Genomic DNA, 268,912 nt, shown 5'->3' on the forward strand with positions numbered 1-268,912 from the left:
AAATGGCTAAGCATTATCATGCTCATCTTGGTATTTTGGAACAAATGATTTCCGAGAACATATAGCGAACTAATCAAGTAGTTTAGATTTTGTTATGCACTATTTATGACCACTAAATTACTTGAAATATGATGTGATTTGGGAGGTTTTATTTTCCTTTTCTGAAATTGAATTTGAGTGTTGATAAGAGCCCATGAAGAATGTCTTATGTTTGGCATATATGATTTTCTAAACCAAAACATTACATGTTAGAAGCTACTAGCTGAATTTTAAAATATTCATGTATAAATAGTTTTATGAACTAGTTAGTGAAGATCGTAGATCAAGAATTGGTCTTGAGTCATTTCTCAAGTCTTAGTTCAATCAAATCAATACCCATATTGAATCTTATTCACCATGATTAGAGGATGAAGAATTTCATTTGTGAAAGTCGATTCAATGTAACATCTTTAGTTGATTGCAGTTTTATGGAAACTTTTTTTAGATAGCATGTAATGTCAAATTTATGTAGATGTGTGTGTCTCTATAGAATTCAATAAAACATTTGTTTTAGGCATAGTAAGACTTAATAAATTTAAGAATTATTTTAACAAAATAATGCCATAGTAAAATTCTAAAATGAAATATATAGATCACAATTGCAAATATGCTTATCTAGCAATGAGATGAACAATAACAACGAATATTTATGCTTATCGCTATCCAAACAAATCTCTATGCTTGTCTAGCTATGAGATGAACAACAATCAGTCCTATGACCAAACAAGTACATTTAAAGAACGTAGATACATAATCACATCAATTAACAATTGATTATTTGTTGATGTGGTACATTAACCTTTCTTAATCTAAGCTTCTTTGAAAAAGGTTTTGAAATCCTCTTCGGACTTGAAGACATCATAGATAATATGATGCACTTTCATCAGCAGCAAGGGAAATCTACCTGCTTTGATATAGTTGTCTCATTTACACAAGCACCATCTGGACTACATTTATCACCATTTTTGATCAACAATGTGGAGAGCCAAAGAAACCCCATAAGAAAACAAAAAAAAAGATATAAAATTTTGACAGCTTTCGATTGCAGCCTACAAGGTAGGACATGAGAAAAAAAAAACTATATAAGTCAAAGGATTCGTAACTTCAAATTGTAATAAAATAATATAAAAATAAGAACATAACTTCAGCCTGTAATAAAATAACCCAAGTATTCGTAAGAAACCAAACATTTTGCTCCTTTTGCTCATTTTGCTTCCTTGTTACAAGACAATACTTTAGCTTCTTTTGAGGCTGCTAGATAGTTGTAGTCTTTGTCACCATGTTACATCCTGAGTCATGTCACAGACTACGACCACCATCTCATTTTGCTTCACAGAGTTATTGTCTTTGACATCTCCTGTAACTGTGTTATTTGTGGAGAGCCAAAGAAACCTCCATAAGAGAAAAAAATAACCAAGTATTTTTCATTAAGTTATTTAATTTTTTTATTTTCGTTTCGTTCTCCGTCCTTTGAGTCTCTATCTCTCTCTTCTTCCTTTGACACACTCTATCTCTCTCTAGTATATCTCTCCCTTCTTCTTTTTCTATCTCTCTCTAGCGCTAGTGGGTTGTTTAAACAAAAGTCATCACCTCTATATATTTTGTAGCCCATGCTACCAACATAATATTTTTACCTTTCAAAAAATCAAAATGTTATTTTATATTATTAATAGATTAAAATTACATGTATTATTTTACTAGCGACGGTTATGAGTTGAATATGAGTTAGAAGCTGAATCAATTATGAGTACTAAATGGGCTCTAGTTAGCTTTAGTCTATAAATTTAAATTTTGAATGGATCTGGATCCGACCCGGGCCCATGAGACACACCCGAACCTCACTGCAAGAAAAAACAAAAAGCCTCACACTCCAATCTCGCTTCTTCTCATCGTTAACGCGCCATCTCCTTCAAAAAGCTAATTCCAAGGCAATTGATCTACTTTCTGTGTGATATGATTCCTGCAGTTATATATCTGTGTGGTGTACTTCTTCTACAATGTTGCTGAAGGGTCCTAGCAATTATGTATGTGTTGACTCAAAACAGACATGTGCATGTTTCTTAAACTTGTTAATTGTTCGATAACTAAGTACAGAAAGAGTTGTGCTACTTGCATAACCTAATTCATCCCAGCTCATTGAGAAGAAGATTAGCTATCTAAATCATTGTTCCTTCCCTCTAAGAAAGTTCATGCCCAGGACATACCTTCAATGAAGGTTTAATACCGTATTAAGTCCAAGTCTTCTAAATCTGTTCTTATGCGATAGGTTTTATTTCTGTTTTGCAGGTTTATGATTTTATTGTCTCAAACATGTTACAGCTGTGTCATAATTCTATCATGTTTTACGTACTTGTCAGAAACCTGTGGTTTAGTGAAACAACATAAACGTGAAAGAACTTTATAAGAAAACTTATTTTTACTGGTTAAATCTGAGTTTCTTAATCATACTATGATCTTTAAGAATGCTTGAGTTTAACGAATCGTATTAAAAATGCTATAAGTAGATGTCAAACTGATACATGGAACTTGTAGCCATTCTAATATCAGTCCTCTGTTCCTCGAACCAGAAATTTCGTCATGTCCGTAATGAAAAGCCTTCTTCAAGACACTCAGTTCTAAGATCTTCCATGAGACCCTGAAACATAGCTGGATTGCTCGTAACAACTGCATCCACGCCTAAGTGAAGCATCCGTTTCATTGGATCAGTCTCATCTACAGTCCATGCGTAAACCTCTTTCTTTCTCCTGTTCATCGGATCAAGCAAGGTTTGTAAACACATGGAAAGCGAACGGTAGCGTGTTGGTTGAAAACATTGGATTTTATTGCTTACCGATGCACAACTGTCATCAAGTTTTCATCGATCAAGGGATGATAGACTCCAACAACACTAGCTCCCTTCATTCTCAGTAGTTTGCTTCTCACTCCAGTCAGAGGATCCACCATCACAATGTATCCCACCTGCCAAGAGAAAAACAAAAGTCCAATCACAATTCACAAGGAAAACTGGACCCAATATCTCTATCCAATCCTCACATTCATAATCTACTTACTGTAAGATCTGGTGCTTGTCTGATAAGGTCTCTAGCCAAACTGTCACTTTTGGCCCATACGATGCAATTCTTGCACTGCGCTCTCTCAATCTAATAACAACAAAAGATGACTGATGATTCAGGTAGACAAAGACAGATATATGACCATTAAAGTAGAGGCAAAGCATCAATACTCTGTTTTTCAAATATTTATAACGGCAGTTCTAGTTGTATGAACAAAACTTAAAGGAGAGAGCTGGTTAAGAAAGCTCATAAGTAATCAAAAACAATATTTTTATATTGCAGACATTTGGTAAGGAGCAAACAAAGATCTCGTGCCATTTGGTACTACAAGGAGAGAGCTGATAAGTAAATTGCTTAGTGCTTACAACAGAGAGAATGTCTAGTGCGAGTCCCTTTTCATACATTGGGGGTCCGACTTTAGCATCAAGAATCACTTGCCGGACTGAAGTTGATATCGCCTAAAAGATGATTGAAAGAGTAAGGTTACACTTGTTAATAATCAGCAATTACAAAGCAAACCACGAGACGATAGTAATAACAAAGCAAAAGTGTAACTTTACAGCTAAAGCATCTTCAAGTGTAGGAATCCTACGATTTTCCAAGGTCCCTTTAACAATCTGTGAGACATCAAGCTCCTTGATCTGCCAAAAAGATCACAACTTTAAATCGAGATCCCAGAAGATGATGGTGAAACGGAGATGATGATGAGACACCTGTTTCATGCTCATATCTCCGACTTGTAAAGAAGAGTTACGAGCTATACGCTGCAGATCCCTGACTGTGCATATGATGATCATACGATGATGAACATCTCAAATAATGAGAATCCAAACATAGAAGAGTTCTGTAACCTGTTGTGGAGAGCGAATAGAACACCATCGGAGGAACGAGAAACATCGACTTCAATGCAATCAACGCGAGAACCAATCGCGTAACTATAAGCATCCATCTGCAACAGAGAGAGAGAGAGTAAGATTTACAATAAGGGAGCAATGATCGAGATTCGAGAATTTGTATATATATATACAGTGTTGGGGAAAGCTAAGGTGGAATCTCCGCCGTGAGCGCAGACACGTGGAGGATGCTGGAGCCAATTGCACTTCTTCGCGACGTTTTGGCGGATTCGTCGGAGCTTGAAGTGGAAGAAGAGAGGAGGGACGATTGCTAAGAATACCACTGCGAATAGAATCATTCTCTTGAGTTTTCTGGAGTACAGTGGCCTGAAGGGGAGACGGCGGCGAGTTCCTCCGCCGTCGAGTGGCCGTCTTCTTTGTCGCCGCCACTCGAAGATCGCCATTTGGTGTAAGGTCAGAGAGGTTGGGAGATGATAGTGAAAGTGAGAGTAAGTTTATTTATTACGAGTGAAAAAGTCGACCAATCACCATCGAACTTATGTCAAGTTATTTTATTTGGAAATCATTTAATGAGGAATATTAACATTTCAATAGACTAATAGCTCAAATACTCCCTCCATTCTAAAACTATTCATATTTTAGGAAAAAGTATTGATTCAAAAAAGATACATTTTAAAATATTTTTAATTTATTTTATTAATAAATAATAATAAACTGTAAACTTCTAAAAAAAAAATTAAATGTGTTTATTAAATTTTGATTGGATAAAAAATATAATAAATAGTTAATCTAAAAATAATGTATTTGTAATCAAAATTTATATTTTTTTATATGTATGAAAACTCTAAAACATATATCATTTTGGAACAAGTATTAGTTAGTTAGTTACTCATAAATCTAACCTTCATATTTTATTTTCACAAAATGTACAAAGAGGTTATGAGCTTAAAAAACAATTATCATTTTGAAATAGTTTAATGAACATAAACATTCAACAGGTTTCTATTTTCTCAAGCATTGTTACTCATAAATCTAATTTTCACTTGATACTTTCTTTCATTTTCACAAATGTAGGTATACTTTTGCATTAACAGTATAAAAACCATTTTATTCTCATTTGCTCAATATCTGAAAAGTAAAGAGTAAATGTAAGAAAAGAAAATCAAAAGAGGTAGCAAATGAAATCATTACAATCAAGAACTTCAGTGCATCTCTTAGGAACCATTGTGAATGCTTGTGGAAACGTGTGTCGATTTTCACTTTGAAATTACTCTTTGTATCGCATTGTCTCTTTCTCGAACCCAATCGTTGGGAACTGTTTAGCATATTCTTCAACCATCTCACGAAGCTTTGCCATCTCTGACTGTAACTTCTCATTTGATTGCATCGTTGCTACAAAGTCCTTCAGCTTTGTTCCTGCATTACATTAACATTATACATCCCTCAATATAATTCAGAGACACACAAAAACAAACTAGACGGTTTATGTATATACCTTGAGACTCTGCCTTGATCTTTAAGGCTATCTTGACGGCTAAATCAAAGTATTCAGCCACTTTTGCAAAATCTTCTTCAATGAATCCTCTTGATGTGAGAGCTGGTGTTCCTGTAAGAAGAAACATATAAAGTTCTTTTAGTTATCACCAGGTGTTCCTATGATCACAGACAAAAGTTAGTAGAGTTTCAAAACTAGTAATGCCAAGAAGGATGAATATTACTACTTTTACGACATACTAACACATTACTTCTTTCAGTGTTCATTTTAAGAGCCTTACCCATACGGATTCCACCTGGAACCATGGCGGAAACATCACCCGGAACAGTATTCTTGTTTGCTGCAATATGTACCGACTCTAATACTTTCTCCACTCTTGATCCATCTATTCCCTGCAAACACACAGTTTCCAATATCATCTACTAGCAGAGAAATTTAGCGACACTATGCACTGCTTAATGAGGTTCACAGTACAAAACAAAACATTTAAACTTGATTTGCTACATGAGGTCACCAAATCGCCAGTAAGAGAAATGAAATCACAAATATATGTGAGAAGCAAGAAATCATAATTGATTTAGTTCACCGTACTAAAACTAAATTTTGTGAGTTTAAGTTATGATCCCTAAAATCACCACCTTTTTATGCAAACATATAAGTCGAAAGCAAAGCATTTCCATCTAGACATTAAAGGGTACATAAACTAAAAAAAAAATAGAATGAGAAGTACCTTATTTTTCAAGTTCACCAAGACTAAATGATTGTCAGTGCCTCCAGATACTAAGTCATATCCTTTTGATAGCAAAGTCTGCAATTACAAACCATTTTACAAGCAAAAAGTGAGATGATTAAGTAGGCCTTATACTCAGGTGTTACAAACATGGCAGGATATTTGAGGCATATCAACTACGAATATGACAATCAGCAAACGCATCTCACCTCAGCAAACTTTGAGCAATTGCGGAGAACTTGATCCTGATAAGCCTTATACTCTGGTGATTTCACCTGTAATAGAGTAAATCGACAAGACACGAAGGCTATGAAAGAGAACAAGAAAATTCTAGTATAGACCTTAGCCAGAAAGTTAAAGGAGTTCATTGGTACAAAATAGACAATACTTAATAATTTCATATAAAAAGAGTTTGCTGGACGAACCTGCTTCAGAGCAACTGCTAGACCTGTTATAGTGTGATTATGTGGACCACCTTGCAGTCCAGGAAAAACAGATGCGTTAATTCTGTCCTCATAGTCATACATGACCTGCCATGTGAGATACAACGATATATAATCAAATACAGCAGAAACGATAGTAGTTACTAATTTTATTTACACAAATATGACTTGAAATTCACCTCTTTCCCTTGTTTGTTAACCTCTTTCAATCCCTTCCTAAAGAATATCATAGCCCCTCTGGGACCTCGAAGAGATTTGTGAGTTGTAGTCGTAACAACATCCGCATACTCAAAAGGAGAAGGAATAACACCAGCCGCAACCAACCCACTAATGTGAGCCATATCTGCCAGCATAACCGCCTTTTGCTTGTCACAGACCTGCAAATTTGTCATGCACAAACTTTAAAAATGCAATCTGCATCCAACTTTAGTAATTATACTTCACACTCTAGAGTCGGGACAGTATCTTACCTTACGGATACGTGCATAGTCATATAAACGAGCATAAGCACTTGCACCCGCAACAATAAGTTTGGGTCTGAAAAGCACCGCACTTTTTTCTAGCTGCGAATAAGTATAACATGTGTCTTAATGGTATATATTGGTAAAATATAAACAGTGTAGTGTAGTGTATATGCATTAAGCTAAGCTGGCTATCAACTACCAAACCTGATCGTAATCAATGTAACCAGTGCTCTCATCTAATCTGTATGGCATTGTCTCAAAGAAGATGGATACAGCAGATATTTTCTTCGTATCAGTCTGCACAAGAGCAATTTAAAAAGATACATTATCAACTCCACATGGAGATGAGAAATGAAGCTGAAATGCTATAGAGATTGATATCCAAGGTTACCTGATAACCATGAGAAAGATGTCCACCATGAGGTAAGTCAAGAGCCATGATTCTTTCATGAGGTTTAAGTAGCGCGGTGTAAACTTGGAAGTTAGCTGGTGATCCTGATAAAGACTGCACATTGACTACAAAAAGAGTAGAGCTCATGTCGTAAGTGTTCCCATCCTACTAAAACTGGTTTCTAGTAGATAATGTGTTTAACCACCACAACTAACTAAGTAAAAATGTCAAATAATCAAGTAGTAAAACTCGTAGGTACCTCCCCATTTGGAAGGATCTAAGTGAAAAGCTTCTAGTGCACGTTTTTGACATAATGACTCAGCCATGTCAATGTACCTATATTATATAGACAAGAAGAGCAAATAATATTTGAGTATCGGATACTAACAAGAAAGTGTTGTAAGCATAAAAACAAATATATCTCAGAAAGTAGCACCAAAGTGAACAACACTATAGTAAAGTGGAAAAGGATAAGTTACATACTCATTGCCTCCATAGTATCTAGCACCAGGGTAGCCTTCACTATACTTGTTAGTCATAACAGAGCCAACAGCTTCCATCACCGAGGCAGATGTGAAATTCTCCGACGGTATAAGTTCAAATCCCTGAAACAGACACACACACAACATCCAGAATCTCCAAATCAAATATAAAGATTCCAGCTTTCAATAAAATGATGAATCAAGAAGATACCTTCCATTGCCTAGCCTTCTCGAGTTCGATGATATCTGCTATTTCGGGATCGATTTCTTCCAGAGGTGCATTCAGCTGCTTTATCCACTGGTATAAAAGAAAGAAACAAATATTTTCAAACTCGAAATAAGAAGATGCATCTGATCCAATTCGCCATCAATGATATTATTACACTGGAACGAGATCTCTCAGAGTCCGCCATAGCCGAGGTTGGCAAAGAAGACTAAACATCAAAGACATGAACAACGGATCAGAATCAAACAAACAAAGAGGGACTGAGAGAAGAAGATAGATAATAAGCTTCCTGAAAAATCAGAATATGGATACCATCGAGCGGCCATTAGAGAAGAAGATGGGCTTCTTAAGGGAAGATGAGAGTCTGCGAAGAGCCAACGCCATCATTTCTCTCTATCCCCTCTGTATCTGTGTTTCTCTCTATCACTGCCTGTGGAAAAAAAATGTGCGGTTTGTGTTGTGGTTGGTGAGAGCAAAAGGTGGTTTCTTTCTTTTATTTTTATGATCAGTTCGGTGCAATGCAACGTCACTCGACGTAACATGTCCACCACTTGCGATCTACAGACTGTGTGAGTTTGTTTGTTATCAGGCGATGCAGATGCAGAGAGACCATTGATAGATCCGTGACCTTAGTGGGTCTCGTTGGGCTTGCTAAGAACTAAGCCCATATCCATTATATTACCACCTAAACCACCATTGGTATGTTTAAGAGCTTAGAGACAGAGAGGTTAGGGGTACGTTTACTGTACTGATGATGATATAAGATCACCAATCAGTCACTACTAAAACTGATAATTTGATACCATACTTCTATCTTTTGATTATGCAGAGCACATTTCATACAATTTTGATACACGGATCTATTTATTACTATCTTTTATTTTCAACAAACGTACTTTAGTAAAGCCAAAAAAAAAAAAACAAAACATTTGCTCCATAACTGAGTAAAGTAACCCCAGAAGATTAAAATTAGAAGTTTAGAACACAAAATGAAAAGTAAAACAGAAGAGATGTAGCAGCAAATGAAATCATTTCCTAGTCTTATCCAGAACTTCAATGTATCTCTTTGGAACTCCATAGTGTTCCACCATATACCTCGCCACATCTTCAATCACTCCTCCCTGTATCAGAACCTCGTACCCTTTCTTACCTGTTTCACAACACAACATAACAGTCTCTCAAAATATTCACTTGCACAAAAGAAAGAAGGAAAAGAAAAAAAATCACAAAAACGTACCTGGAAGTTCGTTAACTGAAGTACTACAAGCAAACTTCTTCTGCAGTTCTGATCCAAACGAGTCAGGATCCATCAAGAACGTCTCTATCCCCGAGACCTTGGTGACTTTCTTGTTACCTTGTCTTCGCTCCATCATTATCTGAACCGGCTTTATACCTCCTTTGCGAACAACCGGTTCACATCCTCCTCTCATCACTACCTGATGAGGCTGCATCCTCCCTATAAAAGTCGATCCAACATCTTTTTTATGAATCTCTGACGGATACGCTGATCCCTTTTTGATAGCTCCTTTGAACAATGCGTCGCATAGTATCGGATCCAACACCACCATTGACTTGTTTGTTGGCTTTACTAGATTTTCCTTCTCGATGTATTTGAAGACGACATCAGCGGCTTCTGAAGCTGTGTATAGCTTTCCCTTGTCTTCCCCGAGTGATGCAAATATTGCGCTGTTGTGTATGCTTGGTTTGTAGACCTCTATTATTTCAAGCATTTTGTCTGACTGGGGTTTTGCTGTGGAGCTGGAGACAGAAGACTCGGAGACTTCTGCTTTCTTTTTCTCTGGCTTGAAGGTTGAGTAATCAGGGTGCCTGCGGTTCACCGAGATCAATACAATCTCCTTCTTGTGCTTGTCTTCTTTCACAGTTATCTGTGCATATGGTTAAAACAATCAGAGTGCCAATCAATACATGAGACTAAATATAATTGCAGTTATCAGTATATGAGGGTTAAATGGTAAACTACCAATGACGCAATGAGTGTTGAAATACATAAGCACTTTATGACTATAGTTGCCAAATTGATAAACCAGTCGGTGTTGGAAGTGAAAGTATACGTACACTCATATTCAATAACATAGAGCAACAAAATACAATCAAACAAGGAGAAGTGGCAAAAAAAAAACTAACCATTCCTGCAGAAGCTTTAGATTGCAGCCACTTTGACAGTTTTTTATGGGAAGACTTCTTAATGTCTAGTGTGATCCCAGGAGGCCTACAAGGTAATACATGATTTGCCCTGCACCACCCAAAGAAAAACCAATGTAAGCTAAACTTGGAGAGGAGAAGGAAAAAGGGTAAAGTTGTCTTGCTTGTCATCGGGAGAGTCAAGAGCTTTAGAGTGTTATAAAACAGTCCAATCCCAACAAGGTAAAGCGGGAAAAGCATACATCAGGACTTAATACTCTAAGCAATTACTAGAAAAAAAGTTTGCTTTCAAAGTAACTCAAAGTATCTGAATAGCGTTCTTACCACAGAGTGCTTCCTGGTATGGGAAGATCCTTCTCCTTTAGTGTTGTATGCAATGCTTGCAAAAGGCATTGGTCAAGAAGGGCATCAACCTCCTCCGTGGAGAGAGGATTCTGCTTCTCAGTATTAGCTTCATTAGCAGAAACGTCATCTCCTAAGTTAACCTCATTCATGCTTCCAACTATGTCTTCTTCAGTACCATTCTTAGCATCAGTAGCTGAGGTTGAAGCTGTTTCCAAAGCAGATTCATCTTCTTCATTTCCTGTGCTAGTCTGCTGCCCAGCTAAAGCGTCTGAAATTTCCTCACCTGAACCAGAAGCAAGGAACGCTGGATCCTCCATGACAACATCCTCCCAAAACCCAGCATTTGGAACATAATGCCCCTCAGCGGATTCCCTGTGAACACACACACATTCACCATGTAAGAGGCTGAGTTCCTACAGAGAACAAACAAACAGAAAAGTAAAAAAGCATCTCATGTATTGTACCAGAGGAAGTCACGGTAATAATGAGCTATCCGCAAAGCCTTGCCACGCAATCCTGCTTTAAGGCCTTCTTCACTACTCATTGTGGTAAACCCAACCTTCAAAAACACGCATAACCATCATGTAACTACCCAAACTTGAAACTTGATGTTGTTAACGAAAGTATAAAGAGACTTACAGCTATAGGTGCCGCATTCCCAGGAACTTTAACAGACCATATCTCTCCAGCTGAGAACGAAGGAAAGCCTTCGGGAGGTATCAAAATACCTGGAAACATCAAATCAGCACCGCCAAGTACATACCGCGAAACCTCACCCCCTTTCAACATAAAGGAAGGTAACATCGCAGGAGCCTCCCACAGAGCAAAAACTGCAACAAAACAAAGAAGAATAAACAAAGAGAAACGAATCATTAAGTGTCCTTAAAGCATTTGAATCATACAATTATCTACAAACCTGTGGGTAGAATCTCATTCCCTCTTCCATCAATATCGAAAAACATAGGACATCCACCTTCAATACTATAGACAAGAACACGGTTCTGGAACTTTGAAACAGTTATCTCCACCTAGTAAAAGACAAGAGAGTACCGAATCAATCCATTACAAAACTCGATGCAATCTAATCAGATGTAAGAAGAAGTAATCTATCCACTTTAATCTCCAATCAAACCTTGGGAGGAAGGATGGCGTCGAGAAGCTCATCGGTGAGGAGAGTAAACCTATTTTGAACGGTTCGCCGGAGTTTTTTCCGATCGGCGCCGGAGAGACGCTGGTGAGACTTAGCATCCACCGCCTTCTTGAACATTCTGCTGCGTGTCGCTTTAGCACCCGCGAGAGAGCCGAAACCACAAACCAGACCAGTACTGACTCGTCTCTCTCTCAGACCTAAACTAAACCCTTTTTCTTCTCTCTCTCGGTTTCCTTTCCTGGCTTCGCGTCTCTACGCCTGCCACGTCACGTAAGGGTGGCAAAAAAACACAAACCCAACCGAATTAACCCAATCGAAATTAAACCAAACGAAACCAAATCGTGTTTTCTACATGATCCAGTTGGTTCATGTTTTACTCAATCCAAATAAACCGAAACAAACCGATAATCCAATATTTTTTTTCTATTAATAAATAATAGATATATATATATATATATATATATATATATATTTGTATATATTAATATATTGTGAAGATTTTTAGATAAACTTGTGTTCTCCTTTTTCCTTAACTTTCTATATTTGTTTTAAGTTCCAAAATATGATGCAAATAATACCATTATATACATTCTCTAATTCTAATTCTAATACATAATACCTAACGATTAGAATAGAGAATTATAATTATTATCTAACAGAAGTTCTTCAATTTCGAAGAAACCTAGCTACCTCGCGCCTTCTTCTAATCCATTGGGTGATGATGACAAGAGAGGCATTGAGATTGCTCGATCTTCCATGGGATTTGGTACTTGAGATACTCTCTAGAGTTCCGGCTACATCTCTGGGACGATTAAGTTTTACTTGCAAGCGATGGAACGCTCTATTCAAAGATCACGAGTTCATCAAGAAGCACTTGGATAAAGCAGCAAAACAGTGTATGGTTCTCATGTCGGGTAATTCACGGAAGGTTTATTCAATGAATGTAAATCTCGATGGGATTCACGACAACTTTGTTGATCCACAAACGTTGCTTAACCTCAAAGATTTCCACAGTCCGAAACAATTCAACATATATAATATCTTTCACTGCGACGGGTTATTGTTATGCATAACATGGGGCGTAAGACTCGTGGTTTGGAACCCTTGTACTGGCCAAATCAGGTGGATCCCATTCTGTGGTCGTTACAAGGATCACACGGAGTTTGCTCTTGGATACGAAAATAACAAGTCTTGCCAAACCTATAAAATCTTGAGAAGCAGCTGGGATTTTTATGCCGCACAACCTCAAGATGTTGACTGTGGAATCTATGATTTTGAGTCTCATTCTTGGAAGGATCTTAATGACGTGTTTCCCAAGAACTGCAGAAAATTACTATCAAAGGCAGTGTCTTTGAAGGGGAATATTTATTGGGTTGCCAATAAAAATGATGAAGAAGATTTCTTACTTAGTTTCGATTTTTCAACAGAGAAGTATAGGTGTTTATCTATTAGTTTTTCGAGTGTCGATGGTGATTTTGTTCCTACAACTCTCTCAGTTGTTAAAGAAGAACGACTGGCGGTATTGTATAGCAGCTATTCTCATCCAACAAAGATTGAGATATGGATGACGGCACATGATAAGATTGATCAGGCCAGACTTGTCTCGTGGAGTAAATTTTTATCACTAGAACTAGATGAGAATAATCCTCAGATAGATCTTTCAACTGACATAACTTTCTTTATCGACGAGGAGAAGAAAGCGGCCGTGTTATGCGATGTGGAATATTTTAATAAGAGGGATACGGGCATGGTATACATTGTTGGAGAGGACAATCGGTTCATGAAAATACCCGTAGGAACAAATAGTTCGGGTCCAGTTATTTACAATTATGTTCCAAGCTTGGTTCAAATCCAACAGGGTGGAGTAATGACACGAGAACGAAAAAGGAAAAACAGACATTAGTAGGTATAAACCACCGAAAAGGATTTTTCACTGTTGAATGTTTTGGGTTGATCTTTACATTATATACATCTTCGGATATTTAATCTTTTTAAAGTTTTTAATTCTGTGGACTTTGTCTTAAACTAGTGTTTTGGTTTTGACTGTTTACAGTTTTGAATGTTTTATATTGTCTGCCAAAAAAAAAAAATTCTTCTAGGATCAATAAACACCAAAGATAGATGCAAATAGTCAAACCTCCAAAATTTGTTTAACAACTTGATTGTCTAAAAATTGTTTTTTTCAGAAACAAAATCCAAAAACTATTTCAAAATCTATAAACAATCAACCTCCAAAATTTATCATACGAATTGGCATAAGAGAACCATAGTAACTAGCAAAAACCAATTGAACTGGAAATTTGAGCACAACAAAACTAATCATCATCTGAAGATGAATATTTTATTCGGTATAAGAAAAGACGCAACTACCTCCTCTACAATAAAAACTAGAACAAAACTGAAAAGCTCAAAGAGACAAAACAAACATAAGGAATGTAGAGCTTATCAACAACATCAGCCAAGCCAAGCTACCAGTCATCTCTGCTCGACCGATACCCTTACCAAGAAGCACAGCTACAACCGCGATAGCCCCAAACCCAACACAGATGGTGAACACAGCAACACCTTTCTTCTCCATCCACTCCATTCTTTCCAACACTAGCTCCAACCTCTCTTTCACTTTCTCCTTCTCCTTCTCGCCCTTCTCAATCTCTATCTCTACTCTACTTCGCCACTCTCTCATCTCCATTGCTTCCTCCTTAATCTTCTCTTCACTCTCCTTCATTCTATCTACCTCTAGCCTCATCTTCGCCACCTCCTCCTCTCTCTTGCTCGCCTCCTGATCAATCTCCTTGAATATATTACCGTATCTAGAACTCATTTCCTCCAAGTAACTCTCCAGCACTGACAAGCTCAAGTCCAGCGACCTTATCTTCTGCATCAGTATCTTCAACACCGTGTCCCCTGGCATCCTGCTCCCTGGTTGATGATGTTTTATCTCTTCCACCACATCTGGCAGCTTTTTTCTCTCATTCGATACTTCAACCGCACTCTCTGGTGAGGTTTCTTCTTCCTTCTCCTTTTGTTTACTCATGTCGTCATCGCTCTCCTTCTTCTCTTTTTGTTCTTCTTGAGGTCTCGCTATGTTTTTGTCTTGGATAGATATCAAATCCTCTAGCATTCGTTCCACAGCGTCCACTCCATAAACTTCTAGTAAACTCAAGGTGCAATAAAACTCTGAACCGTAATGGCTTAGGAAACTTAGCTTTAGATATCTCACCCACTGTGGATCACCGAGTGTAAAGTTCTGCTCGTTCTTCATGTTTAAAGCTGTGAAGTTCCCCAGATGAACCCATGCATCAGTAGGATAAACCAAGGTTCCAAGAATCTCAAAGTCCTTGAGATTAGAAGAGTAATGCTCGAAATTTGCAATCTTGATTGTGTTCACCAACGTTTCTTCTGAAAGTTCTAAGACAACGAACTTCTCTTCAGTTGAACACGGGTTCCGTAGGTACTTGTCTTTGTCCCGGCTTATGATGCTTGTAGCTCCTTTTGCTTCCTTGTTACAAGACAATACCTTAGCTCCTTTTGAAGCTGCTGCGTAGTTGTACTCTTTCCCACCAGGCTCCATCCTGTGAGTCACGCCGCTGACTTGGCTAGACAAAGATTTGTCTGTGGAGTTGGACGGTCTGCTCTTGAACTCATCAAGGCCAAAGGGAACAGCACGAGAGAGATGATCAAGCTTTGAAGCATTCACTAGACCTGAATCATTATTAGTCATCTCACTTTGCTTCACAAAGTCACTGTCTTTGCCTTCTGTAACATTTGCTGCAACTGTGTTATTGACGTCTACTTGCTTTGATATAATGTGCACGTCTTTGATTCTTTCGGCTGAAGCTAAATCAAGAGTAGAATGAACTAAAGTAGAGTCTAGTGATGGTGCATCAACATGTCCAGCTGTCTCATTTGCACTAGCATCCTGTGGATCACCTGCAAATACCCACGAGTAAGATTTTAATACACATATTCATGAGTGTACGTTCTCTGAAAAGCAGATGTTAGCCAAATTAGGAGCTTAAAGGTTACCTTTCTCACCATTTCCATGGCTGATCCACAACGTGGAGAGCAAGAGAAGCCCCCAAATGAGGAAAACGAGAGACAAAGAAACTTTGTAGAGGCGGTTCCTTCCATTAGAAGCACTCTCAGAAGCTCTTCTTCTTCTAATCAGAAGAGCTTTCCGTGATCTTTGCATTTCACATCCAGTCAAGAATCAGATCACCAAACAAACACTAGATGGCCAGTGCAGACACCTGTCATCAAAGATACGTATCAGACACACAAAGGAATACAGAGCCTTATGGTTTCAAGAAGCTAAATTGAACAGAGAAGGAAGAGAACGACCCATAACAAGAGAAAAGGCAATTTCAAGATCCAATTGAGCGGAAAATAGTTGGAGTAAATAAAATACCTAAAGAGAGAATCGTAGAAAAAAAAGCCTTTTCAACGGGGCCGTCTCCGATGAGAATCCGGCGATCTACCTCAGTCTCTGCCAGTATGTTTTAAAAGCCGTTGTGGTGTAAAAAGGAAAGGAGAAGAGTCAAACAAAAGATTTTCAAACTGTAGAGTTGACAAGCACTCTGATCCGCGAAGACAATGGACAGAACAGAAGAGAGATTTAGAGATAGGTTTTATATATAGAAAAGAATTTAGGAACAATGTATATAAGATGATTGTTAGCGGTCCACAGTTTTTTTTTTTTTTGAATCTTGATTTATTTCTTTACTTTAAGGTTTCCTTAATATAGTTGCCTTCTAATCAAAATGATGTGCTTAGCTGTATACAGTTTTTTTTTTTAAATATCATTTTAAAAACGTCTTTATCTGTACGCTTTCTCCGCTGGATATTTTTCAAAAGAAAATTGGATAGATCCCCCCATGCATGAATATTTGAATATTTGATTTTCATTGCTTGAAATGACTGTTTTTATTTTTATTTCATTCTTGGATCTAACCTAGCTTTGAATCAAAAAATATACCATTGGCTTTGATTTTCATTACTACTAGGATTAAGACCTGCGCCTTGCGCAGGGTAAGTTTATTTGTATATATTATCGATAATTTATATATTTGATCATTTTATTTATACATATACAATATTTTTTGTTGTTATTATATAATTTATTATCGGATCAATTTTTATTAAAAATTATGGAACAAAATTATAATTAATTTATCATGGGCTGATCGGATTGGCCATTAAACAAATTATGACATAAAAACCTTATTTTTTTCATCGAACACATTCTTGAAAAAATGAACAGTATTGTTTCCACAGTTGAATTATTTTGACTTTTATCTTCCATATGGTTTTGAAAGCTTTCATATCAACCATCGAATTGATACATGTCATTTTTATATTTTTAGTCATATACTTAAGGAAAACTTACTTTTTTTGTAATTTAAATTCGTTTTAAAAAATTCAAAATATAACATATAAGAAAAAGTCTAACATATAAGAAAAATATAACATATAAGGTGTCATCATTTTTGTATTTTAAAAGTTGTTTTAAAAAAATATATATAACATATAAAGTTTCCTCATTTTTAAAATTTAAAGTCATTTTAAAAAATCAAAAATATAACATATAAGAAAAAATTTATTTTTTATTATATGGTTAATGTGATTGTTTTTTTAATAATATAAAATAAAACAAAAGTGAAGAAGAATGCAAAAAGTGTTATCAAATCTTTATTATTCATAATAATTAACTAGATACTGACCCGCCCTTTGAAAGGGCGGGTATTTTATCTATTAAAATGTCATTTTTCAATTTTAATATTATTTCTAATCAGATGAGGATGTGTTTCAATATTTTATTATCTAATATGGTTTTATTTTTATTAATTGTAATTCTAATTAGTGCGAGTATGTGTGAATAGTTTATTATCTAATATGGTTTTATTTTTATAAATTGTAATGTAATTTATGTGTTATTAGTAAAATTGTGTTTACACATATAGCACTGCAAATCCGTCGTTTGTTTAATTCTTAAATATATCATATATATTAATTTGTTTATTTCTTAAATGTATAATCTCAACTTAAAAATAAAACATGCTTTTTATGATTCTAAGTATAGATATTTTACACAAATTGGCATAATGGGTTAATATATTTGTTTATCTCTTAAATGTATAATCCCTATATAAAAAAAATAAAACAATCTTTTTAATGATTTTCACTAAATATATTTTAAACAAAATGAGCTTAATGGGTTAACAATGGTTCAATTTGGACCTATCAAATGGGCTTTATATTTTTGTAGATCATTAAAGATATTAAAAATAGTAATGGTATGTTTTGTAATTTTTTAAAAAAGTCAGGGGCATAATCCTAAGAAGGATTCTGCTTTAATAGTATAGATTGTCATATATATGTAAATCATATTAGGTTTTCGTAGCTTTTATTTAAGGAAAGAATACACACTTCTTATATTTTAGGTTAATATAATGTTCTTTAGTGGACATTAAACAAATTATGACATAAAAACCTTATTTTTTTCATCGAACACATTCTTGAAAAAAGTGAACAGTATTGTTTCCACAGTTGAATTATTTTGACTTTTATCTTCCATATGGTTTTAAAAGCTTTCAGACCAACCATCGAATTGATACATGTCATTTTAATGTTTTTAATCATATACTTAAGAAAAACTTACATTTTTGTAATTTAAAGTCGTTTTAAAAAATTCAAAATATAACATATAAGAAAAAATCTAACATATAAGAAAAATGTAACATATAAGGTGTCCCCATTTTTGTACTTTAAAGCCGTTTAAAAAAAATAACATATAATGTTTCCTCATTTTTGTAATTTAAAGTCATTTTAAAAAATTCAAAATATAAGATATAAGAAAAAATCTATTTATTTTTATTATATGGTTAATGTGATTGTTTAATTTTTTAAATAATATAAAATTAAACAAAAATGAAGAATGATGCAAAAATTGTTATCAAATCTTTATTATTCATAATCATTAATTGCATTATATATGTAAATCATATTAGGTAATTCCGTAGCTTTTATTTAAGGAAAGAATATATACTTCTTATATTTTATGTTAATATAATGTTCTATAGTGTTATATAATTATAGAAAAACGGGACAACTTTAGATTGAACTATACTTTATATTAGGTGCTCTAGAATTCTTAGAAAATAGATTTAGAAGGCATTTAGATATGCCACATAAGCAAGGAGTCTTTTTTAATTAATACAAAATTAAGGTTACATCTTTTCAAATGCTTCTCAATTAATATATAGGGGATTAGACTATACACCTCGACAAACCAAATTACTATATCCAATATTCCGGTTCACTTCACTTTCTTCCTTACCAAGAAAAGCAATCATGTGCTTTGCGAAAACTCTATTAAGCTTAGACCATTTTTCTCAAATCACTATTATCATAGGGAATTAAGAATGTAGGTTAAAGTTTTAAACCGTGTCTAAGTCTTTTTTTTTCGAAAAAGGGCTTACTAGGTTATTCACTATTTTTTGCTTTCTTTTCTGGTCGCACCACCATTATTTCAATTCAAACTATTGAAAAAAAAAACAAATTAAAAGAAAAAGAAATCTTTATGAATATGGCATCTCAACGTGTGGTTCAAATGCAACGATGTCGGTGTTGAAATGTCATTTCGTTTGTGTGTTAAGTATTACATACAAATTTTCAATAATTCTTTTTAATCGATCTTATGCAAATTTGTGTGTGTTGGTTTACATAAAAGAAATTGTTCTTTAAAAAAAATCGTGTGTCTTCCAGATTCAAATCAGCAAGAAAGGATTTACGATTTACTTTCAAAAACACTGTTATTGCTACACTGTACATAACCAATAAAAATAGTATAAAATGCTTGGTCGACTAAATTTTGAAATGAATAGAAAACTAATGAAAACGGTAGAGAAGGAGAATGACGGTCGGAATCACGGAGATGGGCCCCATGAGGCTGACTAATGATTGAGTAACTACGTGGCATTAACAGAGCCAGCTTGGATTGTTCCCTTCTTTTACGACACCTGGCGGGTTACTCTGCGTCGACCTCGCCTTGGCCGACCTCACACAGTCACACTAGTATTTCTATAAATTTTATCTTTTCGGGTTCTAATATTATATAGATATTTAAAAAATGAAGTCTTTTTCAAAACGAAAAAAACCGCAAAACTAATTTCAATAATGTAGAAGTCAATACTAATTTCATGCAGCTAAGCTACACGTCGTGCTAATTTTGAGGCATTAGCTATTGACGCTTAGATTTAATGTATATAAATATAAATATACTCCAAACCAATAATCACAAGACCACGAGTAGAATTTCTTCCTGGCCCATTAATATATCATATTTGGGTCTTAGCCCATTAAGAGTTGTATATTTTAAATTACGTGTCCCTTACTTGAGTTTCACGTTAGGCTTGTGCCAACGGATCTAACTATAAAACAAAAGGAACTACACACACCGGAGAAATGACGTGGCAGATCCGATTTCAAGCCGATCTACCGGAGGCGAAGTACGCCAAAGGTCCGACGAACGCCGCGTTGATGTAAGTCGCCGGCTCGGAGTGACTATAATCATCCCTCTGATCCGGATACCCGTCGCTCTGATTCGGCCCTCCCACGATCGCTCCCGTGAGAACGTTAGGGTTAGGGTTCTGACTGTAGAACGATTGAAACCCGCCGTTGCATCCCAAAGGTTTCGAGAGAAGCGCGTGCGAAGGGAGAGACGACGCTCTGTGGTGGATCCTCTTCGGGAAGCTTTGCCCGAATCCGACCATGTACGACATCTTGATCGGATTCTCTCCGAGGATGTAGTCCACTTGCTGCTTCGATACGCTTAACAGTGCGTTGGGGACGATGACGGAGCTTCCGCAGTCGAAGGTGTGACGTGTCGCTTTCATGTATTTTGCGTAGGTTGTGAGGAGGAATGTGATGGCTGTTACGTATTGGAGATTGCTCTGTGGTAGCTTGTACATTAGTCCTCCTGTTGATAACGTTTTAGAGAGTTAGATTGATTAGGATTAGTGATTGTGACTAAGCTTTGCTTTACCTTGAGTGTATTGTGTAGAGGAAGAGGGAGAGTTTGGGAGGATCTTGCACATGAAATTCTCAGCTGATTGTTTGTATTGTTCAAAGTTGCTGTCTTTGTTAAGTAATGCTCTCTGTTAAAAAAAGTAACAAGCTTTGTTGTGAGTTGATGAGTCTAATAGTGAGAATTGTAATAGTTAGACGCACCCGTGAGAGAAGAACATAGGCGCCAGCGTATTTGTTGTCCCAGCTGAAGATGTCAGGCTGATCTCCACTTCCTAGAGATTTTATTAAGTTTTCGTAATACGGGTTGTTGGTTGCTCTCAGTAGCCACGCAGCACCCCACATCAGCTCGTCCTGTTATCATAAATTCACATTTTAGTATTGAGGATCCAATGTAGCAAGTAAAGGAGTTTCAGGGGATAAGAGAAGCAGACCTTGTAACCAGAGTAAGAGCAGTAGAAAGGACAGACAGATGAAGAGAGGGAATCACTGTAAGCGCCTCTGTACTGAATAGCAAACTGCATCACGTTCTTAGCTGTCGCCAGCAGCAAGCGCGAGTACTTAGGATCAGCTTTCCTGAAAACCATAGAAGCTGCGGCCAGAGCTGCTGCGGTTTCAGCAGCTACGTCAGAGCCAGGGTTAGACGAGGAAACAGAGTAGACTGTACGAGGCGTGTCCATGTCTTCAGGACGTTCCCAGCATTTGTGATCAACGTTAGGATCTCCTACCCCAACATAAAGCTTCCCCGGAGTGGCTCTAGCACATTTCAGGAGATAGTCAGTTCCCCAACGGATGTTCTCACGTGCGTTTTTGAGCTCAGGACCCATCCGCTTACCGTACTCAAGCGTGCTCCATGAAAGCATAGTGGTGGTAAACGCCATTGGGAAGTTGAACTTGATGTTATCTCCCGCGTCGTAATACCCACCAGTTAAGTCCACCTGCAATATTCACATTAGCTTAGTTATCAGTTGTTACTTGACATAGCTATAACTTGTATAATGGTTTGAGGGTGTACATGAGCGGTTGAACCATCAGAAAGGCCGGAGCTAGCCCTCCAGGAGACTTGCTGGTCTCTAGGGAGACGACCTGATCGCTGACCTTGGAAGAAGAGCAATGACTTGGAGAGTGCTTCTCTGTAATTTGGATTAGCTTCAACATTTCTCGTGAGAATAGGCGAGGAAAGGAGAACTAAAAAGAACAGAGAAGTCATTGTCCAAAGACGGAGAAGTTGAGTACTTTATGAGTTTTGAGGTACGAATCTATGATGTGAAGGTCCACATATTTATATACAGGGAAAGTGTGAGAGAGAGGGATTTGATCCGGCGCTGATGGAAGCGATGAATACGGCTTTTTGGGAGAAAGTGGCCTTAATTAACCTTAATTTCTCCAATCTAAACCTTTTTCTGGTTAAATTGTTAGATTAATTTATCCGACCAAGTCCCCTTTTTCTTTATCTGTCTACTGATTACCTTATATGTTTATCCATTTAAATTCCTCTTTTTAATGTCAGCTGAATGTTTTCGTAAAATGTTGAAAAATAGAGAATTTTATGACGGAAAATGGAATAAAACTAGGTTTGCCATTAGTAGGAAATGGAATTAAGGCTTAACGGTCTCCTGTTTCCTAAGAAGCAAGTAGTAGTATTTGTTTAAAAACCGGTACATGAATTACGGAAATATTTGATCAAAAAAAAAAAAAAAAATTACGGAAATATAAACGCACGTTAAGACTTTGCGTCTGCCTGAACGTTACACTGTGATGGTCAAAAGCCAAATTCAAAAGTGGGGTTGTTTAATAAGATTATTGATTTTAGGGAGATTTGTGAAGTAAAGTATTATATCATTATATTGTTTGATACTGTATATTTTTTGATAATAATAAAGAGGCTATTGACCCGTAGATCTGAATATTTCGTTAGAACGAAGTTTAAACCATATAATTTAATATCTAGTAGGGGAGTATATTTCTCCTGAACATGAGCAGCCTTATATTACAAAATGATAGTATAACCAGTGCTATATCTGTTATTTTTATATGATGCTTAGAGCAACCACAACGCTGTATTTATCGAATCCTTAAGCCCAAATTCTTATGGGTTTTCGATTTTAATAATAATAAATGGGCTCGGGTTAAGAAGGATTAATCCTTATGGAAGAGGTTTTCGATACCCAATCCTTATCGACGTGGCAAACGAAGCCGGTATAATCTCGAGTTATTTTGTCGTCAAAAAATCATTCGGTCACGAAAAAAAAAAGTTCTGATTCCTCGTAAGGCGATTCCGATCCTCGGTGTAGATCAGCTAAAATCAGTGGCTTCCTCTCTTGATTCGTAGGTTTATTCGATTAGGGTTTCTTCTTGGGGAGCTTGCATGTCGATTTCAATGTGATTTCGATTTAATTGAAAATATTTGGAACAAATTTGGGGATGAAAATTAATAATTATTGTAATTTTATATGTTTAATCATGTAATAAATAAATATAAAAAAATTATCTTATTTTTCCATGTTTTAAAATTTATTAATTTTTTATTCTTACGGATTCCATTCCTGGTAACACCATTGGACATACAAATTTTATTAGAATCCTAAACTCTTAAAAAAAAAATAGTAAAATATATATTTAAAGACTCCAATAGTGGAAACACCATTGGAGATGCTCTTACATTATATTTTCACTTTTATAAAAAGAAAATCAGAAGAGACTCAAGTTATACTACCATTTATGAAATAAAATATTTTGAAAACATTACTTAAATTGTTACATCACATGTTCACTTTGTATTTAATTATTTTGATGTTTACTTACCGCTTAGTAATTTTTTTATATGGTTAGTGTTAGTTCCCAGGCCACTAAAATGAGGATAACTGGATATTAGGGAGCTAGATACTATGTTCATATGTTGCTTTTAGGGTATAGTTAGGTAGTTTATAGTTAAATTAGGTTAGGGTTTAAAGGGATTTTAAACTTAAAAAGAGGAGACAAAAGATAAGAATAGGAGGAAGCGTGAATGGCGCCAAGATAACGGCGCCGAGTCTTGGGACTTAATCAAAAGAATGTTTAGTGTAATGGAGACGAAATTGATACCTTAAGTTCCTCTTTTTATGTATGTTAATCATTAATTTATTCATCGACCTTCCCTCTTTTTTCCTGGGAGTGTTTGTGTAATAACAAAAGCGAATAAAAAGGGGACAAGGTGTCTGCTCGATGTTGTTACAATGATTATTGTTACGGGGATATATGATCTCTTTACCACGGTTTATGCAGAGACGCGTGATGAAAGAGTAATGTGTTATTAGTAATTGTAATCATTCGTTGTCACTAATAGGATTCGAATTCTATATCGTTATACTTATACATTTTCCTCATGTAAAAGATAAAGGGGTTGCATGAGACTAATGGAAGATGAGATTTTGAAACTAAGCAACAACTTTTGTCCCTCACACATACTCAATCTTCCCCCTATGGCCCTACGTACCCAGTGATACAACACGAAGATTTTTATTGGTTTTCTAACACCCATGATTTTATACTTGCTAAAAGGTGTTTCTTTACCTTCTTCCCAAGACAAATTATAAAGTTTATACGATAAGGAAATTATAAATCAATTTTGTAATTATTTTTTTGTAATCTGTCTGTGCTTATTGATTTCCGTTATAAAAATATAATGTGATGCTACTGGTAGTTCATAATAATGGGCTTTCAAATGTCAAATAAACAAAAAATCAGTTTGGAAACCAACAGCGCGTAGTCTCGTCTCTTGCTTGACTCGTGAGACAAATTACCATACGATTTTCAGATGGACATAGTGTATGGATTTGTGAAGAACAAGTTGGATAAATAAATGGTAGAAAGAATGCAAAGTTTGTGATTCTTTGTTGATTTGACTCTTGATGGTGCATTTGTTTTTGAGTTTCTCTTTGAATGGTTCACAGAAAACACAAACCGGTTGTATTTAAAGGACTGAAGGAAAACTGAAGTTGATTGTTTAGTTAATAATGGTTTTGTGTGGAAGTTTTTGAGGTCGGTCAATTACCTCATTTCATTGACAAGAGGGAGCTGAAGACTTCGAGAAGTCAATCGAATCCACCGACGAGTTGACGTAAGACTTTCTAAGTACATTCCCACTAAGGAGTTTCTTCTTCTTAAGAGAGCGAGTGGAGGAGCATACAACATAGAGGTGTCAAATGGGCGGGCCGTCCAATGGTTGCCCATATCCATATACAAACGGGTTTAATATGGACAAACCTATTTTTCCCATTAGTTTTTATTGGACAAAATGTGGAAGACCATTAAGAAAATGGTCTTTATTGGTTTTGGGCTTTATGGACGTGGACTATCCAATGATCACAAAACTTAAGGCTTATAAAATTTAAGTTTTTCCGCTAAACTCGTAAAATCGATTTTTTCGCTTAAATTTTAATATCAAATTTTCCCGTCAGAACCAGAAAATCGAGTTTTTCTTCAAAACGCAAAATCGAATTTTCCCGCCAAAACCGAAAAATCGAGTTTTTCTGCCAAAACCGCAAAATCGATTTTTCTCGCCAAAACCGAAATTGTTGTACTTATGAACTTATGTATTATTGTACTTATGAATTTATGGATGAATTTTAATTTTATGAACTTGTATATGTAATTGTATGCTTATAAATTAAAATTTTCTTATATGGTCATTATAGACCCCATGGCAAAACCGAAAAATCGAGTTTTTCTGCCAAAATCAGAAAATCGAGTTTTCCGCCAAAACCGCAAAAATGAGTTTTTTCCGCCAAAACTGAAAAATCGAGTTTTTCCGTCAAAACTGCAAAATCGAGTTTTTCCGTCAAAACTGCAAAATCGAGTTTTTCCGTCAAAACTGCAAAATCGAGTTTTTCCGCCAAAACTGCAAAATCAATTTTTCCCACCAAAACCGTAATTGTTGTATTTATGAACTTATGTATTGTTGTACTTTTGAATTTATGGATGAATTTTAATTTTATGAACTTTTATATATAATTGTATGCTTATAAATTAAAATTTAAAATTTTCTTATATGGTCATTATGGACCCCATGGCAGCCCATAAAAATATGGGTGTTAGTGGGTATGGTCTTTAATGGACATGGTTCTTAATGGACATGATCACTTTGCTGTCCACAAACAATGAATGGACAAATGGATATGGACTAATGGACATGGGCTCGCCCAGTTTACAGCTCTAATACAACATAACACATTACTTACAACAGAACCTCAGAAACAAAGAAATACGATGATGACTCGAAGCCACTGTAATTGCTTTATTACCATCTTTTTCACCCTCCTACTTCACACTCTTGCTTCTCCTCCGCACCACTTTTGCAAGCTGTGAGGCTTGTGTCTCTTGGGCCATCTGGTGGGCTGCTTATGGGCTTCGGTTTTAGACCTGAAACAAGACATAAAGAATATGGGTTAAGTCTAAGTATTCCTTATAGCTTTAGGATATATGTTATTCCTTATACAACAAGGATTAACATGATTAGGTCTAGTATAAATAGAGGTCTCTACTCAAAGTTGTAAGACACAGAAACATAAAACTCTCTAAAGCATAGAACACGCAACTAGTGCGAAGCTTGTAACGTTTTCGATTCATAGTGATATAGAGTTTGTCTCCGGTTTGGAGAGGACTCGCCCAACATATTGTTGTGTCGATTTACTTGTTACAAGAAACAGCCAAGGTCGTTTCTCGACAAGTGGTATCAGAGCTTAGGCTAAACAGAGATCCTAGTTACAGAGATTCGAGGGCAAGATTCAATAAACAAGCAAGGAGAATTCTTATCTGGTGCGGAGAAGAAGACTCAGCTCGTTGGTGATTGAAGCTTGAAGACTACGGCGTGTTACAGCAACCTGCAAACAAAGGAAAATAAGTTTACAGGTTATAAGAAAGATGGAAGCAATTTCAAAGAAATTTGAAGTGGAAAAATTCGATGGCAAAGGTGATTTTGGTCTATGGAAATATAAGATGCTGTGTCAGCTAGAGATCTTTGGTTTGGGGTCTGTTCTTAAGGAGAAAACTCCTTCTACGGATGATGAAGGTGAAGAACAGAAAGATGAAAAACCTGATCCTAAGGAGCAAGACCGGGAATTGCGTGTAAAGAATCTGATCAGTTTGTGTCTATCTGACCTTATTCTACGCAAGGTTATGCAAGAGCCTACAGCACTGGCTATGTGGAAGGCTCTAGAAGCTGAGTATCAGACCAAGACATTACCCAATCGAATCTACATGAAGCAGAGATATGCAGGTTTTAGAATGGAAGAGCACAAGTCCATTGAGGAAAATATGGATGTGTTTCTGAAACTTGTGGCTGATCTAGCAAGTCTGGATATCAAGATCAGTGAAGAAGATCAAGCAATTCAGATCTTAACCAGCTTGCCCAAGCAATACGAGTCTCTCGTTGATGCATTAAAATACGGCAGCGGCAAAGAGATTTTAACGGTTCGTGATGTTACAAGCTCAGCTTATTCTAAGGAAGTAGAATTAAGAGAGAAGGGACTTCTCAACAAGTCCAAAGGTAACTCGGAGGGGTTGTTTGCTGGCGACAACAGAGGCAGAGGGGAGAAGAAGAGCGATAAAACTTGGAGAGCTAGATCTAAAAGCAATAACAGATCAAAATCAAGACCTAAGTTCTCTAAAGAATGTTGGACGTGTGGCAAGGAAGGACATTTTAAAAAGCAGTGTCCAGAAAGAAAGAAGCCATCAAATTCGGTCAACATAGCAGAAGAGAAGGAGGAACCATTGGTATTAGTGGCTAGCCAGCAAGCTACTAAGGACGAGTGGGTACTTGATTCTGGCTGTACATTTCATATCACCCCAAATAAAGATGTCTTATTTGATCTTGAAGACATAGAAGGAGGAAAGGTTTTGATGGGAAATAACACTATCAGCGAGATTAAAGGGATCGGGAAAATCAGGATCATGAATGATGATGGATCAAGCGTGATTCTCACTGATGTTCGTTACATGCCTACAATGGGCAGAAACCTTATCTCCTACGGTTTATTGGAGAAGATGGGATGCAGATACGAAGGCAAAGACTTCATGGTGCAGTTTTACAAAGGAGATAAGAAGGTTATTTCTGGAAAATACTGTGATGGTCTGTACTACTTACAAGGGACAGTATTGGATGGTGAAGCTGCAGTCGCAAGGCCTGATATCGATTTGACTAAAAGGTGGCACTCTAGGCTTGGACATATGAGTCTAAAGGGCATGAATATTTTAGTCAAAGACGGATATTTAAACGCAAAGGATGTGAAGACGTTAGAGTTTTGCGAGAATTGCGTTTTGGGTAAAGCACACAAGCTAAGCTTTCCAAAAGGCAAGCACACGTCTAAGGAAGTCCTAGAGTACATCCATTCAGATTTATGGGGTTCACCTTCGGTGGTAGAGAGTCTCGGAGGATGTTTCTACTTTGTTACATTCATTGATGATTTTTCTAGGAAAGTTTGGATCTATTTCCTAAAATCAAAAAATGAAGTGTTTCAAAACTTCAAGGAATGGAAAACATGCGTGGAAACTGAGACAGGAAAGAAGGTGAAGTGTCTTAGGACGGATAACGGATTAGAGTTCTGCAATACACAGATGGACACATTGTGTAAAGAAGCAGGGATTAAAAGACACAGAACATGCGTCTATACTCCACAGCAAAACGGAGTATCAGAACGCATGAACCGTACGATTATGGAGAAGGTGAGATGTATGTTGACAGAGGCAGGCTTAGAGCAAAAGTTCTGGGCAGAAGCGGCTTCTACAGCTGTCTACTTAATCAATCGATCTCCCAGTACAGCTATTAACTTCAAACTACCGGCAGAGGTGTGGTCTGGAACCAAAACAGACTTAAATCACCTAAGGAAGTTCGGGTGTACAGCTTATGTTCACGTGACTCAAGCCAAAACCAGTCCAAGGGCGATGAAAGGAGTTTTCATGGGATATCCAGACGGGACTAAAGGTTATCGAGTTTGGTTACCAGAAGAACTAAGATGTACAGTGAGCAGAAACGTGATTTTCAATGAGGAAGAGATGTTTAAAGACATTAAAGGAGTCAGCGAGAAGAAGAGGAAAACAAAAAAGGTAACGTTCAATCCTGTGCTGATTCAAGGACCTTCAAACACAACTACAGACACTGAAACAGAGGATACAGTTCAAGGTGGAGTTTCTCCAGCATCAGAAAACTCGGAACCTGAATCTTCAAGCTCAGAAAGTGAAGAAGTTGTGGGAACTCAACAGGAAAATCTAGACAACTACATTCTTGCTAGAGATAGAATCAGGAGAGAAGTAAAGAAACCTTCTAGGTTTGATGATTCAGATTGCGTGGCTTATGCTCTAGCTACAGCAGAAGAAATAAATAAGGATGAGCCGAAATCCTATTTGGAAGCAAGAAGGAGTAAGAGCTGGAAGTTATGGAACGAGGGAATGCAAGAAGAGATGGATTCGTTGGAGAAAAATCAGACTTGGAAACTGGTTGAGAAACCAGAGAAAAAGAAGATTATTGGCAGCAAGTGGGTTTTCAAGCTGAAAGAAGGCATTCCTGGAGTAGAGAAGCCGAGATACAAAGCTAGATTAGTAGCTAAAGGGTTTTCACAAGTTGAAGGGATCGACTACACAGAGGTGTTTGCACCAGTGGTGAAACACGTGTCGATTAGAATTATGCTGTCACTTGTTGCAAATTATGATCTTGATTTGGAACAACTAGACGTGAAAACGGCTTTCCTGTACGGAACGTTAGACGAAGAGATTTATATGGCACAGCCAGAAGGTTTCGTTGAGGAGGGAAAAGAAGATCAAGTTTGTCTCCTGTTGAAATCCCTTTACGGATTAAAACAGTCACCAAGACAGTGGAATAGGAGATTTGATAGCTTCATGAAACAACAAGGCTTCGAAAGAAGTGCATATGATCCTTGTGTCTACATGAAAGGTTCAGACTCATCTCATATGGTTTATCTCTTGATCTATGTTGATGACATGCTCATAGCATCTAAGGATTCTAAAGAAATTAAAAGAATCAAAGATAGCTTGAAGAGAGAGTTTGAGATGAAGGACCTTGGAGCAGCTTCAAGAATACTTGGAATGGATATTATTAGAGACAGGAAGAAAGGAACTCTAAAACTATCACAAGGGAAGTATCTACAGAAGGTGCTGGAAACTTTTAACATGGCAGAGAGCAAAGCTGTGGTTACTCCTATCGGACCACAATTCAAGCTTAAAAGTTTGACACAAAAAGAAGAGCACGAGGAAGCAAGGTTCATGAATGTGATTCCATACGCATCAGCCGTTGGAAGTTTAATGTATGCAATGGTGGGATCTAGACCAGGCTTATGTTTCGCAGTGGGCTTAATCAGCCGTTATATGAGCAAGCCAGGAAGAATACACTGGGAAGCTGTTAAGTGGGTGATGAGATATCTTAAAGGAGCTCTAGATTCAGATCTATTGTTTACTAAAGGAGAAGATTTCAAAGTACGAGGATTCTGTGACGCAGACTACGCAACCGATTTGGACAGAAGAAGATCCGTGACAGGATATGTGTTTCAAGTCGGAGGCAACACAATAAGCTGGAGATCAGGTCTCCAACATATTGTCGCACTATCAACGACAGAATCAGAATACATGGCATTAGCCGAAGCTTTTAAAGAAGCATTATGGCTTAAGGGGTTTGTTAGTGAATTGGGATTCAAGCAAGATGATGTGAGAGTGTTTTCAGATTCACAGAGTGCTATACACTTAGCTAAGAATGGAGGATTCCATGAAAGGACTAAGCATATAGATACTAGACTACACTTTATGAGAGACGTAATTGAGGCTGGCGATGTTACGGTTCACAAGATTCACACATCTATCAACCCTGCAGATTTTCTAACTAAGTGTGTACCTGGACAGAAGTTCGAGACATGCTTGGAGATCCTCAAGGTTCTGCCTTAGAAGGTCTCGTGTGGCTGCAGGTGACAATGCTGTCGAGTTGATCACCTCGCGGAAAAGCCACAAAAGAAAATATCAGTTTCAGGAAAAGTAAACTGATGGTTCGACAGGGTTATTAAAAAAGCTCAGGAAGAAGATGAATTTGAGTGTAGAAGATTACCTTTGAAGAATGATGGGTGTAGACAGAAGCTGTCTATGAAAAGAATCTGCAAAAATTATTCAGGAAATACTAGTCAAAGAATCTTTTATGCAGAGGTTAAACTTCAAACAGAAGCTGGGAAAAATCATTATAAAGAGAAGAATCAGAAGCTCTACCTGAAGACGTGGGGTTGTGGCAAGGAAACGTCTGCAACACAGTTGTGAACGAAAAAAAAAAAATTATTAATTCACAAGTTCAAAGCTCTTGGAAAAATTGAAAAAACAATTCAATTTGATTACCTTACGGAAGTAACGATGGTGAAGAGACGTCAACACCATGAGCTGTAACATTAAACAAGGAGATATGTTTAATTATTCAGAAAAAAAAAAAAAAAAAAAAAAAAAAAAAAAAAAAAAAAAAAAACTTCCATTACAGGGTGAGCTTAAGACACGTTCTTAAGGAAGCAAAAGAAGTCAAAAACAAAAGGAGTTACCTTTGGATTTTGACAATTCTGGTTTGATCTCGTACATGTCGTGAGGTAAGCAAAAGGAATTTTGCTACCGGAGAGTCACGAAAGTCAAAGGATGTGGCCAGATTCATCGAAGGGGCAATCTGGAAGAAATTGAAATCAAAAGGTTAGGGTTTATTCAAATGTCTAAGGAAACAGACAGAAGAAGAACGAACAGAACCTGGGATTTCAATGGCAGAGGCGGTGAGAGCAATCGCCGGTGAAGACGAGCGGCGATGAAGTCAGGATATTGTCTTGGTCACGGGGAATCGAAGGAGAGAGAGATTACAGCAAGGGCGAGGAGCAAGGATCGGAGAGAAGCATGCATCTCCGGTGACGACGGCGTCAAGGAACAGACGATCGTCGGAGAAGACGAAGCGGTGAGCTCGTCGAAGCTTCTGGTCGCCAAAGGAGAAAGAGAGAGAGACGGAGAAGTCGATAGTGAGGCCAAAGAGTCAAGGTGGAGAATGTGAGGCTTGTGTCTCTTGGGCCATCTGGTGGGCTGCTTATGGGCTTCGGTTTTAGACCTGAAACAAGACATAAAGAATATGGGTTAAGTCTAAGTATTCCTTATAGCTTTAGGATATATGTTATTCCTTATACAACAAGGATTAACATGATTAGGTCTAGTATAAATAGAGGTCTCTACTCAAAGTTGTAAGACACAGAAACATAAAACTCTCTAAAGCATAGAACACGCAACTAGTGCGAAGCTTGTAACGTTTTCGATTCATAGTGATATAGAGTTTGTCTCCGGTTTGGAGAGGACTCGCCCAACATATTGTTGTGTCGATTTACTTGTTACAAGAAACAGCCAAGGTCGTTTCTCTACACAAGCAGGACCAGAGGGATGCTCTTTTGGAATTCATAGCCGAGTTTCCAACTGGTGAGAGTTACACATGGAATAAGAGCAGTGATTGCTGTTTTTGGGAAGGTGTCACATGCAATCCTAGATCTGGACAGGTGATATCACTCGACCTTTCTTACACTCTTCTCAACAGCTCTTTAAAAACTAATAATAGTCTCTTTAGACTCCGATCTCTTCGTCACCTAAACCTCATGGATTGTAATCTTCAAGGAGAGATTCCTTCTTCACTAGGAAACCTTTCTCGTCTCGTTGAACTTGATCTTTGGGATAATCATTTGGTAGGTGAAGTTCCGGTTTCCATAGGAAATTTAAATGAGCTAAGGGTTTTGTCCCTTGGTGGCAACAAGTTAAGTGGCAATTTTCCTATTATTTTTGCCAATTTAACGAAGCTTTCCTTTTTTGGCCTCAACTTTAATAACTTCACATCCACGCTTCCAGTAAACATGAGTGAATTCATCAATTTGGAGTATTTCAATATCAATGAAAACTCATTTTTTGGACCTTTTCCTAAGTCCTTGTTCTTGAATCCTTTGTTAGAGTCTGTTGATTTGGGACGAAATCAGTTCACAGGACCTTTTGAATTTCCAAATACATCTTCACTATCATCTAAGCTTCAGTTTCTAAACCTTGCCAATAATAGATTCGATGGCCCAATCCCGGAATCCATATCAAAATTTCTGCACCTCAGCCAAATATATCTTAACCACAATAATTTCAGCGGGTCAATCCCTAGATCTCTATCAAAGTTAGCCAACCTCACAGATTTGCATCTTTCCAACAACATGTTGAAAGGTCGAGTACCAGGTTTCTTATGGAGATTGATAGCTGTGACACTTTCTCACAATTATTTCAGCAGTTTTGCAAACCCTTCAAAAGACCCACTTATTCAAATGTTGGATTTGAGTTCAAATTCATTCCAAGGACCATTCCCCCATTGGATATGCAAGCTCAAAAAGCTAAGCTTATTAGATTTGTCTAACAATCTCTTCAACGGGTCGATTCCTCCGTGCTTAAGGAATTCTACTGTTTCTCTTATAGACCTTATTCTTCGTAACAACAGTTTCAGTGGAATTATTCCAGATATATTTGCCGATGCTACCGAGTTACAATCATTCGATGTTAGTCGCAACCATCTAGAGGGAAGTTTTCCAAAGTCCTTGATCATTTGCAAAGCTTTGCAAATTGTGAATGTGGAAAACAACAAAATCAAAGACGAGTTTCCGTTTTGGTTGGGATCTTTGCCATCACTAAATGTTCTCATCCTCAGATCAAACGAGTTCTATGGGCCGTTGTATCATCGCCACATGTCCATTGGGTTTCAGAGTTTAAAGGTTATTGATGTTTCGCACAACGAATTCACTGGAACTCTCCCATCTCACTATTTTTCCAACTGGCGTGAAATGACCACATCAAGCGAAGAAATAGACCAGTACTATTTTGCCAGCATTGGTTATACAACACCTTGGAACACTTATCATACTATTTATTATGAATCTGTTTATCACTCGATGGAAATGGTGAATAAAGGAGTTGAAATGAATTTTGAGCGGATCCTAAAAGACTTCAGAGCCATTAATTTTTCTGGAAATAGAATTTCTGGCGAAATTCCTGAATCCATTAGCTGCTTAAAGAAACTACGACTTCTCAATTTGTCAAACAACAATTTCAGAAATGATATCCCACGATGCATGTCAAATTTGAAAAATCTTGAGACATTGGACCTCTCTAGTAATAACTTGTCAGGTCAAATACCTCAAGATCTTGGTAACCTCTCATTTCTATCATACATGAACTTCTCCCATAACCTTCTCGAAGGTCCAGTTCCACGAGGCACACAATTCCAAAGGCAAACATGCTCTTCGTTCCTGGACAATCCTGGACTCTTCGGGCTCGAAGAAATATGTCAACAAACCCATGTCCCCAATCCTACCTCCCATCAATCTGAGGAACTGTCAGAGGCAGAGGAACAAGTGTTCAACTGGATTGCAGCTGCAATAGCCTATGGACCTGGTTTATTATGTGGATTGGTTATGGGGCATATCTTCACTTCACACAATCAATAATGGTTCACAAAAAATTTTGGTCCAAGAAAACTCAAAGTCACCCACTTGCAATAAGCATTTCTAAGGAATATATTGTCCAATGTATTTTTTTTGTATTTGTGCTGAAATTTGTAGGCGTGTCCTCCAAAGAGTAGTTTGAGTTTGTTTGTAATTTTCTATTTAATGTTTGTGACACTATTTAGTGATATTCAAAATATGTATCTTTTGAAAATGTAATACGGGAACTTCCTCCGGGTCATATCTTAAATTTGCGGTAGCCTAGTGAAAAGTCTTCCCTTCTCTTATACACAGATATCACCATCCACTCGTGTTTCACTTGTATTAAACCGTAATGGTTTATATGTATAATTAGTAGTGCGGGGCTTTCATTTCCAATCTCACAAGAGAGTGCTATAAAATACAGCTCCTCTGATTCTGACAGGAGTTTGAAGGAGCAATTTTCCGCCACTGATACAAATAGTGATGATACACATTAACTTCTAGGGTCGCTCACGTCAACTTACCGACATATAAGTTCGTGACATTTGTAAATACAATGGAGTTGCCGACAGTAAAAAATAAATAAAGCAAACTTTGTATTTATGAAATGACGCAATATTGTGGGTATATAAATATATCTACTAAGGTTTCAGGCAGACGCGTGATGAAAGAATAAATGTGTTACAACTTAGCAACTGTGATCATTTGATGTCACTAATAGAACTCGAATATCGTATATTATTTTACATTTTCCCCGTAAAAGGTAAAGGGTTTGCATGAAACTATAATATGGAGGTGTTCTAGTAGACTCCAATAATATGTTTATTTGATTTTGTTTTTATTATTCATATAGCCAACGATAAAATCAAATGAAAAGAAAAAAACATTAAATTATTCGTTGAGATATATTGTGGAGAGGATCGAATTGAGTTTATGGTCCAATTAATCGACTAGAAGGAAGAGACTTAGAGTGCAACTGGAATACATTTTTTAGAATAATTTTTTTTGAATAATTAACTCATGTATATTCTAAAAATTATCACCAATTACAATTAAAAATAGAACGAATATTCCATTTCATTTCATAATTTTCTTTGACAACAAATAAATAATAAAAAATTTATACTATATGATCGAAGTCAATTCGGGAATCCAAATTGGAATCGAAGTGCCAACATAGTACATAGCTAAAGGAGAGTTTCAAGCACTTTATGCAAGTTTGTCATATACCATTTCATAATATTCTATATTATTCTTAAAAAAAATAACTTTCATTTGAAAAATTATAAACCAAAAACGTTTTGAAATAAATAAAATGCTGTTTCAATTCTATTAAATTTCATAATAATTTATACCATTTCATATTCTTTTTATTTGTCACGGGCTAAACCCTTAAAAAAGTAAAATGAAACCGACAAGTTGACGCAAGACTTGCCAAGTGACAGACCCACTAAAGACTAGAGTTTCTCATGCAATCCTTCTTCTTACAAAGAACCAAAAACTTTGATTAAAATAAAGATGAAGACTTGGCCAATCAACGACGACTTGACGCAAGACTAACCAAGTCACACTAGGTTATAACTTCCTTCTATAAGAGAATTAGAGAACCAGTGAAGCATACAACAGCATAACTCATTGCTTTTACAACACAAACTCAAAAAGAGACATGATGATTCGAAACCATTGTTATTGCTTTTCTAGTATTATTACCATCTTTGTCTCCATTGCAATCCACAGTCTTGCTTCTCCTACGCTCAACTTTTGCCGCCACGACCAGAGGGATGCTCTTTTGGAATTCATGCATGAGTTTCCTACTACCAAGTCTTTTCCAAGTTCGTGGAACAAAAGCAGCGATTGTTGTTTTTGGGACGGAGTCGAGTGCGATAATAGATCTGGCCAGGTTATATCACTCCACCTTTCTGGTAAATCTCTTAACGGCTCTATGAAAACAAACAGTAACCTTTTTAAACTCCACTATCTTCGTGATTTAAGCCTTATGAATTGCAATCTCCAAGGAGAGATTCCTTCTTCACTAGGAAACCTTTCTCGTCTCACTCAAGTTGACCTTTCTTTTAATCAATTGGTAGGTGAGATTCCGATTGAAATCGGCAATCTAAACCAACTAAGATATCTTAAGCTTGGGTATAATGATCTCACAGGAGAAATTCCTTCTGCACTAGGAAACCTTTCTCTTCTATTAAGTCTTGAACTTCAGCATAATCATCTGGTGGGTGAAATTCCAACTTCCATCGGAAACCTCAAGGAACTAAGATTGATTTGGCTGAGCTATAACAAGTTATGTGGTAATATTCCGATTTCAGTCACTAATTTAACGAAGCTTTCCTATTTTGTCATCGGCTCTAATAACTTCACTTCCACGCTTCCATCAAACATGAGTGGTTTCCACAACTTGGAGATGTTTGATATTAGTGAAAACTCGTTTCACGGGCCTTTCCCTAATTCTTTGTTCTCGATTCCCTCGCTGCAATCGGTAGATTTGGGAAAAAACCATTTCACGGGACCTATACAGTTTGTGAAGAATACATCTTCGTTATCATCTGAGCTTCGTTATCTAGACCTTTCTCATAACACATTCAATGGCCTGATCCCGGAATCCATGTCTAAATTTCTCGACCTTGAAGAGTTACGTCTTAGCCACAATAATTTCAGTGGGGCAATCCCTTGTTCTATATGGAGATTGAGGTGGCAGGTGTTTATGGATCTAAGCTCGAATTATTTCCGAGGATCATTTCCCCTTTGGATCTGCAAGCTTAAAGGGTTATCCTATTTAGATTTGTCCAAAAATTTCTTCAGCGGCTCGATTCCTCAATGTTTAAGCAACCTTAATGGTTCTTTAACAGAGCTATTTCTGGAGAACAACAAATTCAATGGAACTCTTCCAAATATATTTGTCAATGCTACCAAGTTCGAATCATTGGACGTTAGTCACAACAATCTAGAAGGGAAGTTTCCAAAGTCATTGCTCAATTGCAAATCTCTGCGATTTGTGAACGTGGAAGGCAACATAATCAAGGACAAGTTTCCATCGTTATTGGGATCTCTACCATCATTACAAGTTCTCATCCTCAGATCTAACGAGTTCTACGGGCCATTATTGTATCATGACCACATGTATATTGGGTTTCAGAGTTTGAGAGTCATTGATATATCAGACAATGACTTCACTGGAACTCTTCCACATTATTATTTTTTGAACTGGCGTGGAATGACCACGTCAACCGAAGAAAGTGAGGAGGAGGAGTACATGGTAAATTTTTCCAATGATCAATTTATGTATCAGTCCATGGAAATGGTGAATAAAGGAGTAGATATGAGGTTTGAGCGTATCAATCACGGCTTCAGAGCCATTGATTTTTCTGGAAACAAACTTAATGGCAAAATCCCTGAATCGATTGGCTTTTTGAAGGAATTGCGTCTTCTCAACTTGTCATGGAATGCATTCACAAGCCATATCCCACGATACTTGGCAAATTTGACAAACCTCGAAACGCTAGACCTCTCTAGAAATAAGTTATCAGGTCAAATACCTCAAGATCTTGGTCAACTCTCCTTTCTGGCATACATGAACTTCTCTTATAACCTTCTTCAAGGTCCAGTTCCACAAGGCACACAGTTCCAAAGGCAAAAATGCTCTTCCTTCGTGGACAATCCTGGACTCTTCGGACTTGAAGAAATATGTCAAGTAAGCCATGTCCCCAATCCTGCATCACATCAATCTGAGGAATTGTTAGAGGCAGAGGAAAAAATGTTCAGCTGGATTGCAGCTGGAATAGCCTTTGGACCTGGTTTGTTCTGTGGATTGGTTATGGGACATATCTTCACTTCACACAATCAAGAATGGTTTACAGAAAAGTTTGGTCCAAGAAAAATGAGAGTCGTCACAAGTGCTCGTTAAGTCCATCTCTTGTAGTCTCTCTAATAAGCATTTCTAAGACTCATGTAGTCCAACATCTTCTTCGTATTTGTACTGAATTCTTTAGGTGTGTGTCCTTCAAAAGACTTCTTCAGTTGTTTGTGTTTGTTTGTAATTTTCTCTGTAATAGTTTTGTAATAAACATGTTGGTGGTATTTAATGTATCTTGGCTTGAAAATGTACACGTGAATTTCCTCCTACTCAAATCTTCAAACTTTTAGGGTCACAAGTTAGTTACTCGTACAATTTTATTTCTAAAAGACAGAGTGAGATTCCGACATTCGAAACACAAGTCAACTTGAATTTTCTGTAACATTCATACTCTGACCTCTGCAACAAGAACATTCCAATCAATTTTTTTTCATAGGAATTGTGTTTACATAGCCCAATAAAACTTCTTTTTCTTAAATACAGAACTTACTCTGTCCTACTGTGTTTCACTGGATTTCTCTTTTTTTTTTTTCACACTTTACCCTACACTAAGAAGGTTGCTTACCCCACACGTCAGTCATGGGCCATAACGATTTATTTCTTAAAAAAAGCAATGGAGAGATGCGGACATTTGAAAGATAATTCAGTTTTATTGTAACGACCCGGTTCTCTAAATGTTGGTTTTGTATTGATTTTAATTGAATCAGACCATTGGTAAACCAAAGCATTATATATATCATATTTCTTAACCTAGCAATCAAAAGAAAATGGAAAGGAGAGTGCATCGAGAACCGCCTCCATTAATCTCCATCACGTCTTCTCCCTCTTCATCACGTCTTCAAGTACACACTCCTATTGTCCTTTCCTTCACGCCAGAGAAAGGAGTTCCTTGCGCCGTCATCCTAGATCGATTCAGGAGACTTTAGCCTTTGAACCAAGGCTCTTTGGATAGATCTCATTTCCAGGAATCTGTAGCAGCAAACGGAATCGAGATCGGAGTTGTACAACAAAAGTTATTGACGTTGCTTCCTGGCCAAGAATAAACTTAAGCTGTTGTGGTGCAGAGACAGTTCCGACCAGTCCCAGCGTAAAGGCGAAACGGTCGACCAAAACAGAAGCTTTCAGTATGGAAATTTGTCAGTAAGTAGTTCACTCTTTTATCTATCATCTCCAAGAAGCGGATTGTCATTCCGAGTTATTTTCTGAAAGTTGTGTTTGTTCTCGCGAGAGGTATTGCTGCAGTCTTCGTATGCGACCAGCCTGCAGGTGAAGCCATTTTGGTTGATCAAATGGTGGCCGATCGGAGTAAACCCGGTGGCTACGGACAAGGGACATATAGGACTACATTCTTACCGGAGGGATTGAAAGTTTAACGGTCAGTTCTTGAGTTATTCGTCTGTTTTCTCGAGGGTTCAGGTCTACCCAAATCCTCACATTCGTCTATTTTCAGAAAGCTCCGGAGTTGTTATTTTAGAGCCAGAAAAGTCCATTCGGTGTTTCTCAGGTTTTTCTGAAGAACCCGTGGCAAAGGTGAGGGTCTTTTCCCGAGCTTCTCTTACACGGCTTAGGACCTCGAATAAGTATAATTTATTTCTAATGTGTTTCCGTTTGCGTGAAATTGAGTCTGTCATTGTTTTGCTTAGTTTTAGGTTCTTTGCTTAACCGGAACTAGGGTGTTAGATGATTCAACAATGTTTGTTCATTTGTAATTGATAATATATATATATATATATATATATATAGTATATTGGTGTGATTTGGTTGATAGCCGACTATGGATATTTCGGCTGGAGACAGTACATTGGGTGTGGTGTTTGCTGCGGCACAGCGTAGTCGACCTGTTGTGCCAAGGCGTGGAGGTCGATAAATCGTCTACGGGCGTGTGTTACCGAGCACATATTCGGTGGTGTTTTGGCCTGTTAGTGGGCAGCTTGTTTGATCTCTGGGTACTTTAGGTACCGTGTTTTGCAACGTGTTAGGATTAAATTATATTTATTCGGAGTGCTCTGTCCGGGTCCATGGACTTCGGGTTTAGTATCCCCATACCTCACTGGGTAACTCACCTGTTACTCACCCCTCATTTGCCCCCATGCAGGTGAGACTGACGAGTATATGATATTTGGATGGATTGGTGCTACTGGGCTTTATTTCGGATTTTTATTTGGGCTTAGGGTGAGTGGAGTCATGTATATGGGTTATTATGCTATGAGATATTGTTGGTGGCACGCTGTTCTCCAGATAGGAGGTGACGGGTGTCACATTTATATTTAAGGGAAACCCGTATACATGAAAATTGCGCAACTGCCGGGAACAAAACAAAATTTACACAACTTGAGAGAGACGGAAACAACCTGAAAACATGAAAGCTTGTAGTAAGGTTTATCTGTCAAACTAATCCGGGAAGATGTTTACATAACATCTCCAATTTTCTGTAATTTTTTTCTCTGTCACAGAGCACATCACGCACTCTCCATGTGTACCAAACACCAACCTCGGGAGCCTTTAGTCATAGTAGATCCAGTAGGGATGTTTGTGAACCATTGGGCTTTGAGGTTCCACCTCTACCTCTTCCCCTTCCTCTTCCCATTGCTGTCGAAGGCGGTGGCGCAAGTTTCATTGCAGGCTGCCCGGTTTTGCTTGAACTGAATATAGAGCTGATGTCTGCTGGCTTTTGGTTATTGTTAGAACCGCTGGAGAAAGATGACACTCCTTTGCCCTGTCTTTGCTGGGGTGGTTGCAGCGAAGACAATGAGGCATTGCTGAATGCCCAGTTGTCATTGTTAGCTATCTTTGCAGATCAGATACCAAGTCAGACGGTATAGAAGAGAAAGATTCATTTGTTATATAGTTCAACGTGTTCAGGTACTGCAAGAAATTTCAAGATAGCCATCATCAACAGTGGGAATTCTAAAGAAACATTTCAACTATACAGACTTATATCATGAGACACAACATATCAGAAAGCTTATATCTGAAATCAGAAATAGCGAGCTCAGGTTTCAGAGTTACCATTTTGACATTGTTATTGCAGTCTAACAACGGTTTCCGAGCAACTAAATGGTAGGCAAGGCATCCAAAACTAAAAATGTCCGAGGAAGCTCCAGCCGAAGGACTTTTGCTGCACACCAGTTCCGGTGCAGTGTAATTTAGGGATGGCTGGACTGGCAGCATTGAATCCTCAACGTCATATTCCTGCACGTTCCATATCAAAAGACAACAGTCATCATCATACATAGGAAGTCATCTAACGTATACAGTTAAACTCACAGAATAGTGGAATGACTGTATGTTATCCAAATTCCCAGCCTGTGCTGCTGAAATAGCAAAGCCGAACCCGGCAAGCTTCCAGGAACCAGCTGTAGTAATAAGAACATTCTGCATGGATGTTACAACTCCACATGTTAACTAAACATAAACATACCTGGGGAGATATAGCTCGATGGATGAGATGGGTAGCTGCTGCAATCGCCTATGGATAAACGTATTTGGTGGTATTCAATCAACATTTTGATTTGAAAATTATACGGGAACTTCTTCCGAATCAAATCTTAAACTTGCGCTTGAAAAGTCTTCCTTCTCTTGTATACAATTAACTATCCACGCGTATTACGACCTGTTTCTTTTCACACTTCCCCAACACCCTTGCTTCTCCCACACGTCAATCATATATGGACCTGCGTATTCTGTGGATTGGTTCTGTGACATTTCTTCAAAAATTATCAAATCTAAGTCTAAGCCCAAACCTATTTTATCTAAAAACCTAAGCCAATTATGTAATTTAAACCTCTCCCTTATAATATTACTCACGCTTTTCCATTCTTTCTAATATTTTCATTTTTATATGTGTAAATATATAGTCAGTGCATAATTTTGGCATGGCTAATTATCTGACCGATGTAATAGTTTTATTTCAAAATCACATGGTTACAAATTAAACTATAAGCAAAATTTTGGTGAACATTGATAGTCCATAGGGTCTATGTGACTATGTGGAAAGTGGCACAATTCATTCGGTTGTATCTGGTTTAGTAACTCTAGACTATAGGTAGAGTATATAATGGATTCATTGCTCATAACTCCTCGAAACAAGTGTTTTGGGTTTAACAAAACATATACATGAATCTTTAGAATGGGTTTTTGAGGACTTGATGAAATCTTTAATATATGCATGAATCTTTAGAATGGGTTTTCAGTGAATTTAGAAAAAGAAAAAAAAAGAGGTACAGAACTTAAATAAAACGTCAAGTGATATTTGGGTTGATGGAGAAAGAGACGAGAGCATTTTTCATTGACGAAGACTTGGCCAATCAACGACGAGTTGACGCAAGACTAACCAAGTCACACTAGGTTATAACTTCCTTCTATAAGAGAATTAGAGAACCAGTGAAGCATACAACAGCATAACTCATTACTTTAACAACATCAAACTCAAAAACAGAGATGATGACTCGAAACCATTGTTATTGTTTTTCTAGTATTATTACCATCTATTTCTCATTCCTAATCCACAGTACTCTTGCTTCTCCTAGGCTCCACTTTTGCCGCCACGACCAGAGGGATGCTCTGTTGGAATTCATGCATGAGTTTCCTGTTGATAAGTCTTTTCCAAGTTCGTGGAACAAAAGCAGCGATTGCTGTTTTTGGGAGGGAGTCGAGTGCCATAATAAATCTGGCCAGGTTATATCACTCGTCCTTTCTGGTAAATATCTTAACGGCTCTATGAAACCAAACAGTAGCCTCTTCAAACTCCAATATCTTCGTGATTTAATCCTTATTGATTGCAATCTCCAAGGAGAGATTCCTTCTTCACTAGGAAACCTTTCTCGTCTCACTCATGTTGACCTTTATGGTAATCAATTGGTAGGTGAGATTCCGATTTCAATCGGCAATCTAAACCAACTAAGATATCTTACGTTTGGGTATAATGGTCTCACAGGAGAAATTCCTTCATCACTAGGAAACCTTTCTCGTCTATTAAATCTTGAACTTAGGTATAATCATTTGGAAGGTGAAATTCCAACTTCCATCGGAAACCTCAAGGAACTAAGATGGTTTCGGCTTGAATATAACAAGTTATGTGGTAACATTCCTATTTCAGTCACCAATTTAACGAATCTTTCCTCTTTTATCATCCACTCTAATAACTTCACTTCCACACTTCCATCTAACATGAGTGGATTCCACAACTTGGAGACGTTTGATATTGGTGAAAACTCGTTTCATGGGCCTTTCCCTAATTCTTTGTTCTCGATTCCCTCGTTGCAATGTGTTGATTTGGGAAAAAACCATTTCACGGGATCTATACAGTTTGTGAAGAATACATCTTCATTATCATCTGAGCTTCGTTCTCTAGACCTTTCTCATAACACATTCAGTGGCCTGATCCCGGAATCCATATCTAAATTTCTCGACCTTGATGATTTACGTCTTAGCCACAATAATTTCAGTGGGGCAATCCCTTGTTCTATATCAAAGTTAATCAACCTGTCTTCTCTTGGTCTTTCCAATAACAATTTGGAAGGTAAATTACCAAGTTGCCTATGGAGATTGAGGTGGCTGGAGTTTATGGATCTAAGCTCGAATTATTTCCGAGGATCATTTCCCCATTGGATCTGCAAGCTTAAAGGGTTAAGGAATTTAGATTTGTCCAACAATCTCTTCAACGGCTCCATTCCTCCATGTTTAAGGAACTCCATTGATTCTCTTGAATACCTTATTTTGCATAACAACAGTTTCAGTGGAATTCTTCCAGATATATTTGCCACTGCTACAGAGTTGCTTATCATCGACGTTGGTCATAACCATCTGGAGGGAAATCTTCCAAAATCCTTGATTCATTGCGAAGGTCTGCAGGTTGTGAATGTGGAATATAACAGAATCAAGGATAAGTTTCCATCTTGGTTGGGATCTCTACAATCACTAAATGTTCTCAGCCTCAGATCAAACAAGTTTTACGGGCCGTTGTATCAGCGGAATGTGTCGATTGGGTTTCAGAGTATATGCTTCATTGATCTTTCACATAACGACTTAAGTGGAACTCTTCCACCTTCCTATTTTTCCAACTGGCTTGGAATTACCAAAATTTACGACTTCCGCAAAAAGACCACAAGATATTACTACGAACTGAATGTCTTGACAATCCAAGCACAGATGGATATCGTGAATAAAGGAGTGGAAATGAGGTACGAGAAAATCCGAGAAGACTTCGGAGCCATCAATTTGGCTGGAAACAGACTTTACGGCAAAATCCCTGAATCTATTGGCCTCGTGAAGGAATTGCGTCTTCTCAACTTATCAGGCAACGCATTCACAAGTGATATTCCACAATCTTTGGCAAATTTGACAAATCTTGAGACGTTGGACCTCTCCAATAACAAGTTGTCTGGTCAAATCCCACAAGATCTTGGTAAGCTTTCATTTCTGTCATACATGAACTTCTCTCATAACCTTCTCAGTGGTCCAGTGCCACGTGGCACACAGTTTCAAAGCCAGAACTGTTCTTCATTCTCGGACAACCCTGGACTCTACGGTCTCGAAGAAATCTGTCCCCAAGCCCATGTCCCATATCCCCTCGAGGAATCGCCGGAGGCAGAGGAACATATGTTTAACTGGGTAGCAGCTGCAATAGCATATGGACCTGGTGTATTATGTGGCTTGGTGATCGGACATATCTTTGCTTCACACAATCAAGAGTGGTTCACAGAAAGGTTTGGTCGAAGACAACTCAGAACCACCAGTGCTCGTTAAGCCCATCTCTAGTAGCCTCTCTAATAAGCATTTCTAAGGCGTATGTTGTCCATTGTCATGAGTCTTGTTCGTGTTTTTACTCAATTTGCCATGTTTCTTCTCCAAACTACTCGTCTGTGTTTGTTTGTAATTTTCTATTAATGGTTTTGTAATGAAAGTCTTGTTAAAAAAGTACTTGAATTATTGATATATTATCAACTTTTAGGATCACATGTTTGTTACTAATGCAATTTTATTTCTAAAAGACAAGTGGAGAGACTGACTCCCACACTCAACTTTATATTTATGACGGATCTTGCAACTGCCAAAAACAAAAACCATTTGAAAGATGACTCAATTTTATATACATGAAAATAGCGTAGAAGCTGAATGACCAAAGAAGCAACGGTGAGAGCAAGAAACCAAACAGAACAAAATTTACACAATTTGAGAGAGACGGAAACAACCTGAAAACATGAAGCTGTAGTAAGGTTTATTTGTGAACAGAACTAATCCAAGAAGATGCTTACATCGCACACTCTCCATGTGTATAAGCTTCTCTTCACTGCACGACCAAACACCAACCTCGGGAGCCTTTAGTCATAATAAATCTAATAAAGATGTTTGTGAACCATTGGGCTTTGAGGTGCCACCTCTACCTCTTCCCATTGTTGTTGAAGGCGGTGGCGCGAGTTTCATTGCAGGTTGACCGGTTTTGCTTGAACTGAATATAGAGCTGATGTCTGCTGGCTTCTGGTTATTGTTAGAACCGCTGGAGAAAGATGACACTCCTTGGCCCTGTCTTTGCTGGGGTGGTTGCAGCGAAGACAAGGAGGCATTGCTGAATGCCCAGTTGTCATTGTTAGCTGTCTGGAATGGAGTGCCGCCTGTTAAATTGTTGCCAAAACCAGATGCGGTGCCATTGTTGAGACCAGTAGAAGCAACAGAAGTGCCGTTGTTGGGACGTGGAGGCCAATTAGCAAAAGGATCTAGTTCATCAAAACCCGGAGTAGATGATGTTCCTGTGTTTATCTGTGTCTCATCAGCTATAACTGGAGCAGTGAGGCTTGACGATTGTCTTGGAGGCCACTCAATGTCCACAGGAGAGCATGTGGTTGGCGCTGTTGACTTGTTTGGCAAAGGCTGTGACTGGTTTGAGGATTTGTTAAGCTGATCGTTTGTGACTTGATGAGAAGACGCATGATTTCTCACAGAAGAATCTTTACTCGGAGAACCCCAATCTTCATCCCAAGCTGGACTGCTCTTTGCTGCAGAAGCAACCTTCTCAGGCGTTTGGTTCGACGACTGAAACTGGACTCCATTGGCAGCAGAATGAGATTTCGCCTCTGGGATTCCAGAATCATTCACTGTAACTCCTCTCTTTTCCTCTATTTTTCTGTTGCAAGAAACACAAGCAGAGATCATAGTAAGACAACAACACTATGCAGTTGTAAGGAAATGAAAACACTATTCCTAAAGTACTGGATACCTGAGAATATCTTTGACAAATAGCATATACTTGGCGAACTGCTGTACGTTAAGTTGTTGGGCAGTGAGAAGCGGCATTATCAGGGTAAGCACGTGTTCCGCTGTGAATTCAACTCCATACTACAGAACAATGACAGAGAAAGAGTGATGCTACCGCATATAAAGAGGAGGGAAGTCAAGAGGTTCAAAATTTGAAATATGAAGGTGAAGTTTGAGCATTTTTCCTACCTGTTTGAGAATTGCATTTGCGATGGCAAGGGTACACATAAGGGTAGGCGCAGAGCGATCAACAGCAGTACAACGCTGAATTGTTTGCAGAATTTCAATAACAGCAGGTTTATCAAGCGTTTGAACCAGCTCTGCTAAGCAGAGCAAAGCATTTACTCTGACCTGAACACCAAGTATATTCAAATCAAAATTTTCATAAAACAATGGAATCTGTAAATCCGCTTTCTCTTTCTTATACAGCTATTGATAATATTAAAAGTAAAACCAGGCTTAGGTAATCAAACAAGTCATAACATACCGCAGCAACTGTTGTTTTGAGAGCCAAGCCATGTACCCGAGGCAAAATTGCTTCCTTCACAACCTGCAAAACAAGATGGAAAAAGAAAAGTATTAACTAAAAGAACTTATCTAGTGTTGAATGACAATACTCTGCCCAACTCGACCACAGAGACTAAATGTGTGCGACACTACTGCTGTGCAGGCCACAAGTCAAAATTAGTTTTACCCTTTTGGATAAAAAATTTCTTTTAGTTAAACATAAGAACAAAGCATTAAGTATCACCTGACCATCGAGTTGCTTAGCGACAGAGGTGGATCTTTTAAGAACTTCCTCCTGTATGCGGACATCATTATCATTGTAGGCTCGGAGAAGCAAAGGGAGGACATGCGATACAAGATGCTCGCTATCAGTCTGAAACGTTGAACAAAAATATATGCCAAGTAAGGATCTCACCCTGTAGCAATATAAAATAAGGGATAGTGATTTCAATGCATATATACAAATGGTATTCAAAAACAAAGAGCAGCGAGTCGAACTTCAATATGAAAGTTTTCAACCAGACTACCATAGATAAAACACAAGTCAGAAATAGATATCAAAAAGGATGTGTCTGACTAGAAAAACTGAAGCTAGTAATGTTTATGACAGAACAAAAGACTATATAGAGATTATGTGCTGCGTTTACCAGTGCAAGTCATCTATTATGGAGAACCATACTTAACACAAAAATCCTTCATCCAATCAAAAGAACTTAAGGAGAAATAAACATGTGCAGGGTAAGAAAAACATAATGCAGTGATGCATACACATTGATCAACTTCACCTTGTTAGTAATAAGCTCTGCATGCTTTACAAGCAAGAGTAATGTATCTCCGGAAGCCGTACTCAGAACAGGAACAAGAGCTGGTAGTGTTATCAACTCAAAGTCATTCCTATCCTGCAAATGTCATTTTCAGATTGCAACAATTAAGCATTTAGTGAAATGCCAATATTGACTCTATTGATCAAAGACCATCGCTAAAAAGTCCAAAAAAATTGTGCAAAATGACAGGCTGAGAAATAACTATTTAACAAAAAATACCATTTATATATTACAAGTAAAAACAATTGAGGGAGAACCTTTGATCGTATACAATACAAGTATGTGAGAAGGAAAACTCGTTCTATCTAGAAACCAATGGCACCTATAAATCACAACAATCTAGTGAAGAAACCTATGGGACTCTGATTCACCGAATTTGAAATTACCTGAGACTGTGCTATAGTTAGAACCATTGGCAAGATGATTGGTTGCAAAACCAAATTCCTAAGTTCAGCACAAAGAGGTGGAAGCACCTACATGATAAAATCTGGTTCGCTTAGTTGATGCAAAGAGAAATCACCTGATCATCAAATATTATTCTATCAAGTTACAAAAAGTAAAACAGCCATTAAAGTGACTACCTACCTTATACCGTAACACACGGGAATCAAAATCTTTCCACATATCTGATAACGCTTTTAAGAACTCGGACTTCTGCATGTTATCTCTTTCCTGCAATAAAAGACAAAATTGTCCGAAAACGTTATCAGATGTGGAAATACATTTTCCATCACCAACGCACAGCCTGTATGAAAAAAGATTCGAAGTTTATATACGTACAAGCATATGATCAAGAAAACGGAGAGCACGTAACCTAGCGTCGCTTCGAAAAAAACTAGATCCTGTAGAATAAGGGTTCAAGACAAAAATGTTAGCAATAAATCAGGAAACCTCATCAAAATTATATGTCCTCTTACCTGTGAAATCTAATGCTGTTGGTCTGTAGGTCTCGTTCATTGATAGCATCCTTTGCAAATCAGATACCAAATCCGAGGGTATAGATGAGAAAGATTCATTTGTTATATAGTTCAACGTGTTCAGGTACTGCAACAAATTTCAAGATAACCATCACCAACCGTAGATCTAAAGAAACATTTCAATTATACAAGATAACCGAAAGTACTCCAAAGACATATAGCATGCATGATACACGACAAATGAGAGCTTATATCTGAAGATCAAAAATAAGGGTTTAGAGTTACCATCTTGACATTGTTATTGCAGTCTAACAACGGTTTCCGAGCAACTAAATGATAGGCAAGGCATCCAAAACTAAAAATGTCCGACGAAGCTCCAGCTGAAGGACTTTTGCTGCGCACCAGTTCCGGGCCAGTGTAATTTAGGGATGGCTGAACTGGCAGCATCGAATCCTCGACGTCATATTCCTGCACGTTCCATATCAAAAGACAACAGTCATCATACATATAAAAGTTATCTAACGTGTCCAGTTGAATACAACAAAATAGATGTACAGCAGTCTAGTAACATTGTCAAAGTTTAAACTCACAGAATAGTGGAATGATTGCCTGTTATCCAAATTCCCAGCCTGTGCTGCTGAAATAGCAAAACCAAATCCGGCAAGCTTCCAAGAACCAGCTGAAGTAATAAGAACATTCTGCAAGGATGTTACAATACAATTCCACATGTTAATTAACCATAAACAAACAACTTATAAGAAAACAAACAAGCATGCCTTTAAGAAAAAAAAAGTAACCTCGGGAGATATGGCTCGATGGATGAGCTGGGCGTTATTGTGTAGAAAGTTCAGTGTCTCGGAAATCTGGAGCAGACCATGCTTCACCTCTAACAAGCTCATCTCCTACACAATTATAGCAAACAATAACCAATCACTCATTCTCTCATTACAGCAGTTGTCTCCAAGCCAAGGTTGACCTCAAATTAAGTTGCAATGACAGTAAGCAACATGATAAAACGGATACATGAAGCTAACAGAGCACAAAAAGGTTACCATTGACTTCAGATCTTTCGGCACATTAGCCACATTCTCCACATTCCCAAGCGCATTAGCCACAGAGGCAAAGAGAGGCTCCGTAACCAAAGCCATAGCATTCTTATTCTCATCAAGCGCCTGCACCACGTGGACTACACCAGGATGCCTCAACCTCACCAACTTCCCTGCATCAGCACGAATCAGATCAAGAAACGCGTCTTCGGCTGCCTTAGACAGCCCAGCTCGGACACGAGCCTCAGACAAAGCACGCTTATCAAGCATCCAGACGCATACTGTCGGATACTGCTGAGAACGCGTGGTGTCACGCGCTTTAGCTGCGTACAGCTTCCAAGCGAGACCAGGACCAGCGGAACCGATCTGATCGAGAAGCTCGTAGTCCTGAAGTGGCTTCGGTCCCGTGACTTCCTGTACTGTGGTTTGGACCGTCTTCTCGATCACAGCCGCTGTTCTGGCTAGAGCTTGAGTAAACGTTTTCATGTTCAACGACATTTTTGTCGGATTCCGGCAATGTTAAAAAACGGTGATCAGACAAGAGATCTACGAACAAAGCAGAAGTAAGAATACGTATCTAAATGGGATCGAGGAGGAAGACGATAGCGGATCGAAGATCAGATGGTCTTCTTCCTTCCCACCTCTCTTGACAACTTGTTTGTTTGATTTTTCTTTTCTATTTTCCTTTATTGCAACACACCTAACAGTCTTTTAAAATTCTTTAAAAAATAATTTTATTGTACTTCCAAACCAGTCCTTGTCCTTGTCTTGAGATGGAAGTAACATTACGCCTCACTGTCGGCAGTTACCAGTAATCGTTACAAGAGCAGGAAGAATCTTTAAAATGGTGAAAGCGATTCGAGTCTCTCACAAGAATCTCTTTCCCCAAAAGCTTAGAGGCCAGTTTCATGAAGTTATGGCAATCAATACAGATCCTTATGTTCTTCATTATCTGTATCAAATTCACAGCAACACCACCATCATGTGATCTTCTTCGTCCCTCCATCACTGCAAACGCTAACGCCAGTTTCTCGCTGTGATGCAACAAATGCTCTTCCTTCTGTTCTTCCTCTTCTATATCTTGCAAAGCCGACCTCATCTCTGGAACATAACCCATCTCCTTTAACCGACCAATCAGTCTCTCGAGTTCCTTGTATATGGCTTCCCTGTCTGCACGGCGCCGTCCTCCCGATGCGAATTCGTGAACTTTGTTTCCTATCTCAGTCCAGCTCAAGCCTGGTTCTTTCCTAACTCTCCACGTCTCCATCTCCTTCCTGCTTTTACTGGCTTCGTTAAAGCTACCTTCTGCACTGTATATGTTTGACAGCTGGATGTAGCTTAACGAGTTTGTTGGTTCTAGCTCTTTCAGTTTATCTGCCGCTAACTTACCTAAACGTGTGTTACCATGTTTCCTACACGAACCCAGTAGCGCACTCCAAACTACTGCATCTGGGACCATTGGCATCTGCTCGATAACTTCTTCTGCCTCGGTAAAACGCTCAGCTCGACCTAGCATGTCGATCACACAAGCGTAGTGATTTAGCTGAGGGAGAGTTTCAGGTGTCTCAAACATGGATCTGAATATTTTCATTCCTTCTTCTACTCGACCAGCGTGGCTACAAGCCGAGAGAAGGGCTATGAAAGTCGCTGAATCGGGCTTGATGTCCATTTGCATAAAGACCGGTAGAATTGAGTCTACTTGGCCGTGCAATGAGTAAGCTTTGAGCATTGAGTTCCAAGACACCACATCCCGCGAATCCATATCATCAAACACACGTTTGCACAAGTCAAGAGAGCCACACTTGGCATAAGCATGGATTAACGAGTTGTTCAGCACCGTATCAGCTCCAAAACCACCTTTGATCACCTGAGCGTGTATAGTCAAAGCTTGTCGAGCTGTGACAAGTCCCGCACAAGCTTTTAATACACTTGAGAAAGTATACCAGTCAGGGCTTAGCTTCTCCTGACGCAACTGACCAAAGAGATGAATAGCCATCTCCGGATCATACACTGCAAACGCCGTTATAATCCCAGTCCAAGCAACAATATCTCTACAATGACTCATTTCCATAAAAAGCTTGTAGCAATCACTAAACTCTCCCAAAACTTCCGAATAAACTTTAACCAATGCAGTAGCCACTTCGGCCTGAGTCACAAACCCGGACTTCACACTCAAACAATGCAGCTGAAGACAACACTTCGAAACCTCATCAGGAACTAAGTCAGAGCTTTTGTACAAAGAAGAACATACATTAAGCAATGTAGCACGATCAAACCCCACTCCTTCACTAAGCATCCGCATAAAAACACCAACAGCCTCTTTCCCGAGATTGCAGCACTGAAAAGATGCGATCATCGAGTTCCAAGCAACCAAGTTCTTAAACTCCATGGCCTCAAACACAGTCCAAGCCTCGTATCCATCAAGACACCTACCATACATAGAGATAAGCGCATTCGCCACATAAACCGAACAGTGCAAACCAAGCTTCAAAGCAAGTCCGTGCACCTGCTTTCCAGCCTCGTACCGGCACGAAGTCAGCACGCTTGACACCGCAAACTCGTTAGGTAAACAGTGGGCTAACATAGCAGAGAAGAGACTAAAACCCTCTTGTTCGTTCCCTTCCTTTGCATAGCCTGTAATCAACGAAGTCCAGGAGACTACATTCCTCTCAGGCATTTCATCGAACACCTTGCGCGCGTATAACATTTTCCCGCATTTCGTGTACATAGTGATGAGATGGTTCGCGAGGAAAAGGTCTTGCGAATACAAACAGGGATTCGAGAGCATGTGGTGGTGTAAGGCAATGCCGTGGCGGAGATTGCGTTGCTCTGCACATGCTTGGAACAGAGCGCCGTAAGCCTGGTGGGACTGAAGCTCGAGCGGCGCAGAATAGAACAAGGAGAAGGCTCGTTGAAGATCGTTAGACCTTACTAACGTACGCAGTCTTTCAATAAGTTCGTGATTCAGTGGAGAAGGTGAAGCAGAGATAAAGCGCTTTAAGCTCCCGAAAGAGATGTGAGATACACTTGCAATCATCAGACGTCACAGATTCTTTCACCGAAACATGATAAAATTCATGTAAAGCAATAGAAGAGGAAGGTGATCGGAGCTCCGACGAAGTCGTTCCTACCGGGAAAGCCAAATAGTCCGACCCGTCAACGTTCCCGTTTTGACTAACTGTTAAGACAACCCTCTCAACTTATGCAATTGAGCTAAGAAAAGTTTTATAAACTTTTAAACCATTTCAATCTTTGTTTTTGAAAATTAGTATATGTTTAAATTAAAAATTACTGATTGGACTGTTTTACATGCGAAAAGTTGAATTTGATTTAACAGTTATATTTTCACGCTTTTTGAGCAAATATTTTCACACATATAAAATAATTTAATTGGTAATTCTCTCAAATTGTATTTTTAAAATTTTTGTCACGAAAATAGTTTTCAAAAAAAATATTAAAATAGTTTTTTTTTTATTTTTATTTTTTTTTAAAAAAAATTTGAAATCCTAATCTCAAAATTAATTCTTTTAATTTTAAACTATAAATCTAGAATAGTTAATCCTATGTATAAATATATTTTTAGTTTTTAATAAAAAAAATTTATCATTTTTTTCATTAAAACTATGATTGTGACAAAAAAAATAAAAGAACTATGTAGAAAATTTCTCTAGTTTAATAGCAAAAAAAAATTAAAATAAACAAATTTAACAATATAATAAGGTAAAAGAGTCTGAATGAAATTTCAAAAACTCAAGTTTGTTTTATAAATTATTTTTATAAATTTTACTATAAAGCGACTGCTTGTACCAAAACCCTACAAGTAAAAGCGGCGACCTCGAGCTCTTTTCTAGGTCAATCCCACAGCTCTCTTCTTTCTCCAAAGTCTCGTAACCATGGGAAGGAAAGGAACTAGCAAAGATCTTCTTGAACTGGAACACAAGAATCCATCATCTTCTTCCTCCTCTGCTATCGATTCAGCACTTTTGATCTCCAAGAAGCAGAAGAAGAAGCAGAAGAAGGAGGCTCCTCCTCCTCCATCGAAGCCAACGATAGCTCCAGTTCCCAAAAGCGAGTTTCTCGACAAACTCAAAGGCTTTCTTGGAGTCATGGCGGAGGCTAACAAGAAACTTGAGCAAGAAGCAGAGGAAGGAAACTCTGAAGCTTTTGACCTCGAGGCACTTACGGGAGACGAGTCTCAAGTTATAGAGATGGATTTGATGCTCGGTGTCGCTGATCTCAACACGCCTGAAGCTGTCAAGGCTGCTGAAGCAGCTATTGCCGGTAATGGTTTGGCTAATGGAAGCAGCGATGATGAGAGTGATAGCGACGATGATGAGAGTGATAGTGGCGATGAAGATGATGATGACAAGAAGAGCTCTAAAGGTGAAGAAAGTAGTGGAAAACGAGCCAAGATCGTTGAGCTCTCTTAAAATTATGTTTCAATACTTTAATTTATATAAAACATTGCATCATCATATTTCATCAGTTGTGTTTTGTCGGAAAAAAAGAACACTTAGAAATAATGATTAGGACAGTGATCTCAAGTAACTTGCGAAAAGTGCGTCTGTGATGGTCTTAGCTCTCTTCGTCGACAAGAAGTGTACAGCCATCATAGATTCCAGCGTCAAGTAATCTTGATGTCTCGTCATCTATTGGTGTAGGAAACGGCGAGCCCTGTAATGGAAATATAGAGCTGTTACATTGATACGAACGTAATAGAGATACAAAACAGACTCCTGTTTTTTTTCACGAACCTCTTCATGAAGAAATAGCCTTAGCTTGATAGACCTGAGCTTGAACAAGTTCTCACATAAACTCTTTAGCTTCTTCACCTGCCCACAAACACCAATCAAAAGCATTAAACGAAAATTTTCAAGTTTAGACTATAAAATTTTCAAGATAAGACTCGAGTAACAACCGTGATACTGCTTGGTAACTTGTCTGTCAGTGGTGGCTTTTCACCCATCGATGGACCAACGCATTTGAGAGTAATAGCTGCACGTGTAATAGCTATATCAAAGCAGCTTTCTATAGTATCAATGAACCATGCATGAGAAACCTTTAATAAAAGACATACAGATAAGGCCAGACGCTATATTCTTTGGGCGGGTGTTCTCAGCTGATGCCATTTCATCATCAAGTCCGTGTAGTTTCTTGAGTTCATTAAACCTAGCAATCACAAGCAGGGGAGACTTTCTTATATTAACTTCATTAATCTAAACCCTTTACAATTCTATTTGTGAAGATTAGAATAAAGAAGATATATAGTTTTGAAAAAAGTACCTAGGGTGAAGCAGCTCAATCTCCTCGAGCTTGTTACTGAACTTTGACATCACCATTCGGACATACCTACAATTATCCAAAATAGAATTAAGCATACTCCTGTCGCTAAAATCAAACAAGAAGATCGACCAAGAAGAGAAGAGTTAGCCATTTACCGGATCTCTGATTCCTTCTTCTCACGAGCTCTGACCTGTAAAAAAAAAACAAATATATTCAGATTTAATAGAGCAGTGAAAGATTGAAAGGTAACAGTATCTTGAATAATGATTCAGGCACTTGTTCTACCTCACTCCCATTCAGCACTTGTACTTTGGTCAACCGTGCAACGAGAACATATCTTGGGACACCGTCTCTTGCAAGATCCGTTATTGGGTTATCCGACAGCCTGATATCCTATTTACTTGAAGAAACATGTTCAGTTAAAGTATACGAAATTTTAAAAGTCCTATTAGATTAGTTAATTAATGCTTATTCTTGATCTATTAGACTATCAAAAAACAGAAGATCAATACCACCAACTTAGGAAACACATTCAGTGCGTCTATCGAAGCCAGGTCACCAATGTTGTTTGCTCCTGCAAATAAAAATGCAATGGGGTGAGCCAAATTGCTAAATTTCATGAAGAGGGATATAACACTTGAAGTGATTTACCTAGAAGAAGACAACGCAGACTTGGAAACGGGTCGCTGACTTTCTTTGGTGATTCATTGTCATTAAAGATGCGTGAAAGCTTATTCTTGTTCAGGTAAAGGTTCTCCAAGCTGAGAAACAACATTTTCGATGATCATTTTTTAAACAAGGATATGCAATGTGTATTATCCATCAACTACAAGTAGGAGGGAAAACATTTATTACTAACCATGGAAGTTTAGATAGCTTTAATACTTCACTCCACTCGGAGATACAATTATCCTCCAAGTTGAGAAGCCGCAGAGAATTAAATGCTTTGTCATCTGAGGATGATGTTGACTGCAACATAAAAAAAAGTTCACAGTTTACAAACTGAACTGAACGTAAAATGTAATTCAAGTATCGTCTACAAAGAGACGTTTTACAATATAGAACATTACCGTTATGGAAGAAATCATGTTTCCCATCAGATGCAACTCCTCAAGTGCAGGCAAAGAGGGCCTAAGTTTTTCAACCTGCTCCATCATGGTAAGAGACATAAAAGGTTAAAAAAACTGGCGAGGGTGATCAATCAGTTCATCTGAGAAGAATCATAGATCACCTGAGTCCAGCTCAGACCAGTATTATTCAGAACCAAAACACGGATGTTTTTCAACTGCGGCAGAGAGGTAACTTCACTTGACATAGAGTTGTAAGACAAATTAAGCGTGGTAAGTGCTGGTAAGTGCTCACAAAGAGCACCGATCTCCTGTAAGCCAGAAACAAAAGATATCAAATCACAAACTGTAAAGGAATAATCTTTTTGCTGATATGTTACAATCATGTACCTCCCAGTCAGAAATCAAGTTTCCAGTCAAATCCAGCAGCTTCAAATCTAGAACAGAGGAAGCAAACGAAATAAGTAACGTTACACACGAATATTTTAACTCAAAGAAAGAAAGAATCTTACTGGGTAGAACTGATCCCAAGTCAGATGAAACTCCAAGAGAGCCAACACCAAGAAAAGGAAGAGAAGCACTCGTAAGCTCCTCAAGGCGACTTAACTTATCTTGAATCTTGTCCCCTCCCAAAAGCTTAATCGAAACACGTTTGTTCTTCGCAGACAAAACATACATTTCATCTAAACAACAACAAAGATAACATTAGATCAGAACCAACCATGTGTACTGAGGGGATAAAGCCTATGCATTACCTTCTTCGTCTTTAGTTGAAGTGGTTTGGTATCTAAGCTCCAACGCTTGAATCAACGTGATACCGCGGCTAAGCTTCTCGGATCGAACAAAGGATGCAGAGGTCTGTGAACGGCCGTTAAAATAGAAAACGCCGTTAAAAGTTCCGTCGTGCTTCCCGTCTCCGTCATTATCCCAGTCAACGCCGATCCAGGTTCCTGAGTACCCTTCCACGCCTCCGACGTACTTCACCGTGCCCACTCGCCGCGGATCGTTGAGCGAGTGGACTCGCTGCCCGATTTCAAATGACTCGGTGCTTGACTCGCCGCTCATTTCGATAATTATGATCGGATAATTAACCTGGCCGTCGGATTTAGTACAAACCGTACAATGTGTAAGTCTAACCTCGCGGAGCGACCAAGGAGTGTTCGGAGTTCGGACACTGGCTTTTCTCACGGGGAAGTGATAATGGGCTTCCGACAAAGGTAGGTCGACACTATTGGGCTTATGAAGCCTATTGGGCTTAAGAAAGCCCACATGATTAAGAGAAAACCATTCTCACGCCGACAGACAGTACTACGAATAGTCAAAGGAGATCATAAGTCCACGATGGGAGTGGACTTGTGTGTTTTGGATTAAACTACTAGATTAGATTAAGACTTAAGCACACGCAGACAGGGGAGTCCAGCTGCAACTCACCATTAATATTAAGTCTACTAAATTAGGAATCCAGCTGCAATTCACCACCGCTTCTATTCATGTATACATCTCTCTTTCTCATCATGGTCGTCTTTAGGTAGCCCAATCACCATCTTCCGTTGTTGAAAACCAGACTTTTTTTTTTCTAGGAAAAAAGTTAGTAGCAAATTAAATTTTACTCTAATGTATCAAGAAGGTATGTGCTGGTTGTGTAATGAGTCAAAGCTTACATCATTGAACTTTTTACGAAGAGGAAAGTTTTGAGGTTTGATACATTGTTTTCCCTCAACGCGTAAACCCCCATCCTTAGTGCTTATGCTGAGGATGCCACATAGTACAAACTACTAAGGAAAAACAAACAAACAGCAAAAGGGAAAGGAAAAACATCCATCAGATTTGGATAACTGTTTTCGATTTGATTAGAGTATTTTTTATAACTACACCTTTTATCAAATCAGATAAATAAGACAAAGATGAAGTCGGTGGTCTAAAGTCACACCTTTTTTGTTAGTAATAAAGTTCTTTTATTTTTCCTTATTGAAAATTCATCTGCTCTGTCTCCTTTCACCTTAACGTTTTATCTGCTGTCTTTCCCGAAAGATACAAAACGTTTCTCCTTTTCAGACCAAGACCATTACCTCCTACGCTCCCTTGTAAAGCAAATAGTTATGTGATTGATTATTACTATTTCTTTCCAGTTAAACAGAAACAAAACTTAACTGAACTATTATTAATGGAACCTGAAATAAATTTTGGGTGACAAACTGATTTAAAAAAAAACAGAAACAAAATTTATTTGAACCCGAAATATTATTAACGAACCCAATCCAACTATAAATATGCTTGAAGTTGAAGTATTATTAATCGAACTCAAAATAAATTTGCATCCGAAATAATTTTTAAACAGAGATCAAATATATCTGAACTCAAAGTATTATAAACTGAAACCAATCCAAGCATATACATAAATGAAACTTAAAAATGGAACCAGAAAACCTGAGCTAAACCTGAAAAGATATCCGAAAACCAGGTGCTACAAAAGAAAAAATTACAAACGATTTTTTCTTTATTTTTTAATTGACTCCGTAGAGAGTTTGGGAGTTTATTTTGTTACAAAAAGAAGAGGGAACTGCCACTGCCAGTGAATTTATTATTCTTGTTGAATTGACCCTGGAAGAGTACATGAACCAATGAACTTTGACATTTGTTTGAGGATAAATCCACTTTCTCCACCAACCATTAGCATCACAAGTTATGGAATGTATCACATGAGGGTCCACAGGTGATGCAACAAAACCGCGTCTTCTATAGCAAAAATCCAAACTCATCCACTCTCTACTACTTCCATTTCTTCAGTACACTTCTTTTTCAATTTTAAAACACAACCCAGATTCTGACTCCTCCCTTTAGATTCTAATTATTATAATCATGATATTACTATTTAAGTGAATCTACAGTATCTCCATTTGAGAAATAACACTTGTTAAATCCACAAACCACCTCTGAAGTTTCCAGGAAGCTACACTTTTTAAAGCCTTGAGATATTATAAAACATGTACACGCTTTATCTGCTGTTTTAAGATGATACGAATCCACACCTATAAATAAAACTGCAAACGTTGTTAACATTCCAACATCATAATCCAAGTAGGTAAATTACAAAAAAGGTAGAAACATTTTGAGACACATCTTGCTTTTGTGTGTGTTATGTCTGGTCTTAGTGATTCCATTAACAATGGACGATATGATGGTCAAGCTGGTATACCCTCTGTCTACAGAGGAGTCCGGAAGAGGAAATGGGGCAAATGGGTGTCTGAAATCCGCGAACCGGGGACCAAGAACCGTATCTGGCTAGGTAGCTTCGAGACTCCTGAAATGGCTGCAACCGCCTATGACGTTGCAGCATTCCATTTCAGGGGACGAGAGGCTCGTCTCAACTTCCCTGAGCTCGTCGGCAGCCTGCCACGTCCTGCAGACTCGAGCTCGGACAGCATTCGCATGGCGGCTCATGAGGCAGCACTCTGTCTCAGACCAGAACCGGTGGAGTCAGACATGCATGTGGACACTTCAAGCTCTTCCAACGCAGGTCCAACGATGGTCAGGCTCTCGCCCAGGGAAATTCAAGCGATCAACGAGTCAACTTTGGGGTCTCCTACCATGTTGATGCATTCAACAGATGACTACTCAATGGGGTTTGCTAATTATATGGGGATGAATGTTTGGGATACATACCATACTGACTCCCTTTGGGACGCTTAAAACCAGAAGAGTTTCTACAGCTCAATATTGAGTTCATAACAGCTTAAGTTACTAGCCTAGACTGCTTAAGTATTAGGGTTTAGTTTCTAGAATCAAGAACAAGGGTTGTTGATTCTGACGTTAGAGCAAAGAATAAAGTTCATTTGAGTTATGGAGGGAAGGACACTTGTATTCTTCTAAAGGAACAGATGAGCTTGATGGGTCCCAGATATGGACCTCTTCACCAATAGTTTCAAATTAAATAGTTTGGTACTAATAGACACATAGCTTCTATTTAATAAGCTGTGTTACAGATTGTGAGGTGTGACTAATTTTTTATTTTTTATTTATTTTCAGTTGTTTATTACCTCTTTTGCTTATGTAATTCAATATGAATTGTAGTTTAGTAACCTGGATTTGGTTTGGTATATGTATGGATTCCTGAAAACTATAATATATTTTTTTATTCTAACTAATCTTATGAAAAGAAAATCTACATTTCATTACTGCATGACTTTTTTACAAATTGATCAAGTTGTAATTCTTCCATTTTCAAAACCAGTACATACAATAACTCCAAGCTATTGCAAAAAAAAAAGAAAAATACAGAATATACTCTTTAAGAAATCGTTGAAGTGCAACTTACTTGATGCCTTAAGAGAAGCAAAATAGATATCTGCTCTTCAGTCAGTCAGGTTTGTAGGGATGATGAAGAACTCATGATCGCAAGTCTTTGCGCCTCTTCAACACGACCAAACCGATTGAGAAGTTCTATAACAATTGAATACTGATCTTCTGATGGCTGCAATTTGTAGGTCTGGTGCATTAAGTGGAAGAAGCGACAAGCTTCATCAGCAAATCCGGCTCGACTGCAAATAGATAAAACTGCTGTGAAGGTGAAGGCGTTGGGAGTAAACCCTTCTGATCTCATTTGCTCAAAGCAGTTCACTGCATCTCGTAGGCGACCATTGCATCCATAGGCTTCTATAATGGCGGTCCATGTCAGAGAGCCCTTGACAACAACAGCATCAAAAGATGAATTAGCACTTTTGAGATCTCCACATTGTCCATACATCTTGATGATTCTTGCGGACACAAAAGGGATTGACTCGAACTCCTTTTTAAGAATGTGTCCATGGATCTCCTTCCCCAGCTTTAATGCTTTGAGCTCACTGCAAACAGTCAAAACCCGACCCATCGTAACAGAATCCGGCCTGTGTTTTGACAAAAGCATTGATCTAAACACTTCGATCCCTGCTTCTAAATCCCCTGTTTCCACATAGGAGTCAATCATAGCCGTCCATGCTTTCACATTCCTTTGCTCCAACCTGTCAAACAGTCTGGCAGGATACTCTGGGACTCCGCACTTTGAGTACATCACCATCAATGAAGTGACTAACGAAACATTTGGCAAATAGAGTTTCTTTAAAGCATAACAGTGAATCTCCTTTCCTTGCTTTACAGCTCTCAGCTCTGCGCAAACAGGAAGAACAGTAGCAATTGTAACAACGTCTGGCTTAAACCCTTCTTGCTGCATCCAGACAATAGACCTCAAAGCTTGATCAAACCTTCCGTTGGCTGCGTATCCAGACATCAACGCAGTCCAAGAAATGGCATTCCTCTGTTTAGAGCCATAGAACACCCGTCTCCCAGAGACCATATCCCCACACTTGCAGTAAAAGTCAATCAAACCAGAGTGAACAAACGGCTGCTCCACGTAATTCTTCGATTTCAATACATGAGCATGGACCTCCTTCCCCAGTTTCAGTCCCTTAACATCCCCAAGAACAGGAAGAATCGTTGTAATTATAACAGAGTTTGGATAAATCCCTTCTTGACTTATCATCGTCCTAAACAATCCAAGAGCTTCCCACTGCCTTTTATTGTGAGCCAATCCAGCAATCATCGCCCCCCAAGCAACAATATCCCTCTCTTCAATCTCATCAAACACTCTACGCGCAAGCCCTACTTTACCACATTTAAAATACATATCAACAACCGAAGTCTTGAGAAAATCACTACTAAACAAACCGTTCTTAACCGCAAGAGCATGCGTCTTCAACCCCTGCCTCAAAGCAGACGCGCCAGCAAAGCTCTTAAACACGTTAGACAAACTATAAACATTCAAATCAACCCCTTGCTCTCTCATCTCCGCAAACGTAGAAACAACATCCTTATACCTCCTCTTCCCAGATATCACCGTCCCTCTAAGCAACGCGTTCCACGAATAAACATTCGAGCTAGAACTTTCGTCGAACACCTTCTGCGCATCCTCAATCGAACCGCAAGCAGTGTACATATGCACGAGCTTCGTCCCAAGGAACTCGCTTTTCTCCAACCCATTGATCCTTATATGAACGTGAACCTGCTTGCCGTGAATCAGCGACTTCCGGCGAACACAGGCGGCTAAAAGCGCGGAGAAAGTCGTGGCGTTTACGGGGATCCCTCTCTGTTCGAGGTAGTCGAGGATGGTGAGAGCGTCTTCGAGTTTGTTCCGGCGAGCGAGGTTTTGGAGGGCTCTGTGGATGATGTGTGGGTTTTTGGAGTGGAGAGGGAGGGAGGAAGGGAAGGCGTCTCTCTCTCGGAAAGGTTTGGGCTTTTTGGATGGGGGAGTTGATGAAGGGCGTCTGGTTCGGCTGGGTCTGGCTGGGGATTTCGTTGGGGGTCTGTCTTTGAAGGAAGGATTGGGACGGTGGTTGAGGCTGGAGGTTAGTGTAAGGGACGGGAGGTCTCGGAATCCGAGAGACGACACTACTTCCATGGTGCTGCTACTCACCACTTGCTTAAGCTGTGGTCGTAAGTATTTATAGCCTTCACTTATTTAATAAATGAAAATTATTAGGATATCATTAGCTAACAAGAAGAAAAAAAGAAAATGCTCTACAATAATACTAGTTTTTTTTGCAACAAAATATCACAAACAAAAAATAATAAAATAGGAAAATTTTAAAATTATTTTCAATTAATAATACATTTGAATGTTTTTTAACTTCACTTCATTTTTAAATATTTAATTGAAATTAGTGAAATATAATTGATTTCTCATTTTTAAATATTTAATTGAAATTAGTGAAATATAATTGATTTCTCGTATAATTTAAACAAAATTTTATTTTGTAAAATCTCTGTGGATAATTTATCTCACATAATTTTATTCCACAGAATGTACATCTAATTACGGCTTGAAAAACATGACATTAAAAGTGATGTAAAAGCTGTAAAACATTTTTACATTCCGACCGTTCATGCACTAAAAATCATAATGTATTTCTCAGGTTTATGAGTCAAATTCAAATTTTGTCAAAAGAAAATTCCAAAAATTTTGTGGATAATCCGCTATTAAAAATGTCAAAGCCATTCGGGCCTTCGGTAAAAATCAAATCCAAAAACGACGATGAGCTTCACTGTATCTCTCGCCCCTTCTTTGGCGTCTCCTCCGTTACTCCTCCCTCCCCACGATCTTCCTCCTTTCTTCTTCCTCAGAAACACAGTCCTGAAACCAACAATCGCCACTCGTACACGTCACCGATTGTTAGCATCCTCTTGTCTGGCTGCAAAAGCAGCCACGTCGCCGTCAGAGACAGCCAACGACGTTGTCCTCGAAACAACTCCGACGCCAGCGCATGAGGTCGTCTCCAGCTTCTACGCAGCTATCAACGTCCATGACTTATCCTCCGTCACAGACCTCATCGCTCAGGATTGCGTCTACGAGGATCTCGTCTTCTCTTCCCCTTTCGTTGGCCGAACGGTAAACCGATGAAATTTTCACCCTTCTCAGAGCTTTCTTTACCTAACACCATTGACACAGGCGATTCTAGACTTCTTCGGGAAGTTCATCGAAGCAACGAGTACGGATCTTCAGTTCGTGATAGATGACATTTCGAAAGAGGACACGTCAGCTGTTGGAGTTTCATGGCATTTAGGTTAGTAGTCTTCTTTGTTACATTAAACGCAAAGCTTATATATGTTGTTGTAATGATAACTCTTGGAGTTTGTAAATAGAATGGAAAGGCAAGAACTTCCCGTTTAGTAAAGGTTGCAGCTTGTACAAGCTGGAAGTTATTGATGGCAAGCGACAGATTGTGTAAGTACACTCTCCTCTACACAACTTTGTTGCAACTTCAATAAACCGACATTAATGCCAATTTGTCTTGCCGGGTGTTTCGTTTGCAGATATGGAAGGGACTGCGTTGAGCCTGCAATCAAACCTGGAGACACAGTTCTGGTAACATCAGCTACTATTTAATTCCGATTGCGTTGGATGCATTTGGTTTTATTAACTATCATTTTTGCATTTGTGTTTAGGCTGCTATAAAAGGAGTTACCTGGCTGCTGCAGAAATTTCCTCAACTGGCTGACCAGTTTTGAAGTAATTACAAAGCTCCTGCTTGATAAAGTAAATCACCATGTGGTATATAGGAATAATACTTACCCAAGCAAGCCCCACCCTTGTCCAAATTGTGTTTATGGCAGCAAAAATTAGTCGCGATGTGTATACATATTGTTTTCGGTCTGATAATATATGGAATATGTGTTATTAAGTAAAGATTCACGAGGGTCACCTTCATCCTACACCCTGAAGTTCTTTGTCTGAACTTTGTTCCTGATTGATGGCATAACCAGCACCGTCTTTCATCAGTTGATTCAGTCCATCTAACAGAGGATAATTATAACATGCATGGCGGCTTGATGTGTCTAAGTGCAAACCCATTTGTGTCCAGGAGCCTTTTTTACACCTAAGTCTCTCATGACAGGCCTCACTTCAGCAACCCTGCTCCAAGAGACCTGCTCTGCCATAGCCAATGATCACAAGCACAGCCATGAGGGCTAAAAGCTCACGGGGAAATCTATGTAAAGGCCCATAATAGCTTCAGTGTTCTAAAGCCCATTTAAGCTAGTTTTTTTTTCGAAATATCTGAGGAAGAGAGGGAGAAAGAGGCGTGTTGGCAAAACAGAGGCCCATGTAGAAAAAGTGTGGCTACCATCAATCATCCTTCTTCTTCCATCGTTATCCACTTGTCCCTTCTGTTGTGTGGACAAATGCACTTCCTCTATCCTCCTCCTCTCAAGCTCTCTCTCACTCACCTCCATGGCGACGACCGCATCTCCTTCTCTCCCACGTAACTACTCCTTCCCTCCTCCTCCTCCCTCCTTCACCCGCGCCACGTCATTACCCAAAACGTTGTCCCTTCCTAACCGCCGGTTCGCTCTCACTTACCGATTAAACCAAAACTCGAAGCAGAGGGGCGGAGTGATCGTCAGATGCGAGGCGACGGAGGTTTCTCCCTCTTCTTCTTCGTCCGTTGCTTCTCCCGGAAGAAACTGGGTGCCGGTGGTGCCGTTATCTGCGCTTCCGAAAGGTGAACGGAGAGTGATCATCCAAGACGATGAGACGATATTGCTGCTTTGGTATAAGAACGATGTCTTTGCTATTGAGAATCGTTCTCCGGCTGAAGGAGCTTACAGCGAGGGGCTTCTCAACGCTAAGCTCACTCAGGTTTCTCCGTCTTTTATACTTAATTCGTCGTAGTATTTACTGCGTAAAGATGAGAACTTTGCGAGTAGATAAGGTGTTTGTGAAAATGCTTGATAGAGTAAGAGTGACTGAGTTATGAATTAACGAGTTTATGAGATAGACATATTTACATCCTTACACGTGGCCTGAGTCACTTCCACTGACATAGGCTCTGATTCCTGTATGCATTAGCTTCAGTGTTGTTTGGTTCTACAGTAATTTGAAGTCTGGTTTTCGCATTGAGGAAGATATGATTAAGAACACTATAGTATGTACTAACTCGCTGTGAAATGTAGCTACCTGTATGGAATGATAAATGCTTTAATACATTGTTTGGACATGTTAGACATCTTTACCTCCTTAATCAACACATGGCTTGAGTTACTTACTTTCAGTGACAGTCTCTGGTTGCTGTCTGGATTAGCTTCATTGTTATTTGATTCTACAGTAATGTAAAGTCATGTTTTGACAATGTTGAAGTTAAGATTTTAAGAACACTATTGTATGTAGTGAAATGTAGCTAACTATATGGAATGATGAGTGCTTTATAAGATTGTTTTGGACATGTTTAACTTCTTTGCTTAGTTGGAAATTACTAGATTTGACACTGAATCAGTTACAGCTAACGTGGGTTCAAAGATTCGCTTTATAGACATATTGGTTGTACATCATATGTTCACCGTATCTTTTGTTAGGTTCGTCAACTACTGTTGTGAATCAAACAACTTGTGATGCATCAAGGTCTTAGTTTGATTACTGCTTTTTACTGACGGTTCTTTTTTTTTCCCTCACAACAGGATGGTTGCATTGTGTGCCCGGCAACGGACAGTACATTTGATCTCAGAACTGGAGAGATCAAAGAATGGTACCCAAAGAACCCGGTTCTTAGAGTCTTGACACCTGCACTGAGAAAGCTGTTTGTGTACCCTGTTAAATTTGATGAAGAAAACATCTACATCAGCATTAGAGGCAACGGGAAGAACGAGGCAGCTGCTGAAATCGTCTTCAGTGGAAAAGCTCAGCCTGGTCTCACAGCAACAAATGTCAACGTAGACGAGGTATAACAATAAAAATAAGCCCCAGACATGTAAATCTGATTCATCAAGAATACCAAAAGACTGATGATAAATTTTGTGAAAAACAGGTGAGAATGATAGTGGACGAGGGTTCTCAAGGATTTGGTTTCTCAAGGAAGAACGAAGTGATAAACGGGAAAGCAGCAGTGATAGGATTCTTACTGCTGCTAGATTTTGAGCTGCTGACAGGTAAAGGTCTATTGAAGGGGACAGGGTTCTTGGACTTCCTTTACTCTGCTTCAGATGCTTTCAAGTAGAGATCAATATATATCTCTTTGGTCTGGTTTTGCTTTACCTCCCTTGTGCAATTTGTGGAAGCATTACCCAACAAATGGAGAAACAAAGAAACATACTTTTGTAACAAAACTCTCACCATGTCCTTAGTATATGAATCACATTTTATAGAGATGTCTTGCTTTTGCTTTGTTTGTGTGTTTACCTCTTTATATAAGATATTCTTTGTTCTATCCCTTTATCACTTCCGTTTCTAAAATTTTATACCATTACATAAGTGTTAGTCCTAGACATAGCCAATGAAACAATGACATTAGCCCCCAAATTTTAAGAGGTTAATATTCATTAAGTTTATGGCCTCCAAATTATTTAAAATTAATAAAGTTACGCTAAAATGTTTAGTCTTTTAAATTTCATCTTCTACGTATTATCAATAAATATAGAGATTAACATTCTTCATATTTCTGTTTTTCTTAAAATTTTATGTTACACATATCTTCTTCCTTTTTGGGCAAATGTTAGCCATAATAAACGTTTTTGCAAGCCTAAAATAATTTGAAAAACATCTCAAGACGATCGACATGTTAACCATAATTTAGGAATATTATTTTTGTGAATGTGATAAACTATGTGGCGTGACGTGAACCTCGAATACACAAAAGAAGACATGGTCTTTGTAGATAGGTAAGGAGGAAAGTTGATTGCATTCAAATTGGGTTGCTCCAAGGTGAGTGGGATTCTTCTTCCGTGTGTAAGGAATCTTCGCAGTTCGTGTTAGATTTGTGTACCAGTGAATATAACTGCCACCAGAAACGCCATATCCTTTTTATTTTAGTTCGTTTTCTGTGTGCAGAAGGAAACAGACAGTAAACAACTTTATGTCTTTTAGTCAAACTCAGACAACAAGACTATATGATGACGTCACCCGTGATGAATTTTATCACAAACCCCAAAAAAGAAAGAAAGAGAGGCGAGTTGCATGTGGTTCACCACGTGATGTCGTGATATAGCCTATAGGGCATCAATCGTAATATATCTTTCGTTAAATGCATGTTACACCTAAATTTCTTTTTTCGGCGGATATATTTGTATTTTTGATTTATGCATGTTAAATGTTGAAGTTAAAGCCATGATTCTTATTTGCGGAAAATGTATAAGCTTTATGATGCAAATATATAGTTTATTCACATCGGTCTACGAAGCTATAAATAAATTTATGATGAACTTTTGCGCCAATTTTTTTCCTTAAGAGCATGATTAACGCTGTACGGGTTTTTATTTGATTTTTTTTTGTCTGATAAAAAAAAAGTCGAACCAATCACAGACCGCCACGTATCAGTGAGATCTACGAACAGTGCAAGAATTAAGTTAAACTCGGTCCTTATAAAAGATGTAGAAAACACGGTTCTTATAGAAACAGTGGAACCCACCCTTTAAGAACCAAGTTAATAATCACCGTTAATCAGTGGCGGAGCTATGTGGGTGGGAGGGGGGTCAGCTGACCCCTGTGATTTTTATAAAACATGAATTTCACTTATATATTTTAGGTAGTTTTCAGAATATTTCGTTAAAAACCTTTAGTTTGACCCCCATAACTCAAAACTAATTCTTTCTTTTGACCCATTTTAATATCTTCTTAACAATTTTACATAATTAGTTTAGTAAATGACCCATCTAAAATGTGATGCTAGCTCCGCCACTGCCGTTAATTATGTTCTAATAATTTTTTTTGAGCAAATGAATCACATTAATTTTACCAAAAAAATGAATCACATTAACTGGGGTTCTTCTTTAGGTATGGTAAATCTTGTATTCAATAAAATGAATGATTTGATTATCCGAATCTTTCAAAAAATGATTTCATTATCGGAAAATCATATAAAAAGCTAGTTTGATAACTAATTATATCGACATCACATTTGTTTAATCCTACATTAACCAAACTTATTTTCTGAACAAAACCTATATAAACCAAACTTGTCCCGCTTATGTAATTTGTTACGTACCGCTAAGTCTGTTGTCACAATTCAATCAATCACGCATTATGTTGAGTGATCCATCTTTTATCCACCACTTGTTTCATGTTTCATATGTTGAAATTTCATTTGTTTATCCAAATGTATTTATAGCTGATGTAAACGTTAATATGTTGAAACACAAATAAGATCATCCTAGAAAAAGAAAACATCAAATGTGCCAGCCGCATGTCAATATTACATATTCCCCCTGGTCATATCTTTGACTTTTATTATTTTTTTCTCTAACCTAAAAGTATTATATAAGTATTGCACAATTCATACAATCGGAATTGACTTTCTTCTCCTCCAAACATATTTATATTCAACAGTTCCTCTCAAGATCATCAACTCAAAAAATGGATCCTAGAGACGGCGGAGAAACCCATCAGGCCAAGTACAAAGGCATCCGTCGCCGGAAATGGGGAAAATGGGTATCGGAGATTAGGGTTCCGGGAACTCGTGAACGGCTCTGGTTAGGCTCTTTCTCCACCGCAGAAGGAGCTGCCGTAGCCCACGACGTCGCTTTTTACTGCTTGCATCGACCATCTACCCTCGACAACGAAGCTTTTAACTTCCCTCACTTGCTGCAACCTTCCCTTGCCTCCAACACATCTCCTAAGTCCATACAAAAAGCTGCCTCCGACGCTGGCATGGCTGTCGACGCAGGATTCTCCCTTAACAACGACAGCGCGAGTGGTGGCGTGGAGGAAGGCAGCGAACGGGAAACGTTGAATATCTCCGTGTACGATTATCTAGAAGACGACGGTCGCATTTGATATATTTGATTGATATCTACGAGCACCTTATATTAGTCATTAATATAGGATGTGAATAGAATTCGTTATTTTTTTTTTACTTTTGAATTTTATATTATTGCCACATGAGCTTTCATTCCCCGGCTTATTTTCTTATGATGTAATTGTAGTCTTTCATCAAGGAAACAATATTCTCATCCATGATCAGTTTGTTGTTTGCATATATCCGAATTTGATGTTCTGGATAGGAGATTTGATACTAAAAGCCGAATAGTGCCAGTTTAAAACAAAAAGGAGACTCATGATATTAGAATTGAGTTTGTGGGAAAGTTTAAAAGATATGAGGATTCACTTAAAAGAAGAAGAAAAAGTGTCAGGATTGAAATGACTGGTGGATCACCTACATTCGTTTGAAATAAGAATGTATGGAATCATGCATATGTTAATTAAACAGCATGATTATCTGTATATTTTATTTCTGTAACATTTAAGCAGTATTTATTGTTTACGAATTTTGTCTCTATGCTTTTTTTATGTTCAGTTTGTTATAATTAGGTTACTTCAATTAAAAGAAGTTATTCATTTTCTGAAGAGGTTGCTGAGAAAAATGTTATCTATTTTCTTTGCTAGATATATTTTCAAAGACATATTAAAAATGATTTGTTTAAAAAAAAACTATTATCTACTTTCTTTGTTTCAGTAAATCTTCATCTATTTTTTTTTTGAATAATTCAGACATTTTTTGAAGTGAAAAGTTCTTTGTACAATTCTCGCTACTGTCATATTATCAATAAATATATTTGTATTTGATTACTTGTCAGCCAATCTAAGATAAGAAAAAGAAAGAAAAAAAGATAATAGCTTGATCATATTGAAATATATGTACTATCTTGACCACATAAAAATAGCTTCAAATATTTGAGAGGTTTTAAAATCCAAGATTCTCAAAATATCTGGCATATGTGTCCAACTTGCAAGGGATATAAATGATGTCATTGTTGTACTTGAAAGGCAGAAATCCAAAGGACTCCTATACACACAAATTGTAAGATTTGATCAAATGACGCGATGTGTTTTCTTTCTTCCGTCTGTCTAAGTAAACTTCATCGGACTTGGTCATGTTATGTTGGCACGAATGAACAAGGCGACAAAAAAGAAAAAAAGACATGTTGTTGACACGAGAGAAATAATTGTCGGGCTTTGCAAGTTAAAACAGGCCCATTCAAAGAAACCAGTAAGACCCAACTACGACCAGAAGAAAGAAAAAAATCAGCCTGTTGAGTTGACAAATCGTTTTAGTCGCCTACTTACAATCATTTGAATTCTAGAAGAATCATAAAAAAAATAAAGACATTGAGTGGCACGCACGTTCCACTTCTCTATCACAAAAACGTGAGAGAGACAAACAACATTACAAAACATGAGAGCTTCTTGGTCGCCGATCATATCCGAGTAGTTAGGAGTTTTGAATGGTTGTTTGTCTGAAATAATGGGTTGTATTTGCGCTACCGCGCGTTCTCCAAACGCCGCCGTTGCCAACACTGACCTATTGGATTCAAGCAAATCCATCCTTCAACTTCTCCCTCCTCCTTCGTCCTCTTCATCTAAAACGGAAGGATCTTTCACACGTCCAAACTCTTCAGCTTCCATCACCGTCGTGGCTAATGGTTATCCAGTGGCACGCCGTCCCTCCACCTCATCTGATCGAAACAGCAATAACCCAGTAGTTATTGTCGGAGCTCCAACCAGGAGAGTTACGGCTATGCCGGTGGGGCAGCCTAAGCAGAAGTCAGAGAGTTTGACTCTGGATAAAGCAGAATCCACTAGCGGAGAATGGCCATCTTGGTTGGCTTCTGTCGCCGGAGAAGCCATCAAGGGATGGACCCCTCGCTCCGCAGATTCCTATGAGAAGTTAGACAAAGTTAGTTAATATTTTTAATAAAAGAACTCATGTTTTTTTTGCTGTCTGAATCTCTTTGTGTGACCAGTTTCTTGTTATAGATTGGACAGGGGACATACAGCAGCGTGTACAAAGCCAGAGACCTTGAAACAGGAAAGATTGTGGCGATGAAGAAGGTTCGGTTTGTTAACATGGATCCAGAGAGTGTTCGGTTTATGGCCAGGGAGATTCTCATTCTTCGTAAGCTTGACCATCCTAATGTCATGAAGCTTGAAGGTCTAGTCACCTCTAGACTCTCAGGTAGTCTCTACCTTGTCTTTGAGTACATGGAACACGACCTCGCTGGTCTAGCCGCAACTCCTGGAATCAAATTCTCTGAAACTCAGGTACTATTACACCTTTTGTTTCCTTACAGACAAAAAAAAAACTCAAGTGACAATAGTCTTACTTCGTTTTCAGATCAAATGTTATATGCAACAGCTGTTTCGTGGTCTTGAACATTGCCACAGACGAGGAATCCTCCACCGTGATATCAAGGGATCTAATCTCTTGATTAATAACGAAGGTGTTCTGAAGATTGGTGACTTCGGTTTGGCTAATTTTTACCGGGGTGATGGAGATCTCCAGCTGACAAGTCGCGTTGTAACATTATGGTACAGAGCGCCTGAGCTGCTGCTTGGTGCAACTGAGTATGGACCAGCCATAGACCTCTGGAGTGCCGGTTGCATTCTCACTGAGCTCTTTGCTGGAAAGCCTATCATGCCAGGACGCACAGAAGTAATGGGAACATTCTAGTACATTTTTAGTTTCTTTGCAACATATAGCACTGACTTTATAATCCTAAACACCATATATCAGACTGATTATGAGTGTATAGTTAGAGAAAAAAATACAACTTAGGCAAATATTTGTCTCGTGTTTGTATATTGATTATGTGAATTTATAATTTACAATCGTTTAGACCTATATTTATACAGATTCAGATATCTAATATTTATTTTCTTTTTAGTTTTTTTTTATTTATCTACTAAATTCGGTTTTCCTTATCCTAAAAGTTATAACTGGTGCACTGAGAGTTAAGTCACTCCGGAATCAATACTATAGAATACAAATGATGAGATAGTTATACTTTTTGCTTCTCAGGTGGAGCAGATGCACAAGATCTTTAAGCTATGTGGTTCACCCTCAGAAGATTACTGGAGAAGAGAAACTCTACCACTTGCAACAAGCTTTAAACCAAGTCACCCTTACAAGGCTGTTCTTGGTGAGACCTTCGGTCATTTCCCTGCATCAGCTCTGGCACTTATAAACAAGCTACTAGCAATAGAACCTGAGAAACGTGGATCAGCTGCTTCTGCATTGAGGAGCGAGGTAATATATTAATACTAACCCTAAATCTATGCTTCTTTCACAAGTTATTAGATGCATTGTCATGATCAGTTGAATACTTTCTTCTATTCAGTTCTTCACCACGGAGCCACTCCCTGCTAATCCATCAAGCTTACCTAGATATCCACCAAGCAAGGAACTTGATGCTAAGCTTCGCAATGAAGAAGCAAGAAAGTAAGACTTCTTGAGTTCACTATTCTTTCTCTCTTGTGGGTCTTTTCTTATTAAAGTTTTGGTTTCAGAGTAAGGGCAGAGGATAAAAAGAGAAGAGGGGGAGAGACAGTGACAAGAGGACGGCCAAAGGATCTTAAAACTGCGCAGACACCTGAGTTTATGGTCGCAGGGCAGTCCAAGGTCACATGCATAAGCCATAAGTTCAAAACAGACGAGGAAGGCGGCACAGGGTTTAGGATTGAACCACCTAGAAAAGGGATCCAACAGAACGGCTACGCTCATGCTTCTACAGTGGTTCACCCAAGTGTTGCTGATACGGAATGGAACAGAGGAGGAAGCATCAAAAGGGAAACCAATGCAGAGCTGAAGTCAAGGGTAACACAAACAGGAGACTTGCCTGGTGATTCTTGTAGGAGAAGTTCCAGCAGAGATTACTCAACCGTAAGCCTCACGTTTCCTTTTTCTAGTTATTCTGTGTGCATTATTAACCTTTTGGTATGTTAACTGTTGAGTTGTGTTTTTGGGATGTGGTCAGGGAAACGCACCAAGGAAAAACAGGATTCATTACTCAGGACCATTGATGCCTCCTGGTGGAAATCTTGATGAAATGCTCAAAGAACACGAGAAGCAGATCCAACAAGCTGTCCGCAAAGCTCGTGTCGAAAAGTCAGGGCAACAGCAGCGTTACACAGGAAGAAATGCTCGGTAGCTAAAAGAGAGAGTGAGAGAAAGAGAGAACAAGAAGAAAAATTAAAATACATAGCAACATGTTTTGAGGTTTCATCAAAGCCATAGAAACTCATTAAGGGTTTTTGTTTTGGGCTCTTCAGTGCGTGAAGCCAGGGGTTGATGCAATGTATAGACAAGTTTATTTTTCTTAGGCCAACGAGATTGACCACACAAAATGTCAAACTTCCTTTTGTACATATACACACAAGGTTTCGGTTGACTTGAGAGTCAAGCAAACATGTGTTTGCAAGCAAAACCAAAATAACTCAAAGAAATGTGCTACTCAATTTTGAAATAGTATTTCTAAGTGACAACAATTCCGCATATCATGCTAAAGCTACACGCAGCTCTGATTTTACTCTTCAAGCTGATCTTTTCTCCACAACAAGCTGAATTCTGGAAAAATATTAAAATTTATGCATTAAGATTTATTTATCTGTTTTACATGTTAAAAATCATATCGCAAAAAGCATAAAGTAAAAAATTAAAAATCCATGATCAATTACTACAAATAAATACTGTAAGATAGTACTTAAACATGTCTCATGTTCCAAAAATAGCACAAAATCACAAAAATAACCGATTAAAAAGTAGAAAACGCGTACCCAAATAGGGTTAAATGATTAGAAATTGGTTTAAATTTTGAGGATGGGGGTTTAGGGACTAAGAGTTAGGTTTTAGGATAAAAATTGTATTTATTTATTTTAAAAAATACTTTAAATATATTTATTTATGCTAAATGTATTACTTATAAATTCATTAAATTGTAAGTTTATCTTTTCACTCTTTAATAAATGTTATTTTGGTCATTTTTGTGACAGACTATTTTGTGATATTTTAGAGATTTGCCTTTGATAGAATGCTAAAATCTCAAACAAAATTATTGGTCATATTTCAGCATTTTAAATATGATTTTCTTTTAAAACAAAAAAAGTAAGTGAACAGTGAAATTGTGTAATAAGCTGATTAGTTTTATAGTTATCTCTTAAATTGTTAGACGATTTGTAGACTTTTAAGTTTAAAAAATATTCTTCAATTGCCTTAATGAATTGTGGGAACGCTGGTTTATAGGGATGAATTAAGGCTGGAAACGTGGGTAATAAAACAAAGAAGAAGAAGAGATCAGAGAGTAAAGAAATAGGAAGAGACCAGTATCGTTGGATTTGGGGAGTAACTGCAGACTCGTTCAAAAGACCATCCTCACTTTCCTATGATCCAAGTAATTAAAAAATTACTTTCACCCTAGTTACCTCTCTATTTAAACTCTTCACTGTCCCCAATCATACCATAAAAAAAACAGTAATCACTAATTTTTTGTTTTCTTCTCTATACGTATTTTATACTAAAAAAAGAAAAATACATTTCCCTGTATTTTAATTTTTTGTGAGTATTAAAGAAAACACAAAACAAGAATGACATTCAATGCGCCTCTTTCAGCGGTAACAAGCTTTATCTGCATTACAAATATCTTTTATCTTTGTTTATATATCACATGAATAATGTAGTTTTCATCAATGGGACTGTAACATTTGATCTCTTTTTCTTTTCTTCTACAAAATGTATACTGTTTTTAAAGGTTGGTGCTCTTGAACTGAATTTAGAAAATATTTTTTTGTATCATATAAATCCTCTTATAATTTTAGCGATGAACATTAAATCATTCACTCTAATAAAACATTCTTGTAACGCCAACATATGGTAACTCAACAGTTTTCATTTTGACATTTAATGTCATCGCTATATGAATCATTACAAAACCTTGAATCAGGATGATGAGGAGAACAATAACAAGAAGCAAATGGATTACAACGATTGGTTACCGATCACCGCGTCTAGAAATGCCAAGTGGTATTACTCCGCCTTCCACAATGTCACGGCCATGGTCGGCGCCGGAGTTCTCGGTCTCCCTTTCGCGATGTCACAACTTGGCTGGTAATTTTCTTTTAAATGTTTTTTTTGGTTACTATCACAGAATAGAAGTTGTAATTAATTATTATTGTAACAGGGGACCTGGACTTGTTGCAATAATGTTATCATGGCTTATAACGTTCTACTCGTTGTGGCAAATGGTTAATTTGCATGAAAGCGTTCCCGGGAAACGGTTTGACCGTTACTCGGAGCTAGGCCAAGAGGCGTTCGGACCAAAACTAGGTTACTGGATCGTCTTGCCGCAACAGCTCATGGTCCAGATCGCTTCCGACATAGTCTACAACGTGACCGGGGGAAAATCGCTTAAGAAATTCGTCGAGCTTCTTTTTCCTCATCTCCATCATATCCGTCAAACTTATTACATCCTTGGGTTCGGTGTGCTCCAAGTCGGTCTCTCTCAGTCTCCTGACTTCAACTCTATCAAGATCATCTCTCTTCTCGCTGCCCTTATGTCTTTCTTGTATTGTCACCAAACCCAAACCCACAACACATCCTCTTGTTTTTTTTTTTCTGATCTCTTTGTTTGTAGGTACTCAATGATAGCGTCTGTAGCGTCAATAGTGAAAGGAATGGAGCATCATCCAGCTGAGTACGGAGTCAGAGGACACACCACGGCCTCAATGATCTTTGACGCGTTTAATGGCGTTGGAACCATAGCGTTTGCGTTTGCGGGACACAGTGTGGTTCTTGAGATTCAAGCTACTATTCCTTCAACACCTGAAGTCCCTTCCAAGAAACCGATGTGGAAAGGAGTCGTCGTTGCTTACTTCATCGTCATCGTTTGTTACCTCTGTGTGGCTATATCCGGTTACTGGGCTTTTGGTGCTCATGTGGAGGATGATGTCCTCATTTCCCTTGAGAAGCCTGTTTGGCTTATAGCTGCAGCTAACTTCATGGTTTTTATCCATGTTATTGGAAGTTACCAGGTCTACTTTTTTTTTTTGGCTCTTGTTCTGTTTCTTTTTCTTGAAAATGTGATTACAATGTAACTGATGATTTATCTGAACAGGTTTTTGCGATGTCGGTATTTGACGCGATCGAGTCATATCTTGTGAAAACACTGAAGTTCACTCCTTCAGTAATGCTGCGTCTAGTTGCACGTAGCACATACGTTGGTTAGTTCTCATTTATCTTTCTTTTTTCCACTTTTTTTTTTCTGGAGACATGTAAACTGATATTCACTTCTTGTGTGTTGTGTAGCAATTGTATGCCTTATAGCAATATGTATCCCCTTCTTCGGAGGTCTTTTAGGGTTCTTCGGTGGCCTTGTCTTCTCATCAACCTCATACTTCGTAAGTCATGAAACATATATCTCAAGTTGTTTGAAAACATTATATTTATATAAAAATGGATGATGTATATATAATGTACCTCTATAATTTGCAGATACCTTGCATTATATGGTTGGTGATGAAGCGACCAAAACTATTTAGCTTCCATTGGTTTGCCTCTTGGGTTAGTCTTTCTTTCTTGATTCCACATAAGCTTTAGTCACAGGGTGATTAAAATTTAATAACTCGATAACCCGTTGTTTAACTACAGTTTGCAATAACAATCGGAGTCTTGATAGCAATCTTTGCACCAATTGGAGGAATGAGACACATTATCCTTTCAGCAAAAAGCTACCAGCTCTTCTCATAGGCTTTCAAAACACACAAAAGCAACCATTATCGCATCAACTTCTTATAAAAGTTTTTTTCTACCATTTAATTTAGCATAGTTTAGATTATTGAATTCTGGGGTTTCTCATTTCTTTTGTTTTCCGTTTCATGGAGTTTCACTCTTTTCTTTCTTTTTTTTTTTGCTATAATCCTTCCGTCAAGAACTGCCTTCCGAATTGCTTCTGGATATCCGTGAAAGCTTCTACGTGGTTTGGTCCGAGGCTGTGACGGATGTTCTCTCCAACCAGTCATTTGAAATCACCTTACAAGGGAATACCATATGGTCTACAGATGTTCTACTGCAGCTAAAGTACTAAATGGCTGTGTAGAATTCAAAGCTTTTTTGGTTTTGGATTGTAATAAAACATCTGAATAATATGATTGGTTATCCGTAATTTCGCTGTTAAGTTTTTTTCTTATCAAATTCGTATTCACCATCCTTAAAAACGTAGCACCAATAGTGCTAGTGTTCTCGTATACAGATGTTTCAAAATGTATTGAAAGATAGCAAAAGAGAAATTGTAACTGCGAAGCCTATATTAACTATCTAAAATCTTTCAAACTTAATCCTCTATTAGAGTATTAGGTGATGACACCAAAGCCTATATTAACTATCTGAAGTTCTTACTTCTTATTGTTAATATCGACCAATCATATTGAGACACAAGACATTACCAAACCACCAAATGACATACATAAGCCCAAAAGAAACTTAAAATCTTTTGTCTCTTTGTCCCCTTAACCTTTTTAGTAAACTGTAACGCCTCTCACTTGAACAATTCAAATTAACACAATCACTGTCTCTCCGTCCATCACAATGACAACTAACCTCCACTTTCCGATTACACTGAAACTCATTCTCTCTACCTTAGCATCTCTCCTCGTGATCACTCTCTTCTTCATCACCAGAACCGATTTCTCACCGTCTTCATATCAGCCAGCGCCGGCCAAAACTATCCAGATCTCCAGCTCCTCCACCAGAACTAAAGTACAGAGCCAAAACTCCGTGAGTTGCGGTAAGATCCCTCCTTCGCTCGCCGATGCTCTCATCCACTACGCCGCCTCCAATGTCACTCCCCAGCAAACACTCTCTGAAATCTCCGTCACCAAGAAGGTAAAATTAACAAAAGACTAACAAAACAACATGCAAGTCAAAAACCAAAACTGAGTAACTTTTTTTTTCTTTTTTAACACGGAGGAACTTAAAAAAAAACTGAGTAAACCACGGAGTAACTTAAAAAAAAACTACTTAAATTGCATCAGGTCCTAGACAAGACATCGCCGTGCAACTTTCTTGTGTTTGGTCTTGGCCACGACAGCTTGATGTGGGCGTCACTAAACCACGGAGGAAGAACTATATTCTTAGACGAGGACGAGTCATGGATACGCCGGATCGCCGAGAAGTTCCCTTCTCTGGAATCGTACCACGTACGGTACGAGACCAAGGTGAGAGACGCGGCGGCTCTGATGTCGGCGGCGAGAGATAGAGAGGAGTGCCGTCTCGGTGCGTCGATGGATCTTAGAGTTTCCAAGTGCGAGCTTGCGCTGAAGGGCTTACCGGAGGTGGTTTACGAGAGGGAGTGGGATTTAATCATGGTGGATGCTCCGACGGGGTTTCACGAAGATGCTCCGGGGAGGATGTCGGCGATTTACACGGCGGGGATGCTCGCGAGGAGCCGAAAGAACGGAGAGAACACGGCTGTTTTTGTGCATGATGTGGATAGGACTGTGGAGGATGAGTTCTCTATGGCGTTTCTGTGCAGAGATTACATGACGGAGCAAGAGGGACGGCTCCGCCATTTTACGGTGCCTAGCCACTGGGACTCTAACATCGCCGGCGGTAAATACTGTCCCTAATCCGCCGATGATAAAATGATTTTTTAAAAAAAAAATTATATATATTTTGGCTGTGACCCGTGAGACTATCTAAATGATATTTTAATTCAACATTTTACCGTTTAATCAAATTTCTTCCACCTCTTTTTTTTTTGGACAACAATAACTAAACTATGATTTTTCTTCCATCTAATAATTTAAAACACACTTAATTTTATGTTATAATAAATAAAGTTCTTTAGTAAATTCAAACAAGTTTTGATAAGAAAAATATGGTTAATACAAATTAAATGAAACAATATTTATGTATAAAATACAGAATAATCAATTTGTATTAAATTTCTGTTAAAATAATTTAAAATAAAAATTAAATAAAAAAATTGTAAAAACTTAGTAAATAAAAGAGCAAACACATGGCACACTGATCAACACCCTAATTATACCAATTCAACTGTAAAAATTATTTATTTAACACCTTATTGTAAAATGGTCTTTCTATAGTAGTTAGATCATTATTAAAACAAAACCAGTAGATCTGAGTTGGACCGTTTGGTGATCAAATTTTGACCATTTGGTGAAGCATTTGACGTTTTCAAGAACTAAAAAGTAAAAATGATTTGACTCAAATGTTTTTAACATGAACGAAACTAATGAAAAAACGTTACAAGAACAAATGACAAAGACACGAAACAACACAAAGTTTTATATTACTTCTTGATTGACTCCATAAGAAAGTTAGTCCTCTAATTGAGTCTCGCCAGTTCCTGAATGTTGATAGGAAATGCAACGGTACGATCACCAGCGAACGCTTTCCTAGCCATAATGAGATTAACTTTCTCGGTAGGATGAAAAGCGTCCCAAAACAGGTACTGATCTCTGTTAGGACAAGGCGTCTCAAAGGGAAGACATGTGATTTGACCTCTGTTCCGTCCTATCCCACAACATCCTTTGTCCAAAGTAGTAACTCCTACAAAACCAACACAGCCATTATTACCCATAATTAAGAGTTTGTGTTAGCTAGCTTAAGATTTGGTAGTTACCATAAACCGCCGGGTTAGCGATGATGTCTTCTAACATTTGAGTGATATCGAGATAAATGAATTTAGCATCCGGGAGATTCTGGTTGAGATTGGAGATCATTGTTTTGACGTTTGTGTTGAAAGGAAGAACAAGTTGGTTAACTTCCTCCGAGCATTTACCGTCGGTTCCTTGAGCTAGAATGCTAGGAATGCATCCCATTCTTCCAAGTCCAGCCACTATAAATTTCCGACCACCGAGATTATACAGTCTCTGCATTACCAAAATAAAAACAACACATTTATGATTACATTTCAGCTTCTTGCTTAGTAAGTACTAATTAATGTTTATGATGTATTACGGTGAGATGATTGGCGTAGTGCTGAACCAAGAGATCTCCGAATTGGTGGGCGTTGAATTGGTTACGGGTAGGGAAATTGGGCAACAAGTAGTTGTTGAGATAGTCGTTGCTTCCCATTCCAATGAAGAACAAGCCTCGAGCCACCGAGTCTGCAATGGCCACCGGACCACCGGACTTGCTGGCCATCTGATCTAACGTTGTCTGGAAGTTATGAATCTGCTGGTCGAATGGTATACGCCCCATCTGACCATCGGATTATAAACTCATTACAATTTTCGATGTTTATTAAGAACAAATATATACTTATATGACCATCATGTAAGAGCTTTGAAAGTACTTGAGTTGATTTTTAATGATCAATTCATTTTAGTAAGTATGAATATAAAATTGTTACTAAAATGTATATAAATTTTTCTATAATATCACCAAAAGGATTTCTATATAAATTAAAATTTTGATTTTATACAATTGCATTTTAAAAATACAAGGTACAATATTTTAACAAGTCCTTCAATGTATTAAAAACAGAAACGAATTTAAAATAATAATTTTGCTAAATAAAACACAAACGAATAAATTAATGGTATAGTATATTGGCTTTCAAAAGTTCATATTAGAACATTATAAATGTACGTTTATATTTGAAAACCACGCAAGTATTATGCGTAGTTCTAAAATGTATACTACAAACAAAACAAAAAAAAATTCTAAGAATCGGTTGGTATACTACTACAAGTAATTATTATTAGATCTAGTAAATACATATTTACTTCTTAGTTCTTATAACAAAAGGTAAAAAGTTGCATGCAACTTACAAAGTTTCCTCCGGTGTCAGGAAGAATCCCCGCGGCTGCAGAAGCGTAGTTGACACCACGAAGCACTTGATCTCCGGTAGCTTCCGAGTACGCCGGAATCAATGGCAACCCCAATAGTTGAGCTATATGATATGTGCATGCATGCATGCATCAAATTACTTCATCGATCAGCCTCATCCAAACGTTATCATTTAAAACCTTTTTCCAAATTAGGAGGAAACGAATACCATGTTTTGAAGAGAAACGTACCAATCCCATCGACCATGGTTAAGCCATTGCAGAACCGACCGGTTGGACCGCCATTGAAATCAATGCCATAAGGGAAGTAATTGGCTTTAGCAAAGGAAGGGATGTTATTGTTGTTCCCATTGTCTATGAGAGAGTCACCAAAGACAAACAATGCCGGCACAATGGCATCATTGCCGTCTTGTTTGACTAATGGAGGCGGAGGAGCAGAAATAGGTTCCTCGACCACATGTAATGGAGGCGGAGGAGCAGAAAGAGGTTCCTCAACCACATTTAATGGAGGCGGAGGAGCAGAAATAGGTTCATTAACCACATCTAATGGAGGCGGAGGAGCAAAAATAGGTTCATTAACCACATCTAATGGAGGCGGAGGAGAAGAAGTAGGTTCCTCAATCACAACTAGTGGAGGCGGAGGAGCATAAGTAGGTTCCTCAACCACAACTAGTTGGCCGCAGACGCCATGCAAAAGCTGGATAACCACCAAGAGAAGAGCTGGAAAGTAGCATAGTCGCCGGAAGTAGAAAGCCATATTGTGAAGGTGTTTGAGTTTGATAGGGTTAATTTTATTGGGTGAAGAAAAGTAAGAATTTGAAAGATTTATAGAGGGAAAGAGAGGGGTTTTGGTGAAGAGTAGTAAATGTTTGTATCCGTCTTCTACCACACAGTAATAAAAGCAATTCACGACAATCACAATATGTGAGTTATGGTATATATATAGCATATCCATAAAATCATTATACCATATCCTGTATTTTTTATACACTATATAAACACATAATTCGAAGTGAATGACTTACGTACGTAGATATACAAACATTTATATTATTAGCAGTTAATTTTAGATCAGTTAACGGAACTTATGGTAAAAGGCATGATTAGAGAATAATGTAGTCGTTGAGCTAGTGGAAGATTTGCAAATGCTTAATCAAAAAAAAAGAACCTCCTTTACAAACGACTACTTTTGTTAAGCTCACAAGGAAGAGGCAAATATAATCAAAAGAAGATAAAAGAAGAGAAATGTTGCATTTGTCTAAAAAAATAAAAATAAAAAGAGAGAAAGGTTGCATTTAAATTGTCGATGTTCTCAGTGACGTTTAAGGCTTTAAGCTATAGCTTTCAAAGTCAGACAGTCGTGAAGACCAATTATGTTGAAGAAGCGAGAAAAAGCAACAAAAAAGTCTCTTCTAATTCAAGATGGTAGTTATACTAGTAGAAATTCGCATCTTGCTTCCTGAATACTGATCTATTAACTGTAGGGTTGACTTTAAATGTTTAACTTCTCAGACTGTGTGATGGAATGATACAAACGTGGGACCTACTAAATGGTAGTCGTTTTGTTTTTGCCATAAATGGTAGTTCACTCGTATCATCGAATGTTAAGCCACTTTGAAAGTTTCCACATCTATGGAGCATTGTTTTAAGTTTCATGACATTATCAGTTTTCGAATCGAGTCAAATCATTTCGATTTTGTGTTGAAATACCACTTTGTTCTTAACTATCCATTTTCTACGTTGGAGTCTAGAGGTTACATAGATAACAATGTAAATACATTGAAAAAGAGGATATGCATCCTCAGTCAACACAAACCATATAGAGTAAAAACTCTATAAATTAATAATGTTGGTACTATGCCATTTTATTAATTTATAGAATTACTAATTTACAAAAGTTTTATTTTCTGATTTTTTTTTATATTTATAATATTTTTTAACAAAATAATTGATTTTACCGTATTTACATTAATTAAATTTTTGAAATTCGACTTTCACCATTAGTGTATTATTTGGTGCATATGAAATATGTTTATAATTTTTTTAAAATGTGGTTTAGATATAATTTTACTAAATATTAGTAAAATATATTGAAGTGTTAAGAAAATAAAAAATAATTCTATCGTGAAATAAAGAAAATAACACAATTGTTTGTTTGTACTTATATAAAATGTATATATACAAAAATTATTAGTTGATGCTTTTAACGGGACCATATATGTATAGGATTTTCTAAAATACTATTATGTAATTATTTTATCGATTTGTATCATATTTTGAACCGATCCAATTCGGAACCGAAAAAAATTATTAATTTATAGTGTTTATTAGTTATCGAGTATTAATTTATTGAGTTTCTATAGTAATCCATAAACTCAAAACATAGATAGAAAGAGTTTAAGTGCAAAGTATACAAACAACACTTATAGTCATTTCGCCGCTCACACCAACAAATTTAAAACAAGAGGAAAAAGTTACAAACAGATTTTCAACAGCCTAGCAAGTACCACATACCTTATTATACTTGTGCATGATTTTAAAACACTAATTATGCTTACCAAAGATTATTTGAATTCGTAAGACATAGTCTTCAAATATCCTATGGTCTAGAACTGAAATATTTCACTTGGCATGGCTAGTGGAATATAAGAATAGTTAGTCTCCACTGTTGCGAAGTTAGCATCTAATATGCTATTGTTGTTCTCCTCTATCTGCATTATTTCACCAACACAGCAACAAAGTAAAGCGTTAGGGCAAATCAGTCTAAATATCATTGGAATGTTGTGACTATAGCAAGATATACATTTGGATATAACTCTCATATAGATCTCCAACTTCATAAGAAGTGCAATTATAACAATTTCATAGTAAATTTGATACCTTATCGAGGAGATACTTGTTGGCATTTTTGAGGACTCCTTCCTTCACACAGACATACAAAACCGTTGAGCAATGTTAATTTAATGTTTTGTTTTTCTAAACCAAAATCCTGACTCATACGTACTGATTTATATGAAGCTGAATATACAATATGATGTAATGGGCTTACCTTGTTCCTCAAGGATTGAATTTCTTGAAGCATAATCTCCATCTGCAACATTACATATAAACTTCTTTATAATAGAAACATATAACTTTTTGCCAAAAAAACAGAGATATGCAGTAGAAACTCTATAAATGAATAAACACGATAAATTAATACAAAAAAATCCCGAGTTAGGCCAGTTCAAAATATGACACAAATCGATAAGATAATAAGATAATATTTTTTTAAGAAAATTCAATGTAAATATATAATCCTATTAAAATCATAAATTAATAATTTGTATACATATATAATCCTATTAAAATCATAAATTAATAATTTATATAAGTACAAAAAAATAATTCATCTATGTTTTCTTAACATTTCAATATATTTGACAATAATATTATAAAGCAACACTTAAATTCTATGAAAGATATTTTATGTACACCAAGTAATATAATAAAATATAAAATATCTTTCTAAAATTTCATTAATGTATATATATATCTAAAAATGAAAGTTTTATAAATTAATAACTCTATAAAGTAATAAAACACCATAATCCCAACATTATTAATTTATAGAATTTTACTGTATAATTTTCCTAATCTGCAGTATTTAATATTTATTTTCCATAACATATTGATTGTACATCTATACAAGCATTAATGTCATGTATACCTTAGCAGAGCGGATCTGAGAAATCCAATACTCAAGATGCTTCTCTAGCAGAAGAAGTTCTTCAAGATTCATCGCCCCATCTCCTCCTCCAAACATATACATGAATCCATTTTATTATTACATATGTATGTATGTATGTATGTATGTACGAATTTATAATCCATAAGAACAACTTAGTAAGGAAGTAGCTAATGTGTAAATAGCTAAACATATACCTTATTCCTTTCTGAAGCATCTCAACCTCTTTCTTAAGCACATTGACCTCAATATCTTTCGGATCCTAAATAATCAAATCTCGTTTCAATGTTTCTATTATTTGTAAATAATAATGTTAAGTTACAATTAGGAACCATGTCCGTACTGACCGTACATATAGACAGACGTACATGTATTTATTCCAAAAATGTATAGATATCATGCGTAAAAAACAAAAAAAATAGGAGTATGTACATGGTTCCGCGCGTGCCAATGACAACAGCTTAGGGCTACGTTTTTTAAGTGTCTAGGGCAACTTTTATCAAAAGACTGTGCTGAGATAAAATAATATGATACTTCGTTCGAAATATAATGTGATTAAAGAACAAAAATATTCAAATATTTTTAAAGTGTTATGGGTATTGTTGTCTCTAAAGCATCTTTTACTTTAACAGTAATAGTTTAAATTGTTTTGCTTTACCAATAAAAATTGAAACAATATTACTTGTTTTTGTTTTCATTTATACTTGTAGTACAAACGTTCCACAATATGTGAGTGACTCACACTAGTAGACAAAATTAATAAATCAGAAAATGGGAGCGGTAGTTGCAACGACTGTTTACTTCATAACTATTAATTTCATGTATAACCGGAATCTGGTGCCCTACCTAGCTTGCAGACTATTTTAATTCAAATCAGTTAATTATGAACAACGCCCAACAGAGTTTCGCTTTGCATGTCCACACGTGTTACCAAATAGCATAATATCAAAATAAGGAGTATATTTATACGGAAAAATAAGAAACAGAAAACCCCATAGAACGAAATGAAAAGAAATGATTAACGGTGTTTATGAGACGTTGAGCACCGGCTAGTTTTAATAAAACCAAAAATGGCATAACAACCAAACAGTTTCAAAAATTAATTCCAAAACTCAAAGAGAAAAGTTTTATATAAGTCCGCAAGGAAATAAAGAATTAAAATGAAAGAGAGGAGAGACGTACAAGATTTGGGGGTTGAAATTGTTCTTGAGAAGTAAAAGTAGCAGAAGAAGAACCACGATGACCACCAGTACACTTCATGTACTTATCAATCACCCCCTCCATTGTTCTGTTTTTTATAAATCAATTTTATATATATATAAGTTTCTATTTAATTACATTAAAACACAAATAAGGGAATTCTTGAAAAAAAAAATACATATATGAAGACTATGAGATATATAATACATTAATACCCTTTAGTTGCAAGCTCAAAGAGCTTGCCCTGAGGAGAAAAAATTACAACACCAATCTCGGCGTCACAGAGCACAGAGAGCTCCTTAGCCTTTTTGAGAAGACCAGTTCTCCTTTTGCAGAACGTTACTTGTCTGTGAACCGGGTTCTCGATCCTCTTCAGCTGAATCTTTCCACGAACCATCTCTATATGATGCTTTTAAGGTTTGGATTTGTGTTTAAGTTTGGATTTGAAGTTAGAACGTGGATCAACCTCCCACTAGTTTGAACTAGCTTCAAGGTTCCCCACTTACTGTTTCGGTTTCTCTTTTTTTTTCTTGGGAGAAAACTGTGAAGTTATGACCAACACCTTCTTCTCTTTATATATAATCTCCATATACAGATCCCCCCCCCCCCCCCCCCCCCCCCCCCACTCACTTCTGTGCTTCTTATTAAAACACCTTTTTTTCCACAAACCCTCATTTCCATTTATATATAATATATGTATGTGCCCATATATGTTATATTATATGTAACTATGCATTCATACAAAGTATATAGCTACACAAGCGAAAGCTCCTTCTAAAGCATTGTTTGTTATTTTATGGGTTTGTATATCACACACTTTCCCTTCTTCTCTAGCTTGTATAAAATAAACTTTTAGGTTATACTTGATTGATTGATCTTACATCGGAGTGACATATGACTTGGCATGCACTAATTGATTCAACATGTATACTATATTTATATAAATTTAACTATATTATAAAATACCTAATAATCCAAATATTTTTCTAATTTAATAGGTTATTTGAAGTATGATGAAGAATGTACTTATCATTGGTAATAATTTCTAGTTTGCTACCTTTTTTTTTTTTGGGAACTAGTTTGCTACCTAATATACCTATCAAAGACCAATACTCTTATAGCTTACATGTTTTGACTGAATTCATATCTAAGAGTATCTCCAAAAAGAAACTCTATAACTTCAAATATAGAGTTTTTTTAGAACAAGACTCTTATCCATCTTCTTGCTCTAAAAAAAAACTTCAAAATTTCAAATTTAGAGTTTTGAGTAGTAAAACTTCATATTTGAAATTTCACTACTCAAAACTCTAAATTTGAAGTTTCATCTTTTATTTGCATTTTGGTCATTATAAATAATTATACATCACATTTATGATTCTTAAGTATTTTCTCATTCATAGTTTTAATTAATATTTATAACTTTTGTATATTTTAAATATTTCAAATTTATTTTTATAAATTAAAATTTTACACATAAGTTTAAAAAAAAAATCAAAATAAGATTTATAATATTTTAAAAGTAGAATTAGACAACAAGAATATTACAAAAGAAACTTAATAATTTTTTTTAAAGAAGATATATACATGAAGACATAATTATTACACAAATTTAAATATTACAACAACACTAATTTTAATGAAACTTCTAAAATATTGTCTAAACAAATTTTGTATAACCGAAAATGGAGCATTAATAAAATAATTTTATGTAATGATGTGGTATTTTGCTTGTAGTTTAATATTTAATTATCTATTTCTATTTATAATTTTATATTTTAGTGTAAGATTTATTAATTAATATTACAATAATATTTTATATATGTGCTTGTTATCTACAAAAGTTTTATGAATTTATATTAATTATGACAAATATAAAGAGCATAGTATAAATTACAAATAATTTTGAAATTAAATTTAAAGTTTTGGTTTTGGATAATAACACTTTGAAACTTCAAATATAGAATTTGCAAAACTCTATAATAGAAAGTCTTTTTAGAGATGCTCTAAGAACGAATGTATATACTCGATCAATGCTCAACCGCACAACAATAATCATTGAAACGTTGATGAAATTTATATCAAGGTCAATTATGAAATTTAATGATAAGAACGACACTTTTGGTTTCTTATATATATGTTCAGTTATATACTGGTCGATGGGGATTCTTAGCCCACTCTTAACCACTAAAAGTACAAAACAAGTGATGGTCACTAAGAAATAAGTATAATTAGTCAATATCTAAAGTGGGTATTATGTTCATCTCATCGTGGTGGAGAACCAATGACCTGCCCATGTTAGGTTCCAATGTAGCCTTTTTGGCTATGTAATATATTTATCTATTTATTTGATCCATTTCAAAATGTTTTTTGGCCATCTTGCTTTGCCCTTTGTCTACGTGACAACTCCTGAATCTTATTCTTCAGCAGTACGTGGTTTTCAACTATCTTTTCTTCTTGGAATATGGAATTACTTTCCCTATACATGCATAGAAAATACGCCAATTTATTCCAAATATATACCTATATACATTAGTTGTTTATTTTATTTTTTTAACTGAACATTAGTTGTTTAGTTAATCTTTACAGATCATATGAAAGAACTTTTGGTTAAGCATAGTTATTTTAAGGGAAAATTGGAAAAATGGGACACTTTGAACTTTTGTTTGTCACAATAAGACTTCTCATACTTTTGACAATTTTGGACATGTTTTACCCTTTTTTAATGAGAAAAATAGTAACTTGAATTTTAAAAATGTAAAAAAATATGATAAGTGTTGGAAACATAAGTATGACAATATATATGTTTAAACTTTTTTAAAAAAAAATTGGAATCATATTTTATTTTCTCTTCTAGGTACAGTTAGAAAACTCATTTTGGTAATCTACCTAGTTTATATGTCCGATTCTAAGTTTTAAACATAGATATATCTAGGGTATATACTGTAAACTAACATTTCTTGTATAATCTAGCACAAATAGAATTGATTACGTTATAATCAAGAAAGATGTCTTCGGTCTACCTACAGTTTGATAACGATATATAGCCACAACTCAATGATATAGGTCGGTTATATTATGTTACATAACTTGTTCTGCCTTTTACCTTATATGATGCCTTAAAGAAGAATATGTTTCTCGCCTACTATATTTTGTTCTGCGTAGGTAGTATACATATTCTAGGTAAATCCGGAAAATATGGAAACTTCCATATTCAGTTGAAAATGTTTCCTGAATCTAAACTAAATATATCATAAATCTCTCAAAGAATATTTTATTTAATATCTTTAATAAATTTAGTCTAAACCAAAAATATGGAAGTTCCATTTTTTTTTAAATTTCTTTACTAAATACCGATTAATCGGGGATTAATTTTAAACACTGTTTTTCAATTTTCAGAAAATTGTTTATATTACATAGTGATTTGTATAGAGAACATCATTTATTGAAGCCGCCTAGTGGGAATTGGGTAGGTTTATGTTGCCCGGTTGTCAGGTTCGATCCCCAAGAAGTGCATTTTGCTCTTTTTAGTGTTTATTTTCATTAATGGCATAACCGTAAATAAGTCATCATCTTCCTCGACTGTTTTTAGGGTTACAGAGATATTTTTACAGAGCCGCCATGCTTTATTTGATTGATTTCGTCCATTATTTTTGCATTTTTTTGTTGGGTATGGTTTAAATTTGTAGATTTAGCATGTATCTTCCAGTTTCAAGCTTTCAAAACTTAAAAACGTGAAATAAGTTTGGTGACTCCGATTTAATGGCCGCCTTTAACAAAGGATCAAATCAAGAACAAAAGAAAATCACCCATCAAATCAAATACGAAATAAAATCGAAGATGCTATAAACCATCTTCACATGACACAATGCGAAATCAAAGAGGCTAAGAAGGATATCAAGTAAAGATGGAGACAATAATCTGAGAAGATAAAGAAGAAGATGAGAACATAAACCTCATAAAGGTATTTGTGAAAAAATGTCATGCCTTGAATTGTGGAAGAAGAAAAAATGAAACAGACACAATTACGTAACTTTTAATGCTTTTGATTTTTCTTTCCATCCCTAATGTAAAAACAATTATAAATAAATCTAATTAATAAACATTCTATATTTTAATTAAATTAAAATTTCAATAATCTAAGGGTATAATCGTATTAACATTAATTAAAATCTTAATAAGACACAAAACTTAAACAAAATCTTATTGTGACAAATCAAAGTTCAAAGTGTCCTATATTTCCAATTTTCCCTTATTTTAAGGACTAATGATGTACTTGTAACCATTTGTTTCTCTCTCTTAAATCCACTCTTATATCCTATATTTGATGTAACCGGAGATAAAGTTCGGGTAAAATATAGAGATGCAAAAAATAAACAAAAATAGTATGAAGCATTGATATTAGTAAGATTTATGGCTGAGCTTCAGAAACTGGTTGCTGTACAAAATTGTGACCTACTAACTACTTTTTTTTAATTACTAATTTTCTTGTTTAACGTACTAATGAAATTTTTACAAATTAATGTCTCCAGAAAATGATTATACCTTTATAGTACTAACAACCACAATCTGGGGCAAGCAACTGTCTCACAGTTTTTACTAAATTTGTTTCATTCTTGTATTTATTTCCAGCGTAAATTATAACATCCAAATTAAATCCCACCATGAAGAAGTAAGGATTTAATGAATGAAAAATCGTCTTCCTTTAGAGATATTTTTAGCTAATATAAGAGTATAATCCTTTTAATTAATTTGATTCATCTATACAAAATCTAAATCTATTTGAATATTTTCAACACATTTTTTTATATAATAGACAAACTTTAAAATGTAAAAGTAGAGATTAGTTTATCTCTAATATATTTTTTATAATAGAATAATGTTATATTTGACTCTATATGAAAATATCATTATTATATAAATAGAAAAAAAAACGTTCATTTATTATAAAAGAATATATTGGAGAGAAATTCACATATATTTCATATATAATTCATCTATTAAAAAATAAAAAAATAGTAGAAGTGGGTTTCAGATTGTTTAAATATATGACAATTTAGTCGGGATGTATTCAAATAATCATCTTTTTGTAGCCAAGGTTAGTATCCAAGATATTATCAGAACGGGGCTCCTCTACAAATGGTTTGAGTTTGCCGGCCACTACAACATAATAGAATTGTTGTGGAAGCAAAGTTCTAACTAGCTAAAATAGTACGTGGTCAAAAAATGTATTAGGACACTACATTACTATCTTAATCCTTTTAAAAATTTGGTTCACGGTTTGAACAGACTATTTCTAAGACAGAAGGATAAAGAGGGAGACGTTTATCTCTATAAGGTAGGTACGATGGACTGATAGGTCAGGTTAAGTAAGCAAGAAGGGAGTAGAATTAATAATCTTGGCAAATCAAAATGTGTCAAACATGCAAAATCCAGAAAGTGTGTGTTCGATCAGTTACTTATTTTGCCTTGCATCTTTGATCTCATTGGCTCTCAAGATCGTATCTATGATTGACACATGGTTTATTTTTCTTGTCTTGTAAGGCCATAAAGTGTCTTTTTATTCCCCACTCCCTATATTTTTTGTATTTAATTTTATAATATTTAATATTTATCTTAATACATGATTTTAATCTTATTCTATTTTTTCCTCTAAAATAGAGTACAGAGTAAAAATGTTCCAATTGTATTCTATTTTCTACTATATAATAGTGTAAACCTATTTTTTATTTTATATATAGAATAATTTTTTATTATTTTTTGTTTATCACTCTATTTTTTACTCTAAAATAAAATATAAACAGCATCTAATTCTATTATAGAATTATTCTATTTTAGAAGAAAAAACAGAATAAACCATTGGAGATGATTAGTTTAACTATGAGTACAATCCGATCTGCGAGTGGTTTTCTTGAGTTAACTTCAGTATAAACATTAATATAATATGTGATAGACTAATTAGTAGAATTATTACACATTCAAACCAATTATTTTTGGGTCGATGGACTTTATCGGTGACGTTAACCTTACTGGAGTATAAGATATCGGGTTCGCAAAAGTTTATGTTTCAGCCAAAAACTTTTTGGCAAGAAAAATAATATATTTTTAAACTAAAAATAATATAATTTTTTTTTTAATTTCTGCAGCTACGACCAGCACAGATCAGTGACTTTAATAGTTTAACGTATTAAAAAAAAGAACCAATGACACCATCTGCATCAAAAATATCTCAACTCAAACCTATCACCACAAAAACTAATATTTTATTACGAAAATCGTTCAAACGCTTAAAAATCTATGTCAAATTTTTTTATTTGAGAGTTTGGTATGACTTTCTTTAATTTAGACTCTCGCATTAAAATATTTGAGAGATACCGAATAATAATGCCCTTAATTAATACATATGTATGCGTTGTATATGAGTCTGTCATGTACGTGTGAAGGATAATGCTTAAGACTACGAAGGAAACAAAATAAAGGACAGTTAAAAAGGAGAAAATACAAAAGTTATTATTAATATCTAAATTTACAAGAAGCACTAAACTTATGTAGTAGTGTTCCCAACTTCCCATTGAATCATTGAATCTTTAAAAGAAAGGACTAGATGCCTTAGGATAATTAAGATTGCCTTTATATTCTTATTAATCCTCAACTAATTATGCACTATATATTTGGTTAAATACATTTGTTATTGGAGGAATCATTGTACTATTATTTTGGGGCTGATTATAAACCTCTGTAATAGTTAAGCATAGCTAACTTTGTTACAGATTAAGATTTAGTGTCTTTAGTATTTTTTAAAAACAGTTCTAGAAAATAAATTTATAACAATACAAGAATATATAAACAATAAAATAGTCTATGACTCAAGTTTGTTTAAAATATATATAGTTTTTTCTTTGTAACTTCAAATATACTCTCTTTGTTTCAAAAAAATCTATATTTAAATAAAAAAATGTTTCAAAAATATATATGTTTTACATTTTCAACATATAAATTAATTGCAAATTGTATACTGCAAAAAATATAATTGTATTTATAAAGATTGTATTAGGTTAAAAGTTGTGGGGAATAGTTGATAATGGAAAATAATGCATTGGTAATTAAAATTTGATATATTTTTTTAATAAGTGTGAAAAACTTAAAACATGCATCTTTGTAAAATGGAGAGTATATAGTTACTATCTCAAACCAATGATAGAAATAGATTCCAACCTATTCATTTCATCAACTAATACAGCGATCAAACATTCAAATCAGATAGAAGCTCCAACGGACAAAGTTCTTCACTCACTTTTACATACTTTTGAGTGTACCATTTTTTTTTTTTTAGTGACAAAAAAAAAAGAGTGTACCATTTTTAATTGATTAAGATTGGCTTAGTCATTATAGAGTTTTTATAAAGGAAATTCTTGCTCTTCCTCCCAATAGTTATTGTGATCTTCCTCAAATGTGCAGGCAACCTGAACCATAGTCATCCATAAATCTCCGGCGATAGATCGTTCCTCATCTTTTATAAGAACCATCCATATCACAGACATATCCAACTGGCACAAAGGATATAAGTCTACTATTTTGTCCCGAATAATTACATAATTTTTATAGGATAAATTAGTAAATATGATAACATCATATGTTTACAAAATTATTTATAAATAAATAGTTCCACTTATATCATAATCTAAATTTTTTTTATATAAATTTATGCATACAAATATTATACAACTTCATTTATACAACATTATCGGATGAGATGTTTCTAAAAATTATTTCTTTATAAATCAATATCTTCATAAATTTTCAAAATTTTCAAAATTTTAACATTATTGATTTATAAAATTTCTATATATGTATAAACAAATGCAGTCAAAAAATTAAGAGATAAAAAATATTTTGTATAAAATGATATGAGAGAAAAAAAAATTCTCTCAAAGAATCATTTTTCTATAAAAGAAATTCTAGAATGACCAGATCAGCGATGAATGATTAAAAATGAATCTTTAAAGTAATTAATATTTATTCAATAATGTTATAATTAGTGGTGGTGATGCGAGACGGGATGCAGTGGAGCATCCAGCCATCCACAAAATGGGGTCACAGCTTATAGAATAATCCGTACACCAAGTTGATTTTTAACAAACGCCAATTTGATTTAGTTAAATGGGAAATATGCAGGCTTTTGTATTTTATTTCGTTCTATTTATTTAACAATGTTTTATGATACCAACACTAATATTTTGAGGCATATGCCATATTTGGGAAAAACTATAATTCAAAAAAAAATACTATCCTTCCTTTTCCCATAACAATCATAACAATACTATACAATTAATTATGGAGAACAATGTGAATAATTATCTCCAAAGTAATTAACAATGTGTTCAAGTACTTCTGCTATTCTTCTGTTCATCGTTTCTGTGCACCAAACGAATTTTATTAAGAAGAGCTTAAGTACTTTTGTAGAAACTTTTTTCAAAAAAAAACTTTTGACACAAAAAAAATTGAGGAAAAACTGAAAGCCGAGAGATCCAGATTTTGATTTTATTTTCTTGTGCCAACTACTACCAAGAGTGAGATAGCTTGTGGAAGATAAACTAGGAGGTTGATTGTTTGTAGTTTCTAAAATGGTTTTTGATTTTTGGTTTTCTAAAAATTACTTTTTTGCCAATCAAGATTTTTGAAAAATAGATTTCCTAAATTTTAGAGAAACTAGATTTTGAAATAACTACCTAATTTTTAGCAAAAACTAAAAACTACATTTTCTTGGATTCCTTGAGCAATGTACGTGATTTGTTTTCTTTTTTTTTTCTTTTTGCTGAATTATTAGTATATCTATATCCATGCATTAATATAGTATAAACAACAAAAATACATTAGTGATAACTATTCCAAAAAATAGTAAGAATCACTAAGAAAAAATAAACAAAATTTTTTTTTGTCTATCATGTAAATTTAAATTCTAAAATTACAAAATAAAAATCATCCAAACAATCATCACCTAAGTAAAAAGCATTTGTACATATCAATAATATTTTAAAAAATTTCAACAAAATAAAATTAATTATTTAAATTTACTTTATGTAAAGTTTACATGTTTTTTAATAATCTATAGGTATTATTTGCCAAAATTTATAGTACATTTTTACTAATCATAAAAAAAAATCTTTAATGTAGTAAGACTACTTTATTAATTAAATGATATTTTATTTAGATTAAAATATTTGAATTACATAAATTTTATTTGTATTCATATTTTCTGTTTTGAAATAATTTTATCAAATAAGTTTATGTGTATTTTGATGATAATATTTTATATTTTATTATTTTAGAGTAAAGTGTTAATAATATCTATATTATTAAAGTTGAAGTACACATTGGGATTGTTTGGCAATATGAATAGTAGTTAAAAAATAGTACTGTTTGGAAACATGGATAGCAATAAATTAGAAAAAACAATAATGGGCTTATGCTACTAAAAAAAATTGAAAGTCCATTACATTATATTAAAAAGTAATGGATCTATGTTACTTGATATATATATTCAAATCAAAATAATAATTTAAAATTAATTTATATCAAAAATTCATTCAAAAATATACATATATTCAAAATTTGATTTTTACTAACATATTTTCCAATAACTATTATAATTTTTTTAAATATATATAATAAAAATACAATACAAAATCCAATTTCAAACACCAACTTAAATTATGGTTTTATATTTCACATTAAGTTTTAAAATATAATATGTGATTATTTATATGATTGTACGTATAAAATATTATTAATTATAAGAAAACTTATTTGATGGTACGTATAAAATACGATTAGTTATATGATAACACATATTTTGTAACCTATGATAACACATATAGGATATATATAATAGTGATTAGGGGTGGACGTTCGGATTCGTTTTCGGGTCTTTTTGAGATTTCGTGTTCAGTTCAGATCTTTGAAGATTTGGTTCTGATTTGGATAACCAATTTAAATAGGTTTGGTTTAAATATTTGGATAGAGAATTAATAATTATTTAAGTATTTTTAGAGTTTTGAGTATTTTTTTAACTATTTAAGATATTTACGTTTAATTATTTGTATATATTTTCAAGCATTTATGCGAACTTAAAAGTATCATATATATAAGTATATAAATCTATTTTGGATACCCAAAATAATTCGGTTCGGATCGGATTAGGTTTCAATTATTCAAATACCAAAATTTTGAATAATTCAGATATTTAATCAATTCTGGTTCGGATTTAGTACTACTTATTCGGATTAAGATCGGTTTGAATCTTCGAATTCAAGTTTTTTACTCAACCCTAAATAGTGACATAAGAAGCAAATATCATCATATTTTTTTTTTAAAAAAAATAGACCCGCACGGGCGTGCGGGTCAAAATCTAGTTTTTATATTAAAATCAAAAACCAAAAACCAAAATCTAAAGCAACCATTCATGATTTTCAAAAAACTAAAAGCTACTGCAAAATCAAAAACCAAAAACTAAAAACTAAAATCCAAAAACCATTAAAACAATCATCACCTAGGTACATACAAAATTGTGGAAATATTGATGATCCTCATTCCTCACATATGTGTCAAACCGAGGTGTGCCGTAGACGCTTAATTTCGGTTGGTTTTCTCAATTCGTCGGGAGGAAGCAGTAATAGCTAATAAGGAGAACATAGAGCGGAAATCAGATTAGTTAATTAGTGGTAGACTGGTAGGCATGAAAGAAAAAGAGAGAATTATAATATACTAAAAGAAAATTGATTCGTATCCCAAAATTTTGTCATAGATTTGTTAAGAGGCATCACTGAATTGTCATGAATTTGTTGAATCCAGACAACATTATTGTAGCTCATAAACTTGTATATAATCTGAAATTTCACCAACAGTGGTTTATAATCTGGTACATTTTTAAGGCTGGTAATGCAATGAACTCAAAGAAATTTTGATTACTTTTGGTGATAAAATTAAAAACTAACTGAAAGGTTTGATCTACAGGATCATGAAAATCTTTTTTATTTTATTTTGTATTCCTCTAATTATCATTTCGTTAAATTTAAAATAGGTGTTTAAAATTTAAAATAGTTAACAAAATAAACAATAATAAAAAATATTTTCATGATTAACTATTTTAAATTTAGATAATTATCATTTATTGTTTTAGAGTTTTATGTTTATTTTATATATAATCGTTTAAATTAATTATTTGTATTCAGTTTATAATTTGATTAATAAAAATTAAGAGTTTTTCGAAATATCTTTTTGCATCACATAATGTTTGCCTCTATAATGTTTCGTCAATCCAAATTTCAAAATAAAGATGTTTATCCATATAAATACAAAAAGCTTAAGGACATGCTTTCAAGATGGTTTACTTTACCATAAAAAAATGTCATCCACAAAGTCATGCATGACTTTAGCAATGCCAATATACATCGTATGTTTCAAACTTTCAAATCTATTTGTGCAACTCTACTAAGTGCAATGGTTGATTTTTGATGGAATTCTTAAGAAAAATAAAAAAGACATTAGGTTTTTTTTTGTTAAATGGTAAATATCATTGATGACAATGAAAGTCTGGTTACAACGTAATTGAAAACCACATTCTGTTAATAGCCAATTTGACCCTAGTGACCACAAAAGACATTAGGTTGTTAAGGAAAATGTGTCTCACAAAAAGAAACAACGGAGAATTAGGGTTTAGGGGACATATATTCAATGTTTCAACCAAGCTTTGCTGGTCACATTACAAATATCTTTCCTTTCGAACAAAACTATTTCGGATTTAACATCTGTACATCAAAATCATCAATTCCCCTTAACTATAAATATTCGATTTAAGATGATACTAGATTTTGACCCGTGCAACCGCACGGGTGTTTGTTTTTACTTTTTTATAAATAAATTATTGTTTTACAACATAAATGATATATATTTTTAATGTTAATCATACACTTAAATGTTAATCAATAATTTTATAATTTACATGTTATAATTAATTAATTATTTAAACCTTATGTATTTGCCACTTTTTATTATATATTTATCTTATTATATTTGCATTTAGTTATTAAGCAAATTAATATATTCATGAGAAAATATATTTAAAAAATATTTTGTATTTAATTTAGGATAAATTCTGACCCGTATTTCAAAACTGGATTTCTTTTTACCAATATTTTTATGCTTATTCATTTTAGATAATTTATTATTGTATATATAAAAGTGTAAGATATGTTAATTTTTAGACATGTATTATATAGTTTGTTAATTTTAAGCCGTTCTATCATCATATTATATTTTAAATAAATAGTTTATATTTATGAAAATAAAATTTATAAATTTATCAATTGAATATAATTTATCATATTTATTTTAGTATAATAATTATATTTTAACATGATCATGACTATAAAAATAGATAAAATATGATATAATTTATTTATTTTCATTTCTAAACGATAACTTAAAATACATTAAGTTATTGTTTAAATATTTTTACACATATTTATTAGAATTTTTTAAATATAGTATATAAATATATACTATATTTAAAATGAAAATATATTATGATTAAAGTAGTTACAAAGATTTTATATTATTAACTTTATAGAAATACATGTTAATTTTTATACATGTATTATATAGTTTGATAATGTTAACCCATCTTACCAACATATTAGATTTTATTTTTGAACATAAATATTTTATAATTACGAAAATAAAATATATAAATATATAAATTTAATACAATTTTATTATATTTAGCTCAATATAATAATTTTATTTAGCTCAATATAATAATTTTATTTTAATATGATTGATTATGATTATATAATAAATAAAATATTATAGATTTTTTTATTTTTCTTTTTATATAACTGAATATATTAATATATAATAATATTTTAAACTAATTTCGAAATTAGTGAAAATATTTAAATATAATTTCGAAAATGAAGATCTTGTAAAAATCTTTTCAAACATATTTGTTAAATTTTTAAAATAAATATATTTATATTTAAAATGAAAAGATATCAAAAGATATTATGATTAAAATATTTTAAAATTTCTATTTATTATTAGTCTGAATTAAAATGTAGTATGAATTTCTATGAATAGGTCCATTAGGTCTATTTTTAAAAAAATCACACATGAATCAAAGTTGTGACTTCTGTTTTAATATATAAGATATTTTGAACCAAAGATTATACAAATAAACCCTAATATGAAAGGGCTATAAAGTTAAAGCCCAAATACAATTTATTGGGCCCAGGTTGTCATGATCAGGTCCAACACTAAGTTTTTTCTGGGTAAAGTTAGAACCTTTGTTCACTTTTTGTTACGTCTTTTGTTTATTATCAGCACTTTTCAAATATATATATTTTTAATTTTATCTAGTCTTTTTATATTGCAATGCATTTCTTATTACCTTTTGCAATTTGGAACGTGGGCTGCTAGTTTTGCACAATTTGTATTTTTTTAAAGGAAAAAATGATGAGAGGCTTTCTTTTGGGTAATTTAGTTTTTTTGCTTTCGGCTCTTTTTCATTATTACCTTTAATGTGCATGTTATATGGTTTAATCAAAGAACATGATGTTCGTTTTTAACTCAGTTATTTATTACTTTGAATGCTTAGATTAGATCCATATATTTAATCATTATTTTGCAGTTTGCACCAACACCTTCGGAGTTCATTCCATAAAATTAGAACGCTACAAAAATTGGAATTTCGTTTTCACCTTTTTATTGCCCACGAACTTATTATATATATAGATTTGTTTTTTTTTTAAAAAAAATTTAATAAAACAAAATTCATAAGGAATAAAAAGTACATTGACAATTGTCTAACTTCTTTAGTTATATGCTTATCGTAAGAATATAAAACTTTGGTGCTTTCAATTATTGAAAGTTTGGATTATCTCGCTGTATTTTGTTATAAGAAATTTTTGGGTTCACCCCCTAAGTGAATCTATAGATTCACCTTTTATTGGTTATTTTATATACAGATTTTTCCAAAAAAAAAACAGAATATTTAAAATTATATTTTTAAATAAAAGAATAGAAAATAAATAAAAAAGTATAATAACAATAAAAAAATGATTTTTTTAATATTGTTAAAACCGTTCATACTAAACACTAAACCCTAAACATGAAATTCTAAATCTTTAGGTAAACACTAAATCCTAAACCCTTGGATAAATCCTAAATCCATGACAAACTCATAACCTTTGGAATATATCTTTACCCAAGAGTTTAGGGTTTACCCAAGGGTTTAGGATTTACCCAAAGGTTTAGGATTTAATATTTAGAGTTTAGAGTTTAGGGTTTAGTATGAACGGCTTTAACAAAATTCTTTTTTTACAGCTGCTACTATTTTTTTTTTATATTTTACCTAATGGTTTAGGGTTTATCCAAGAGTTTATGGTTTAGGGTTTAATGTTTAGGATTTAGGGTATAGGGTTTAGTATGAGCGACTTTAACAATATTAAAAAAATTCGTTTTTATTGTTATTACATTTTTTATTTATTTTTTATCCTTTTATTTTAAAAAATAAATTCTAAATATTCTGTTTCCTTTTTTAAAAAGATCTGTATATAAAATAATCAATTTTTATTGGTTGGTGAACCAATTCTCTTTTGTTATAATGCCCTTTTAAAATGAGATAACATAAAAATGACTATCTTCGTTTTAACGATTTTAATTAATAAATTTCAAACAATTCCTCTATAGAAAAATAATGGATGTTCAAATCCAACTACTCCCTCTGTTGTCCTTAACACAAATAAAGCAGCAAAGAGAGCGTAGCTTGGACCCCTAGAAAAATATATTGTACTTTTAGTAGTGATTGTAATCATATCTTTTCTTGATGATATGATTTTTTTATATAGATTATAATCTACTTACTACAGAAAAGAGAATACAAACTTATTTTGATAGTAGTTTGATAAAAAAAAAACTTATTTTGATAATTTATTCAACAATTACACACATTTATGGAGACGAACTTGCTTTTTCAATTATATGCAAAAAAACATGTCAAATTCTGGGTGTAACGTATATCCAATGAATAATAGGAAAGAGAGAGCAGAGAGGAACGTGGCGAACACAACTAAAAGGAGTCCTCAAATACATACAGATGTCAGGTCCTGTGGAACATACTTGTTTGGTGTACAATCATATGTGCTCACTTTGCATTAGGATGTTCAAACGTCAATGTCTTTCATCCTTTTTGGTTATCTCAAATTGTCCCACCACCTCTGCAAAGTCACATACTCACCATCTTCGACTCTTCGTAAACCATTTACGATCATCAAGTGCCTTAACGAATATGCCAAAACAAAGACATTATTCCACTGTCATGAGCTTTATTCCTAAAGTGGATCAAATATGTGTTGGCCTTTCATACCGACAAAATCATTTTCTTAAGTGAACACATTATGGTTGGTTAAAATTTATACTGGTTTCGTACGTAATATGTATTTTGAACTTGTAATATATTAGCTAGTTAAACAAATTAACTTACCTGTAAATCCAAAAAATGTTAACTAAAAAGTAATATTATTACGTAACATTTTAGTTTAATATATTGTGTTTACCACGCATTGACAAAATAAGTTATGTGATATACTTGTCGGTGATAGTATTTGTTGCCTTTGGATTCTATCTAAGACTTTCGTTGCGCCGCGGTATTATTTTCCGTGGTCCCGTTCATAACAATCCAAATTGCATGCCACTAACTCGTATACTTTGACACTATACGCACATCTTAATTTTCAAATTAATGTACCACTATATATATGTGTACCCACATAGGTAGATAATTTGAATCTTACACTAATCTTTTATGTTTATAAGTACTGTTCATTTTTGTACTTGTGAAATGATCTGAATGATGAAATTATCTCCCTAAAACATAGCACATGGGTTTTAAATTGAGGTTCAATAGCGCTGGGACAAGACCCTTTAAACGGTTAGGTTGCAGACCAATTATTATTTATAACATCAAAAACAAAAAATTCACGCGACTATAAGTAGTAAAATTAAATAGTTTTTTTTTTATTTTTTAAAAATTAAATAGTTATGTATGTCCATTATTGACAAGGGTTTGACATTCATTCAAAAAAATTTGACATGAGTTTTTTTCTGTGTGTTAATTACATTGCCAATAATTATTAGAAAACTTCTCATAGGTGAACCAACTCAACAAAGTCACGAAATTGACGCTAGGGAAGAGAAAATAAACACGGTTTTGCACATATTTATCTGCTTTAATCTTGATCTGAAAAATGTAAGATGTATACCTTTTGTTATATGAAAAGAATGTTTGTTAACCAATTGATACGTTAATTATACGAAGAACGAAACGCAAACTTTTCAACTTAGATTTTAAATAAAAAGCTTTCACTTTTGAAAATATTATCTAAAGACTAGCTTTCCTTTGAACAAACAAAAAAAAGCAAATAAAATACTTTATCATTCCATTTTTTCTAATTAAATAGATATTTAAAATACAATACAAGGACCACATTTGGCTATAAAACGAAGTCCTCTTGTTTCCGAAGAACATCATTAGGCAGAGAAGATAAAAACTTTTAAAACAAAACACCAACAAGAGAGAAAAATGGGTAAGGATTTATCCAGACGTGTCCTCACTTTTCTGATATTGATCTCGTTACTGGCGGTGGCAATGAACCTTCTGTCCACGGTAGAGGCACAGAACAAGAAGAAGCCGAGGAGAGATGTTCCTCTAGTGAAAGGTCTCTCATGGAGCTTTTACCAGAAAGCATGTCCAAAAGTGGAAAGCATCATCAGGAAAGAGCTCAAGAAAGTCTTCAAGAGAGACATTGGTTTAGCCGCAGCCATCCTTCGCATACATTTCCATGACTGCTTCGTTCAGGTCTCTATCTTTTTCTTTCTTTTCTCCCTTTTGTGTTGGTCTATTAAGAAACATAAATTTGATGTTCGCTAAGCCTTATCTAAACAGCCTTACGCAAGTGATTTAACGTACTTTTGGTTTGATTAAAAGACTTGTTTTTTTTAAAGATAAGAAACCATATCCACTTATACCCACATAAAAATGAAATTTGTAAAATCAAGAAACATGTTTAACTGTTACTTATGTTATCACGTGCTAGACTAAATTCGACCAAAACTACCTCAAGAGAAAAACATAAAGTCGCCTCGAAATTCTAAAGAACAAGAAGTAAGGATTGTCCGTTCTTTATGTTTTTTTTTCTTGTAAAGAACAGTTTAATACTAATGCAAGTGTAAACACTATAGTAATTTGTTTCTGACATTACATGCATTGGGATATAGACTTGAATACAGCAGGACGTGTGGCATTAATACTACACACCCGCTTTTCGTGGGTTAGTTGAGTCGCTTTTAATGAGAGAAAAGTAAATACCCTACCAATGGTACAAAATTACAAATAAAGAGAATGCTATTGATATATATTCAGTTCATTGTGTAACAAAAAAACAGTATTCGATTTTCCTCTACACAAATACTAATCAAATTTTTGTAGCGTTAATTGCAACACCTTGTAATGAGATGTGTGGCCTCCTTTGATCAGACATATAATATAGCATAGGAAAATCTTGAATAATGTTTTTTTGTTCATTTACTGCTTTCACCATTGAGATTTAATATAAATTGAAACAGGGATGTGAAGCATCAGTGCTGCTAGATGGATCAGCGAGTGGACCAGGAGAGCAATCATCGATCCCGAATCTGACACTCCGTCAAGCCGCCTTTGTCGTCATCAATAACCTTCGTGCCCTCGTCCACAAGCAGTGTGGTCAAGTCGTCTCTTGCTCTGACATCCTCGCTCTAGCCGCCCGTGACTCCGTCGTCCTTGTAACCAAACTCTCCCTCTCTCTTCATCAAATCTCTTTGTCTATTTATATCTTTATACTATATTCCAACCACACGTGACATACCAATACTATATACTAATAATTGCTGATTACTCTTTGGCCAATTAATGAAGTCAGGAGGGCCAGACTATGCTGTACCACTTGGCCGACGCGACTCACTAGCATTCGCGAGCCAGAACACAACGTTAAACAACTTGCCGCCACCATTCGCCAACGCGAGCCAGCTCATCGCCGACTTCGCCAATAGAAACCTCGACATCACCGACTTGGTTGCACTCTCCGGTGGACACACCATCGGGATCGCGCATTGTCCGTCTTTCACAGACCGTCTCTACCCGAACCAAGACCCAACCATGAACAAGTCCTTCGCCAACAACCTTAAACGCACTTGCCCCACCGCTAACTCGAGCAACACGCAAGTGAATGACATAAGGAGCCCTGACGTGTTTGACAACAAGTACTACGTTGATCTCATGAACCGACAAGGGCTGTTTACATCAGACCAGGACCTGTTCACGGACAAGAGGACACGTGGTATCGTGGAGAGCTTTGCCATCGACCAAAAGCTGTTTTTTGATCATTTTGTGGTGGGGATGATCAAGATGGGTCAGATGAGTGTCTTGACGGGGTCACAAGGAGAGATTCGTGCAAACTGTTCCGCCAGAAACACTGAAAGTTTCATGTCTGTTTTGGAAGAAGGCATACTCGAGGAGGCTCTTTCCATGATCTAGATGAAACCATATAAAATATCGCCTCTTATTTTCCTTTGACTTTGTTTTTTTTAGTTGACGCACTTGTGGTTTGTGGAATGCTTTAAGACTATCTGATAAATAAGAGTGTTGCTTCATCTTAGCTTTGTTTTTAAGTTCATGCACGTATGCTTAATCTGTGGAATGTTCGAGATTGATTATCTGATTAATAAAGAGAGTTATCATATATCACAACTGGTAACAATCTTGAGTGAGAAAGACATTGCAGAAGGAAAATGATGCATGCAAATCCAACACACTTGTATTTCCAAGAAGTCAAGTAAAAAAAGCCTTAAATTTAAACGGGCTAAAAGAGTTGAATTAAATAGGGCCCATTAAAATATGGTGGCCCATTTCAAGCCGAGTTTGTTGTACCGTAAATTGTAGTGGCAGCTTGCTAATAGAGTTCGTATCTCTTATTCAGCTTCCCACGATTTGGGAGTACAATAGAAAGAGCATACTGAATCTTGCTGCAAGCTTAGTGAAGGTGCCACCGTTTTAATCTTTGTTTAAAGAACCAACACTTTGATCTTGTTGTATCGTTTGTTACAATAAGCCACTAGTGACTTCTCACATTTTCTGTCAGGAGTTCAGGGGAGAATCTTTTCATCAGACCAGAGAAAACGACTCCCTGGGCCAGTTATTTTTTCTTTTTTTGCTAAACTCCCTGGGCTAGTTATGGTCAAAGGAAAAAAACTATACGGTATTTACACATTAACCTTCCCTTCTAAAATTTCTTAGTTTTCATCATAATTCGTATACTATCCACGTTTAAAGCACATCATGCTTAGAACAACTCCAACAACAAGAAACCATATAAGTTCATAAGAGAAGAAAAAATTAGTATTATAGTTAGTCAATTCTATTTTTTTAATCAATAAAAATAATAACTTTCTTTTACACGTTGACATATATATATGTATCTTAGGGTTACTAATAGTTTCTAAAAATCTCTAAATTTAGAACTTTTTGTCTTTTCTTTTTTAATTTCATTTTTTAAAAAAATACTTAGAATCACTCTTCGTACCCATTGTTGAAAATGCTCTTACGCAGACTATCACTGCTTGCTTGCTCCTGTACATGAATATGAAAGTAAAATGTTATTTCCATATATTCAGCATAATGAATACAAGGGCCAAAGTATAGAAATTAGTAAGCAATATTAATCTATGGAAGCAGTAAGCAAAGACAATCCTCCAGAATATCAATAACAGTATGACTATAGGTATAGTTATACAACTATTTGCTCTAATAAGCAATCCCAGGATTTGAACCACTTGAGCCCATTCCTCGTGTAGTTGTACTTAGGTGTGTTTGGTGCTCGATCTCATCTCTTAGTAGCAATGATGAAGTCAAAGTGTGTTTGGTGTCATGTCCCTGTCTCGTTCATGTCGTGTAACTTAAATGTCTTATACTGATACGTCGCTGGCCCAACATTGTCGCAATATTATTATTATTATGTCATAAGGGGGGCATTTTTCAACTGTATACCGAAGAAAATTCAAGGTGATTAACAAAAGATAAAGTGTGATTGTTTTTCTAACGAAAGATAAACAATACGTTCACATATGAAATGTCAATGCCAAGCATGAACTAAAGTGATAACCTTTTGAATTACAAATCCATACGTGTTGTTACACGTAGCTTTCCCTTAGATTTTCTGAATACTTTTATGTACATGGATTCTCTTTTATCTTTTTTGATAGCGTACTTTATTTAGAAAGTAGTATTCTGTTTTTATTATTGAAAAGCTTTCCTTTTTAAGTTGAATCACCATCTAAGTTTGATGGTACTTGTTAATATAGTTTGATTGTACACCGAATTATACAACACTATTCAATACTTTAGAAGAAAAAAACAAATTTCTTTTAAACACAAATTTTTATCACAATTTCATATTTTAATCCTAATCAACATTAATTATTAAAAGATAATGAGTCACACATATCTTTGTGATAACACACTGATTGTAATATAATTAATTAAAGCTGGATCTTGCATAGTATTTCATATTTGATTTTGTACATCTCCAATAATTTCTGGATGAGTGAGAGATAACAGTTGACCTGGCAGACAATCAAAGCTGTAGTATTATTATTTCCCCATTCGTTGACTTCGTCATAAAAGTAACCAACCACCTCTTTACGCCGTTGAATTATCTCCCATACATATCCACGTGGTTACTCTTTATTGGCTCCAACAAACCGTCGGTCACGAAAACCGTTTTAAAAACCCGAAAAAAAAAACTTAATTCGTATCTCACACACACGGGATAAACAAGGAACGCCGAAATAACGCGTTCATCTGGGTTCTTTTTAATATATTTTCAATTTTTTTCTCTATATAATTAAATCACCCAGAAACGTAGTTTCGTTTGTGTTTCAAACTTCAAATCCCCAGATTATTTCTTTCCATAAATAAAAGATTCTTGTTGATAATCTCCTTTCTCAGAAGAATCTCATACCATCCTTAACTTTTTATCTACGTTTCATTTCCCCCATGGCGATCAAGAAGATGACTAGTTTGATTCCCAGCTGCTCTTCCCCTGAGGATCTAAAACGCGTTTTGCAAACGCTAGGCTCGACCTGGGGAGACGTGGTCGAAGATCTCGAGAGTCTCGAGGTTGTTCCGTTGAAAGGAGCCATGACCAACGAGGTTTACCAGATCAACTGGCCTACCTTAAACGGCCAAGACGCTCTCCACCGCAAAGTTCTTGTTCGGATCTACGGAGACGGCGTTGACCTTTTCTTCAACAGAGACGACGAGATCAAAACCTTCGAGTGTATGTCTCATCACGGTTATGGACCTAAGCTTCTTGGCCGCTTCTCCGATGGTCGTCTCGAAGAGTTCATCCACGCAAGAGTACGTTTTCTTGTCAAACACACAAAAAAAATAGGTTTAGAAACAGAGTTTTAGGGTTTTATGTATTGTTTGCGGTACAAGAAACCTATAGAGAGGGAGATTTGTGTATATGACATGATGAATCTATTGGTTTGGTCCGTTCACCAGACTCTTTCTGCAGGTGATCTCCGTGTAACAGAAACGTCTGATTTAATCGCGGCGAAGCTAAGAGAGTTTCACGAGCTTGATATGCCTGGTCCGAGGAACGTGCTTCTCTGGGAAAGACTCAGGACTTGGCTTAAGGAAGCTAAGAAGCTGTGTTCACCGACAGAGATTGACGAGTTTCGTTTGGAAGTTATGGGAGATGAAATCAACATGTTGGAGGAGAGGCTGACTCGGGAGGATCAAGAGATTGGTTTCTGTCATAATGATCTTCAGTATGGTAACGTCATGATCGATGAGGAAACCAACGCTATTACCATCATAGTAAGCTTGTTTTTTTTCATGAACATAACATTTCCCTCTTCATCAAGAAAGTGCTTTGTGTTAATTAGGGTTTTATCTGTTACAGGACTATGAGTATTCGAGTTTTAATCCTATTGCTTATGACATTGCGAACCACTTCTGTGAAATGGCTGCTAATTACCATTCAGACACTCCTCATGTTCTAGATTACACTCTATATCCAGGTACTTTTCTATAATTATAAACATGTTACTTGGTACGTTGCTTAGGTTACTCAAGAGTCTAATTGTGTGTGTGTGTGTGTAATGATGAACAAACAGGAGAAGAAGAACGGAGAAGGTTCATTAGCACATACCTTGGCTCTACAGGTTTTTTCCCATACCTTCTTGAATCATTAGTTACTTTTCTTCACACATCTAAAGAAAAAAAATCATCTCTTAACCAAAACATATCCCTTTTATTGTGTTAATCTCAGGTAATGCAACAAGCGAGGGAGAAGTGGAGAGATTATTGACTGATGTAGAGAGATACACTTTGGCAAATCATATATTTTGGGGCTTATGGGGAATCATCTCGGTTAGTCTCTCTCTCTCTCTCTCTCTACTTTAAGATAATTTTAGCAATTATATGGAAACTTGGTAGTAACCTATTGTGGCGTTGTTGCAAAACAGGGGCATGTGAACAAGATTGAGTTTGATTACAAGGAATATGCAAGGCAGAGATTTGAACAGTACTGGCTTAGAAGACAATTGCTCCTAGATTGACCTTGAAAGATGAAGAAGATTCACATATTGAAGCAAACTTGAATTTCTAAAAGTTTCAACAATTAGATAAAAGTAAAGGAAAAGATTTAGGTGACTATTATGCTGTTGTTACTTTCACCAATTTGTCTGTTTTCTTCCATTATATAGAGAGGTTTGTAAACTTTCAAAGCAATGGACATGGCTTGTGTTACATAAACAATATCTATAGCAATAAATTTGGACAGACAAGCACCAGTGGTCTAGTGGTAGAATAGTACCCTGCCACGGTACAGACCCGGGTTTGATTCCCGGCTGGTGCAAGCTTTTTGTAACCCAGTTATTTTCGTTAACAGTGAAAATAAGAAGACGAATCAGAAACAAAATACAGAGTAGTTGGCCTTACTTAATCTTCCTCTTCTTAAATAAATTTTCCCAAATTTTAATTGTTGTCCAAAAAAAGTAAAAAAAAAAAAGATTGATTATGGATTTGATCAAACTGCACAAATTATGAGTGGTGGATTGGAGGGGGACCTGTATTTATATAATTTTATTTTTCTTCCAAAACGAATTAGGATTATGAAAATTTTTAGTTTCCTTTTCTTTTTACTTCTTCACTTTGCGGCAGTATATTTGAATATCTTGGAAAACTGGATTTTGGAATATTATGATTTGTCTACTTTAGATAATTCGATAGAAATATTATAAATAGACATAAAATGCTGTATACATTTTACATTTTAAATATTTTATTTTCAGATACAAAAGTCTTATTCCAATATTGGATATGAAGAAGGAAAACAACCATAAAAGTATTTAATGGTTCTCAACAATAAGGAGTTCTTTTAGGTTTCACTTTAAACTTCAAATTAAACGAACACAATTTTGGTGTTTGGTCAACATTTGACTTATCATTTTTCCAAAATCCAGTTTTCCCAAGATATTCAAAATATACTGCCGCCAAAGTGAAGAAGTAAAAAAGAAAAAGGAAACTAATTTTTTTCATAATCCTAATTCGTTTTGGAAGAAAAATAAAATTATATAAATACAGGTCCCCTCCAATCCACCTCTCATAATTTATGCAGTTTGATCAATCCATAATATTAAAGGATATGTATCCCACATTGGAAAATCAATGGGACATTAAGTAATATATAAAAGATTAGGGCCAATCCACTAATTGCCAATTGGTTTTGAGTTGGAAGCCCATAATAAATCCGAATCTAACATAGTATCAGAGCCCAGATCCTAATAAGTTAAACCCCTAATTAATATTAACCGTACCCGACCGGGTATATAGGTCGTAATTGACTCGCTCGACCGAGTATAACTGTCTTAAAGTTCTGAGATTTCTGGCCGATAAGAGCCATCATCTCGAGGAGGGGTATTAAGGGATATGTATCCCACATTGGAAAATGAATGGGACATTAAGTAATATATAAAAGGTTAGGGCCAATCCACTAATTGCCAATTGATTTTGAGTTGGAAGCCCGTAATAAAGCCCGAATCTAACACATAATCAGTCAAATCAGATATAGAGACGTGATATTTTTGAGTTGTATGTTGAGAGTTCGAGAGCAGGCGATGATCTCCTCTGACGCATCCGAAGTGTCACCACAGCACAAGAAAAGAAGTAAGAAGACGAATGAGGAGGAGGCTTCTCCATCATGGTCGTCGTTGCTAGACGCTGTGGCTCTGAGCTGTTTGGCTCGCCTCACGAAATCGGACCACGTGGCCGTGTCTCTAGTCTCTAAGAGACATCGCTCTCTTGTAGCTGCCCCTGAGCTTTGCATCACGTGGTGGCTGATAGGTTGCACCGAGGCATCTCAATATGTGGTCTGGTGTTATATTGAGAGATGATCCTCTCTCGTACTCGTATAGCCTTAAGGTCCTATATTCTGCTCCTGTCTATTCATGAAATTAAAATCTTATCACTCCTTTGGTTAAACTATTTTATTTGTCTTGTTCTAAAAAAAACTATTTATTTGTATATATCCACATTGCGGTAATTAACTTTTTCAGTATCTTTGTGTGTGTAGGTGGCTTTTATGGTGAAATCACTAAAGAAGAGAAGATAGAACTATAGTGTAATGCATCAGTAACGACACTAGAGTAATACATATCCGTTGAAAGAGAATGTCTCTTTCGCCAGTACTTCATATGCAAAGATCAAACAACAAGCAAGCACCAAATATAACCACTTCTTTGTTTCTTATTCTTCTAAGCCACTACGGCCACAAGTTTCTCGTCTTCAATCTCTCTATCTGTCAATGTCAACGCTCGCTGAAGCTTCCTCACGGAAAACACCTCGACTTCAGCCATGTATATGGCTGTTACCGGACGATGATCTGAGAAGTTCTGTTCGGTCCGCCGGTAATGAACCAGCTTCATTCCATTGCCGTAAGATAATACTCTATCACACCAAGCTGGTGTTCTCCGCGTCCCCTTTCCATCTCCACAAGTGTACTCATCGGAATGTGCTTGGTATTTATAGGTCGGTGGAAAATGTAGAGTTCCTTCTGACCATCCGTCAAATGCTCGACCTTTCTTGTACTCTTTTACCAGCTGCAATATCAATATTCATTCATAAGAAACAAAAAAAAAATGAGGAAAGTTGAGCTGTGGAGCTTAATCATATTTGAGATCTAAATCCTAATATTAACAAGTTTATTATTTACCTGATCATATTCAAGTAAGTGTGACCATTCTTTCTTGGAGATCAGGTCTCTGGCTTTCTCATAAGATAGATTAAGCCTATAGTTAAGATCGCCTAACCAGATTACTCTTCTGCAAAGAGGTGATTACAAAGTTAAGTTCTAGAAATAAAAAACTAGCTTTCTTTAGGTATCGAATGGCAAATGGATAGAACCACACCATAGTTAATAATAACAAAAGTCTATATATATGTTTTTGTTACTATTAGAACCACAATGCAATGCAGTTATTATTCCGTATGTTATCGTTAGGAAAAGATAGCAAGAAAAGAAAAGACTTACTCGTGATCATAGATAAGCTTGGGAAGTCCAAGAGCTGAGACAGAGTGGAAGATTGTTCTCTTATGTATCTCGTGAACATCAGCGTTCCTCTTGATCTGATCAACCTCTCGTTCTCCTGCCGTCAAATGTGTGCATATGAAACAGAAGAACGTCTGGTTTATCGACATACTCACAGACACAGCTCCCTGCACACCACAAAGCACATTAAAAACCATTTTGAACATATTGTAACATAAGTCCAATCTTTTTTTTATATACCTTGTTACCAATGTAACCCATGATGCCAACTCCAACCGTAGAGACTCTAACGTTTTGAATGTGTTTTCTCAAACTTCGTTTAACCCAAATGGTTAAAAGAATCCCAACCATTTGTTTACTCACTAGCCTCACATAAGCCGGTCTCCGTTTCCTCTCCATCAACAACTTCAAGTCCATCTCAGCTAATGCCAACACCTCCGGGGGAATCCCGTTGGCGTGTCCGGCTACAGACTTAAACGAACTGTAAGCCTTGAAAGAGTTTGCTGTTCTCAATGACTTCACTGTCTTTAACGACGGCTTTTTATCGAGAACGCAAGAAGGTCCTAACATGTTCAAAGGAGGCTCAGGCCAGCTCAAACCGATCCTTTCTTTCCCACTTAGCATCCGGTGTAGCGTCTTTAAACCGGGCTCAGAGGCATCATCATCCTCGTCGTTCCTTCTCTTCTCTAAGCTGTCTGAACGTAAACACACTTGTCTGTCTAGCTTCTTAGTAGAAGAGAACTGTGTATTAATCTCAACAACGGGCAAACCGGAACTGGGGTCAACGAAGGTGTTGACTTCTCCTATAACTCCACCGTCATGTTTTAGCACCCGGAGGCTTCCTTCTTCTTCCTCGTCGATGGGGTGGATCTCAATGCCAGCGTCACTATCAGTCTCGTAAGCGACTTCTCCCTCTATAACATCGTGTGTTTCCTCGAAAGGTTTGAATCTTCCTGGAGATGGTGGATCACTGTAGCTCTTAAACCCTGAGTTTTTTGGTCTGACTCTGTTCAATGATTCTCTGATCACTTCTTCCCATTTTGTAACCGGTCGGTTATCTTCTGCTCCAAGTATGTTTCCAGCATTTAAAGGAACAATCTCTTGTAAACTTCATACAAAACAAAAAAAAAACATAATGAATCTCTGAAGAAGAATGTATTGAACAGAGTTAGTTTTGTCCATGTCGTTTTGAGGAAAAGTCAAATGTGTTTTACCCAAGAACGTAGATATCAGCAGGTTGATTAATTTCGATCCAGTCATCGATGTCAAGATCAGACGGCGGTGAGATTCCTCCTACGTTCCACGTACCAACACATACTCTGCATACACACACACAACTAGTTTTAGACTTTTAGTTTATATAAAATTCCGACATGTTGTTCTAGGTCTCCCCTTAGTTTATATAAAATTCCGACATGTTGTTCTAGGTCTCCTTTTCACCAACAAGAATGATAGGATCCGAATCTATATACTATATAGTACTATTCCTACTAGAATAAAAAAAAAAATATACACTAAATAAAATAGAGTTACATCTCAAAAGAACACATCAAGATCGTACCTTATTTCTTTGTTGTAAATATATTGTGCTCTTAAAGTTTCAGAATTTCTTCTCCGTAGCTTCATTGGGGCATCTGATATCACCAAAAAAAAAGAAAAAAAATTAAAAAGACTCACTAACTTTTTTGTTTTTATTTTTAGTTCATTAAAGATTTTTTAAAATTCAGCAAAAGGGACTAAACTAACAACTCAAGAATCTCAAGAACTACCGGCATTACCATTGTTAATAAACTCTGCGGCAGCTGCGGCGGCGTCTACGGTGGCAGAAGCAGCGGCGATGGCATCCTCGGCGTTCTCACAAACCTTTGGTTGAACCGGTTCTTTTCTTTGCGTGCTCGATTCTTCACAATCTGTGAAACCAGATTAGATAACCGGGAAACAAGAACCGATGATGATGATTCTGAAAGAAGAAACAAACCTTCATCTGAGCTAGAGTCTTGGTTTTCCTCTCCAACGTCGTCGTTTTCGGATTCGTCTTCAGTATCAGCACCGTACTCAGGATCTCTAGCACTTATGTTCAACCACTTCCTCATCACCAGCTTTGCCCATAATCTCTGTGTATATCAAATCATCCACACCTTCTTTGTTTACTACCAGGTTCTTGTTTTTAAAGATCAAAATTTGTATGATGGACACACAAAGCTTACCTGAGATTTCTGACGATGGTAGCTTTTCTTTATCGTCCCGGCGGGCTCGGCAACTGAAGAAGAAGACATCATAATCGTAATTTCACAATACTGATATTTTTTTAATAGAAAAGGAAAGTGAAGAAACTTTTATAAATATGGAATATTTTATTTTTTATTTATTTATTTTTTTTGCCAACTCCAAAACTACTCGATAGAGTTTGGTCGGAAACGCGTGAGTCAGTCCTCCGTCTTTCTTTTCATCATTTTATGTAAGAAAACCCTTTTTTGTTTGGAAACAACTATGTAAATTATTTTCCCCTAACATCATGATCACCTTTTAAAACAAAATGGTAAATATGTAATTTATAACCAATCCCATGCTAGCGTCATCGAAACAAAAGTTAATTATTTTACTATTTGTATCCTTTATAATGATTGATTATGATTGTAATTAAAATTTAATAACTCGAAATGTTGTCCCTGGCTAAACTTCTAAGATGAACTTTTCAAGAATTGGACCACGTTAAATTAGTTTGTTACGTGACATTTATCACTTTTGTATGACAATGTATGTATATTTTATCAACCAACTAAAAGTTAATTTACATTTATATAATGAATTAAGAACTACGAAAATATGCACACTAGGTAACATAGTGGACTCGGTCTAACAACCTTCACGGGAGCTACTTTTTAATCTGAATCTTGACATAAACTTATGGTCTCAGTCATTTGGACTTTAACTTTTGGACCGCAACTTAACTGCTTTTATACATGTTAAAGTGGATTATTATCTGTTCTTTATAACGCAGCAAGGATGCTGTTTCAAAAAAAAAAAACGTTGCAAGGATGCTAAGAAATATATTATTTACATGGTAAATTTAAAATTGCGTATTTGATAGATAAATAAAAAGTCAGAAAAAAACAATATGAAGTGGGTATCAAAAGGGTGGTGGTAGCGTGCATCATTCGTTTGCATAATGCGTATGCCACTATACCAGCAAACTATAACTTTATACTTGTAAAGATTTATATTATTTTGATTTTTCATAACCAGGGATCCCTTACCAAATATCAAATTAGTGCCAAAAAATCATTTTCTTTCGTCATTTAAATCATACACAGTAGTGTTGAAAACACAATTTGTAATAGTCAACAATTATTGTTTCAAAAAAAAATAATCAACAATTATTATAATTGTTGTGGAGCAGCGCGACCCATTATTAAAGTACTCGACAGAATTTTATTGTTCTTAAATATTAGTATGAGAATGGAGGGAGAAACGTAACCATTATTCAATACATAACCTGTCAAAATTGTTCCAAAATATCATTATTAAAGATGAGTTTCAAATGTTCGAGGTTGAAAACTGAAAGCAAGACTAAAAAAAATGTTTCGAAAATTACCCCAATATCAACCATTACGAATGCGAGGAAGAATGTGAAAAAATCAAAGTTTATTTTTGGAATGCCATAAAAAGGGGGAAAAGAAACGCAGAGTACATGGCGCCGCCAAATTAGTCGATAAGGTGAAAAGCAATCTATAGAAGATCCGGTCCGGATGTCCGGTTATAATCCGGTTTACAGATAAGGTGATTAGGTCGGTAAGGTGCAATGTGGGACCCAAGAAATACACGGACCACAGCAGAAGCCTACGAAAGAGTTGGACTCTACTGGGCCCACCTTCATTCAACTAGAGAGTCGGCGATGCAACGAGTGTGTTGTATGTTACCCAACCTATTTCTAATTTCTTTCATAACTCTGGATTTTTCACCCAAAATCCAAAATCATCTAAACAAAATAACTTTTTTTGAGAAAGATCAAAATGATTTTTCACCTAATCAACTAATTAAATGGCTCAACTTTACTTTTAGTAGTTTTTAGTTTAATATAAAAATCAACCAGTAATAATTCAACACGAAGGTTCATTAGATTTTATTTTCCAAACTGTGTACACTTATTTATTCAAGTTATGTGCTCTTGTATTTGGTAGGTGTAATAACAAGTTTTTAGAGATTTATAGTTTGATTTTATTTGACCTATATTTCAAGATAATTCTTCAGTCGTATATTGAACTTTTTTAAAAGTGTTTATGTGTCTTGATCTGAATTCATGGATGTCTAAAAATTATATTAAATGTCTAAGCTATTATCCAAAATAATAAAAATCCATACAGAATTATGGATTAGAGCTTAAATCAGTGCTGAAGTTTTTTTTTTAAGTTTACAAACACACAGATATACAGACTTTAACTAAGTAAAATTTTAAGAACACAGGAAGTCACCTTTTATCATCCAGCAGTATCCTGGGTCAGGATTACTGACCACTGCACCTGAAATGAAAGAGAAAAACTATTGTTAATAACCGAGTGCCTAAAATTGCATGAGTGCCCTCTGCACATAAACCCTACCATGACCATCATAACGTGATAACCTAGTTTAGATGACAACTATAGATTTAATTTGCTGAAACCAGGAGTATTACAGATTTACAGACGTTTCAAAAACTTCACATGCCTAGTTGTTGGAGAAATAAAGGTGCAAGTCACATATGAAGAAGCTCAATAGTTCAATCCATCATCGGTGATGTCTTCTTATCAAAAATAATATATATATATATATATATATATATATATATCGCCTGTAATATTCAAGACTGTGTTTTATTATTTTTTAATAATTCCAAATAATTTATAATTTTATATTAAAACCACGAAAATTGCTATTCAGAACTAATTTTGTTGTTACTGTTGGAAGTCAGCATATATACGGCATAACATACCAACAAACATCAATTGCTTATAGTGTCTTCCAAGGACTTAGCCAAAAATATATACTGGAAAGGTACAGATAAAATATCGAACTACATATGAATTAACAAAACTATCGACGAGGATGGGGTCAGTGACTAAAGAAACAACAAAGGAATTAAGAGAGCAAAAACAAAAGGATGCAAAATAAGAGAGAATGGAGGTAAACAGATCATGAGGTAAAGAAAACATGTTTGGTCCCTTTTGGGATCACATCAATCTTGACCACACTTCACAATATAGGAATGGTCGACGCCTAATTGTTTTAGCCAGAGCTTTGGCTACACATGTCCACACCAGTCTAAAGATAACGTTGCATTTCATCTTGATTAAATTAAATAAATCACAAGGCTAACCAATTACTGTCAATCAATTAACTCAGTATTCGTTTTTTTTTTTTTTGGGGGGGGGGGGGGGGGGGGGGTGGGGGTGTCAAAACTCAGTATTTTGTTTCAAACCAAAGCTTAAAACTCTAGACTTTTTTTATTGATTTTTTTCTGAAAAAGTAAATTAAAAATAGTATTTACTTTCAATATTTTCACCAATTAACTTCAGAAGGATGAAGGTTTTTTTTATTCAAGTTTAATAAACTGAATACCGAAAAAAATTAAACCGAAACTTTTAACTTGTTTTTTACACCAGGACATCTTTTGTATTTTTATCCTGATGGGAACATATATACATATACCCACTTTAAACTCAGCTTTAGGTGAATCAGAACTTAGTCACGTTGAAAATGACATGAAATACTAAAGATTCTAGTCCAATCAACTACTGTCTTCGTATACATTTCAAACTTTAAACTGAACATATATATTTTCATGGTTTAAACCCCATATTTGCTTAAGAAAATGATTTGAAATATTAATTTCGCCATAAACATGTAATGTCATGAACAATGGAATTGGCTTCAAATTTTGTTATTTTATTATAACGAACAAAGACAAAAAAACAGCTTTAGGAATTAAATCACATAATAGCTAGATATGATATTTTAGTATTATAGATTGTGTAGATAACGAGCCGAGTACAAAAACAAGTGACCAAATATATCTTTGTTTGGGAATATACTGGTCCCAAGTAACACAGTAACTCACTGTTCTTCTGTTTACTTGTTTTGTTCCTTATATATGACTGTAGACAAGGTTCACATAAATATTCCATATCCATTTTTAAGTAATAAATACGAATGTTTTTATTGGTTACATAAAAGTAATGAAGCAATAACAAGATTGGTAATTTTTATTAGATATGGAGAAGAAACTAGAAAGTAATAACAGTCACTTGCTTAAATTGAGAATCTTTTGTGTTCAGATTAAACCCTTCAAACAGTGTTTGAAAATGAAATACACAAAAGAAAAGTCTGAAATGTAACAGGAGATCAGAGCAAAGTACTTGTGACTGTGAGGAGGTGACGACTTGAAGAAGAAGATGAAGAAGAAGAAGAAGGCAATTAATGGCTTGTTGGGTCTTTTCTAAGTGTGAATGTGAGCCTTTTATTTTTGGGAAAGTCGAAACAAACACTTTCTTCAACCGACCTTTTGCTTCTCCACTTATACTTGTGTTTATAACTTATTAAGCAAACATTATCATTCTTTTTATTATACACCTTACATTTCTTTCACTCTACAATTTCATGCCACGTGTACTCCTCACGAAGTTTTTTTTTTGTAATTTTAAAGTTTAACTCTTAATGGTTTTTACAAAATTTAATTAATTAGGAATATTAAACTACAAAAGAAATAAATTAAATTATTATTAGTATAAAATATTTGAAAGTGTTAATTATAGTTAAAACTATAAAAGGTTTTTAATATGCGTAAAATACATTAAAATCTTTTCAGAAATGAAAAAAATATGTGATTGACAAAAAGCTTTTCTCTTCGACTCCTAGGCCTTATAGATGAATAATATTATTGCACAGTTATTTCTTTTTGTTAAAATGTTATTTGTATTATTTGGCTCTAATTATTTATGGGGGAACATGATTTTGTATCTTTTGAGTAAGAGACAAATTTTGAAAAATATCGAAAACGAAAGAAGGAAATTTAGGAATATCATCTTCTATTTTTGTATTATCATAACATCACCCAAATTACTCATCGAAAACGAGAGAAGGAAATTTTTAGGAATATCATCTTCTATTTTTGTATTATCATAACATCACCCAAATTACTTTTGTTTCTCTAATTTAGTTGCATCGTTGTGGAAATAATAAATCCTTCGACAGAGACAAAATTTGATTTCCCATTTGATCTAGATCCAAGGCAAACAAAACAAATAAAAACTATATAATTTAAATAAATATAGGAAAGTATTAAATAAAAAGAACAAATGATAATAGTAGGGGAAATGATAATGTATAAAATTTGAACAATAGTACAAATTATTTACATATTTTCTCTTTCATTGCGATAAATAAAATGTAAGATCATAAATTTTATATATATATATATATATATATATGTTGGATATTACTCTCGACTACTAAAAAGAACTTAATAATTTAGAAAAGTTTTTTAAAAATATTAAAAAATAAAAGCCGCCTCTTTTCTTTTCTTATTTGCTAATGAATAATTTATTTTTATCTTCTGAATTGTTTTTAGCGGCAGAAAGCTGGAAATATATTCCCATCTTTCCATTGCGATTTGTGAGTGAAAACTGGGAAAAGAATCAAAGAATCCAAGGGTGATAGTGCCCTTTCTCTTTGATTCTCTATCTCCCTAATATAATCATATACCAGTCACATTATGTTACTGTAGTTTAAAGTTTAAACCGGCGAGAAACGAAACCCAACGTCAACCCTCCTACATTATGTTACTTCCGCAGATTGGACCTCCGGTTTGTGTAACCACAGCTGTACTGGTACATCTCAGCACATGTCATTTGGACTTCAAAATCAGAAAATTAAGCAGCAAAGTTTAATTCGTTGTTAAAATCTGTGAAATTTATCGTACGTGTCATATGCATATATGATCTATGATTCGTATAAATTTAAAACTTTAGTTTACCACGCAAGTTTACAAATTGTTTTCTTCTTTCTATTATTATACGAAGAGAACGATCGAGCAAAGCTGGGACTTGTCTTACATCAGACTTCGTTTTCTTCCTAACTCACCACATATCTGTCAAGCGATAACGACGACCTCGTTATTATTTTATTTTCTGAATAGACACCCTCATTATTACATACATTTATGACGGATGATGAGGCAAGTGTAAATATTTATCAAACTTATGAACAAATAAAGTTTCAAACTTTCAACTACTGCAACAACACGAATTTGATTGTGAATGTGTGGTATAGTAATATATGACCTTTGAAAGTGAACTTAACATCTTGTAAGCCTACCTTAAAAATGCTTAGTACATACTCTTCTGGTTCTATAACCACTAATCTCAATCTATAAATTTATTAAATTATTGCACTACGAGAGAGAAACAAATAAATTCTGATGCTAATCAGCGAGCACAAAAAGACTGATAGACTATGACTAATTGATTAAGTAAAACATTTAATCTATAATTATTTATATAATTGTGGATAGGTGGGAAAGCCATCGCTAATCATAATCGATCGGTGAGTTTTATTTTTATTGTTTCTATGGCCATCACAATTATGTTAATTAAACAGAGATATTTATTTAAAGTGATGTTGGGTTTTGTCAGGCAAGAACTTGATAATCATAAACAAGTATCATCTCGTCTCCATCTTCGTAATAATTTACGATTTGAAATTTTGCATTTCGTCTAATCGCTGTATAGTGTCTACTAGTTTCACTATAATCCAACAATTTTTATATATGAACAAAACTTCTCTTTCATGAATTATTAAAAAGAAGAGTATTAAAAAAAAATTAAATGTAGTGTGCATACTGTATTTTATTGGCCGACGCAAATGATTTTTAAACCACAAAGCAGTATGTTCAGGTTCACTATAAGTTTTACCACTTATATTGCTAATTAAAGTTACTATTTTTTTTTGTTTTTTCAACTGAAAACAATTTTAACATGAGAGTTACTTAAATCGTACTTTCTGCCTAAATTTTAAATTAATTTAATTTTTAATTAATTAATATAAAGTTTGACATTTTATCAAAAAGACTAAGCGTTTATAATAATCAAACTTTTGTTATTTAAAGCGAGAAAAAGATTATAACATAATATATATATTATTAACATAAAGGAACTATATATACATATATATCAGACACATAGTAGAATATTTTAGATATAATAACAATTCATTTTTCGAATCATACTAATTAAATTAAAATTTCATAAGGTGATCCAACCTAGGAAATGCTAAAGTTTAAATATTTTTAGTAAATTAAAATCTCAAAGTACATTTAGATATGGGTATATATTGTAAATAAAAAAAAACTAAAACATAATATCTCGTAAGTCAGACAAAACATCAATTTGAAACCAATAATGTTGTATTTCTGGCGGATCAAAAATTCAATTTTTTTTTATCAATATGAGTCTTGCAAAATTAAACAGTCACGTAATTAATATACACTCTAAATTGATGTTTGTCTCAATCGAATTTTACTCTCTTAAGTTTTTTTTTTCAAAATTAATTTGCATTTATCCACAACATGTGCCAACTTGATAACCATTTATGTGTGGACACAAAACTTACTAATTTAATTTTATGTAATTAGAAATTGAAAAACTACCACTTAAAAATGAACTATATGATAATTAATCATCAAATTTGTATGGGTGCCCAGAACCTTCCAAATTGGCATAGAGCGTCTAACACACAGTCTTCAAAAACCAAAATGGCTAGTACCGTCTAAACCGCGTGGCATCGAGTAAGGCAGGTTCTCTTCTTGTGCATTGATTCAAAACTGTTCTTGGTTAAAGAATTAATAAGCATCTAATGAAGAGTGGATTGTTCTTGACCGATCAAGCAACTTAACGAGTCTATTCGAGTTAAGATAACTGAGTAGAATACTGGAGGTCTCTTCCCACCCGAATTGAGGTAGGCTTCACATGTTTGCCTAGAGTTCACACCAATTTAGTAGTATATGATTACAACATATGCAACTGTATGAAAACACACATATGCCAACTTTGACAACCATATATGTCTGAACCCAAAACTTAAAAACCACCACCCAAAAAAGATAACTAATCATCAATTGTGTAGGGTTGCCTAAATCTTCCAAAGCGCCATAGAAATATCTAATACAGTCTCTAATAACCAAGACGCCTAGCACCGTCCAAGACAGATCCATTCTTATTAGACGCATATCCACAATACTTTAGGTCCATTTTCAATGTTGGGCCTATTGTTAAGTTGTCGTCAAAAGCTCGTTGTTAAACTCGACAAGTATGGGCTCTAATTGTTACATTTCAAACTTCCTGCCCGATTTAATAAATCGTATAAAATTAGAGGACACATTCTGCAAAACCAGCGAAAAGGCAAATGGATAAAATAAAACCGTTTGAAGAATCCTCTGCGCGGCGGATAAGAGAGGAGAGAAGAAGATGCAAACGCTTCTCATTCAGCCATCTAAGTCTCTCTTCACTTCCTCGATTCACAGCTCCGGCGACGTCAGAGACTGTATCCACTTCAAACCATCGGAGAAAACTTCTCGGTTTCAGTTTCACATAGCCCTAAGCCCCTCTCCGTTTCGCAGTTTCGCTGCTCGAAGAGCTTACGGGATCAGATTCTGCTCGCGCGACGGCGTCTCCGATGCTCGAATCGTAACGGAGGAGGAGGAGGAGATTGAGCTATTGAACAGGCCTAATCCTCAGAAACCAGACGAGGAGGAGGATAAGGAGAAGCCTGACGATGACGAGATCCTTGAGCCGTTTTTGAAATTCTTCAAGCATGGAGAACGAGAAGAAGAAGAAGGAGACGAAGAATCGGAGGAGATGGAGAGACTCACCGTGGAGTATTACGATCCCAAACCGGGTGAATTTGTCGTTGGAGTTGTGGTTTCAGGTAACGAGAACAAGCTCGATGTGAGTATAGGTGCGGATATGTTGGGGACTATGTTGACGAAGGAGATACTTCCGTTATACGACAAAGAGTTGGATTACTTGCTGTGTGATTTGAAGTACGACGCTGAGGAGTTCTTGGTTCACGGTAAAATGGGGATTGTTAAGGATGAGGAGGATGATGGTGTTGAAGTTGCGGAGTTTGCAAGGCAAGGGAGGCCTGTGGTGGAGGTAGGGACGGTGATTTTCGCGGAGGTTTTGGGGAGGACGTTGAGTGGGAGGCCTTTGCTTTCTTCTAGACGTTACTTTAGGAGAATCGCTTGGCACCGTGTGAGGCAGGTTCTTATTCTTGTCTCCTTGATTTTCAACAACTGTTGTTGGTTTGGTGTATGATGAAGATGATAATGTAAGAGTTGGATTGTTGTGGTGGTGGTGATAGATTAAGCAGATTAATGAGCCTATTGAAGTGAAGATAACTGAGTGGAATACTGGAGGGCTTCTTACCCGGATTGAGGTAGGCTTCACATGTTTGGTTTGAGTTCATACCTATTGAAGTTGATGATTGATAGATTTTTTGTTGGTTTGATTTCAGGGTTTGAGAGGGTTTATTCCAAAGCAGGAGCTTGTGAAGAGGGTGAATAGCTTCACTGAGTTGAAGGAAAACGTAAAGCAAGAGTTTCTTCTTCTTCAGCTGTAACCCATTTTGTTTTCTTTGCTGAATGCTGTTTTCTGTGCGTTCTAGGTGGGTCGTAGACTGGTTGTGCAGATTACACGGTTGAATGAAGACAAAAACGACTTGATACTGAGTGAAAAAACAGCCTGGGTTGGTATCGTTTTCGGGTCTTGTGTTGATAAGAAAAACCAACGATTAGACTAAGTGATATGTCGCATGATGTTGTAACAGGAGAAGCGGTACCTTAGAGAAGGAACACTCTTAGAAGGAACAGTTGCCAAAATCTTACCATATGGAGCCCAGGTCAAACTCGGGGATAGTAGTAGAAGGTTAGTGTTCATGTCTACTGCTTCTATAAGTTTGTTCTTCTTCATAGTGACTAGTAGTTTTGATTTCATTTAGTTTGCTAATGCATTTTTCCACAGTGGACTGCTACACATTTCAAACATAACTCGCAGAAGAATTGGATCTGTTAGCGATGTGCTTCAGGTGGACGAATGCTTAAAGGTTCTTGTTGTGAAATCTCTATTTCCTGACAAGATCTCTCTTAGGTAAAACCTTAACTACAAACACAACCAAAACTCACTGGTCCTCATTATCAGATAAAACATGTTTCTGTTTTTTTTCTTCGTCTCGACAGCATTGCAGATCTAGAAAGCGAGCCGGGTTTGTTCATCACAAACAGAGAGGTACAACTTGCAAAACCTCTAACTGACAGTGTTCGTTCACTCATAACAGGCATAAACATGTTCTATTTTATTACAAAAACGCCATTTATGTCCCTTAAAAGCTATACTGTAATCTTGTTGTCGCAGAAAGTGTTTATGGAGGCTGAAGAGATGGCAAAGAAGTATAGAGCAAAGATGCCTACGGTGACAACAAGAAGCGAGATTACTGATCACCCTCCGATTACAAGCAGCTTCCCTCAGGGAAAAGATGAAGAAATCTATGCTAACTGGGACTGGTTCAAGTTTGAGAGTCAGTGACATATTCGAAGATTCTGTTAACGAAAATGGTGTACACTGACTATTTGAATTTTTGCGATTGTTATATGTTACTATGAGTAAATTATTTTAAATGATGTGTATCTATGCAAAGATCAAAACACACAACAACGATGTTTCTCTAATCCAAAGAGTACATTTATTGAATCAGACAAGAACAATGGTTCGGTAACAAAAACGAAGATGATATAATATTCTACTAACCTCTTCGTTCTTCACAGAATCAAACATCATCAATCAAACAATCATTCGTTAAGCTGTTGAAGCTCAGCTTTGAGCTGTTCCATCTTCAACCCCATGGATCGCTGCAGGGACGACTTCTCTTTCTCCGTTACCTTCCCGAGCAAACCCTCGAACATCTCCATAACCTCCGCCACGGCTGCTCTCGCGCACTCCGCCTCCTCGTTGAAGTAAACCGTCTCCTTCGCATCCATCGCCATTTCTATCTCCTCGCGCGCCTCTGCGAACTTGAGATTGATCTCATCCACCACCTTGTTCACATCTGGCGGCGACTCGCCAGTGCTGAATCTCCTCTGAATCAGTGAATTGAATGATGCCTTGATGAGACTCGATGTAGAATAAGGAGACGGCGAAGGAGGTGTAGAGTTTACGGCAGCTGGAGAAGAGGTAATGCTTCGATTAAGAGGGAGTCGTGGAGAGTTTCTGGTGAATAGGCATCGGAGAGCGATTGCTGAGTGACGACGCATGGTTTCCTCCGCCGGGTTAGGTTTCTCCGAGAATCTCTTTGTCGGCGGCGCAGAAAATAAATGAACTTCAGATTGCCTACAGAAGGAAGAAGAAGGGGGAAGAGAGTTTTGGGTTTAATGGGCTTTAAATTTAGGCCCACTAAGAAGTTCACACACAAAAAGAACTTGCCACGTGGAGAAAGCGCTAACACGGCATTGGTCGCACAAAAAGGTCAAAAGAAGACTGGTTAAGGTCAAACCATCAACCAAACCTCAAACCTGAACCAAAAGCTTCTCACTGACCTTTCATGACTAACCACTCCATTTCCACTGACTTCTACTACTACATAAACCCCCCTGAACTCAAAGACAGTATCAACTCACAACCCTTGAGCTGCAACACAAACGATCTACACATCAATGGCTAGTACCGTTCCAGCATCTAAAACGCAGTCTCACACAGTTTTTCAAATGGGTTTAGCCGCAGCAAAACAGCTTGTGTCTGGCGTTTCAGCGTTCGCTTCTCACTCAAAGAGGAAGCTACGCCGTTGGACTGCCTGCTATGGCTATAGAGATCATGAACCTGTTATACATCTCCAAAACGACATGACGATGATGATTGGTGGTGTTTATGAGCCAGACAACGGTGAGCCGAGCATGCTGCTGAGTGGGGATCAGAGACGTGGTCCGTTGTGGCAGAAGAACATTCTCATGGGTGGAAAATGCCAGCTTCCGGATTTCTCAGGTGTTATATTGTATGATTCTGAAGGACTTGTTGTTCCACCTGCCAAGAATTCTCTTCCTCTGCTCACCTGGAAGTAACCAAGCAAAAGAAAGAAGATACATCCTTACCTTATTGTCTGTTATTACCCATTTGTTTGTTTGTATCTCTATTTCTTGGAATATAATGTATTGTATTGTTTATGAAATTTATGTATTGTGTGAAGCTCTTGCTGAATGAACATATCAAACCTTATTGCATAAGAATCATTGTCAAAGTGTAGTATAACTTTGTATTTCACTGCTTTGAACAACAATATAAAGGGGCCAGGTCACAAAACTTCTCATGACTGCCCAATAAATTCTTTTAAAGATATGAATTCAGTTAATATAATATTTGATCACATGTAATATTCAGGCTTCAGTACGCCAATGTAAGGTAGGTTGCGGTACTGCTCTGCAAAGTCCATGCCATAGCCCACAACAAACTCATCTGGACACTGCATATATTCAGAAGGCGCAACACATGTTCAACACAATCCCATGAAAAATAAATAGTGTTAGTCCCCGAGTAGAAGCAGCTTACTTCAAAACCACTGTAGAACTTCCCGTCTCCAACCAGTTTGAAATAAACCTTTCTTCTCGATGGCTTGTCGAGAAAAGTACAGACCGAAACAGATGATGCTTTCTTCAGTGTCATGTGCTCTATCAGGCAGCTGACTGTATTACCAGTATCCACAATATCCTCGACCTTAAAAACAGAAAAACAAAACATCATAGCTAGTTAACAAAAAAAGGCAGTGACAATTTCTAATGCTTGCACCTAGACAACGTCCAAGGTGGTCTCTTGTCTAATTACACATTTCGCGTATCACTACTATGTTCTTATTAAACACAAAAAATTTCAAACTTTTCAAGAAATTCATATGAATCTGATACTGCATGACATGAGATGAATCGAACGGAGACTACTTACCAAGATGACGTGCTTGTCCGTGATGTCGAGCTTCAAGTCAAATGAAATTCTGGGAGATCCATTGGAGACTGTACCAGAGCCATACGAATCGGCTCTGATGAAATCGATGGAGATGGGAAGGTCGATTCGCCTGACGAGATCGGCCAAGAAGAGGCAAGCACCGGTGGCTACTCCGACGAAAACAGGAGGATCTGAGTCGCCGGAGAACTCGGAGGTAATCTCGGATCCGAGCTGAGCCACCCGCTCAGCGATTACTTCGGCGCTGTAAAGCACCTTCTCCATGTGCTTATCTAGCGACATGGTCTTTTACTCTCCCACCTACTATCTACACGATTTGGGTTTTTAGGGTTGAGTGTTGATTGCGAATTGCGAGTGCAAGAAAACGCGGGAGGTTACCGAAGCTTCCTTATATTTTTTTTAGGGTTTTTAGTAATTAAACCCCTCAACTAAAGATGAATCGTAAAAAAACCCTCAACTAAAAATCCTGTGAAATAAACCTTCAACTTTAGTTCCGTTAACATATGTTACCCTCCGTTTAAAAAACCGTAACGGAGGGTGACATATGTTAACGGTTTATAAGTTGAGGGTTTATTTCAATGGATTTTTAGTTGAGGGTTTTTTTCACGATTCATCTTTAGTTGAGGGGTTTTATCACTAAAAGTCATTAAATATTATTAAATTATTTATTATCATTTATACATTGTTTTAAGATTTATAAGCCTTTAAAACTAATTTATAAATTTTAATACATTAATATATTTGTATATTAATTTATACATCTTAAATTAATAATTTTTAACACTACTTACAACTTATTATAACTTTGAAATATTAAATTATTTGATATTTAGAAATAGTGATATAAAAAAAATTTGTGTGTTTATATCGTCATTGTCAAATATGAAATAATTGAAAGTTTCTAAGTTATATTAAGTCTTAAGTAGTGTCGAGATAATTCATCCATAAAGTCAATCTTTCTATTTAGAGTATGACGCACTTTTTCTTTTTTTCATGATTTCTGTCATCCGGTTCATACTTCTCCCCCTCCAAAATAATGCATGACTATTTTTATTCTCATTGATTTCTGAATAACTACATTATATTTTTATTTTCTTGATCAATAATATATTTGAAACATAAAGTAATACAATAAATCAAGAACAATATAGGAAAATAGGAAAGTATGAGTCTGATGACGAAAATCATGAAAATAAGAAAAAGTACGTCATACTCCAAATAGAAAGATTGACTTCATGGATGAATTATCCTCAACACTACTTAAGATTTAATATAACTTAGAAACTTTCAATTATTTGATATTTGAAAATGACGATATAAACACACAATTTTTTTTATATCACTATTGCCAAATATCAAATAATTTAATATTTTGAATTTATAATAAGTTGTAAATCGTGTTGAAAATTATTAATTTAAAATGTATAAATTAATTTTATAATAGATTAATGTATTAATAATATACATTAGTTTTAAAGGCTTACAAATCAATCTAAAACAATGTATAAATGAATAATAAATAACTTAAAAATCCTTTAATGACTTTTAGTGATAAAACCCCTCAACTATTTTTGAATCGTAAAAAAAACCCTCAACTAAGTTTTCAACATTATAAACCCTCAACTTATAAACCGTTAACATATGTCACCCTCCGTCACAGTTTTTTAAACGGAGGGTAACATATGTTAACGGAACTAAAGTTGAGGGTTTATTTCACAGGATTTTTAGTTGAGGGTTTTTTTTACGATTCATCTTTAGTTGAGGGGTTTAATTACTAAAAACCTTTTTTTTTTATTAGTCTTGATTATGTGGAACTAAAAGAATCTTATCGAATCGAATCGAATAATTAAGGTAGTCAATGGTGACATAAGAGCGGAATTTAATTAATTTTTTTATAAGTCCGCAGTGTTTACATTATGGTTCCGGGGTTGGCTTACTTTTATTTTCTCAACCAGTAATTAGCCAGCTTTTTTTGAGTTCGGCGTTAAAAACATAAAATTTTTTTTTATTTTTATTTTTGTATTTAGTTTTTTTTTTTTTCCCTGAAGCTTGCGAATTTCTTACAGTATACTTAGATCTTGTGCATATTAACAGATCCAAATAATCAAACTGAATCAAATTAATTTGAATAATCAGAACAGTTTCCTACTTATATGTATTCAAAATAATTGCAACGGATGAAAATTAGATAGAAAATTAATTGAATATACTAATATCTAAAATATAACTCATAGGTCGGGATATTCCATGTTAATAAAAAAATTATATGTATTCTTCTAGTTATTCAGATTATATGCTATTTTATATAAACGACTTAGTTATCTAAATTAAAACCAAACTGAGCCTGATATCTTTTGGATATTATATAACTTTTAATTTTACTATCCAACCAAACCAAAAAAAAAAAAAATTAAAAGAACCCACCTAAAGCTTACTTAAATATCATAAATATCCGGAACTCTCTATATTTATATACCCACTACTAAAATAACCGAGTTGAACCAAAACAAATGTGCTACTAACCAAACCGGATACAGAATAATCTCGAATTTCCCAAAATTCGCTAACTTGGCGCTTAAAAACACTTGAAAGAACGAAAATACATTTAAAGCCGAAAATCAAAATCCCTAGAGAGCAGCAGAAGGAGAAGAAGAAGGAAAATGTCGAGTGTTCTCTTCTTGGCTCTACAATGTTGCGAATGCTCAACGATGCAAGTGAAGCAGAAGAAGAAAAGCAGCAACAACTGGGTTTGCGTCATTTGCAATCAGAAGCAGTCGGTGCGGAGAGTGTTCGCTCAGGGCTACAAGGCCAAGGACCTTCGTCTCTTCGTACAGTCCTTCAACATGTCTCGTAAAGTCGCCGACGAGGAGAAGCAGGAGGTCGCAGATACGTTTCCGGAGGTTGAAGCTGATGAGGAGGTTGAGGAGATTCGAGGTAAGAAGCGATCTGATTGGAGTGAGTACCTCGATTCCGATCCACCTAATGAACGGCGGAGATTAATCGTAGAGGAAGACGGCGAAGAAGAAGGTAATATTTAGTTTTTGAAAATCGAAAGAATGAACATATACTGATATGTTTTTGTTTCACAGATTTGAAGATTGTGACTGAGATTCCGAACGAGATGTTCAAAAGGCCCAAGCTTAACAGATACTCTAACGACGGTGGATATTCATCAGCTAAGGACGGCGTTCAAAGAAACGATAAGGAGCCCTTAAAGCCCTCCTTCTCAAGAAGCTGCATCCCAAAGCAAAGATTTTCTTCAGGTAAGAGGAGGACCTCTGCTACATACATGTTTCTGCTTGGTTTTCATATTGGGTGATTGAATCATATTTGATTTGACATACATTATCACTTTTTGAATGGTTAAATATAACTAAGGGTAATATCTTTGGTGTTTAGTTAACTTATGCCTTTCCATTATGCAGATGGAGTAATGAAGAGGAAGAAGGATACAGAGCAAGGAAACTTCAAACCAGCAAGAGTTACTAAGCCAACGTCAAAATGGGACGCTTACTTGATAGATGACGAGGGAGAACACCAAGCAGCAAGAGGAGCTTCGAAAGATGATTGTGTTGGAGAATGGGACAGAGGTATTACGGATGTAAGTTACCAGATTGTAGATGACGAGGTACATCCCGATTTCATGTAGATTAGAGAAAGTATTATGTTAAGGACAAGGAGGTTCCAGATTAGAGAAGAGACTTGCTTGAGTTAAATCATTAGATAAAGACTCAAAAAAAAAAAAAAAACTACATAAAGGTGCTAAAGAGTAGAAGTCTCAAAAGAAAAGAAACGATAAGAGTTGAACTCAAAACAAACTAAAGTTGCAAAAGAGAGATTCCTAAAAGTTTTTTTGAAGTCTAATAAAGCCAGAAATAAATAATGCCTTTGAGTAAATAAGTCAGATCATCACTCGGTTGCCGAGGGTGCGAACTGGTCATCAACGGAGGACACAGCTGGCGGATTAGCAGAGAGCCTGAGCACATCCAGAGCTTCAGAGACTTTGGCCTTAAGTGCTTCAGGAGACTCGAGAAGGTGCAGGATCTCGGCCTGGTCCATCTCCAGCAACATCCCTGTAACTTTGGCCGTGTGGACTGGCTCCTGCTTCTCCACCAGAGGGTAAAGCTGCTCCCCAAGCATCTGTCATCATTTCACAATTCTTCAACAAACCAACTCTAATGCAACTCTGAGATGAGATAAGAGAATCACAAAGACAAAAACCTGTGGGTGACTAGCAGGGTTAGCCAGAGCCAAGGCAGACATGAGCTTAGAAATGGGGAGGAGTGGTGGCTTCTGTGGGTTTTGAGAAGCATTGTGAGAGATTGCAGATGCATCCAACGGCAAAGGGATGATGCCTTGTGGAGCAGTTCCTTCCATTCCATTCCTCCTGTTGCCTGGGCCTCCCATGTATCTCATACCCGGACTTGCATTTTGCTGCATCATCTGCCAGTTTCAAGATAACAACAAACCCCTAGCCAAGTTGAAGATAACAAACTTTCTACTATCCATTGATCTGAACAAAATAAGCATTACACACCTGTTGCTGCTGGAAGTGCTGCTGCATGTTAGTAGCACCACGCCTGAACCCAACACGGGGACCAGGCTGGTTTTGCCTTTGAAGAGGGTAAGGCATCATGAAGTTAGATGGACCAGAACCTGGACGTACCCCAGGCATGAACTGAAGCTGGTAACCATACCCCATAGGCTGCGATGGCACCAGACCTTGACCGTTCTGGCCCACGTACATGGGATGGTGTGGTCCTGCCATTGCACCACCTGGTGGGTGGTGATGGAAACCAGGCATTGGTGATGCCATTGGCGACATTGTCCCATTTGGCCTCATATGGGAAAATAAAGTCTAAAACATGACAACATAAAAGAGAATTTGAGGATCATTGTCACTATACAAGTCATCCAGTTCAGAGAAAGAGTAGGATAAGAACCTGGAGGTGGCTCCTCCTCTCTTCCTTGCGTTGAGCCAAAGCAATGTAAAGAGGTTTCCTTCCTATCATCTTCCCATTCATTTCATTCATCTGTATAATCATCATCTCAAATGAACATCAGCATTAGTAAAATATATATTGAGGATTTAATTGACACATACAGCTCTTAAAGCTTCTTCAGGACATGAATAAGCAACGAAACCAAACCCTCTGCTCACACCTTCTGAGTTCATCATAACCTAAAAATGACCACAAACATAACACTTAATTGAGCTTAGTCTAAGTCTAACTAAACTAATCAATCATTATAAAATGTATTTTAAGATCAAGAACAAAAACCTTGCATGAGGTCACATTCCCATACTCAGAAAACATCTCCTTGAGCTTCTCATCATTCACACTATCATCAAGATTCTTCAAATACAAATTCGAACCTTGCAACTTCTCAAACCTACTGATCCTCTCAAGCTCAAACTTCCTCCTCAGCTCCTCCTCCCTCTCAGACTTCTTCTGCGCCCTCCCAACGTACAGCACATCCTCCCCAAGACTAATCCCATTCATCTTCTCAACCGCCACCGCAGCCGCCTCGGGGCTCTCGAAGTTCACAAACCCAAAACACCTCGAGCTCCCACTCTGATCCTTCATCACAACCGCGCTCGAAATGTCACCGTACTTCCCAAACGTCTTCTTCAGCTCATCATCACCAATCTCCTTAGGAAGATTCTTCACATACACGTTAGTAAACCTAGGGACCGTCCCGCTCTCGGACCGAGCCCTGTCCTGACGCCTAACAAAGTGTCCCACGAACACTTGCTTGTCATTAAGCAGCATTCCGTTAAGCTTGTCGATAGCAGCCTCAGCGGTCTCCTCCTTCTCAAACTGAACAAAGCCGTAACCTTTGGACCTTCCCGTAACATCCATTGCCACCTTGCAAGAGAGTATAGTCCCGAAGATGGAGAACGTATCGTACAAAGCTTTGTTATCAATCGATACGTCGAGGTTCTTGATGAAAACATTGCCTTTACCGCTAAGTCTCGTGCTCGGGTCACGGTTCGAACGCATGATCCTTATGGGCCTGTCTTTGATGGGAGTGTAGTTCAGACTATCCATCGCTCGCATCGCTATTACAATAAAAAAATAACAATATTATAATCATTTTATTATTATAATAATATTTAAATTAACAAGTACCATCATCGGGATTAGCGAAGTTGACGTAAGCGTAACCAAGAGAACGGCGAGTGAGATCACGACAAACCCTAACTGTCTGAACAGGAGCAACTTGGTTGAACAGATCCAACAGATGTGCCTCATTGACACTTTGGTCTAAATCTCCCACGTAGAGCGACGAGTTAGGGTGCGCTTGTAACGCCTCGGCGGCTGCAGCCGCTGCAGCCACAGCGGCTACCTGAGTGAATGGAGTTGTGGATTGAGGAGACGCAACCGTGACCGATGGTTGGTTAGGGACTTGATCAACCATAGCCGTCGTCGGGGCAATTCCTGATGCAACAGCCGCCGCCATAGGTGGATGATCTCTAGGGGTTTTTTTAGGCGTTGCGGAAAGAGATTCGCGTGGGTTGTGTGTGTTTTCCAGATTGTGAGATTTTATTTTTTATTTGATGTTTTGATTTTTTTCCGTTTTTAGGTTATACTCTCAGAGAGAAACGTAAGGAGTAAAGAGAGTGGAAGGTATGTTGTGTGTATTTATACATTCGATAACCAACGAAACGGTCTTAAGGATCTGAGTTTGATCATCTTGTGTCTCTTCATTCTTTTGACCGAGTTTTACGTTGGACATTAGACTGAATCATTTTTTTTTTTACTATTGAATTATCTATATTATTATTGAAACTAAAATATTGTTTTTTTTAAATAAACCTTACTTCATCTTAGTAATTACACATGCCATTCAGTTTTTTTTTTCCATCTGAAGTTTATGCCATTCAGTTATAATTAAAATCTCTTAAAATCTAAAACTTCCAGTGAGATAATTGTCATTTATAATTTCACTTTGAAACAATGAATTTAGGCCAAAAGCCAATTAATTATATAGTCCAGCATTAACATTGACACTAACACTAACACTATATCATTATCAACAATAATTATTATTTGGTCTGACTACAAAATCATTTGTTGACAGAAACATTCGATCTTATAGTTAAAAGCATATTACAAGGTGGTACTATATGTTGACCCTATCAAATTCTATATATTACAGACAAATGCACATATGATCATATTATGATTATGGGAATTAGTACTCTAATTCAGTAGATCACGGGTTATGTTTCGGTGATTATAGATTTAATGCACCCTGTTAAGTAATCCACCGGTTCTAGATTTCATATCACTTTTTCTCACCTATACGAATATTTTAAAAGTACTTTAAAATATGAACTATTCTGTAGAAAGACACTCATTGTTGTATGTAATATCTTTACGTGCTAAATAAAGTATCACTATCTAATTTGTAAACAAAATACTGCTGAAATATAGATACCAATTGAAAATCAAATCTCTAACCTTTATTTTATACTTATAATAAAACTACATTTTATATATGAACAAATCTATTTCACTCATCTTTTGGTTTTAATATTATTGATGAAATATTTAATGTGATTATAACAATATCTTCTATCCAATACAAATATCATTCCAAATACATAAACAAATTAATGAGTATTCAAGAAAGCAATCAATGGATTAGTAATGTTTATCAAGGCTTTGTCCACATAAAAAAAACTTGTCAAAATCGTAAACAAGGCAAAAATAGGACAACTTGATTTGACATAGTTTGAAAAATTCATTGTTATTAATTTCTATGATTTGTTTATATATTAGGAATGTTATCATCATTATATGGATTATTCATTGTTATTATTTTCTATTGATTACGTTGAATATTCACTAATATGTAAAACAAGAGAACTGAGTGAATGTTATATTGTGTCTCTTCGAATTTGACTATACATTCTCTTTAAGCAGTGGAACGGTCCCTATGGATCTGAATTTGATATTGTGTCTCTTTGGATTTGACCGAGTTTTACGTGAACTGATGTGTAGGAGTCACATGTTATTGTGTTTGAGTGAAGTAGATGCTTTTTTGGTCGCCTGATTTGTGAATCTTCATGAAGTGGTAATAACATGAGAATATTTATTTTAACCAAATCAAATCATCTCCTATTTTTGTGTTGCTTATGAATTGACAAAGTCTTGATAGCATAAACGAAAATTTAGGTCAAGTCCTTATTTACCATCTTGTAGTTTAGGAGTAGTGCTTTTTTTTAATGTATTTTAGACGACTTTTTGTTTTAAAATATCAGTGTGTGATCGGTCTGAGTTTAATAATAATTATTTTTATCTAACATCTAATGAGGATATCATTTTCAAAATGTATAAACAAAATAATAGATGATGCATATTTGAATTTGTAACAATATAGTCATTACAAATCTAATTGTACTTGACAATTTTATTACGGCTAATTTTGTTTGGAGATGCCTATTTTGTTGGTGAATGCATAAATCCTTTTCTTCTTACAAATAAATGTGGTAAACAAAAGGATTGACATTTAACCATATAAACATGGTTCTTGAAAAATATTTAAAAATACAAAATTCATGTCACAATCCTGCATAGTTAAATTCCAATCTTCTCTAGTACTAGATTTTTAAAAATGGTTCATGACATGATTATGACAAGAAGTTTTCTTATGTACGTTTTCAGATATAGATAAAAGTATCAGTTTCCATAACGCATACACATGAAAATTCATAAAACTATCAAACTCAACAAGATGCAAAATGGAGAAAAATGCTTGCTCTCTCTTGGTTCTGAAAGCAAGCAAATTGGCGCATGAGGCCTTATCAAAGAAACAAAGAGTGGTTAACAAGGAAGGGAACTTGCTGGGTTGAGACAAGACATAACATCTCTATATATGGTCGATGGAAGACTACAATATCGACCACATTTCAAGCCAAGACGAGTGTTAAAAGATCTGTGAAACTACCACCCACACTTCCTAAAGAAGTCTCTGGTTCTCTTCCTCGCTCGGGTGAATACTATTACTATGCACGCGAGCACCCACGGAGGGAAGTTCCCAATGGAGATGTTGTTCTTGATCCACGCTGGCGGGTCCTTCATTAGAAACGTTATTAACGCCGTAGCAAACACGACTCCGAGAATGATTCTTGTGATCGGTTGGACCATAGAATCCTGAAAACAAATCATTATAATTCCAAATTAAAGTAAATTCACCAAAAATTCATTTACTCTATTCAATAAATCAGTAAGGCTAAACAACACAATCACTTTCTTCTTCCTCATATGAAAGTCAACTCAGAATCAAAAACAATCAGAAGACTCCAAAGGAAGAAGAGATTGATTACCTGAGGTTCGCCGTCGATGTAAACGGTGGCACCATCTCTGTACGTCAGCACAGACCGGCCATTCCTTTGAAATCGGATCGGGACGCCTCGACCTTTGTCGACGTTGAAAGCGAAGATTGATTTCAATCCGTATTTCTCGAGAATAGCTCGAACCTCGAGCTGATCCTGCTCCCAACCTCCGAGATTCGATTTGAACACGTCGATCGGTCCTTTCTCGGATCGATACAGATGGATCTCCACCTCCGGCACCTTCGTCGTCGCAGATTGCGATCTCGATTCGCCGTTGGGTTGAGAATCGTCGAGCAACGGAGCAGTCTCTTCGATCTCCTGCATCGCTCCTATTGACATGATTAACGGATTCGCCGGAGCGATTCAGAGGTTTTCTGTTATTAAATGAAGAAAGCAAAAACAAATATTGGATACGCAACGACGCCGTTTTAGTGTGAGTAGTATACAGATTGGGCCTTATAATGGGCCTAAATAAATTTTAGAGGATAACGACGGCCCGTTAGACCATTGGTTTATGCGGTTACCAGCGGTTGTTTCCCTTCGGTCGTCTTCCTTTTTTTACCTCATCCATCGGAGATATTGATTTCTCCGGCGACTGAGGTTGTAAAAATGGAAGCAGCTTTGGGGCTTCTCAGAAGAATGCCGCCGAAGCAATCGGAGACAGCTCTATCAGCACTACTCAGCCTCTTGCCTCAACATTCTTCCGATCTCCTCTCTCAAGTCGATCTCCCTCTCCAGGTATCTCTCTTACTCGAGATTTGAAATTTCATTTTTGTTTCTTCTGCCTGAGTCGTGCTTATCTATCGATTCTTCCGGTCTAATACAATTGATTCCTAGTTAATTGGTGTGACACTTAAAATTGATTCCTTTTTGTATTGTGTTCTGTCTTCATGTGTGAAAAGAATGTAAGTTCTTTGTACTGAAACAGGTGTTACGTGATGCTGAAAGTAGGAAAGATTTCATCTTGTGTGAGTACAATAGAGATGCAGATTCCTACAGGTATTTTTTTTTTTTTGCTAGTTGTTTTTTTTATTACATACTTTAATGTTCGGTTGGCTTTGGTTTGGTGGTCGGAGTCATGTTAGAAAGAAATAAGTTATATAGGATGAGAGCTATTATGAATATAACTAAGGACCTAAGTTACATCTTTGTTCATAGTTAAATTGTTTCTTTTAATTTTTTTGACTTTTTTTGCAGATCACCGTGGTCAAATAAGTATCATCCTCCGCTAGAGGATGCTCTTTACCCATCTTCAGAGTTAAGAAAGCTCGAAGTTGAAGCCAACGACATCTTTGCTATCTATCGTGACCAGTGAGGTTCTTTCACCTACCTCGTTGGTTCAACTTGATAAGCGATCTGAGTTAAATCTTAAAATGGATGCATATTTAGCATCTGATCTGTAAAAGGGTTGAGAGATGAATCACATTTTCTCGTGCTTATTAAAAATTATACCTGTTTTAATCATTTTTTTTTTCTTTTTCTTACAGGTATTATGAAGGAGGTATATCTTCAGTCTACATGTGGGAGGATGATAATGAAGGCTTTGTGGCATGTTTCCTTATCAAGAAAGGTATTTTATTTCTTTGGAGTTCAAATCACAACCAAAGGTTACTCTTTACCTGAGCCGTTCTGCTTTTTTTTTTCCGTCTCGAAGATGGGTCAAAGTCGGGACATGGTCGGAGAGGATGCCTGGAAGAAGGAGCTTGGGATGCCATACATGTTATTCAGGTGACTCTCCTAACATAGTCAATACATACCATCACCATGCATGCCTGCATTTGGTGTCCACAGCTGCAACTATCATATTTTCCCAAGCAGCTCTTTCATGACTTGCTTTGCTTATAACACTTAAGGTTGTCTCAATCTAGGTTGGTCCAGAGGAGGAGGAAATGGCACAGTACTGCTTAACAAGTACTATTATGCTCTCTCTGACCACCGATGACGAACCCTCTGGCAAATTCGGCTTATCCGGATCAATTAGAAGACAAGTAAGCTTTACCTTCTACATAACTCCATCCATGCCTTTTGCAGATAAAGATCCTAGTAGACATACTTAATATTTCTCTAAAACAATAACATCCTTGTCTCTGATACTGGTGAAATCAGATGAAAATGGAGCTCGCTGTAGCAGAGGGGCATTTGTGCAATATGGGGAGAATGATTGAAGAATTGGAAGGCAAACTGAGAAACTCACTTGATCAGGTTATAGGATCTCACAAATCAGAATCTTTAAAAACACTGATGTGTGGTTCCAAAGGTTTGAGAGTTGTTTGGTGAAAAACGCAGGTTTACTTTGGGAAGACAAGAGAGATGGTTTGCACGCTGCGTCCACCTGCTGAGATCGTACAGATGAGACTACCCGACTCCTGATGCTCCCCCTCCTCATCAATCTTTTATAACACTTCATATCACATCACTTCTTTTTTTTGTTTGTCTGTCTGATTTTTAATCGTTTCTCCCAGTGTCTTGTGTGAATCTTGTGTGAATGCCTCTTACTTACTTTGATCACGTGTTGTCTCTTGGCTAGCTTCACAATTTATCATCATGTGACTGTTTTGTTCCATAGATATGCAACAGAACGATGCGCTTTTTAAGGTCGTAGATATCTCTTTTGATATACCTTTAACTTCTCCAAATCTATAGAATAAGTACTGACACTATTATCAATTATCAATAATAACTGACACTATTATAAACTAGTGGTATTCCGGCGCTACGCGCCGGGTTCGTATGTTTTATTTTCTAATGATTTTCTAATGAGCTCAATATTTTTTTGATATTGGTTTATTCTCTTTATTGATTTATGATATTGTTTTGTAAGAGATGTGTTACGTTTTGTTTTGAATAGTGGTGTTTCGGTAATGTTTGTTGTTTGACGGCCGTATGGGCGTGATATGTGGGAGTCGTATATTTCTTAGGTGTAGCTAGCTTATAAATTAAGTTCTAATGCAGTGAAATGGAGCTTTGATCTTTGCTGACCAAGAGGTTCATATTCAGCATGTTAAGGCTTAGAATATTTTTTTTTTTTTTGAATACCAAAAATTAAGCAATTAGTCTTAGGTAAATAACCTACGTTTTTAGAGTTTGTCATAGTATAACATGGGTATGTAAACTATTTTATTGTTTAAATTTTGAGTTTTGTTGAAATTTTTATTTGTCGTTGGATATGAAGCTAAACGATGACTTTATATATGGGAATCCTCTTAATGAAACTTTGTATATTATCAATGTTGTCAAAGTAGAAGCACTTTTCTAGTTTTGAGTTTTGTTTCTAGTTTGCCTATAATAGTGAAATAAATTTTAAAAAGGAGTTTGACATAATAAGTTTGTTTTTTCCTTTATACAATGTTGACATGCTTAAGAATTAAAAAAAATTAGTTACTTTTATATAATATAGATTTTCTGGATCGTAAGTTTTAAATTCAACTGAAGCCTATTTTTATTAAGTGAATCTTTGGGGGTTTTATAGTTCTTTTATGTCAAACGTCTTGTTATAATTTGATTGAATATTACATTAATGTTTTTGAGAAGGAATATTTCATTATTTGTTTTTATATATTTTGCATATTGTTTTTAGGTTCACTTATTGATTTAGGAAGTGAAGACGAAGCTTAACCTTGTAACAAAAAAAAACACAATTTGTTTTAACCACGAATCCGTTGGAATTAAAAGATAAATTGTAAACCAAACCACATGCACTAAATCTCATTTAGTAAGCTTTGCATCAACAAACGATAGAAACGGCATAGCAATTAAGACTGGAAAGTGGATTATGGCTGTCATAAGGTGCTCACATATAGAACCAAGTGTTATATAAACTATTTACATTTTTTTGTTCATATATCTGTCTAAGAGTACACTTAACAATAATTAATTGATCACTAAGTTAAGTGCCTGACGCTGTGTGTTAAACTTGCAAGGGATGGTAAAACTCCTATTCAAATGTATTTTTCTTTTATTTTTGTATCTTTAAAGCTTAAGACTTTTCCTGTAGTTCAAATGCACCTTCACACGGGTTGCCTAAATAGTTTAGTGAGCGACCACAAAGTTATGACCCATTTGTGAGGTTCATTAGGACTGTCCAGCAACCACAAAGTTATGGGACCACAGAGAAACGTACGTTACATTAAAGCTCAGGCAATCCCAAAAGCCTCATAATATCAAAGACAAACTAACACAAAAAAACTTCATCGACATCTACATCTATAGCATCTGAAGACTAATTAAGTTAAACTTGACAGAATCAATACATATTCACCAATAATATGGTAAAGAAAAATCCTATACGTAGAGCAGAGCAGGAGCCACGCTTGAAAACTCCAAAGAACGTAAACATAGAGGAACTCAGCGAGTGCTCATAAACTCACCAGGTTCAACACCAAAAAAAAAAACAGGTCGAGTAGGTAGCCTCAATTTACATCATTTCCATTCAACAGTTTTGGAATCTGTTCTTAACTCTTTAGTTCACCATATAATTTACTTTCCAGTTTGACGTTAGGAAATTACACTTTTTTTGTAACACATATTTCATTAATCATAAAGAGGAAATTACATACTCACAAATCCAAATTTACAGCAGAAACATTAATCACACTGTCAACTCTCTTAAAAGCTTGTCTACCAAAGATTCCCGAAACTCTTTCTACAAACGTTGTGGAGTACCCTGCTTCATACGCAAGATGTGAAGATATGGTTTCAATTTCTGTATCATAACTTTCAAAAAAAAATTTTAATTAAATGTGTGCATTCATCTGTTGTAAATGAAAAGAATTTTGAAGCAAAATCTTTATTAAACCGAACCAAAGGGATTTGTTTCGCAGAGCCAGACCATTCATCACATCGACACACCTTCAGCCATGGAGCTTGGTTTCAGTCAATAGAATCTTTAACAGACTCATACCAAGAGCTCTTACCACTGCAAAATGAAAGAATCAAAACAACAATTCAAGTCTCATTCAGACAAGAGTTTATGTAATTATTACCAGAATATATATATATATACCCAAAAATGAGTCTTTTGTTGGCTCCCAATCTTCCAAGAAGGCTTCAAGATTGAGTTTAGTCCGATAATCAAAACGAAGCAGAAACTTTTTCAGGAAGAGTATGTCGACACTCATCAGTTCTCTCCCTATCTTGAACCTGAGAACGCGGACCTCAACTGTGTTTGAACAACAACCAGCCTTCAAGTTGGCAAGAACCAGTACAGGAATTAGCCATTGTTGTTGGTATCAAAGCTTTGCAACTATAGGAAGAACAAATTAGCAAAAAAAAAAACAAACTATAGAACAACTTCGTTTAGGAAAAAAGGCAAACCTACATTAGCAGGGAGACATGTATCGTACAAAATTAAAAAAATTAGCAAAACCTTCTCATCAAGTGGAAGCGTGTCAACTCTCATCAGTTCCTCTGCTTTCTTCAATGTTCCATATTTCCCTGAAACGCAAAAAGACGCGTTACTACCGTTTGTGTAATGAAGCAGAAGGGTTAAAACTGGTGAAGATTGAGATTCTGAGTTTTCTGCATCCCTATTTATAATTGAACAAATTAGGGCTTAGTGATGGAAATTGGGAAAAGGGTAACTTAGATCGACGCCATGTGAGAGCTTCAATGAGAGAGTTAAAGGTGAATCTTATTGATAACGTTTCATTGAATATGATAGAGTTTAGGAGTTTCAAGCAGACAGTCGAAGAAGGAGAAAGGTTACATTGGGCTTTTTGTTCATTTGTGAGATTGGACATTTATCATCTAAACTCTAACTTAAGCGTAGCCCACATTGAACTTGTGATAAGTTGCACGAGGAAGAGAATGCTGACGTGTCGCAAAATGCCCCTTCCTCCCTGATGATGTGGAGGCTTGTGGAGAGAGACAAGTCTCTTTTATTATATAAGATGGTAGATTTTGACATATGTTACTGAATGAAAAGTAACGTTAATTATCAGATGAGTAAAGCTAATTGCATGAAAATTAATTTCAAGATTAATCTAGTTATTATATATACTCTCTCCATTTTATTTTAGTCAACGTTTTAGGTTTTTCCATACAGATTAAGATGCATATACATCTAACCATATATAAAGAAAATAGAAAAATAAAATGGAAAATTTTGTTAATAAATTTTAAAACAACATTGATTGATTTTGAAACGAAAATTTTGACTCTGACCAATTAAACTTAAACAAGGGAGCATATAATTATGAACGTTTCTTCATCATCCTAACCTCGAACCCTCCTCCGGGCCGTTTCATGACGTTATACGGCATGTAAGTCCCCATAACTCTGTCCCAGAACGTGAAAAACGGCTGCGAGTAGTTATACTTAACGCCGTTAACCTGGTGGTGAACGTCGTGATAAGCGCCGTTATTCTTGAACAGAACGTGGAACAAGTTCCCCGGAAGCCGTAGACCGCTGTGATCATCTACGGCCTTGACGGTGATGAGGCAGAAGAGCCAAACGCTAGTTCTCGGCGTCATCCCTGACCCGAAGAACGCAGCGGCTCCGCCGAGCATGTCGGATATGACTTCCACCGGGTGGTTGTAGAGAGCCCCGACCGCGTAAGGGACCACGAGGCGGTGGTGGTGCGAGTGGACGTGGCGGTAGAGGAACTTGTTGTGGTGCATGTAACGGTGGACGAAGTACTGACATGTGTCGAATATGAACATGGCTATTAATATCTGAAGGATCTGGATTGGTACTGAGGGTTGGACCGTTGGCCTTGAGGTTTCCTCTGTATAGGAAGTAATCTACAAAGAACAAAAAAATCATTATGACCAATGGTTGAGGTCCTGAGCTACATCAAAGCCTTGTTTTGATGCAATTATTTGCATCTATTAGTTTTTTTTTTGGTCAAAGCATCTATTAGTTTATCATCGGTTTGTTTTACATCATATTAACAAACATCTATGACTTTTTATTGAACGTATATAACTTTGCATAATGTTTAACAATTATTTATACAAAATATTGTAAGAGAAGAGTTATAAGCTTTTTTCTGTAACTTAGATTATACTGAATCATATTCATTCCTAAACATAATTAACTAAGGTATGTGTTCAATTTAGTACGCTTCCACATAAATTTCTCACATCATCAGAGTTTATGAACTCCAAAACGGCGTAATTCCATATTAATCCCGAAAAATATTAACTACATAATGCAAATATCATTTTCTTGAAATGCATATAAATAGTATTGACTCACAAAGAATCCAAGTTGGGTAATTAAGATCTGGAGAAGCTGTTGAAGCAAGACTCCTTTGACCACTGTGATGATCGGTATTACGTTTTTTCCATTCTCTTCATCAAGGGTGTGAAGCCGGAACTTATCTAAAGAAGGGCTAAGAAACTGGTTAACTCCAGCGTAAACCCAATAGACAATAATGGGAGCTATAGTGCCCATCGTCTCATCACTCACGTACCCTTCCCACACCACCATTCTATTATACCACCACAAAGTACTTCAAAGAATCATAAAATGGCGTTTTGAGGAAGCTTTCTTTTGTTGTTGAAAGTTTCTTGACAAGTAATCTATTATATATTATTTGAGAACCACTACAACATTTTAACTAGACACTTCATCAGTAGAATTTATATTATTAAACTGAATTACTTTTTGAAAATAACTTTTATTTCATTTTATAAATTACAGATTCTGTCAATGAAATTTTAACTATTTGTAGATTTCATCATTAATTATTTTTGTCATTTAAAACAAACTTATAACATACCTTAACTGTTTCTAACTAATTAGTGATAAAACATATTATTCTTCATCTTCTAAGATAAATAAGAAAGAAATATCTTAGTGTTTCTCAACATAATGTTTATAAAATCCCCCAATATATCATTAGTTATATAAATGATAAATCTATCCAAAACACGAATTCCTGGGTAGGTTTAAATATTTATTTAAGCCCAGTTTTTTATGCTTTCGATCCCTTAGCATTTTCAAATTCTAAATCAAAAAAATAACTAAACCTCCTAAAACATAAATTATTAGTGCACATGATTATTTAAATAAGAAATAAAATAAAATAAAATTTCTACATAATTAATTAATTACATATCGATAATAAATCAATGGCAATATTCTTAAATGTTTACAATAAGAAAGGTCACAACATAAGTGAATCACGATTAATATATATGCAAAATATTTCCCTAGAAAGTTACATGAATAAGCATTAATTTTGTTTATATATAATTCAGTATATGTATTATGTATGAGACCGGAAAACGTGGGAGCTAAGTCTTAATTAAATTGGGTTTCCATATTTTAGATTGTTTCAATAGTTTGTCAATATTTAGGATTTTTTTTTTTTTTTTGATTATGCCATTTTCTAAATATATATTGTGATATCTAATTAATTACATATCGATAATAATTTTAAAATATTCGTAACTGATTTTTAATTTGACAAAAAGTAAATATGAAAAAAATGTCAATATAAATTTGATCCGACTCAACAGACAGTACTACAGTGAATAAAAATATCTTATTTCTTCAATACACAAGAACTTACGACTAACTCAATGGACAGTTTTGTTCCAAAAAAAAAAAAAAAAAAAAAAAAAAAAAAAAAAAAAACTCAATGGACAGTGTGATTCTCATGAAAAATATATAAAGAAATAACTCATGTGACAATGGAGTTTATATAAAATACTATAGTACTGTTATAAAGTACTAAGAATTCTTTAAATGCATTTATGTAATCGGACGACATCAAAGAAACATCCGACGAATGGTTCTAGCGAAAGCTCGAGACACCAATCTTCCAACTAAGTCACCTGGCAACTGAAGCAACCGCTGTTGCGACTCTTGCGGAAGCTGCAACATTCGTTCGAACAGCCCCCAAAAAAAAGAAGCCAGGAGAATTAATCTCAAATAATAAATAAATAAAAAATGTAGGGATGAGCCAAAACACTTTGAAAGTGTTGGTGATGTGTTATGCAGAGACGTTACCTCGGGTAAGATGGAGAGAATCGGGAGCATCTCTTCAGCTGATGGAAGCTGATACATGACTAGTGATGCTTCTTCTAGAGGCGTGAGTGCCTCGCCACCTTTACTAATCGCTTTTACTTGCTGCAAAATCGATGACGACGCGAACATTAATGATAGAAATAGCAAAACAATATTTTGCTCTTACTTATTTTCACAAAGCAGAACGAAGAGAGGACATTCTTACCGTTTCAGCACCCCGCACCCCTGAGAACAACGAGATGAGTCGATAGAACGTTCTTAGGTTTATCATATCTTCTTCTGTCAAGGAGTTGAATGGCCTTGAACTAGAAAATGGCATCGTCGTAGATGTGAAAGAGTCCAAAGTCGCCAATCCATATGCATCAAGACCCTGATGGATAACATTTAATAATAAGCAACAAAGATAACCAATCCTTTTGATCACCAAAGACTGATATTTTTGCGAACAACTTAATAACCAAATATATATATATTTGCGAACAACTTAATATTTTTGCGAACAACTTAATAACCAAATATATATATAACCAAATATATATATATATATATATATATAACACGTTTTCAATGCTCACCTTAGCGAATTCTCGAAGAAGGATTTCTCTTACAAAAGAACCCTGTTCAATGTTTCAAGATCTCAGTAGTTGTAACATTAGTTTTTATAATTCGCAGTACAAAAGCTACAGCTTATATATACCTGTTCCGTGAAAGTAAAAGCAAGTATTTGCTTCATGACGATCTTAGAGTCAGCGCCTTCCACCGGTTTCTGAACCAATGCTGTCTCTGTTCTAAGAGACTGCAGAAAGAAGACAGTGATAAGAACCAAATGATATTATTTATTCTTTAAACAGCCAAACCCTAAAACATCCAAGCTAATCATTTCCTACTACCATACACTTGGTCGAGGAGTAGGACATGTTTTCATAGTGTTCACCCAAATCATCATGCAGATTTAACAGTCTTTGGTTGGCTCTTAGACCATCTAGTTGTATGATTATTCAGCTAGCTATCTGCTGACTAATTTGTCATTGAACAGGGATACGCACAATCCCAAACCAAAGATACAAGCTCAGTAACAATGAGGAAAAACTGGCGCACTAATGCACAAGAAAAGAAGCAACTATATTCACCAACCCATATAGATAGTCCAACAACGAAAGGAAATTAATCCAGTCTCACCTCGGTAACCAAAGACTCAAGACGATCAATTCGGAAAACACCATCCTGGACGAGACACATATAAAGGAGGGTACGTTCAGGAAGAAACAGAATGCAAAATGAGGATGTTCAGTCTAACTAGACAAGATAGTTTAGTACCTCGTACAAAAGAGACTGAAGAGAACTTTTCAGCTGGGGAGAGCTGTCAGTTAGGATTTTCCTAGCAATCCAAGGGTATGTACTACCCAATACCTTGTAGTTTGGGTTAATACCAATGGCAATGCCCTCCAAAACAGCAAGGCTGGGGAATAAAAGATGAGAAACCAGAAATCATGTGAATGCTGTCTCAGTATACAGAAAAAAAAAAGACTAATCACACATAAGCCGAGGTTGAGAGTAAAACTAGGATAAATTTAAATTAATCATATAACGCATAGACCAGTTGGACCTACAATCTTCTGCAAAAGCTCTTAGAAAGCTTTAAAACTCTCAACATCGCAAAACAAGAATGTCCACTATACCAGCAAAACGGCGGGATGACTCTACAACGAATATATATAATACCTGCGGATAACGAGAGAAAAATAGGGCGGTATTCTGAACTTGAATTGGTACCTGAGAGTTTGACAAATGAATATCAGCATCTAATAAGTAATCATAACATATGCAAGTAGAGCTCTTGCAAATGTCCCACTTCCAGAGGTATATTGGTAAAAAATAATAAAATCTTATGGTATGTGTTAGTTTAAGTACAAGTGTTACTACATAGTTTTTCCTAAGTCGCCAGACAGGTCACCAAAGCTTATATTGCGAACCCCTCTGGCAATTGCATCTTGAAAAACGTCTGTAGAGAGAAGATATTTGTTTCAGAACGCAACATAAATTTTTGATACAAACATGTAGCTGCAAATTAACACTCTTTTTTCCCAAACCGAAAGCCAGAACAAACCTGTTAAAGCCTTTGTCACAGCGCCCTTCTCAGCTGTCGGTGGAAGAAGCCTATAGAAGTTGTGAAGATAAGATTAGGAAATGTCAAAAGTTAAAAGTTCAGATTCAAATGGACACCAATGACCAGAGTACCCCAGAGTTACAAAGTCTTTAGCCAGCGATTTGAAGTCACGATTAACGAGATGAAGACATGCTTCCATGAATCCATCTCGTAGTTCTGGCCTAAAGTCCCCCATCATACCAAAATCTGGCAGAAAACAAACGAAAATTTCAATCAGTTATAAACAAAAGTTACTTTTTAGGACAATAAATAAGATATCCAGAGAGGCAGGAAAAGTCCCCACTTTTTGCTTCAGTGGTATTATATAAAAAAACAGAAAAAACAGCGAGTAAAAAAGTCACACAAGTGTACATGTTTCTGGTTATTAACTGTATGATCAAATAGATTAGCTGAAACACAGGTGGAATCTACCACCATAGCATCAGCGACTAGTCTCTTTTCTTTGAGAAAAGAAACAACTATACACCAACAATATAATCTGGGGCATGGAATGCAGCATGATAACACAAAAAGTTAGTATTGAGATTGAGGAGTACCTAAGTATGCAAGTTGACCATCGTATGTGCGAAGAAAATTCCCAGGGTGGGGATCGGCATGATAAAAACCATACTCCAGAAGTTGATTAAACGAACAGTATACGCCAACCTCAACTAAATAAAGATCATTAACTTCAGCAAGCTTCTGACCCTGCAATAGAGAAAGTAACTACATGAAACTAAACTAATATGTGCTTCAGAAATATAAAATTCGCTTTGACTGAGGGAAGACATAAAAGAAAAATACACAACTCTTTGACTGATTCTTTATTTGCAACGTCTAACGACATACCTCCACCCACTCCATTACAAGAACTTTGCTGGTACTGTACTCTGTGTACATCTTTGGAACCAAGACATCCTTGATGCTACCATACAACTTCCTATTCAAGAATACATAATGTTACTTACAGAATCCCTTATAGAAGATTTTTAACCATTAGATGAGCAAGTACCACAATTAAGCAACATGGTCTATAGCTCAGAGCCTCAGATCAATAATTTATAATGAGAATACAATGGACTGGTCATAGCCATAACATAAGTGGCGATCAAACAAGGCAGGTGAGACTCAAACCTTAGCAGGCTTTACCTAAATTTTATTCCGTTTTGGGCTTCTTTCAAGTAATCCATCTCCTGCATTCAATGTGATTTACCTGTATTCAATATAAAGCTCTAAGATATTCCTCGAACAAGAGTATTTTAAAATGCAACAACTAGTCCATCAAAATCATCTTTCGATGAATTATATAAAAATCGTTTGCATCTATCCATTACTCACATAATAGCTAGAGATGGAGTTTATCTTTTCCCAGTATCAACTTAAGAGCGTCAAATTTCATTTTCTACGGAACATAAAGGTAGATTGCACAAAGAGAAAACAGTGTGACACTCTTTCCTCAATGGCGGAGAAGAGAAGCATCAAGAACTTACCAATTTTATTTTAAGCAAAATATACTCTACTAGCCCGAATAAAAATGTCTACGCAAAACATGTACTTGTGGTGAATGTGAATGATTTACCTTAAAAAGACTTGTTGCCCATTCATCAACAACTGCCTGCAAATGAAATTTCACACTTCAGCATTGGAACGGGTTAACAGTACACTGTGATTTACTTAAAATTCCATTTTTTCTCTCAGATAGTGGGAACCAGTTTTATCCAACATAAAAAAACTTCTACTAGAATCGTCTGAAATGAATATTAGACTACGTCTCAACACATTTCAGATGTTCTTCTGCATAGCTAAGTTCAAAAAGTGAAGTAATGTTGAAGAAAACATTTGATAATCAGTTCAGAGGAAGGGCCAAATTTACACAAGTTTTACGTCACCTGGAGATCTGAGTTGAATCTCCCAGCCTTTTTAATCAAACCCGCTAAGTATCGCAGAATTAGTGTGTCCAAAGCAATAGCAGCTCGTACACCAGGACGCTGCACTTTAACAGCAACAACCTCTCCACTTCTACGGAGCCTAGCTTGATATACCTGACACGTAGACCAAAAGTTGAAATCCCACATAATAAGAGAAGCTCTCATACATAAATTTGGGAATAAGAAACTAGTACTAGGATAAGGTTTAGACCCTGAATAACATGATTTATGTGTACCTGTCCAAGGGAGGCTGCAGCTACAGGCTCTGGAGAAATCTCAGAGAAAAGCTCATCTATAGGAAGACCAAGTTCATCCTCAATCATACTGAAAGCAACTTCGGTTGAAAACGGAGTTATTTGATCTTGTAGCAGGGAGAGTTCATCCAAGTATATAGGCGGTATCAAATCCTATCAAATGATTCAAAAACCATATCTTAATAGCACAAGAAATATAGTGTGGACAATGATATACTAAAGCCTGAAGAACACATAAGGATAAACTTACAGGACGAGATGAGACGGCCTGAGCTATTTTTACATACGCCTGAAAACAAGACAAGAGAAAAAAACACTCGTAGTGAGCAATGTGATATTGAACTTCAAAGGAATCTGTAAGTTAAGGCTTTGATTGGTAACACAAATCCTAAGTATTTTTAATATATAAAGTATTTTGAAATTTTGTTCTGTATGATTTATATTCTTCCACAAGTATTTTAATATATAAAATATTTTGAAATTTTGTTTTGTCTCATTTATATTCAGTCACCCTACAAAATTTATCTAATCATAAAAAAAACATTCCAAAGTTTTTCATTCCGCATATTTTTTAATTAGTTCCAATTCATGATTAAACAGTGTTACCAATCAGAGCCTAAATCTCAGAGAGAATGAGAGAAGCAGCCATACCGGACCTAGCTCCACCAGTAACTTCCTAAGCTCCGCCGCTCGTACCTAACCAGAACCAGTCATCAAAACGATGCATGAGAACAAAACCATCAAGAGAAAACATCAAAGACCATCATCACATCTAGCATACCTTGAACATTTGCTCAGAGCGATCGAGAGCCTCATCGGCCAAGCGAAGCCCAAACCAGAAACCAAACGTAGTCCCAATCTGAGCCAACCGGCGCAGCAGAATCAGAGGCTTCTTCTTATACATCGCATCGATCCTCGGAAAATTGTACTCCGACAAAGAATCGGCCTCATCGGCGCTGAGGTTGAACAGATAACCGGATTTACTCGTGAAGCTATCTACATCTCTAGAAGCAGCGGAGACGACGGCGGAGTTGTCTCTTCGCCGAGGCCAATACGGTGGCGAAGTTAGCAGTAGAGTGGGATTGGCGGGAAATGAGGCGATTGGAGGAGCAGGGAGCAGAATCATCTCTCCCAGAAATTGTACGGTTATTTTGTTGACGACGATTATTATTTGTTTCGTCCACTCTTTATTATCTCTTGTTTTTTTTCTCCTCGTTCACATTCTTTATACGTTTACTGGGATTTTCCGAATTTTCTGCATCACACAATTGGCACCAGTGTATTTAATCAAAATAATAATAATAATAATTAGTATCCACATATTAATAATTATTTTATACATATTAAAACCTTGATTTTTATTATAATATGCTTTTCATTTTTAATATTACTATTTTACAGATTTTTTCTTCAACTTACATTTTTTCAATATAAATTTTTATAGTCTTATATCATTTGAATTATTTTTTGGGAAATTTTCATATTTACCAATTTGTTGGTATCATTATTAGTTAAATTGTGTTTATATAAATATATGTTTTTATTAAAAATAAAAATAAATATTTTCCTATTTATGTGGAAAATTATAAACATTTTATTTCCAAAAAAATACAATAATTGTTAACAATCTATCATTGTTATTAAGAAAATTTTATCTTTTGAAATTTTTTTTTAAAAGATAATTTATCTTTAAAAAATGCATGGGATAATTATCCTACAAAAACACACGTTTATAGACAGACTGACCATGGGTGGTATGTATATATGCGTTTTGCTCACCGGATCAGCGTTTAGCGTTTGCGAGAGAAAAAAAAGAAAAAACAAATCCACAACAGCCCCGTCGAGGTGAGGAAATTTTCAGCGTTTCGGAACGACGGAAGTAAACGCTTTGGCTCTTCGAATTAGCCCCTTTTCCTGTTTACAGATCTCTTGATTTTCTTCTGCATTGGGAATCTTCAATATTTCCTTCTGTTTTCTCTGAGATAAGGTCTTCAATTTAGGATCGGAGTTGCTAAATAAAGTGATCTAGCGAAGATGATGGTCGAGGATCTCGGTGTGGAAGCCAAGGAGGCGGCTGTACGCGAGGTGGCGAAGCTCTTGCCCTTACCTGAGCTTTTACAATCTATTTCTGCAATCAAAGCCGATTACATCGCTCGTCAGCAGGTTTGCCTTCTTGGTTTCAATTGCTATCGGAACTGAATTGCCTTAGAATTATCGATTGCACCGAGTATCAGCTGTTTCTGAGTGATTCTAGGTTTGCTGTTTTTCCTCAGGCGAACGATGCACAGCTTAGTACCATGGTTGCTGAGCAGGTTGAACAAGCTGAAGCTGGATTGGAGTCGCTTTCCTCATCTGAGAAAACAATCTATGAACTGCGTGATAATTTCATCTCTATAGACAAGTATGTATTATCTTGGCGAGAGATTTGAGAAGTGGAGTTTTGAATTTTGATGTATTTTTCCTCTAACTTCACTGCTTGTTCTATAGGCTTTGTCAGGAATGCCAAACTTTGATTGACAATCATGACCAGATAAAGCTGCTGAGTAACGCCAGGAACAATCTAAACAAAACTCTAAAGGTAGATACATACGCCAATGAGCACTGATTTAGTTGCTCAAAACGTTTATTTTATATCACATTGTTGTTTTCCAGGATGTAGAAGGTATGATGTCAATTTCTGTGGAAGCTGCTGCTGCTCGCGAGTCTCTGAGTGATGATAAAGAAATTGTTAACACTTACGAGGTAGTAGAGTTCTCTTCCTGTGCATTCCAGAAATTTTCTGAGAAAGTGAATGTCAGGTGTAAGACATAATATTCTTTTTGTTCGTCTATAGAGACTAACTGCACTTGATGGTAAACGAAGATTTGCCTTAGCAGCTGCTGGAGAGGAGGTTGGGAGGCTAAGGTTTGTATTTACTTCACCCTTTTCCTTAATCGTAATTACATGAGGAAACTAGGTTCCTATGCTAATGCAAATGAAGCAGTAGATGGAACTGTGGTTCTTTTGGTAGTTGCCAATGATGCATGATATAGTCCCGCCTCTGGAGTCTGGATTATCCTATCTTTTTGCATTCTCACGCACACCAATTTCTGAAGAGTTCTTTTGATGAATTCAGGGAGTATTTTGAAGACGTTGATAGAACATGGGAAACATTCGAGAAGACACTATGGGGTCATGTTTCCAACTTTTACAAACTTTCTAAAGAAAGGTATTTTGAGTAAATATAGGCTCTGATGCTAGAAACCTCTCCGCCTAATCAAATTTTGTTCAGATCTAAGCATGATTTATATTTATAATTTATCGTCCTTGCTGGTATTTGTTAAGAATGAGGCTAAAAACAAGTTATAGATCAAGGAAAAAGCAATGTCAATAGACGAGAGGGACGTTGTTAGAATGTACTAATTATGCGGTATCTAGATATGAGCATTTATATAGGACTGGGCATAAAATCTGTAACTCGAAATCTGAACCCGAATCCGAACCAAAATACTCGATCTGCACCCGAAAAACTGAAAAAATATTTAAAGAAACCGATCCGAATGACCAAATTAATATACAATATAAATGTTTGAAACATAAATATGTACTTTAAATATTCAATTTCATATTTATTTCGATATGATATTTAACAATAAGTATTTAAAATTTAAATAAATACTTTTAATTTGGATATATAAATAAATATATATTTCTTATGTTTTACTTTTAAATTTTAGATTTTATTTTGGATATATCCTAAGTACTTCTAAATTTACTAGAATAGAACCTAGGAGGTGTCCTACATTTATATATGACAAGACATAGTTTATGCATTGCTCTACTCTGATCTCTGTTTTATATTGTTAGCCAGATAGGGCGTAAGTCCACATTTGAAATTTGTACCTTGTTGATACAAGTAGTTCATCGCTGTCAAACTCTTAACTCTGCTAAGATATCAAGTGTTACATATTTTTGGGTTTTCTCAAAATTACTTATTAGTTACTTTACTCTTGTTACTGATGTATCTCTTTGTTCCACAGTCCACAAACGCTGGTTCGTGCTTTGAGGTATGATTCCCCTCCATCGACATCCTTCATCTTTGTCTATTGCATATATTACCAATATTTTTACTTTTCAGTAAATTTGTTGCAAGCAAATCTAATTGAATATGCAAGGAAGATTATGGACAAATAATTTCTGATGATTAGTGTTTAGTACCTAGATCAGTCCAAATTGGTAAACAGGATAGTGAAGTTATTGTATTACCGTGACAACCTTTTTGGGACAAGCAAACTGTGTCTTTCTAATCTCATGCAACATACATTGCAATACTGTGGATTAAATGCTGGCATTTGAAGTCCTCTAAACATGGGATGATGTCTCATATGCTGGTACTAACTTACAATGATCTCTTCTTTCAAAGGGTTGTTGAGATGCAAGAAATTCTTGACCAACAACTTGCTGAAGAAGCAGCGGAGGCTGAGGGAGAAGGTGTGATGGCATCTGTAGCAAATCCTCGGAGGCCTGGCAAGTAAGTGATAACTTTTTGTTTATTTTCTTCTTGATCTGTTGTCTCAGAATCTCTCACTTCTTCACTGTGCATATAACTAAGATAAGTGATGCACTGATCTAGACATCTAGTCTCCTGTAAAGCAATAGTATTTTGTTGAATTTCCCATAATCACTTTTTTTTTTGTGTGTTTAATCCAGGAAATCTACTACAACGTCAGCTTCGTCAAAGGGTCTTGCACAACATAAGTTAAAGGTCCAAGGGAAAGGCTACAAGGACAAATGTTACGAGCAGATTCGAAAGTCAGTCGAAGATCGATTCAACAGGCTTCTGACGGTGGGACTTTCTTTTTGAAAATTATCATTTGGTGGCGTAGCTAAATTAATATGTTCTGTGAGGTCATGCTAACGCTGAATTATTGACCAGCTTGTATTTGAAGATCTGAAAGCTGCTTTGGAGGAAGCTAGAATGGTTTGTGCAACTGATTCCTTTGCTTGCATACTCTTCTTCTTCATTGTGTATTTCTGAAGTTCATTGAATTGTTTCTCAACTATTTTTGTTTCTGCTAGGTGTTTCAGTAGATCTCCTTTAGTTGCTGAATTAGTTAAAAGTCGTCTTCTTTTTTATTTTATGAATATGGTTGATGATCTAGTATGTTTTTGTATTGTTGTTCCACTTAGACCTGCCAATTTTATACTGATGTTCCTGTTCCGTAGACGTTAATCCCCAGTTTAAACTTTTTTTCCACGGTTATAAAGATTGATGTCAACCTCGTTTTCTTCTGTTATCGTTGACCATTTTTGTTTGTAATTTGACTGGGTTTTCACTCTCTTGCTATTGTGTTTGACAACTAGATTGGAGAAGAACTTGGAGATATTTATGACTATGTGGCTCCTTGTTTTCCTCCAAGGTTTTTTCTTATATCAACTTCTTTTTTATCCTCTAAAACGGTGATTACTTCACCCCAGTAAAAATTATCATCTTAACAATTCTTTTCTGTTGGCAGATATGAGATATTTCAGCTTATGGTGAACCTGTATACCGAGAGATTCATTCATATGCTCAGATTGCTCAGTGACAGGGCAAACGATCTGACTAATATTGAGATATTAAAGGTGTGCTAAGCTTAATTCTTTGTAGTGTTATTTCCATGTTGTGTCGCAACTCAGTCTTTGCATATTTTACCTGTGTTTGCTCCGTGATTCCTGTCTTAGTACCAAGGACATTTTTAATCAATCATGCATGACATTGAAGCAATTGTCAAGCTAGTGCGAGTTATTTACAGGGAATACCATTGAATTTTCTAAGGGGGTAGTATTTTGTGGTTTCCACCTTTGTAGTTATACCCTAACACATTGCGCAATATGCCTCATTTGTTTTATCTTGTTTATATTGTGCAATATGCCTCATTCGTTTTATCTCATCTCTGTGCATCAGATATCCTATTGAAAGTAATGTATATCCTCTTTCTCTTTTGGATCCCTTGTAGGTTACTGGTTGGGTGGTAGAGTACCAAGAAAACTTGATTGCACTTGGTGTTGATGATTCACTAGCTCAGGTGTGTTCAGAGAGTGGTTCAATGGACCCTCTAATGAATGCATATGTTGAACGAATGCAAGCTACAACGAAGGTAATGAGATGCACGTTTGACAAGCTAGTGCTGGTTTTAAGGCCTACAGTTATAATAAGTCTTTTTGCTTAAACTTTAGTTGCCAATCGTCTCTGGTTGCAGAAATGGTACATGAACATCCTTGAGGCGGATAAGGTGCAACCACCTAAGAAAACAGAGGAAGGAAAATTATACACACCAGCTGCTGTAGATTTATTCAGAATACTTGGAGAGCAAGTGCAAATTGTCAGAGATAATAGCACCGATGTCATGTTGTACAGGATTGCGTTGGCGATTATTCAGGCAAGTCAGAGAAGTTGGAAATGTTTTTTTGGTTTCCCCCAATATCTTTGCGTGTCTATGAATTGAAATGGGTTATAATTGGAGACTATTCATCTTCCTTCTCAGGCTTTTCATTGTCTATATACTGAGCAATTTCAAATTGTTCTTGCGTTCTTCTAGGACTCTTGTGAACGTTAATACTGGATACTTTACCAGTTCCAGCTATTTTCCATATTTCACCCTATTGTCCAGTTCCATTTATTTATTTTTCTTTCCCCTTTCAACTTTTTCCCCTCTTCATTTAAGCTGGTCTTAATTTTTCTACAACAATCTATCCTTCATTTATTGTTTAACTTCTATACCTTTTAAATTTCTTAGGTAATGTATCATAAGCCATATGCATGTTCTATGTTTGATTCATATTGTTGATTACTTCAGGTTATGATCGATTTCCAAGCAGCTGAAAGGAAGAGAGTTGCAGAACCCGCTTCTGACATTGGTCTGGAACCGCTTTGCGCTATGGTATGTCAGAACATACGACTCTTTATATGACACAGTACCACTCTTCCATTTTTTCATATAAGTTTATCTTTGTTAATACTTCCAACAGATAAACAACAACCTTCGCTGCTATGACCTTGCCATGGAGTTGAGTAATAGCACTTTAGAAGCTCTTCCACAGAACTACGCGGAGCAGGTAACCCCAACTGCCATTTTCTGATCTCGATTTCCTTGCAATATATTATTTTGATCGAAATTGTTAGATTCCACTCTATCATGCCCATGCCCGCAATCACCCTCTTTCGCATGCTAAGAAAATGTTTTTAAACTGTTGTGTTTCTTTCAGGTAAATTTTGAAGACACTTGCAAAGGTTTCTTGGAGGTGGCTAAGGTGCGTTAAAGATTCTTATTTCTCCCGTCTGTAATTCAAATGTACTTCTTGCGTTTGTATTGCCTGACCTTGAAGTTTCCGTGAAGTGAAAATTAACCTGACCAATCTGTTAAGATAAAATATTTATGTTGGATTTTACACGAGTGACACCTGGTCTTCTCATCGCAGGAAGCAGTGCATCAAACAGTTTGTGTTATCTTTGAGGATCCAGGAGTTCAGGAATTACTTGTCAAGCTTTACCAGAAAGGTATCTACCACCATTATGTGGGACTAGTCTATTTAACTTTGTTAACGTATGAATAGAGGCAGTTGAGGCTATCTCCTTGTTACTTTTGCTACTAATTTCCACTAATTTTTAATAAATTTGGACTATTTTCATCCGCATTAGATTTTCTATATGTTTCTTAATGTCATAGTTTAAAAAATTTGTAACACACCATTTAGGAATCAAGTCACGCTCTTTCATACTTCTTATATGTTTTCCTCCTATAACAGCATTATGGACATGTTATCTCTCAGCGAGATGACATAAATACTTGGTACTTGTTCTTGGCTGGGTCCTTCTATGGTTTCGTTCCTAACCTTGGCTGTTTACTTTATAGAATGGTGCGAAGGACAGGTTACCGAGTATCTCGTGGCAACTTTTAGTGATTATTTCACAGATGTGAAAATGTAAGTTTGTCGTGTTCTCGTTTATATAGCAGAACTTATATAACCACAACTCTACTAAGCGCTTAGTGATGAATGGTGATGCAGGTATGTCGAAGAGAGATCATTTAGAAGATTTGTCGAAGCTTGCCTGGAAGAAACAGTCGTTGTTTATGTTGATCATCTCCTCACACAGGTTTCTCCATCTATTCTCTCAGTCTTTGCCTTTCATGTATCATCAGTATACATATGTACTGAACCTTGGGGTTGATAATTCCAGAAAAACTACATCAAGGAAGAAACTATTGAACGGATGAGGCTGGACGAGGAGGTTCTCATGGATTTCTTTAGGGAATATATAAGTGCATCTGTAAGTTGGTTAAGCAACCTGGAAAATTTTATTTCATTTAGTACTACTTCATAACCAGTGTGTTACAGAAAGTGGAGAGCAGACTCAGAATAATGAGTGATCTGAGAGAACTTGCATCCGCGGAGAGTCTAGATGCATTTACACTCGTGTACTCGAACATTCTTGAGCACCAGCCTGACTGCCCGGTAAATAATATCAAATTAACAAAGCCTACTCTTTTGATTTTGCAAAAATAGTATCTTTTCAATTTACATAAAGCTCTAATAAATCAATTTGCAGGCCGAGGTTGTGGAGAAACTTGTTGGACTGCGTGAAGGCATACCACGAAAGGACACAAAAGAGGTAAACACCAAACTCTATTTTTAGGAACATGTTAAGTTTAGGAAAACACGGGTTCTAAGAAGGATTGTATACATCACGGTCTTGAGATTTGAATAGGAACAAAACAATAACAGTGTTGATTAAAATGGTTATTGTAATGAAAAAAAAAACAGGTGGTACAAGAGTGCAGAGAAATATATGAGAACACTCTGGTAGATGGTAACCCTCCAAAGACAGGCTTTGTGTTCCCGAGAGTCAAGTGCTTAGCTGCTTCCAAAGGATCTATCTGGCGTAAACTCACTTAGAACAACGTTAAGCGTTTGCGTCCTTTTCTTCTCTTTTTTCTTTTGCATGATATCTTTTTCTTTTGTAAATTCTACTATGTTCTTAGATTCTCGCTCTACTTTTTTGCTTTTGTTTTTACCTCTTCCTCACCTGAAACGTCTGATGGCCACTTGCACTTAGATTATTTTATGGCGATGGTATCTTTATGCGGCGTATATTTATCGTGAACTTGAATTTGTTCTTTTATTGGCTTTAGATTTCTTTGCAATTTTATCACATCTTTTGTTTCAAAATTTGATTAAATAGCACCAGATCTAACTCAATAGAGTTCTCTTTATAATAAGCAGGGACATTATGAGAAGTGAACTTACAATTCACTCACTAGACAGATGCTGATTATATGAATGTTATAGCCACACGCATAATTAATAATTGTAGGCATTATTTTGAAAATGTTTCTGAACTGACTGGTAGGCTCGTTTTTACTTTTAGATTTTTTTGTTCTAGAAACCTTTTCAGCATAAAGAGTCCACCACATGGTGTAAGCATAATGTGTGATATTTACAGGGTAACAAATACATTTTGCCTTTTTCTTTATTTTACTTTCTGCACTACTCAATGTGTTCATTGAATGGGAAAAATATTGGAAGAAGACAATTTCAAGACGAGTTTCTGTAATATTGTGGAATAGTAGTAAAGTAATTGAGAGCACACCATACTACTCCACAGTGGAACTTGGCCAAATTTTGTCTTTGCCGTCTCTACAGTATCTTCCACCAAATTGTTGACAAAAACTCAATTTGAAAAGGCTTCTTTCCATTTCTTCTCTGCGGAAGTTACGTTGTGAAAAACATAAAAACTATTACCTACGGTTTTCTACAAAGTTTATGAATGTTTTTACATCGGAAAGTCTAGAATCCAACATTGTAAATATAATTTCTATAGATTAGTTGAAGTTCAAGAATGAAGAGATAATGATAATCTTCTTAAAAATGAAGGTGTAACCTTTTTTCTTTAAGAGGTCTTCCAGGATTTACAGTCTCATACCTATATAACGTTTTCTTGTAAGACTAGACTTCTTGTGGGTCTGTCTCTCTAGGAGTCTACCTTTTTCGTTTCTCATGTCTTTCTTTCTCTTACGTTTATTATATGTTTTTTTTGTCAACCATTTGAGATATGTATTGATGGAAAATTTACCTAATAGTTTATGTTCAGGCCGGTTTTGTGAAATTTTGGAGCTGTCCCATCAGCCCAGCTTTGGTCAAATGCAGGTTTTCAGTTGCACGATAGTGAAGCAGACCTTTTAGGTGCATAGATTCACGGCATTTTCGTTAGAGCCGCAATTTGAAAGATTCTTCCTTTGTAAATTTTTGCGGAATGCGTGTCAGTTTACTAATCATATTCAAAGGCAATGGCGTAGATTATAGTATAAATCATTATTCTCAACAAATGACTGAGAACTTTTCATTCTAATCCTGTTCTTTCAAATTTGGGATTTGTGAACTCTTGCCTTAACTTTTTTACCACATAAGATTATCTACGACCCAATTTCATAATCTACTTTAAAATTGAGTTAAAAAAAGAAGAAGCTCCAGTCCCATTTTAGTTTCTATTCCATAATGACATAAATTTACTTCTTAAAGAGAGTAATTTTTTTAATTTTTATTCATTACTCTATTTTTCACTCTAAAAATAGAGCAAGACTGAAATAAATTCAACTCTATTATAAAATTAAAATTACTCAAGAGAAAAATGAAGTTTTAAATTGGCAATCTCTGAATCTCTATAAAAATATTTAACAAAAGCAAAAACAAAAGTGAGAGAATGATGAGAGGTTTTAAAACAAGAATCTTGAAAATATTTGTAAAAACTCTTATGCCATCTACATTCTATTCTTGATTTATTTTATTTCCTTTATTATATAATTTGTTTTTCATAAAGTATATATATATATATATTTATTTCTTTATCGTATCTAAATTAATAGAGAGACTCACATAGGTTTGACCAGGACGAAAAACGGAGCTTCAACTACTTACTGCCCAAAATCAAAGTGACGTCGTTTTCACCGATCTCGCGCGAACCCGTTTATTTGACTGGCAAAAGCGGGCAGCACCGTTACGGGCAGCTATATGCCTCGTCTTCATCACTCACACACTGCATGACCATAAATAAGAGAAGCATGCTGAGATATAAAAAACTAAAATTCATAATATTTTATTCAAAAATAATAGAAAAAAAATAAAATAAAAAGGATAAGAGCGGAAGAACAGTAGTAATCATAGTTTCTCTGGCAGGCTTTGTTGTTTGCGGCTTAATAAGATTTAGGGTCTGACTGGTTCAACCGCAGCGGTTGCGGTTGCGGTTGCGGGAGTTTGCGGATGCGGGTGGTTGCGATTTCTAGCGGTTTTAAGAGATTTGTACGACTGGTTCTGCGGTTAGAAATTGGTGCGTTTGCGGGATACTTATGACTGGTTAACAACCAAATGCAGCAGTGGTTAAATAATAAATTAACAATATTTACATTTTATACAATTATAAAAATATCAAAAATAATAATATTATAATAAATATAAAATTTATATTTAGAAAGTTATACTTTAAATTTTTTTAAAATTATAGAAAATATTTTTATTTTAAAGTTTTATAATATTAATTAAAATATAATAGATATATTTTAGTATTTTTATAATTCTAATTTAATTTTTTTATTGAATATTTTTATTTTTGTATTTATATTGTTTTGGAGAAAAAATAATTTTTTTTTATCCTCCCGCAACCGCCCGCAACCGCAAACGCTAGCTGGAACCAGCTTTTGAATTTATGAGGTTCAGAGCGATTTGGAGCGGTTTGGAGCGGTTTGGAGCGGTTTGAGCGATTGTTGCAAAACGCCAACAACCGCTACCAACCGCAAAAGCTGCGTTTGCGGGTGGTAGCGGGAAAACCAGTCATACCCTTATTTTAAAAAGAGAGCTCTTTGTTATTATTACTTCACGTAGATCTTTCCCAAAAGCAAAACCTTTTCTCAAAGCTAGAGAGAGAGAGAGAGAGTGTGCGTGAGTGTGGTTTGATTGAGAAAAGACGACGAGAACGCCGGAAAGCAAGGATTTTTATTCTCTAACTCATTGCTATCGATAATGGGTTTCCTTCGTTAGCTCAGAGATTGATTAGGGATTTGGATTTTGTGGGTTTCTCGGAGGTGATGTTGGATCTGAGGGTTGATTAGCATTGTTGTGGAATCAAAAATGGAGACGATTCATCTTGTGTTTATCTTACTTTCGCTCATCTTACTGCCGATTCAGACCTTCTGGCTTGTATCTGCTAATCTGGAAGGTTTGTAAGCTACTCAACGCTCTGATTTAATTAATTGGTTATGTGGAGTGGATCCTCTCTCACATTGTCAAATGGGTTCTTGATAAAGATTTGGTTTTGAGTTTTACTTGAGTTCTTTGTATGCTTTGAAGATGTTTGTTCATTGTTTTCTATTATGAGAAGATGTGTTGTTCTGTGGATGTTCAGAGTTAGTGGCTATTCCACTATTTACAGACCACTGTTTCTTCTTTCCATGTGCTGATAAAAGTTTGGTGTGAATTGGATCTTTGTGATTCATTGCTCCTGTCTGTTACAGCTTGAAGTTTATATTGTTTGTGATTGGTGGGTGGGTCTTGAAACTGTGTATGTTTCTTGATCCAAACATGTCTCTGACAGACTTTATTTTTTTCATTTTATATCAGTTTTGGTGGTTGAATCTCTTAATTATATTGTAAATTAGACACTTTTTTGTCGCTAATCTGGAGGATCTGTGGTTCTTGTTTACAGGTGATGCGTTGCATACTCTGAGGGTCACTCTTGTTGATCCCAACAATGTCTTGCAGAGCTGGGATCCTACTCTTGTGAATCCTTGCACATGGTTCCACGTCACTTGCAACAACGAGAACAGCGTCATCAGAGTGTAAAGCTTCCTACTTCTTTTCACTTTGAATCTTCTCAATTTGTGTTCTGACATTGTTATTTTCTTTTTACAGTGATTTGGGGAATGCAGAGTTGTCTGGCCATTTAGTTCCAGACCTTGGTGTGCTCAAGAACTTGCAGTACCTGTAAGTCACACTTATGCACCTTGTTATTTAACAAAACAAATCCAATATTGTAGTTTAAATCTTCTTATAAAGTTTGTGTACTTTCTTACAGGGAGCTTTACAGTAACAACATAACTGGCCCTATTCCTAGTAATCTTGGAAACCTGACGAACTTAGTGAGCTTGGATCTTTACTTAAACAGCTTCACCGGTCCCATCCCTGAATCATTGGGAAAACTTTCAAAGCTTAGGTTTCTGTGAGTACAATTGCTTTATCTTGCTAAGTCACATTATTGTTTAATCTTGGTGTAGTCATAGTTTCTGACTCTTTTCTGAATTTTTTCATGCAAGAGTAGCCGGCTTAACAACAACACTCTCACCGGCTCTATTCCCATGTCTCTGACCAATATCACTACTCTTCAAGTGCTGTGAGTTCTCCTCATCATCTTTTTCATTTACTTCTTCTTAATTCTCCTTTAATTGATTTGTTTGAATTAATGCAATTAACACAGAGATCTATCAAATAACCAACTCTCTGGTTCGGTTCCTGATAATGGCTCCTTCTCACTCTTCACACCCATCAGGTTTACATTTCAATCAGTTATCATGTCAGTGTCTGAACTTTATCAACAACTGAAACTCTCTATTGACTTTTGCAGTTTTGCTAATAACTTAGACCTTTGTGGACCTGTAACAAGTCACCCATGTCCTGGATCTCCCCCGTTCTCTCCTCCACCGCCTTTTATTCCTCCTCCTCCTGTTTCCACCCCGAGTAAGTTGCCTCTTTTCAGTTTACATCAGCAGAAGATAAGATAGATCTTCGCTTCTCTATCAAGTTTTTTGATGCATCTAATATGATTTTCAGGTGGGTACGGTATAACTGGAGCAATAGCCGGTGGAGTAGCCGCAGGTGCTGCGTTGCTTTTCGCTGCTCCTGCAATAGCATTTGCTTGGTGGCGTCGAAGGAAGCCACAAGATATCTTCTTCGACGTACCAGGTGAGTCTATTAGTAACTACAAACTCTTTTGAGTAAAATTTTGAACTTCAAAATTATTATGCAGCCGAGGAGGATCCAGAGGTTCATCTAGGACAGCTCAAGAGGTTTTCTCTGCGTGAGCTCCAAGTTGCAAGCGACGGGTTCAGCAACAAGAACATACTGGGAAGAGGAGGGTTCGGGAAAGTCTACAAGGGCCGTTTAGCAGACGGAACTCTCGTCGCCGTCAAGAGACTGAAGGAAGAGCGAACACCAGGAGGAGAGCTTCAGTTTCAGACAGAAGTAGAGATGATTAGCATGGCGGTTCACAGAAACCTCCTGAGATTGCGTGGTTTCTGCATGACACCAACAGAGAGATTGCTCGTGTATCCTTACATGGCCAACGGAAGCGTTGCTTCATGTCTCAGAGGTAACTAATTAAAAAAAAATGTTTTAAAATGTTTTTTTTCTTTCTCTAATGGATTGGTTTATTACAACGCAGAGAGGCCACCGTCACAGCCTCCACTAGATTGGCCAACGCGTAAGAGGATAGCACTAGGGTCAGCTCGTGGTTTGTGTTACTTACACGACCACTGCGACCCTAAGATCATTCACCGCGATGTGAAAGCTGCGAACATTCTGCTGGATGAGGACTTTGAAGCTGTGGTTGGTGACTTTGGACTAGCCAAGCTGATGGACTACAAAGATACTCACGTGACCACGGCTGTTCGTGGGACTATTGGTCACATTGCTCCGGAGTATCTCTCGACGGGGAAATCATCGGAGAAAACGGATGTGTTCGGGTACGGTATCATGCTTTTGGAGCTCATCACGGGACAGAGAGCTTTTGATCTTGCGAGGCTTGCTAACGACGACGACGTCATGTTGCTTGACTGGGTAAGCATAAAGCTATACTCACTTTGATCACGAGAACCCTCAATGAAACTGCTAAGTAGGCTTGGGCATTTGGTTTTCGGTCCGGGTTAGGTTCGGGTATTTTGGTTTTTGATGTTTCCGTTCTAAAAATTTAGGAACTGTTCGGGTATTTACAAAATTCGGTTTCGGTTTTTGGTTCAGATTAAGTTAGTAAAGTTGGGAATCTTTAATATCCAAAAAAAAATTATAGTCCAGTTTGGTTCCCGTTCTGGTTTAAAAATAGGTTAAAACTTCACATAATTCGGGTTTTTCAGTTTTAATATCGGATAATTTGGATCGTTCGGATAATTTTTAATATTTTGATAATAAAATTTGGATAATTCAATTTATAAATAGTGTTTGTAGGATATTTAGTTATTTAAAAATTAAATAATTAATATTTAGATATATAATTTGTATTTTAAATAGTATTTGTAGGATATTCGGTTTTCGGTTTCTGTTTTAGAGATAGGATCCGCTCGGTTATTTTTGAAATTTGATTTGGTTTCTTGGTCTCGGATAAATGTGCAAGCCTGTTGCTAACTTTGATCCCAAGAACCCTCAATGAAGTTTCTAACTTTGATCTCAAGAGTCCTCAGAGAAGCTTCTAACTTTCTGTGTGTTTTGTGTGTTTAAGGTGAAAGGGTTGCTGAAGGAGAAGAAGCTAGAGATGTTGGTGGATCCTGATCTTCAGACGAACTACGAGCAGAGAGAGTTGGAACAGGTGATCCAAGTGGCGTTGCTTTGCACGCAAGGTTCACCGATGGAAAGACCAAAGATGTCGGAAGTCGTGAGGATGCTGGAAGGAGATGGGCTTGCGGAGAGATGGGACGAGTGGCAGAAAGGGGAAATCTTGAGGGAAGAGATTGATTTGAGTCCTAATCCTCACTCTGATTGGATCGTTGATTCTACTTACAATCTGCATGCTGTTGAGTTATCTGGTCCTAGGTAACATAAAAACATATTTAAAGAGAGAAAAATAATTATTTTTATAAAATTAGGTAAGTTTTCACTTCTTTTTTTTTCTTTCTTTATTTGACAATTAACATTCGAAGATAATGTGATTTTGTTGTGTAAGATTTGTCTCAGATTGTGTATAAAAATGAATAACAAATTGCATACTTGCAACATTATGACGTCATTTTTTACATTTATCTGACGTTGGCTCTTTGATTAACAATCCAATCAAGTTAAACGACGTAGTTTGTGGAAAAACATTTAAAAAGGTTTTTTTTTTGTAAAGTCTGTCTCCGAGCTTAATCGTCGTGACACGTCACACCTCCCTCTCCGCCGCCTCTCTGTTTATTTTCTTCACCCATTTGCTTGCTTCTTCGTCGTGGTGAGGTAAGAGAGGAAGGAGTAGAAGATGAGTAACACAGCGAAGAGTAATAACCCAGCAGTGGAAGAAGAAGAAGAAGACGATGATGAAGGAGACGTTTTCCTCGGTGAATCCGATGTTATCCATGAGTTCGATGTCGACGGAGAAGGTTGATTCTTTCTCTTTTCTTTAAAGTCGTGACCTTTAAGCTGTATGTGACTCTTGTGTCGTGGATTCAGATCTTCCTGAAGCAGATGATGATGATGACAATGAAGAAGAAGAGTTTGGTAGTGATTCTGACTCATCACCACACCTCTTGTATATTCCCTTGTGTTCCTTTGAGCTTACGGTTGTTTTGTTGTTGCAGATGAAAACGATGACTCTGTTCACACATTCACCGGTCACAAAGGTAACGACTTTTTATCATTTTGTTGTTTTCATGAAACTAAGGATGTTATATCTTTACACACAGGTGAGCTTTATGCATTGGCTTGCAGCCCAACGGATCCAACCCTTGTAGCAACTGGAGGTGGAGATGATAAAGGCTTTCTCTTCAAGATTGGTAACGGAGATTGGGCTGCTGAGCTTCCTGGTCACAAGGACTCTGTTTCCTCATTAGCTTTTAGCTACGATGGACAGTTTCTTGCTTCTGGAGGATTGGATGGTGTTGTTCAGATCTTTGATGCATCGTCAGGGACTTTGAAGTGTGTTTTGGACGGTCCTGGTGGTGGAATCGAGGTAATATAAACCATGGTGGTTACTCTCTTCTGATCTCATAATAATAAAACACGTGTGATGTTTTCAGTGGGTGAAGTGGCATCCGAGAGGACACATTGTGTTGGCTGGATCAGAAGATTGTTCTTTATGGATGTGGAATGCTGATAAAGAGGCTTATCTTAATATGTTTGCGGGTCACAATCAAAGTGTTACTTGCGGTGACTTCACCCCTGATGGTATCTAGTTTCTGCCTAATATGTTTTTGGATTCTCTGATTATGTCTACCTGTTTTCATATAGTTAGCTTTGTGTGGATATTGTAGGTAAACTTATATGTACTGGCTCTGATGATGCTAGTTTGATAGTATGGAACCCGAAGACTTGTGAAAGCATTCATGTGGTTAAAGGCAAGTGAAAAGTCACTTCCTCTATTGGTTTTTACATGTTGCTAATGTACACTAAGTTTGGAACCTAACCTTTGATTTCATGTAGGTCATCCGTATCATACGGAAGGGCTGATATGCTTGGATATTAACTCGAGCTCCAGTCTTGTTATCAGTGGCTCAAAAGATGGTTCTGTTCACATTGTGAACATAGTCACCGGAAAGGTTTTGTTTTATTGCCTTCATTTACTTTGCTTTTTTCACAAGATTGGTTTAATGTGGGAAGTTTAACTTGTGCATAATAATCATAAACCAACAGGTGGTGAGCTCTCTGACTTCTCATACAGAGTCAGTTGAATGTGTGAAGTTTTCACCAAGCTCGGCAACCATCCCTATGGCTGCAACAGGTGGGATGGACAAGAAGCTTATAATTTGGGATCTTCAACACTCAACTCCCAGGTTCATCTGCGACCACGCGGTATGAACCTCCTCATTCTTGTAGTTTTCTCTTATGTGATAGAATACAAAATAGAGATTGGAATGACAAACAACAAGCCCCTCTTACTCTATTTTTTTATTACAGGAAGGTGTGACATGTGTGACTTGGGTGGAAACCTCCAAGTACTTGGCCACTGGCTGTGCTGATGGTACGGTGAGTGTTTGGGACAGCTTATTAGGCAACTGCGTCCATACCTTCCATGGTCATCAAGATGCGGTCCAGGCCATCTCAGTCTCCACCAACACCGACTTCATTGTTTCGGTCTCTGTTGATAACACTGCTCGTGTCTACGAGACATCTGAGTTCCTAAACAAAACGGCGTAGGCAAGTGAGAAAACACTTGTTAACAACACACATGTCCAGTTTTATATGGTACTTATTTACCTCTCGTTATGTGTTCGGATAAGGGATGAAAACATTTTACTTCAATTATCTATGCAATGCAATATCAATAGTTATGTTTCTTGTGTAGCTGATAAGCAATATCAGTTAGCTCTTAGCAGTTTAGTTGAGCAGCACACATCACACTATCAAGCTAGCTCACACATCACATTATTAATTTGTGGCTCACACATCACAATTTTTTCTAAAGACAATTTGTTAAGACTTAAGTCACTTAAACCATTCACTTTATTATCTTATTAACTTTTAAACACTAATCAACTTTTAAAAAAGAAAGAGCATTTAAATTAATTCTTTCGCAATAATGAATCGATGATCTGTTGTCAACATATCCGGATCAGGCTCATATGATAAGGACACGTGTTGGTGCTGCTTAGGCGTTACTATGTCTATAGGCTGCTCCGAAATTAATGTCAGGGACGACGCCCAATTCAGTTACGAAGATTTATCCCATAAATGTCCCCAAAAATCAACAATAGAATTACTACTCCCTCTGTTCCTAAATGATCTATGTTTTGGAAAAAATATTTGTTTCAAAAAGATGTATATTCTATGTTTTCTATGAAAAAATTGCAAACTTTAAGAAAATTAATTGGTTTTATTAGATTACTATTGGTTAAAAGTTGTTGAAAATTGAAAATTACAGAAAACAATAAATTTATTATAGTGATTTAATGATTTTTCTTAATATGTGTGAAAACTCTAAAAAGTCTATCTTTTAGGAACGGATGGAGTATAAAATATACTAGTATTATTTAGTAATATAATATTAAAGATATTTTTGTAGAATTTATGTGAGAAATGCTAAAACGGCTATGTTGGAAGTAAATGAGAGTGAACAAAGAGTGAGTACTTCATTAATAGCAAGGTCTCTAGGAGTCACGTTTGATGGCAGGTAGGACTTTGATGATGGTGAGTTTATACATATTAATACAGATAATATGTGTGTGCATGCCAGTGTATTGCCAGAATATGAATTGAGAAATAAAGCAAAACAGTATGAAGATTGAAAATTAATTGATAAGGATCAAAGAATGTGAAAGCCTTTGAAAAGTAAAGGATGAATAAAAAATGAGGATGAATCATGTGAATCTAACACTATTTCATTTAAAATGTTACTGTCACTCTCTTATATATATCTTCGTCGATCTTCAACTCTACACTTCATCGTATCTTCATAACAACATTTTCAAAGGAGTTTTTTATATGAGAACCTGAATCATAACTAAATGAAATCTGCATCTTTGTTCGTGTTCCTTCTTCTTCTTCTCCATCTCTTTATTAGTACTAATAGTTTCCGAGTCGACCTCTTTAATGGTGAGTATTATTTGGAAACTACATGATTCAATCTCAAAGAATCAAAACTATATATTATAGACATCTTATGTTGTATTTGTGTTATATAACCTTGACGAGTGATTGTTTGGTTGTAGATGTGGCAAGCGGGTCAAGCATACCGGACTGCACGAACGCCTGTGGACCATGTAGACCATGCAAGCTCGTTGTGGTTACTTCCACGTGCTCTTCCTCCGAGGCTTGCCCTGTCGTTTACAAGTGCTTGTGCAAAGGCAAATTCTATCACGTGCCTTCCAACGCCTAACCCCTTCCTCACATCACGTGACCAGTTTGTTTTAACATTTTTAAGACAGCTTAAGAGATAGTACTTAGATTGTCTGTTGTTGCTTTCCCAAGTTCTTGTATCAATTTAACGTGTAGTTAAGTTGTAATAAAACGGATAATAAATATTAGATTATTGGTTTATAAAAGAAGTGAGCACAATACAAAACTTGACAAGTGATGAATATAAGATCTCCCTGAGGTTGAACCATTCATGGTGATACTAAACTACGGAGAAGAGAGTCAGATTTAAATTTTTAAAGCTCAGTCTCGGTTTCGTTGAAGTTCCAGTCTCTGACAATGTCTCTTCTTACTGCACGGCTTCGCACTAACCTTGGCGAAGCTCCTTCTGTTATCATCAGATCACCTCCTTGGAAATTTGGTTGTGGGGTTACCTTTGAGGATGATGAAGCAGGGAAAGTGTTGGATCTTGCAGCTTGAATGAGTGATGTCCTTGAGAGGCAGCTGGCAATCACGGAGCAACGTCCTTCATTGTCTGAGCTAGAAACAGAGTAGCTTCTAAACGAGTGGGAGGGGCTCTCTACACTGTGGCACACGAGGCACGCAAAGCTCATTTCTTTTTGTTTGCGTGGGTGGTGTGTAGCTTATGAGCCACAAGATAGAACACGCCTTGCTTTTTAGGACTCCTGCAATATTGACAAAAGCCAAACGATTCAGCAAATTAGATATCTGTGGAAAAAAAAGAACTTCGAAAGTAGCTTTCACAAGAAGAACCAGGAACTAAGCTAGCCGTTCACTAAAGTCAGTAGAGTAAATTCATTTACAAAAGCTCAGCCTAGAAACGAAATCTGATCCGCTTGCAACCAGAACTCTAGGATAAAACAGCAGCATCAACAATAAGTTCATATGTCAATTATCTTCTCGAGGATGATTCTTCACTAACCACTATAATAAATTGATAAACAAGCTCATTACTTTCCACACAACCGAGAGTTCCTCAACACTTGAGAGAGGAGAGGAGACTCCATTTTCAGAAGCAAATGGCTGAGGTAAAGGGAAGGGATCACCAGAACTTTGTTGGCATTAGGTCCAGTGACAGAAGAATTCAATATAAATGCACTAATGATACCTCACAATCACAAACGCCCCATCTCTAGCTTAAACCTAGCTCAAAGGCCTATCCCGAAAAGCACATATACGATTCTCAAAGTCTTGAAATTTGTGAGATAGAAGCAAAAGATCCACACGAAATTCAATTCAAATTGCGTTAAGGAGAGAGTCAGAGAGAGATTTGAGATCTGGAGACGCAAACCTACCCTTTACAGAATCTGGAATTGGAATATGGTATCTGAAGATGAAGAAGCCTCGAGGCGATGATTGCGCAGAAACTCAAAGAGGGGTTTTTAATAGTTAAAGTTTACTGCGCGTGGTGACACGCTCCGCAACAAGCGACATTTTCCCGCGTGACGAGGTTGTTGACTCGACATTTTTAACCCCTTGCCACTTATTTTTTACCAGAGAAGCTCGGTTTAACCTTAACCAATTAATGTCCTTAATTTAAATTAATCTAAACTCGATCCCAAGTCCCAACCAAATCAAACCGGTATTTCAGCAGAAGAGCCTGCGATACGGTTTATAGTCTTTTTAACAATCTTTTTACCACGCATTTTCGCAGAGCAATCGTTACGAAAATTAATCACCATATGCAAATTTTACAGAAATGGAAAAGTTTTAATAAGCTCGTTTTCACTAGATATAAAAAACCGCACTGGTTTCTCCATAACCAGCTTACGTGCGTTAAAGAATTCTCCTGTCTCTTACTTAAGCAGAAGACCACACCCCTGCATTAACGATAGAGAAGTAGTTGTAATCAGATATTTATACAATTAACCACAAAAACTTTGCATGCTTAAATTGCCTACCTTTTATGAACTCGTTCCAGCATTTGTCCCCGCGGTTAGATCTCCTAGTTCATCAACAATGGCGTTGTAGCAAAAGAAGTATTGATCCTTCAAGAGTTAGATTTTAACAAGTTAGAACGACCGTGAACAAAACAACAATGTGGTAACATACTGACAAATTTATAGATTAGATTACCATGGTTTGAACCATGCCATTGCGTTGCCTGCGGAACATTGTCACGGTTTTAGCAAGATCCAACGCAGACATATCCCCAACAAGAATCCTCTGGATCGTGTTGTGTATCGCACAGTATGTTCCGGTTCTTCCTATCCCTGCACTGGAAGACACAAAACCAATTCTCTCAGGAGCTATTGCAAGACACTTGCTTATAGAGACACACATTGATTGACATGCATCGTACCTGCAGTGAACAATGATTGGACCGAGACTAGGTGGTACTTGATACAGTCTTTTCAGAATTCCACGGGCAGCCACGGTATCCTTTGGAACTCCATGATCAGGCCATTCCGCATACTGAATATGCAAAACGGACATGGGCTGTTGATCCTCTGTCTGAAACACATACACCAAACAGTTTTCAATTTAGGTGGTGAAACTTTGTGTATGACCCTTTGAAGAAAACGGCTACAAGATTCTTACCTCCTTGTGATTAACCTCAAGATTCCGCAGCAACAATGCAGTATCAGTAGTCTTTACCCATTTGGTCTTAACGGATATGTTGCCAAATTCTCTGGGTTTATCTTCGGCTGGAAAGTAGTCACCGCATTTCACAGTCTGTAACAATAAGCCAAATAAGCAAATATGAAGATACATAGCAGATAAGTCCATTAATCAACATCATCAGCGAGATAGTTATGTTTCATCCATTCAACACTGCTTATGGACTATTCAAAAATTGTACCAATATCCCCCTCCCCCTTCTACTTGGCTCTAAAATTAAAAGCAGTCATAGATTCCCTTGATGATCATCTGAACAAGTCTGTGAACATCCTTCCTTATTCGTATTTTCCAACGTACTTTCAATTCATTATTTATACGAGGGTTGGAGAGACTCAAACATTAAGGTAGTTTCATATCAATTGGCCTCAAACCAGCTACCAAGGAGAAGAAAAACATCAAACAAATAAGACTAATGACTTCATCAACATCAAACGAATAAGATAGTAATATTAATCTCCTTTTCAAGCAAACCAACACAAGTCATACACACAAAAGCAAGTACCTTGTAGTTATCAACCAAGCGAGTGAGCATCACAATGACAGGACAATGCTGCTGGATCACCATCTCCCAGAAGTCCTCAATCGTGTGTGGCAAAGGACCTTGCGTAGCAATGAACTCAGAAACACTCTCAGAAGCCGAAGACGACGTCGTCTGCAAAAACATAACCCATTGTAAAAAAAAAAACAATCACAAGAGAATATAAACTAATAAAGAACCATCCATCACCTTAATCAAGCTTGCATTCACATATCCATCTGCAGACGATCGAGAATCTTTGCACGGATTCAGAACAACTCTGTTATTGTCAACTACACATCCAAACCAAATCAGATTAGAAACCGTTCACGCTAAACCTAATCCAAAGCAGCAAAGAAGGAAGACTTACATGGAACAACGTCAGTGTATCTGTTCTTCTCGTAATTGACACTGTTGATAGCCACCGTACTGCTTCGTAGCATATCCGATGCTAGCATCCTATTAGCCTACGTTTCAAGAAGAGGTTGTATTATTATAACACTATAATAGAGAAGGTAAGGAGAGTCGAGAGATGGATCTATAAACCTGCAGATTCGCGAACTCTCGAGCGATTGAGTCAGGATCTGAGATCTTCTCGCGGAGAATCTTGAGAGCTTGGTGGCAGTAGCTGAGCTGATCGGGGGAGAGAGAGAGCTTGGGAGGAGGCGAATCAGCGGAGGAGAAATCGAAGACGGTGGCGAGATTCGCGGCGGAAGTAGAGTTTGAGGTAGCCATGATTGATCGGCGGTGGGATTTAGCGCGACGGCAGGAAGAAGTGAGGTTGCCCGTCGTGTGAGGCGGAAGAGAATCGACCCTTTCTTAGGTTTTTTTTTTTTTTGATCGGCTCTGATTATATATTTCTTTTTTTTTTTGCTAAAGTCGGCCTTTTTAATTTGGTGTGCAGACTCTTTGACGGGCCTGTGAAAAAAATATGCAACTGTTTTCCCAAGCATCCAACTAATTATCGTTACTTTATCAAAGTTATTATTAAATAATGACTTGACCCAAAAAAAAAAAGTTAATAATGACTATAATATATGTTCGTTATGTTTTGAATGATATATATTGGCAAGCTTTAAAGCAAAGCAACCTTGCTGTCCAAAAGGAAAACGCCAATGAACTCCTTTTTTTTTGAATGATTTATTGGCAAGCCTTTACAACGTAAAGTTTATTTTTAAATTTCGTTTGCTAAACATATTTGTTGTTTAGACTAAAATTGTGATCAGAGCTGTAATGATATCAACATAGACCAAAGTGATGGTAGCCTATTGACAATTTTTCTGAGTTTGATGTGTACTCATATCAGTTATGGGTTTAATTCTCTCTAGACCAGTCTGCATTTGGGTTTCGACCAAAATAGTTTATATGGTAGATCGTAACACATGATCGGTTTACCTCTTGATAGTAATCGGAAGGTATTCTAAATTCGGACCGGACAGTATGGTAGGTCTGGCCCGAATTTAAGAAAAAAGTTTGAAAACCTGGTGGTAATTGCAACCAAGAATATTATAATCTAATGAGCATCATCAGGAGTCAATGCTGCTGAATTACCATCTCCCAGAAGTCCTCCATCGTGTATGGTAAATGACCTTGTGTCAATGTAACTATGAACAGAGAGACGTCTACAAAACATACCCGTTGCATAAACCTTTTAATATCAATCACCAGAAAGTTTCAGAATTACATAGGAAAATAGAGTGATAAAAGTTGTTCTATTAGAACCGTCACGCTGCCTAACGAATCCACAGAAGGAAAGATAAACTACATGGCACCACATGATCTATCACCAGTGCTAAACTCAGACAATAACCGGATCTGAACAAATCAAACCGAACCGAAATAAAATTCGAAATAGCGTTAGTTAACCAAATGAATATTTTGAATTTCGGTTCGGTTCGGTTATTTTCTTCTGATTTGTTACCATTTTCAATTTTCCTTTTTGTTTTGTTAAATCCTCCTTAAACCCTTCTCCATTTCGCCTTCCCCGAAACCCTAGAGTAACCAAACTCGCCGCCTCCGAAATGAAATCAATCTTCCGCACCATCTCCCTCCGCCGTCAACCCAACCGCCGCATCTTCTCCGATACACCCGAAGAAACCTACAAATTCGTAAGAGACAGAGGCCTCGACCACGCCGTCGAAAGAGAGAAGAATCTCAGACCTCTCCTCAGCATCAAGGACCTCGTCACATCGGAGCCTTCCAAATCGCTCCCGATCTCCGTCATCACAGCTCAAAGAGACTCCCTCCGAGTCCCCCTCCGCCCGATCGAGTTCATCCGGAGCTTCCCCTCCGTCTTCCACGAGTCCCTCCCCGGAGGAATCGGCGTCCAGCCTCACATCAGCCTCACGCCGGAGACTCTCAACCTCGACGCCGAGGAGCAGCTCGTTTACGCGAGCGAGGATTATAAACAAGGATTAGCCGATAGGCTATTGAAGCTCCTGATGATAAATCGAATTAATAAGATTCCGTTAGAGATTCTTGATTTGTTGAAATGGGATTTAGGTTTGCCGAAGGGATATGTGGAGACGATGGTTCCTGAGTTCCCTGATTACTTCAGAGTTGTCAAATCGAGGCTGAGAGGATGTAGCGGCGAGCTTGAGCTTGTTTGCTGGAGCAAGGAGCATGCTGTGTCTATGCTCGAGAAGAAGGCGAAAGGGTATACTAAAGGCTCTCCGATTGCTTTTCCGATGAAGTTCTCTAACGGCTTTGTTGTTGACAAGAAGATGAAGAGATGGTTCGATGATTGGCAGAAGCTGCCGTATATCTCTCCCTATGAGAACGCGCTTCATCTCTCGGCGACTAGCGATGAGTCTGACAAGTGGGCGGCGGCTGTTTTGCATGAGATCTTGAATCTTTTTGTGGCGAAGAAGGTTGAGAAAGATTTGGTTTTGCATCTCGGTGAGTTTATGGGGTTGAGGTCGAGGTTTAAGAGGGTTCTACATAACCATCCTGGTGTTTTTTACTTCTCGAGTAAGCTTAGGACTCATACTGTGGTTCTTAGGGATGGTTACAAGAGGGGAGTGTTGGTGGAGGGGAATCAGTTGGTGACGAGCCGTAACCGTTACATGAAGCTTATGAGTAAGGCTAAGAAAGAGAGCAATGCTGTGTCTAGCAGGAAGAGAGAAGATAAGGGGAAGGTAGAAGGAGAAGGAGAAGTCTGTGAGGATGAGGCAAAGGGTGAGGATGATGATGTTTCTGGTTCTGAAGTGGAGGATGAGCGTGATGAAGATGTTGTTGATGACGAAGAGGAGGAGGATGATGAAGTTGATCAAGACCAGAGTCTGAAGCGTGGTCGTAGAAACACAAGTCCAAGAGGTGGTAGGAGGAGTTTTGGGAGTTTAGGTTCGGAGGAGAAGCCGCATACAAGGTCAAGAGCAGGTAGGAGGAGTTTTGGGAAAACAGGTTCACAGGAGAAGCCACGATCAGGGCGCAACAAGGTCAAGCTAACGACAGAGAAGAGTAGCTAAATGTCTTAAAGACTGAATCAATGGTTACTGGTGTGCCTGCATGTTCATCTGGTTCGTTTATTCTCCTGTTTAGTAGCGCTTAAGCTTATCTTTTGCATTCTCACTTCTCAATGTAAGAAAACAAGTTTTGCTTTAGAGGTCACAGTTACATAGTTATGCTCAGACTTTAAATCTGACTTTTCCAGGTGGATTTTGCAGAATCATGATATCAAGTAATTGAATTGCTACCGTGTAATGTTATTTAAAACTACTGAATCTCAGTCACTAACAATATCAATGTAATAAGTGTAAACATTCCTCTTGAGGTCTGTATGAGTGAGATATCCTCGAGAATTCTGTACTTGGCGACTTGGACAAGTTCAGAAGAAGTTATGAAGAGTTGTGAAACAGAACAGAAAAAGGAGCCCCCTACATCAATTTAATATTAGACAGCTTATCACAATGTCAGAACTCAGAAGCGGTTCTCTCGTAAATTAACTACTATATAGTCAATTGTGATCAGCGGTTGTGCAAGAAAAAAAATTGCAAAATAAGAGTTTTCATCTGCAGAGATTTGTAGGTTAGATCTTTCTTCTGTCACTACCTATCTGCAACATATTTAGTACACTGGCGTACAATTAGTACCATCTCTGACACTGTTTCATGTTTTCTGCATTTACTAATCATAAAACGAAATTGCTACGAGCTGTACCTTATTATCAATTCCCAATATGATATTTGTGTCTATTTCTTAATAACATGGAAATAAAACCTATCTCTGAAAATTCTACTATGTTTGGTCACTGTGTTATGAATTTCTAATAATAATCTAAAATTTCTAGCTCATGACATTTGTGCTACAACAATTACAAATCTAAATGGGATTGGTGTGTAATAATGACACTTTTCTTCTAAATTCATAGTTTAAGACTCGAAGTGCACGACCAAAAGAAGTCCTTTGTATGGGGGCTAATATGGCAGTGGTATGTCCCAAAGATATTTGCTGGGATCAAATCTCTCCCAACCAGATCCCAATTCTTCACCTCGTCTTGGGATCTGGTTGGGAGAGATTTGATTAGCGCAGTGCAGAGCTTTTTTCTTACGTCTTATATGCCAAGACAGACTAACGCAACAGTGATTTCTTTGATTCCTAAGATAGCTGGAGCGTCTGCTCTGACAGATTTCAGGCCAGTCTCATTATGCAATACTGTCTACAAAATTATCTCAAAGACCCTCTCTGCTAGGCTTAAGACTATCACTCAGGATACGGTTCAAAGGAACCAAGTGGGTTTTGTGAAGGGCAGAGTGCTTTGTGAAAATGTTTTACTTGCGTCTGAGCTGGTTGCTGATTTCCACAAGAGGGGAAGAATCACCAAAGGCTGTCTTCAGGTTGATATCTCCAAAGCCTTTGATAGCATTGAATGGGGATTTATTCTCAATATTCTTATTGCCTTCAACCTTCCTCCTGTTTTCATAAGTTGGATTCAGGCTTGCATAACAACACCTTATTACTCTGTTGCGCTGAATGGAGAACTCTCAGGTTTTTTCCCTGGAAAAAAGGGTTTGAGGCAAGGTGATTCAATATCTTCATCTCTATTTGTTATGGCTATGGATATTCTATCCAAGGAGTTGGACATTGCTGTTCGTGAAGGGAAGTTTGGAGCTCACCCGAGTTGCTTAGACCCCTTAGTTACTCATCTGAGCTTCGCTGATGATTTGCTTATTTTCTTCGATGGAACCTCTAACTCCCTTAGAGGTATACTAACGGTGCTTAGAGATTTTCAGAAGAGTACGGGCCTGGCTTTAAACCTCCGTAAAACATGTGTCTTCGTTAATGGAGATAATTCTGAAGCATCTGCTAGTTTGGCTTCTGAGTTTGGCATTACTATGGGTTCTCTCCCGGTAAAATACTTGGGTTTGCCGTTGATACCACACAAGGCTAGGCGAACAGACTATCAGCCTCTTCTGGATAAGATTCGATCTCGGGTTACCTCGTGGCAAGCAAGACATCTATCATTCGCTGGAAGGTTACAACTAATTCAGTCAGTACTCTACAACATCATAGGGTTCTGGGCATCAGCTTTTCCTCTATCCAAAGGCTGTGTGGAGGATCTTGAAAAGATGTTAAACGCTTTCCTTTGGTCTGGGGCGCCAGATTCGGCTAGGGGAGCCAAAGTAGCATGGTCTTCAGTTTGCACCTCGAAAGAGAGTGGAGGATTAGGTCTTCGCCGGATTTCAGGTCTAAATACGGCTTATGGAATTAAGCACGTGTGGAACATTTTTGCGGGATCGGGGTCCTTATGGGTTGCTTGGGTGAAACGTCATTATGTTCCGGATAATCTCTTTTGGACTGTTGATTTCACCTCTGTTGGGAGCTGGATATGGAGATGGCTGATGACGCTGCGGGACTTGACTCGTCCCCTCATCATGTGTCATGTGGTTTCTGGAAGGCAAGCCTCGTTTTGGCATGATATTTGGACTCCTGATGGGCCAATCCTTTCAAGAACCGGACCAACTGGCCCTATGGTTTCGGGTGTTCCCTTGGATGCTTCTGTCTCTTCCATTATAACGAATGGCGCGTGGAACATTTCAGCGAGGAGTAGACACCCAATTCTCCGTTACATTCGTTCAGTACTTCCGGCTCAAGTGCCTGATGTTGATTCCATAGATGAAGACTATTTTCTGTGGCGCAATTCTCCAGCTGACCAACCTACGGACTTCTCTGTTTCTAAGCTCTACAGCACACTAAATCCTGACCCACCTATTGCACAATGGCACAGGGTCGTCTGGTTTAAAAAGCGGATTCCTAGACATGCCTTCATAACCTGGCTCGTCATGAGAGAAAGAATGGTGACTCGAAACAGGTTAATTTCTTGGGGTATGAATGTTCCCTCAACGTGCTTATTGTGTGCCACCTGCGATGAAACTGCACCTCATATTTTCTTCGAATGCGACTACTCTCTCTCTGTATGGAATGGATTAGTCTCCAGATCAAGACTCACTCCCCCTTCAGAACTACAGGCCATTGTTGCTTGGCTCTCTTCTCCCCAACTCACAGGAAAGTTAAAAATCATGATGCATCTAATTTTTCAGGCAACCATCTATCACCTTTGGAAGGAAAGAAACAACAGGTTTCACTCAAACTCAGCTAGGCCCCCAGTTCAAATTATAAAGGACATATCTCTACAGCTGCGCTCAAAGCTTTTTTCATTGGATAGAGAGACAACAAATTTGCGGAGACCTGTTACTCTACAAACTCAACAACAACAACAAACCTTCCTCTCCATTTGGTTCGATAGAGTCCAAGTCTAAAGAGCTGTTACACAAATTCTCCTAAACTACACCTTGCTTCACATCTGTTTTGATTTTATGTAGTTTAATCGTTTGCATCAAAAAAAAAAAAAAAAAAAAAAAAAAAAAAAAAGATATTTGCTGGGAACACTTGTATCTGTGTCGGGCTTTGAATCATTGTGCTTTTCAAAAAATTAAATGTATCGTACCCTTTCCCCATCATCGTTTTTTGACCAAACTTTAACATAACTAGATTTTTTAACCGCGCTACGCGCGGATAAGATATTATATGTATTTCACAATTCTAAAAAATAATGTATAATATTGTATTATATTATTTAAAGAATATAAAATAAGACTACATAACATAAATATATTTTTTATTTTTTCTTTGTGAAAATCATTATGTTGTTTGATTGTTGTACTTAATTCACATATTTGCATAGATATTTGTGATAGATGAATAACTATATTTTTATTATCAATAAATAATATATATTTATTATATAATATAAGAAAAATGAAATTATTTACTTTTTAACAAACTTGTCTCATGTTGGGGACTCGGTTATAGACATATCATATTCGAATGAAACATTTTTACATTTATCAATCTTCTTAACAATTAAGAAACAAATCTGAATATCAAAACAATATCTCATACGATCTCTTTGTGGAATAACTGCTCTGAAGAAATTGAATTTATGCATAAAAAAAGACTGGAAATGGATGTGCATATGTGTTATCTAAGTCAGCTTTAAAAAAAACTATTTATAGTTCATATATCATTTATGTTCATCCTATTTTTGTGTCCATCATTTCTTAAACATCTTGAAATAAGTAATGCTAATTAATAATAAACTTTTTTTCTCACAAAATAAAAATCAAATTTTGTTTAATTATCGCTTAATTTGTCTAACTGATATATGTATTTCTCAATTCTAAAAAAATAATGTATAACATTGTATTACATTATTTAAAGAATATAAAATATGACTACATAACATAAATATACTTTTTAAATTTTCTTTATGAAAATCATTATGTTGTTTGATTGTTGTACTTGATTCACATATTTGCATAGATATTTGTGATAGAAGAATAACTATATTTTTATTATCAGTAAATAATATATATTGATTATATAATATAAGAAAAATAAAATTATTTACTTTTTAAACAAACTTGTCTCATGTTGGGGACTCGGTTATAGACATATCATATTCGAAGGAGACATTTTTACAGTTATCAATCTTCTTAACATTGAAAAAACAAATCTACATATCAAAACAATATCTCATATGATCTATTTGTGGAATAACTACTCTGAAGAAATTGAATTTAGGCATCAAAAAGGACTGGAAATGGATATGCAGATATGTTATCTAAGTCTGCTTCACAAAGTACTATTCATAGTTCATATATCATTAATATCCATCCTATTTTTTTGTCCACCATTTCTTAAACATCTTGAAATAACTGATGTTAATTAATAATAAACTTTTGCTGGAAAAAAAATCAAATTTGTCTTATTATCACTTAAATATTTTTTTAATATGGTCTAAGAAGCTTTTAAGTGATATCATAGTTTAATTTATTAGTTTTTTTGTTACTTTTTAGAGGTTTTTGTATTTAAGATCTTTTTTCATATTAAGCTTCTATTTCTTTCACATAATTGATATATATATATATATATATCATAAAAATTACCATCAAATCAGTTTTACTTATTTATTATTTTGTTTTAACGAAAATACACTTTTTAAATAATTTAATTTAAAATAAAATTATATATTAATTTGCTGTATTTTAACAATTTCATTGATTTAATTAATTTGTTTTGGTGGATAACTTAAAAAGTTTTCATATGAATCGGGGAAAGCAAGCTTATGTTGTTATATTATATTTATTTTGTGTATATAGAATCTATATATAATGTTAATTTAATAAAGAAAGAACATTATTTTTTTTGTAACTTCAAAAAGATACATTATTACAATTTGAAATGAATCAAAATTGAATAAAATGGTAATTAAATATTTGTAAATCTAATTGTTTAGTTGGATTCTCATGAAAAAAAAATCGATTGGTTAAACAAACGTTTCAAAAAAATTTGTGGTATTTTTTTGTATATAAATTATAAAATTTATTGAATTAATATATTTAATTATTGCATCCTTAAATAATATTTTATTAAGACATTAGAAAAATATGTTTTGAGTTGTTTTGTCAAATTGTACAAAAATCTATGCTTTTTCATATTTGTAACTTCAAAAGATACATTATGACAATTTGAAATTAATCAAAATTGAATAAAATGGTAATTAAATATTTGTAAATCTAATTATTTTTTTTATCTTGTTTAGTTGGATTCTCATGAAAAAAATCGATAGGTTAAACAAATGTTTCAAAATTTGTTATGTTATTGTTTTGTCTATAAATTACAAAACTTATTGAATTAATATATTTAATTATTACACCCTTAAATAATATTTTATTAAGAAATTAGAGAAGTATGTTTTGAGTTGTTTTGTCAAAATTTTACAAAAATCTATGCTTTTTCATATTTGTCACGAAAATTTATATGTTAAACTTACTTTTACAAAATTCTTAACTTTGTCACGAAAACAAAATCTATGCTTTTTCATATTTGTCAACGTTCTCACACTTTCTAAGAATATATTAGCTTAGTCACTTACTTATTTTTTTTTTACAAAACAAAGTATCGGAGTCTTGAAAGTTGAATTTATATTATTGTAAATGTACATAAGAGTTTGTGATTATATACTTAGTGGTTCTTGTATATGTGTCCAAGAATGTTTCAATGGCTTAGTGGTAACTGTCCTATATATATCATACTAACCCGGATTCGATTCTCACCTTCGCATTGTTTTTTTTATTTTTTACGAAAAGTAAATGAGATGACATGGCAATTTCGGGTTCTCTGATTGGTTGATTTTTCTATCCTATGTGGACACCCTCTCCATGGCTTATATCCCCCTTTTAGTATAGTATAGATTAGACAAATAAAACTTTCAAAAATGTTTTTTGTTTGTTTGTTATGAAAACCACACTAAAAGGGAGACAAAGGGATATAGGCATGCATTCAATGATGTGTGGCTTAATATGGCCAAAAAAGGTTTCTTATATGCTTTTATTATATTCTCCTTTTTCACCATTTCTGGCAAAAAGACATTATCCAATATTCCTTCTTTTAATTATTTTTTAATTAATCAGATTTTCAACATCTAAAATGATTTAGCTTCCATGGTTTCAATTAGAAAACGAGATGGACACAAAAACATTAACAACACTCGCCACTAGTTAAAATACCAAATATCAACCAACAACATGTCTTTTGACCCCACACTTTATTACAAAAGATCACTCAACTTATCATCACTTCCATTACGATCATCCACCAACAACAACGACGATGACTCCTCATCCTTCTCAACCTTACCCATCTCCAAACTCGTCAATCTCATCGCCCTCACCGATTCTCCTTCCCAATCCGTTCTCGCCACAACCGCATACAATATTGAAACCGCGCAAGCCGCTTGAGCCGAAAGCAACCCAAACCACAACCCGCTGAACCCAATTTTCAACCAAAACGCTAGTCCAACGGCCACTGGCGTCCCAACAAAATAAAACGACCCAAGATTCACATGTGCCCCGACCGCAGGCCGGCCTGTCCCTCTTAGAATGCCACAACCCGTAGTTTGCGGGCAGTTCCCTAGCTCGCAAAGCCCAACAATCGGCATAACCGAAGCAACCAGCACTTTGAGTGGCTCGTAGCCAGTGAAAAGCCCTGCCCACCGCTCTTTTAGAATCACGGTCCAGGCCACATTCAATGCTCCTATCACAAATGCGCAAGCTAGAGCCACATTAGCCGCTAGTCTCGCCTTGTATGGTCTACCTGCACCGAGCTCGTTTCCAACCTGTGAAATATTAATGCAAAATGAAATCTTAAAAGTTAGTTATTGAAGCCAACCTTTTGTCACGTTTAAAGGAAACAGACAAGGACAAGTGGGTTTCGATGAGGTTGAAGAGTGTCATGAGATTGGCAACAATAAAATAGACCACACTTGACTACTTTCTTTTCAACCACTTTTTTTATTTTATTTTTAGGTATGTTAATGTCCAATCACATGTCACGGGGTGGTCTATTAGTGGAAGTTGATGCAGTACATTTTACAAACCCTACATCACATTGCACGTTTTCTATCCTTGGAAACACTCAAAAGAAAAAAAAAACTTATGCCAATAACAAGAACAAAGTGCATCAAATCTTTCTTGAGTAACGTTTTTGCTTCTTGTATATTGTTTTCACAGCTTCGAGTTCCAAGACTTTAAGTCCTAAAATTTAATTAATTAATACTGTATCTCATACCATATCATATCTAATCAAAAGACAAGTCTTTGCCAAAGACGTTTCAACTACGCTTTGATTTTAAACAATCATTTGTCTACTCATAACTTGACCACTTAATCAACTTGTCAATAATAGTCTTTGACTCAAATCTTGACGACTTAATCAACAATCGTTGACTCAAATCTTGACCAATGTTTAGAAAATCAGTAGTGGTAAATATGCATTTTTTGCTTATATATGATTTACCAAATTTTAGAACACTGATATTTTATTTTATTTTTGACCAGTTAAATCCACAAAAAAAGAGAGATAAAGAAGTGTTTCAAAAAAAAAAAAAAAAAAAAGAGAGATAAAGACAAGACACGTACCCGAGCAGAGACGCATCCAGCTAAAGCCATAGGAACAGTATACATAAGACTCGTTGTCTGAATCAAAATCCCAGTGGCAGCTACAGCAAGCTTAGGATTCTCCAAGTAACCACCCATTATAGTCACAATCTCATACCACCACCACTCAAAACATATCCCCAAACAACTCGGAACCGCCACTCTCATCAACGGCCCCAACCCTCCAAAGAACTCCACCGCCGACGACGACTGAACCGCCACCGTAGACCCACTAACTCTCTTCTGCAGCTTCCCGCTAGCCCAAACATAGCCCACCAGAAGCCCAACCATGATCAAGTTCGTCACAACGGAAGCAATCGCCACACCAGGAACACCCCATCGCTTCACCATCACGAGCCAATAGTTCAACGGCACGTGGAACGCCACGGCAGCTAACGTGCACCACATCATCGGCTTCGTCACGCGCTGCGACCTTAAATAAACCCGTAACGGCTGGAGAAGAGTGTTGGTCAAAAGATCAGGAAGCGCGTAGAGACAGTACTCAGCTGCCGTAGCCGTTATCTCCGGGTCTTGGCCCATGAAGAGCATGATGGGCCCGAGGTTGACCCAAAGGAAGCTGATGGGCACGGAGGCGATCAGGAGAATAACGACCATGCGGTGGAGAGAGAGCGTGAGGAGATCCCAGTTCTTGCTGCCGAAGGCTTGGCTGCACACTGGCTCGAGGCCCGAGGCGAGGCCCACGAGGACTGAGTAGCCTGTGATGTTGGTGAAACCGATCGAGAGAGCTCCTCCGGCGAGCTCGAGGCTACCGAGACGGCCGAGGAAGAGGACGGAGACGACGGCGCTTACGTAGACTAGACAGTTCATTGCTGTGATCGGTAAGACCATGGCCCAGAGCTCTTTCAGCTCCTCTATGACTTGAGGAAGAGTTGGGTGTTTATGGGAAGAGAAATCGTCTGTTTGGTTTTTTTCCTCCATTGATTCGATCAAACAGTAGTTGCAAGAGGAAGAAGCTCTTTGGACGTGTTACACAAGGAGGGAAGTAGGTTGCGAGGTTTACGGTGAAACAGGGGAAGAGAGATAGGGAAGACGTGAAACAGGGGAGCTAGAAAGGAAAGCGAAAGTATAAAAATGCAGAAAAAATAAAAGATCTGTTCGATTGTCTCCTGAAAGTGAAAGGAGGAAAGCTGCATTAAATAGAGGAGTTGAATTTTTTTTTTTTAACGCACTTGTGAGTTTCTTAGTGATAAACTATCAGCTAAAAACTTATCGCCATCGCTAGGATCGATAACCTTCGAGACACAAAGCTGCAAATTAACAAAAGCCTAACAGAAAAACCACAAACAAAACAAGTTTTTCTTTTCAAAATATTTAACATTTAAAATTTGTAAAAATGGTTATTGGCTTATGTCTTCTGTCTTCTGTCTTCTACTCCTAAATATATACACAGAAAAATATAAACCATTTTACAAAGTTTAAATGATAAATCTTTTGAAAAAAAAAACTTGTTTCAAAAAATAAATCTAGAAGTTTTTAAGTATCTAGCTAATAATCTAATCTATTAAAATATAATCCTATTTTGGACATAGCCTTTAATTAACTAAATATATATTTAATATAATCTATTAAACTATGAACTTTTTAAAAAGAAATATTTAGTTGATGTGTTTATTACAAGATATACCACTGATTTTTATTATTAATTTAAGTGTTTGATAATAATATTTAAATCTAATCTAATTATACCATAATGTCTAATATATTAAAATAGTGATATTTTGGACATAACATTTAGCTAACGTCTTATGTTTCACACTTTTGAATCTATTCAAAATATTTTGCACTTAAAGTAAATTTAATTAATCTATTAAAATACAATCTTTTTAAGTCTTTAGTTATTTTTTTACTAAAATATATGCTACTAATTTTTACTATTAATTTAATTATTTATTAATAATATTTTGGTAAAATAAATGCATAGAATATATTATATTTAATATATTAATCAAATGCATGCATAGAATATATTATATTTAAATCATATCTATTTATACCATAATATATAATATTAGTACATAAAATTATTTGATACACCAATATATTATACCATAAAATAATATTAATACGTTTAAGTTATTATTTGAACTATACATTTAAATTATTTGATACAGTAGTATATATTATGTTTAAACTTTATTTTTATATCTAAGTCAAACAAATCTAAACCATATGAATTCAAATATCTCAAAATATTCAATCTCAACAATTAAGTAAATGTTCAGATTTTTGTAAATATCCTATATTTTAAATTTTAAGATGTTAATCTTTATATATATAATTTAATTTTCATGATAAATTTACAAATATATACAACACAATATTTATTTCAGATCAGGTATAATTTTCTATTTTAAAATATATATTAGCATTTCTATTTCAAGAAGAATAAATTTTCAAAGAGTACATTTAACTCAAATATCACATTTACTAAAGCATGACATATATTAATTTTTATCATACAAATATTTTTGTAAAAATCAACTTAGATTTTCTAAATCACATAGATATATAATAAGTATAATTTGAAATATAAAATAATATTTTGTTAAATATTAGACATGTAGTATATACTGAAATCTTTAGACTTTTCAAAAAATAATTAACTATCAGTATATTTTCAAATGCTTTATCTATATTCACATTGATTGATTTTAGAAAATATGAAATCATATAATGCAAGTATAGTTTATAATATTGGAAATTTATAATATTATTAAAATAAAACATAACAATGCTAATTTTGAGAATCAAAAAATATTTTAAAGTATTTAATATTTCAAATCATTATAAATTTCCTGTAAGATAATTTTGAATGATTTTGTTTAAGTGGTAATATTAAAAACAATGATAATTCTAATTACTTATATATTACCTCGTATAAAGATCGTTATATAAAAACAATGACTCTAAGAAAAGTGTATAAGATAATTGATATAGAAAAATGATATCAATTATTGTCTATTTCAATATATATAGTTTATAAAGAGTAATGCAGAATAACTTTAAGTAGCTTATATGTTATCTTACAATCATTTTAATTTTGCGGAAAGTTGCACTTTATTTCTCCTAAAGGCTGAGTACTTATCCTAAATTGAACCAGTATTTCAAATATCTTAAATAAACTTACCTGATGCATAAATTACATACATAAAAGGCCCTATATAAAACATCTACAATTTTGTGGGGCTCCTTAAAAAATATATATTTTTGTATATGCTAAATATATAAATGTTTAATGTAAAATAATAAAAATGATTAAAAAAAACATATTTTAAAAACTATAATTATATAAAAAATTATAATAAACTAAAATGTTCTTTTAAATGTTTAAGTAAACAAAAGATATTTTATCTTAAAAAATAATTTTAAACTAATCTTTTTTTGTTCAAAAAAATATCTTTAAATAATAAAAAATTGTTTTGGATAAGACCCCAGAATTTTAAGTCCGGCTCTGGTTGTGAGCAATATTAATTACTCAAATGAACAGACACAAAATGAAATATGTTAATATGTACAATTTCGAGTAGTAGAAACCTTACTGCTTATTGATAATCCTTTTCCGGGAGAGAATAAAGAAAACCAAAAATCATGAGGTGTCTGAGTAAATTAAGGGGGTCAAAGGTAGGAGTCATGAAAGCCATTCCATTGCTATGATTTTTAACTATTACTAATTGTAAGAGTTTCATTTTTTTTAGTTGTGAATTGTTTATAAGAAATGATTTTATTTGAACTAACTAACTGAAAGAATATATCCATTTCCGTTCTGTTTTGGTGGTTTTGGTTTGTATGCTGTATTTGATAAGGACCACACTCAAACTTTCATATGTTTTATAAATGTACCAAAGTACATACGATGATAAAATGTTACATTTTGATAAAATAATAATAGTATATGTATGTTACATATTTTAACGATATTTCATCATATGCCCAAAACATTTAAGTCGACATTATTAAATTCATTGAAGGGTTAACAGAAAATTGGATCACCTTGCTTGAATGTAACATTAGTGTATGTGTTGTGATTTCATATAAAATCACTAACCATGCTATTGTGAGGCATTGTAAAGTCCGACCAATATATATGCTAGATTTCGTGTAGTTTAGAACATGGTTGTGCCAGGATTAAAGATTAGCAGGGTGAATGAGAAAAGCTCCAACGTTGCGGTACAGGATTCCGATAATGGGTGAAACTTGAAATGATCAGCTAGCTAGCTTTATATCATGCAAATAGACGTTCGCGCAATTGCAGAATGTATTAGTCGATTCTTAACAAAAACATGAACTAGTGATTAATTAACATATTCCAGATATTTTTGTTTTTAAAATAATCAATTGAAATGCATAATAAAGTTTACAAGCTATAATTTTAGAAGTCATATATTTTTAGAAAAAAAATAAAGCTGTAAAATTAAGCATACATTTGAGCCAGTAGTAATATATCTTTGAGAGAATACGGCCGTTACAGCCTTCAAGACCCTTATTTTGTAGGCTATTTAGAGCATCTACAATGTAATATTTCATTTTTTTTCCAAAATAAAGTAAAAGTAACAATAGAGTAGAAATGCTCCAACTCTACTCTATTTTTGACTCTATAACGGAGTGATGAATAAACAAAAAATAGATTGTCAAAAAAAAAAAAAGATTATTCTATTTATGGAGTAAACTCTATTATAAAGTGAGATTTGGAATTGGGTTAGAGCAATCGTTATTCTATTTTCACTTTTACTCAATTTTGGAAGAAAAAATAGAGTGGAGTTGGAGATACCCTTACCATATTCCAACTATTTGATCAAGTAAAACTTACGCTCAGTTCATATAAACTTGTTTTTGACCCAAAAGAAAAACTTGCTTTAATCAATGATCTATAGTCACCAAATAAGGAAACAAATATAAAAGTAAATCGATGTTACAATCCAGCCACTTTTTTGTATTTTTGATAATAACTATTCTTTTTACAAAAAAAGAAATATAATAACTATTTTTTTTGTTTATTTTATATGTTGAGAATTTAATGATAGAAAAATGTTACTCTGTTATATAGCGGCTAGTAGAGTAACGAGGTCACTACCACTTGGATCTGAAACCTACACATTGATGTTCACGATTTGAGAACTGTTGGGTATTTAATTGACGATATTTGCACTCAACTCACGTCGATGACACGTTTCGTATCATCATGTAGCGCGCAGTATTTCTATACTGCATTATTCTTTCATTTGTAAAGAAAACCTTTTGTTTTAGCGAAACTTTAAAGATAAATCAGAGTCTTACACAATTTATATACCATTCTATTGTCTTCGCTATTTTCAAATTGTTTATACTTTTCTATTTTAGTATATAATTTGACTTACTTTTAGAAACATAAAATGTTATACAAATGAACTAGAACAATAAGGTATTCCATGCGCGTGTTGAGTTTAACTTGTTCGCTAGTGTGCTGGTGAAGTAGTGAGAAGACGTTTTATGGGATTTAATCAGGAGCGGAGGTAGAGAGGAAAATGTGGGGTGACTGACCCCACTAGAATTGGAGAAAAAAAAATTAGTGTGTTTTTTTCTAAAATTATTATAATATTTAGTTAAAATATAGCATTTGAAAAATTATTATAATATTTAGCTAAAATTATTATAATATTTAGTTAAAAAAAATTACTAGTTTTTCATGAATCCCCATGTCAACAAATGGAATGATTAAGTTTACCCAAAAAAAAAAAACAAATGGAATGATGCACGTATATTATGTACTACATAAATATTTTTAATTTTATGTTCTAACATACACCACTTAAGACCATCTCCAAAATATGGAGAGTTGTTTTGAGTTGGCCTTTCTAGCTTATTGGTTAACTATACCTGTAGAGACTTCTCTATGCTCAACTGATCAAACCAAAATAAGTATTTTGAAAGCAACAAATACTTTTCCAGAATCAACGTCCATTGTTCTGGGAATTGGATTATTACTTATTAGACCGACAAGAAGATGGGGAACCGTACGAGTTCAAAGAATTGATACGTATATGGACGATAGAGAAAGTCTGCACGTGCGCAGCCGCCTGACAAAATAAGTGAGGGCACTAGATCAGATATTAGGATAAGTCGAATAAATGTCACGAATTGGGTTGGGATACCAGAAAAATAAGAGGGACAAAAACAAATTTATTTTATTTCTTCCTCATTTACAAGATGTTGGTTTTCAAAAACACATATGTTATTTTAGAAATGACAGGAATATATGTTTCTTCAATTAATTTTAAAAAACCAGTTCTTCAACTAGATATATATGTCATGAAACTCTACACATGTGGCTGTGGCTAAAACATATATGGAATCGGAATGGAAAGGCTAGTGTATAAAAACTCAACCCCTGACTGTGAAGGATTGAGAGCATCACTTTGTAGATTCCTCGTCCAAAGTGTTTGCAGATAATATTATTTCATCTGATTTTGGATAGTGTTCAAAACCGATTCAGTAACATATTAATATTCAGGTATAAAATATAATTCATACTTACTATTTGAAATATAGATCTTAGTGATATGATAATCATTAACAATATATTTAGAACCTTCAAATTTTCATAATTTTTTTTTGTTGCAAAACTATATGCAAAATACATCTATATGCCTAAGATTGATTCTTCTAGTCTCAAACTCATCAAGTATAGTCTATAACTATTGTTTATTGATTTGTTTATATAAGGTTTGAAGAAGATACGTTCATCAGCTCGTTATATGGTGTGAATGTACACAATATTACTAAATAAATGTATTACTAGAAATTAAAGGTCTTTACTCTTTGGTACGGTAAAATTGTTAGTGACTGATTCGTCTAAGCCTTTTTTTTAACAACTCGTCTTAGCCATTATAAAGGCTTTAAACGGCAAGATAAGAATATGCAGCTTTTACATGTACCTAAAAATAGTTTTAGTTTTTGGTTCACATTTATCTCAATTAATTAAGAAAATTGTTGGCAACTGCTAAACAAACTCGCATTGAAACATGTAAAACGTAAAGTATTCTTCTAATTTAAAGCGTCCATAACTACGAAGTGGAAAGCCAATAATGGAGAGCTATAGCTAGTAGGATTCAGACTATGGTTTCTTTCGACACATAGGGCAAATATTTCACCACTAATTCAACCGCTAGATTACAATCACTTACTAGTTTCGAATATTATGATTTACTATAATGCTAGAATATTAACATGAGAACAATGAAATGTATTCAGTTACTAATTTAAGATTTTATTTGAGAATATCATATGATAAAAAATCTAAAGTAAGCTCAATATACTTATGTTACACTTTTTAAAATCAACGCATATTTATATCATTTTATATCTATATCTTATAAATGATCAAATCATATACTGGAACAGTTTGTATTCTATAATGGTTTATAAAATAGCTTTATTTGGTTTAATTGAGAATCTTGATTTTTCGTCTAATCTATTCTTTGTTTATAACTTCAAAGTTACGCTGCTTTAAGTTTCGAACAAAACCTTTAATAATGCGATAAAACGCTCAAAAATGCCTCATAAGTCACTTAGTCACAAGACAATACCAACTAAACTTGATGTTAATCCATTCAATAATTATTATATATTTTATATGTCAAATAAAGACTTGAAAGGCAAAATGCACGTACGGCTACCCATAATCCCAGAAGTAGATAGTGACAGGTCCGTTAATACGACACGATCAGTATGTTTCTTAAATCATCACTAACACTTAAATTAATATGATGTTTTGGCTTTATAGGCATTTGTTTATATTTCGGCTTGTCGACCATAGTATCTATATAGAGTTATTAAAACAAATCGACCAAAGCATGTGTCTTCGAAATTCAACGTAAAATTATATTGTTAGTGACTCGTACATCATAACAAGAGAGGTTGCTGCCTCGTGGCCAATACGAAGGGGCTAAAGTTTCACAATCATACTAACATTTATGTAAATATTATAATTCTCTAATCAATTAAACTAGTTTTTAAAATGTTCATTTCATCCTAGTATCATTTTCAACAAAAATTAATTCGAATAAAATAAGGTTCATGTCAGTAATAGTAATTTACTATGTGTAGGGGAAGAATCATGGATAGGGAGACGGGGAATTGAAATTGGTCGTGTGAGTGTATTGTAGATTGTATTACATAATCACAAAGTATTTCTTTTGAACTTCTATAATCACTTAAAGTTTCTACATGGTTATATTATATAGTTTTATGTGTGGCTTATATGCGACAAATGAGTATCGTTATAAGAGAACAGATGCATATATTTAATTTAACTAAATGGCAGACAACATATTCCTTCCGTTTAAAGCTTTATGAAAGTAGTAGATTCCTATATTTTGGTACAACCTTATTCTTATAACCTCTGATATTCCGCATTTCTGATAAAATAACTAGTTTTGCTATAAATTAACTTTTAATAATTTTTTGTTATATAGTAATGACGAATTAGTGTAGTTGACATATAACCCATCTATTTTCATAAATAAAAAGTAGAATTTTAATTTATTTTATTATTTAAAAATATGTGATGATTGATAGTGAAGCAGAAGGAATCATTCATACACGAGATGGTAGGATTAACAGTAAAACTTACATTTGTCTACAATGAATTAATTTCATTTATAAAAACTATATTAATCATGATTGGTTTAATTAGTTGAATACTATTTTAATAGTTAACTAGAATCAGTTTAATATACACGAACTTGTCGCAATTTATTTATCAGTTAACAATCTTATACGGCTAGTCATGTGTGATTTACACAGTTTGAAAATTGTATATCTAGTTTTTCATTGTATATAGAGAGCTGTTTTGTAAATGAGCTTTCTTCATTTTATGTAAGATTCAACTACAAATTTGTTGTATAATCTTTTTGAAAGAATAAATTCGGAAAAATACATGTTTGGATTTTGAATACTAATCCTTCCTAATTAATCTAAATTTTGAAAATAACATATTTATCATTTTAAGCAGATAGTGACTAAACAGTTTTCTTTTTACTTCAGTAGACTAAACAGTTTATCTTTTGTCTTATTGATAGAACGATACCAATGTTATATTTGAAATTATATTTTGGTGTCCAGAGAATATCGATGATGTGAACTACTAATTTTTGGAAAAAACAACACGTAATAAAATAATAGTATAAGAATGAACGATCGTATTCAGCTCCATTATGATAAAGGTGAATGCTAAGCTACTAAGCTAGTTAGGTATGGAATAGAATATATATTCGATTATTGGCACACTAAAGAATTACTATCGAGCATCGACGCAAAATTCGAAGGTAAAATATACTGTATATATATTTTAAAAAGAATAAACTTCGTTCTCGTTGTCGTCGTTGTCTCGTCGACATCTCCCTGATCTGATTGAATTTCGTTTGTTATAAATTTTATAGTAATAATATAAAAATCGGATGAGTTATAACTTATAAGTCAAACTTCTAGGAATCCGTAGTTAATTAAGTGGATCACGTTGACAAAAAAAATTAAGTGGATCACGTTAGTCTAATACAGTAAGTAAGTGTTTTACTTTGTATTTTTAATTCGGGATAAAGTCTAACTTCAATTAATAATTTTTAACTTCCACCTTTTTATAAAATTCAGTCATACTTTTTCTTCTTAGAAAAAAATGTTTGTTTGTTTGTTTTTTAAAAGATATTTGTTTCCTTTTCTAACTACAAGGAAGATTAAAATTTGGTAAAACACAATGGCAGATTGTAAATAAGTGATGCTTTTTGTGTGATTCAATTAATTTTTAAAATAAATTAATAGCATGATATAATGTAATATAGCGTATTATCGGGTAAAATAATATGATAATGGTTAAAACACGTAGGAAACCCATATCATCAGAGAAGACGATAATAACACATATTTGGTTGGAAGTTCAAAAAAAAACATATTTGGTTGAAACAATCGATGTTGACAAAAAAATCTGAAACAATGAATGATACAGACTAACTTGTTTAAGATTTTACCATCTAATCTATTAATTTAGGATCATATCTTTTATCTACCATACAAAAATCTATGTTACACCATTAATTAGAAACTAAATTAATTATCCTAAATTTATGCATATATAATATTTTCTAACAGAAACATTATATACATCTAAACAATAACATTCTTTAAAAAAAAAACAAATACATTTCCATTATGCAATTATTTTGTTTATCATATTTAGTCTAGACCAAACTTTATATATATTTCAGTAACTAATTTCGAAATTGAATAGTATATCCCAATTCTTTTTCTAAATTATCATAAAATTATATACATAAAAATTGATATTAAATATATATCTTTATAACTTATTTTATATTTTAAATGTTATTTTAAAAACAAACATATATCCGCACATATGTGCGGATTCAAATCTAGTTGGTCTTTTCTTTTTGGAAAATAACTAATCAAACATCGACCATCTATCTAATCTATTACAAAAGAAGTATAAAATAATATTTATCTATTTCTAAATGGATTCCTACAAATTTTTATTTCCTTTTCGATTAATTCTAACAAGTTCATTTATTGTTATTGTTTTCATTTAAGTGTATTATTATATCTTTTACATTTTTTTCACTCTTCTAAACTACTTTATTAATTGTATTTACCATTATAATTTTATGTGTTTAAATAAAATTACTCCAATAGTAACAATCATTTAAACCGGTTAACAAAATTATTTACGTAATCAGTTAGACATGGACATTCATGTATATATTACAAATCGAGTTTTATGTGTATCGGGTTTTTGGGTTTTAAAATTAAACTATGTTCGGGTATTATAAGTTTTTGAACAAAGTTCGATTTGGATTCTTTCGGGTCCGGATAAATTTGTATGAACCTAAAAAATATCTAAATAACTTATATATTTAACAATGTCACTAAACAAAAAGTAAAAACTAAACCCAGACGTGCGGATGAGCTCTAGTTGATCCTTGCAGACAAACCAACTGCAAATAAATGACCAGCAACTTGTAAACAAGTAGATGGAGTTAGCCCAAACATGAAACAGTCAAGAAAAAGCACAATATGTATTGCATAATGCATCGTCTGATGTGTAGAGGGCTTTACGTTGCTCGTTTAATCTAAGAATGGACCTGACTGCTAACCACCAAGTTAAACAGGCCCATTAAAAATACTATTTCTTCTTTTTCTTGGTAGTCTTTTATTGATAAATTTCTAGACTGACTATATAGTATCATGTCATAACATTTAAAATAATTTTCTTTCAAATGCCACTCGATGTTATGATATTTTATATTTTTTTTCATTGATATATTTCCAGCTCAACAAGTGAGTCTTGGTAATTTTGCTTAAGGATCCTCAAAGTCCTCAATTCAATCCTCAATTCTTGTCATTTCAGTTTTTTGTTTCTTTTTAGCTTCTGGTCTTATATGACTCATGACCGGTACTGCAAATATATATTGATAATAATTTGTATTTTTTAAAGCATGCTATTCGTACGAAAACTCAAGATCGATGGAAAGAGACTATAGAGGAAAAAGAAAGAAACTAGGGCTTCAGTTATGAGTTGTGACGAAAATGTATTTCATATTTTGACCCAAAAAAAAAAATTAACGTTCTTCATCTTCAAGATGTGCGGAGACATTTTTGAATGTTTAATATGAGTCGATTTTTTTTTAGCAAAAAAATAGATTGTACCACACTATACCACTTCAGCTTAGTGGTGTCTTTTTGAGGCATGGGGCTGGTAAAAAAGTCGCAAGACTCTTCACTCTTGGATTCCTTAATACGTGTTTTATTTTATTTCAAATGGAAAACAACAGGATATATTTTACACTGTTTGTTTCTTGGCCTTCAGGATGAGCGGGTCTTGGGACCCGGAAAACAAATATAGATCTTCGATTTGTTCATATCTTCGAATAGCTACTTTTAATCGTATAATAGACGTTGTAGAAAGTAGTGTCCACGATAATTAATCACGACTGTGGATTTTCTTGTAACTCCCTCTATTCCATAATCCATAATAAAGTATAAAATGTTTTACATGAATGCACAAAAATTAAGAAACTTATATTTTTAAAAGATAATATCATTAATAATATAAAATAAAAATAAGTTAACAAATCATAAATAATGTAGTAAAATGTTATTGGTTAACTAGCTTTCAATAAAATTAAAATACCTTAAAAGTATTAAAACATCTTATGTTTTGAAACATCAAAACTTCTCCAAAACATCTTATATTATGGAACGGATGGAGTAAAAAACCACACCATTTATTACAACTAAGCATTGTTTTCATTTCAACTGCATGTCATTTTATCATCTTTCTGTTTTAAAATTAGTGTTTGTTTGTAATTTTCAGGTGTCAAATTTTGATACAAAAAACAGAAATTGATCTGAATATATTTGAAAAATGCAAGAGAACATAATATATTATTTTTCAAAACATAATAGTAGATTTTTTTATATTGGTTAAATCAATTATTACCAAAATTAACATTTTATATGTAACATTTTTTTTTGTAACTGTATATGTAACATTTTAAATGGTAATTTGCGGTTGGCACGAATGGAACACATCCACCACATTAGATCGTAATTTAGATATAATATCATTATGTTTTGTAGCGACACAATCAAATTAAAAACCTACTTATGCAATTATTTGGACTAACACGTAAAATAGGGCGTTAAGGAAAAATTGTTATGCAAACGTAAGATTCTTTTTACGCAAGTGGTACTTTAATAAATTCAAATCTGATTCCGGTATGTCTCGCCTGTCGTCTTTGCTTATTCAGTACTACATTTACAAAGGACGAGCAAGGCAATTATTACCAGCTAATCCAAGTCCGACACAAACGAGGGAAAATGGTCCACAAGTTTTTTTTTTTTTTTTTTGGTAAAATGTTAAAATATTATACCAATTTTTCGTTTTTGACAGACATTACAATAGAAGACTAGTAGCGGGTAAGTAAACAACAACACGACACCGAAACAACTACGGACAACATCAACGACTGAATCTAAAAGCAATACAACAAAGTGACTAAACAGTTTGATAACGAGACAGCCTCGGACCAAACTACTTTGAACCTAGATGAGAAAACCGATCAGTTGCCGCGAGCTATCGAGAGAAGGGCGCCCTCAAACCCTGAATGCTACGACTCCTACAGCTTCCGACTGATACCCCATAGCGAACCAAAGCATAGAATCCAAGCTCGAGCTCCGAAGCCTAGCACGGAAGAAGAAACCACCGGCGGTACGAGGAGAAGCTGAAGTCCGACGATGCCGTCGTTCAGTGGTTTGCGCTAGAGATTACCGCCTCTATTGCATTCCACCAGGACCGTATACACCCATCTAACCGCAACCCATATAGAGAAGACGGATCGAAAAACAAACAACCCTCCGGAGGAGACAAAACCAAAGCCTGGCTAGGGGCTTGTAGCCCAATTATCTCACAAGAAAATCACACGAGCTGCAAACAGCCTCAAGACACATTCACGATGATGTTGCAATTATTGAGTAGAGCAAGGTGACGGAGCAGGCCACAACACCTTCACCACATATATCTGAGGGATGTCATGAGTATACGGAAGCACAAGCTAACGCTCAAGCGAACCATAGACAACAAAACATCAACCCGAAGCCACTAGGAGAACACGGACAGCGAACCCAACGACACCACCACCGACGAAACCCTACGCGCCACCACCACCGGAGAACTCGACGGCGGATCCTCAGAGTAGGCAGAGAGAAGACGACATAACCGGAAACCAGCAAGGCCATAACCCCAACACCACACACAGCCTCACTCACCACCAGACAACGCCAAGAGAGAGACAAGACCGACGAGGCGCTTGACGGTGCAGCACGCGCCACCATGCTCGGAGAAGGATGTCTTTGTCACGGGAAAATTTCCAGTAACAGTACACCAGACAGAGACTGACCCCGACGCCGGAAGAAGCCGTCCTCAAGCGACTCCAGCCACCGAGAAGCCTAGACCTGACAGCAGCGCACCAGATCTGAAACGAAGACACACATCTCCCTCTACCAAGAACAACGCAGGAGATGAGAAAGAGACACAAACAAAGAAACGGAAATGGAAACGGAGATCCGGCGGCCGCGTAAAGGAGGCGGCGGCCGCCGGAGAAGACTCACGATTAGGGTTTTCTGTTTGGTTTAAGAGAGAAGGAGGAGAGAAAGAAGGAGGAGAGAGACTATAAGATCAAAAATGGTCCACAAGTTATCTTCACTTAGTGCACTGTACAAGTTCGTAGTTTCTTACCATATTTGTTTTTGTTTTTCAACGTCATAAAAGCAAATGTTATTTCCCATGATTTGTTAGTTTTCGTATTTCGTAGTATAGGAATGAAAAAGAAACAGTTAAATTTTAACGTATCGATTCGCAGGTAGATGACTCATAACTTACGAATACTATTCGCTGTAACTTGTAACTTCAATACCACTCGAAACGAGAGCCTTTTTCGCATTCACTTCTCCTCGTTTTTGACTATTGTTTCGGATTCTCCGCAGAAAGGTCGAGGACTCTTTTTCATCAAGTAGGTCATAACTTTTCTTAATGCTGATAAAGTTTTGGATAAGGTTTTTCTTTTCGGGTAATCAGTTTTTGATAGTTTTTCAACGATTCTTGACTAACTCAATGTTTTTCCACACTGCTTGCATCAACTATATATAAGTATATAAATTTTTTTGGCAAACTAAAGAGAATCTCAACGATATTTATTTTAAAATGAAAGAATATTAAATGGTATATTTAAGTATTTTAGAGAAAATTGACAGGTAGACCAGATATCAACAAGATATTTACAATAAACAGAAGAATTCATATTACGCTGAATTACGCTAAGTACATCGTGGAAGTTACGAAATGATGTGCGCGTGGCAGAAAAATGCCAGTGAAATCCACAAATTTTGTCCCCACCAATTGTCTGAATTTACAAAATTATTTGTCAAAATAAATATCAAAATAAATATTTAAAACTTAAAGAGAAACAACACGGACACTGTGATTATTTAATCCAAAAAGAAAAAAAACTAGAGAGAGAAAAAGAGAGCGAGTAAGAGTTGAAGTCCGCCATGGCGTCCGGTGGCGCGTCCGAGCGCGTACCGGCGCCGATGGCCCTCTTCTTTGTTGTTCCGTCCAAGTCTTCGAGAGTGTAGTCCGATCTGACGATTCCCTCCGACATGCGCGCGGATCTGGGTTAGGGTTTTGCTTCCGGAAGTCTTCGGTTCTCTGCAACTCTTCTTCCTCTGGATTCGCGGCGAGGAGAGAAGACAGTCAGATCGTCATTTCAGCGGTTTTTGTTCCGGGTTGTAGAGGCTTACACAGCTCTTACATCGCCGATAAAGTTCACGGGTTGTGGAGGCTTCTTTAGCTCTGTGGCGCCGTTCAAGTTCCCGGAGCGTGGAGGCTAATACAGCTCCAGTGCTGTCGGCTTTCGCTGGCTCTTGGTATCCTAGGTTCGATTTAGGGTTTTATTTTTGTTTGTGTGTTGTCGGGGTTTGATCTGATGGAGGAGCTCTCGTCGGAGGACGATTGATGCTCTCTGGTGGCTTGTGCGGTTCAAGTGGTTGTCTGCTTTCTTTAATCGGACGAGATCTCGATGGGATCGATGCATCTCTCCGGATTGAAGATTTAGCGTTGAAGAAAGGTGATGGTTTTGACGGAGGCTCTGTTGTCTTCTGAGCTCCGTCGTTACGAGTTTTGCGGCGAGGCGGACCCGGCGATGTATCCAAGCGGTGACGGTCGAGTTGAGACGGAAGCGATACGTGTCGCTCTGACGGCTCTGATCTCTACACGTATCCGGTCTCCTCGACGAGTGTACCGGCCGAAGTCGTCGGGTTTTCTCCTGGTTCGGGTTTGGGTCGCAGGCCCATTATTTGTTCTTGGTTGGCCTGTAGGCTTTTATTGTTCACTTTCGGATTAGTAGTTTTTGGGCTTCGGCCTTGTATTTGGGCTTCGCCCTTCTTCATCAATATTAAAAACATTGACGGAAAAAAAAAAAAAAAAAAAGAGAAACAACACGACCTCATGTGAATATCGGTATTTTTCTTCTTCATTTTTTTTTTAATTTTTAATTTTTTTTTTCTTCATTCTTTTCTAAGGCCAATAATTTAGAACAAAGTTGGAACTAAAATTCCACAAAGGATTTCTTATTTTTGACAAAGGGATTACCAAATGAGCTATCGAATCTTTAACAAAGGATATTATTATTTTACCAAAAAAAAAAAAAACAAAGGATATTATTACAAACTTTATTTGATTGTTTTGAGTTCGCATTATCTTATTATTATTATTATTGAGCTTCCGAGGATGGACTCGAGTCAAAATACGGCATCCCTAAGAATCTTTACATGGCCAACTGGCTCAACTCTATATCGACCCTATAGATGATTGATATCCCCGTGTTCATTGAAACTATGATCATGCCCTTGGTCCAACCCTGTTTTTACCACCTAATCTATTTTGAAAGTATATGTGCATGTGGAAAATTATATATCTACAAATCCACTCATATTCATCGTAAGTGGAAAATTACCCATGTGTATATGAGGATTAAAAAAATATATTTTCATGCACTATTTAAGATTCGATTAACTTAGTGATTGTACAATAATTCGTCACAAAGGACAAGACATATATGTTATGGATTACGTTAATTATATGATTCACTCCAAAGAAAGCTTGTTATGATTTAATCTTATCCAGTAAGTATGGTTTCGTCATAAAATTAGCTCTACTTTAATTTCGTTACAGATACAATCAATTAAACTTCAAACCAATTGTGCTTGGAATCTTGAATAAACGACACAACTCGGGCGGTGCTAACGTTGACAGTATAATATTAACCAAGTGACGAGATATCACAGTCCCACTTGGTCAAGAACCTGGGTCAATCATTGGAGACCAGTTAGCACGTTAATAAAAATTCAATAAGATTCCTCTTTACTTATTTTTGTTTCAGAGTTAACTAAATATAAAAATCTTGTTTGGTTCTCTCTAATTATGAATAATTGGTATATACCAGAAAAGTTTGGAATGTTTGGACAGTGTTCATATGATATTTCTAAACTCTACAGCAGAAAAATGGAAAAGCATAATGAAAGAGACAAGACCTCAAACAACACATGAGTTGATGTTGCTGATATCTACACTTACAAATGTCAAGAGCGAGTTATGCAAAATTAAATAAATTATCACGTTTCAAGGAATTAATATTCCAGAGTTTTACAAGTATTATGCAATTTGAATTAAAAAGTCAGTTTATTTCACGATTAATTCTGAATTATATAATAAAAGGTACTATTTACTATTTGTATTCAGGAATGGTATACACGGAAAATTATAATGTATAAGAATTTGAGAGTCACATGATATTTCCCCAGAGACGCGTTTTGTCTCTACGAATCCTTTATTTATTTGTGTATTTAATTGTTTCATTTCTTTTTGGGTAGATTGTACATGGAAAAACACTTGTAATTCTATTTGCGTAAATATGCTGTCAACCATAATTTAATTTTCAACATTTTTAAATCTATCTTTGCTATAATGGACTGCTCAGCTTTTATAATAAGCAGTATTAAATCACGCATGTAATACTTTTTTTTATTAATTACTAGTAGTATTCAATTAGTATTTTATGAAGACAATGAAATCGTGTTTACAGACACGTGAATGAGGCATCTATCTATAAAAATAAAAACCTATATAAATAAAATAAAATTATTTATTAATTTTATTTTATTTTAACGATGTCATCTCAGTAATAAAAAATAAGAGTGCACATGTGATCGGACATTTCAAAACAAAAAAATAAAATTGATTTTTATTCTTTTCTCATTTGAATATATATTTTAAAAATTACATCAAATAGTCTAAAAATATCACTATATTTAATAATATACTTTAACTCAAACCAATTACAATTTTAAAAATTATAAATAAATTTTTGAACGCAGATTTCTTAAAATAATAGAATTAATAAATTTTGTTATAGTAATTTATTAATATTTTAACAATTTTAATTATTTTTTTTTAGAAAAGTAGATAATCTCGATAATAAATATCATCTTATATTATATTTCATTACTTACTATATTTTTAATAATTTATATATATCTATATATTTGTTTGGTTTGTAATGAATATGAAATGTTTACCATCTTCTGTAATTTATATTAATGTGAATAAACTGAAGATATGAATTTTTTTATTATTTTATATCATAAATAAAATATATTAAAAATAACAGAAATGATAATTTTATATTAAAATTTTAAATAATATTTAAGAGAAATACATTCATTGACTAAATTTTATTTAATTCAAATATAGAATAAAATAATATTTTAACATTTTAAATAAAACTAGAATATCTAATAGATATATATATATATATATATATATATCATATGTTTTTCATGTACATGTTATTTAATTCAAAATATAATAAATAATATTTAGCATTATATAAACTTACTTTGTTTTAAATAAAACTACAAAGTCTAATAGATATAAATATAAAATTATATTTTTAATAAAATATCCTAAGTGTTAGTACAACATAAATCAACTATATACAACGATGTCAACATACTAATCATATTCTGAAACTTAATTATTATCATGTATTTAAAAAAAATATATAATTGCTTATTTGGATAATATGGTTTCTTTGGTCTTTAAATATAATAATATTTTATGATACAAATATTTATATTTATAAACAGTAAAAATTAGTATCAGGATATTTCTTACCTAATTTAAAGTTTTTTGTTATAATGAATTAAATTTTTTTATCTTATAGTAATTCTAAGAAAATATATAAAAGAACAAAGAGTGCTACAGAATTCAAAAAACATATAAAAGAGAAAAAGTTCCATAATTTCAGTTTGAACATAATCGACTATATATTTGTAACAAATCATCATACTTGCTATTAAAGTCGAAGCAAAACAAAAATAAGTATACTTAAATTATTTTTTGTCATTTGCTAATCCATCCGTAAGGCGGTTAAACTTTAGTTTTAAATAATTAATATGTATGGGTACGTGATTAGATCAAATTTTTATTTTTGGAAGTAAAGGCAAATTAAAAAAAAAAAATATCGAGGAATAAAATAGTTTTAAGTTTTGACAACTGAGACCCGTTAATGCCCTACCTGATGACCCCCATGATGCTACGGAAAGGTATACCGTATCCGTAAACGTCATGCAAATAAAACCTCCAATCATAAACAGACCAACTGGGCTTGATTTGCAATTTTGGTTATTGCGTGCCAAAATTTTAACTTCAAAGAGTTTTGGAACGAAATACAGACAATGTTTTTTTCCATGTGAAATCTTCACTTGCACAGTTATACGAATGATTGGCACATGGTGATAATTCAAAGTCCTATTCTTTTGCCTTTTAAAACGTAAATATTTACTTGAAATTATGAATAATTAGTTATTTCAACATGCATCACCATACGACCGGCCACCGTGTGCTACATTTGATTTTTTTTTGAAAACTAATTACATAAATTCTATTAAATTCTGAAATTATGATGACTTGATAGATATAAAAATTTGGAAATCGATCTGTCAAATTTTGGAAAACTAATTACATAAATTCTATTAAATTTGGTTAAAGCTTTTTTAAAAACCATGTAATATATCTAATATTCCTCAATACATGTATATATATATATATATATTTTTTTTTGTAAACTCAATACATGTATATATACTTGTATAGTTTTTACGTTTTTAGCAAGGAAAAAGATTCAGAAGAATATTATTTAGGGTTTGTGCGTTTCAAGGTTACTGCGACTTGGGAACGCGACCTGCGATCTGTGCAGCGACTAACGCAAATTGTAACTTTTTGTTTATTTACTATTGCGCAACTGCTCGTCCTATTAGTCACAAGTCCCTATTTCATATCGCTAAAAAGGTGAGTAAAAATCAAAATTTCCGTTGATCTAAGACTGGTTATCAGATCTTGCGACAATCAAACGGATAATATTTAGTTGCATCAACCTCGAAACGAACAAGCCTTTTTTTTTTTTTTGAACAACCGAAACGAACAGACCATTAGTCAAATTTGGTTTGCAAATCTATTGTACTTTTGTGCCTGTATGAAACCTATTTGTACTTTTGCAATTTATAGTGATACTATTAGAACGTCATTCTGAGATGGAACATTCTTTAAGAATCGACCGACATGTACATTGTTGTATATTAATGCAACTTTGATTTTTTAAAACATGGTTATACTACGGGATCCATTCATTTTATATGCATATATATAGCTAGTATGTATCTCCGTGACACCGATATTCTAAAGTAATCGATATATACAGATTTTTTCGGGAATAGGTTTTTTAAGGCGTAGTATTGTTTTAGTAGTTCAGAAAATAGTATATAACAGACTAACAGAGTATGTAAATAGATTAGTCGGTTTAGTATCCGGTTTAATATTCTGTTAGATGGTTTAATAGTTTGTTACACACTAAGCTCAGTATAAGAGGTGTGATCAATGTAAACTGTCATTTTTAATCAGAAATTAAACATATACTAGATTTTGACCCGCGCTTCGAAAACGCGGATTATTTTGGATTATAATTTTTTTGAAATAAAAAAGTAGATTCTAACTATTATATATTATTTAAAAGTTGTATTATATTGAAGAAGAATTTTTTTAAAAAATTATATAATTTATGAATTTGTTTGTTTGAGATTTTGTATGTATACACTTTTATGTAATTCTCTCTTATGCTTGAGCATTTTAATCAGAACCAAAAACTGAACCGAAACCGACTAAAAAAATATACAGATTTGGGTCTGGTCCGGGTCCAGAGCAATAACTATTGGATATTTTTTTGGACCCGCAAGTGTTTGTCGAGTCCATGTCTTACCCGAGACCCGATCGTGTATCCAAAAATATCCAAAATATTTTGTGTACATTAGTTATATTTGAGATTTTCAACGAATAATTTTAGTTATCAGGTTTGTATTTTCGGTTATAGTTTCGGGTTTCAGGTACAATTTCAAAATTTAAAATATAATATTGGGTATTTTTTGGTTTCTCGGATCAGATTTCATGTAAAATTTTGGATCTTTTTGGATATTTGAATATTTTGGATATTTGCTTGAGTATTCGGGTATGTCTTTGTGTTGTGTGTTTTTTGGTTTTTCAAATATTTTTTGGATTTGGGGTATTTCAAGTCTTTTTCGGGTATTAGATATCCAAACCGATCTGGACCCGTTATGTATCCAAAAAGTACATGTGTTTCATATGTATTTGAATTATGGATTTGTACCGGAAAGGAACCAACCCGAACCTAAAATTTTCAAAATTAGGTCTAAATACATAAATTATTATATGAATATGTCTGAATATAATTTTGGTTTTGGTGATGTATTGGTCATCGTTTATAATATAGACAGTATGATTCACATGAATTAATAGTACTTGGTAAAATAAAGGTAATACAAAATAAAAATGATATTCTAAATATATTATCGTAGATTTTTATAGATAATATTCTAAGGATATTAATGATACTCTAGATCAGAATCTTACATATAGGAGCTAATACATTATTAGGAGATATTTAGAAAGATTATTTAGTTGGTCTAGGTAAATTAATGAAATAGTCCAAACAATATTTTTAAGTAGATTTATTAAAACTCCTTCTCTTTTAATAGTATTGATTCATCTTCTCTAACAATATATTTGATTTTACATCTGTGTGGTTTATTAATATATACTACTTTGGTATCAAAAGATTAGTACATTGTTACCATTACTCTGATACAAGTCTCCTAACATGTTTTTAGCACACAAAAAAAGTTTCCTAACATGTTAAAATAGCAATTTATTGTTGCTGACAGTATCCAACATAAGAAACTTTTAATATGCAACACGCAATACAATGATGTGTGATTAAACACGTAAGAAATTAGAATCTCAGGATGCTCTTAGGTTCGCAACAATCTGTATTTTGTATACTCTACAATATTTAAATCTCAGATATAACTTTGATTCTGTAGAAGTTTTTATTTATTTGCCGCATAATTTATTGATAGAAGTCACGGACAACATTCTGATATTTTTTAATTAAAAACAAAAAATCTAGCGAGCTGTGAATTCCGTCGTCTGGAAGACCAAATTGCTCAATGGTCCTTAAAAATATTCGTTTTGGAAACATGCATTTATAAAATAAAATACATTGTTTGTCTCTTTTGTGAATTCATTAATTTGGTCTTTCTAATTATCGTACCGTCCCATTCTCAATTCGATCAGTCGATCTGTAACGCCATATTTTGAAACCCTAAATATATTTATTATTATCCTTGAATTATTTGTAAGAGAATTCACCTAAACCGAAACACTCTTATTAAGACAACTATAAATAAATAAATAAATATATATATATATATAATATTATTTGAGAAATCAGGTTCTTATATGTCACGATCACGTTAATTTTTACCATGTTTAATTACATAAGAATCTTTAATGACTAAAATATTATATTTTATTGGCATTATGAAAAATTATTTAATAAATTATGTAATTTTTTTACAAAATTTTTTAATTTCTTTTTGTTTATATTTTTCAAATAAAATGTATAATAAAAAGAAATATTCATATAATAAAAACAAAAATTATATTTACAAAAAGGAAAGAAAAAATATTTTATGAAAATATTTTTTTATATATAATGTGATTTTATAAAAAGGAAAGTTCACAAAAAAACAGTTTTGATGTTAAAAAATAAACATATCTTTAAAACATAATACTAAACAGCATAATACATGTTTTAAAATTGATGAAATTTTTATATTTATATCAATCTTTTTTCTCAGATTATTAAAAAAAGTAATTTAAATAGCATATACTAAAATATCATTGAGGAACTTAAAAATATTTTATATTTTCTAATATTGAGATGTTTATTAATTTTTGTATAATTTCTTTTGGTTATATTTTTAATTTTTCACATTCATTAATTAAACTATATATAGAGAAATTTACAGACTTTAGTCAAACCTAATATACCACTAAAATTTATTTAAGGCTTAATAGTTTTATATATTTATACAACATAATATACCTCTATTAAGAATGCATAAACCAGTAGGAATTTTTATGCTTAAGGTTATTTATAATAATTTTTAATTTATATTTTATACATCTTAAGTATAAAGTTACTTAGAATTTTACAATAAAAATATTTTGTAAATATTAATATCCGTTCATGAGTTTTCATAAATTTTATAGGTAATGTTTGTCTATAAAACTTGGTACCTATCATCATTTCAGTTTTTATACTATTTTTGCAAATCAACAAATGTCAAATTATACAAAAGAATTTTAAAAAGTACATACACATATTTAATAGGAACTGAACTAATGTAGTTTAACTAGAATCAAAAGTAATTGTGTTTTGATTTGAGGAAATATGTGTAACTTAATATAACCCACAAAATGAGTAATTAAAATATCTAACTTTTTATGTTCATAATCATAAGTCTCAATGCAAAATAACTAAAAAAAATATCAATTTTTTTTATCTATTTTAACATAAAAAATATAGTTATACTTTAATAAGTAAATACATTTTAACATATCCAAGTAGTAACCAAATTGACTAAATGTTAAATATCCAAACTACATGTTTATTTAAAATAAAATAATATTATATAAAAATAAATCATACATACAAATTACAAAATAATAAAAATTAAAACATTAAAAAATTAATATATTTATTTAGAAACATTTATATCCGTGCATGAGCTACTATATATATATATAGAAAAAATTTCGTTGTGCTGGTGCCCGTGATGGATCGATGGATTTAAATAAATAAAGCTCAATTCAAATTTAAGATATTTAAAGAGCATATTTCAATTTTTGTTTACACTTTTCTGAACAGATGGTTCGAATAATATTTTTGGTTGGCACCAATTTGATTAATAGCTACGATTAACAGCACTGGTACGTATTGTTTATTTCGGTAGCTATAAATTATCTTAACTTTTCTTAGTTGGCTATAGCGGTCTACTCTGGGTGTAAAGTTAGATATATTAGGTTTCTTTGTCATTTTCTTATATATCATAATTCGTTGAACGTTTTTCTTTCACAAATAGCAATATACAAATTACAATATATAGGATTATACAATATAATCCGTAACAGAAAACGTACATAAACAGAGTTTCCTTGCAACATGGTAAGCTTCGAAAACTTGCATTCACAATATGCAAAACAATTGCACAATGACTGAGAGCTTATCTAGATGCACTAGTTCCTTTATTAAAGACTTATAGTTACATATCGATATCGTAAATTAGATTAAGGTTAATATGTCATGCATTCGTCATGCTAGAACAAACAAGGAGGCAATGAAAATAATAGAATAGAACAAGGGTCTTGACTCTTCCATATACAAAAAATGGGCATGTTTAAGACATTATGTGAATGTGTAAAAGGCAAAAAAAAAGACGGGGAAGAAGTCAGAGATGAGGAAGGTGAGATGGGAAAAGAGTACAGTGGGATAAATAAGATGAATCCATACAACAACTTGGCTATTTCAGATTCAGACACAATACTTCTCCTCATAGACATTGATAGAGTGATGGAGAGAGGCTTTGTCTCTTTGTTGTCCCTACTATTTAAAGTCAACCAAGTCTCCTCTTGATCCCATAACTTCTCAATGTTTTGGGCATTTGGCAGGTAAATAATTTCAGAAAACATACTCATTATATTTTATAGCCATAAAAATAAAAAGATAAAAATACCCCATATATTAGTTCAAAGATTTTTTTGTAAAATTAAATATTTCAAGTGATAGTATCTTGGAAATACTGAGAACTTCTTAAAATGATTGTTTAGAAAGGCAATATTCAATAGAACCAGACCAGTGTAGGTCCTTCAGTAGGCTATCCACCTACCGTTTTCTACTCATGTTCGATCTCCAATTGTAAGCTACCTCCAGTGTAATCCAATTTTGTTTTTCTTCTCTCTCTTTTTTTGCCTACAGACCATTCTGTTTCCTTTATTTAACTAGTTTACTCACCAAACTTTGTGTTTGATATCCACTCTGTTATTAGTAATAAGTTTTTGTTTAGTTTTCCCCTATCTAAATAGCCATCTATATTAAAATTATTGCATGTAACAATTGTGAATCACTATATTTTGCTGAGTGAAGAAATTCACTGTCCAAAATTCACATAATGAGCTACAAAAATTAGAGGTAAAATGAATAAAAATAAGCCTGGTTAGTTAGGGTCGGATATCTCTGCTACTCTGTAATAGCTATTTTAATTTGCTGTTCAGTCTGATTCTAAAATTGAATAACAGCAAGGTTATGAAGTTAACATTTTTACCAATATTCGTTAGGTACAAAAAAATTACAAATTTGTAAAAAAAGTTCACATGGATATTCGCTTTGCTTTCGATATATACATATGTATAATAGTTTAAAAAAATCTGTGGAATATTGTTTTGATGATATTATCAAATGGCTGAAGATACGGGAATCTAAGACTTGAGTTGAAGTAGAAGTAAAGAACAAGAGGAAAATAACAGAAGATACAACTCAAGTCCAAGAGATGCGTCAACATAGAACTAAAGACATCAAATATAAAACGCGTATCAATACAAATTCAACTCCAATTATTTTGGCCATAACTTAAATGGCTAGGCATAATAAATAGATAGATATTTTGGAACTAATAGGACGCTACAAGTCCTCCATCACATTTTTGGATTTTCTATAACTAACTCTATTATTTGAGTTCTTATTACTATGATTTGGTAAGAAGTTTGTGTTGTTTATTTGGACTGTGTCAGTTCAAGGTTTTGAATGGTTATACTAATGCTTGTTGATTTTATCTGTTAATAACTTTTTTTTTATTACTGTGATTTTTTTCTATGGGGCTTTTTTTTTTTTTGGAACTCCTTTTTTTTTTTTCTATGGGGTTTATTTGCCAAATAACCAAACAAAATGGAAAATTAGATTTTGGGAGAAAGAGTAGAGAGAGATAGGAAGAAAAAATAGGAAAGAGAGGGGAGAGTTTTAGTTAGTTAGTGTATTTATGTTTTTTTGTTGTATATAGGGTGTTGGTGCAATTTCCCTTTAAATTTTTTTTTTTTTTTGACAAAATTTCCCTTTAAAATTTTGAATGATTAGCAAAAAACAATTTTGATCTCTAGCAGGTTATTCAGCTACGTTGAGTACATTCCTCAAACCTGAAATGTTCATAGCATATCTTTTCAAAATTCATTTTCGTGGGTGCAATTTATATGTGGTTAGTGAGTTTATTTGGAGTAAATATCTCAAAAATTCAGGTATATAGCACTTTTTTCTCGTTATAAACATATTTTTTTCTGAAATGAGTTTGCGTTATTGTCGTGAATTGGTGCTTTGGCTACGCGACATGTTTTTAACGTCGTTTCTATGGTCATATGACATGAGAATTAGTGCTTAAGTGCTTTGGCTAAACAATGTTTCATGAGTGCAATTTATATAAACTTTATGCATAGTAAATAACTTGTGATCAAATGAGCCCCTGGATGGGTAGAAAAAGACAGCGTTAAGAGTCGGTCAAACAAGTGATCAAAGTCTACAAGACAACTAGAATCCAAGAATTCAGTAATTAAATGCATTGAGCATTTTTTTCAAGTCGCGTGTCCAGTTGAAAAGTGGAAAAATGTTTTCTGGAATTCTCGATTCTAAGGAAAGGTAAAATTTGGAAAGTAAGTAAAGTCAAAGCGATTAACCGGTGAGATAATCAATTCCAAGGAAGCCATGCCATTGTTGGGTCTACTCGTATAGAATTGTTTTGGAAAGTGTTTCCTAGGTTGAATCTTAGTAAGATATAATCCCAAGTATGAACATGTCGGTATGAGAATGGGGTGATCTAAGGTGTGATCTGAGCAATGCTTCATCTATGACGTGATTGGAGCCTATTAGAGTTGATCCACGGCAACTACAAAATATGTCTTGACGATCCAAACAGGCCATTAGTGAAATTTGCCTTGAAGGCTTGAACCATGTAGTATTAGGTGCCTTAAACTTCTGATTTTTTTAGGCCTAACGTTGGCATACATGTATAACGTTTACCTGGTTAAACTACAGAATTTATTTTTTGTTACATCGTTAAACTGTAGACATTTTTACTCGTACTCGATAGTTCAGTATTGTTTGTATCATTGTGTAGAATAAGTCAAGATATTTGTGAACCATATGAATAAGTAGGACGACTCACAATTATGTATTTGTTCTTTTTTGGTCTTTGCTTAAACAAAGCTTTGACTGTTTACCAAAGAAAATATAATTTTATTTAATTACCTTGTTTATGGTCAAAATTCATCTTTTTTTTTTGGTAAAAAATTAAATTTATTATATTCATCAAAAAGGAGTCATACATTCATCAGTTCTTTCTTTTCAGATTTTTTTACTATTTAAGCGATTTATTATTCAAAATTCATTAATTAACTACCAATTTCAACCATAAAGTCTTCTCTCATTAATTATTTGTAGTCAAACTTAACTCAATTATAATTGCATTGTACCCAATGGAATATCGTAGAAAAATCTAGTCAAGTAAAATGTATTGAGATTAATAAATTTCGGAACTTTTTCGGATTTAGAAGGAAAAATAGAAGTGTCAAAGAAATTGAACTACGTCAAAGTCACTTGATTCAAGAAGAAGGATAAACCAATTAAATTCCGTAAGAACAGAAAACAAATAAATAAAACAGGAAATAATGTCATCTAAGTAACACGTGAACAGAAACTCATGCTAATTAATTTTCTTACTTAGTCTCTTGACCGAAAAATATTCATCTCCAAGTTTTTAAAAATAATTAAAAAAAATTACTCCTCCTTCCTCATTTCACTATAAATACAACACCATCCTCTCGTCTCCTTCATCACCAAAAAAAAAACACAACCTTCTGTACCAAAAAAAAAACAGAGAGAAAAGACAGAAAACCAAAAAAAAAAAGAAGAAAAAAGAAAAATAAACAAATTTTCTTTTATCTTTTTTTTTCTTCTATAACATTTGCACTTTCTCTTGTTGTGTTGTATGAAAATGGGAGCTAAAGATACGGCGGCGCTAGAGACACAGTCCATCGAGGAAGATTTCGACCAGCCATCTCCTCTCCGTAAGATCATCTCCGTCGCTTCCATCGCCGCCGGTGTACAGTTCGGGTGGGCCCTGCAGCTCTCTCTCCTCACTCCTTACGTACAACTTCTCGGTATCCCTCACAAATGGTCCTCCCTCATCTGGCTATGCGGTCCCATCTCCGGCATGATTGTTCAACCCATCGTAGGTTACTACAGCGACAGGTGCACGTCGAGATTCGGTCGCCGTCGTCCCTTCATCGCCTCCGGAGCCGCCTTGGTCGCCGTCGCCGTGTTCTTGATCGGTTACGCCGCCGACATCGGGTACAAAATGGGTGACAAGCTCGAGCAAACGCCGAGGGTTCGAGCCATAGGGGTCTTTGCTCTCGGGTTCTGGATCCTCGACGTTGCCAACAACACTCTCCAAGGCCCTTGCCGCGCTTTTCTAGCCGACTTAGCCGCGGGAGACGCTAAAAGAACGCGAGTCGCAAACGCGGTTTTCTCCTTCTTTATGGCGGTTGGAAACGTTTTGGGATACGCGGCTGGTTCATACACGAACCTACACAAAATGTTCCCGTTCGCGATGACGAACGCTTGCGATATATACTGCGCGAATCTCAAGAGCTGTTTCTTCTTGTCCATCACGCTCCTCCTCATCGTCACCGTCACGTCTCTTTGGTACGTTAAAGATAAACAATGGTCTCCTCCGCCGGTTAACCCCGGTGAGGAGAAGACTAAGACTGTTCCTTTCTTTGGAGAAATCTTTGGAGCGTTTAAAGTCATGGAACGTCCCATGTGGATGCTTTTGATCGTCACGGCTCTTAACTGGATCGCATGGTTCCCGTTTCTTTTGTTCGATACTGATTGGATGGGACGTGAAGTGTACGGTGGAAGCTCACAAGGAGACGATAGAATGAAGAAGCTGTACAACGAAGGAGTGCACTCTGGTGCGTTGGGACTTATGTTTAACTCTATTGTTCTTGGTTTCATGTCACTTGGTGTTGAGTGGATTGGTCGGAAAGTGGGTGGTGCTAAACGGCTTTGGGGGATTGTGAACTTCATTCTTGCTGTTGGTTTGGCCATGACGGTTCTTGTTACAAAGTTGGCGGCGGATTACCGGAAAATAGCAGGTCCTTATGCCGGACCGTCGCCCGGTATTAGAGCTGGAGCGTTGAGTCTCTTTGCTGTTCTTGGTATACCATTGGCTGTAAGTGTTCAGCTTTTGTCTTTTATTGTGTTTTAACATTTTTGTCTATATATATGATATTAACCAAATTCTTTTTTTTTTACAGATTACTTTCAGTATTCCGTTTGCACTAGCCTCCATATTTTCAAGCAGTTCCGGCGCCGGCCAAGGTAATTTTTATAAATTTATTTACAAAATATATTAAAAATCTCGTTAATTTTAGAAAATCTAATTGTCTGACAATGTGTGACCAGTTAATTAGCATTAAATAAGTTCAAACGTTTGAATTGAATAAATTTACTGAGAGATATGTTTTCAACTTTATCCATATCTAATTAAAATTTAGTTTTCCTTTTTTTTTGCCAAAAAAACGAGGGAGTCAAATTTTCATTGTAACTAACTTGTTCAAAACCTTCTGTCGTTATATAATAACTACAAGTCTAATTGGATTTATTAGTTTAGTGATACTATTGACATCTTTATGTTATTCGTTCATGTATCTTTTACCCATGAATTTTCTGTAATTTACCTGATATAGCTGAAACAAAAAAAAAGTTTCATTTCTAACTTAAATAATTAAAATTTGTTTGTTTTCTTCTTGTTTTTTTACAGGGCTTTCTTTAGGAGTTTTAAATTTGGCGATTGTGATACCACAAATGATAGTATCACTAGGAGGAGGACCTTTCGACGCGCTCTTTGGCGGTGGAAACCTACCGGCGTTTATACTGGGAGCAATTGCAGCGGCGATCAGTGGAGTATTAGCGTTTACCGTTTTACCTTCACCGCCTCCGGACGCACCTGCCTCTTCAGGAGCCATGGGATTCCATTAGTTTTACTTCTTATGTTTTAATTTTCTTATAAACCTCATCATCAAATACAGCAGTATACTTCAAAATTGCAAAACCCAAAAAAAAAAACAAAAAAAATAATGCATAATAACCTTGGGTTTTCTGTATTTCACTCTTCCGTTTAGTTTCTTTTTCTTGTTATCGATTATCAATTTAAAATAGATTGTGTTTTCTTTTTAATGTTTGTTTGATCGTTGGTAACTTGTGTCTGAGTATGGTAAAGGAAAGATCCAACTACAGAAAAGAACTCTAGCATAAGAAATCAATCCTGTTAATTAATTTTGTGACAATGCATTAAACATGGAGAAAAAGTTGCAATAGGTGTTATGATTTTCTAAGCCCCCAAAAATAATCAAACTTAGCCGGTAACCAAAATTACCACTAGTTCAGTCTAAAACAAATAACCCTTTTTATTTGTTTGATTATATCGAGCTTATTTATCTGGACCCAGTGTTTGAAACATTGGGCCTTTAAGGCCCTGCTCAATATGTGTATAACTTTAGGTGGGGAAACTGATAAACAAATGCTTGAATTCATAGAACATAATTTGTCGGTGACATTCATTATCAATTCTAAGCAGTAATGTGGCAACATCATTATCATTCAGGATTTTGCATAGACCTCTCAGTGTAATGTAAACTCTATGTGTATATTTTTTTTTTGGGTCAAAAAACTCTATGTGTATATATATATCAACACTTGTAACAAAACGATTGCATAGACTCCTCTCGGCACAAAATCTATATTATCAGAAATTGTAAATATAGTGTAGTTAGGCTTAATTAAGGCGTATCTATATTGTAACGAGGATTAGATCGATTATCGTAGAAAGAAACATATTATAGTGTATGTAGTTTTTTTGGGACAAATTATAGTATATGTAGTTAGGCTTCAAAGTTTAAACCTAACTACTTAATTGCACAAACACTATAAAAAAAATTATATATATATAAATTTTTTTACAACAAACAACTATTTTCTGATTAATTAAACCGTAATACAATAACCAATGTGACAAAGTTCACAATAAAATCTTAACTAATATATAAGAATGAGGATATGATCAAATTAATATTATATAATGTTTTGGCCTAAAAGATTACGGTTTTTACTTTTCAACTTATTTTTTTTTTACAAAAATATTAACGTAATTTAAATGATAGAATAAAAGAAAGAAAGAAATAAAAACAGTAAACCATATTTAAATTTTGTTTTTGTAAGTAAAAAACAAATAAAAAAAAGGGGAGTGGTGGCGCCGGGAAGTGACGGTGGTAGGGTCATCAGTAATTTACTTTCTCCTCCAAAGCAAATTATCCTCTAACATCCATCTACCAAGCAAGCAAGCAACCTCCTCTTCGCTTTTTCTTACCAGAGCCGCAAAACATCTCTAGCTTCGATCCGATCTCGCCAATTTAGGGTTTTTGAAGTTTCAGAAAGAAAGTTTCGATCTTTGGGGAATTCGAATGGCGGAATCAGGAGGGTGGCGTGATTCGTACAGAGGAATGTCCTCTGATAACATCAAGGGTTTGGTGTTGGCCATCTCCTCTAGTTTATTCATCGGAGCTAGCTTCATCGTCAAGAAGAAAGGTCTCAAGAAAGCCGCCACCACCGGCACTAGGGCAGGTATTCAATTGAACAAGCAGCTTTTGTTATGTGTAGCTTTGATAGAGAGTCTAATTCTATCGAAAGATCCCACCTTTATCATGTGTTCGTTAGGAAGAAGCTGGGATCTCTCTAATTGTATTTGAAAAAATCTCAGCTTTATTGTGTGTTCTTTCCTCTGTTGAGGTTTACTTAACACCCACATTGTTTAGGTGTTGGTGGGTACTCTTATCTTTACGAGCCTCTTTGGTGGATCGGCATGACAACCAGTGAGTCCTCTTCCTTTGGCGTTGCCTAATCTTTTAAACCTTCTACTTACTGATACTCTTTTGTTTTCTCCTACTTGTAGTGTTACTTGGTGAGATTGCCAATTTTGCTGCTTACGCGTTTGCGCCGGCTATACTTGTCACTCCTCTGGGTGCACTCAGTATCATCATCAGGTAAGGGAATATACTCAGAGTCATGTCTGAGTTTTCTATATGCGATGCTTTCTCTTATACTCTTTGCTATGTGGATCTCAGTGCTGTCTTGGCTCATATTATATTACGGGAGAAACTACACGTTTTTGGAATTCTCGGCTGTGCCTTGTGTGTTGTCGGTTCAACTACAATTGTACTACATGCTCCTCAAGAACAAGAGATTGATTCCGTGCTTGAAGTTTGGAATCTTGCAACTGAACCAGGTGCGTTGTCTGAACTATCTAATGATTCGTTTTTTCCTCCTTACAGTCAATTTTTTTTCTAATCTTGGTCCAGTTTTGTTGCAGCATTCATGTTCTATGCGAGCATTATCATCGGAGCTGCTGTGTTTCTTATTATCCGTGTTGTGCCGCAGTACGGGGAGACAAACGTAATGGTCTATATCGCTATTTGCTCGCTTGTCGGATCATTGTCGGTAAGTTTTTTTCGATATTTCCAGTTTGTATATTCTATTTTGCTCAAAGAACGAGTGATTGATGAAACATGTGAACAGGTGATGAGCGTAAAAGCACTTGGAATAGCGCTAAAGCTGACATTTTCTGGAACTAATCAGTTGTTTTATCCTCAAACTTGGGTGTTCACCTTGGTCGTACTTACCTGTGTGATAACCCAGTTGAACTACTTAAACAAGGTAAAGTAATTGCGCTTCATTTTAGATGTCTTCCTTAGTTACTAAACTATTTGCATTATTACTTGCAGGCTCTTGACACATTCAATACAGCTATAGTATCTCCTATATACTACGTAATGTTCACATCACTAACTATATTGGCCAGTGTTATCATGTTTAAGGTAACCTTCCCACACAAAATATATAAAATACCTTTATATGTTGATTGTTGCTTTGGTACATGAATCAAAATTACTCCTTTGTGTTTATTGAACAGGACTGGGATAGGCAAAACGGTACTCAAATTGTCACAGAAATGTGCGGATTCGTTACAATACTTTCTGGCACATTTCTTCTCCATAGAACGAAGGACATGGTCGAGGGTGCGTATTCCAATTCAATTTGTAGCACTTCCTATGTGAAATGAGAACTTAGATTATCCTATACTCTCTCAGCTATTAGTAAACATGTATTTATTTACACACTCCTATCTAGAGTTTGAGCAACATAGCTCTGTTAACGATTGACCAAAAGATTGCTACATGTTGTATGCATATAATCTTAGTCTGTATGCCCTCTGGAGTTTCTAGGAGTTTGCAACTGAACTGATCGTTGTTGCTATGTTATTGCAGGTTCATCGGTAATATTGCCGTTGCGGATAAGCAAGCATGCGAATGAGGATGGGTTTGAATCGGAAGGCATTCCACTTAGACGCCAAGAGTCTCTCATGTCAGTTTAAAAGCTGTTATTGCTTTGTTTCCCAGTCTAGTGCAAGCCAGAGAGCCTCAACTTTTTTTCCCCTTATCTCGATCTACAATGAACGTGGACCATGGTTCTTCTGTCCTAACAATCACATATGGTTCAAGAAGATCAAGAAGGTAAAAAGTGGACGATCAGATCTCATCTTCTTCTCGGTAAATATGCTGTGAATTCAATCAAACATATGGCATTAGCACACACCCACGCATAAACCCTTTTGTGACCTTTTAGATTTTTTTTTTCAATGTAAAACTGAGATGGGTTTTGCTTAAAACTGAATGTTTTCAATTCAATATTTAAATCATTGATTTTTTTCATACAAAAAAGCAAATATTATTGATGTGTGTGTGAAGAGCTCATGCATATCAGGCGATGGGAAAAAACGAACACAAACAAAGAGGCATCAGAAATGTAGTCATAAAATGACACTGCGTGATATCATATTACAAGGGTCTGAACCACAGTGACCAGAACTGAGCAAAGCAGTTAGCAAGTGATGGCGTTTTCCATATTTTTAACACTCGCTTGAAGCTTCCTCTCCTTCACTTTCTGAGCCTCCAAAGCCCCAGCTGAAAAGATGGAGAAATGACACGTTGCAAAAGATGTATTCCCACACAACTATAAACATACCTTCCAAATTTTAAAACTCCAAAAATAGATTACTTGTTCTTCCTTCTTTAATTCATTGGCAATATGATTTGCGTCGTATAGATTCAAGCAATACCTAGCTAGAGGCCATACATCTAGAGAGATCAGAGATGGAGGAGCTTGATGCACCAATACAAATTGATGAAACACACATTATTAATCATTAACTCATATGGGTTTTGAATTTTCTCAAAAGCTTCACCTGCTCTGTCTCATTTCCTATATTCTTGTTGGCATGGACCATCATCGCCTATTAAATCATTCACTATGCTTACAAACTCGAGTTAGGTTTTTTTCTTGCTTTGACTAACCAGAAATTAACAAAGACAGAGAGGGTATTCACTTGATCACTTCAAGAGAGAAATGAATATCATACCCCTTTTTTTTAATTCTCGCTTAAGATAAGCCATGACCATAGTAAGGCAAGTAAGCCCAAAGCTGAGTAGTGGTGAGCACAATTGTAGCATCATCTGACATAACTCCATGCATACGTGAACTCTAAGATAGCATCGGAGGGCCGAACTCCACTCAAAATTTTCACATGTCAGCAAACACCACAAAAGTTTTGCATTTATAATGTGTATTTCTTATTTACTTTAAAAAAGGTTTAATACTTGTAGTTAATTATATATTATTGAAATTGCTGGTTAAAATGTAATATACTGAAGAAAAAAAAATTAATTTGAAGTTTTTTTTTGTATATAAGACAAGATAGGTTGGGTTGAAAGTTGTAAAACTCAAAACCCTAATTTCTACTAAAAGAGAAAGAGCCCCCTCCCCATCGACCCGTTTTCATCTTCCTTAGGAGACACAAAACTTTTATTCTTCCCCTTGGGATCGAAACAACAATGATGACATTCCATCTTCCGGCAGATTTAGAAGAAGAAATACTATCTAGGGTTCCGACCACATCTCTGATGCGATGGAGATCTATTTGCAGACGATGGAACACTTTATTCTTCGAAGACCAAAGATTCTCCGAGAAGCACTTTCGTAACGCTCCAAAGCAGCCTCTCGTTCTCATGTTGACAGAACATAGGCTTTTTTTTGCGAGCGTAGATCTGAAGTTTGTTCCTCCTTCAATAGAATTTAGCGATGCACTTAGCCTAAGAGATTATACTGTTTCAGAAGATGCCCATATACACTCAGTTTCTCACTGCGATGGTTTGTTGCTATGCACCACCTTGGACGATGAACTCGTGGTTTGGAATCCTTGTTCAGGGCAAACAAGGTGGATCAACGACACCGATGGTAGCATGTTTTTCCCTGGCGACTCTAGGTTTACGTTAGGATACGGAAACATTAACCAATCTTGCCGCAGCTACAAAATTTTGATGTTTTACCATATAAATTACGACTACGATCACGTCCAAGATGAAGTATTTGAACTCTATGATTTAAACTCTAATTCGTGGAGAGTTCTTGATGCTCGTATTAATGCTCGTAACTGCATCAGTAACGAGTCTCATGGTGTGACTTTGAAAGGAAATGCTTACTGGATTTCTTCTGATGGCGAAGAGGAGGGCGACTTACTCAGTTTTGATTTTACGAGAGAGAGATTTAGACGTTATCGTTTTCCTCTCACATTTAGGAGTTGTCGTTATCGGGCTCTGTCAGTTGTTAGAGAAGAACTCTCAGTGTTACGTTGGATTGATTCAAATATGGAGATGTGGGTGACCAATAACATGGATATTACTTGTGAATCAGATTTGTCATGGACCAAATCCTTTGCAATGGACTTTGTATTAAATATTTATACGAGTGTTTTAATCGACGAAGATAAGAAAGTGGCCTTGTGTGATTCACCTCATGAGCAAGTTGCATTCACTATTGGAGAGGAAGATGAATATTACTCAGAGATCCCTTTTGAAAGAGCGCGTTCTAGACATGAACATATTTTCAACTATGTTCCAAGTCTGGTTCAGTTCCCCCAGCAAAGTATTGAGTCAGATGATTTTGGCAAATTTCATCGTGGAAGAGGGTTGGGTCATAGAAGACGACTTAGTAATGGAACGTGGGATAATGACAACATGTATTTACCAGAGATTTACGATGGCATGATGTCCGAAGAAGATGACGAATGTGACTGGCTGGAGATAGAGTGCACTGATTTTAGCAATAGCCGAGGTCGTGGAAGCCGAGGTCGTGGGTGGAGGAAGACGAGATATGTTACCTTGTAACGCAAGGTGATCTTTCCTCACCCGTTAAATCTTTTTTTTTTCTTTTCTATCTGGTGGAAAAGCCTGTTGTGTTTCATTATATTTTATTGTATAATCATATCACAGTTTCTGCTAGGCCTTTTTAAATTTTATCATCAAAATTTTAGCACCAAGTGTCTGTATCCCTCTGGGAGTTTGCAACTAATTGTTATTGCTATGTTACTGCAGGTTCATCGGTAATATTACCATTGCGGATAGCAAGTATGCCAATGAAGATGGGTTTGAATCAGAAGGCATTCCACTTTTAGACGCCAAGAATCGCTCATGTTATCATAAAAGCGTTATTGCTTTGTTTTCTGGTCTACTACAAGCCAGAGAGCATCAACCTATTTTTCCCTTATCTTGATCTACATGGACCTTGGTTCATATGTCTTATCCAATACTGATGGTTCAAGAAGATCGAGGAAAGTTAGAAGGAGGACGATTGGATCTTCTTTCTTCTTCTCAGTAAATATGCTGTGAATTCAATCAAAGCATATGGCATTCGCACACACCCACTCATAAACCCTTTTGTGACCTTTTAAGATCTTTTTGTTATAGAACAGAGATGGGTTTTGCTTTAAAACCGAAGGTTTACAATTCAATATTTGAATCTTTGACTTTTTTATTTAGTTCTTCTATTTTCTCCATTGGTTGGTTTAAACTATTTGAAAAAATAGAGAATTTGAAAGTTAGAAAACACATGGTTAGTCAATTGGTTTGAAGAAATAGTATAGTGATGAGATGAGGTGGAGTTATAACATTGATGGTCACATATAGAGACAATGTTTTATGTTCATCTTTCCACGATCAATCACTCCGCTGGTAGATGAGATGTTAACTCGAAACTGCGCTATGTCCTTCTCAATCAACTTCTTCTTTATACATTTCATAACTTAGAGAGTCAATCACCAATTTAATTTAATTTAACTATATATACAACAACAGCACACAGTCTCTTATCTTTAAAATCTTTCAACATTCCGCATTTATGTTAACTGTAATCCGATTTGAAAATCACAAATGGAGGAATACGTGTTCACCTATAAAATAAAAACTACCTAAAATGGAAAATTACAATCTACTCATTTAGGAAATAATATTGTATAAAATTATCTACAAGAGACAAAAAATTAATTTGTTACCAAAATACAATAAACTCAACCCATATGAAAAAGATCGCCATAATTACATATTTTCAAATAAACCCAAATATTCCTCTGCACATCAAAAGAGAAAAAAAAAGGGGAGAAACTTGTTGTAGCAGTTGAGCTAGAAAAAAAGAGACAGAACAACGAATCCAACATCACAAACAACAAAACCCAAACTGTGTGTTGTTGTCTCATTGGTCTTCTTCTTCTTTCTAGCTTCTTGATCCCATAAAATGGCTCTGAGCAATGTCTCTTCCGAAGAGTTTAGCTTTCCGTTGCTCGCTTCCCAAGACTCTTCCAAATTTCCCTCCGGCACCGATTCACCTCCACTGTGGAAACACTCGCCGGAGAATCTCCGCCGTGGAGATCACGACAGAGGTTTGGAGAAGGAAGATGGTAACGATCAGGCGAAGAGCTTCTCTTACGTGGAGAGGAAAAGTATTTGGAGTGATAAAACAGAGGAGAAAATGGATATGTTGTGGGAAGTTCTTAACGAAGAGCTTCCGCCGAGAAGCCAGAGTCTTAGGATGGATCCCTGCAGAGTTGTCGGAGAGAAGAAACCGTCTTTGTTTCCCGACGAGAGCTCTGCCGTGGCCGTTGGTGGCGGCATGAAGTTAACGAAGAAGAAGATGAGTCCTAACGTGTTCGTGTTGATGAGGGTTTTGAAGAAGCTTCTTGTTATGCGGAGTTCATCTCGGAGATCGCCGGCGAAAACTCATCCACGGTGATCTCACCGTTATATATTTGAGGGGTGTTTTTGTAGAAATCAAAAGTTACGGGGCTTTTATCGAGAAAGAAGCCATAATTGTCTTTAAAACAAAGTTACATTTGTAGTGTGGGTGGTTCACAAGAATTAACATTAGGTCCCTGAATTTGAAGAACATATTTGGAATTCGAAGAGTCTTTTTGCTATTTGTTTCTTGTCTTTTTCTTTTGTTTATTGCGTGGGGTTTGGTCTGAATATGTATGAATTTTATAAGGTGAAAAATAAAAAAGGGTTAGACTAAGAGGGGCTAGGCCGGATATTTTTATGTTTCAAACAAAGGAAAGTGAAAAGGTATCATTGGAAAGTATTGTTATTTATCATTTTACCGCCAGAAAACTTTCGAGTGATTCTATTTGAAACATTCCATTTGTGTTGATTTGATATTTGCCTTTTTTATGATAGAGTTTTGATATCACTAATAAATATGTGATCGTACTGACTAAATACTTGTAGTTAAACCGGAGGCAATATAAGTTGTGTCCTATAATGGTGCAACGTTACTCATTATTATAGCAAATATTTTTCATTTTGATAATTGTTTATGTTATTCAAAGAAACCTAAACTTTTTTTGTTGACATTTTGTACTTTATTTATGCATGTAAAATTAAAGTACATAGAGAGATTTAAAACCTTTTTATACTCTGAAGATGAACATGAATCTTTTTTTTTGTCGATGACCATGAAAGAAAACATAAAATTCAGAATGGAAGAAAATTATTAAAAGAAAAGACTTTAAAAGATAATACAAAGAAGAAGACTTTGCAACCATTTAATACAAAGTCAAGAAGAAATAGACCCCGCACGATACCTTTACCAACCTACTAGTCAGTCTACTACTCTATTGACCGACCACACCTCCTATAATCCCCCACCCGACCCGAATCTTCCAAACCGGGTCACGGATTCAATTTCGGGCTGAGTCCGATTCTGCAGAATAATAATAATAAAAAAAAAATCCAAACTTTTGTACGAATCGTAAGTGGGTCCATAGAAAAATCGTAGCTTTAGCTCTCTACCTTCAGGTAATATACTCCAAGATTCCATCTTCACCTCACTTGCTAGTCTCTCACTCTCCTCGTACAGCTCTGCGCAGAACGAAAGAACAGATAGGTGTGATTGATCTTCAGGGCGCTCCATCGTACACCTGCGCAAATGTTCGAAAGTCTCGAGCTTTAAGACAAAACATAACTAGGGTTTGCTGTGTCCAGACCTCAAGCGTAGACGAAACCATGGGAGGAGACTCTTTCATCCGTCCTCATTTGAGGCAACTAGCTGCTTATCAGCCAATCTTACCCTTTGAGGTAATATTGACATTCCTCAGATGATTAGATTGGATTGGATTCATGTTTTTAAAACATGCTTCTTGTCTGTTTGTAATTTAGGTTCTGTCTGCTCAATTAGGAAGAAAACCTGAGGATATTGTCAAGTTAGATGCTAACGAGAACCCGTATGGTCCTCCTCCAGAGGCAAGCTTCTCTCACTCACATACACGTTGATGATTTTTAAAAAGGATAATCTTTTAAGTGTTTTCCAGATGCTTTCTTTAGGTTTTTGAAGCACTAGGCAACATGAAGTTCCCTTACGTCTATCCTGACCCTCAAAGCCGCAGACTTCGCGATGCACTCGCTCATGACTCTGGTCTTGACTCTCAATACATCCTTGTTGGCTGTGGCGCTGACGAACTTATCGACCTCATCATGAGGTTCTTCTGCCTCATTCTTCTGTAAATGTGAGTTTCTTTCTCCTGACTAAACTGTGTGTGTATGTGTTTGCAGATGCGTGTTGGATCCTGGTGAGAAGATCATAGACTGTCCTCCAACTTTCTCAATGTATGTCTTTGATGCTGCTGTGAATGGAGCTGGTGTCATCAAAGGTGAAACATCAATACATTCACTCTCTATCTTAGCATATGGTGTTAAGACATGTTTGGTCTTTGTTTTGCTTTCACAGTTCCAAGGAACAATGACTTCACCTTGAACGTGGACCGCATAGCTGATGTTGTGGAGCTAGAGAAACCCAAATGCATATTCCTAACTTCCCCCAACAATCCAGACGGGAGGTATCTAAACACACAAAAGAGAAGATCATTAGTTAAGTCCTTCATGGTTAAATCCGAGTTTATGTTCTTTGTTACAGTATCATCAGCGAGGAGGATCTGTTAAAGATTCTAGACATGCCAATACTCGTTGTCCTAGATGAAGCCTACATTGAGTTCTCTGGAGTTGAATCAAGAATGAAATGGGTGAAGAAGTACGAAAACCTTATCGTTCTCCGCACTTTCAGCAAGCGAGCTGGTTTGGCTGGGCTCCGAGTTGGATATGGAGCGTTTCCTTTGAGCATAATAGAGTACATGTGGAGAGCAAAGCAGCCTTATAACGTCTCCGTTGCAGGAGAAGTAGCGGCATTAGCAGCGCTTTCGAACGAGAAGTACTTAGAAGATGTGAGAGACGCTTTGGTACGCGAAAGAGAGAGACTTTTCAAGCTGTTGAAAGAGGTTCCTTTCTTGAATCCTTTCCCGAGCCATTCGAACTTTGTTCTCTGTGAGGTTACTTCTGGGATGGATGCTAAGAAGCTGAAGGAAGATTTGGCTAAAATGGGTGTGATGGTTCGTCATTACAACAGTCAAGAGCTTAAAGGTTTTGTCAGAGTTTCTGCTGGGAAGCCTGAACACACTGATGCTTTCATGGATTGTCTTAAGCAGTTTTATTGACTTTACTCGTTTGTTTTGAAACTCATTGAAACCTCTCCTGTGTTTTTTTTGTTTTGTTTTCACGTTGTTGGATATTTGCAATAAGTGAAACATCTCTGGTAGCACTGTAATTTATGATTTGATAATGGGCCTATGTAAGGCCCAACTATAAGACATTGAAAGTGAGACATTTTTGATATGTGACTGATGACTAGGAGTTAGTTAATATGAGTTCTGGTCTGGTCTGGTCGGAATCAGGTCCAAACTGTTTGTTTCTGTTTAAGGTGCGAACTCCAGACTCCAGTAGTCTCTCTTCAATCCATAATTCATTTATTGTACTATTCGGCATAATCTCATACTTCATTATTAAGCCACAAACAAGTTAGAAAGATGTTGATGATGAATGACATACCATTTGTTCATCTTCACTTTCTAAGAACATAGTTCTAACATTTTTTTTTGTAATTTAATAATATTGATCAAATTTCACATTTTGAAATTTACCTGCCTATAAATAGTTGGTGTTAAAGATATAACCTAAAAACAAAACATAATTATAATTAGTACTCTATTCGTTTCAAAATAATCTATGTTTAAATTGTTTAAAAATACATTTTTTACATTTTAATGCATTTTTATTAAGTAACAATGATAAATTGTAAATTTCAAAAGGTTAATTGTATTTATTAAATTTTGATTGGAAAAAAATTGTGAGCACTAGTTAATTACAAAAAAACAATGCATTTGTAATCAAAATTTAAAATGTTTTTTAATGTGTGAAAACTCCACTTATACATTTTTTAAATGGAGGGAGTACATTATTACTAATAAAAATTAGTGTTTTATATTTATATCAAGTTTATTTTTTTGGCTAAAATTTATTCATTTAATTATTCTGCAATTTATTATACAAACATCATGAGATTTGTCTTACTAAGTATTTTTTAAAATAAAAGATTTTTTTTTGTCCCTTGTTTAACCAATGCCATCAAACAAACTATTAATAATACTATAAGAAAAGTTCATTATTTTTATAAAAAAGTTTATAAACTTTAAATAATTAAGCTGTAAAGGGACCTAAAGGAAAGACAAAAGAAAACTAAAATAAAAGATGTAGGAATAAGTATGAAATAAGCAATAGGATCAAAGAGACAACTTGGGGGGTGTGGGCCGACATGCCATCATCAGAGCCTCTCTTGCTCCATTCTTACCTCTAGAAGTGTTTGCTTCTGTCATCATTACATTTTTTTTTTCAGTTTCCTCGTCTTATTTATCAATTGTTATGGCTTCTGGAGAATAGTTGGATAAAGTTTGAATTTCACTTATCCATTTATTGAGATATTTTAAATAGTTTGTTTTGGCTCTTAAACTATACTATAATTTTAAAATCAAATGTTGAGCTATAATATCACAGTCGACATTCTACTTTAATCCTTCTGTTTTGATTCATAAAATGTTTTGGATAAATATTTGGAAACTTTAAAAATCGTTTTCAGGTAGCCAAGTTATTGTTAAGCTTATCTCAAAATTATAAACAAAAAGAAAACAAAATTCAGAACTTGTACGGTACAGGCAAAACTGATAAAAATGAATAGAGAGAAAGAAAAAGAAGGATTTTGGAAGGTCTTATTTGGTTTTATGTTGTCGTTGATTTTACTCATAACATGATACAAAACAAATGATAAAAAAATGAGAAACGTTTGAACATTTCCAAAAGTAGAATTGGTTAAATAATTAAAGTTATATAATAATAAGAATTAGAATAGTGTAGAACGATGTATTGTAATAGAGACGCAATCTCACCAAATTAACACTGAAAATCCCAAGGTTTATAAGCAGTCCCACTAAACCGCCCCAAAAAACCATAGATTTGCCAACATGCTTTCTCTTCACTTCTGATCTCCCTTCAAACACCAAAGGAAAAATTGTGTTTACATGTTAGTAGCAAATATCTACACTAAAGATTATCCAAATTAAAAATCAAACGTTAATGGGAAATCTTGACAATGGTTACCAAATAGGATGTGGAATAGGGAGACAAGTAGAGGAGGCTGTAGGGGTCACTTGGAGAAATAGTGATCGATCTTCACCCACCGTCGTTCATTATTAATTGCGGCTAATTATAACTTTCATTAATTATTATTTATGCCAATTTAATTGCTCTTTCAATCTTAATAGATTAATATTTTTAATTTTCTTTTTACCATTTTCATCATCAAATTCTTGTTTATCTTTATTTTTTTTTATAATATTGGTATAATTCCAAAAGCTTTCTAGGTCCAATGACTAATCCACCAAGAAGCCCATAAAATACTAGGTGACCAAGGGGAATCGAATCCGGGTTATCTTTAAATCTTTTTATTTTTTCATTGTCAACAAGTTACTTGTTCGAAAATTTCAACTGCAATAAAAATTTTGTCAGAAAAATAAAATGAGATGAAAAGAAAATAGTGATGTGCTAAAAGAAATAGTGACGCCATGGTTTAACTAATAAAAAAAGAAGCCATTTCGGAGTTATCATCAATTTTAATTTAATTTATTTTTCCATTTGATAATTCATATCATTTTTTGGTTAATTAGTTTATAGTTACATTTTTTGTGGAGAAATCTGTGTTTCGAATCTGAAATGCCTCTATATATATGCTTAACTCGGATTCCAAACACAGATTTCTACAAAAAAACAAATTATTTCTTTCTCAAAAGAGTATATCATTTGGAATCTGATACACATGTAAGCCATTCATTAAGCTAATAACTTATACATCATGAGTACGTATTAAAACCTACATTCTGAAAATTTTGTTTCACTTGAGGAGTAAATGTAGATGTTACTTTGAAATGGACTATACATTAGTGTTCGCAGTTTATTTATAGTGTTCAGATTCTTCACATAAATTGTGTAATTTACTCTCATATAAAAGAGAGATAGATTTCCCGAACATTCTCAAATAAAGACAAATTCAAAAGTGCCTATGGAGGAATTAAAATTCGTTAATGATTAATATATAGCCTATGAGTATCAGTAATAATGACTTTCTATTTCTTAATTATTATTGTTTCACTAAGATCAGCTGGTAATAATTTGTTGGTGGATATGATATCTTTCAGGGTGCACATATATCTTTTTGGGTAAAAGGGTGCAAATATATTTCTTTGATGTTATGAGAAAAAATAATATAAAAGTATTATGAGCGAATGGTATTTATTCAGAGTGTATTTTTTTTGGGGTGCAAATGTTAAGATAAACTTATTCACAGTGATTCATAACTCATAAGCACAACAATTGTTACAGTTAGTGAAATTGTTTGTTTGGTTAAAGGTAAAATAGAATTTAAACATATGACTCGAATTCTCAAAAGGTTAACCATCAAAAATAGAGAGAAATTATACATAGAATAAAATGATATATTGGTGAATTATCTATCATTAGTTTTTTCACATTTTAAGAGCTGTGAATAATTTTAATTATCAAACAACAAAAACAGAATAATTACGAAGTTTGATTGCATGCAATATACCCGTATGTGTATATATGAGAACTGTTAATATAAATGATCATGTTCTTCGGTTCCATGTATATAATTGTAATTAAGTTTTCACGATTTTATCTTCCATTCAGAATATATTTGGGTCACATCAGAATCAAGTGAATTGTCACCAAATAAGTTCTACAATTTATTTTCAAATATTTAGGTTCTGAAAATTTTGAACTTCTTGCCTATGCGTTATATTATATAAATGATGTAAGCACCAACATGTATAAGGAACAATATTTTTCGTGTAACAAAATAACTTCATACGTATAATTTTAACTACATACATATGTAAGTGGTAAATCATGTCTTTTATTTTTTTATATGTCTTTTATATGTTATATTAAAAAAAATCATGTCTTTTATATGTTATATAAGTGGTCAATAAAATAAAGTGTATATAGGGGGCTGTTTCTAGATACAGGTCGTTTTCAAAGTTTAGTTAGGATAGAATCTAAGACAAGATCCTAAGCTAACTCTTCCAGGCAAAGCAAATATATTTCTTTCTTTTTCAGGAAACTTTCTTCTTTATTTACTCTATTTATCATACATATCACCGAAATATCTTATTTTACATTTCAGTCAATCCCCTGAAAAGATATTTTAGGCATTGCTCCATAGTTGATTCATGCATAATACAAATTCTCAAATATTTCTCGATATTTAGGCTTTGCTCTATAACTGATGTCAGGTGTTTGTTTTAAAATATTTATTTAATATTGCAATTCCTTGTATAGTTTAAATAGTGATGTTCAAAAATAAGAGTTGGTAAGCTGATGTATTACCATTGTTGATTTTCTCGGATATAATATAATATCATGTGACTAATCTTCAAAGTGACCAATGGAAAGACGGTGTGCGGCCATAATTTTATAGTCCAGTATATTATCTGTTGGGAGTTTGATGAGCAGTCCAATAGAAATAGACTACAATACATAAATATAAAAGGTAAGTGAAAGGTCGGTAGATCACATCAGATTGTAATGATTTTATCAGATTAAGTTCATGATTTATATTTTTGATTGAGCTATGGACCCATTTAGACGAAAATTTCTCCTTAAAATTTCAAAATTAACCAACTAGATAGCTATTTAAACTAATTCTAATGACGATAATAAACAATATGGATTAATTTGTTTGCAAACTAAATCGACTTGTTTTGTTTCAAAAAATTTGGTCCATCATCGGAGACAACACAATTTTAGTTTTGCTATCAGCACACTGCATACCAAAATATAAATATGATGAGCTAAATAGTATATCTCTTGTCCAAAAAAACATGCTCCATTAGCCTGCATGGTTCGTTGTTAGCAATTAGTCAAAACTCAAAAGAAGGATAACGAATACTAATTGTGACATATATGTAAGGTCATAGATTATATTTGAAGCTTTGGTTTCGAAATTAGTTGCAGTCTTTTGAGAGAACATAAAAGTTATTTTTCTTAAAAAAAAATCTTTACAATAGATATGGTCATTAATCTGGTTATATGAAATCTACTTTTGACTTAAAAAAACAACAGAGAATCCGTTTACTCTCTTGAACGCTTCCATGGCTTTGTCAAACCGTACGCCTTCCTCTTCCTTTGATCGAATAAATTCTGTTTCGCACCAGTTTGTCCATTAACCTTATAAGATGTGCTGAACTCTGATGGACTTCAAACGCCTTCACCATGTTTCCTCCCATTTTTCTATGTCAAATTAATGATTAGTCGAATTTTATATCCGCGATTCTTCCTCTTTTTCGTTTTTACACATAGATACTGAAATGATTTGTATGCTTTCTATACAAATTACAATAGATATGTTTCTTATATTTCGGTACTCGACATTATTTAGTAGTTGTTATTTTGTTAAACAGATATAAGTACTATTGTGTATTAGAATATTCTATGTGTCGACTTAAATATTAATTGGCATGTTGAAACTTTGGTCGGTCAAAATCAGTTTAATTACTATGCCTCCGGTCACAAAAATTCAAGCATTCTTAAAAAATCACTTAATCAAATTGAGATATTCGTGCTATTGTTTGACTCTACGGGATGAAACTTTTCTTAGGATCAAGGATTGCCTCAAATTCTACAACAGAAAAAAGGCTAGATTTTGGAGTCTTTGGACCAATGTATCACATTTTCACGATATTGGCGTGATATTGATAACCTTTTAATTCGTGGACGGTAAAGTGGCAGCCTCCAAAAAAATCGTGCGTCTAATGTATCAATTACTTTTGTTAGCATGCTTTAATAGCATTTTTACTTAATATAATTCAATAAATATCGTAAGTTATTAAACCGGCCAGCCAATAGTGATGGTGGAATCATATTCAGCAATTTACAGTGGCGTCACTAACTTCTACAGTTCATTTTTAGTGGATAAAAAACTTGAGATAAGAATTTCAATTGAGAACAGCGGCACGTTGACCTCTGCCGGGTGAAAACAACAAACACTAACTTGTAATGCATCGTTAATTATTCGATTAAGTAGGCTACTTGCCTACTAACACCAATAATTACCGTTAACCCTAGTTATAATCGGTGTTAGAGAGTTTTAAGTACACACGCACTATAATTTTGACCATGTATAGTTCATTATAGAGAAATATACCTTATGTACATACGAAATTGCAAAAAGGTATATCTGTTCTAAAAATGGAACGCATTTCAGATACTGATATCTTATGTTATGTATTAGTTCATAAACACTATGAAACCCATCATAAATCAATGTTTACTTAATAGATAGTACATCAAATTAGAGGGCATGCTTATTATTGTCATACACAAGAGCCCGTAACAAGTACAAAAAGGGGGAATATTATATAAAATTTTATCTTGAGAGTTAGAGACATTATGATTAGAGAAGGAAATATGGGGATCGAGGCACATATATAATGTATATTCTGATTAGAAAAAGTGAATGGTGTGAAAGGGTTTGTGGGTAAATCCTTGTGAAAGAGCTCTCCCTCACGCAGTAGACACTAGACAAGTAGGCCTGCATGTGAAACTGAAACCAAAATCAAGTGCCCTTTTTCTCATTTCTGAAATCCAGCTTTTATTCAATTCATTTCCCATTTTTAAATTTTCCTTTCCCGTTTTAGTACTCATTTCTTATTTATCGTATAAACTCCTTTTTCTTTTTGTATATATCCATTTCTCCTTGATTTTCGTGCCTCCCTTGTCATACTCTTCACTAACTCAAAAAAGATTCTTCAGTTTTGGGATTTTTCGTTGGGGACTATAGAGACTCGATGAGTTACTGAGATGACGTCACGAGCCGAAAGGGTGAGGTAAATACAGTAAAACGACAGCCAACGGCTTTGGTGGGGCCGGGATAAGCGGAGATCAGATGAGGAACAAATGATTAGTTATGTAATAGAAACAGTTCTTCTCCCCCACGTGTCCTGCATCTAGAGCGACACTTGTTAAGGACGGCGCCACCAACCAGACAATGGGAGCTGGATTGCTGAAGAAAGACTTAAGAACATCTTCATCTGTTTTACTCTTCTCTTTTTTTTTTCTTGTTGTTTTTAATATAATCTACAAACGGACACGATTCGTCATGTTTAATGGCCAACGTTCATTCCTTTAGGGCTACTACAAATCCGAAAATATTTTAATAGTTTTCCGAAAAGAAATTTTGGGATTGTATGGTTTCCATTGGATCTAAGACTCAAAATTATCAATTATGTATTTCCTATATTACATTATAAAATTTGATGCGGCAGTATATTGAGTGAGATTTACGTAGTTATCCATAAACGAACATTTCTTTTTAAAAAATAAACCCATAAAATGTACATGCGGGTAAATTCTTTCGACGTTGATAGGTACACTCAATATAGTTATTTTCGTTGTCCCCATTTTTTTTACTCACGTGTTTTATCAATGGGTTACCGAGGACATATATTAACCCCAGATTAAGCAAACATATATCTAAAATTTATCGTTATATTGTTAATAATTACACTTAGTTATATATACATTATGCATATACGATGACAAAAAATACATTATGCATACAGTCCAAACCTGGAGAGTAATTTATAATATTAATACTAAACTACTAGAATCGTTTGTAATATTTACTACAATCAAATTAAATCAAATTGAAATTTGCAATCTATAAAACTGTTCGGTGATGTTCAGAGCATTTTATTATTTAACCTAATGCCACATAAGAATCGCTAATCTTATACTCCTTTTGTTTCTTTTTATATGATATTTTAGTTTTAACATACAAATTAAGAAAAAAATACTTTTACTAAAAGCATTGGATTACAATAAAAAATAACCAAAATTACTATCATTGCTATTCTAAACTAATAAGACAAAAACAATATATTAATATTTAATATTTTAATAATTTATTTTAATAGTTTTACATCAATTTTCTAAAAACATCATACATATTGAAACAAAAACATCTTCTAAAACATCGTATAAAAAAGCCAGAGGGAATATATAACTTGGTATATAATAGATAAGAATGAAAAGGGATTTTTAATCTTGTGAGATGTAATAAAAAACTAGTAAACAATAGACAACTAACAAAAGTTGGGTTGTGCAGTAACTGCCGGTAAAGTGGAGAAGCTTGGAAAAACTTTAAACAAAAAATTGCGGTTAGAGAGAGAGATAGAGCCGTCCAAAAACAAGGCGTAGATGTCTATCCCACGCGCAATCAAACCCTCTTGCTCCATCTCCATCTTCTTCTTCTTCTCCCTCTCCTTATATCATCATTTTGCACCCACATGACACACACTTCCATTGATATAAATAAGCATATTCACATCATAAACCTAAAACCTATATATATACACTCTAAGATTTCTAGATGGTCCATATACATATGATCTAATTAATCAAAAGCCAATCTCTTGCCTTGTTTTATAAAGACTCATCATTCAATCCGCAACAGACATTTCAAACCCTCCTCTCCTTCTTCCTTTTGCTACCCTATTTCAGATCGTTCTTGTTGAAATCGCTTACAAAAATATATCAGTATTTCCCACAAGCCCTTCGTCCAATCTATATTAACTTGTAAGTTTCAATCCATTATTCGTTTTAGTTTTTTTGTTCACACACAAAAATACATATGATACATATGGATACTGCATGAACCAGTATCCATAGTTTCTGTTTTATTCATTTCATCAAATATGCATTATTACATACATATAGTATGGGATCGTTTTGTATTTGGGTTGGAACTTGGAAGGTTCATATCTTGAATAGTATGCAAATGTGTATATATGTGTAGACATTGACCACAAAATTAGAGTAAACGGGAAAATGAAAGTAATGGTGGGAATTTCGAAATCTATTTCAACGAAATTATTGTTTCTTAGAAAGTAATTGCTGTTGCACCATTAAAAATAATATATCGATAGTATAGGGATATAAACACACACAAGAGTGTGTAATACACTCAAAGGAACATCAACCTCGGTGACTTCCACCCGTCAAGCTTTTCGGCTATATATCCATTTTATATGATTATTCTCCATATACAATATATAGTGCTTGTATATTTTAGGTCTTACAATACCAACCAATTTATGTTATGTTCTTTAGAGCTTTTATAGTTTATATAGTACATAGTGTATAAACTTTGAATTAATCTTTTCGTTTAAAAGCATCATTCAGTATGTACAAGGCGAAAAAAACACTTAAACTGTCAAACCTAATATTTTCTAAGAAAAAAATCCAAAAAATTTTCACTATCAAACTTTTGTTATTATTGCAAAATAGTAAGCGCTCCTCCATGTTGGTGGTCCCCTGAAAATACATCATAACCATCATCAGAAACATATAATATCTATACCCTTAAGCTTAAAGATCTAAGATTTTAGATATTATCTATCTACATGTGAATACATATAGTATGTGTGTGTATATTTATAGATATTTTAATATATTATCATGTGTGTCCGTGTGTAACATCACTATCATTAGCCAGCACAGCTTTTGGAATTCCATTGGACCCAAGAGCCATTCCATCCATTTCTTTTAATTAAATATAAGAAGCTTGTTATAGGCTTTGGTTTTGGTCCCCAAAACAAAACTTTAAGGTTGTGCCTTGTTTGTCTAAGGTTTTCGCAATAGCTTCCAAAAAGACACGCTTAGGTTTATATACAAATACATTTGCTTCATATCATTCTCTTCTCTCTCATTTCTCCATCTCGTTCCTTACTCATTTCTCTAACAGTTTTCCGACTTATACACTTTTACAGGATCATTTTAGATGGATAACATAATGCATATGCCACCAGGATTCCGATTTCACCCGACAGAGGAAGAACTCGTCGGTTATTACCTAGATAGGAAGATCAATTCAATGAAAAGTGCTTTAGACGTCATTGTAGAGATTGATCTCTACAAAATGGAGCCATGGGATATTCAAGGTAATTAACGTGTATTTTGTATAATGATTATCAGTCATTAATCTTTTGCATGGAATGGCAGTATTGTTTACTTAATACGATCTTTAAAAACCAATAGTGTGCGATGAATTTGGCATGCGAAATGAATGAGAAAGCCTACTTTCTTTGACTAAGATTTTATAAACGTGTGTGAAAAGAATATTGCAATGCAATGAAAATTTAAGAGACGTAGTACAATCATAACTCATAATATCTCATTTGAAATTAAACTAGTTGATATTTTGGTTGAAAGTGGGAAAGTTGAAATCATATCTTTTATCGCCCAAATACAATTAACCACATTATTGTCAGTCTTCTTAATATTATGCTAATATTTTGTAAGTGTAAGAAAAATTATGACATTAACATTTGGTGTTGCATTGCAGCGAGATGCACCCTAGGGTATGAAGAGCAAAATGAGTGGTACTTCTTTAGCCACAAGGACAGGAAGTACCCGACCGGGACTAGGACCAATAGAGCCACGGCCGCTGGGTTCTGGAAGGCCACCGGCAGAGACAAGGCGGTTCTTTCAAAAAACAGTGTTATAGGAATGCGGAAGACACTTGTCTACTACAAAGGTCGAGCTCCTAATGGAAGAAAATCCGACTGGATCATGCACGAATACCGTCTCCAAAACTCTGAGCTTGCCCCGGTTCAGGTACACATTTTAAGACTCTAATTTAGTATATAATATCAAACCAATATCTAATAACCTTAACTATATACCATATGTTAGACAATCGAGCTAATAATGTGAAGCCAAGCCTAAATGGACTCTATATCATTATTTGTGAACTGTAGGAGGAAGGTTGGGTCGTGTGTCGAGCATTTAGGAAGCCGATTCCAAACCAGAGGCCATTAGGGTACGAGCCATGGCAGAACCAGCTCTACCACGTTGATAGTAGTAACAACTACTCATCTTCAGCGACAATGAACTCGAGTCATCATATCGGTGCCTCTTCATCGAGCCATAACCTTAACCAAATGCTCATGAACCACTACAATGGCAATAATGTATCCTCGTCGATGCATCAATATGGCAATATCGAGCTCCCTCAGCTGGACAGCCCGAGCTTATCACCGAGTCTAGGGACGAATAAAGATCAAAACGAGGGATTCGAACAAGAAGAAGAGAAGAGCTTCAACTATGTAGACTGGAGAACACTAGATAGCTTGCTTGAGACACAAGTCACACATCCACAAAACCCTAATGCCCTAATGTCTTCGTTCGAAACGCAGTCGTATAATCCGGCTCAGAACTTCCCTTCCATGCATCAAAACTATAGTCACGAGGTTGAAACAAATATTCGTGATTCTCTTGGATGCTTCCCTGACTCGTAATTAATATAAAATTATATACTATATTGATTTGTTTTTATGATTTAATTGTTTCATCTGAAGAATAACATTTATAACTGTCTATTTGTAAAACAAGTTTGTGTTTAATACGTAGAGATTTCCTTGTGAATTTCACAATCACAAAGGTGGAATTTTTTTTTATCTATCCCTTGGGGTTTTCTATTAATATTTATTTTGTTATTCGAATTTGTATATCCATTGATTCTAATAAAATGTGCTCATAATTATACGACAATGCACGCCAAATCTGTCTATGGTGGCCTAGTAGCCAGGGGAACATGTAAAATGTGCTCATAATTCAAACCTCAATCAGTGGCAATAATAAATATCATATATATAAATCATGCCAGTGTACGATTTGAATTCAAATTATATGCTCACCATGTGGTATTGTATAAGTGTTGTGAATGCTTTACACAGTCTTTATTTCCACAACCACATTAAATTATCAACCATACCCTACTAAGAAAAACATTGGTTTAGAAATCAAATTTAATAATTTGAATATTTTTTTGAAAATAATTACATGGTAAATATATATACATATATGCACAAAAAACTAAAACCTAGATTTATAAAACAAAAGCCCACCATTTTTTTTTTATCATCAACATTAGACTCATATTGACTCTGTGAACCACACTGAGAGATCTTGATCCATGTGAACTACAAATGACGCTGCCTTCCTAGCGCTACGGGCTAAGCCCACCATTCTTTCTTCTTCATTTTTTTTTAAAAGAGCAAGTTCATACCATTCAAGCTTGTTATTTATATGCCTGTTTACTTGTAATAGCATGTAAAACGGTAAAACAAACAAAAGTAGCCCAAAAAAAAGATGAACAATGAGAAAAATAAAACAATAATAAAATATTTGTCAAAAAAAAAACAATGAGAAAAATAAAACAATGATGAAATATTATTAGACCAAGAAAAAATATAACAAATTACAAAAGAAAAAAAAAGGAAACAATATAACAAAATTAAATAAATGGTGAACTCAAATTTCTCGTAAGTACCCTCTCACAGACTCAGAGGTTTCCATTTTGAAGTACTTAGAACCCTCTCAGCCATACAGAAGGTCTTAAACAGACCCATCCATGATCCATCGTCCAGTCTCCGACACCGATAATGAAAATGGAGAAAAGCTGACAACACGTTTTCCTCCACCTTCCTCCCTCAAGATCGAAACTTTTAAATCATTGCAGATGAATTAACATCCCAACCCACAACAAACCCAAATCAAACTGGTGAATGGCTCTCACACGGAATCTAATCAGAGACGAAGAGCTCGGAGCGATGTCAGACGACGACGATTCACCCTCCGGAAAACGATCTAAACTCGATCGGTTCCCTCTTAGCCGATGGGAGCTCGCGGTGTCTCTCGGCGTCTTCCTCGTCTTCTCCTCTGGTCTCTTCTGCATCTACATGACAATGCCCGCTGCTGAATTCGTCAAGCTCAAGCTCCCAAGAAGCATCTCTGATCTCCGCTTGCTCAAGTAAACAACATCTCTCTCCTCCTTACTCATAAAGATTCAAACTTTGATCAATCTTGAGGCTCTTGATTAGTGTAAATGTCTAAACTTGTGAAGGGTATTGATAAAGTTGTAATTTTTGGTTGGTTTTAGAAACATTTTTACTGATAAAGATTCAAACTTTATTACAGGATAATCGATGTTTTGATCAATGTTGAGGTTCTTGATAGTGTCAATGTCGAAACTTGATATGGGTATTGATAAGGTTGTAATCTTTGGTTGGTTTTAGAAACATTGTTACTGATAAAGATTCAAACTTTGTTATAGGATGATCGATGTTTTGATCAATCTTGAGGTTCTTGATAGTGTAAATGTAGAAACTTGATAAGGGTATTGATGAAGTTGTAATCTTTGTTTGGTTTCAGAGACAATCTTGCAGACTATGCGAATGAGTACCCGGCGCAGTTCGTTTTAGGGTACTGTGCGACCTACATTTTCATGCAGACGTTTATGATTCCAGGGACTATCTTTATGTCGCTTTTAGCTGGAGCTCTCTTTGGGGTTATCAAAGGTGTTGTCTTGGTTGTTTTCAACGCAACCGCAGGAGCTACTTCTTGTTTCTTTTTGTCTAAGTTGATTGGCCGGCCGTTGATTACTTGGTTGTGGCCTGACAAGTTGAGATTCTTTCAGGCTGAGGTATTAGCTTCTCTTAACCTCTCATTTGGTGCGTGTAACGAATGATTCATTGTGTGGTTTCTATATATATTTCCAGATTGGTAAGCGTAGAGATAAGCTTCTGAACTATATGTTGTTTCTGAGGATAACACCAACGCTGCCAAATCTGTTCATCAATTTGGCTTCACCAATAGTAGATGTGCCTTTTCATATCTTCTTTTTGGCGACATTGGTCGGTCTCATTCCCGCTGCTTACATAACCGTTAGAGTAAGCAAGCCTTTAGTCCAACACTTGGTTTCCTTTCTTTTGTTGGCATCTAAGCAGAGCTTTAAGTTCTTGGTTCCTTTGTATTGCAGGCTGGACTTGCTATTGGAGATCTCAAATCGGTGAAGGACTTGTATGATTTCAAGACGTTGTCAGTGCTTTTTCTCATTGGGTTTATCTCCATACTTCCAACAATACTGAAAAGAAAGAAGATATACGAGTAACCGAGGAGAAGTCTCTTCACAATACACAGGACAAGACTACACTTTTAACTGATTAGAGGACACAGCGGAAACAATAATGGTTGACTCGCTTATACATTTTTGTGTTTGTATTTTCCATTTGAGAGTAGAACTGAGGAACGGATCATAGAGTCATACTTTTCTTTTTTTGAATCCAGGTTTATTATTTTATTTATATATTTTCAGAATGTATATGAAAGCAAGAACTAGAAAGAAATATTTCTCTTCAAATAATATATTTGAAGAAACTCGAATCCCCAAAGAAAAAGCATGACATCATTTAAATTAGACAACTAGTTCTTTCATTTAAATTAGACAACAAGTTCTTTCAAACCAACAACATTACAACACAAACTCTCTCTCTAAAGCAAGAGAATTATTTCAGCAGAAGTTGAATACACAGACGTAAATTTAGGTCAACTTGAAACCACCACCAACAGGTTTGGGCAACTGTTAGGTCTGGCTCGACACAACCTGAACCACACCTGGTTGTTCTGCAAGGAAAAAAAAAACATTGGTCAAGTTAAAACCCTTGTCATGTTTTCCCTAAGCACTCTGACAAAATGTTGCTATCATGACTCATGATTCTTCTACTTGTACTTGTTTGAGGTCTCATGTGCATATGTCATAGTTTAAGAAACGTACTGGAGATCTCGGCGACTTGCTCAGGGGTGAGCTTAGCTGAGAAACCTGAGGCAGCTTCCTTGTAGCTGTATATTAGAGCGTCCTCTGCAGCTTTTTCACTGTTGAATAGCCAAAATGAAACAGAACATAATCACCATTATCATATCTTATACTCATCACATCAATCGACACGATAATTAACCAATAAATATATATACCCTCTCTTTTACTAGTGACACAATTAGTAGATGTTTACAGACCTTCCAAGAACGGAGGAGAGTCTACGGAGATGATAGACTTTAGGTTCCTCATCGGTAGGCTTCTCTGTGTAGATGATGTGAACTTTCGCTTCGGACGTTTCAGCAACTCTCTCTGTAAAACAAGAGATTTATTTCAGCACAAGTTGAATAACACAAAGTCAAAGTTAGGTCAACTTGAAATTACCACCAACAGGTTTGGGCAACTGGTAGGTCTGGTTTGACACAACTTGAATCACACCTGGTTTTTCTACAACACCCAAAAATCATATGTGAAAAAAAAAAAACAGAACAAGAGCAAGAAAAAAAAACATTGGTCAAGTTTTTTTTTTTTGGGTCAAGTTAAAACCCTTAACATGTTTTTTCCTAAGCCTACATACTCTGAAAATGCGCTATCAGGACTGCATTATTCTACTTCTACTTGTTTGAGATATCATGTGTCTATGATGTCATAGTTTAAGAAACGTACTGGAGATCTTGGCGACTTGCTCAGGTGTGAGCTTAGCTGAGAAGCCAGAGGCAGCTTCCTTGTAGCTGTAAACCAGAGCGTCCTTTGCAGCTTGGTCACTGATGAATAGCCACAATGAACAAAACACAATCACCATTACTATATCTTATACGCATCACATCATTTCGACACAATCAATCATAATCAAACAAACAATAAATAAAAAAAAATATATATATATATACTCTTTATAGACGATTTTTTTTCTGTTTATAAACGATTGAAGCTACTAATGAGACACTTAGTAAATGCTAACAGACCAGCCAAGAACGGAGGAGAGTGTACGTAGATGATAGTCTTTAGGTTCCTCATTGATAGGCTTCTCTGTGTAGATGATGTGAACGTTCGCTTCGGACGTTGATGATTTGCTAGATTCAGCCATGATGATCGGAGCAAGGAGCGATAAGACAACGAGGACTATGAAGAGCAAATGTGATATACGCGTAATATCAATTTTTAAACCAACTCCCAAGGATTGTCCAAAAAAAAACTCATAAGGACGGCCACAATTTAATCAAAGAGAAAAGGACGGCCACAAATGATTATACTAGTGGCACCTTCATCCTCATGATCATGAAACATGAATCATCCAATTATTTTATTTGTCTCTCATTTTATTTTATTTTTTTGTCAATATTTGTCTCTCTTTTTTTTTTGTCAACTTGTCTCTCATTTTCTAATCCAATATATTTGAACGTCTTCATCCATAATTTCCAAATAGTACTATGAAATTTTCAATAGATAATTTAACAAAATAATAAAAGTAGATATTAATTTTATACAAAACAAAGTACTTTTACATAAATCTATTAAATTTGAAAATATTTTTATCTTATAGTATTTATATTTTCATATTAATAAATTATTTTATTATATTTTAAAATTATAAACTTAAATAATCACCAAAATTTTGAAAATAATTATTGTAATTTAATTATTAATTATTTTTTTAATAAGAAAATACTCCCCTAAATGAATCTCAATGTCTGCGTAGTTGGAAACTAAAATTTTATATAAACAAACATATCACAAAACTGAAAACATAGAAAATAAGCAGAAGACTTCTAGTTAGGTGTTATATAGGGGTGGATGCAGGTGAGATAGATGTGTGGCACATGCCCCACTCCTTTTTAGTTTTATAAATAATTAATCTATATTTATTTATAGATACCAGTCTTTTTTTGTTTATTTTGGCATCTACATATCCCTATATGCTCCATGCTAAAGCATCCTGTCCACAAAAACTTTTTGAGTTTCATCACCAAGAACGAGACAGACAAGTTAACAAGTTATCGACGAAAAAAAAAAATGTTCCTTATCGACGAAATCCAATAATCATGAGATTAGAAACACTGAAAACCATAAAACATTTGAGCCTTCGACAACAAGTCCATGGGCCATACGCACGGATGAACTCATCAACCGGCCCATACACAAGATTGAACTCGTCAACACAAGTAATATGAAAACAATGTAATAGATGGAAATATACATTTTTATTATAAATCAGCTAAACATTCTAGTCATTTTGGTTTTCACATGTTAAAAAGAAAAATCGAACAAACTAAGATAACTAGAAATTATAAAGCCTAGAAATTAATTTATACCCACTCATTATTTATTAAAATAATTTTCCCTTTCACCTCTCATTTTATAGTTTAATACGCCTCAAAGCCAAGTACGCCAATACTCTATAACCAACAAACATGAAGAACAAAACGCTCACGCTCGTCCACAAGCCAATGTCTCCGATCACTTCCTCCTCCATAAACCGGCACCCAGCCGCCTTTGCCGCTCCTTGCGTTCCCTTTGGCTCGCATCCAACCATCGCCAATATCGCATCGCCATTTCCGTACTGAACCGCTATTAATAGACGGTAACAATAAAATGTCGTGGAAACGTATTTCATCCACACCATGCCTGATGGCACTTTGTTAACATAGTAACCGCCTGTTAAAACAAACGCTAGCATTGTCACAGTCACGATCGTGGAGGCTTTTTTAGCGTCCATGATGGCTGCGCCTAAGGCAAGTCCGAGTCCCTGTGAGGCTAAGACGTATAGCAATAGCACGGAAAGGGTGAGGAGGAAAGGGACTAGCCCTGGACGTAGACCGACCATCCAGTAAGTTAGCGTCAAGAACGCTGCCGGGAGAACGAGTTCCATGGAGAGCGATCCGATGACGTGAGCCATGAAGTAAGATGAGAGTGTGTACATACCCGACGCTCGTTCTCGAGTGAAAATCGCACGTTCTTGCGGAAACGTGAAGACCGCATTAAATGACGGAAGTACCCCCCAGAAAATAGATATGAAGAAGAGTAGTCCTAGTCGGTCCTGTAACAATATTATCGTTAGAAAAAAAAACGCCAAACCAAACAAATAGTGTTTTTGTTACATATGATTAATAACGTCTATATACTTACGTGCACGTCTCGATAATCTGAGTGCCACCACATGAGACTGCATAGTAGTGAAGCCGCGAGGACTTGGAAGACACGAAGTGCATCAAAAGACTCGTGGCGGCGTTCTTTTATAAGTCTATGGAGGAGGATGCATAGCTGACTAAACCATGTTGCAAGACCGGACATTATTCCACGAGCGTTTTTTCTCGTTTTCACAAAACGTGCGTTCTCTGCGGGAGAAGGTGACGCGTCGATGCAAGCTTTGACGTTTGGGGCTAGCAATGTATCGTAAGCAATGGCTAGTGTTTGTCTCACGTCAGGTTTTTCCCGCTCAGTTGTACCGTCAATCTGACAGACACCTGCTTAGGTCAAAAAATCTCAATCAGGTTAGATAAATTACGTATAATATAGTCGATAAACTTTGTTAAATTAATTAAAGAAAACAAAGTTGTTTTCGTGTCTAGTACCACTAGTGCATACCAAGTATCTATGACTCGCTAATCGGATAATAAATTTCACAATGGAAAAGATCCAGGGTGGTCAATTAATTAATCAAAACAACCAATCAAGTATCCAAAGTTTTATCTCTTAAACTATATATTAATGAAATTAAGCCACTCAAGTTATCATCCAAATAGGAGGAAGTTAATTGGCCAATGGAGTAATTAATTAAATGTCCTAAATATAAAAAGCAAAAGACAATTCAAAGTGGCATTGGACCGAACCGAGGTGACGGCGAATCAACCAATCGTCTTCTCTGGACCGACCAAACAAATATATTTAAAGAGGTTTTGACACTGTATTGGACCCATCTTTTTTTGTCTAACAAAAGTAAATTATCTTTAAATTAATAAGTAATGGAGATCGGATTTGCGGTAAAGCAGACCAACCAAGGTGGAGAGGCGAAAGAGTCCACCCAAGAAAGCATAAGGTCGCCACTAAAGACGTTCTTAGTTTTAGCTTCTTCATTGATTCCAAAAACAAATAAAATGCAAAAGCTTGAGCATCAAATACTCTCTAGTATTTGAATTTAACTTTCTAAACGGTAAAGCTTATACAAATTAAGCCGACTAGTTATTACTCCACTTACATATCAAGTGGATTATCAGCAGGATTGAAATTGAATTCAGGGAACATAAGTTAGAGGAAGTCAATAAATAAATGAACAATGCATAGTGAAATACTCGACAAGTGTTATCATCAAGTGTCAAGAGCAAACTTTTGGAAAAGAAAAATTAATTTCTGTTGTTCTTTTCTTTCAAATTGATCAATAAGTTAGGGCAAGTGGAGTTTACTGTTATGCTTTGACGTAGAAAGCAATATCTAACCTTTTCTGACGAAAATATAGCATATACTTTTGCTTAGTAGATCATGTGATTATCAGCTTTCCAGCCATGGAAAATCACATACATGCACACACATATGTATATATACATAGATATATTCATGGAATAGATTGAATATGAAGCATATGGTTCGTGGAGACAAAGAACTTAATACCCACTAAATTAATAAATTAGATCTGATAGTACTAAATATATGCCATCGTGCGCAACAAACTATTTATTTTCTTATTTTTCACTACAAACTGTTTATGTGTCTTTTCATTCAACTCTTATTATTGCCTTCTTACTCTACCTATAGCTTCACCAGAATATACATACCATGTGCGTGTATATACGTACATGTGCGAAGGTTTGTCATAAATAATAACACCAAACAGCTTTTTCAGAAGAAAAAAAAAACACCAAACAAAAATAGAAAGTCAACGACGGAAACTAAATGCAGCCTTATGAGATTTGTTTGGTCTTGGGTAACACAATTAAGTCATTAATTCCATTTTAACAATCCCTAGAAAAACATTAAATCAGCCGTGTGTGGATCTGTGATGCATGTCCCTAGCTTAGCTTAGATATGGACCATGTATGAATATTGTCATGAAAGCTAATTGCTGATTTATTAAACGAACCTAAGTTTGGTCCACATTGTTGTACATGCCTAAAACGTCAAAACACTCGTACCAAAATCTGGTACTTACTCATCCGTTTTGGATAGAGCTAAGGACAAACTGGATTAAACTAACGTGACCTATGTGTATGTCCCTTCAGGCTAAAGATTGTAGTTTGCCCATAAATTCATTTTCATTTTTCTATCATTCTATGTGAAAAACTTTTATTACAATTATTCTTGCACTTATCTAGAGAAAAATAAATCACAAAAATGTGAGAATTCTTGTATTCACGATAAGACTCAAAAAACAATGAAAGTGAGTTGAGAATATCCAATTCCCAACGAATAGGTATTTATTACTTACATGACTGAGGGAAGGAAAATGAAACCACGCGCTAGATGCGAGGGTATGATTGGATTCTTTTAGGCGGTTACCCATTAAAGTAAAAGTTTCTCAAATCAAGGATGCATGGAAATAAGGGAGTGCAGACAATTCTAAACCACGCGCTTGAGTCGAAGCGTGGAGCTCGAAAGTTACACGAGCATCAAAAGTGTGAAAGACTACTTTGATTAAACAGCGAAAAAGAAGGCTGTTTTTATTAGTTGGCTTCAAAAAGAGAATTTATTTGTAAAACAGAAAAAGATGTTAAAGATAAAATGAAAATAAAAGTTGGATAAAGAGGAAACAGAAACACACACAAAGAGCCAGGGTTCGAAACCTATACGTCACCATGTAACACGTGGTGTTTTTCACTAAACTCGTTTTTAATAAAGAACCTTTTCTTTCTGTTTATTATCCAGCCAAAAAAGAAAAAAGAAAAAGAAAAAGAAAAAGCACGGTTATAATAGTGTAAAATGTGTAATGCGATAAGGTTTTAACATAAAAAGGAATAACATTTATTCAGATGATATATAATCTATGCCAAAAATCTATGGCATATATCATACTGAAAAAGAGAGAAAGAAAACATAACACGTATCCCCAATTGCCCATAATTATTATCATAAAAAAGCCACCCTTCAATTATCAACTTTAACTTTTAAAAATTATTGTAAACTTTAGAATAAACAATTATTGGAAAAACGGTGAGAAAAAAAGATGCTAGATAAGTCCCTTTACCATACAAGAAAATGTTTGCTACTACTAACCCCTGGGCTACTAACTAATAACATAAAGCCAGACTAATGTAATAGCTATAGATTAACCATGTAATTAGTAGTATATGATATAAAGAGCCATCACGATGACAAGAGTCAACGAGAGACACATCAAAGCTTAGACTTGTATACTTCTCATCGTACGTCTGCGATAACGATCATAAATATGACATTTATCACTCTCTTTTATTGGGGTCGAGCTGTTATTTTCAAAGTATTTTTCTATACAAATATCTTTACCTCCTCTCACATGAGTAGTCTCATGCATGGTTACAGTATTCAAATACGTATATATACACACATAAAACCACCATAAAAAGATAAATTTCATATTTAATTTTTGTTGGTCCTATCATCAGTCAATTTCATGTGAGAATACTTTTCACACAATATATACCAATAGGTCTAATCATATGACTAGTGAGATATTCGTAATTAATATGTTAATAATGCGTTTTAGTATGATTACACCAAATAATTAAAAGTTTTGAGAACGTACCGTTAGCAAGATCGAGAAGGAAGTCAGCCGGATTCATCGGAAACGCCGGGGAGAATCCGACAGAGTCGAAGTAAGCCATGGCGTCTCTTCCTTTTCCGACGAACAAACACTTCCCTTCGCTCAAAAGCAGCACGGTGTCAAACATCTGAAACACACGGCTCGATGGCTGGTGAATTGACGTCACCACCGTCTTCCCTTTCCCATGAGCCAGCCCCGCGAGGGTCTGGACCAATCTCAGAGCCGCCGTCGCGTCTAGACCCGACGTCGGCTCGTCGAGAACAAGCAAGCTCGGGTTGATGAGCAGCTCGTGAGCGATGCTCACTCGTTTCCTCTCACCACCCGAGATCCCCCTGATGAACGTGTTGCCAACCACCGTGTTCTCGCATTTCTCGAGCCCGAGCTCGGAGATCACGGACTCGGCGGCTTTGATCTTGTCGTCTCGAGCTAGGCTCCTAGGGAGGCGGAGCAAGGCGACGAACACTAGGGTTTCGCGCACGGTTAAGTGCGGGTAGAGGAGATCGTCCTGGGCCACGAAGCCGGTGCGTTTTAACGTCTGTTTGGTTAGTTTGGAGTCGTTGGCGAGTATTTTTCCGGTGAGGCCTGTTCCATGGAGTCTCCCTGCGACCGCGTTTAGCAGCGTCGATTTACCACTTCCCGATGGTCCGAGAACGGCCATAAACTCGCCAGGTGTCACCATTCCGGTGACTCCGCTTAGTATCGTCCTCTCCGTCGATGGAATCTCATCGGACGGTTTGTGTTCAAGTCCCAACAATCTCTTGAGTTTCACGGAATCGCTGGACTTGCCTTGTATCTTCACTCGGTAACACACATCGACGAACTATATCAAAAAAAAATAATACGAGTCATGTCTAGAGTCAAAACTAGTCAACAATTCAGTGTTTATTTTTTTGTAAATATAAAAAAATTGTAATCAATATTAAAAATTCAAATCTGGATTTTGTGTGTTATACCTTGAGGGTGATTGGGAAACACGGAGACGATGAAAATAATGAGGAAGGCTGATCACAAGTATCTTGAGGGAGACGAGGTGATGAATCTGGACCGTTCATTTGATTTTCAACGCCGTCAAAACCTGACATTATTGTTATGTCCTTCTTTCTTTACCTTATATATAAAAACAGATGGCGAAACTTAAACGGAGTTAGAGGACGGAGAGAGAGAGGTGAGTGAATATGGAGAAGTCTGAAGATCGGGGGGTGAGATGCTGAGACCTCTATTTATGGAGAAGAAGTGGGACGTGAAAGGCAAGTGGATGACACGTCAGCAAAGTAATGTTCATTGAGAAAATAACACGTGGCGAAACGTATAATACCAGCTGGCGACTGCTGAACGGAATCGGGTCGTTGGAGGAGGAAAAGAAAGTGTCTTTAAATTCTACTTTCTATTTTTCTTTTTGGGATTGTTATTATGTTTCTTTCTTTCATTTCGAATATAACTCTCACTTTACAGAATACAGATTTTAATTAAGTGTTTTCCACTATAATTGTCAAATTGAGAATCACCTGAGCTTGGAGGAGGACGACGGATTCGTCTAAATGTATATTATCATGTGTCAGGATGTGCTTTAGTTTCTTTTTCTCGTTAATGTGTGTGTCAGCTGGCTTCATCTTGTTTTCTTTTGTAAATTGTAGAGGTGATAAATGCAGATCTAAATTTTTTCTATATAATGGAAAGAGAAGTGAAGAGAGATCCAGTTAAGTGAGCTTTACCTCCAAAACTTTTTTTGAATCAAATAAAATAGATATTTTCAATCTGACTCTGTTAATGAGTTTTTACCAAGAAATAGAATTAATAACTGAAAACTATAATAAACTATAAATTAGGAAAATATTAATGGAAAGATAATAAATAGTTATATAATCAGATTGATTGAGAAATGTTATAAAGACTATTATGTGTATATATCTATTAAAGGAAAATAAAATTTAAAAATTTACAGAGAGGGTTAAGAAATATTTTTGTAAGACTTTTTGTTGAGTAATATTTATATTTTTCTTAAAAAATTAATTATATCCATCATTTTCTATTTAATAATTTATAACTTTATGCTTTTATTTTAATTATTTTTATAAGAACATATTTTATTTGATTTTCATTATTTTCTGAAGATTATATCACTATATTTAATTTAAATATATATAATGAAAAGAAAGAGAAGTTAAACAAAAATTTCCCAAAAACAATTTGAATTAAAACAAAATAACCATTTTATCTAGATGTAGTATTTTCTGTTCAGTTGCAACCGAAATATTATTTTAAATTACCAATAATTAGTGATTAGAAAAATATTTGTATGGTTATTTAATTTTTTTACAACTATTTAAATATTTATATAAACACAAAATGGTTAAATAAAAAGTGATAAATGTAATAAATTATCAAATCGAATTTTAAATCTGATATACATCATGTAACACAAGGTAAAAGTATTGTGTAAATATTATAAATCTGAGATGTCCCGAAGCCATAGCCGGCCATTGCTTGTCGACCATCAATTTTATTTCAAATAATATGATATTTAAGCATGACTGAAAAATGCTAGTCTACGATTGATCCTAAGTTTTATATTATTGTAGATGTTTCAGAATAACATAAGTATTGTTGCTCTTCTTTTTGTTATTCCAATAACCTGTGAAAGAACATAAGATCTTAATAGGTGCGATGATTCAAACGTACAGAAGACTCTATGTTTTGATAAGAAGAATGTCGCTGTATTGCTTTATGTGTGTGGCTAATTTGATGTTTGAAATGGTATACATTTGTCTCTACGACATGTACATGCTTCTATTGAAGTTCATCTGCTGTTCATAATCCAAAATAGAGCGAATATAGAAACATGGCACATGTCTAAATCTAATGAACAAATCTTGTAAAACATGTTAAGAGTGAAACAATATTCGAACATGAAAGAATCAAGACCTTACACGTCAAAAACATCGAAAGGTCGTGAGTCGAACGAAAGAAGAAACTTATTGCCACGAATGTTCCTTCTAATCGGTGGATCAACTCAATTAGGGTACGAAGACTACAACTCGATAAGAGCAAAAATGTGCACCCAAAAAAAGACTTACATATGTACCGTATTAATATTATGCATGGTTCAATTTGACAAAACTCGATAAGAGCAAACATGTGTTACATGATGTATATCGTATGCTCTATCTATTCTTGTGATCATGATGTAACTCTATGCATGTATCTGTTGAAGAAGACGTGCGTTTACGGGGATGTACGGTGGTGCGTTTCAGAGCCGTCACGACACCGTTTTGAAGACCGTTCTCAATTATTCTTTGCTATGGAAATATCCCCGATTAAATTTGGCTCGCGAGCGTTGACCATGATGTGACTGAGATTGTACAAATACAAATCTATCTCAAAAGTCAAAGATGGTGTAAAAGGAAAATAGCTGATTTCTCGGGATCATTTCAGTACTTCGTTACAGAGACGAGCACATAAACACAAAGTACAATGAATGGCTTAGGTCACTTCTGTAAGAACTTCGCAGTTTCAACTTTCAACGGTGGGTCCCACTCGTAAACCCCACGACGTCGACGCGTGTCGCTCGCACGTGATGAGTGATGATCCACTCAAAACTGTCCTTTCTTTTTTTCTCAACTCAGATCCGTTTTGTGTCATTCATTCATCACTGTGTACTTTCCTTTCTTCGAAGATGGGTTTGTTCTAGCTCACCTTCCACGACGGCGCGTGGGTGAAACTCGCCGTGATTAAGCAAAGCTGTGATGGAGGTTTTTTTTTTTTTTTTTGTAACAATGTGATGGAGGATTTATTTATTATAAGTAGTGTACAGAGAATATGGACCACATGATCCACTTATGGCCATGAGTCATCATAACGAACGAACGAGCATCCCCTTCTCCCATTTTCTTTTTGAGTACACTTTATATATGACAATTACGTCACGGCAGTATAAAATAATTTGGATTCTTCTTTTTCTTTTTCTTATCATATGGTTTCTTCTCTGTTAGTCTGTTTTAGTTTCTTTCCTAAATATAGTTTCTGAATTTAATATTCGTTGAAAAAGAAGAAGCCTCGAAGTTGGACTTCTGAATCACCACCTCCATTTTCTCATTAACTACATTTATGTGTCTTAAAGTTGGAAAATTAAGGTTTAAAATTAGACTATTGTTGTGAAATTTGATTTAATTTAAGTCTTGTCTTTAAACCTCATGCACCCTCACCTATTATTTTCATAAATTACATTTATGTTTCTTTTATACTCCAGTTACTTTTTATGATAACAAACTAGGCGATTATCCCCACACACACCTTTAATTCAAAATTACATATTGCAAATGTTTCATAATTGTTTACTTCATTTTGTAGAATGATTCATTGACTCTAAGAAAACAAAAGTATATGAAGTAGAATGCGTCAAGTGTTAAAACTTAACTTGGTAGTCTCGCCTGATTATAAATGGCATCACAGAACCTCCAGCAGTTGATATAGGTACGCTGTATAATTTTCTCCACCTGCAAGAGAACGATGGTCCCGGCAGTAAAAAATTTAAACTTCTTAATCACCAAAAACTTCGAAACTATGTTATTTTGGTTGACTTGTAGTCGTTAATTTCTCTGTACATCGTGTCAATTAATGGATTAGCACATTTTCATCAGACATTGTTACAAGAGATTATTTTTTCAAGATTTGCAGCATAGTTAAAAGAATATATTAATTGAAATATATTTTCCACACACGTCTCTTCTCTTGTTTTTGCGTTATATGAATACGACGTTGGATTAATTTTCCAATAAAAATGTAGCTGGACATATTTTATAAAAAAACGAGAAATCATAAAGAGTCTTTGATTTATGAGTTTTCGATTTGAACTTTTAATGCGTTTTTTAGTTTCAATCAACTTCGATGGGCTAGTCTTACTCTATGAACATAGATTTCATCACAAATGACAAAAAAGAAGAAAATCGGACCACATATAACATTGTTGGGTAACATTACAACTAGGGACATCTAGGGACATGTGATTCTGTACATGGGCCACTCAATCTAACAATCTGATTCCATATCTCAAACCTAACCAAGACTGGAAAGTGAACATCTAAGCACTAATACTTAGTCACATCTGCGCAAGGACAACAAATGTAAAAATCAAAGATCGAAATTAGACCCTGTAACAGAGATACGCAATCCAACTTACACTTAATTAATAGAGATATCAAAAGTCAATGAGCTCTGTAATTTGATACATAACCGTAATGGCCAGATAGCGAGGCAGCATTCTTTATCAGAAGCCTTCTTTCAAGGTCAATAGGTATACACCAACATACCAAATTTCTATGCATTTATGTGTTGCAACATAGACAACCTCAGAGGTTCTGTATGTATCAGAGATATCAAACTTTTAAAATAGTTAATTAGATAATTTTGAGTCACAATTCTTTTTTTTTTTTTTTGAGCAACTGAGTCACAATTCTTAAATGGTTCCAGAGCTAGGTAATATGATTGTTCAAATTACCAGCCCATTTATGGAGAGTAAACTCGATAACTTTGTCCTCATTTATGACCTATTCTGCTACTACCTTCAACCGATATGTAACATGATTCCAATAACCATATGATCATATTTTGAAACTCGGCATGCGTAGGCTGTGAGATATACATCAATATATATATATATATATATATATATATATGTATATATATATGTGCAAAAGACATTGATAGAAAGAATAAATCATTCTCTTATTGCAAATGGTAGGGTGAGTTCTCTATCATAGTCTCATAATTATCTTGTTATGTTGGCTTATAGGTTGCTTCTCGTTCTCTCCTTTTAGATTTCATACCGTGCGGCCAAAGCAGAACCTTGAAATCTAGTTCTTACAGAATAGAGATTTATAGACTATATCAGCTGGACAAGAGGACTATTTCTCCAAGTCAGATTTAAATAGAGCAAAGCAACATCGTAGACTCGTAGTGTAGCTCAGGAAAACTATCGGCCCACTAAGACACAACTTTTTTTAAGTGACCCACTAAGAAGAAGTACTTTCTATGTCTTCTGATTTTTTCTGGTTCATCATAGCCCAAGTTAATTCAAACTTGCGTTCTTGTTGATTGGAGTCAACCTCCTGCATTTACAGAGTTATGAACTTATGATTATTATTAATCAATACTGCCTCCGTCCCACAAAAATAAGGATAATTTTTTTTATTTTTTTCACACATATTAGAAAAAACACATTAAACTACCATAATAAATATATAAATTTTTTGTAATTTTCAATTTTTAATAATTTTTAACCGATAGTAATTTAATAAAATCAATTAATTTTCTTAAAGCTTACAAATTTTTTTTATAGAAAACACAAAAAATACATTTTTTGAAACAATTTTTTTTCTAAAAAAATATTTTAATGGAACTGAGGGGAGTATCATCCGTAGGTTTGCAACTTATAGTTGTGTTCTTTCACCGTTTTCACCGCGAACTACAAAACATGCAGCTATGATTCAGTTCCGTTCTTTTATTGTTCTCACCGCGAACTACAAAACATGTAGCTATGATTCAGTTCCGTTTTCAAGTCAATGTAAAAACAACTTTTTTCTATTAAATCATATACTACTACTAGACAGAATTTACTTAGAAAGTATATATGTTATCATGCTCACATATCCATCACTCAAAAAAGCAAGCTCACGTATCCATCACTCAGAGAAAGAAAAAAAGCTCGCATATCCACCATTTGAGTCTTTTCTATTTATGAAATTTAAAAGTTCATGTCCCTAATGTCCAATATCGGTTTCATCTCTCACGTCAAAGCCATCGGCCCATCAATCCAATGGGGTCGCCACTCTCACTCTTAATTCATTTTTACTTGCAATTTACAACTCTCTCCAAATTAAACAAGACCTTTTTATGTTTCCACTAATACAAATTATACAGTTAAATTAATATTTCTCTGTTTGAGTTTTAAAGTTATTCCACATCTAAATAAAAGTTTCAAATGCAAGCGTATAATTAATTCGGTAAAGAGTAACAAAACTAGTAGAACCAAATCAATAATACTTAGATGTAATAATTATGTTTTGCCTTTTATTGTCACTATTGTAACTAGATATTTTGTCCGCGCTACGCGCGGATTATGCAATATAAATGTATTCCCAATCCCTATTTTATTTGCATGTACTTTTAATAGCTTTTTATAATTTAGACCACAAACCAAATCACTTCTATAGTAATAAATTAGATGAAAATAAATTGATTTTTTATATTATTGTCATATCAGATAAGAGATAGAGAAATTCTATATGATGATTTTTTAAAGTTTTTTGTCATAAAAATAGACTTCAGTGAAGAAAATGACCATAATAAATTTTATTAAAGGTGCTAGAGTTAACTAATCTAGACTTAAGGTTCTCAATATAAATACTCTCATAACATGTATAGAATACTACTGAAGATGAAAATTCATTGGAAAAGAATATGTAGTCCATTAACTCTTATGAAAAATGTTTATAGAAGGAAAGACAAAAAATCACCAATAGATTTCTCTTTATCTGAACAAAAACTTGATTAATTGATATAAGTTAGCATGAACTCGTGCATTATATAACTGAACTCCAAGCTTAGTTTCGAAAGCAATAGCATGGAGTGGGTCTTCTTTTTGCTTTCTATCACTTGTATCTTTTATTTCTCCCACTAACCTGAACATGGGATATAACTGAGAGATTTACACATGCTAATTTTAACTGAACATGATAAAATAATTTTTGTGTGTGTTTATATTAAATTTACTTATATAATTTGCATAAGTACAACACATGTGTACTAATTTATTTTAATAATCTAACATGTGTTTGTTATATCACATCTAATTTGTGTGGGGGTAATTGTACTAATTTATTTTAATAACCTAACATGTATTTTTCTTAATGTTTTAATTGGTTTGTAATTAATTTACTTTTACTATAATTTATGTCATGTGGTTTTTAAATTTAAAATTTTGCTTAATAAGTTACATGTTTTTTTTTGTGTTTTTGGTCCATACATAGAGCATACCAAGCTCAGAAAGAGGACGTGTCTCAACTGAAATATAAGTAAGTATTTACCACAACTGAAATATCTAATTTTTTTAGGACGTTAAAATATTTTTTTCTTAATGCTTTTTTCACTATCGACCAAATTGTAGTAAAATAATTTGTTTTAATAATTTTATTTTTTAAACTATTATCCGTTTAGAAACTATAATATGAAACCATTGGTTCGACATCACAACTATCTAAGATTCATAACATTGAAAATAAACAAATAATAGTAACTTTTGATTATCACAGGAAAAAAAAACCCGCAAACATTTTAACTGAATAAATCAAATAAATATTGATTTAAAATGATAGTTATATTTTAGGAGATTAAAAAAAAAAAAAAACTAAAACCGAACCGATATCTAGATTAAACAAATTAATGTCTCCTTATTAAAAAAACGAAACTAATAATCATATTCCGCATAAGGCACGGGTTATTACCTAGTTGTATGATATACAACCTGCATTTATGTGTTATTCTTGCATTCAAATGTCCATGTAGTTCCCGACTATTACAAAAAAAAAATATGACAAAACTCAAAAAGAAAAAAAAAACTAACGAATTTGGTTCTTTTTTTCTTTGACAATAATTGATTGCCATAAGTGTGAAAACACATACATATATAGAGCCATAGAGGGGTCAAATTATTTAATTAAACTCTCGCGCAAAAATCCTCCCCTACACGTTGAATATGGCACTATGCAATCTAATGTGTAGTTACCTGTTTTTCCTGTTCTTTTTACATTTTTATAATACAACTGATGTATTCATATTTATAGTTTTTTTTTAGCTTTGTTCGTTTTTAGTTTAGTTTTGTTTTGTTGTTCAAGCCTAATAGTTATTCTTCTCCACTAAAATAATCTCGATGAGCAAGTTGATTTTCTTCAAGCATTGTAGAGTGCTTTTCTCTAGCCATCTTTGAAGAATTATTTATATTTTTCATCTAACTTAAAGTATCTTTATGCTCAGTATCCTTTTGTACATTTCTGTGCTTTTTTATTAATCTCGAGAATCTCTTTTCTCAAAATTAACCTTTTTGAAGGTTTTATTGGAACCATTTATGTTGGTGTTAAATAAGTTCAATCAGTTGCAAACCACACTCTAAAAAAATTGTAGAAATATCTTATGTATATTAGTGACATATTCTATTATATCATCCAGGTATGGAAATTGGAGAATGATCTTATCTTTGGTCTCTCTCTTGATGCTCTTTTTTCTTTCTACAACTCTCCTCATTTTCTCCGTCTTGGGAAGTGCAGATTTTTTTCTCTCATTTTGTTGTGTTCCTTTGTTCTTAGTTCTTACTTTTTCCTCAGCCAATTTAATCTTCAGCTCAGGTGAAATCTCTTATTTAGCTTTTTAAAAGTCCCAATCAAAATCTGATTCACAACTTCATTCTTCCATTGCAGCTTCAGCAATGTTTTTGACCAAAACGAAGTGAGGCTCTCCTTTAATCGCTTGGTTGTTGACCTTGCAGCCCAAAATTGCTTCATTGAAGCTCTTATCCTCTCCTTGGTTTCATCACGGCGAGAAACAAACTCAGCATTATTAATTGTGGTGTAACTACACTTAAATAGTTACATAATACATGTTGACAATGAGGAGAAAAAAATATTAGCAAACTCCTAAGAGGAGCAATTAAATACGTCTATGCACCAAAACTTGCAAGAACCCAAGAATTTCCTAGCAAATAAAAAGTATGATGTAAATTTTTAAGAAAAATAACATAAAATAAAAAATATGATGCTTAACAAAGATATAGGAACAAAGATGATACCTTGTTAAGACGTATAGGTTTTCCATTAAGCGTATTCACGTTAAGACTTTTAGTTGCCTACAGAAAAGACGTTACCATTCCATCCGAGCCAACAAAAAAATTCAAAACAATTTCATAAAAGGGAAGGACCAGGTCTTACATATTCAGCATCTTCCTCTTATGTAATTCAATGAATCAATATTCTTCGTGTACTGATGAGAATAACGCAAAGAGGCATGACTACTTATAGGAATGTGATTGTAAGTGAGTAGTGCAAGGTTGAGGTGTATTAAATACGGGTTAGTGGGATAAGTGGGATTAAGCTTTTAATAGGGACTTAAAAGAAGGTGTAAACTTTTATGGAGACGTTATGGCAGACCTTTCGTGGAAAGGAAAAATGGAAATGACGGCAAGAGAAGAAAGATGATGATTTGAGCGAACAGTTGATGTTGGGCTTCGGAATATTATTTTTGTAAACCTACACAGTCAAGATTCAAAGCCCACAAACTGTAAAATGACATGTCAAAAAGAAAATTTCTGATTGGTGGATTATTTTAATTGATGTGGCATGCTTCTCCTTGCACTATATTTGGCTTTTAGTATAGTATATTACAATAAAATTTAGGGAAATTAGGAGATATAGACATGAAAAAAAAGGTAATTCACCTTATAGCACTTTTACCTAACAGATGTATAGACGGCGTCAATAATACATAATAATACTATCTTATCCTTTCTCTTTTACCGGCTAACCTGCTACAATTAAAAAAAGTTTATCTTTTATTGTCCAAAGTAAATCGTGTATTCTCTTATTCCACACATCTTCTCCTTCTCGCTTTTTTCGTTGGTTCTCTCTGAAATTCCAAACGACCTGCCGCTTCTCTGCTCCTACGGCTCGCCTCTCACTGCAATCAACTTTTCATCTCCGTCATCTTCCCTTCTCATCGGCTTCGGCTTTCCGGGCGTCGGTGGTTCGGTTTTGCGCGACGGTTTCGGCGGAGGGGAGTAACACCGCCGGAATCTCCAACTTCACAGAGTAGCGTTTTCTCAGAGCTTTGACAACATCGTAAGTTTTTTGGCTTTCTGATTCGTCTCTGTTTCTCTGCTTTGACAACAGCGTAAGTATTCGTATCCCATTAAACCATTCCATGTAGGATAGTAGCACTTGCGATAATGTTTGATTTGTCTCACTTTGTGTTTGGGTGTGGTTCTCAGCCTGATGTCGTTAATTTAAGTTATGCTTGTTTTGGGGTTTCTGTCTTTGTGGTCCATTGTTCATGGTCTAGAAATATCGATTATTTTGTGGAACACTAAACCCAAACCACATATATGTTACGTCCGTATCTGTATATTTAGCCTGATGAGTGTCATATTAACTGGAATAGTATGTTATTCATAATATTCCATTTCACATGAAATGGTACTTTCACATGATATATTGTTCCATTCGGTTGCTGGTTCTTACCCTGCTTAGCTCATTATTCATTTATATATTGCATATGACATTGTGAACCATCTTCACTCTTTGACTCTCTTACTTTCCATTCTTCAGGTTTGTTATGGACGAGTTAGAGCTTCCAAGTAGATTGTTTAAAACAGGCTGCAAACCCAGTGGCAAGAAAAGGGTTAACAACTATTTCAATCTCCGTTGGATTGAAGTGATAAATAGTGCATTAGATGATGAGGACCTGACGATGTTGAGTGCTTCACAGTTTGACCAAGTACTAAAGATGGGGTTCCATACCTTCTCGGTTATGTTTCTTCATTACCTTCTTTCACGACAGTTGATCAATGAGAAGGACTTCGAATTTTGGTGGCTTTTCGTGGGGAAACCAATTCGGTATGCTATTCAAGACTTTGCACTTGTAACTGCTTCTATTTCTATTTGATTCAGTGTATATGAAATGAAAATGATCTTATTTGTAGTTCCTCTCTGTTTAAATTTGGAATTGGGTTGTGTAAGTTTGTACGTTTGGTGTTCATATATGAAGTATTTACCATGATTTAATTTCAGTAAAATTTGGGCTGTCTAGGGATTAGGGTTTATATTTTTCTAACTTGGGTTTAGTGTTTATTATCAATTGTTTGGTTACCATCCCCTTTATCTTTGTATATCATGGTGCTCAATGCTTGATCTACTATACACATAGTACCATTTGAAATAGTATTGTTCCAATGGAATAAAAGTCTTTTTGTAACCCTATAACAGACATTTCCCTTCTCGTAACCATTACCTTATACCCATTGTTTAAAGTTACACGGTGAAAATATCTTGGTAAATCAAGAGGTGTACGTGGCATCCTCCTACTCTTTCATATGTAATAGCTGTCATCAACTTGTGTTAGGTGTTTAATGTCAAGTGTAGTTTTACCACTCCCCCATTAGATTTGTATCCAAGTAACATAGTATACAGTATATGGAATGGAACATTTAAAATAATAAATACATAGCACAATTATATGGAATAACATTCGCATGAGATTGTACCTACGTTTCCCACTGCAAATTCCATGTGGCTCATGAGGTTTATATTTCCATAAGATTTGGGTTCCCTATGTATTGGGGTTTATATTTTCTTAACTTGGGTTTAGTGTTTACTATCAAGTGTTCTATTACCAATCCCATTAGCTTTGTATTTCATGTTGGTCATGAGGAATATAAATACATGTTCTCAATAGTATGACATGTGGATTTAATTTCACAAAGATTTGGGTTACCTATGTATTGGGGTTTATATTTTCTTAACTTAGTTTTAGTGTTTACTCTCAAATGTTATATTACCATTCCCATTAGCTTTGTATTTCATATGACTAATGAAGAATGTAAATATATGTCCCTGTATTATTACACGTGGATTTAGTTTACCGATATAACATAGTACATAATATTTACCTCTACAATCATAGACACTTCAAAATTTGAACAATATATATATGTACTGTGCTATATCGTTTGTCACATTTTATATTCTATAGCTCATGTAGAATGGAAATGCATGTTACTTGGGAGTTTAGTTTATGAAAGATTGGGGTTGACATTGGATTAGAGTTTATATTTTTATGTAGGGTTTAGTGATAGTTGATAGGGTTTAGTTTATGTACGACTGGAGTTGGCATTGGGGCATGCATTACCACCTTCCATGAAAGCATGACCATATCAGCATTTAAAAAATATGTTAAGATGATCTTTAGATTGCAAATACATTTTTACCATTTCTATTTTATATGCCTCATGTAGAATGGTAATGCATTTTACTGGCCACCAGTACGTTGTGTTTGATCTGCTTCTAACTTCATAAATGATATGGTTATGTTACCATATGGAATAGTTCTACGATATAAAAAATAATATTCTATATTATGTGTTACTTGTGAAATGGAAATTAAACTTTATTTGCAGTGTTATGAAGGGAACATAAGATAGTAACTTATATTTTTGCAATATCTGACTTATTTTGGCAATATATGGCTTCATTTTAGATAAAGTATTACATACTTTGCGTGTATCATGCATATTTCAACTGTCCAATGTCAATGCTCTTTCAATTGGAACTATATTTGTCTTTATATTATTCTATCTATAATATATAGTATGGAACTACAGTTTCTGGATTCTCCGTTTGTTTAACGTTGTCTTTTACACTTACTTATCATCAATTCCTCTCTCTGCATTTTTTTTCCTTCTTTTGATTTTGAATATGGTTTATGCACGTGCTTCCAAAAGTGTTTCATTGTTATTAGGGGACAGAAAACCACCACGTTGTTTTCTCCATGTGAAAGAACCGATAACCTATTACATAAAAGGCTATAACCGGCAGAAATCAAGGCAAAAAGTTAGTGACTGCATTATGTCAAAATCATGTCCATTTCCTTGAGTTCTCACCGAAATGTGGCTAGTAAGCCAATTAGCCCTAAAATTTAACAAAATGTTTTTAAATAATAATTGGACAATTCTGTCCTTTATTTTTCCACAGCTTAAAAGGAGAATCTCATCAGTGAATAAACTAAAAGACAAAAAACAGAGCTCCTCTCTGGATCACATTGTCTCTCTCTCTCTCTCTCTCTCTCTCTCTCTCTCTCTCTTTCTCTCTCTATTATTGTTCCTCATGGATTCTTCAAGAACCAGAACTTTAGCCAGACGATCTGATCCGGTCAACTTTCCGGCAAAGACAAACACTTCTTCCCGCCGTTCTTTATCTTCTTCTTCCTTCTCGTCCTTCTCCTCTTGCTCCTCTAGCTCCCTCGTGTTTCAAGGCGACTCTCCTTTAAATTCTCCGGCGACTCCTCTTCGTCTCCTCGGTGTTCCATTCTCTTGGGAACAGCTTCCAGGAAAACCCAAAGACTACTCTCATAGACTCAACCACCGCCTAAATAAAGAATCTTCACTTATACTACCCCTCCCTCCTCACCGGAGCACACATTTTCCGGTTACCGTAAAAAATAAAAAATCTAACAGTTTAAGTAAGAAGAACAGCTTCCCGGTGACTGAGAAAGATCCCTTCGCCGCGGCGTTGTTGGAGTGTTCCAAAGACGACGACGAAGATGAAGAGGACGGGGAAGATCATGAAGTTGATCGTAGGTTCCGAGGAAACTCCGGCGGATCAAGCAAGGCATTAACAAAGAGCAGCATCGGCGACAGGTTCGGGTTAGTGAGTCTCTACGGTTCTTGTCGGAGAACTTGTACAGTTTCAGAGTCCATTGTTTATCTCCCAAGAACGAGAAAAGCTGCTTCGTATGATCATCTGCTTCCACGCCGTCGCCGTTAATTCATTGTCTTTCACGGTTTACTATATATATTTTCTCTTGATCTTTGTAATACTTTTTATATAATTTTCTATGAATGTAACATATTATGAGTGGGAACGTGATTATTTCAGAGTGACTTGTTCTCAAAAGGACGTTTTAGTTATTTACTTACATATACGTGATAACTTTTTCATATAATATTTGTATTTTCTGCAATTATTTCAATTTTGTGGAACCAAGACTGAACGTTCTGTGAGATCTCTCTAGCTAATTTCCAATCCCATCCCATGTGAGAGCAAGCTAAGCTATATGTGCAAGTAAATACAAAATAACATTGACTAATTTGTTATATGCCTACATGGACGAGTTTTACGTACTGATCTTTTATTTTGCTGTTTTTTTACCATTTAGAAACTGCTGATAGTTTAGCGTACCTAGTGAATCGAGTTCCATTATATAATAATAAGATATATTCTCTGGTTTATATTTCTTTAAGTCTCTCAAGAAAGGATCTTTCATCTTTGGTGTTCGGACAAATTAACAAAATAATAAAGGGGGTTTTTACCAAAAAATAATAATAAAGGGGTTGGTGATCGACCATGCATGCATGTCTTGTACACTCGTATTTATGTAGTATGCAATAAAAAATAGGGAAAAGATACAACAATTTATCAAACGACATACTTTTAAATACTAACATATTTTCTTTTAAATGACTTATTTTTTAAAAATAATAAAAAACATAAGACCAGCAATTCAGTTAAATTAAAATATAAATACAAAAAAGTATATAAATACTATTCGTCTAAAAGTCTAATGCAAACACTTCACCATTGTGGTTGCTCTAAAATTTATCTAATGTATTATGTACTGCTATTGTTGGCACAGAGTCTACGAAAACATATAAATGATTTTCTATAGAGAAAAATTATTTAATATTTAATAAAATAAGTTAATTAATCATAATATATAATGCAGAATATAGATAAATATAAAATAATTTTAAAACTTTGCATAAAATTGTAAAAATGTTATAAAATAAAATAAGAATTTTTTCTTAAACATCTAAAATTATTAGAAGAAAATAATATTATGTAAACTAAGTATATTATACCTTTTAAGATGAATAAAAAATTCTTATATGGAGATTCTTTATTTACTTTTATGAAGATACTGTTATGACTTGTTTGGGATTAGCTGACTCCATTTTCTTTTATTTAAATATCAAAATAAATTCCATGTAAAAACGAAAATCCAATTCATACCACATTATCAATCAATTATTGATTTTGATTTTCATAAATTTTAAAACACTAAATTGATAGGGAAAAATATCATGTCATATATAGTATTCAAAATACTGTTTCTGTACCTGCAAAATTTGAGTACTCGTTCACAATATGTCCACGCTGTAGTTAATATGTCTTCATCAAACTTATTAAGATAGATTAGGAACTGTTTATATCAAATTGTTTGGTTTAGCGTACAAATTAATATTAATTTTTATTTCTCATTAGATCGTTCCATTCTATCTTCTCTTTGTATTTTATGTACTCGATATCTTGTATTTAAAGACTTACGCTTAAAAGTCTTAAATTCCATCTTCTTAACACTTCGAAACAGTTACATATTTTCAGAATTAAAAACTACAGACGGTATCGGATATTTCCACAATGGACATTTAATTTGGTGCTACATAGTGAAAATTCTGAAAGAAATAGCAAAATATTTGTCAGGATATATATAATGATCGATCGGAGTGAATCAAGTATACAGAAGTAACAGAGCTATTGAATATATGAATAGTTTTCATATTGAATATCCATAAATCCAATATACAAAAATAATTACACTTATATGTATAATACAAAATATATGAATATTCGAAGGGAATAACTATTTTTTTTATCATAGGTCAAGTGTAAGAAGTTTTCTCACACACCACAAATAGGTCTAAGATATTCACATGAAAAGTAGTTTGATATGTAAGAGAATCAAATTATTAATTAGTGAATTCGTTTACCTGTTTTCGTTAATTCTAAGTTTGGAGTTGGAGCACTGAAAGATACTAGTGGGGAACCAAAGAACCTAAAGTTACGTGGGATATAAATGATGACCAACTTCTAATAATATTAGTAGAAACAATTTAATATGAACATTGCTTTTCATCATTGTCTGCCTTGTATTCGCGTGTGTACTTTTACATTATTGACTCAAGTCCAAATATTATAGCACTAGCTTTAAAACAAAAACAACAAAAATGTATCAAGAGCACATTTTAATTTGCCGTCTCCTCAAAATTTAATGAAAAATCATCACATAAGTAAGTTTATTTATATAACTTATTCATTTCAGATTTTTGAATTTAGATTAAGCAGTGATTAATTCACGTATGTATATGTAAATATCTAGTACTTACATGTATGTGTGAGCGTGGACATGTGCATAATTAAACATAATAAATAAGTATGGGATGAGACAAGATGGACCACTATAGTCTATAATAAGTGATTGAGATGTAGCTTGAGACTAAAGACACCATTATCAGCATCTACCATTATGTCTATTCGCACATGGAAAACAATATACTATATATGCAATGTAGATCGAGCATACGAATCGGAGTCCATTTAGTTTGTGAATGCATCAAACCCGAAAATAACACAGTTTTAATCAAGAGTCTTGAGCGACAAACAAGCTGATATTATTCTGTCACTAAGGAGTTTTTTCTACAACACAAGCCGGTGATTATTTAATAGTGTTAGTAATCTTGAATTGCATACATTTATGTATTGATCTCTAGTCTCGATAGTGATAGTGCTAGGTCGGTTACTACTTGTACAGTTTTTTAACTATATAAGATCAGATTTTCTTTTGTTCAAAAAAAAAAAAAAAAAAGATCAGATTTTCTATATTTTTTTTTCTATTTACATACGGATTCGGATTTAGATGGTTATACTTGACGAGACTAATTCAAATCACTAGTTTGTATAAGCATAAACCACTAGACTAAATATTTTAATACCTATTTTGTTTGTAATACTTAGTTCATTGTCATTTATAATAATTATTAGATGTGCCAATCCAGTAGAACTGAGAGTAATAAGGATTTATAGGAAACGATACAAAAAGTTTTGTATAGAAATACACTAATATATATTACATATTGTGGACTTGTTTTCTTAAACGTCTAACTATACGAAATGGAGAAATATATACTGAGATGCAATATGAATGGATATATAAATGCTTTGTTTTTTTCCTTTTGAGCCTTAAGTGTGGCAAAAATTAAACATCAAAATTTAATACCATAATGATTTAAAGATCGTCCGATAACATGTGAATGTGATCAAAGATTTCCCCACGTTAGGCTTATAACACACGTCACACATATGGATACACACGTATAGAGTGTAAGCCCAAGAGTGTCGAACCAAAAGCCACAGTCTTAAGATATTCTGCTAAAAATTTATCTCATTTCTAGGCAAGAAAAAAGTTACTCTTAAGAGATTCTTTATCGATCACATCACACAAAAAGGTCCAAAAAGTTATAATTAGTGATCCTGTTATGAGAATGATGTTAAGTGTATCGGTAGACATTGGAGGAATCCAAATCTTTACTAGTTTGTTAGTCACGGACACGGTCACGGATCTTAAAAGGGAAACTAGACAACTAGAAATTTATTTTACAAAGTTATTTTCTAATTACTAGAACTTGACCAATCATAGACACGCCAGCAAACACGACATCAACCGATCCTACAAGGCACACTAATATTTGTACGTAGTGAAGAACATGACCATAACACAAATCCACATCAGTTTTGATCAAACTACATTTCATGTCACAGAAAGCAAACTACAAAGAGTTATATTAGCGATAAGCTAAGATGTTGATGAGATAAGGATATTGATCAAACTACAAGTCTATCCTTACCTCATCAATATCTTAGCTTATCGCTAATAAGTTATTTGTCGCATGGGGAACGAAAGAAGAGAAACCAAAATTTCACCTCATTAACGACGAGGTCTTTTACCTGTTTGTGGAAAGATGGATGGAGGACCTCCATGGGCTTTTGTTTGTTTTTAGATGGGCCGTTTTAACACCCTTTATATGTCACATTTCAATGAATGATTTATGTAATTCATGGGCAGCTAATTAAGGCCGATGCTAAGCAAATGCTCGACAAAAGAGGTCCAGTGTCCTGAAAGTGATAGCGGATAGTTGTTTGATATTTTGTTTCGTAAACATTTTAAGATTCTCAATACTTTTTTTTTGCAGAAATGTAATATTTTTTTGACTAATGCTGAAATGTAATATCTCATAACATAGCGGTAACACGAAATTACGAATGTTTATGTGTGTTTTCAAACAAACAATAAGTGAATAAATACAGTACAATCGAAACTAGGACAAGAAACAGCTAATCATATGTGTATTATGGGTTTTGTGTATACTTTAGGGCCTATAATTTATTGAAACTAAAATGATTTTTGTGATAGAAACGGGGACCATAATGTCCTGTTGTCTCCAAGAGTTAACAAACAGATAAGAGTTATCCAGAGAATTAGTTCAAAATTATAAAATATAGTAGCATATTAGTACAATCTTCCACATCTAGAGGTTGACTGTTTATTCAATTAGAAACAAAGATAACACCTATCATGCACCCAGTACCAGATGATATGGTAATAACACCGAGACAATTTTAATTTGTGTAACCTATATAACAATTAACAACTACGTAACCTACCTAACAACGAATGTGATTTAATTAGCTCATAAGTATCAAGTAGGAAATATCCAAAATAAAATTTTAAAATCACTTGATCGTGAATGATGTTTAAGACAGAACTAATATTATATATAGATAGATTTATAATTAAAAAATTACAGATTTCGATTCAAAACTTTATGGTTAACCAAACATACATATTTAAAACAATTTTGGTACTTATATATTGAATTTTTTTGGCAAAATGCATGTTTCTTTAAAATTTCGAAAGTGACCAGACAATTGATATATTTAATTTTATGTCTGTTCAAAAATATATTTAATGCAAGTCTAAACTTGGAAGTGACATAGGCGGCATTTTTAAGTAAATAATCATAGTCAAAACTCAGAAATAAATATTCTCTGGAAAGAAAAGAAATTTTAATTTTACCACAAGTTTGACTACTTTTCAAATTAACTATTTTTATAAATAAAAACATTAAATTAATTTTCATAAATTATTTATAAATATTTAAAAATAATTTATAAAATATTTATAAAAATTTATAAATTCAATTTTACGTTTTCGATATTAGATCCATGTAAATTCTAAATCCAAATGTTAACGTAGTTTTGATTAAATGTATTTTTGAAAAAAGGTAGATAATCTATAGTATTTATGCAATTTTGTAAAAAGTTAAGTAAGATTTAAAATTTACTGTAATTTAATTATATATTTTTTATTAAATAATACTTTGAGAAATTTTCACTTAATATACTAGTATTTCTTATCATAAAATAGTTTTGTATGCTATCTAATGTGTTGTTCTAAGTAAATTGCAATAGCTGCAAAAAATAAATAATAAGTTGCGTAATCAATGAGTGGTAATGGTAAACCAACGAATGAACCAGTGGATCCACAAAACAAAACCACGAGCTGATGAGCACATCATGATGAGTCACTCTGTCTTTACACAAAAATAATAAAACCTTCAATCATTTATCCGATAGATGCGAATAATATTAATACTGTAATAAAAAATGCCAAAATAAAACCTAACCAAAGTTCGAATCAGAGATTTCCAGATAATTACTTCCGACAATTCTAGTTCTTCCCTCTCTCTCTGTCTCTCTGTCCGTCCTCAAGAACCCTAATAGTTTCCAAGCTTCTTCGTATTCACCGATCCGACTTTCCTTAAAAATCTTCCGATATGGTTTAGAATCTCTCATCTTAATGGAAGCTGACGTGTCAATCGTCTGAAAAAAAAAATCCCTTATCGCGTTCAAATTTTCCCCAGCAAAAAGATTAAATCTTTTTTTCCACCGTTTGTTTCAATCTGTGAAGGAAGAAGGTTAGGGACGATGAAGATGATGATGAATCGTGCTCTTGTCCTCCTCCTCCTCCTACTCTTCCATCTCCTCACCCTCTCTTCTTTAGCCTCAGCCAAAGTGATTCTCATCAGGAACAACATCACTCGCTCCTTCGACGACATCGAAGCCAACTTCGGTTAGTTTTACGATCTTTACTGAATCGGGTCAACGTTGAATTGAACAAAACGATTTAAAGTTTCTTCCTTTTTTGTTTTTTTTTTGGCAGCTCCGTCTGTTAAAGCTGCTGGTGAAATTGGATTGCTTTACGTGGCTGAGCCTCTTGACGCTTGCTCTGACTTGACGAATAAGCCTGAGCAGAGCTCTAATGGTACTTCCCCTTTTGTGTTGATCGTTAGAGGAGGTTGTAGTTTCGAAGATAAAGTCAGAAAAGCCCAAAGAGCTGGTTTCAAAGCTGCTATTATACATGACAACGAAGACCGTGGAATCTTGATAGCAAGTAATAATAATAATAATCACAATTCACAACCATTCTTGTTAGTGATGTGTGTTTGGTCTTAATGTTTTTGAGTTTTTCTAACCAGTGGCAGGTAACTCGGGAGGTATAAAGATCCATGCGGTTTTCGTTACTAAAGAGACGGGAGATGCGTTGAAGGAGTTCGCCGGTTTGTCTGATACCAAAGTGTGGCTGCTTCCTAGCTTCGAGAACTCTGCTTGGTCCATCATGGCGGTTTCGTTCATCTCTTTGTTAGCAATGTCAGCTGTTCTCGCCACTTGTTTCTTCGTCCGTAGGCATAGGATAAGAAGGCGAACGTCACGGTCCTCTAGAGTCAGAGAGTTTCACGGAATGAGCCGCCGTTTGGTGAAGGCAATGCCGAGTCTAATCTTCAGTTCGGTGCACGAAGACAACACTACTGCGTTCACTTGCGCTATCTGTTTAGAAGACTACAGCGTTGGAGACAAGCTAAGGCTCTTGCCTTGCCGTCACAGTGAGTAATAATAATAATAATAATAACTAATGCACATGTTGTGTTCCAGAACAAAGTATTGATTGATTCTTTGTGTTTGTTAGAGTTTCACGCGGTGTGTGTTGACTCGTGGCTAACCTCATGGAGAACGTTCTGCCCCGTGTGCAAACGCGACGCGAGAACGGCCAACGGGGAGCCGCCAGCTTCGGAGAGCACGCCGTTGCTCTCGTCCGCCGCGTCGTCTTTCCGATCTTCCTCTGCGCTCTCTTCGTTCAGATCATCAGCAATGCTGATCGGTCCTTCCATGGGATCTTTACCGACTTCGATCTCGTTCTCTCCCGCGCACGCGAGCTCTTCCTACATCAGACAGTCCTTCAGGTCCTCTCTCAGACGATCTCCTCCAATAAGCGTGAGTCGAAGCTCAATGGATCTAAGGCAACAAGGAGCTTCTCCGTCGCCGTCGCAGAGATCATATATGGCTTCTCCGCATTCGTTTAATTACCCTGCTATGTCGCCTCTCAACTCTAGGTACATGTCACCTTATAGGCCTAGTCCGAGCAATGCGTCGCCTGGAATGATCGGGTCGTCATCGAATCATCCGTTAAATCCTCTGCGTTATAGTGAATCAGCAGGGACTTTCTCTCCTTACGCTTCTGCAAACTCTCTGCCAGACTGTTGAAAAAGTTTATTGAACCAACTGGTTATGGTTCAATGGACATGAGATTTTTTTCTTTTTTTTTTGTATTTGAGTTTTAACTAAAGAGAGACACGATGTGTGTTTGTGTATGTGTGTGTGTGTGTACTGATGATATGCTTTATAGTCTTATGATTGAGATGAACAATCTTTCGGGTTTAGGTTTAGAGATTCTACTGCTACTTGCACTATACACAAACTCGGTTCCTTTGTAGAAATATGAGCTTTCGTTGTTTTATTTCAAAGTTGGGC

General features: G+C 35.1%; 54 protein-coding genes, 1 long non-coding RNA gene and 1 other non-coding gene across 80 annotated transcripts; 33 read left to right on the top strand and 23 right to left on the bottom strand.

Moving 5' to 3' along the window:
• Window positions 1-2,423: 2,423 nt before the first annotated feature.
• On the bottom strand, window positions 2,424-4,642 carry LOC103831658 (glycerophosphodiester phosphodiesterase GDPD4). Its single transcript, XM_009107557.3, has 8 exons — window positions 4,120-4,642; window positions 3,944-4,041; window positions 3,806-3,866; window positions 3,653-3,733; window positions 3,458-3,550; window positions 3,090-3,179; window positions 2,870-2,997; window positions 2,424-2,783 (listed from the first exon to the last, which is right to left on the bottom strand). Exons 1-8 carry the CDS (start codon window positions 4,387-4,389, stop codon window positions 2,615-2,617), a joined length of 990 nt encoding a protein of 329 aa, XP_009105805.1. The 5' UTR covers window positions 4,390-4,642; the 3' UTR covers window positions 2,424-2,614.
• Window positions 4,643-5,032: 390 nt separating this feature from the next.
• Window positions 5,033-8,748, bottom strand: LOC103831657 (serine hydroxymethyltransferase 2, mitochondrial). The gene is made up of 15 exons (XM_009107555.3): window positions 8,490-8,748; window positions 8,335-8,385; window positions 8,163-8,249; window positions 7,953-8,074; window positions 7,729-7,805; window positions 7,470-7,594; window positions 7,283-7,375; window positions 7,085-7,177; window positions 6,794-6,991; window positions 6,597-6,701; window positions 6,381-6,446; window positions 6,172-6,249; window positions 5,722-5,833; window positions 5,442-5,552; window positions 5,033-5,362 (listed from the first exon to the last, which is right to left on the bottom strand). Exons 1-15 carry the CDS (start codon window positions 8,562-8,564, stop codon window positions 5,214-5,216), a joined length of 1,542 nt encoding a protein of 513 aa, XP_009105803.1. The 5' UTR covers window positions 8,565-8,748; the 3' UTR covers window positions 5,033-5,213.
• A 280-nt stretch (window positions 8,749-9,028) lies between these two features.
• On the bottom strand, window positions 9,029-12,085 carry LOC103831656 (eukaryotic translation initiation factor 2D). Its single transcript, XM_009107554.3, has 8 exons — window positions 11,818-12,085; window positions 11,602-11,713; window positions 11,325-11,515; window positions 11,150-11,244; window positions 10,665-11,057; window positions 10,323-10,431; window positions 9,415-10,063; window positions 9,029-9,327 (listed from the first exon to the last, which is right to left on the bottom strand). The coding sequence occupies exons 1-8, from the start codon at window positions 11,950-11,952 to the stop codon at window positions 9,206-9,208; spliced, it is 1,806 nt and encodes a 601-aa protein (XP_009105802.1). The 5' UTR covers window positions 11,953-12,085; the 3' UTR covers window positions 9,029-9,205.
• A 471-nt stretch (window positions 12,086-12,556) lies between these two features.
• On the top strand, window positions 12,557-13,894 carry LOC103832253 (putative F-box protein At3g17500). Its single transcript, XM_009108227.2, has 2 exons — window positions 12,557-13,585; window positions 13,889-13,894. The coding sequence occupies exons 1-2, from the start codon at window positions 12,557-12,559 to the stop codon at window positions 13,892-13,894; spliced, it is 1,035 nt and encodes a 344-aa protein (XP_009106475.2).
• A 206-nt stretch (window positions 13,895-14,100) lies between these two features.
• On the bottom strand, window positions 14,101-17,227 carry LOC103831654 (SUN domain-containing protein 4). 3 transcript variants are annotated; one of them, XM_009107553.3, is made up of 3 exons: window positions 16,244-17,227; window positions 15,871-16,085; window positions 14,101-15,765 (listed from the first exon to the last, which is right to left on the bottom strand). In XM_009107553.3, exons 2-3 carry the CDS (start codon window positions 16,025-16,027, stop codon window positions 14,243-14,245), a joined length of 1,680 nt encoding a protein of 559 aa, XP_009105801.1. In that variant the 5' UTR covers window positions 16,028-16,085; window positions 16,244-17,227; the 3' UTR covers window positions 14,101-14,242. The 3 variants fall into 3 exon arrangements, with proteins under 3 accessions (XP_009105801.1, XP_033130227.1, XP_009105799.1); XM_033274336.1 differs by having other exon boundaries at window positions 15,862-16,087; window positions 16,286-17,226; XM_009107551.3 differs by having other exon boundaries at window positions 15,862-16,085; window positions 16,244-17,225.
• A 2,261-nt stretch (window positions 17,228-19,488) lies between these two features.
• LOC103831659 (endoglucanase 9) lies at window positions 19,489-22,122 on the bottom strand. Its single transcript, XM_009107558.3, has 5 exons — window positions 21,875-22,122; window positions 21,294-21,797; window positions 21,064-21,213; window positions 20,879-20,990; window positions 19,489-20,812 (listed from the first exon to the last, which is right to left on the bottom strand). The coding sequence occupies exons 1-5, from the start codon at window positions 22,067-22,069 to the stop codon at window positions 20,319-20,321; spliced, it is 1,455 nt and encodes a 484-aa protein (XP_009105806.2). The 5' UTR covers window positions 22,070-22,122; the 3' UTR covers window positions 19,489-20,318.
• Window positions 21,616-23,591, top strand: LOC117126458. The gene is made up of 2 exons (XR_004449042.1): window positions 21,616-21,786; window positions 21,868-23,591. It is a non-coding gene; the product is annotated as an uncharacterized LOC117126458 (long non-coding RNA).
• Window positions 23,592-26,760: 3,169 nt separating this feature from the next.
• Window positions 26,761-34,799, top strand: LOC103832254 (retrovirus-related Pol polyprotein from transposon TNT 1-94). The gene is made up of 2 exons (XM_033276043.1): window positions 26,761-30,430; window positions 33,511-34,799. Exons 1-2 carry the CDS (start codon window positions 26,761-26,763, stop codon window positions 34,359-34,361), a joined length of 4,521 nt encoding a protein of 1,506 aa, XP_033131934.1. The 3' UTR covers window positions 34,362-34,799.
• Window positions 34,800-35,991: 1,192 nt separating this feature from the next.
• On the top strand, window positions 35,992-38,474 carry LOC103831661 (receptor-like protein 11). The gene has a single exon (XM_009107560.3). It carries the CDS (start codon window positions 36,007-36,009, stop codon window positions 38,254-38,256), a length of 2,250 nt encoding a protein of 749 aa, XP_009105808.2. The 5' UTR covers window positions 35,992-36,006; the 3' UTR covers window positions 38,257-38,474.
• Window positions 38,475-42,339: 3,865 nt separating this feature from the next.
• Window positions 42,340-45,156, top strand: LOC103832255 (receptor-like protein 11). Of its 2 annotated transcripts, XM_033274315.1 has the most exons (2): window positions 42,340-43,113; window positions 43,186-45,156. In XM_033274315.1, the coding sequence occupies exons 1-2, from the start codon at window positions 42,646-42,648 to the stop codon at window positions 44,950-44,952; spliced, it is 2,235 nt and encodes a 744-aa protein (XP_033130206.1). In that variant the 5' UTR covers window positions 42,340-42,645; the 3' UTR covers window positions 44,953-45,156. The 2 variants fall into 2 exon arrangements, with proteins under 2 accessions (XP_033130206.1, XP_009106478.1); XM_009108230.3 differs by having other exon boundaries at window positions 42,344-45,156.
• A 98-nt stretch (window positions 45,157-45,254) lies between these two features.
• LOC103831663 (SCY1-like protein 2) lies at window positions 45,255-50,431 on the bottom strand. Its single transcript, XM_009107562.3, has 14 exons — window positions 49,759-50,431; window positions 49,504-49,608; window positions 49,297-49,404; window positions 48,992-49,174; window positions 48,707-48,833; window positions 48,570-48,631; window positions 48,375-48,461; window positions 48,176-48,262; window positions 47,751-47,864; window positions 47,210-47,338; window positions 46,946-47,008; window positions 46,648-46,809; window positions 46,421-46,539; window positions 45,255-46,327 (listed from the first exon to the last, which is right to left on the bottom strand). The coding sequence occupies exons 1-14, from the start codon at window positions 50,248-50,250 to the stop codon at window positions 45,532-45,534; spliced, it is 2,634 nt and encodes an 877-aa protein (XP_009105810.1). The 5' UTR covers window positions 50,251-50,431; the 3' UTR covers window positions 45,255-45,531.
• A 41-nt stretch (window positions 50,432-50,472) lies between these two features.
• On the bottom strand, window positions 50,473-52,968 carry LOC103831662 (pentatricopeptide repeat-containing protein At1g71420). The gene has a single exon (XM_009107561.3). The coding sequence runs from the start codon at window positions 52,787-52,789 to the stop codon at window positions 50,558-50,560; it is 2,232 nt and encodes a 743-aa protein (XP_009105809.1). The 5' UTR covers window positions 52,790-52,968; the 3' UTR covers window positions 50,473-50,557.
• Window positions 52,969-53,568: 600 nt separating this feature from the next.
• On the top strand, window positions 53,569-54,234 carry LOC103831665 (uncharacterized protein C12orf45 homolog). The gene has a single exon (XM_009107565.3). It carries the CDS (start codon window positions 53,646-53,648, stop codon window positions 54,180-54,182), a length of 537 nt encoding a protein of 178 aa, XP_009105813.1. The 5' UTR covers window positions 53,569-53,645; the 3' UTR covers window positions 54,183-54,234.
• Window positions 54,175-57,246, bottom strand: LOC103831664 (tubulin-folding cofactor E). The gene is made up of 15 exons (XM_009107563.3): window positions 56,858-57,246; window positions 56,615-56,785; window positions 56,493-56,539; window positions 56,267-56,413; window positions 56,106-56,180; window positions 55,895-56,004; window positions 55,687-55,796; window positions 55,548-55,609; window positions 55,321-55,428; window positions 55,191-55,225; window positions 55,036-55,101; window positions 54,830-54,921; window positions 54,671-54,747; window positions 54,507-54,584; window positions 54,175-54,426 (listed from the first exon to the last, which is right to left on the bottom strand). The coding sequence occupies exons 1-15, from the start codon at window positions 57,165-57,167 to the stop codon at window positions 54,328-54,330; spliced, it is 1,587 nt and encodes a 528-aa protein (XP_009105811.1). The 5' UTR covers window positions 57,168-57,246; the 3' UTR covers window positions 54,175-54,327.
• A 294-nt stretch (window positions 57,247-57,540) lies between these two features.
• Window positions 57,541-60,369, top strand: LOC103831666 (ethylene-responsive transcription factor ERF021). Its single transcript, XM_009107566.2, has one exon. The coding sequence runs from the start codon at window positions 59,241-59,243 to the stop codon at window positions 59,790-59,792; it is 552 nt and encodes a 183-aa protein (XP_009105814.1). The 5' UTR covers window positions 57,541-59,240; the 3' UTR covers window positions 59,793-60,369.
• LOC103831667 (pentatricopeptide repeat-containing protein At1g71460, chloroplastic) lies at window positions 60,253-62,585 on the bottom strand. Its single transcript, XM_033274321.1, has one exon. The coding sequence runs from the start codon at window positions 62,530-62,532 to the stop codon at window positions 60,463-60,465; it is 2,070 nt and encodes a 689-aa protein (XP_033130212.1). The 5' UTR covers window positions 62,533-62,585; the 3' UTR covers window positions 60,253-60,462.
• A 520-nt stretch (window positions 62,586-63,105) lies between these two features.
• Window positions 63,106-64,343, top strand: LOC103831668. Its single transcript, XM_009107568.3, has 5 exons — window positions 63,106-63,519; window positions 63,580-63,694; window positions 63,774-63,855; window positions 63,945-63,996; window positions 64,077-64,343. Exons 1-5 carry the CDS (start codon window positions 63,166-63,168, stop codon window positions 64,137-64,139), a joined length of 666 nt encoding a protein of 221 aa, XP_009105816.1. The 5' UTR covers window positions 63,106-63,165; the 3' UTR covers window positions 64,140-64,343.
• Window positions 64,344-64,794: 451 nt separating this feature from the next.
• Window positions 64,795-66,835, top strand: LOC103831669. The gene is made up of 3 exons (XM_009107569.3): window positions 64,795-65,268; window positions 66,084-66,344; window positions 66,431-66,835. Exons 1-3 carry the CDS (start codon window positions 64,861-64,863, stop codon window positions 66,617-66,619), a joined length of 858 nt encoding a protein of 285 aa, XP_009105817.1. The 5' UTR covers window positions 64,795-64,860; the 3' UTR covers window positions 66,620-66,835.
• A 247-nt stretch (window positions 66,836-67,082) lies between these two features.
• Window positions 67,083-69,568, top strand: LOC103831670 (ethylene-responsive transcription factor ERF020). Its single transcript, XM_033274387.1, has one exon. It carries the CDS (start codon window positions 68,971-68,973, stop codon window positions 69,388-69,390), a length of 420 nt encoding a protein of 139 aa, XP_033130278.1. The 5' UTR covers window positions 67,083-68,970; the 3' UTR covers window positions 69,391-69,568.
• A 332-nt stretch (window positions 69,569-69,900) lies between these two features.
• On the top strand, window positions 69,901-73,897 carry LOC103831671 (probable serine/threonine-protein kinase At1g09600). The gene is made up of 7 exons (XM_009107571.2): window positions 69,901-71,290; window positions 71,371-71,655; window positions 71,729-72,046; window positions 72,413-72,640; window positions 72,732-72,832; window positions 72,901-73,273; window positions 73,368-73,897. Exons 1-7 carry the CDS (start codon window positions 70,859-70,861, stop codon window positions 73,539-73,541), a joined length of 1,911 nt encoding a protein of 636 aa, XP_009105819.1. The 5' UTR covers window positions 69,901-70,858; the 3' UTR covers window positions 73,542-73,897.
• Window positions 73,898-74,858: 961 nt separating this feature from the next.
• Window positions 74,859-77,546, top strand: LOC103831673 (lysine histidine transporter-like 5). Of its 2 annotated transcripts, none has more exons than XM_009107572.2 (8): window positions 74,859-75,000; window positions 75,330-75,493; window positions 75,567-75,950; window positions 76,020-76,416; window positions 76,500-76,605; window positions 76,691-76,782; window positions 76,877-76,945; window positions 77,033-77,546. In XM_009107572.2, the coding sequence occupies exons 1-8, from the start codon at window positions 74,974-74,976 to the stop codon at window positions 77,129-77,131; spliced, it is 1,338 nt and encodes a 445-aa protein (XP_009105820.1). In that variant the 5' UTR covers window positions 74,859-74,973; the 3' UTR covers window positions 77,132-77,546. The 2 variants fall into 2 exon arrangements, with proteins under 2 accessions (XP_009105820.1, XP_018508638.1); XM_018653122.2 differs by lacking the exon at window positions 74,859-75,000 and adding an exon at window positions 75,061-75,137.
• Window positions 77,547-77,728: 182 nt separating this feature from the next.
• Window positions 77,729-79,863, top strand: LOC103831675 (glucuronoxylan 4-O-methyltransferase 3). 2 transcript variants are annotated; one of them, XM_033274368.1, is made up of 3 exons: window positions 77,729-78,265; window positions 78,415-78,991; window positions 79,749-79,863. In XM_033274368.1, the coding sequence occupies exons 1-3, from the start codon at window positions 77,969-77,971 to the stop codon at window positions 79,760-79,762; spliced, it is 888 nt and encodes a 295-aa protein (XP_033130259.1). In that variant the 5' UTR covers window positions 77,729-77,968; the 3' UTR covers window positions 79,763-79,863. The 2 variants fall into 2 exon arrangements, with proteins under 2 accessions (XP_033130259.1, XP_009105824.1); XM_009107576.3 differs by lacking the exon at window positions 79,749-79,863 and having other exon boundaries at window positions 78,415-79,360.
• Window positions 79,585-82,516, bottom strand: LOC103831674 (GDSL esterase/lipase At1g71691). Its single transcript, XM_009107574.2, has 5 exons — window positions 81,430-82,516; window positions 81,181-81,302; window positions 80,366-80,608; window positions 80,028-80,277; window positions 79,585-79,954 (listed from the first exon to the last, which is right to left on the bottom strand). Exons 1-5 carry the CDS (start codon window positions 82,151-82,153, stop codon window positions 79,731-79,733), a joined length of 1,563 nt encoding a protein of 520 aa, XP_009105822.2. The 5' UTR covers window positions 82,154-82,516; the 3' UTR covers window positions 79,585-79,730.
• A 1,045-nt stretch (window positions 82,517-83,561) lies between these two features.
• On the bottom strand, window positions 83,562-87,315 carry LOC103831676 (agamous-like MADS-box protein AGL12). Its single transcript, XM_033274399.1, has 7 exons — window positions 86,341-87,315; window positions 86,108-86,213; window positions 85,127-85,187; window positions 84,908-85,011; window positions 84,248-84,289; window positions 84,079-84,120; window positions 83,562-83,909 (listed from the first exon to the last, which is right to left on the bottom strand). The coding sequence occupies exons 1-7, from the start codon at window positions 86,520-86,522 to the stop codon at window positions 83,805-83,807; spliced, it is 642 nt and encodes a 213-aa protein (XP_033130290.1). The 5' UTR covers window positions 86,523-87,315; the 3' UTR covers window positions 83,562-83,804.
• Window positions 87,316-102,692: 15,377 nt separating this feature from the next.
• On the top strand, window positions 102,693-104,955 carry LOC103249149 (peroxidase 12). Its single transcript, XM_009107578.3, has 3 exons — window positions 102,693-103,037; window positions 103,805-103,999; window positions 104,133-104,955. Exons 1-3 carry the CDS (start codon window positions 102,762-102,764, stop codon window positions 104,748-104,750), a joined length of 1,089 nt encoding a protein of 362 aa, XP_009105826.1. The 5' UTR covers window positions 102,693-102,761; the 3' UTR covers window positions 104,751-104,955.
• Window positions 104,956-107,015: 2,060 nt separating this feature from the next.
• LOC103831678 (probable choline kinase 1) lies at window positions 107,016-109,066 on the top strand. The gene is made up of 6 exons (XM_009107579.3): window positions 107,016-107,630; window positions 107,778-108,095; window positions 108,181-108,298; window positions 108,395-108,442; window positions 108,550-108,650; window positions 108,746-109,066. Exons 1-6 carry the CDS (start codon window positions 107,268-107,270, stop codon window positions 108,836-108,838), a joined length of 1,041 nt encoding a protein of 346 aa, XP_009105827.1. The 5' UTR covers window positions 107,016-107,267; the 3' UTR covers window positions 108,839-109,066.
• Window positions 109,067-109,137, top strand: TRNAG-GCC. Its single transcript has one exon. It is a non-coding gene; the product is annotated as a tRNA-Gly (tRNA).
• Window positions 109,138-110,871: 1,734 nt separating this feature from the next.
• On the bottom strand, window positions 110,872-114,701 carry LOC103831679 (type IV inositol polyphosphate 5-phosphatase 3). Its single transcript, XM_009107580.3, has 9 exons — window positions 114,036-114,701; window positions 113,807-113,942; window positions 113,607-113,738; window positions 113,390-113,462; window positions 113,043-113,147; window positions 112,069-112,936; window positions 111,811-111,995; window positions 111,493-111,601; window positions 110,872-111,379 (listed from the first exon to the last, which is right to left on the bottom strand). The coding sequence occupies exons 1-9, from the start codon at window positions 114,105-114,107 to the stop codon at window positions 111,035-111,037; spliced, it is 2,025 nt and encodes a 674-aa protein (XP_009105828.1). The 5' UTR covers window positions 114,108-114,701; the 3' UTR covers window positions 110,872-111,034.
• Window positions 114,702-122,261: 7,560 nt separating this feature from the next.
• LOC103831680 (protein PIGMENT DEFECTIVE 338, chloroplastic) lies at window positions 122,262-124,534 on the top strand. The gene is made up of 8 exons (XM_009107581.3): window positions 122,262-123,119; window positions 123,220-123,294; window positions 123,373-123,444; window positions 123,523-123,603; window positions 123,685-123,782; window positions 123,879-124,004; window positions 124,094-124,142; window positions 124,269-124,534. The coding sequence occupies exons 1-8, from the start codon at window positions 122,325-122,327 to the stop codon at window positions 124,437-124,439; spliced, it is 1,467 nt and encodes a 488-aa protein (XP_009105829.1). The 5' UTR covers window positions 122,262-122,324; the 3' UTR covers window positions 124,440-124,534.
• Window positions 124,528-125,422, bottom strand: LOC103831682. The gene has a single exon (XM_009107582.3). It carries the CDS (start codon window positions 125,162-125,164, stop codon window positions 124,703-124,705), a length of 462 nt encoding a protein of 153 aa, XP_009105830.1. The 5' UTR covers window positions 125,165-125,422; the 3' UTR covers window positions 124,528-124,702.
• An 84-nt stretch (window positions 125,423-125,506) lies between these two features.
• Window positions 125,507-126,112, top strand: LOC103831683. Its single transcript, XM_009107583.3, has one exon. It carries the CDS (start codon window positions 125,564-125,566, stop codon window positions 125,963-125,965), a length of 402 nt encoding a protein of 133 aa, XP_009105831.1. The 5' UTR covers window positions 125,507-125,563; the 3' UTR covers window positions 125,966-126,112.
• On the bottom strand, window positions 126,098-127,229 carry LOC103831684 (hypoxanthine-guanine phosphoribosyltransferase). Its single transcript, XM_009107584.3, has 3 exons — window positions 126,840-127,229; window positions 126,450-126,614; window positions 126,098-126,363 (listed from the first exon to the last, which is right to left on the bottom strand). Exons 1-3 carry the CDS (start codon window positions 127,137-127,139, stop codon window positions 126,265-126,267), a joined length of 564 nt encoding a protein of 187 aa, XP_009105832.1. The 5' UTR covers window positions 127,140-127,229; the 3' UTR covers window positions 126,098-126,264.
• Window positions 127,230-128,512: 1,283 nt separating this feature from the next.
• On the top strand, window positions 128,513-130,576 carry LOC103831685. Of its 2 annotated transcripts, none has more exons than XM_033275578.1 (3): window positions 128,513-129,872; window positions 129,947-130,120; window positions 130,283-130,576. In XM_033275578.1, the coding sequence occupies exons 1-3, from the start codon at window positions 129,518-129,520 to the stop codon at window positions 130,504-130,506; spliced, it is 753 nt and encodes a 250-aa protein (XP_033131469.1). In that variant the 5' UTR covers window positions 128,513-129,517; the 3' UTR covers window positions 130,507-130,576. The 2 variants fall into 2 exon arrangements, with proteins under 2 accessions (XP_033131469.1, XP_009105834.1); XM_009107586.3 differs by having other exon boundaries at window positions 128,517-129,884.
• LOC103831686 (polyadenylate-binding protein 5) lies at window positions 130,555-134,720 on the bottom strand. Of its 2 annotated transcripts, XM_033275575.1 has the most exons (8): window positions 133,428-134,720; window positions 132,992-133,384; window positions 132,140-132,921; window positions 131,962-132,039; window positions 131,801-131,890; window positions 131,395-131,715; window positions 131,079-131,300; window positions 130,767-130,997 (listed from the first exon to the last, which is right to left on the bottom strand). In XM_033275575.1, the coding sequence occupies exons 2-8, from the start codon at window positions 133,320-133,322 to the stop codon at window positions 130,767-130,769; spliced, it is 2,055 nt and encodes a 684-aa protein (XP_033131466.1). In that variant the 5' UTR covers window positions 133,323-133,384; window positions 133,428-134,720. The 2 variants fall into 2 exon arrangements, with proteins under 2 accessions (XP_009105835.2, XP_033131466.1); XM_009107587.3 differs by lacking the exon at window positions 133,428-134,720 and having other exon boundaries at window positions 130,555-130,997; window positions 132,992-133,322.
• Window positions 134,721-135,498: 778 nt separating this feature from the next.
• Window positions 135,499-136,598, bottom strand: LOC103831687. Its single transcript, XM_009107588.3, has 2 exons — window positions 136,195-136,598; window positions 135,499-136,021 (listed from the first exon to the last, which is right to left on the bottom strand). The coding sequence occupies exons 1-2, from the start codon at window positions 136,540-136,542 to the stop codon at window positions 135,812-135,814; spliced, it is 558 nt and encodes a 185-aa protein (XP_009105836.1). The 5' UTR covers window positions 136,543-136,598; the 3' UTR covers window positions 135,499-135,811.
• Window positions 136,599-136,704: 106 nt separating this feature from the next.
• On the top strand, window positions 136,705-138,801 carry LOC103831688 (probable F-actin-capping protein subunit beta). The gene is made up of 8 exons (XM_009107589.3): window positions 136,705-136,941; window positions 137,132-137,202; window positions 137,401-137,514; window positions 137,691-137,773; window positions 137,858-137,931; window positions 138,072-138,191; window positions 138,310-138,405; window positions 138,490-138,801. The coding sequence occupies exons 1-8, from the start codon at window positions 136,813-136,815 to the stop codon at window positions 138,571-138,573; spliced, it is 771 nt and encodes a 256-aa protein (XP_009105837.1). The 5' UTR covers window positions 136,705-136,812; the 3' UTR covers window positions 138,574-138,801.
• A 211-nt stretch (window positions 138,802-139,012) lies between these two features.
• LOC108869092 (very-long-chain aldehyde decarbonylase GL1-9) lies at window positions 139,013-144,742 on the bottom strand. Of its 5 annotated transcripts, none has more exons than XR_001955326.2 (4): window positions 143,401-144,742; window positions 141,569-142,943; window positions 141,206-141,383; window positions 139,013-141,118 (listed from the first exon to the last, which is right to left on the bottom strand). XR_001955326.2 is itself a non-coding variant. In XM_009107590.3 (2 exons), exons 1-2 carry the CDS (start codon window positions 143,632-143,634, stop codon window positions 142,395-142,397), a joined length of 783 nt encoding a protein of 260 aa, XP_009105838.1. In that variant the 5' UTR covers window positions 143,635-144,742; the 3' UTR covers window positions 139,327-142,394. The 5 variants fall into 5 exon arrangements, 1 of the variants encoding a protein (XP_009105838.1); XR_004449492.1 differs by having other exon boundaries at window positions 139,327-140,916; window positions 141,004-141,118; window positions 141,206-142,943; XR_004449490.1 differs by having other exon boundaries at window positions 141,206-142,943.
• Window positions 144,743-144,784: 42 nt separating this feature from the next.
• LOC103831690 (uncharacterized aarF domain-containing protein kinase At1g71810, chloroplastic) lies at window positions 144,785-150,711 on the bottom strand. The gene is made up of 20 exons (XM_009107591.3): window positions 150,289-150,711; window positions 150,159-150,203; window positions 149,758-149,796; window positions 149,490-149,660; window positions 149,215-149,367; window positions 148,905-148,940; window positions 148,475-148,518; window positions 148,175-148,265; window positions 147,883-148,033; window positions 147,418-147,532; window positions 147,287-147,336; window positions 147,103-147,181; window positions 146,902-146,952; window positions 146,497-146,638; window positions 146,359-146,403; window positions 145,877-145,975; window positions 145,755-145,796; window positions 145,385-145,549; window positions 145,162-145,281; window positions 144,785-145,026 (listed from the first exon to the last, which is right to left on the bottom strand). Exons 1-20 carry the CDS (start codon window positions 150,631-150,633, stop codon window positions 144,922-144,924), a joined length of 2,088 nt encoding a protein of 695 aa, XP_009105839.1. The 5' UTR covers window positions 150,634-150,711; the 3' UTR covers window positions 144,785-144,921.
• Window positions 150,712-151,208: 497 nt separating this feature from the next.
• On the top strand, window positions 151,209-158,658 carry LOC103831691 (exocyst complex component SEC6). Of its 6 annotated transcripts, none has more exons than XM_033275574.1 (25): window positions 151,209-151,410; window positions 151,456-151,670; window positions 151,781-151,908; window positions 151,995-152,085; window positions 152,160-152,249; window positions 152,341-152,411; window positions 152,623-152,715; window positions 153,527-153,553; window positions 153,910-154,017; window positions 154,197-154,332; window positions 154,423-154,467; window positions 154,851-154,906; window positions 155,003-155,111; window positions 155,486-155,626; window positions 155,729-155,908; window positions 156,326-156,409; window positions 156,498-156,584; window positions 156,735-156,779; window positions 156,948-157,026; window positions 157,382-157,451; window positions 157,536-157,623; window positions 157,708-157,797; window positions 157,866-157,982; window positions 158,077-158,139; window positions 158,292-158,658. In XM_033275574.1, exons 2-25 carry the CDS (start codon window positions 151,542-151,544, stop codon window positions 158,421-158,423), a joined length of 2,259 nt encoding a protein of 752 aa, XP_033131465.1. In that variant the 5' UTR covers window positions 151,209-151,410; window positions 151,456-151,541; the 3' UTR covers window positions 158,424-158,658. The 6 variants fall into 6 exon arrangements, with proteins under 6 accessions (XP_033131465.1, XP_009105840.1, XP_009105841.1 ...); XM_009107592.3 differs by having other exon boundaries at window positions 151,243-151,386; window positions 151,490-151,670; XM_009107593.3 differs by having other exon boundaries at window positions 151,248-151,352; window positions 151,490-151,670.
• Window positions 158,659-161,364: 2,706 nt separating this feature from the next.
• On the top strand, window positions 161,365-165,499 carry LRRII6 (somatic embryogenesis receptor kinase 1). The gene is made up of 11 exons (XM_009107594.3): window positions 161,365-161,736; window positions 162,223-162,355; window positions 162,429-162,500; window positions 162,592-162,735; window positions 162,835-162,906; window positions 162,991-163,062; window positions 163,138-163,250; window positions 163,344-163,475; window positions 163,540-163,881; window positions 163,954-164,348; window positions 165,004-165,499. Exons 1-11 carry the CDS (start codon window positions 161,649-161,651, stop codon window positions 165,316-165,318), a joined length of 1,878 nt encoding a protein of 625 aa, XP_009105842.2. The 5' UTR covers window positions 161,365-161,648; the 3' UTR covers window positions 165,319-165,499.
• A 91-nt stretch (window positions 165,500-165,590) lies between these two features.
• Window positions 165,591-167,747, top strand: LOC103831694 (angio-associated migratory cell protein). Its single transcript, XM_009107595.2, has 9 exons — window positions 165,591-165,853; window positions 165,924-165,971; window positions 166,052-166,093; window positions 166,157-166,422; window positions 166,490-166,637; window positions 166,724-166,807; window positions 166,893-167,008; window positions 167,103-167,261; window positions 167,367-167,747. The coding sequence occupies exons 1-9, from the start codon at window positions 165,733-165,735 to the stop codon at window positions 167,604-167,606; spliced, it is 1,224 nt and encodes a 407-aa protein (XP_009105843.1). The 5' UTR covers window positions 165,591-165,732; the 3' UTR covers window positions 167,607-167,747.
• Window positions 167,748-167,999: 252 nt separating this feature from the next.
• Window positions 168,000-169,445, top strand: LOC103831696 (EPIDERMAL PATTERNING FACTOR-like protein 7). The gene is given in 3 exon segments (XM_033275579.1): window positions 168,000-168,795; window positions 168,798-169,001; window positions 169,118-169,445. Coding segments are annotated over 3 exon segments (411 nt in total). The 5' UTR covers window positions 168,000-168,755; the 3' UTR covers window positions 169,285-169,445.
• LOC103831695 lies at window positions 169,412-170,672 on the bottom strand. 3 transcript variants are annotated; one of them, XM_033275580.1, is made up of 2 exons: window positions 170,579-170,672; window positions 169,412-169,947 (listed from the first exon to the last, which is right to left on the bottom strand). In XM_033275580.1, exon 2 carries the CDS (start codon window positions 169,874-169,876, stop codon window positions 169,559-169,561), a length of 318 nt encoding a protein of 105 aa, XP_033131471.1. In that variant the 5' UTR covers window positions 169,877-169,947; window positions 170,579-170,672; the 3' UTR covers window positions 169,412-169,558. The 3 variants fall into 3 exon arrangements, with proteins under 3 accessions (XP_033131471.1, XP_033131472.1, XP_033131473.1); XM_033275581.1 differs by having other exon boundaries at window positions 169,412-169,948; window positions 170,392-170,580; XM_033275582.1 differs by lacking the exon at window positions 170,579-170,672 and adding an exon at window positions 170,206-170,227 and having other exon boundaries at window positions 169,412-169,948.
• Window positions 170,673-170,898: 226 nt separating this feature from the next.
• Window positions 170,899-173,363, bottom strand: LOC103831697 (protein-tyrosine-phosphatase PTP1). 2 transcript variants are annotated; one of them, XM_009107599.3, is made up of 9 exons: window positions 172,969-173,363; window positions 172,793-172,889; window positions 172,633-172,715; window positions 172,408-172,557; window positions 171,825-171,959; window positions 171,586-171,737; window positions 171,360-171,501; window positions 171,185-171,271; window positions 170,899-171,103 (listed from the first exon to the last, which is right to left on the bottom strand). In XM_009107599.3, the coding sequence occupies exons 1-8, from the start codon at window positions 173,155-173,157 to the stop codon at window positions 171,188-171,190; spliced, it is 1,032 nt and encodes a 343-aa protein (XP_009105847.1). In that variant the 5' UTR covers window positions 173,158-173,363; the 3' UTR covers window positions 170,899-171,103; window positions 171,185-171,187. The 2 variants fall into 2 exon arrangements, with proteins under 2 accessions (XP_009105847.1, XP_033131467.1); XM_033275576.1 differs by having other exon boundaries at window positions 170,929-171,103; window positions 171,158-171,271.
• A 236-nt stretch (window positions 173,364-173,599) lies between these two features.
• Window positions 173,600-176,113, top strand: LOC103831698 (protein WHAT'S THIS FACTOR 9, mitochondrial). Its single transcript, XM_009107600.3, has one exon. The coding sequence runs from the start codon at window positions 174,444-174,446 to the stop codon at window positions 175,887-175,889; it is 1,446 nt and encodes a 481-aa protein (XP_009105848.1). The 5' UTR covers window positions 173,600-174,443; the 3' UTR covers window positions 175,890-176,113.
• A 6,289-nt stretch (window positions 176,114-182,402) lies between these two features.
• LOC103831700 (protein DETOXIFICATION 54) lies at window positions 182,403-184,859 on the bottom strand. The gene is made up of 2 exons (XM_033276114.1): window positions 183,903-184,859; window positions 182,403-183,100 (listed from the first exon to the last, which is right to left on the bottom strand). Exons 1-2 carry the CDS (start codon window positions 184,857-184,859, stop codon window positions 182,534-182,536), a joined length of 1,524 nt encoding a protein of 507 aa, XP_033132005.1. The 3' UTR covers window positions 182,403-182,533.
• A 17,555-nt stretch (window positions 184,860-202,414) lies between these two features.
• Window positions 202,415-214,297, top strand: LOC103831701 (sucrose transport protein SUC1). Its single transcript, XM_009107603.2, has 3 exons — window positions 202,415-213,290; window positions 213,376-213,439; window positions 213,882-214,297. Exons 1-3 carry the CDS (start codon window positions 212,046-212,048, stop codon window positions 214,097-214,099), a joined length of 1,527 nt encoding a protein of 508 aa, XP_009105851.1. The 5' UTR covers window positions 202,415-212,045; the 3' UTR covers window positions 214,100-214,297.
• A 1,039-nt stretch (window positions 214,298-215,336) lies between these two features.
• LOC103831704 (probable magnesium transporter NIPA4) lies at window positions 215,337-221,707 on the top strand. Of its 3 annotated transcripts, none has more exons than XM_033276116.1 (9): window positions 215,337-215,740; window positions 215,932-215,988; window positions 216,069-216,159; window positions 216,241-216,401; window positions 216,486-216,613; window positions 216,692-216,829; window positions 216,898-216,990; window positions 217,086-217,191; window positions 220,603-221,707. In XM_033276116.1, the coding sequence occupies exons 1-9, from the start codon at window positions 215,581-215,583 to the stop codon at window positions 220,680-220,682; spliced, it is 1,014 nt and encodes a 337-aa protein (XP_033132007.1). In that variant the 5' UTR covers window positions 215,337-215,580; the 3' UTR covers window positions 220,683-221,707. The 3 variants fall into 3 exon arrangements, with proteins under 3 accessions (XP_033132007.1, XP_009105853.1, XP_033132006.1); XM_009107605.3 differs by lacking the exon at window positions 220,603-221,707 and adding an exon at window positions 217,441-217,884 and having other exon boundaries at window positions 215,353-215,740; XM_033276115.1 differs by lacking the exons at window positions 215,337-215,740; window positions 215,932-215,988; window positions 216,069-216,159; ... (3 more) ...; window positions 216,898-216,990; window positions 217,086-217,191 and adding an exon at window positions 217,545-220,401.
• A 37-nt stretch (window positions 221,708-221,744) lies between these two features.
• On the top strand, window positions 221,745-222,628 carry LOC103831705. The gene has a single exon (XM_009107607.3). It carries the CDS (start codon window positions 221,798-221,800, stop codon window positions 222,290-222,292), a length of 495 nt encoding a protein of 164 aa, XP_009105855.1. The 5' UTR covers window positions 221,745-221,797; the 3' UTR covers window positions 222,293-222,628.
• Window positions 222,629-223,483: 855 nt separating this feature from the next.
• Window positions 223,484-225,219, top strand: LOC103832256 (histidinol-phosphate aminotransferase 1, chloroplastic). Its single transcript, XM_018652714.2, has 6 exons — window positions 223,484-223,632; window positions 223,714-223,797; window positions 223,866-224,033; window positions 224,107-224,204; window positions 224,282-224,390; window positions 224,468-225,219. Exons 3-6 carry the CDS (start codon window positions 223,900-223,902, stop codon window positions 225,039-225,041), a joined length of 915 nt encoding a protein of 304 aa, XP_018508230.1. The 5' UTR covers window positions 223,484-223,632; window positions 223,714-223,797; window positions 223,866-223,899; the 3' UTR covers window positions 225,042-225,219.
• A 244-nt stretch (window positions 225,220-225,463) lies between these two features.
• On the top strand, window positions 225,464-236,559 carry LOC103831706 (NAC domain-containing protein 30). Of its 3 annotated transcripts, none has more exons than XM_018652847.2 (4): window positions 225,464-233,586; window positions 234,780-234,950; window positions 235,355-235,626; window positions 235,770-236,559. In XM_018652847.2, the coding sequence occupies exons 2-4, from the start codon at window positions 234,791-234,793 to the stop codon at window positions 236,307-236,309; spliced, it is 972 nt and encodes a 323-aa protein (XP_018508363.1). In that variant the 5' UTR covers window positions 225,464-233,586; window positions 234,780-234,790; the 3' UTR covers window positions 236,310-236,559. The 3 variants fall into 3 exon arrangements, with proteins under 3 accessions (XP_018508363.1, XP_009105857.1, XP_018508364.1); XM_009107609.3 differs by lacking the exon at window positions 225,464-233,586 and adding an exon at window positions 233,594-234,672; XM_018652848.2 differs by lacking the exon at window positions 225,464-233,586 and having other exon boundaries at window positions 234,687-234,950.
• A 789-nt stretch (window positions 236,560-237,348) lies between these two features.
• On the top strand, window positions 237,349-239,173 carry LOC103831707 (uncharacterized membrane protein At4g09580). Its single transcript, XM_009107610.2, has 4 exons — window positions 237,349-237,823; window positions 238,225-238,495; window positions 238,572-238,742; window positions 238,832-239,173. The coding sequence occupies exons 1-4, from the start codon at window positions 237,579-237,581 to the stop codon at window positions 238,961-238,963; spliced, it is 819 nt and encodes a 272-aa protein (XP_009105858.1). The 5' UTR covers window positions 237,349-237,578; the 3' UTR covers window positions 238,964-239,173.
• Window positions 239,174-239,244: 71 nt separating this feature from the next.
• Window positions 239,245-241,609, bottom strand: LOC103831708 (subtilisin-like protease SBT3.16). Its single transcript, XM_009107611.3, has 6 exons — window positions 240,631-241,609; window positions 240,332-240,429; window positions 240,050-240,112; window positions 239,866-239,977; window positions 239,627-239,724; window positions 239,245-239,475 (listed from the first exon to the last, which is right to left on the bottom strand). Exons 1-6 carry the CDS (start codon window positions 240,750-240,752, stop codon window positions 239,435-239,437), a joined length of 534 nt encoding a protein of 177 aa, XP_009105859.2. The 5' UTR covers window positions 240,753-241,609; the 3' UTR covers window positions 239,245-239,434.
• A 238-nt stretch (window positions 241,610-241,847) lies between these two features.
• On the bottom strand, window positions 241,848-247,859 carry LOC103831710 (ABC transporter G family member 25). Its single transcript, XM_009107612.3, has 4 exons — window positions 247,349-247,859; window positions 246,378-247,215; window positions 242,792-243,129; window positions 241,848-242,702 (listed from the first exon to the last, which is right to left on the bottom strand). The coding sequence occupies exons 1-4, from the start codon at window positions 247,475-247,477 to the stop codon at window positions 242,022-242,024; spliced, it is 1,986 nt and encodes a 661-aa protein (XP_009105860.1). The 5' UTR covers window positions 247,478-247,859; the 3' UTR covers window positions 241,848-242,021.
• A 12,310-nt stretch (window positions 247,860-260,169) lies between these two features.
• LOC103831711 lies at window positions 260,170-261,160 on the top strand. Of its 2 annotated transcripts, none has more exons than XM_033276118.1 (2): window positions 260,170-260,256; window positions 260,293-261,160. In XM_033276118.1, the coding sequence occupies exon 2, from the start codon at window positions 260,315-260,317 to the stop codon at window positions 260,972-260,974; it is 660 nt and encodes a 219-aa protein (XP_033132009.1). In that variant the 5' UTR covers window positions 260,170-260,256; window positions 260,293-260,314; the 3' UTR covers window positions 260,975-261,160. The 2 variants fall into 2 exon arrangements, with proteins under 2 accessions (XP_033132009.1, XP_033132010.1); XM_033276119.1 differs by having other exon boundaries at window positions 260,204-260,265; window positions 260,304-261,160.
• Window positions 261,161-266,658: 5,498 nt separating this feature from the next.
• LOC103831712 (receptor homology region, transmembrane domain- and RING domain-containing protein 2) lies at window positions 266,659-268,836 on the top strand. The gene is made up of 4 exons (XM_009107614.3): window positions 266,659-267,176; window positions 267,267-267,497; window positions 267,583-267,987; window positions 268,071-268,836. Exons 1-4 carry the CDS (start codon window positions 267,032-267,034, stop codon window positions 268,643-268,645), a joined length of 1,356 nt encoding a protein of 451 aa, XP_009105862.1. The 5' UTR covers window positions 266,659-267,031; the 3' UTR covers window positions 268,646-268,836.
• Window positions 268,837-268,912: the final 76 nt, after the last annotated feature.

This window comes from Brassica rapa, chromosome A07 (assembly GCF_000309985.2).
Source record: "Brassica rapa cultivar Chiifu-401-42 chromosome A07, CAAS_Brap_v3.01, whole genome shotgun sequence".
Taxonomy (NCBI): Eukaryota; Viridiplantae; Streptophyta; class Magnoliopsida; order Brassicales; family Brassicaceae; genus Brassica; species Brassica rapa.

What these genes read in the sequence shown, in the direction of transcription:
- LOC103831658 (XM_009107557.3), bottom strand. Translation starts at nt 4,389, where the DNA reads ATGGCGATCTTCGAGTGGCGGCGACAAAGAAGACGGCCACTCGACGGC. An exon ending in CTATTCGCTCTCCACAACAG is followed by an intron (nt 3,867 to 3,943) that starts GTTACAGAACTC and finishes ATGCACAGTCAG; the next exon opens with GGATCTGCAGCGTATAGCTC. An exon ending in CACTTGAAGATGCTTTAGCT is followed by an intron (nt 3,551 to 3,652) that starts GTAAAGTTACAC and finishes ATCATCTTTTAG; the next exon opens with GCGATATCAACTTCAGTCCG.
- LOC103831657 (XM_009107555.3), bottom strand. Translation starts at nt 8,564, where the DNA reads ATGATGGCGTTGGCTCTTCGCAGACTCTCATCTTCCCTTAAGAAGCCC. An exon ending in TCTCTAATGGCCGCTCGATG is followed by an intron (nt 8,386 to 8,489) that starts GTATCCATATTC and finishes TTTGATGTTTAG; the next exon opens with TCTTCTTTGCCAACCTCGGC. An exon ending in ATCTTTCTCATGGTTATCAG is followed by an intron (nt 7,376 to 7,469) that starts GTAACCTTGGAT and finishes GCTCTTGTGCAG; the next exon opens with ACTGATACGAAGAAAATATC.
- LOC103831656 (XM_009107554.3), bottom strand. Translation starts at nt 11,952, where the DNA reads ATGTTCAAGAAGGCGGTGGATGCTAAGTCTCACCAGCGTCTCTCCGGC. An exon ending in GGAATGCGGCACCTATAGCT is followed by an intron (nt 11,245 to 11,324) that starts GTAAGTCTCTTT and finishes GTGTTTTTGAAG; the next exon opens with GTTGGGTTTACCACAATGAG. An exon ending in ATACCAGGAAGCACTCTGTG is followed by an intron (nt 10,432 to 10,664) that starts GTAAGAACGCTA and finishes TGGGTGGTGCAG; the next exon opens with GGCAAATCATGTATTACCTT.
- LOC103832253 (XM_009108227.2), top strand. Translation starts at nt 12,557, where the DNA reads ATGACAAGAGAGGCATTGAGATTGCTCGATCTTCCATGGGATTTGGTA.
- LOC103831654 (XM_033274336.1), bottom strand. Translation starts at nt 16,027, where the DNA reads ATGCAAAGATCACGGAAAGCTCTTCTGATTAGAAGAAGAAGAGCTTCT. An exon ending in CCATGGAAATGGTGAGAAAG is followed by an intron (nt 15,766 to 15,861) that starts GTAACCTTTAAG and finishes GGGTATTTGCAG; the next exon opens with GTGATCCACAGGATGCTAGT.
- LOC103831659 (XM_009107558.3), bottom strand. Translation starts at nt 22,069, where the DNA reads ATGACTTCTCTGTTCTTTTTAGTTCTCCTTTCCTCGCCTATTCTCACG. An exon ending in GCTCTTACTCTGGTTACAAG is followed by an intron (nt 21,214 to 21,293) that starts GTCTGCTTCTCT and finishes TTATGATAACAG; the next exon opens with GACGAGCTGATGTGGGGTGC. An exon ending in CCTATGTTCTTCTCTCACGG is followed by an intron (nt 20,991 to 21,063) that starts GTGCGTCTAACT and finishes TTTTTTTAACAG; the next exon opens with AGAGCATTACTTAACAAAGA.
- LOC103832254 (XM_033276043.1), top strand. Translation starts at nt 26,761, where the DNA reads ATGGAAGCAATTTCAAAGAAATTTGAAGTGGAAAAATTCGATGGCAAA. An exon ending in CACAATAAGCTGGAGATCAG is followed by an intron (nt 30,431 to 33,510) that starts GTCTCCAACATA and finishes ACAAAATCAAAG; the next exon opens with ACGAGTTTCCGTTTTGGTTG.
- LOC103831661 (XM_009107560.3), top strand. Translation starts at nt 36,007, where the DNA reads ATGATGATTCGAAACCATTGTTATTGCTTTTCTAGTATTATTACCATC.
- LOC103832255 (XM_009108230.3), top strand. Translation starts at nt 42,646, where the DNA reads ATGATGACTCGAAACCATTGTTATTGTTTTTCTAGTATTATTACCATC.
- LOC103831663 (XM_009107562.3), bottom strand. Translation starts at nt 50,250, where the DNA reads ATGTCGTTGAACATGAAAACGTTTACTCAAGCTCTAGCCAGAACAGCG. An exon ending in CGAAAGATCTGAAGTCAATG is followed by an intron (nt 49,609 to 49,758) that starts GTAACCTTTTTG and finishes ATAATTGTGTAG; the next exon opens with GAGATGAGCTTGTTAGAGGT. An exon ending in TTTGTCAAAGATATTCTCAG is followed by an intron (nt 46,328 to 46,420) that starts GTATCCAGTACT and finishes TTCTTGCAACAG; the next exon opens with AAAAATAGAGGAAAAGAGAG.
- LOC103831662 (XM_009107561.3), bottom strand. Translation starts at nt 52,789, where the DNA reads ATGATTGCAAGTGTATCTCACATCTCTTTCGGGAGCTTAAAGCGCTTT.
- LOC103831665 (XM_009107565.3), top strand. Translation starts at nt 53,646, where the DNA reads ATGGGAAGGAAAGGAACTAGCAAAGATCTTCTTGAACTGGAACACAAG.
- LOC103831664 (XM_009107563.3), bottom strand. Translation starts at nt 57,167, where the DNA reads ATGAGCGGCGAGTCAAGCACCGAGTCATTTGAAATCGGGCAGCGAGTC. An exon ending in CTTGGGATCAGTTCTACCCA is followed by an intron (nt 56,540 to 56,614) that starts GTAAGATTCTTT and finishes CCTCTGTTCTAG; the next exon opens with ATTTGAAGCTGCTGGATTTG. An exon ending in AAGCTATCTAAACTTCCATG is followed by an intron (nt 55,797 to 55,894) that starts GTTAGTAATAAA and finishes GTTGTTTCTCAG; the next exon opens with CTTGGAGAACCTTTACCTGA.
- LOC103831666 (XM_009107566.2), top strand. Translation starts at nt 59,241, where the DNA reads ATGTCTGGTCTTAGTGATTCCATTAACAATGGACGATATGATGGTCAA.
- LOC103831667 (XM_033274321.1), bottom strand. Translation starts at nt 62,532, where the DNA reads ATGGAAGTAGTGTCGTCTCTCGGATTCCGAGACCTCCCGTCCCTTACA.
- LOC103831668 (XM_009107568.3), top strand. Translation starts at nt 63,166, where the DNA reads ATGAGCTTCACTGTATCTCTCGCCCCTTCTTTGGCGTCTCCTCCGTTA. An exon ending in CCCCTTTCGTTGGCCGAACG is followed by an intron (nt 63,520 to 63,579) that starts GTAAACCGATGA and finishes CCATTGACACAG; the next exon opens with GCGATTCTAGACTTCTTCGG. An exon ending in TGGAGTTTCATGGCATTTAG is followed by an intron (nt 63,695 to 63,773) that starts GTTAGTAGTCTT and finishes GTTTGTAAATAG; the next exon opens with AATGGAAAGGCAAGAACTTC.
- LOC103831669 (XM_009107569.3), top strand. Translation starts at nt 64,861, where the DNA reads ATGGCGACGACCGCATCTCCTTCTCTCCCACGTAACTACTCCTTCCCT. An exon ending in TCAACGCTAAGCTCACTCAG is followed by an intron (nt 65,269 to 66,083) that starts GTTTCTCCGTCT and finishes CCCTCACAACAG; the next exon opens with GATGGTTGCATTGTGTGCCC. An exon ending in CAAATGTCAACGTAGACGAG is followed by an intron (nt 66,345 to 66,430) that starts GTATAACAATAA and finishes TGTGAAAAACAG; the next exon opens with GTGAGAATGATAGTGGACGA.
- LOC103831670 (XM_033274387.1), top strand. Translation starts at nt 68,971, where the DNA reads ATGGATCCTAGAGACGGCGGAGAAACCCATCAGGCCAAGTACAAAGGC.
- LOC103831671 (XM_009107571.2), top strand. Translation starts at nt 70,859, where the DNA reads ATGGGTTGTATTTGCGCTACCGCGCGTTCTCCAAACGCCGCCGTTGCC. An exon ending in CCTATGAGAAGTTAGACAAA is followed by an intron (nt 71,291 to 71,370) that starts GTTAGTTAATAT and finishes TTCTTGTTATAG; the next exon opens with ATTGGACAGGGGACATACAG. An exon ending in TCATGCCAGGACGCACAGAA is followed by an intron (nt 72,047 to 72,412) that starts GTAATGGGAACA and finishes TTTGCTTCTCAG; the next exon opens with GTGGAGCAGATGCACAAGAT.
- LOC103831673 (XM_009107572.2), top strand. Translation starts at nt 74,974, where the DNA reads ATGACATTCAATGCGCCTCTTTCAGCG. An exon ending in TCAATGCGCCTCTTTCAGCG is followed by an intron (nt 75,001 to 75,329) that starts GTAACAAGCTTT and finishes ACCTTGAATCAG; the next exon opens with GATGATGAGGAGAACAATAA. An exon ending in ATGTTATTGGAAGTTACCAG is followed by an intron (nt 76,417 to 76,499) that starts GTCTACTTTTTT and finishes TTATCTGAACAG; the next exon opens with GTTTTTGCGATGTCGGTATT.
- LOC103831675 (XM_009107576.3), top strand. Translation starts at nt 77,969, where the DNA reads ATGACAACTAACCTCCACTTTCCGATTACACTGAAACTCATTCTCTCT. An exon ending in AAATCTCCGTCACCAAGAAG is followed by an intron (nt 78,266 to 78,414) that starts GTAAAATTAACA and finishes AAATTGCATCAG; the next exon opens with GTCCTAGACAAGACATCGCC.
- LOC103831674 (XM_009107574.2), bottom strand. Translation starts at nt 82,153, where the DNA reads ATGGATATGCTATATATATACCATAACTCACATATTGTGATTGTCGTG. An exon ending in AACCATGGTCGATGGGATTG is followed by an intron (nt 81,303 to 81,429) that starts GTACGTTTCTCT and finishes CATATCATATAG; the next exon opens with CTCAACTATTGGGGTTGCCA. An exon ending in CTGACACCGGAGGAAACTTT is followed by an intron (nt 80,609 to 81,180) that starts GTAAGTTGCATG and finishes TCCGATGGTCAG; the next exon opens with ATGGGGCGTATACCATTCGA.
- LOC103831676 (XM_033274399.1), bottom strand. Translation starts at nt 86,522, where the DNA reads ATGGTTCGTGGAAAGATTCAGCTGAAGAGGATCGAGAACCCGGTTCAC. An exon ending in TGAGATGCTTCAGAAAGGAA is followed by an intron (nt 85,012 to 85,126) that starts TAAGGTATATGT and finishes AATAAAATGGAT; the next exon opens with TCATGTATATGTTTGGAGGA. An exon ending in CTCAGATCCGCTCTGCTAAG is followed by an intron (nt 84,290 to 84,907) that starts GTATACATGACA and finishes GTAATGTTGCAG; the next exon opens with ATGGAGATTATGCTTCAAGA.
- LOC103249149 (XM_009107578.3), top strand. Translation starts at nt 102,762, where the DNA reads ATGGGTAAGGATTTATCCAGACGTGTCCTCACTTTTCTGATATTGATC. An exon ending in TCCATGACTGCTTCGTTCAG is followed by an intron (nt 103,038 to 103,804) that starts GTCTCTATCTTT and finishes AAATTGAAACAG; the next exon opens with GGATGTGAAGCATCAGTGCT. An exon ending in CCCGTGACTCCGTCGTCCTT is followed by an intron (nt 104,000 to 104,132) that starts GTAACCAAACTC and finishes CAATTAATGAAG; the next exon opens with TCAGGAGGGCCAGACTATGC.
- LOC103831678 (XM_009107579.3), top strand. Translation starts at nt 107,268, where the DNA reads ATGGCGATCAAGAAGATGACTAGTTTGATTCCCAGCTGCTCTTCCCCT. An exon ending in CCAACGCTATTACCATCATA is followed by an intron (nt 108,096 to 108,180) that starts GTAAGCTTGTTT and finishes TATCTGTTACAG; the next exon opens with GACTATGAGTATTCGAGTTT. An exon ending in AGATTACACTCTATATCCAG is followed by an intron (nt 108,299 to 108,394) that starts GTACTTTTCTAT and finishes ATGAACAAACAG; the next exon opens with GAGAAGAAGAACGGAGAAGG.
- LOC103831679 (XM_009107580.3), bottom strand. Translation starts at nt 114,107, where the DNA reads ATGATGTCTTCTTCTTCAGTTGCCGAGCCCGCCGGGACGATAAAGAAA. An exon ending in GCTGATATCTACGTTCTTGG is followed by an intron (nt 112,937 to 113,042) that starts GTAAAACACATT and finishes TTTTGTATGAAG; the next exon opens with TTTACAAGAGATTGTTCCTT. An exon ending in AAGCTTATCTATGATCACGA is followed by an intron (nt 111,602 to 111,810) that starts GTAAGTCTTTTC and finishes ACCTCTTTGCAG; the next exon opens with AAGAGTAATCTGGTTAGGCG.
- LOC103831680 (XM_009107581.3), top strand. Translation starts at nt 122,325, where the DNA reads ATGCAAACGCTTCTCATTCAGCCATCTAAGTCTCTCTTCACTTCCTCG. An exon ending in CTCGGGGATAGTAGTAGAAG is followed by an intron (nt 123,783 to 123,878) that starts GTTAGTGTTCAT and finishes ATTTTTCCACAG; the next exon opens with TGGACTGCTACACATTTCAA. An exon ending in CCTGACAAGATCTCTCTTAG is followed by an intron (nt 124,005 to 124,093) that starts GTAAAACCTTAA and finishes TCGTCTCGACAG; the next exon opens with CATTGCAGATCTAGAAAGCG.
- LOC103831682 (XM_009107582.3), bottom strand. Translation starts at nt 125,164, where the DNA reads ATGCGTCGTCACTCAGCAATCGCTCTCCGATGCCTATTCACCAGAAAC.
- LOC103831683 (XM_009107583.3), top strand. Translation starts at nt 125,564, where the DNA reads ATGGCTAGTACCGTTCCAGCATCTAAAACGCAGTCTCACACAGTTTTT.
- LOC103831684 (XM_009107584.3), bottom strand. Translation starts at nt 127,139, where the DNA reads ATGTCGCTAGATAAGCACATGGAGAAGGTGCTTTACAGCGCCGAAGTA. An exon ending in CGGACAAGCACGTCATCTTG is followed by an intron (nt 126,615 to 126,839) that starts GTAAGTAGTCTC and finishes TCTGTTTTTAAG; the next exon opens with GTCGAGGATATTGTGGATAC. An exon ending in AGTTCTACAGTGGTTTTGAA is followed by an intron (nt 126,364 to 126,449) that starts GTAAGCTGCTTC and finishes GAATATATGCAG; the next exon opens with TGTCCAGATGAGTTTGTTGT.
- LOC103831685 (XM_009107586.3), top strand. Translation starts at nt 129,518, where the DNA reads ATGTCGAGTGTTCTCTTCTTGGCTCTACAATGTTGCGAATGCTCAACG. An exon ending in GGAAGACGGCGAAGAAGAAG is followed by an intron (nt 129,885 to 129,946) that starts GTAATATTTAGT and finishes TTTGTTTCACAG; the next exon opens with ATTTGAAGATTGTGACTGAG. An exon ending in AAAGCAAAGATTTTCTTCAG is followed by an intron (nt 130,121 to 130,282) that starts GTAAGAGGAGGA and finishes TCCATTATGCAG; the next exon opens with ATGGAGTAATGAAGAGGAAG.
- LOC103831686 (XM_009107587.3), bottom strand. Translation starts at nt 133,322, where the DNA reads ATGGCGGCGGCTGTTGCATCAGGAATTGCCCCGACGACGGCTATGGTT. An exon ending in AGAGGAGGAGCCACCTCCAG is followed by an intron (nt 131,716 to 131,800) that starts GTTCTTATCCTA and finishes GTCATGTTTTAG; the next exon opens with ACTTTATTTTCCCATATGAG. An exon ending in AGCACTTCCAGCAGCAACAG is followed by an intron (nt 131,301 to 131,394) that starts GTGTGTAATGCT and finishes TGAAACTGGCAG; the next exon opens with ATGATGCAGCAAAATGCAAG.
- LOC103831687 (XM_009107588.3), bottom strand. Translation starts at nt 136,542, where the DNA reads ATGTCAATAGGAGCGATGCAGGAGATCGAAGAGACTGCTCCGTTGCTC. An exon ending in ACATCGACGGCGAACCTCAG is followed by an intron (nt 136,022 to 136,194) that starts GTAATCAATCTC and finishes ATTTGTTTTCAG; the next exon opens with GATTCTATGGTCCAACCGAT.
- LOC103831688 (XM_009107589.3), top strand. Translation starts at nt 136,813, where the DNA reads ATGGAAGCAGCTTTGGGGCTTCTCAGAAGAATGCCGCCGAAGCAATCG. An exon ending in AGAGATGCAGATTCCTACAG is followed by an intron (nt 137,203 to 137,400) that starts GTATTTTTTTTT and finishes CTTTTTTTGCAG; the next exon opens with ATCACCGTGGTCAAATAAGT. An exon ending in CCGGATCAATTAGAAGACAA is followed by an intron (nt 138,192 to 138,309) that starts GTAAGCTTTACC and finishes TGGTGAAATCAG; the next exon opens with ATGAAAATGGAGCTCGCTGT.
- LOC108869092 (XM_009107590.3), bottom strand. Translation starts at nt 143,634, where the DNA reads ATGGTGGTGTGGGAAGGGTACGTGAGTGATGAGACGATGGGCACTATA. An exon ending in TTACCCAACTTGGATTCTTT is followed by an intron (nt 142,944 to 143,400) that starts GTGAGTCAATAC and finishes TGTTCTTTGTAG; the next exon opens with ATTACTTCCTATACAGAGGA.
- LOC103831690 (XM_009107591.3), bottom strand. Translation starts at nt 150,633, where the DNA reads ATGATTCTGCTCCCTGCTCCTCCAATCGCCTCATTTCCCGCCAATCCC. An exon ending in CAAAACGGAATAAAATTTAG is followed by an intron (nt 148,266 to 148,474) that starts GTAAAGCCTGCT and finishes ATTCTTGAATAG; the next exon opens with GAAGTTGTATGGTAGCATCA. An exon ending in TTTTCTCTCGTTATCCGCAG is followed by an intron (nt 146,639 to 146,901) that starts GTATTATATATA and finishes TTTATTCCCCAG; the next exon opens with CCTTGCTGTTTTGGAGGGCA.
- LOC103831691 (XM_033275574.1), top strand. Translation starts at nt 151,542, where the DNA reads ATGATGGTCGAGGATCTCGGTGTGGAAGCCAAGGAGGCGGCTGTACGC. An exon ending in TACAAACTTTCTAAAGAAAG is followed by an intron (nt 152,716 to 153,526) that starts GTATTTTGAGTA and finishes TTTGTTCCACAG; the next exon opens with TCCACAAACGCTGGTTCGTG. An exon ending in TGTCAAGCTTTACCAGAAAG is followed by an intron (nt 157,027 to 157,381) that starts GTATCTACCACC and finishes TTTACTTTATAG; the next exon opens with AATGGTGCGAAGGACAGGTT.
- LRRII6 (XM_009107594.3), top strand. Translation starts at nt 161,649, where the DNA reads ATGGAGACGATTCATCTTGTGTTTATCTTACTTTCGCTCATCTTACTG. An exon ending in TGTATCTGCTAATCTGGAAG is followed by an intron (nt 161,737 to 162,222) that starts GTTTGTAAGCTA and finishes TCTTGTTTACAG; the next exon opens with GTGATGCGTTGCATACTCTG. An exon ending in TCACTCTTCACACCCATCAG is followed by an intron (nt 163,063 to 163,137) that starts GTTTACATTTCA and finishes TGACTTTTGCAG; the next exon opens with TTTTGCTAATAACTTAGACC.
- LOC103831694 (XM_009107595.2), top strand. Translation starts at nt 165,733, where the DNA reads ATGAGTAACACAGCGAAGAGTAATAACCCAGCAGTGGAAGAAGAAGAA. An exon ending in AAGCATTCATGTGGTTAAAG is followed by an intron (nt 166,808 to 166,892) that starts GCAAGTGAAAAG and finishes GATTTCATGTAG; the next exon opens with GTCATCCGTATCATACGGAA. An exon ending in TGAACATAGTCACCGGAAAG is followed by an intron (nt 167,009 to 167,102) that starts GTTTTGTTTTAT and finishes ATAAACCAACAG; the next exon opens with GTGGTGAGCTCTCTGACTTC.
- LOC103831695 (XM_033275580.1), bottom strand. Translation starts at nt 169,876, where the DNA reads ATGAGCTTTGCGTGCCTCGTGTGCCACAGTGTAGAGAGCCCCTCCCAC.
- LOC103831697 (XM_009107599.3), bottom strand. Translation starts at nt 173,157, where the DNA reads ATGGCTACCTCAAACTCTACTTCCGCCGCGAATCTCGCCACCGTCTTC. An exon ending in GCTTGGTTGATAACTACAAG is followed by an intron (nt 171,960 to 172,407) that starts GTACTTGCTTTT and finishes TTATTGTTACAG; the next exon opens with ACTGTGAAATGCGGTGACTA. An exon ending in CCAATCATTGTTCACTGCAG is followed by an intron (nt 171,502 to 171,585) that starts GTACGATGCATG and finishes TGTGTCTTCCAG; the next exon opens with TGCAGGGATAGGAAGAACCG.
- LOC103831698 (XM_009107600.3), top strand. Translation starts at nt 174,444, where the DNA reads ATGAAATCAATCTTCCGCACCATCTCCCTCCGCCGTCAACCCAACCGC.
- LOC103831700 (XM_033276114.1), bottom strand. Translation starts at nt 184,859, where the DNA reads ATGGAGGAAAAAAACCAAACAGACGATTTCTCTTCCCATAAACACCCA. An exon ending in CTGGATGCGTCTCTGCTCGG is followed by an intron (nt 183,101 to 183,902) that starts GTACGTGTCTTG and finishes AATATTTCACAG; the next exon opens with GTTGGAAACGAGCTCGGTGC.
- LOC103831701 (XM_009107603.2), top strand. Translation starts at nt 212,046, where the DNA reads ATGAAAATGGGAGCTAAAGATACGGCGGCGCTAGAGACACAGTCCATC. An exon ending in TTCTTGGTATACCATTGGCT is followed by an intron (nt 213,291 to 213,375) that starts GTAAGTGTTCAG and finishes TTTTTTTTACAG; the next exon opens with ATTACTTTCAGTATTCCGTT. An exon ending in CAGTTCCGGCGCCGGCCAAG is followed by an intron (nt 213,440 to 213,881) that starts GTAATTTTTATA and finishes GTTTTTTTACAG; the next exon opens with GGCTTTCTTTAGGAGTTTTA.
- LOC103831704 (XM_033276115.1), top strand. Translation starts at nt 219,064, where the DNA reads ATGATGACATTCCATCTTCCGGCAGATTTAGAAGAAGAAATACTATCT.
- LOC103831705 (XM_009107607.3), top strand. Translation starts at nt 221,798, where the DNA reads ATGGCTCTGAGCAATGTCTCTTCCGAAGAGTTTAGCTTTCCGTTGCTC.
- LOC103832256 (XM_018652714.2), top strand. Translation starts at nt 223,900, where the DNA reads ATGAAGTTCCCTTACGTCTATCCTGACCCTCAAAGCCGCAGACTTCGC. An exon ending in CTTATCGACCTCATCATGAG is followed by an intron (nt 224,034 to 224,106) that starts GTTCTTCTGCCT and finishes ATGTGTTTGCAG; the next exon opens with ATGCGTGTTGGATCCTGGTG. An exon ending in TGGAGCTGGTGTCATCAAAG is followed by an intron (nt 224,205 to 224,281) that starts GTGAAACATCAA and finishes TTGCTTTCACAG; the next exon opens with TTCCAAGGAACAATGACTTC.
- LOC103831706 (XM_018652847.2), top strand. Translation starts at nt 234,791, where the DNA reads ATGGATAACATAATGCATATGCCACCAGGATTCCGATTTCACCCGACA. An exon ending in GGAGCCATGGGATATTCAAG is followed by an intron (nt 234,951 to 235,354) that starts GTAATTAACGTG and finishes GTTGCATTGCAG; the next exon opens with CGAGATGCACCCTAGGGTAT. An exon ending in CTGAGCTTGCCCCGGTTCAG is followed by an intron (nt 235,627 to 235,769) that starts GTACACATTTTA and finishes TGTGAACTGTAG; the next exon opens with GAGGAAGGTTGGGTCGTGTG.
- LOC103831707 (XM_009107610.2), top strand. Translation starts at nt 237,579, where the DNA reads ATGGCTCTCACACGGAATCTAATCAGAGACGAAGAGCTCGGAGCGATG. An exon ending in TCTGATCTCCGCTTGCTCAA is followed by an intron (nt 237,824 to 238,224) that starts GTAAACAACATC and finishes GTTTGGTTTCAG; the next exon opens with AGACAATCTTGCAGACTATG. An exon ending in CTGCTTACATAACCGTTAGA is followed by an intron (nt 238,743 to 238,831) that starts GTAAGCAAGCCT and finishes TTTGTATTGCAG; the next exon opens with GCTGGACTTGCTATTGGAGA.
- LOC103831708 (XM_009107611.3), bottom strand. Translation starts at nt 240,752, where the DNA reads ATGGCTGAATCTAGCAAATCATCAACGTCCGAAGCGAACGTTCACATC. An exon ending in CTCTCCTCCGTTCTTGGCTG is followed by an intron (nt 240,430 to 240,630) that starts GTCTGTTAGCAT and finishes GCTATTCATCAG; the next exon opens with TGACCAAGCTGCAAAGGACG. An exon ending in GCAAGTCGCCGAGATCTCCA is followed by an intron (nt 239,476 to 239,626) that starts GTACGTTTCTTA and finishes TTTTCCTTGCAG; the next exon opens with AACAACCAGGTGTGGTTCAG.
- LOC103831710 (XM_009107612.3), bottom strand. Translation starts at nt 247,477, where the DNA reads ATGTCAGGTTTTGACGGCGTTGAAAATCAAATGAACGGTCCAGATTCA. An exon ending in CCTTCTCGATCTTGCTAACG is followed by an intron (nt 243,130 to 246,377) that starts GTACGTTCTCAA and finishes TGACCTAAGCAG; the next exon opens with GTGTCTGTCAGATTGACGGT. An exon ending in CAGATTATCGAGACGTGCAC is followed by an intron (nt 242,703 to 242,791) that starts GTAAGTATATAG and finishes ATATTGTTACAG; the next exon opens with GACCGACTAGGACTACTCTT.
- LOC103831711 (XM_033276118.1), top strand. Translation starts at nt 260,315, where the DNA reads ATGGATTCTTCAAGAACCAGAACTTTAGCCAGACGATCTGATCCGGTC.
- LOC103831712 (XM_009107614.3), top strand. Translation starts at nt 267,032, where the DNA reads ATGAAGATGATGATGAATCGTGCTCTTGTCCTCCTCCTCCTCCTACTC. An exon ending in CGACATCGAAGCCAACTTCG is followed by an intron (nt 267,177 to 267,266) that starts GTTAGTTTTACG and finishes TTTTTTTGGCAG; the next exon opens with CTCCGTCTGTTAAAGCTGCT. An exon ending in CCGTGGAATCTTGATAGCAA is followed by an intron (nt 267,498 to 267,582) that starts GTAATAATAATA and finishes TTTTCTAACCAG; the next exon opens with TGGCAGGTAACTCGGGAGGT.